At 47.7% G+C, this 242,994-nt stretch overlaps 58 protein-coding genes and 1 non-coding gene across 59 annotated transcripts; 24 read left to right on the forward strand and 35 right to left on the reverse strand.

Annotated features, from left to right (window-relative positions):
• Positions 1-32,341: 32,341 nt before the first annotated feature.
• J4E92_000446 (uncharacterized protein) lies at positions 32,342-33,643 on the reverse strand (the record flags this gene model as incomplete). Its single annotated transcript, XM_051491863.1, has 2 exons — positions 32,342-33,371; positions 33,600-33,643. 2 exons carry the CDS (start codon positions 33,641-33,643, stop codon positions 32,342-32,344), a joined length of 1,074 nt encoding a protein of 357 aa, XP_051357375.1.
• Positions 33,644-35,813: 2,170 nt separating this feature from the next.
• Positions 35,814-37,927, forward strand: J4E92_000447 (uncharacterized protein; the record flags this gene model as incomplete). Its single annotated transcript, XM_051491864.1, has 2 exons — positions 35,814-36,355; positions 37,054-37,927. The coding sequence occupies 2 exons, from the start codon at positions 35,814-35,816 to the stop codon at positions 37,925-37,927; spliced, it is 1,416 nt and encodes a 471-aa protein (XP_051357376.1).
• Positions 37,928-38,193: 266 nt separating this feature from the next.
• Positions 38,194-38,901, reverse strand: J4E92_000448 (uncharacterized protein; the record flags this gene model as incomplete). Its single annotated transcript, XM_051491865.1, has 1 exon — positions 38,194-38,901. The coding sequence occupies one exon, from the start codon at positions 38,899-38,901 to the stop codon at positions 38,194-38,196; it is 708 nt and encodes a 235-aa protein (XP_051357377.1).
• Positions 38,902-41,663: 2,762 nt separating this feature from the next.
• J4E92_000449 (uncharacterized protein) lies at positions 41,664-43,226 on the forward strand (the record flags this gene model as incomplete). The annotated part of the gene is made up of 3 exons (XM_051491866.1): positions 41,664-41,955; positions 42,003-42,743; positions 42,796-43,226. The coding sequence occupies 3 exons, from the start codon at positions 41,664-41,666 to the stop codon at positions 43,224-43,226; spliced, it is 1,464 nt and encodes a 487-aa protein (XP_051357378.1).
• Positions 43,227-44,901: 1,675 nt separating this feature from the next.
• On the forward strand, positions 44,902-46,324 carry J4E92_000450 (uncharacterized protein; the record flags this gene model as incomplete). Its single annotated transcript, XM_051491867.1, has 3 exons — positions 44,902-45,483; positions 45,538-45,904; positions 45,975-46,324. 3 exons carry the CDS (start codon positions 44,902-44,904, stop codon positions 46,322-46,324), a joined length of 1,299 nt encoding a protein of 432 aa, XP_051357379.1.
• Positions 46,325-47,046: 722 nt separating this feature from the next.
• J4E92_000451 (uncharacterized protein) lies at positions 47,047-48,731 on the forward strand (the record flags this gene model as incomplete). Its single annotated transcript, XM_051491868.1, has 2 exons — positions 47,047-47,054; positions 47,078-48,731. The coding sequence occupies 2 exons, from the start codon at positions 47,047-47,049 to the stop codon at positions 48,729-48,731; spliced, it is 1,662 nt and encodes a 553-aa protein (XP_051357380.1).
• A 445-nt stretch (positions 48,732-49,176) lies between these two features.
• On the reverse strand, positions 49,177-50,436 carry J4E92_000452 (uncharacterized protein; the record flags this gene model as incomplete). Its single annotated transcript, XM_051491869.1, has 2 exons — positions 49,177-50,172; positions 50,221-50,436. The coding sequence occupies 2 exons, from the start codon at positions 50,434-50,436 to the stop codon at positions 49,177-49,179; spliced, it is 1,212 nt and encodes a 403-aa protein (XP_051357381.1).
• Positions 50,437-51,224: 788 nt separating this feature from the next.
• On the forward strand, positions 51,225-53,009 carry J4E92_000453 (uncharacterized protein; the record flags this gene model as incomplete). Its single annotated transcript, XM_051491870.1, has 4 exons — positions 51,225-51,540; positions 51,591-51,963; positions 52,012-52,722; positions 52,772-53,009. 4 exons carry the CDS (start codon positions 51,225-51,227, stop codon positions 53,007-53,009), a joined length of 1,638 nt encoding a protein of 545 aa, XP_051357382.1.
• Positions 53,010-53,788: 779 nt separating this feature from the next.
• Positions 53,789-56,287, reverse strand: J4E92_000454 (uncharacterized protein; the record flags this gene model as incomplete). The annotated part of the gene is made up of 2 exons (XM_051491871.1): positions 53,789-56,224; positions 56,282-56,287. The coding sequence occupies 2 exons, from the start codon at positions 56,285-56,287 to the stop codon at positions 53,789-53,791; spliced, it is 2,442 nt and encodes an 813-aa protein (XP_051357383.1).
• Positions 56,288-57,909: 1,622 nt separating this feature from the next.
• J4E92_000455 (uncharacterized protein) lies at positions 57,910-59,401 on the reverse strand (the record flags this gene model as incomplete). The annotated part of the gene is made up of 3 exons (XM_051491872.1): positions 57,910-58,844; positions 58,977-59,043; positions 59,141-59,401. The coding sequence occupies 3 exons, from the start codon at positions 59,399-59,401 to the stop codon at positions 57,910-57,912; spliced, it is 1,263 nt and encodes a 420-aa protein (XP_051357384.1).
• A 1,926-nt stretch (positions 59,402-61,327) lies between these two features.
• J4E92_000456 (uncharacterized protein) lies at positions 61,328-63,113 on the reverse strand (the record flags this gene model as incomplete). Its single annotated transcript, XM_051491873.1, has 3 exons — positions 61,328-61,919; positions 61,984-62,217; positions 62,269-63,113. 3 exons carry the CDS (start codon positions 63,111-63,113, stop codon positions 61,328-61,330), a joined length of 1,671 nt encoding a protein of 556 aa, XP_051357385.1.
• A 946-nt stretch (positions 63,114-64,059) lies between these two features.
• Positions 64,060-65,739, forward strand: J4E92_000457 (uncharacterized protein; the record flags this gene model as incomplete). The annotated part of the gene is made up of 1 exon (XM_051491874.1): positions 64,060-65,739. One exon carries the CDS (start codon positions 64,060-64,062, stop codon positions 65,737-65,739), a length of 1,680 nt encoding a protein of 559 aa, XP_051357386.1.
• An 897-nt stretch (positions 65,740-66,636) lies between these two features.
• On the reverse strand, positions 66,637-70,982 carry J4E92_000458 (uncharacterized protein; the record flags this gene model as incomplete). Its single annotated transcript, XM_051491875.1, has 2 exons — positions 66,637-67,500; positions 67,560-70,982. 2 exons carry the CDS (start codon positions 70,980-70,982, stop codon positions 66,637-66,639), a joined length of 4,287 nt encoding a protein of 1,428 aa, XP_051357387.1.
• Positions 70,983-71,898: 916 nt separating this feature from the next.
• Positions 71,899-76,851, forward strand: J4E92_000459 (uncharacterized protein; the record flags this gene model as incomplete). The annotated part of the gene is made up of 1 exon (XM_051491876.1): positions 71,899-76,851. The coding sequence occupies one exon, from the start codon at positions 71,899-71,901 to the stop codon at positions 76,849-76,851; it is 4,953 nt and encodes a 1,650-aa protein (XP_051357388.1).
• A 195-nt stretch (positions 76,852-77,046) lies between these two features.
• Positions 77,047-78,000, reverse strand: J4E92_000460 (uncharacterized protein; the record flags this gene model as incomplete). The annotated part of the gene is made up of 2 exons (XM_051491877.1): positions 77,047-77,082; positions 77,389-78,000. The coding sequence occupies 2 exons, from the start codon at positions 77,998-78,000 to the stop codon at positions 77,047-77,049; spliced, it is 648 nt and encodes a 215-aa protein (XP_051357389.1).
• A 981-nt stretch (positions 78,001-78,981) lies between these two features.
• J4E92_000461 (uncharacterized protein) lies at positions 78,982-79,558 on the reverse strand (the record flags this gene model as incomplete). The annotated part of the gene is made up of 3 exons (XM_051491878.1): positions 78,982-79,034; positions 79,147-79,376; positions 79,509-79,558. 3 exons carry the CDS (start codon positions 79,556-79,558, stop codon positions 78,982-78,984), a joined length of 333 nt encoding a protein of 110 aa, XP_051357390.1.
• Positions 79,559-79,871: 313 nt separating this feature from the next.
• On the forward strand, positions 79,872-80,435 carry J4E92_000462 (uncharacterized protein; the record flags this gene model as incomplete). Its single annotated transcript, XM_051491879.1, has 1 exon — positions 79,872-80,435. The coding sequence occupies one exon, from the start codon at positions 79,872-79,874 to the stop codon at positions 80,433-80,435; it is 564 nt and encodes a 187-aa protein (XP_051357391.1).
• A 788-nt stretch (positions 80,436-81,223) lies between these two features.
• Positions 81,224-82,250, forward strand: J4E92_000463 (uncharacterized protein; the record flags this gene model as incomplete). Its single annotated transcript, XM_051491880.1, has 2 exons — positions 81,224-81,781; positions 82,065-82,250. The coding sequence occupies 2 exons, from the start codon at positions 81,224-81,226 to the stop codon at positions 82,248-82,250; spliced, it is 744 nt and encodes a 247-aa protein (XP_051357392.1).
• A 560-nt stretch (positions 82,251-82,810) lies between these two features.
• Positions 82,811-83,841, forward strand: J4E92_000464 (uncharacterized protein; the record flags this gene model as incomplete). The annotated part of the gene is made up of 2 exons (XM_051491881.1): positions 82,811-82,814; positions 82,853-83,841. The coding sequence occupies 2 exons, from the start codon at positions 82,811-82,813 to the stop codon at positions 83,839-83,841; spliced, it is 993 nt and encodes a 330-aa protein (XP_051357393.1).
• A 2,851-nt stretch (positions 83,842-86,692) lies between these two features.
• On the reverse strand, positions 86,693-88,656 carry J4E92_000465 (uncharacterized protein; the record flags this gene model as incomplete). Its single annotated transcript, XM_051491882.1, has 3 exons — positions 86,693-86,847; positions 86,900-87,577; positions 87,816-88,656. 3 exons carry the CDS (start codon positions 88,654-88,656, stop codon positions 86,693-86,695), a joined length of 1,674 nt encoding a protein of 557 aa, XP_051357394.1.
• A 9,239-nt stretch (positions 88,657-97,895) lies between these two features.
• On the reverse strand, positions 97,896-100,177 carry J4E92_000466 (uncharacterized protein; the record flags this gene model as incomplete). Its single annotated transcript, XM_051491883.1, has 4 exons — positions 97,896-99,597; positions 99,645-99,742; positions 99,793-99,991; positions 100,041-100,177. The coding sequence occupies 4 exons, from the start codon at positions 100,175-100,177 to the stop codon at positions 97,896-97,898; spliced, it is 2,136 nt and encodes a 711-aa protein (XP_051357395.1).
• Positions 100,178-100,739: 562 nt separating this feature from the next.
• Positions 100,740-101,897, forward strand: J4E92_000467 (uncharacterized protein; the record flags this gene model as incomplete). The annotated part of the gene is made up of 1 exon (XM_051491884.1): positions 100,740-101,897. The coding sequence occupies one exon, from the start codon at positions 100,740-100,742 to the stop codon at positions 101,895-101,897; it is 1,158 nt and encodes a 385-aa protein (XP_051357396.1).
• Positions 101,898-105,265: 3,368 nt separating this feature from the next.
• Positions 105,266-105,363, forward strand: J4E92_000468. Its single transcript has one exon. It is a non-coding gene; the product is annotated as a tRNA-Val (tRNA).
• Positions 105,364-106,490: 1,127 nt separating this feature from the next.
• J4E92_000469 (uncharacterized protein) lies at positions 106,491-106,913 on the forward strand (the record flags this gene model as incomplete). Its single annotated transcript, XM_051491885.1, has 1 exon — positions 106,491-106,913. The coding sequence occupies one exon, from the start codon at positions 106,491-106,493 to the stop codon at positions 106,911-106,913; it is 423 nt and encodes a 140-aa protein (XP_051357397.1).
• Positions 106,914-107,324: 411 nt separating this feature from the next.
• MDM34 (ERMES complex subunit) lies at positions 107,325-109,130 on the reverse strand (the record flags this gene model as incomplete). The annotated part of the gene is made up of 1 exon (XM_051491886.1): positions 107,325-109,130. One exon carries the CDS (start codon positions 109,128-109,130, stop codon positions 107,325-107,327), a length of 1,806 nt encoding a protein of 601 aa, XP_051357398.1.
• An 821-nt stretch (positions 109,131-109,951) lies between these two features.
• On the reverse strand, positions 109,952-110,462 carry J4E92_000471 (uncharacterized protein; the record flags this gene model as incomplete). The annotated part of the gene is made up of 2 exons (XM_051491887.1): positions 109,952-110,136; positions 110,285-110,462. The coding sequence occupies 2 exons, from the start codon at positions 110,460-110,462 to the stop codon at positions 109,952-109,954; spliced, it is 363 nt and encodes a 120-aa protein (XP_051357399.1).
• Positions 110,463-111,822: 1,360 nt separating this feature from the next.
• J4E92_000472 (uncharacterized protein) lies at positions 111,823-112,848 on the reverse strand (the record flags this gene model as incomplete). Its single annotated transcript, XM_051491888.1, has 3 exons — positions 111,823-112,142; positions 112,203-112,470; positions 112,528-112,848. 3 exons carry the CDS (start codon positions 112,846-112,848, stop codon positions 111,823-111,825), a joined length of 909 nt encoding a protein of 302 aa, XP_051357400.1.
• Positions 112,849-113,179: 331 nt separating this feature from the next.
• J4E92_000473 (uncharacterized protein) lies at positions 113,180-115,055 on the reverse strand (the record flags this gene model as incomplete). Its single annotated transcript, XM_051491889.1, has 3 exons — positions 113,180-113,947; positions 113,994-114,056; positions 114,105-115,055. 3 exons carry the CDS (start codon positions 115,053-115,055, stop codon positions 113,180-113,182), a joined length of 1,782 nt encoding a protein of 593 aa, XP_051357401.1.
• Positions 115,056-115,094: 39 nt separating this feature from the next.
• J4E92_000474 (uncharacterized protein) lies at positions 115,095-116,246 on the reverse strand (the record flags this gene model as incomplete). Its single annotated transcript, XM_051491890.1, has 2 exons — positions 115,095-115,969; positions 116,024-116,246. 2 exons carry the CDS (start codon positions 116,244-116,246, stop codon positions 115,095-115,097), a joined length of 1,098 nt encoding a protein of 365 aa, XP_051357402.1.
• A 1,508-nt stretch (positions 116,247-117,754) lies between these two features.
• On the forward strand, positions 117,755-118,617 carry J4E92_000475 (uncharacterized protein; the record flags this gene model as incomplete). Its single annotated transcript, XM_051491891.1, has 3 exons — positions 117,755-117,974; positions 118,033-118,346; positions 118,402-118,617. The coding sequence occupies 3 exons, from the start codon at positions 117,755-117,757 to the stop codon at positions 118,615-118,617; spliced, it is 750 nt and encodes a 249-aa protein (XP_051357403.1).
• Positions 118,618-119,415: 798 nt separating this feature from the next.
• Positions 119,416-120,339, forward strand: J4E92_000476 (uncharacterized protein; the record flags this gene model as incomplete). The annotated part of the gene is made up of 1 exon (XM_051491892.1): positions 119,416-120,339. The coding sequence occupies one exon, from the start codon at positions 119,416-119,418 to the stop codon at positions 120,337-120,339; it is 924 nt and encodes a 307-aa protein (XP_051357404.1).
• A 4,400-nt stretch (positions 120,340-124,739) lies between these two features.
• Positions 124,740-126,446, reverse strand: J4E92_000477 (uncharacterized protein; the record flags this gene model as incomplete). Its single annotated transcript, XM_051491893.1, has 1 exon — positions 124,740-126,446. The coding sequence occupies one exon, from the start codon at positions 126,444-126,446 to the stop codon at positions 124,740-124,742; it is 1,707 nt and encodes a 568-aa protein (XP_051357405.1).
• A 444-nt stretch (positions 126,447-126,890) lies between these two features.
• Positions 126,891-127,715, reverse strand: J4E92_000478 (uncharacterized protein; the record flags this gene model as incomplete). The annotated part of the gene is made up of 5 exons (XM_051491894.1): positions 126,891-127,202; positions 127,252-127,332; positions 127,385-127,452; positions 127,505-127,567; positions 127,670-127,715. The coding sequence occupies 5 exons, from the start codon at positions 127,713-127,715 to the stop codon at positions 126,891-126,893; spliced, it is 570 nt and encodes a 189-aa protein (XP_051357406.1).
• Positions 127,716-128,404: 689 nt separating this feature from the next.
• Positions 128,405-129,755, reverse strand: J4E92_000479 (uncharacterized protein; the record flags this gene model as incomplete). The annotated part of the gene is made up of 4 exons (XM_051491895.1): positions 128,405-128,776; positions 128,825-129,232; positions 129,281-129,504; positions 129,554-129,755. 4 exons carry the CDS (start codon positions 129,753-129,755, stop codon positions 128,405-128,407), a joined length of 1,206 nt encoding a protein of 401 aa, XP_051357407.1.
• A 1,271-nt stretch (positions 129,756-131,026) lies between these two features.
• Positions 131,027-132,813, forward strand: J4E92_000480 (uncharacterized protein; the record flags this gene model as incomplete). The annotated part of the gene is made up of 4 exons (XM_051491896.1): positions 131,027-131,115; positions 131,178-131,247; positions 131,298-131,378; positions 131,428-132,813. The coding sequence occupies 4 exons, from the start codon at positions 131,027-131,029 to the stop codon at positions 132,811-132,813; spliced, it is 1,626 nt and encodes a 541-aa protein (XP_051357408.1).
• Positions 132,814-133,768: 955 nt separating this feature from the next.
• J4E92_000481 (uncharacterized protein) lies at positions 133,769-135,184 on the reverse strand (the record flags this gene model as incomplete). Its single annotated transcript, XM_051491897.1, has 1 exon — positions 133,769-135,184. The coding sequence occupies one exon, from the start codon at positions 135,182-135,184 to the stop codon at positions 133,769-133,771; it is 1,416 nt and encodes a 471-aa protein (XP_051357409.1).
• An 862-nt stretch (positions 135,185-136,046) lies between these two features.
• J4E92_000482 (uncharacterized protein) lies at positions 136,047-137,441 on the forward strand (the record flags this gene model as incomplete). The annotated part of the gene is made up of 2 exons (XM_051491898.1): positions 136,047-137,090; positions 137,154-137,441. The coding sequence occupies 2 exons, from the start codon at positions 136,047-136,049 to the stop codon at positions 137,439-137,441; spliced, it is 1,332 nt and encodes a 443-aa protein (XP_051357410.1).
• A 3,796-nt stretch (positions 137,442-141,237) lies between these two features.
• J4E92_000483 (uncharacterized protein) lies at positions 141,238-142,755 on the reverse strand (the record flags this gene model as incomplete). The annotated part of the gene is made up of 3 exons (XM_051491899.1): positions 141,238-142,413; positions 142,461-142,624; positions 142,719-142,755. 3 exons carry the CDS (start codon positions 142,753-142,755, stop codon positions 141,238-141,240), a joined length of 1,377 nt encoding a protein of 458 aa, XP_051357411.1.
• A 1,263-nt stretch (positions 142,756-144,018) lies between these two features.
• Positions 144,019-144,406, reverse strand: J4E92_000484 (uncharacterized protein; the record flags this gene model as incomplete). Its single annotated transcript, XM_051491900.1, has 2 exons — positions 144,019-144,301; positions 144,366-144,406. 2 exons carry the CDS (start codon positions 144,404-144,406, stop codon positions 144,019-144,021), a joined length of 324 nt encoding a protein of 107 aa, XP_051357412.1.
• Positions 144,407-145,077: 671 nt separating this feature from the next.
• Positions 145,078-146,908, forward strand: J4E92_000485 (uncharacterized protein; the record flags this gene model as incomplete). Its single annotated transcript, XM_051491901.1, has 3 exons — positions 145,078-145,199; positions 145,247-146,597; positions 146,645-146,908. The coding sequence occupies 3 exons, from the start codon at positions 145,078-145,080 to the stop codon at positions 146,906-146,908; spliced, it is 1,737 nt and encodes a 578-aa protein (XP_051357413.1).
• Positions 146,909-147,284: 376 nt separating this feature from the next.
• On the forward strand, positions 147,285-148,476 carry J4E92_000486 (uncharacterized protein; the record flags this gene model as incomplete). Its single annotated transcript, XM_051491902.1, has 3 exons — positions 147,285-148,026; positions 148,141-148,376; positions 148,429-148,476. The coding sequence occupies 3 exons, from the start codon at positions 147,285-147,287 to the stop codon at positions 148,474-148,476; spliced, it is 1,026 nt and encodes a 341-aa protein (XP_051357414.1).
• Positions 148,477-151,596: 3,120 nt separating this feature from the next.
• Positions 151,597-152,643, forward strand: J4E92_000487 (uncharacterized protein; the record flags this gene model as incomplete). Its single annotated transcript, XM_051491903.1, has 2 exons — positions 151,597-152,097; positions 152,365-152,643. 2 exons carry the CDS (start codon positions 151,597-151,599, stop codon positions 152,641-152,643), a joined length of 780 nt encoding a protein of 259 aa, XP_051357415.1.
• Positions 152,644-152,837: 194 nt separating this feature from the next.
• On the reverse strand, positions 152,838-154,348 carry J4E92_000488 (uncharacterized protein; the record flags this gene model as incomplete). Its single annotated transcript, XM_051491904.1, has 2 exons — positions 152,838-154,154; positions 154,205-154,348. The coding sequence occupies 2 exons, from the start codon at positions 154,346-154,348 to the stop codon at positions 152,838-152,840; spliced, it is 1,461 nt and encodes a 486-aa protein (XP_051357416.1).
• A 794-nt stretch (positions 154,349-155,142) lies between these two features.
• J4E92_000489 (uncharacterized protein) lies at positions 155,143-160,884 on the reverse strand (the record flags this gene model as incomplete). Its single annotated transcript, XM_051491905.1, has 1 exon — positions 155,143-160,884. One exon carries the CDS (start codon positions 160,882-160,884, stop codon positions 155,143-155,145), a length of 5,742 nt encoding a protein of 1,913 aa, XP_051357417.1.
• Positions 160,885-163,767: 2,883 nt separating this feature from the next.
• On the reverse strand, positions 163,768-164,422 carry J4E92_000490 (uncharacterized protein; the record flags this gene model as incomplete). Its single annotated transcript, XM_051491906.1, has 2 exons — positions 163,768-163,938; positions 164,012-164,422. The coding sequence occupies 2 exons, from the start codon at positions 164,420-164,422 to the stop codon at positions 163,768-163,770; spliced, it is 582 nt and encodes a 193-aa protein (XP_051357418.1).
• A 521-nt stretch (positions 164,423-164,943) lies between these two features.
• Positions 164,944-166,593, reverse strand: J4E92_000491 (uncharacterized protein; the record flags this gene model as incomplete). Its single annotated transcript, XM_051491907.1, has 3 exons — positions 164,944-165,272; positions 165,328-165,842; positions 165,899-166,593. The coding sequence occupies 3 exons, from the start codon at positions 166,591-166,593 to the stop codon at positions 164,944-164,946; spliced, it is 1,539 nt and encodes a 512-aa protein (XP_051357419.1).
• A 5,614-nt stretch (positions 166,594-172,207) lies between these two features.
• J4E92_000492 (uncharacterized protein) lies at positions 172,208-174,709 on the forward strand (the record flags this gene model as incomplete). Its single annotated transcript, XM_051491908.1, has 1 exon — positions 172,208-174,709. One exon carries the CDS (start codon positions 172,208-172,210, stop codon positions 174,707-174,709), a length of 2,502 nt encoding a protein of 833 aa, XP_051357420.1.
• Positions 174,710-176,358: 1,649 nt separating this feature from the next.
• On the reverse strand, positions 176,359-177,597 carry J4E92_000493 (uncharacterized protein; the record flags this gene model as incomplete). The annotated part of the gene is made up of 1 exon (XM_051491909.1): positions 176,359-177,597. The coding sequence occupies one exon, from the start codon at positions 177,595-177,597 to the stop codon at positions 176,359-176,361; it is 1,239 nt and encodes a 412-aa protein (XP_051357421.1).
• A 1,796-nt stretch (positions 177,598-179,393) lies between these two features.
• J4E92_000494 (uncharacterized protein) lies at positions 179,394-181,152 on the forward strand (the record flags this gene model as incomplete). The annotated part of the gene is given in 4 exon segments (XM_051491910.1): positions 179,394-179,396; positions 179,476-179,546; positions 179,565-180,367; positions 180,536-181,152. The coding sequence occupies 4 exon segments, from the start codon at positions 179,394-179,396 to the stop codon at positions 181,150-181,152; spliced, it is 1,494 nt and encodes a 497-aa protein (XP_051357422.1).
• A 470-nt stretch (positions 181,153-181,622) lies between these two features.
• On the reverse strand, positions 181,623-186,601 carry J4E92_000495 (uncharacterized protein; the record flags this gene model as incomplete). Its single annotated transcript, XM_051491911.1, has 3 exons — positions 181,623-182,376; positions 182,584-183,566; positions 184,802-186,601. The coding sequence occupies 3 exons, from the start codon at positions 186,599-186,601 to the stop codon at positions 181,623-181,625; spliced, it is 3,537 nt and encodes a 1,178-aa protein (XP_051357423.1).
• Positions 186,602-187,509: 908 nt separating this feature from the next.
• J4E92_000496 (uncharacterized protein) lies at positions 187,510-189,957 on the reverse strand (the record flags this gene model as incomplete). The annotated part of the gene is made up of 1 exon (XM_051491912.1): positions 187,510-189,957. The coding sequence occupies one exon, from the start codon at positions 189,955-189,957 to the stop codon at positions 187,510-187,512; it is 2,448 nt and encodes an 815-aa protein (XP_051357424.1).
• Positions 189,958-190,510: 553 nt separating this feature from the next.
• J4E92_000497 (uncharacterized protein) lies at positions 190,511-192,775 on the reverse strand (the record flags this gene model as incomplete). The annotated part of the gene is made up of 4 exons (XM_051491913.1): positions 190,511-191,097; positions 191,148-191,808; positions 191,860-191,962; positions 192,015-192,775. The coding sequence occupies 4 exons, from the start codon at positions 192,773-192,775 to the stop codon at positions 190,511-190,513; spliced, it is 2,112 nt and encodes a 703-aa protein (XP_051357425.1).
• Positions 192,776-193,845: 1,070 nt separating this feature from the next.
• Positions 193,846-196,485, reverse strand: J4E92_000498 (uncharacterized protein; the record flags this gene model as incomplete). Its single annotated transcript, XM_051491914.1, has 1 exon — positions 193,846-196,485. One exon carries the CDS (start codon positions 196,483-196,485, stop codon positions 193,846-193,848), a length of 2,640 nt encoding a protein of 879 aa, XP_051357426.1.
• Positions 196,486-216,120: 19,635 nt separating this feature from the next.
• On the reverse strand, positions 216,121-218,241 carry J4E92_000499 (uncharacterized protein; the record flags this gene model as incomplete). The annotated part of the gene is made up of 1 exon (XM_051491915.1): positions 216,121-218,241. The coding sequence occupies one exon, from the start codon at positions 218,239-218,241 to the stop codon at positions 216,121-216,123; it is 2,121 nt and encodes a 706-aa protein (XP_051357427.1).
• Positions 218,242-218,831: 590 nt separating this feature from the next.
• Positions 218,832-219,635, forward strand: J4E92_000500 (uncharacterized protein; the record flags this gene model as incomplete). Its single annotated transcript, XM_051491916.1, has 5 exons — positions 218,832-219,018; positions 219,076-219,202; positions 219,251-219,292; positions 219,340-219,385; positions 219,438-219,635. 5 exons carry the CDS (start codon positions 218,832-218,834, stop codon positions 219,633-219,635), a joined length of 600 nt encoding a protein of 199 aa, XP_051357428.1.
• A 337-nt stretch (positions 219,636-219,972) lies between these two features.
• J4E92_000501 (uncharacterized protein) lies at positions 219,973-223,471 on the forward strand (the record flags this gene model as incomplete). The annotated part of the gene is made up of 3 exons (XM_051491917.1): positions 219,973-220,005; positions 220,056-220,124; positions 220,181-223,471. The coding sequence occupies 3 exons, from the start codon at positions 219,973-219,975 to the stop codon at positions 223,469-223,471; spliced, it is 3,393 nt and encodes a 1,130-aa protein (XP_051357429.1).
• A 3,359-nt stretch (positions 223,472-226,830) lies between these two features.
• Positions 226,831-227,881, reverse strand: J4E92_000502 (uncharacterized protein; the record flags this gene model as incomplete). The annotated part of the gene is made up of 2 exons (XM_051491918.1): positions 226,831-227,628; positions 227,711-227,881. 2 exons carry the CDS (start codon positions 227,879-227,881, stop codon positions 226,831-226,833), a joined length of 969 nt encoding a protein of 322 aa, XP_051357430.1.
• A 4,537-nt stretch (positions 227,882-232,418) lies between these two features.
• J4E92_000503 (uncharacterized protein) lies at positions 232,419-234,002 on the reverse strand (the record flags this gene model as incomplete). Its single annotated transcript, XM_051491919.1, has 1 exon — positions 232,419-234,002. The coding sequence occupies one exon, from the start codon at positions 234,000-234,002 to the stop codon at positions 232,419-232,421; it is 1,584 nt and encodes a 527-aa protein (XP_051357431.1).
• A 4,753-nt stretch (positions 234,003-238,755) lies between these two features.
• Positions 238,756-241,185, reverse strand: J4E92_000504 (uncharacterized protein; the record flags this gene model as incomplete). Its single annotated transcript, XM_051491920.1, has 2 exons — positions 238,756-239,100; positions 239,161-241,185. The coding sequence occupies 2 exons, from the start codon at positions 241,183-241,185 to the stop codon at positions 238,756-238,758; spliced, it is 2,370 nt and encodes a 789-aa protein (XP_051357432.1).
• Positions 241,186-242,994: the final 1,809 nt, after the last annotated feature.

Consider the following 242,994-nt stretch of genomic DNA (forward strand, 5'->3'; position numbering starts at 1 on the left):
AAGCTAATTACTATTTATAACACTTCTATTATAAATATAATATCTAGAATAAAATCTAGCTTTACTTTTTAGCTGCGCAGTAATTTAGAAGACCTTTAGTATACTTACGCTAGCTACTTAGGCCTTAAGACGCTTAAAGCACTTATATATAATACTTAGAGAGTAAGAATTAAAAAGCCTACGTAGGTATAGTGTAAGTTCTATACTCTATTTTATATAAAGTAAGTTATCTCTTATTAGCTAAAGAAGTAAGCTCTCTAACCTTTCTAGAGAATTATATAAAACTTTTTTAATATACCTAAAAAGCGCTTAGAAAAGAAGTAGATTCTACTTATTAAGAATAAGTATAGTAGTAAAGTCTACCTTTATCTACTCTTTTTTAAGAAGATAGAGAAGATAATAAAAGCTCTTAAGAAGTTTTAAGCGCTTATCTAAACTTATTATTATTTACTTATTATAAGAATTAGCTTTAATAATAACTTTTTAACTAATCTATAGTATAGTAACTTACGCTATAAGGTATAGGTAAGAGAGTATAGTATTACGCTAGAGCCTACTTCTTCTTATATCTATAAGCCTAATAGAGTAGCTAAAAAAGCTAGATAAGAGATTATTACTAAATAGATTAAGATAAAAAAGAAAGCTAATCTACCTAAGCACTTCTAGATAGAGGTAGCGCTTACTACTACTTAGCTCTATAATATAAGCTTTTTATATACTTATACTTTACGCTTTTCTAATAAGAAGTTAGAGTAGTAGTTTATAGAATACTTTAGATAGTATTAGCCTAAGCTTATAAGAAAAGCTTCTACTAATTTACAACCTAATTAGAGTAGTATATATACTTATAGGTATTGCGCCTATCTCTTAAATAAGAATAGAGTAGCTAGACATAAGCTAAAGAGCTTTAAAACACTACTTAGAAAATATATTAGTTATTTAGTAGGCTATTAAGCTTCTAATATATACTATATATAGGTTTTATTACTAAGAGAAGTGTTTACTACGCGTAACATAACGTTTAATAAGTAGCTTTTTTATAGTAGTAGAGAGTAGAAGCCTCTTAAGAAGAACACTTACGTTATAGTTAATATTCTCTATAAGAATAAGTAGAAGAATATAGTAAAGACTTATAATAAGCTTCTATTACTTTCTTAGTAAGGTAATATAGATAATAGTAAGCTACTACTTAACTAAATAGATAAGCTACTTAATAGCTTATTAAAAGCTTATCTAAAAGAGTTAAGTTTTATATAAGTAGATCTCTAGGCTAGAGAGATGTAGAGAGTATATATAAGGCTTACTAAACGCGCTATAGAACTACTATTACTAGAGGCTATACTAGAGCCTTCTAATATAATAAGTATTACTAAGTAGCTTAGTAATAGACGCGTTAATTCTAGTAAGTACTAGTCTATAGTAACTAGATTAGTAAGCTTATTAGGTGTATAGAAAGATAACTTCTAAGGTAATAGACTTCTATTACCTATAGTAATAAACGTCTCTTAAAATAAAGAAGTACCTAATAGCTTTTTACTTAATCTATAAAACCTACTTACTAAGTATAAGTATATAAAAAAGGTCTATAGACCTTCTATACGTAGAAGTAAGCGTTGCCTAAGTAGTTATAATAATTATAATAATCTTAGAGGTATAGGTGTTTATGCCTTACTATTTAACTTTAAGTAGCTTAATAACTTAAAGATCTACTATAGCGCTTCTAATTAGTTATTAAGCTACGCGCATATAATACTATATTATATTATTACTACTATAATTATAGATAAGCCTAATAAAGGCTAAGTCTATTAAAATAATCTTCTAGCGCTTCTAATACTTTAGAAGTACTTCTATAACTATCTCTATAGAGATAAGTTTAAGATAGTAGCGCGTTAGAAGATTAATACACTACTTATAGCTAATACCTAGAAGAAAGTAGTATATATAAGTAGTAAAGAATACTTTCTACTACTTAAGTAGGTCTTTACGTATAAAGTAAATAAGAATAGCTACTTTATAAAGTATAAGGCACGCTTTATAGTGCGTAAAGATATATAGACTAAGAATATACTCTACTTAACTTATACTACTACGCTTACTACGTAATTCTTTTACTTAGTAATAGCTATTACTACTAAATTTAATATAGAGATCTAGTAGCTTAACATTATAGTAGCTTTCTTAAACGCTAAGATTAGTAGTAATAAGCTAGTATACTATAAGCTTCTAGATAGCTTTTAGAGAAAGAGCTACTATACTAAGCTTAAGAAAGCTCTTTATAGTATACGTAAGAGCTCTCTTCTCTAGTATAATAACTTCTTAAACACTCTTTTAAAGCTTAGCCTATAAGCTAGTAAGAAAAAGCTTTATTTATACTATAACGCTACTTAATACGTTTTTATACTCTTCTACGTAGATAATATTTTACTTATATTTACTAAGTTACACTACTTAGAGATAACTAAGCTACTTAGTAAGATTAAGAAGACTTATAAGATTAATAATAAAAGAGTAGTAAACTAGTTCTTAGAAGTACGCGTTATACATAATTACTCTATAAGCACTATTTTACTACTCTATAATACTTACCTTAATAAGGTTATAAAGAAGTTTAGTTTTAAAGATAGTAGCTACTTTCTAGAGATACTTCTACTAGCTAGTAAGCTTTTAAAGCACTAAAAGAACGCTTTAAAGTAGAAGATTAAGGCCTATTAAGAGTATATTAGCTTAGTGTTATACTCTACTATTATAATACGCTCTAATATTATATATATAGTTTTCTAGCTCTCTTAGTTCTTAACTAATTCTTCTCTAGCTTACTTTAAGGTAGTAGAGTATCTTATTATATACTTATACTACTTATAATATAAGAGTATTACGTATAGTAAGAGAGTAAGGTTAAGTAAGAAGCTCTAAATCTATAGAGACGTAAGCTTTGTAAATAACACTAAGACGCGCTACTTCTCTTATAAGTTTATTATAACGCTATTTAGAGGCCTAATTATATAGTAGACTACTTACTAGTTAATAGTTATAATCTTAACTACTAAGGCAGAGCTCTTTACTCTTAAAGCTATTACTAAAGAAACTATAGCCTTAAAGCACTTGTTTGCTAAGCTTTAGCTACTTATTACTAGCGCCTAGTAGATCTTCTATAATAATTAATAAACTATTAGACTTATAGTAGAAAGTAGTAAAAGAATCTCTACTAAGCTCTACTATATTAATATCTAGAATATATAGCTTTACTAAAAGTATAGTAAAAGCTCTTTTAAAGTACTCTATAAGCCTACTATTAATATATTAGTAAATAGACTTACTAAGTACTTATTTAAGTAGAAGTTTAAGGCTTTTAAGAAGTAGCTAAATCTTAGATAGATAGCTTATAAGAATACTAATTAAGACTTATAGGTAAGTAATAAGTATAAGAAAAGTTAGTAAGTTTAATTATATATTTATAGAGTAGTACTAGGCTCTACTTTAGGCGCTCTATAACTAGATAAAGAGATCTTACCTCTTCTCTAGACGCTTACTACCTCTTTATATAGCTAGTGTAAAGAAGCTTCTATTAAGCTACTATATACTCTAACTACTTAGTCTTACTAGTTAAAACTAAAAGTATAGGTAGAAGAGATACTTACTTAGAGCTCTTAACTTTACTAGAGGCTATTAAAGCTATATTATCTACTTTAGCCTTAGCCTCTATATAACTATAAGCTACTTTATACTACTTAGCCTACGTTAGTAGAGCGCTAATTCTATAGACCTCTTCTTTATTTAGAAGAAACTTAATAGCTATATATAGCCTATTCTATTTTTACTTACTTCTAAACTAGAGAAAGTAGATAAACTTAAGAGCTATTAGCTTTATAATCTTAGGCCTATAAATAGTTAGTATAAGTAAATAGTAGTCTAGAAGCTTAAAGACTTATATAGAGTTATATAAGTGCCTATAACTATACTACTTATACTAGATATTTTTCTTACTTACTTAGTTAAAGTAAAGTTCTTTACTATAACTAGTAAGTACGCTTTAGACATACTTAATGTAAGATATTACTCTTAGTAGACGTAATAAAGAGAGAGTACTAATAGAGAGCTTAGGCTACTTCTTCTTCTTCTCTTATTCTTTACGCACTACTACGCCTAAGGCTTACTCTTTCTTATTCTAAAAAGTAGAGGCCTTCTTAGTAGTAGTAGTAGTAGTAGTATTATAGTAGGCGTAGGTAGCTTAGCTAGTAGCTACAGCTGCTAGACACTATTAAACTTATTTTTACTACTTATTAGCTAAAAAATCTATATAAATAGCTATAGTAAGTGTCTACTAATAGGTTAGGTAGCTTATAGACTAATAAGCTATTAGCTTATAGTTAGACTACTTACTAGAAGTAGTAACTAGCACTATAAGTATTTAGAGTACTTTAGAGATAATCTTATAAGCTACTAGAGCTTTATATAGTAACTAGTAGGCGCTTTAGAGTAAGATAGAAGCTTTTAGAGAGTACTTATAGTTAGTATTTTAGTAATTATTAAAGCTAAAAATATTAGTAGGCGCTAGCTTTATTATTATTATGCGCGCCTAGATACGTATAGCTCTACTTAATTACGTAACACTTACGTAAGTAGCACATAGCTAAAAATAGGTAATCTATATATAACGTAGCTTACCTAGAGAGTATATTATAATAGATGTTTAAGCACTTATTAGGTTAATTACGTACTTTCTCTCTTTTATACTAGTGTTTTACGCGCTTACCTATATATATTACACTACTCTTGTCTAATCTTATAAGAGTAGTAATTATAATTCTAATTACCTAAATCTATTATTTCTAGCTTAATTTTCTCTATAGTAATTATACTCTAACTAGATATAGCGTATACTATTTTAAAGCTCTTACACTTTCTTATAAACTTAAGTAATAAGTATAAGAAGGCTATAAAGTAAGTAATTATATATCTCTATTATACTTACTTTAATATAATCTAGTATAGTAACTATAATAGATCTAATTTAATAATTACTAGAAACGTATTCTTTACTAATAACCTAGAGACCTGCTAATTATTTTATAGATATATTACTATATTATATAAAGACGTAATCTTCTAGAAAGCTATAAAGTAGAGTATAGTTACTACTTCTACTATAGAAGTAAAGCTACTTACTCTTAAGTATACTATAAAAAAGGCTATAGTGCTTAGATACTTTTTTAAAAAGCTAGCGCTTAATTTTAGAGAACTCTAAACTATCTAGTATAATAATTAGTAGATAATTAAGCTAGTTATTAGAAAGAATAAGCGTATTAATACTTAGCTTAAGTATATTAATATCTAGAATATATAGCTATAGTAGAAATATACTAAAGAATTATATAAGATTAAGTATTTAGAGACTATAATTATGTCTATAAATAGATTAACTAAATTACTTACTTAATAATAGTTTAAGAAGTTTAAATAGCTACTTAACTTATAAGATTTATAATATTTAATTCTTAAGAAGTAGATAAAGTAAAGAGATATTTATTTAAGCTACTACTATAAAGATTAATTATACCTAAGCTAGATCTTAGTTACTCTAACTAGCGCCTAGTTATAGAGAAGTAATTACTAATAATTAACGTAAGTATAAAGTAGATAAATTACTAAACTTTTCTACTAAACTAACTTATATAGCTACTAACTTACTAACTATTATAGCGCTAATCTTTCTAATTATAACTTTTATAGTTATTCTTATTAAAGATAGGCTTACTATTCTAGCTATTCTTAAAGTTTTTAACCTAAGCTTATAGATAAGTAGTCTTAGTAGCTTAAGTCTATATATAAATTTTAAGCTATATCTAATTATACTTAGTACGTAGTAGCGCTTTTACGTGCTTAGTCTTAGCTAGCTAATACTAAGTATAGTAATAGAACTTATTACTTATAATACTAGATATAGAGCTATTAGACTAGTAACTATATAGCTAAGAATTATAATAATAAAAATAATTATTACGTAGCTAAGACTAATAATTACACTGCTAAGACTAGTAGTTACACTACTAAGACTAATAATAACTATACTAATTCTACTACTAATCTTATAGTAGCTAATTTCTAAATTAAAAAGCCTACGTCTAGAAAGTTAGTAGTAGTAGCTACTAGAATAAGCTCTAATAATAATAGTCTAAGTATTATAGTATTAGATTAAAGGCTATAGATAGATAACTCTAAGTAGAAATTATAGGTAGAGATATCTAACTACTATCTATATTAATCTCTTTTATTCTCTTACTTAGTATTATAAACTTACTATAAGTACTATATTAATTAGAGTTTTAAGAAGTTATAGATAGAGTACTCTTTAAGCTTTTCTTACTTAAGAACTTAGAAGTTCTACTTAATAATTTAGCTAGAGTTTTAGAACTACTTTTAGCTTCTTTTTTCTACTTCTTATAAGTATAGAGATCTTAGTAAAGCTACTTATAATACTTAATAGCGTTCTTAAAGCTTTAGCGCTATTATTAAGTTAGTAAAAGATTAAAATAACTAAAGAAAAAGAAATTATAAACTTACTTTAGAACTATAGTAATCTACTAAGCTTATAAAGTAATTATATAAATCTTAATTAGTAGTATAGTAGTTATAAAAGTTATAGAGTAAATAACGTATAACTTAATAGAGTTACTTAAAATAATTAGCTTTTTAAATATTATTAAAAAGCTACTAATAAATATAATACTTATACTTAGAAAGTTAAGAAGCGTTATAGTTAAGTAATACTTTAACTTACTTACGCTAATAACTAGTGTATATTAGATATAGATAATCTAGAAAAGTCTTAAACGTAGAAGTCTTACTTTTAGACTTTTTATAAAAGTAACTATAACTATAACTATTACTTAGAAACGCTTACTTCTCTTAATCTTAAGCGCCTTAGTTTTTAACGTAGTTAGATTACTAAAGGCCTAAATTCTAAGTTTAGAAAGTATTATTAGTAATAAAGATACTACTTTTAGAAATAGGCTTAATAGTCTTTTAAATATTCTAGTTATTAAGGTTATTAAACTAAGAGGCCTTATAACTTAAGTAGGTATACTTAGTGTATAACTCTAATTACTTATAATTCTTATAGAGGTTATTATTACTAAAGCTACTAGTTACCTTAAAGCTCTAATCTAGTTAATTATTAGAATTTATAAAGCTCTAAGATAGTTAAGTATTAAAAGTCTAATTACTTTAGGTAAAGCTACTAGAGAATAAGCTATTAGCTACTATTATTCTAAAAGAAAGAAGTAGAATTTAAGTAGTAGCGTTTTTAAGTTAAGCGTAGTAGAGAGGTTAAGCGCTTAACTATAGAGCGCTATTAAGTAGAGTACTATTACACTAAGCGCTATTATGCTAAGTACTAGCTTATATATTATAATTACTACTACTAGAGGTATTATAATTAAAGCGCAGAACGCTATTATAGTAGAAGCTAGAGCGCTAGCGCTTATAGCTAAAGTTAGAGTTAGAAGTTAAGTAGTTAGACTAAATTATAATAGTTAGCTATTAATTTAGGTATAAGAGTAAGAACTTACTATAGTAATAGAGAGAATAGAAAAGTAAGTAAAGTAGAGAAGTAAGTAAAGTAGTATATTAAGTAGAGTAGAGAATTAAGCGTAAAGCTTAAGAGCGCTAAGGCTTAAGAGCTAAGAATCTTAAGTAAAAGAGTTAATTAGATAAGTAGCTTATTAGCTAGTTAGCTTAAGTATCTTAATAATATAAAAGTAAATAACTATAGTAGAGAAAAAAAGAATTAGAAGACTTATTATTATAAAGTCTCTAATCTTAGCCTAAGCGCATACCTATATAAGTAGCTAACTTAGCTTATTAAGCTTTTAATTATGCTATAAACTTTATTTAGAAGAGATTAGAAGCCTAGATCTTACTATTAGAATTATTTCTTACTAGTTAGATACCTAGATTTCTATAGCTATTAGCTATATTCTAGACTATTATAAAGTAATTTCTAAACTAATAAAGTTAATTTCTAGGCTATTAGGCCTTATTTAAATAAGTAAGAGCTTACTACTATTAGTATTAAGTATAATTAAACGCTTAGTTAAGCTAAGACCTACTACTACGCTTTAGATTCTTAAGCCTAGACTCTACTAGAGTATACTAATTATAGTAGATTTAATAGAATTAATTTTAGTAAAGTAGATTAATACTTTTACTACTTTAGAGAGTATATTAAAGTTAGAGAGTAGTTATAATTACTTAATTATAGATACGTAATTACTTAGCTCTTAGGTATATAGCTAGAGATTTTATTCTAACTTTCTTTTATAGTAGAATAATTATAATATACTTAATTATCTCTAATTATTAATTATCTCTAGCTCTAATAACTTTATACTAAAAACTATACTAAGTAGTAGTTTTATAATAAAGTCTATTATTACTTTTTTCTAAGAGTAGTTAAGTATTAGAAAAGACTATAGTAAGCTATAAGGCTTATATTTTATAGAAGTAGACTTTCTATATATAAGGTAATTCTTATAGTATAGCTTTATATTCTTATATATACTTTTCTAAAAGTAGTACCTTTATAGCTTCTCTAGAGTATATTTTACTTTAAAATAGCTTACTAGAAAGTTATTATAATATTCTTAAAGAGCTTATAACTTCTTTTTAGTAGTTACTAGTATTCTTACTACGTAATAGTACGTTTTAGCTCTATCTAGACTAAACTAGTTAGCTTTAGACTTAAACTTATCTAAGGTACTTAAAAAAATATAATCTATTTTATTATACTTCTTTAGAGTCTAAAGCTCTAGTATAGTATATTTACTAGTCTAGTTAAAGCTCTCTAAACTCTTAGTAAAGTTTTATTATTTCTTAGTACGCTTAGTAAAGCGTATCTATACTATAGCTACTAAAAGAGAAGTTTTATTACTATTAGTTATAAAATTTCTTATAAGCTAGATAAAAGCTTTATTATACTTCTAGGTAAGTTTCTAGACTTTTACTATATAGTTAGAGTAGTAAGAAAGCTTATTTATAGAGTTAGTAGACTTTACCTTATAGTAAATATTAAAATTAAACCTAAATAGTATAATATAAAACTTAACTTATTAATAGTTAAGAGTTTTAGTTTTTATAAACTATTTTAGGTTCTAATAGTTAGTTTAGAAATTAAAGTATATACTCTTTAGATATTAGCGCTAATACTTTAGGCTCTTAACTATTATAAGTAGCTTCTAGTTATATATATTATAATTATACTCTACTATAATAAGCTTATATAAAAAGAAGTTAACTAGATACTATTAGTACTCTCTAGCTCTATTTAGTATATATTAGCTTAATATACTTATAATTACGCTACTTAAAGTATCTACCTTAGCTTTAGTTTTTCTATCTTACTTAAAGTAAGTTAAAATAAAAATACTTAGAAAAGAGTTTTTTAGCTTCTAAAAGGCTTTTTTAGCTTTCTTATTAAGGTTAAAAGCTTAACTTTTCTCTCTTTACTAGGCGTAGCTACTCTTAGCTACTTTTAGCCTCTTTTAGATTAATTTAGTTAATAGTAAAGTAAGCTAGAAGAATTTAGTAATAAACTACCTATAGTAGTTTATAAAGCTAATAAATATCTAAATCTTATACACTATATATAGCTTAGACTATTTCTAAATTATTTTAATTTTATTCTTATTAATTTATATTCTTTTAAAGAAAACTACGTACTTAAGGTACTTAGTGTACTAGATATACTACTTATGCTTTAGAAGCTTTAAAAATAGCTTTATATTACGTAATCTATATAAGACTTTCTTAATATAGCTTTTATACTTCTTTTCTATATTAGAGAAGATAAGAATATTATTTAAGTATATAATATAAGTTATATTAATTAATTCTATAAGAACTTAATAGATATAAGTCTAGAACTACATAAAAGTATTTATAAAGCTAAAAAGTATTATAGTATACTTAAAACTACTATATCTTATATAGAAGATAGTTTTCTACTTATTACCTTTCTTAATATATACTCTATAGTAAGCCTCTTTTATATTAAGTTTAGTATAGAATTTAGCGCTAGCTAATCTTTCTAGAAACTCTATAATAAGTAGTAAAAAGTGCTAATTCTTAATAGTAATTTTATTAAAGCCTCTATAGTTAATATATAAGCGTATACTACTATTTTTTTTCTTAGTAAAGAGTATAAGCGCCTTTACTAGAGACTTACTATACTTAATCTACTCTTATACTAAGTACTTATCTAAATACTTATATAAGAGCTTTAACTTTATTTTAAAAAGATTATATAATAGCTAATAAAGCGCTATAGTTCTAGGTAGTAAGTTAATAGCTAGGTCTTATAAACTATAGTTAGTAAAAGCTCTTAAGTTATCTTCTAACTTAAAATATATAAACTTAGCGTATTATAGAAGTAAACTACTCTTTTTAGCTTTTTCTAAGCTAGACTAAAGTATTAAGATAATAAGATAGCTATATATATTTACTATAAGATTACGTATAGTCTTCTTAAACTTCTTAGCTTTTTTTAGTATAATTTTTTTATAGATAGTTTTATTCTTAGACTTAGTACTCTAAAAGAGTAGCCTTTATATAAAGTAGCTAATTTTTAGATAATATATATTTATCTAGAGTAGATCTAAGTATACTTAATACTTATAAACTTTTATAATAATATATAGAATATTCTAAGTCTCTTATTTTCTATAAGAATCTACTACTTTTATAGCTACTATAGTAGTGCTATAAATCTTTAATTTTTTACTATTTACTCTATTTACTAATAGCTTAGGTAGAGAGTAAACTAGTAAGCTTTACTTTATAGTAAGTAACGCTAAAATAAGATTTAACTAAAAATCTTTATTTACTAAAGCTTTAATAGGCTTTAATTAGCTAAGTAATACCTTTACTATTAGTAGCTTTACTAGCTTTAAGTAAAGTATATTATAAAGAAGTTCTAAGTTCTAGAATACTAAGTCTAAAGTAATATAGGTAGCTAAGAAGAACTTTAGCTTTTTTACTTACTACTTTTTTCTAATCTCTAGCTAAATAAGCTTTTAGAGTCTCTTTTAGACTTTAGATAGTCTTTTTAAAAGTATTTAGTTTTATTATACTTCTAATAAGTTATATTAGAGTTTTTTAAACTATTTTAGTTTAATTTAGCTAGTTATAAGTTAGATTTTACTAAACTTACTTTTTTAGCTTTTTTTTAGGTCTAAAAAGGCTCTAAAAAAGAGTTCTAGATCTAATAGCTATAAAACTTTTTCTTATAAGCTAAATACTTAAAAAGCGTAGTAGTATACTTTATCTTACTCTAATAGTAGTAAGCTAAGGTATTAAGCTTAGAGACTATATTATAGTCTTTTTAGTCTTAAAGTAGAAGTTTTTTCTAAATATTAGAAAGAAAAGTACTTATAAAGTTTATATAGCGCTACTCTTTTAAGTAGTTATTTAGTTTACTCTAAAGTATATTAAGGTAAACTAAAAGAGAGTTAGAATTCTAATCTAGCCTTTATTTAGCTTACTTAAGTCTATTATAGACTATAAAGTACTATAATAACTTAGAACTAAGTATATTAAGTATAACTACTTTAAGTTTCTTTTAAGTAAGTATTTAAGACGTCTTAAGTCTTATATAGTTTTAGAAGTAAGTATTCTAAGTAGAGTAAGTAGTTTTATTAAGAAATCTTATAGTAAAGTTTACTTTTTAGATATTTATTAAGAAGATAGAAAGCGCTTCTCTAAAAATAGCCTTATAATTATATACTTAGTAGTTATACTATAAGTAATTACGTATAGTAAATATTTCTAGATTTTTAGAGTATAGAGCTTTTAAGTTTAACTAGAACTTACCTCTTAGAGCTAAAGTATAGTAGATAATATTTTTTTTAAAAGCTAAGTAGTTACTTATAAGTACTTTACGCTTTAATTTTCTAAAATAAACTATATTTTAATAAGTATACTCTAATTATTTCTACTTACGTAACTTTTTAAGTTTATAGATTAAGATAGTTTATTTATCTTTACTTTTAGTAGTAGTAGTTTATAAGAGTTTAGTTAGCTCTAAAATAGACTCTAATAGTGTATTACTATCTCTAATAATTAAGGCTAAGTTAGTAATACCTAAAGAGGCTTCTAATAAGTTTATAAGTTTCTTAGTAGATAGTATTACTACTTCTAGAAATATAAGAGCTAATTTCTTTTAGTTATTATCTATTACGCGTAATAATAGTATAGCTTACTTACTACTATATTATATTATACTAAAAAAATCTACTTTAAAGCTTATTATATCTAAATAGTATATATAAAAGTATTATAAAGTAAAGTAATTTAAATATTAAATAATAGAGTTAGTTAAATACTAGATATATAATATTAGACTATAATTAGGTATATTATTCTAGAAAGACTAGAGATAAATTACTACTAAGCTATAATAGTAATTCTAAGATATTTATGCCTATAGCTAAGTTAGTCTAGGCTCTTATAGACTAAAGTCTAATACTATCTAGTATTTTATAAAAGACTTATATTTTATACTCTTTACTTTATACTCTTTTTCTTAGAGGTAGAAAGTACTAAAAGTATTAGGCTTAAAGTAGTAGTTAGATTAGAAGTATACTTATACTTCTTTAAAGTATAAATAGTCTATAGTGTATAGGTATTAGAGAGTATAAAGATATATTACTATAAGAATATAAAGTAATTAGTATAGGTAAGAAAGTATGTAGGTAATAGTTTTAGTAGAAAAGAGTCTTATTATAGAGAGATTCTATTATCTAAAGTATTATATAAGAGTCTAATTCTAAAAAGTATAAGTAAAAGATAAGATAGTAGATAATAAAATAATTCTAAAGAGCTCTTATTAAAAGACGTTCTCTTTCTAGATAATTCTTAGGTTGTTAAAGATCTAATTTATATAAGAATACCTTATGCACTAGTATAATAGGTTTTCTATTCTAGACTTAAGTAGACTTAAAGTTACCTTTCTTCTAGTTTTTAGATTTCTTTTCTTTTAACTAGTAAGAGAACTAGTAGCTAGTATATATCTAGCGCTTACTAGAATTATAGTAGTTTATATCTACTATAATTCTACTAATATATACTAAGAAATAGTACTAGGCTTAGTCTTCTATTAAAACTTTAGAAAGGTCTTTAAAGAAGATAACCTAAGAAGAAGTCTAATAGTTTAATAGATCTATAAGTATATATAACTTTCTCTTTAGCTTTATATCTAGATTCTTTTTAAGTATATAGAAGACTTTCTTTAAGTTAGATAGAAAAGTCTTTATAATACTCTTTTACTTCTTAATATTACTAATAATTAGCTTCTATAACTTCTATTTCTTCTTAAGATTATAAAACGTAGTTATATAAATTAATAATTCTTAAATATTCTAGTAACACTAGATCTACTTAGAGGTTATTTTATTCTTAGAATTAGAAAGCTTCTCTCTAGGCTAAAAAACTTAGTAATCTTACTTCTTAAGGTATAACTTAACTTATAAGTTATACTTCTACGTAGTATTATTTCTAGTACTCTTAAAGTAAAATAGATTTATATTATAAGTAATATATACGCTAATAATTTAATTAAAGAAATCTAAGTTAGTAAATATATTCTAAAGCTTAATAAAAGTATAAGAAGTACTTATAAATACTTTATTAAGTTTTTAAAGTAATTATATAATATATATATTAAAAGTCTATTTTTTAATAAAATCTAGATTATATTTATAAACTTTATATAGAACTCTAGCTATCTTAGTAATAACGCCTAGCTACTACTAGATATTAAGAATATAGGCCTTAATAGCTTAATCTATTTTAGTATAATATTCTTATATAGAATTATTAACTAAAGTAATAATATTCTAAAGAGTATACTTAGTAAAAGCTTAAAGAGTAAATACGTAGCTTTAGACTAAAGTAAGTTTCTTTATAAGCTTTATATCTACTAGATTATTATCTTTAGTAGAGTATTCTTTCTTCTCTTTACTATATAAGGCTTCTAGAGTACTACTAATAAAATAAAGTTCTTAAGTAGTAATCTACTTCTTAAGCTTCTACTTCTTCTTATTAGAGTACTTTACCTACTTCTACTCTTTCTTACTAATAGTAGTTTAGGCGTTACTTAATTCTAGCTATATATTATTATAAGAAGTTAGCTAAAGCTTAACTATAAAAAGCGCGCTAGTATTAGAGTTAATATAAGGTTTAGGCTTAATATAAAATAAAGAAGTAGATTAGAACTTTACGTTATTAGTAAGGCCTATAGTATTACTCTTTAGACTTATTATTACTTAAGTCTAGTAAGTAACTAGTTCTTAAGTGTAATTAATACTTAAGTAGAAGTAAAAAGTTATATATAAAGTAAAACGTAGTAGCTATAGTAATAGTTATAGACTTTAAAGCTTTATAAGGTAACTTAATTAATAGCTATAGTAAAAAGAAAAGCTATAATATAAAAGAGAGAAAAGTAAGTAGATAAAAGATATTATTAAGTAGTAGGCTAGCTACGTTAGAGGTAAGAGACGCTTTAGAAAAAGTAAGAAAAGTAAGCTTTTTTTACTATTTTAGTAGTTTTTAATAGCTAAGATATAATAATTATCTAGAGATATAGTATACATAAAAAGAAAGTAATAAAAAGCTACTCTTAGAAGGCTATTATAAGTAAGATTAATATATAATAATAGGTTAAAGGCTAGTTTACTATATCTATAGTAAAAGATAAGAAGCTATAAGTCTAGTAATCTATATAAGATATATAGTAGATATATTATAGTAGTAAGTTATAAGAGTAGTTTACTAGAGTAAAGTGCCTAAGTAGATTAATAAAACTATTACTAAGAAGTAACTACTAGATAACTATAAGAATATTAAAAGAATAAATGCTAAAAAGAAAGAAATATCTATAATATACCTATACAAAAATGTAAAATGCTAAAATAAAATAAAGAAAGTGTTTAGGTTATAGTAAGTAGATTTACTAACTATAGAGTTACTTAATAGTCTTTAGAATAGCTACTTACTAGATTCTAATTATAAATATCTTTAAGAGTATCTAGAGCTGTAGATTAATTAAAATTATTACTAGAGAAAAGAAAAGCTATTTAGATATCTAAGCCTAGAGTATTTTAGAAATTACTAAAGTTATAGATTATTTTAATACTTTTTATATTAAGGTAGTCTATAAGACGTAGATAAGACTATTACTAAGAAGGTAATAGTATTATAGCTTTATTAGAATTCTACGTATTCTAGTTATTAAAGTTATTATTAATCTATACTCTACTATTATTTAGGTAAAGTAATATCTAGAGAAACTCTAGTAGAGTACTTATAATTTAACGCTTACGCGTAGTTTTATATACTTACTAACTTTATATATAGTTTTATTTATAGACTTTCTACTTAGTAAAAAAAAACTTAGTATTATAGTTTTTTTTTAATTTACTAGTATTATAAAGCTAAGTTATTATTAACTAGCTATTATATATAGCTAGGTAGTCTTTCTATTATATAAAATATTTATATTAGCTAGTAATAATATTAATATAGCGTTTAAGAATACGCTTAATAGGTTTAAGCTCTTATTCTTAAGATATACTAACTTCTTAAAGCTATAAGAAAAAGCGTTTCTATAAGTTTTAATTTTATATATAGTATAGTTTAAGCTATACTATGTTTATAATATTATAGATCTTAGAACTAAAAGAGTACTTAATATAGAAAGCGTTTTTTCTAATCTTCTTAAGTACTTAGAGTAGTCTATATTATTAAAGTTCTATTTTTCTAGAAAAGTTACTTTTTATCTAATAGCTATAATAAAGAATAAGTACTATATAGTTACTAGGTTTAAGGTCTATAGGCTAGTATAACCTATTATAGTAATTCTTTTATATAATCTTTGTAAAGTTAAGAGTTTTCTCTACTTATTTCTAGTATTATAACTAAAGTAACTTAAAGTTTTAATATATAAGAGTTACCTTAGTATTATAAATATTAATCTTTTATAAAAGATTAAAACTTATAAGGTACTTATAAAGCGTATAGCTAGTAAAGAAGTTTTTACTTATATTTATTATAAATTAAATATATATAATTACTTAGATCTAGTCTTTCTTAGAGTTCTTAGTAATAAAGAAGTAAATTACTATTATAATAGTCTAATTTATTTACTTAGACTAACTATTAGCCTTAGAATAGTAAGCTATAGTAGTAGTAAGTTTAGTCTTTATAATTTTATACTAGTAGCTTATAAATCTCTTAATAAACTTAAGATCTCTATTACTAATAATAGTGCTTTATACGCTCTAATTACTTAAATAATTAGTCTAAGTAACTATTACTAACTATTAAGTACTTATCTATGTATCTTTACTAAGTATAATATTAATTACCTTAGAAGTATAATAGGTCTTACTTAAGAAAGCGTTATATCTTTTACTTATTTCTAGTAGATAGATTATAATATCTATATAGACTACTTTAAATAGATAAGCACTTTAGTTAATAGATTTAAGTAAGCTATATAGTTAGTAATATACTATTTAAGTAACTTTATAAAAAGAATAGTATTAAAAGTATAGTTTAAGATTCTTAGTAAGCTTTCTTATAAAAAAGAAAGTTCTTAGCCTAGTATATATTTAATTAAAACCTTAATAATAGAAAGTATTATATACTTAATAGAAGATCTCTATAGTAAGAGCTTTAGAAATATATAGTTACTTTATTCTATCTACTTAATTCTAGTAGTAGATTAAGCTATTCTTATATAGAAATTATAAACTATATATAAAGTATAATAAGTTCTTATAGTCTTATTATACGCTAGTTACTACGTAAAGAATATATTTCTATAATATATCTACTAAGTAAGCTATCTTTAAATAGTTCTTAAAGTTATTACTTATTTTAATAATTAGTGTATAGAAAACGTATATAATATCTTTAAGAGTATTAGTTTAATAGTTAGTTTCTAGCACTAATCTAAGAGTAAGTCTTAATAACGCGTTAGGTATAAGATATAGTCTACTAAGGTAGTATCTAATATTAAGCTTATACTACTATAAGTATAGTAAAGCTTTAGTAAGTTAGAGGTTTAGACTCTTAAGGCTTTTTATTATAGTAAAATAGCGCTAATAGATAATTACTATTACTATAGTATAGTTTATAAATATATATACTTTTAGCGCTATTTAGATTATATAGCTAAGCTTTTAAATAGTTTAATAAAGACTAGCTATTTTAAGCTTAGTTAGATAATAATATTACTTAGAGCTAAAAAGACATTTTAAAAGAAAAAGTATAGGCTATACTAAAGCTCTTATAAAATTTACTAAACGTTTTAGCTATTTAGTTAGTAAAGACTTATTATTATTATATTCTTAAAGTACTTTAGAGTTAATTATAATAGGTTCTAGATTACTAACTATATAGTAGGCTATTAACGTAAAGCTATACTCTTTAGAAGAGTTAATATTAATATATAATATTCTTAAGTAATTCTAATAAATAAGCTTAATAATAAAGTACTATAGTAATTAGATAAGATTAAAAGTAAGCTTAATAAAACTGTCTACTAAAATAGTAGCTATAGTAGTAGTAATTACTTTCTTTCTACTTTTTTTCTTAAGAGTAAAGTAAAGTAGTTTAGTTTTAAGAGCTATAAGAGGCTTTATAATTTAAGTAAAATAAGATATCTAGTTATTAAGAAAACTAATAGTACTTATATACTTTTCTATATTCTTTATATACTAGAGAAAAGCTAGGTTATAAAGTACGTATATATATTTATCTATTAAAGTAACACTAAAAGCGTTAATATATTATCTAAGTAGTTTTATAGTTAGATAGCTAATAAAATACTTCTCTAGTGTAAGAGTAATATAGTATTTGTTTATCTAGTAAAAAAAAGTATTAGTATAGTTAAGATATTTCTAAAAAGTCTTAGAATAGATAATAAAATTATCTATATAAGGCTTTATAAAGTTAGTTATATTATAAAGTATATTATTACTAATATATTACACGTAGATAATAGAATTATAGAAATCTATTACGTATACGTTAAGTACTTTAGCACTATAGTAGGTATTTATAGTAAACTTATAATAATTCTTTTTATAAATCTTAAATTAGTAGAAATAGCTAAGACTATCTACTATAGTAATATATTAAGCGCTGTAAACCTAGCTTAGTATATTCTTCTAGGTAGTAAGTAGGTAATAGTTCTTTATAACCTAGTAGTTAATCTTATATATATTAAGAATAGGTCTCTCTTTTTTTCTAATCTACTTAATACTATTCTTAAACTCTAAAATTTATTACTTAATAATAAAAATAGAGATTAGAAAGATACCTATCTAGATAGCTTATTATATCTTAGTGTAGCTAGTAAGCTTATTAAAAGTTTTATTAATAATTTTCTAGTCTTCTAGTTCTATAGAATAGATCTTTAATAGTAGGTTAAGTTTCTACTATCTATCTCTTAAGTGTATTAGTATTATCTAGTTATTAGAAATCTAGGTAATAGTTTCTTAGTTAATCTAGATATTAGAGTAACTATTAGCTATAGTAAGTAGTGCTACTACTTTTACTAGATCTCTATAAATAGTAATACTAGAAGCTATCTTAGTCTTAGACTTTACTATATTCTTAAAGTCTAGTATAGCTATAAGTAAGTAGTTTTCTAAGCTAAGGCTAAAAACTCTATTTACTTTAAGTAGAATAGCTAAACTAAAAGAGGCGTACTACTAAACCTTTACTAGATTTCTTATATTATTATATATAATACCTTTTATATTTTAGGTATTTTAAAGTATTACGTATAGCCTAGCTAGATAGAAAAGCTCTTTATTAACTTAGAGAATATAGTTAAAATTAGGTAATAATAGCTATAAAGAGGTAACTTTTACTTTTATTACTAAGTTTAGAGAGATAACTACTATACTATATAATATAAGCTTACGTAACTTATAAGTAGCACTATTCTTAAATTTAACTATAATTAAAGCTACTACTCTCTTATAAAGTAGCTACTTTATTATTCTACTACTAATATTAATAATAACTTCTTATAGAATAAGAGTATCTATTTCTAAGAGAATATTAGAGCTAAGCTAAGATATAATATAAGTGTAGATTCTCTAGAGTAAGAAGATACGTTTACTAGAGTTAGTTATTAATAGTACGTAGAGAGTAATATACGTAATCTAATATATTATAAAGCTTTCTAGTCTAGTACCTATATATTAGACTAGCTCTTCTAGACTTTTCTACTTTACGTTTAGAAAGTTATCTTATATAAAGTTCTTATCTATAAAAGTAATTATAGCTCTAGTGTTAGAGTAAATTATAAAATTTATTCTATTTCTTACTACTTTAATAGTAAGTTTAAGCTTATACTAATTTCTTATAAATATTATTCTATTAACTAGTAGAAGCGTAGTTAACTTAATAATACGTATAAACTTTATAATAGTAGCCTTATCTAGCTAGTAGCTTAACTAGGCTTTAGCTTTTAGATTATTAATCTTATTAGAGTTAAGTATAACTATTATATAGATAGAAGTATAGATATAATATACTCTAATATACTTATAAAGCTAGTTATTAGAAGAGAAACGCTTCTTATAGTTATAGTAATAAATCTAGTATAACTCTTAATATAGCTTTCTTAATATATCTTAGGTAACTATTATCGTAATAGGTGTTTAAGCACCTATTAGGTTAATTACGTACTTTTTCTCTTTTATACTAGTGTTTTACGCGCTTATCTATATATATTACACTACTCTTATCTAATCTTATAAGAGTAGTAATTACAATTCTAATTACTTAAATCTATTATTTCTAGCTTAATTTCTTCTATAGTTATAAGCCTAGCGCTTTAAAGTATAGGTATTACTCTCTTTACGTAATAATAATACTGTAAATAATATATTTAGACGCTTCTCTAATCTTTATTTAACTCTATACCTTATAATAAGTAAGGTAACTAGCTTTCTATAGCTTTCTCTATATTAACTACCTACGCTTATAGTAGCGCTTCTTTCTAATAACTCTAAGTATATTAGTAATACGCGCGCTACTTGCTACTTCTCTTATAAGTAGCTATAAGTAACTATAGCCTCTTTATAAGCTTAACACTTATTTTAATAAGTAGCGTAATTCTTAAGAAACGCTCTACTTAGCCTAAGTAGTTTACGTAGCTTAAATTTAATACGCGCTCTCTAGAAGTATAAAAGAAGATTAACTTAGTAATACTTTTCTCTAGTAATAGCCTTTTTAAAGCTTCTAATTATTCTATCTACCTAAAGAAAGAAACTAGTAAGCGTAATAAGAAGGCGCTCTAGAATAAGAAACTAGCAGTATAGAGGCTTAAATCTACTCTTTTAGTAAGTATCTAAAGTAGGCTTAGAAAGCTTAAAAAGTAGGTTAACGCAACTATTAATCTACTTCTACTACTTCTAGTATAGATTAAGCTAGCTAAGAGCTAAAACTAGTCTCTTTATATAATTATAAAGTCTCTTAAGATATAACTATAGCTTTATAATAATATAACTAAGAAGTAGATTAGAGAGAACTACTATACTTACTTAGGTAAGGCTAAGCTAGTAAAGACTAACCTAAAGTAGTAGTACTATAAGTAGAACGTACTCTATATACGTGTAAAGGCGTATAAGCTTTCTAAAGTAGATAGTATACTTACTACTTATAACTTTTTTAATACGCTAATACTTAGAATAGTAATAGACTAGGTAATTTAAATAAAGTATAATATAATTACTACTTAGGCGCTTAGTATAAAGATTTTTATACTTTCTTAGCTTAGAATCTTCTTTTTAGCGCTTATATAGTATTAGGTAGTCTACTCTAAGTTATATAGAATCTTTGCCTCTATTAGAGAAGCTCTACTTACTAATAAGGCTAGCGCTAATTCTAAGTTACTAAACTAAGCTAAGTCTACTACTTACTCTTGCGCTGCTCTAAGGTTTTAGACCTACTACTAGCTTATTAAAAAGTACTATAACGTACTTACTACTATTAGAGCTAAGTAGAAGCGCCTCTAATAGCTCTTATAAGAAGATAAAAATATAATTATTAAACGCTTAAGTATAAAGTACTTTAAAAAGGCGCGTGCAAAGCTTATTATAGTAAAGTATTAATATAGAGTAGAGTAACAAAACGCAGTTAGTAACTCTATATAGTAATCTTATTATAGGTATATTTTCTAAACACTATGTACTTGCTGTATACAACTATAGAATTTAATAAAACTCTCTCTCTCTAACGTTTGCTGTAGATATAGTGCTTTAACAATAACAACAACGTGCTTATAGAGGGTAATAGTAATAGAGGCTTCTCTAGTGTACTTAGAGGTAAACTTAGAGGTAGCAACAGGCGAGCTACAGAGCTATAGAAATATTAAAATATCTTTAAAAGTTAACGTAGAAGCTTTCTAAGAGAAAGCTTTTAGTAGAGACCTTAGCAGAAAGAGTAGAAGTTAGAGTAGAAGTTAGAGCGCAGTATAATGTAGCCTTTCTCTTAGCTATAGAGCTAGGTAGGTAGAGGCGCTGCGTAGGTAAACTTTAGGTCTAAAGAGCAATATTAAATTATAGTACTATACTACTACAAAATGCGAAAAGATATTCGCGCAGGTAAACTATAGTACAGAGAATAGCAGCCTTAAAGATGTTAAACTCTGCTTTCCTCTATGTACCTGCTACCTAGATAGGTACTTCTAACTCTTTAATGCCTAGCCTAGGCAATAGTTACCTAGTGCTACTAATAGGCTTAGTCTCTTGTAGAGTTAGTATTGCTAATACTAATACAACTTTTAATACCTTATAGCTTAGAGCGTAGATGTACAATAGTAACTTAGATAATATAGTAGTAACCTTCTAGAATATTATAATAACTCTCTTAATAGAGTTTAACCTAGAGAATCTAGTACTATATACTTGTCTTTATATAGACGTGCTCTTAGTTATTAAGCTATTCTAGACAAATGCGCTGTTTGTATACTATGCTATAAAGAAGAAGAAAAACAAGGCCTTTACCTAGAAGAAATTTAAGTGTTAGAGAATAGTAAACAGTATATACACTTATACTATAATAGTGCTAGTGCCTGTAGTAGTTAAAAGGTACATGCAGCGCGAAGAACTCTATCTCTAGACTTTACTCTAGAAGTTAGAGACGCTTAGAATTATCTAGAGAAAGAAGAATAAGCTAGTAGTATAAGTATAGCAGCAACTAGACTAGCAAGCTAAGAAATAGTAGTTATAGGCGCTCTAGAATAATCTAAGCGTTATTATAAAGTATAGAAGGCTGCAGTAAGAGCTAGAGACTTATTAGTATAGACAGAGAATAGGCGGGTAGGCAGGTAGGTAGGCAGGCAGGTAAGAATAAATGTAGACAGTAAGTAGTAGTTGCGTAATATAGCTAATATAGCTAGGCTTATAGATAATTACGCATAGAATATAGATTGCTAGTAATTATATAGGTGTTGTATAGATATCTTAGGTTAGTTTAGAGGCTTTGTGCCGGCGCAGCTAGACTTACTTAATTTCTTTTTAGTGTTACGTAATTGCATAAGGCTAGTGCTAGTGCTGCTAGTTAATAGTCTAGATAGCTATTAGTAATGTGTAATAAATGTAAAGTAGTTAGCGCGTTGCAATTGCGTATAGTAACTATTATATTAGTAGTAGAGGTAGTGCAGTTGTAATTATTATAAGTTATAAATCTAGGCTTGCGTTAGAGATTTTTAAGTTTGCTATTAGGTCTAATATAGTAACGCGTTATCGCGTAATTACGTAATTACGTAATTACGTAATTAAATAATTATTTAATTTTAAAAAAAGTACGCTATAGGCTCTGTCTCTTAGGCCTAGAGAGAGTGCAAAGCTTATTAGTAAGAGATACTCTATTCTAAGCTTTTTAAAAAGCTTATATAATAATAATAGGTACTTTAGAGGCGTAGTTACTACGCTTCTTAACTTAGATATACTTTAGCTAACGCTAGGTATCTACTCTACTATAGACTATAACGCTTACTTTTTCTTAGCTAGTACTATTCTTAATAATAGAGTAGCTATCTACTTAGTTAACTACTTCTCTCTATTATTAGACTTTAAACTAGCTAGAACTTTTAAGATAGTTAAGGTAAGTATATAGGCTTTTTCTATTCTTAGTTATAGTACGCGCGTTCTAAAGAGCTTTATTAAGCTTATAAGTAGTAAACGTGTTAATCTTACGCTTACTAGTATTATAGTTATAGAGCGCTTCTATATTAATATAGTCTTAGAAGCTTACCTTAACTAATCTAGAATCTAGTACCTAGGTCTTAATAATACTCTTTATACTAGGTTACTAGTAAGAAGTACTATAGTAGCTACTTTACAGCGTAGACTAAACCTTACATTTATAAAATATAAGCTAATTACTATTTATAATACTCTTATTATAAATATAATATCTAGAATAAGATCTAGCTTTACCTTTTAGCTACGTAGTAATTTAGAAGACTTTTAGTATACTTACACTAGTTACTTAGGCTCTAAGGCGCTTAAGGCACTTATATATAATACTTAGAGAGTAAGAATTAAAGAGCCTACGTAGGTATAGTGTAAGTTCTACGCTTTATTTTATATAAAGTAAGTTATCTCTTATTAGCTAAAGAAGTAAGCTCTCTAATCTTTCTAGAGAATTATATAGAACCTTTTTAATATACCTAAAGAGCGCTTAAAAGAGAAGTAAATTCTACTTATTAAGAATAAGTATAGTAGTAAAGTCTACCTTTACTTACTCTTCTCTAAGAAGATAGAAGAGATAATAAGAGCTCTTAAGAAGTTTTAAGCACTTATCTAGACTTATTATTATCTACTTATTATAAGAATTAGCTTTAATAACAACTCTTTAACTAATTTATAGTATAGTAACTTACGCTATAAAGTATAGGTAAGAGAGTATAGTATTACGCTAGAGCCTACTTTTTTTTATACTTATAAGCCTAATAGAGTAGCTAAAAGAGCTAGATAAGAGATTATTACTAAATAGATTAAGATAAAAAAAAAGGCTAATCTATCTAAGCACCTCTAGATAAAGGTAGCGCTTACTACTACTTAGCTCTATAATATAAGCCTTTTATATACCTATACTCTATACTCTTCTAATAAGAAGTTAGAGTAGTAGTTTATAAAATACTTTAAATAGTATTAGTCTAAGCTTATAAGAAGAGCTTCTACTAATCTATAACCTAATTAGAGTAGCGTATACGCCTATAGGTGTTGCGCCTATCTTTTAAATAAGAATAAAGTAGCTAGACGTAAGCTAAAAAGCTTTAAAACACTACTTAGAGAATATATTAGTTATTTAGTAGACTATTAAGCTTCTAATATATACTATATATAAGTTTTATTACTAAGAGAAGTATTTACTACGCGTAATATAACGTTTAATAAGTAGCTCTTCTATAGTAGTAGAGAGTAGAAGCCTTCTAAGAAGAATACTTATATTATAGTTAATATTCTTTATAAGAATAAGTAGAAGAACGTAGTAGAAGCTTATAATAAGCTTCTATTACTCTCTTAGTAAGGTAATGTAGATAATAGTAAGCTACTACTTAACTAAATAGATAAGCTACTTAATAGCCTATTAGAAGCTTATTTAGAAGAGTTAGGTCTTATATAAGTAGATTTCTAGGCTAGAGAGACGTAGAAAGTATATATAAGGCTTACTAAACGCGCTATAAAACTACTATTACTAAAGGCTATACTAGAGCCTTCTAATATAATAAGTATTACTAAGTAGCTTAGTAATAGACGCGTTAATTCTAGTAAGTACTAGTTTATAGTAACTAGATTAGTAAGCTTATTAGGTGCGTAGAGAGATAACTTCTAAAGTAATAGACTTCTATTACCTATAGTAATAAACGTCTCTTAGAATAAAGAAGTATCTAATAGCTTTCTACTTAATCTACAAAATCTACTTACTAAGTATAAGTATATAAAAAAGGTCTATAGACCTTCTATACGTAGAAGTAAGTATTACTTAGATAGTTATAATAATTATAATAATCTTAGAAGTGTAGATATCTACGCTTTACTATTTAACTCTAAGTAGCTTAATAACTTAGAGACCTACTACAGCGCTTTTAATTAGTTATTAGGCTACGCGTATATAATACTATATTATATTATTACTACTATAATTATAAATAAGTCTAATAAAGGCTAAGTCTATTAAAATAACCTTCTAGCACTTCTAACGCTTTAGAAGCACTTCTATAACTATCTTTATAGAGATAAGTTTAAGATAGTAGCATATTAAAAGATTAATATACTACTTATAGCTAATACCTAGAAGAAAGTAGTATATATAAGTAGTAAAGAATACTCTCTACTACTTAAGTAGGTCTTTACATATAAAGTAGATAAGAATAGCTATCTTATAAAGTATAAAGCACGTCTTATAGTGCGTAAAGATATATAGACTAAGAATACACTCTACTTAACCTATACTGCTACGCTTACTATGTAATTTTTTTATCTAGTAATAGCTATTACTACTAAATTTAATATAGAGATCTAGTAGCTTAATATTATAGTAGCCTTCTTAAACGCTAAGGTTAGTAGTAATAGACTAGTATACTATAAGCTTCTAGATAGCTTTTAGAGAAAGAGCTACTACGCTAAGCTTAAGAAAGCTTTTTATAGTATACGTAAGAGCTCTCTTTTTTAGTATAATAACTTCTTAAATACTCTTTTAAAGCTTAGCCTATAAGCTAGTAAGAAGAAGCCTTATTTATACTATAACGCTACTTAACGCGTCTTTATACTTTTCTATATAGATAATATCTTACTTATATTTACTAAGTTACACTACCTAGAGGTAACTAAGCTACTTAGTAGAATTAAGAAGACTTATAAGATTAATAATAGAAAAGTAGTAAACTAGTTTTTAGAGGTACGCGTTATACGTAATTACTCTATAGACACTATTTTACTACTCTATAATACCTACCTTAATAAAGTTATAAAAAAGTTTAGTTTTAAAGATAGTAGCTACTTTTTAGAGATACCTCTACTAGCTAGTAAGCTTCTAAAGTACTAAGAGAACGCTTTAAAGTAGAAGATTAAAGCCTATTAAAAGCGTATTAGCTTAGTATTATACTCTACTATTATAATATACTCTAATATTACGTATATAGTTTTCTAGCTCTTTTAGTTTCTAACTAATTCTTTCTTAGCTTACCTTAAGGTAGTAAAGTATCTTATTATATACTTATACTACTTATAATATAAGAGTATTATATATAGTAGAAAGGTAAAATTAGGTAAGAAGCTTTAGATCTATAAAGACGTAAGCTTTATAGATAATACTAAAACGTGCTACTTTTTTTATAGATTTATTATAACGCTATTTAGAGGCCTAATTATATAGTAGACTACTTACTAGTTAATAGTTATAACTTTAACTACTAAGGCAAAGCTTCTTACTTTTAAAGCTATTACTAAAAAGACTATAGTCTTAAAGCGCTTATTTACTAAGCTTTAGCTACTTATTACTAGCGTTTAGTAGATCTTCTATAATAATTAATAGACTATTAGGCTTATAGTAGAAAGTAGTAAAAGAATCTCTACTAAGCTCTGCTATATTAATATCTAGAATATATAGCTTTACTAGAAGTATAGCAAGAGCTCTTTTAAAGTGCTCTATAAGTCTATTATTAATATATTAGTAGATAGACTTACTAAGTACTTACCTAAGCAAAAGTTTAAGGCTTTTAAGAAGTAGCTAAATCTTAGATAAGTAGCTTATAAAAATACTAATTAAGGCTTATAAGTAAGTAATAAGTATAAGAAAAGTTAGTAAGTCTAATTATATATTTATAGAGTAGTACTAGGCTCTACTTTAGGCGCTCTATAACTAGATAAAGAGATCTTACCTCTTCTTTAGACACTTACTACCTCTCTATATAGCTAGTGTAAAGAAGCTTCTATTAAGCTACTATATACTCTAACTACCTAGCCTTACTAGTTAAAACTAGAGGTATAAGTAGAGAAAATACTTACTTAGAGCTTTTAACTTTACTAGAGGCTATTAAAGCTATATTATCTACCTTAGCCTTAGCCTCTATATAACTATAAGCTACCTTACGCTACTTAGCCTATATTAGTAGAGCGCTAATTCTATAAACTTTTTCTTTATTTAGAAGAAACTTAATAGCTACGCATAGCCTATTTTATTTCTACTTACTTCTAAACTAAAGAAAGTAGATAAACTTAAGAGCTATTAGCTTTATAATCTTAGGCCTATAAATAGTTAGCGTAAGTAAATAGTAGTCTAGAAGCTTAAAGACTTATATAGAGTTATATAAGTACTTATAACTATACTACTTATACTAGATATTCTTCTTATCTACTTAGTTAAAGTAAAGTTCTTTACTATAACTAGTAAGCGCGCTTTAGATATACTTAATATAAAGTATTACTCTTAGTAAACGTAATAGAGAGAAAGTACTAATAGAGAGCTTAGGCTACTTCTTTTTTTTTTCTTATTTTTTGCGCACTACTACGTCTAAAACTTACTTTTTCTTATTCTAAGAAGTAGAGGCCTCTCTAGTAGTAGTAGTAGTAGTAGCGTTATAGTAAGCGTAAATAGCTTAGCTAGTAGCTATAGCTACTAAGTGCTATTAAACTTATTTTTGCTACTTATTAGCTAAAGAATCTATATAAATAGCTATAGTAAGCGCCTACTAATAAGTTAAGTAGCTTATAGACTAATAGGCTATTAGCTTATAGTTAGACTACTTACTAGAAGTAGTAACTAGCACTATAAGTATCTAGAGTACCTTAGAGATAATCTTATAAGCTACTAGAGCTTTATATAGTAATTAGTAGACGCTTTAAAGTAAGATAGAAGCTTCTAGAGAGTACTTATAGTTAGTATTTTAGTAATTATTAAAGCTAAAAATATTAGTAGACACTAGCCTTATTATTATTACGCGCGCCTAGGTGTATATAGCTTTACTTAATTATATAACGCTTACGTAAGTAGCGCATAGCTAAAAATAGATAACTTATACATAATATAGCTTACCTAGAAAGTATATTATAATAGGTATTTAAGTACTTATTAGGTTAATTATATACTTTCTTTCTTTTATACTAGTGTTTTACACGCTTACCTATATATATTATACTACTCTTATCTAATCTTATAAAAGTAGTAATTATAATTCTAATTACCTAAATCTATTATTTCTAGCTTAATTTTCTCTACAACTATTCTAATAAAAAGTATTCTACCTTTCTCTTTATTCTTATCTTTCTTTTTAAAGGCTTTAATTAGTTAAGAAAGTTATTTAGAAAGTTTATAGTTCTTATTCTAGCTAGCTTATATATTAAGATTAAAATTATTACTATTCTTATACTTAAGATTATTATAAGAATAAAAGAGTAATTCTTTAGTATTAAAATATAATAGAATTATAGACTATTTATAGAAATTAGAAGCGTAGTTAGTTAGTATATTATTCTTAATTATAAAGCTAGATTTATTATTAGTAAATAGATAGTTATAATAGGCTCTCTATATTCTACTATATAACTAAGTTTTATTACTAGCCTATTAGTTTCTTAATAGTAGATTATAGTTAAAACTTTTTTAGTTATTATATTAGTTACTAGAGTAAAGAGAGTTATTTTACTATAGCTATAATATAAACGCGTTTACTTAGTTATTACTATTAGAGTAGCTATTACTTCTATTAGCGTTTAACTACTACGTATTAAGGTTACTATAGCTATAATTACTACTCTAGTAGTTAGAGTTTCTTAGTAGATAACTACTATATAAGTATTTATAGTAACTATAATTTGCGTTTATAGAGTTATTACTATCTTAGTTTTCTAACCTACTATTAAAGCGCTAAGAATTATACTTACTAAAAGTAAGTTTAGTCTTAAAAATATTAATAAGTATATATTTTTATTTCTCTATTATAGTAAGAAACTTATCTAAGAATATAGTTATAGTTAGTTATAAAAAAAAAGCGTAGATATAAAAGTTAAGTAAGTTCTAAGTGTAGATAATATACTAGTTCTTATTATAGTAGCTATACTTAGTATTCTAGTATAGCTACTTTACTTTAAAGTACTATTTTACTAGTAAGTAGTCTACTACTATATTCTTTATAGTATATATCTACTTCTATAACTTACTTATTACTTTAGTAAGTTATATATAAAAGAAACTAAGTTTCTTTTTCTAGTAGTTAATACTTTCTTTACTAATTACTTTAAAGTAGTAATTTATACTAAGATTAGATTAATACTAAAGTTAAGTGTTACTTTTAAAGTACTAGTATAGGTTATTTTAGACTATATACTTAGGTATTATTCTAGAGGTAATTATAGTTTTTATAGTATTAAGAAAGTTATGTATATAGTAGTAGTATATCTTACTAGCTATATTAGTATTATTCTCTAAATAGTTATCTTATTTTATATCTAGCTAAAAGAAACTAATTATATTTATCTAAAACTTTAAGAACCTACTTATAGCTTTAATAATAGTATTATTATTAGCTATTTTAGCTTTCTATAGCGTAAGAGCTTACTAACTTATACTATATCTAAATTAAGTACGTAGTCTAAACTACTACTAACTTACTTATAAAAATAGAGTATTATTAGTATACTATCTCTTACTAGCTTATATAGTAGAGTTCTAGATCTACTAAGATAAAAGGTAATATTAGAGAAGAAGGCTAACTTTAATAGTATAGATAGTGCTTTTATACTACTAAAAGTAGAATAAAAGCGCTAGACTATTTTCTCTACTTATATATAGTCTAGAGGTAGAAATATTATTATTAATATATACTTTAGCTAGGTAATATTAGAGTTTATAAAGTTACTAGAGCTACTAGAGTTATATATATTAACTAAGTATAGCTACTATATATTATTTAAAGTTAGTAAATATACTTTAAATCTTAATCTAGCTAATAAATTCTTATTACTAGTAGAAGAAGCTAATAGTAGTAGCGCTTCTAGTAACTAAGAAGTTCTTATACCTTAAATAGAGTAGTATAGTATATATATTCTAGTAACTTATAAAGTTTAGAACTAAGGCTAGTATATATATATAAACGTCTTTAAGAGAGTTATTTATATAATAAAAGAAGTAGTATTAGAAAGTCTAGTAAGAACTTAGCTATTATCTCTAAGGTTAAAGCTATCTAAAAGATATTATATTAGAGTCTATTAGTATAAAGGCGCTAAACTACTATTAGTTAAGTAGGTTAATAATAAAGCTAGTAGATAATACTAGGTTTCTCTAAGGTTCTACGCGCTAAAAATAGAGAGTATTAGAGTAGTATTATTTATTATAGTTATCTTAAGAAACTTATACTATTTTAATATTATTCTTATATAGCTATTTATAGTCTAATAGTATAAGCTTAAAATCTTACTAGAAATTCTTCTTTTTATTACTCTACTTATAAACTTTTTTTACTAAAGGTTATATAAGTACGTTCTATTCTAAGCTAGTAGAGTAGTGTTTAATTATAGTAGAAGTATTTAATATAGCTTAGCTATACTAGTGTTAATAACTTTAAGTAGAAATATATACTAAGAGGTATAAAAAAGCATAGCTAGTTACTTATAAATAAGTATAACTTTCTACTTATAAGATTAGTTAGAAGACGCGCTATAAAGGTACGTAAGTAGATAGCTAAGGCGCGTTTTTCTAAATTACTTTCTAATCTTATATATCTTAGTTATATAGCTAGTATAGCTTAATAGTTAGTAAAGTATTACTATAAGCGTTAGAGATAATAAAAGGCGTTTTATAATAAGTATCTACTTATAGAAGCTACTAGTTAGATAGTTTATTAGAGACTATAAGTATAAGTAGTATATAGATAAAGATCTAATTAGTATATAACTAGCTCTAAAAGTAAGTATTAGTAATATTTTTAAAAGTAGAGACTTTCTTAGTAAAGTTATAGTTAGCTTTCTTTTATTCTTTAGAGTAAGCTAACTAGATAAAAAAATAGCTTAGTTTACTATTTACTTTAAAAAAGGCACGTTATAAACTAAGAATAAACTAGATATCTTTTTTAAGTAGTACTACGTTTACTTAGTATTAGTTATAAAATAAAGTAGATACTTTAAAAGTTTTAATAATACTATATATAACTTATAAAACTTTAGTAGTAATAAAAAAGTAAAAAGAATAGCTATTTAAGTAAGTAACTAAGTTATATATATAAATAATAGTATCTTTACTAAAAGCTAGTAGCTAGATAGAACTTAGCTAGTTAAGGTTAAGTATAGTTTAGTTACTACTTATAAAAGCGTTATTAGTTCTATATATTAGTATAGTAGAAGTACCTTAGAAAAAGTAAGTAAAAAAGAAAGATATTATAGATAGATAATTAGTAGACTAAGATATCTAGAAGAAACTATATATAGTATAGTATATTATATAAAATTAAAGTAGTACTATTAATTAAAAGTGTATTATAAAAAAGAATAGCTAGTAAAAAAGTAGAAAAAAAGCCTTTATACTAGTAGTATACATAATAAAAGTACCTTCTACTAGTAGTAACGTATAAGTACTAGGCTAGCGTTTAGAGAAAGATTAAAGTTACTAGTAATTACTTTTTAGAAGAAGCTACTTACTAAAATAGTAGTTTAAGTAATTAAAAGTATAGCGTTTAAAGAATTTAAGTCTAACTTAGATAGTAATAAAAGTTATTATTTATAATTTATTAGAAAAGTAAAGTTAAGTATAGAAAACCTAAACTATAATAATTCTAATATATTACGCTTAGAGCGTTAAGTATTCTTTAAAAGCTTCTTTAGAATTAATATTTTTCTAGTATAGTTATTAAAATAGTATATAAGCTAAATTAACTTTAGTATAGTAGTTAGCGTTTAAAAACACTTATTTACTAGCTAGAAGTAATAAAGTGTTTAAGTACACTACGTTGTATAGCTAATACTAAAGTATTATATAATTTTTATATTACTTAACCTAAGTCTACTATTACTATAAGAATATTATATAAGTAATAAACTTTAGTGTAAAACTTAGAAGTAGTTATTATTATATATTATAGGCGTAAGAAGTAGATATAATACTAGGTTTAAAGGTCTTATAAAAAGATAATAAAGATAGTAGAATTATTACTTTAAGTAGCTACTAGCTATTAAGTATATAAGTATATTTATATAAAGTGTATATTTACTAAAAAGCTATCTAGGTAGAAGAAGACTCTAAGTACACCTTCCTTCCATAATCACGTGACATCATCTAGCACTTCGGTCTCCTTTTCCGGTTCCTTGTACCAGACTTCACTTGGGTTTGCCAAGATACTCTTCTGCAGCGCATCGCTGAACATCTGCATCACACTAGACGCGCTCGCATCTTTGACACGAGTCTTTCCCATGGTTGTGTAGTGCCTAACGAAGTTCCCGTTGCAATCCGATATATCCTTGTTGGCGGTACCAGGACGAGATAGCATATCCTGGCGGAAACCGGGCCACCCTACGGCATCGTCGCAGGGTATGCTAACGATCGTTTCTGGCGTCTTGTTGAAGTCGTAGCGGATGTATTCTGAAAAGGCGCGTTGCTCGTGGCTCCATTCGTATCTCCATTTCGCGCAGCCTTTGTAGCGTGTTTCGGATGTACAATCGCGCCACGCATCCAGTAGTTCCAAAGTCGTGGACGAGTTCTGCGCAACCACAAGGCCGGTATTGAGGACGCGCATGCCCTTGCTGTCTAGGCTAATCGACCCTTCATCGCGGATTTCTTCGGTATCCCATGGAAGAGCTATGGATGTGTGCTGTTTGATGCCCCAGCGATTGAACATCCACTCGAAGGGGACGTCCGGATGCGCTATCGTAACGTCGGCATCCATTACAATCACGAATTGATATTCAGGTATCAGTTCGCGCAGAACGTGGGGTAATATCCACGTGTTGTAGTGGTCCTTCATGTCGCGCGCTTGATAGAACTTGTAGTCGTAGCCGTGGACCATGGCGTACAGATAATGGTTCAAGATGGAGTTGGAAACCAGGCCGGCGCCTTCGGTCTTGAGATTCTCCCAGTCTAAGCGTTCTGGGTTGAGAAGCTCATTCTCGCCAGTCGGCACACGCGTGTCGATGTCCACTATCAAGACTTTTTTGCCTAGAGGCTTCGTCCAAATCGTCTCACTTCCACCCTCATAGTATGTACCGGACGGATCGACATACCTGGTCGCGCTCGGATCGTGTTTTATGGACGCAAACAAACTGGCAACCGTGTCTCGGAGGGTTGGGTTCGATGATCTACACTGAGTGTCAGTGAAAGAGGCTTTACAGAAGGACCTGGATTGACATACGGACGCGTGATCCTCGCCACGACAAATACACCTTGGTCGCGGAATGCATAGAAAGAGAGTGTTGCCACTAATACGAAAGTGGCAATGGCCACAATATAGGTACGGTGCGCAGCGAGCATGATCAAAGGAGTGACAACCGGGGAGACAAGAATGATTGCCTGGCCGCGAAACTTACAAGACAACGAGTGTGCAGAGGAATTGGATGACGCAGGATAGCATTAGCCCCACGGGGAGCGAGTTGACTATCATCAAGTCGTACCATTACGCCGAGCTCTCCAGCAATGCGCGTCGCTGGTTCCAACCCTGTCATTTGGCGGAAAGATACACGGTCAATCCATGTGCTACTAGCTAGGCAAGCTCAAAGCATAAGAGATCTGATGGACACCGCCGGCCCGTACGGTAAACTGTTGCGTTTCAGTTCCCTTATGGCAGATTTGGCGAGCGGTTTCCCAAGACCTGCAGGTAGCATCAAACTTGTCGACTCTACGACCGCATTGACATATCATTATAGGAATTAAACGCATCGTTCACTCGCTTTGGGATTGTACGGCAGATTCCCAAGGAGGTCCGTGGTATGACCGTTTACTGATCGCGATCACGGACACACCAATCGTTGAGTTCTCGGCCCCATACGGTTACGTGTAACGGCTTCGCGATTGTGGCTGACGACAAGTCTCATGGAAGCTACTAGCGTCGTCGACAGCGTTCTCATCTGATTTCATTAAAGTGTGCAACTGACTGCAGCTAGAAGCAGGTATGATGCGCTCAACCCCCACATGAACTCGGGCAAATACACATGATGGTGCTTTGGTCAGTATGAAACAAAGGCTTTTTGTCACAACTTCATCGCGTTACCATCATTTGAACACGCCCGACACACGGATGTCAAAACAGCGTTTCGACCATAAATCATGGCGGACTGTTGAACGTAGTATGATTACTTCGGTAGGAACGTGACGGAGAAGAGGCCGCGCCGCGGATGCGCAGTAGCGCCGATTGATAGATATATCCCGACGCTCCCGGCGCCTTATTTCTTAGTCAAACTCGACTTTATTAATCATATACACGATGTGCCACGCGTGCGCAGAAGACAGTCTTTGAAAAGGCTCGGTGTACGCATCCCACATCGGTGTTGCAAGTTGTAGTACACCCAGACTAGCGAGGTGATGCTGAACTGAACGAACCGAAGCTTAACCGTACAACAATTGCTATCTTGCGCGATGTTACAGACTGCTTTGACATAAACAACTACGTAAGGGTGCACGTAAGAATGATGGCATGTCAGCACTAGTGCGCAATGTTCAATCCCATTCGCAAGAGACGGCAATTCATCATTTTGCATCTACGACGATCACAATTGCGTACACCGAGATAGTTCTGTCGCATTGCGTATACACGTGCGTGTCATGGCATTCTTGTTCTCCCATTTTTCAATGTTCAGACTTCATCGTCTTGCTGTAAACACTACTGCATGTAGTACTCATGAAGGTGAACTGTCACAAGGTCACGATGACCACAAGTCCTTTTGGAATACTCGCCCCTAAACCTCTCGTTCGTCCGAAAACTCCCGGTCCAATTTACCGAAAGTGTTGTCTGAACAGAGTCTAGCATGACATCGTACGTTCTTGTTTGAGACGCATGTTGAAGAAGGTAGGCGAGATGACAGCGGGAGAAGCGCCAAGCATCTCGTGATCGAGGCAATTACATAATCACGTTCAAGCTTCCGATCTCCGCCCGCACTCGCTTTCGTTCTCGAGAGCGCGATCCAACCGCGCCACCCCAGCCCGCATTCATCCATCCACTCACGTACGGACGGGACGTGCATCTGAGCTCGCACGAATGCCTAGGTTTGGCTCCAAGAAGACGCGTTCGGGATGCGCACAGTGCAAAGCCAGACGCGTCAAGGTAGCTTCCCCTTCCAAGTCTGTCGCGTCAGCGTATACTTACCCACATTCAGTGCGATGAGAGTAGACCATGTGGCGCTTGCACTAAGTATCACGTCGAGTGCAGCCTTCTGGGGGTTGCAAGCCAAAGTCCAAGCCGTGTAGACACAACATCTCCACGTAACGATCCTACCCCAATGAACGCGTCAACACCCACGAATGGAAATGGAACAACGCCACTGGACACGGGCCTAATCCAAGAGGGGAGCGCATCTCCATTATTAGCAGGTGTCTCAGAAGAAGGCTGGATGCAGGACTTGGAACTGACGCACCATTATACCGCACATGCATATCAAACTATGCCGGGCACCGAGCACGTGAAGCAAATCTGGGGGCTCGCTGTTCCACAACAAGCCTTCAAGTATCCTTTCCTCTTACACAGCATACTAGCCTTTTCCGCGAATCATCTCGCTTACATCAACACCTCCAGGGCCACACACTTTCGTATGGCCGCCTCGACACATCAAAGCGCAGCACTCACGGGTCTAAATCAAGCCGTTGCCAACATTGGGCCTTCGAACTGCCATGCTATCTTCGCTGCAGCATCAATGACTGTTATCAACGCATTTGCTGACGCGCATGCGTACAACTTAGACGTTCTGGTAGAGATTTTGCAGCTAGCACGCGGCATGGATTATGTACTCACCAGTGTGACCGACATGCTGAGAAAAGGTCCCTTCGCAGCCATTGTCCGGCCTGCTGAAGAAATGCCTAAGCCACCGTCCTTATTATCTGCCCTCCTCGTGGAGATCCAAGCGCTGAGCTGTCCTACTTCTGCCAACCCATCGCCGGACGACATCAATGCTGCTAGGGCGGCTGAAGTACTCCGGAATGGTCTTCAATATTCGTTGGAGACTTCTACTCATCCAGCCTTGCGAGCGACGATGATCTGGCCGATCGCTGTCGCGCCGGAGTTCATCGAAGCGCTCAAATCGAGGACACATCCTGGAACTAGGGCCATCTTCAAGCATTATTGTCAACTCATGGAGTATGCAAGTACTGACTTCTGGTTCTACACAGGATGGAGGGGGATTTCGCAACACCTGTGATGTGTTGTACATGGTAGTCTCCCATGTCGTCTCCGCAACAATGGAACAAAAGCATCGATGAGTTAGTCTAACAAACTCCTTTTGGATGTCCAAGACTCTGACATCGACAGGTTTGCAGACTCAATATGAGATGTGAAAGTACTCATATCACTATCCGCATTCCACTTGCGACTCAGCGTATGTCTACTGCTTTTCACTGCAGCGTCTCATTGCCACAATGTCAGCTGGGTCAATCTCTGGAAGCGCACAGTGGCTTCCACTCTAGTAATTTGCAGTAGTGAATCAACATCACGAACGCATCGTGTGCATATAAGCTCCCTGGTGTTGTACCTTCCAACACTCACATCCGGACACGACCACCCCCTACTTCTTCGCTCAACCAACCTGCGCTCTCCGAATACATCTACCCTACTACCAAAGTACAAGTCATTGCGCCTAAATTCGATATGTCAGGCGCATCCTTCTTCAAAGCTCTGGGCCTTGCCCCAACGGCATCGGAAACTTCGGTTCGGTCGAGGTTCAAGATTTTAGCTCTAGCTTATCATCCCGACAAGACAAATGCAGTCAACAAAGCAGTAGCTACTTCCCGTTTTGTGGAAATACGACAAGCTTATGAATATTGCATGTCTCACCTCAGCCCGGAAGAAGAAGTGGAAGAAGACTACGAAGATGAGGATGATGATTCGGACTGGCGAGGCAAGCTTCCTGCCGGGATATTCGATGCGAACAGCGCATGGTGGGAAGGAATACAGGGCGATGAGCCCATGGTTATCTTGAAATGGGCCGAGGCTTGTGAAAACGCCCATCGCTTCGCTGCCGTGAAGCTCGATGAGGTGGAGCAACGTAAGCTCAATGTCAGCTATCTCAAGGCCTACGAAAACTTCGAGTACTGGCGCCGTAAGCATATTGAACGATACGATGAAGAGGACCGCATACAACAGGATATCAATGCTCTTCCCGAGCGTCTTCAGGTCCACGTCCGCCGCTCTCTCGAAGCTAAACGGGCTGAGCAGGACTATTGCTATGAACAATACCAGGAAGATCATGACGAGGAACAATACTTTTGGGAACAAGAGGCCTTGGAAGATCCCGATTCCATACCTATGCCGACCGACACGTGGCGCTACCGTCACAATGCGGTGGAAAATAGCGCCACCCCCAAACAGCACCTCACAAATTTCAGAACACAGTGTGCGGCGGTCGAGAAGCGCAACATAGAATGGAAGGAACAGGGCATTGAGTACTATCCTCAAGCGGAGATGGATCGCCGTACCAGGAGGCGCAAAGCCACGGAAGCTAGGCTTCTCGAGGATGTTGCGCGCGCTGAGAAGCAGGCTCGCGAACTCAAATTGATCTCATCGATCAACTCCGCGAAGCGTGTTGGCCGCCTTGCCAAAGCAACCGCTACCGAGCTGATAGACGATGTCATACCTCAGTGCCTGGAAGATAGTCCCAAAGACGATGCTGTACCTCACAGTCTGGAAGACGGTGTTGAGGATGAGGCCGCATGATTCACTCTTTACTTAAACTATCAGCTATCGGATGTTGGGCATGATGGCAGTGATCTCTCTTGAATTTTGCTCTAGCCCTCATGGCTAGCCTTGCGTGCTCCAGACGGTAGGGTGGTAGACCTCATCAGAAAGCATCCATCAAGTCTTGCTGCGTTACTTCAAGTTTGTCTTTCTGCCTTCTATTGCGATAAGTTTTACACGCGCTTTCTACTGTTCTATCAAGTCCAATCAGATCTCCTTTGTAACACAATTTGCCCTAACACCGTCTATGCTGGAGTTACTCCCCACGCTGCTGGCCTCATGTCAAACTCCGAGACCTCCGAAACAATCTCCGCCGCCTTCGATCCATAACACTGCCCCACAACCCATAGCGAAGTATCGATACCCGAGCTGACTCCGCCAGCGGTCACAATGCGCACACCCGCCTCAGTAGTACCCGCATCCGACCATCGTTGCCTCACAACGTTGATCTTCGAATCACCGCCCGCAGCTTCGTCGGCGAGCGTCTTCTGCAGGTCGAGCGACAAATGATGTGTTGTGACGGTACGGCCTGCAAGTACTCCAGAAGCCGCCAGGATGAGGCCTCCAGTGCAGACTGATTGCAGGAATCTCTTGCCCGTCTCTTTCCTTGGCTCCGTGTTTGAGAATCGTCGGATGAGCTCAGCCAACTCTTTGCCCTCTTTGCTGCTGATGAGTTGTTTGATGGTTTCGTCGTGCGCGCCGGGGATGACCAAGATGTCGTATTCTTCAATGCGGCTGGACATTTCGGCGAAAGTGGCGTTCGGCAAATAGACCATGGCTTTGGAGATGGACGTGACGGGGCTCTGATGGGCGAAAGTGGTTACTGAGAAAGGAGCTGGTTTACTCATGTCCATTTCCATGTCGTGGTAGTGGCAGTATATCTCGGCTGGACCCGAGAAATCCAGGAGGTCGCCATCTGGGTAAATGTAAATTGCGACTTTGAATTGAGACATTGTTGCGTTTGGTAGTGAGTGAGTATCTGGCTTCATGAGTTTATATGGTCTTGCTTTTCCCTTTTATAACCACCGGCTCATCTCTAGTGTTGTTGTGTGACTGATGCCTCGTAGCACGCCTTGCCCGGATCGGATGTAAGTTTGTGTCCGGCTTCCGCGATCGTCAAAGAGTCCGCTCCGTATGTTGTACCACGACCACGAGCAAGTATGCACTGATTACTGTAGCCTAATATCATCGTGCGATGTATGGTTGGTTTATTTTTGCAGAGCCGGAGACCAGATCCTCGTCATTCGTGCACGTGTCAACATCGGGTGCTGCTGATGTCTGCTACACAAGCACAGTAAATGCGCATGACGACGTCGCATGGTAATCGCGCTCGAACACGATTGTGTCGAACTGAAGATGCCTATATCAATACAGCGCCCATTGAGAGACTGTGTAATCGATCGAAATGAACGCGGTTGAAATATTCGGAGATTGCTGCGGCATATGTCCCAAACCTAGCACCGAATTCTGCATGCACTGCCTCAACATGCCCTACTGTTCCTCTGCATGCCGTGTTGCAGACGCGGAGAAGCACGCACCGCTATGCAGTACTTTGCAATACTTCGGACAGAGCGCTCGCCCGTCCTGGTTACATTCTCGTTGTATTTTCTTCCCAGTTGACTACTCACAGCCACGTTTTGTTTGGCTGAAGTATTATGGATTACCTTGCCAGCGGCACATCGACCGCGAAGACCTAAGATTGTTCGTGAACGGTGTACCTTCCGGTGGGGACGCAACTTTTGACTGCTTCCGCGAAGGTAACAGGCAACTACGTGATCGGATCACTGTTCGGCATGACAGTAACGCTCTTGGTAACAAGCAACCCTACAACCAATGTGTAATGGCATTACTTGGTCAGGTGGCTGGTGAATATTGGAGAGGACCACTGTTGGCTCAGTCTTACAGGTATCGCGTTGTTGACGACCTGCATCGATGGCCTACGGGGGATCGAACCGAGGCGAGTGAAGTTTTGATCCCCGTAGATCTCGATACTACTTCCCTGGCGCCGATTCTCTCATTCATGAAATGGAGGGCGACGTCGACGGATGACTATAACTTGACTATCGCTGCGGAGGACGCGACGCTTAGAGCGACTATCGTAGGGAACCTTTCTCCAAAGAAAGCTTCACCGAAGAAGTCCTCACCAAAGAAGAAGAAGAAGTGAAATCCAGTCGACGGTATATCGGTCGAGGCGGAGGATGAGATCGAGGGCGTTATTAGCTGCAGGAATACGCCTGCCGGCGGTTGGGCGGGGACCTGAACTAGCCGTCGGTCAGGAAGAGAGTGTATTACTGTACCTGGCATGGACATGATAAGCGTTTCTATTGATGGTTTTGCGCAGTAAACGTTGCCTACAGTGTGGGGCCTGACGATGTGAAGGTCATCCTGATATTTCGCACGTAAGCTGACACTAATACTCTCAAATGTGATCGTCCTGCCTGTGATCTAAGATAGGCAATGTCTGCAATGTACGAGGCGACAAAGGTCAAAGATTTCTCGCGGAAGATGAGTGGCGAACCATTTATGTCGCTGTGACGAGGCTTGTAAATTGATAAGTGTGCCTACCTCGAAGATGTAACATCTTGGCTTAACACATATAGCGGAGCCTGCAAGCCAGTTGCATATCGAAGCAGCTTATCTAGGCGCTAGAAGTTGTTTTAGATGATCCACACCCATTGTTATGGGTCGATAAGCCGTGGGTGTCGTTGCAGTGAGCGCTCGCGTACCTAGAATTGCCTGGTCGATCCGCAAATGCATGCAGATGGGACTTTCATGGCCCACCATCCAGGCAGACGGAACCCTTATGATTATAGTTTTTCGAGAATAAGTAAGCGATCCATTGGTAAGAAGGTGCCTATGATCAGCATTGAATTCATAGAGACGAAGTGATGCCGTGTCATCTCCGATTGATCTTACCTGCCTCGTGTCTCAGTGGTGCGCATGCTGACACGATAACGAGCTTGGAAGTCTTCATCCTTCCCATATCCGAGTATTCTTGAGCCGACACTTGCCCTATGGCCTTATCATGTTCCTCATCTTAGCATACGCGGTGGCAGCAAGCGCCCAGACGCGCTGCGCCGCTGGCCAAGCTTCGATGCACACGCGACGAAAGCACCAAGGCTTCGCACTCCTCCACACAAACGTGGATGATGATTCCCCACAGTGTTCTGTTATCCGTGTCTGGTCCAATAGCATGTCATGTCTCGAGTGGAGTGGTGTAGCCATGGCTTGGCAAAACGCTGCCGGTCAACCGACCCCTGTTCGGCCAAGACAGGACGAGACGGAACTCGGAACGCAACTTTGCTTGTAACCTTCCATTTCGTTCGATAGTCACCAGCGCCGCCAACAGTTCCAAGGGTCGAGTTCCAATGCCTGGGGAGATAGTCTGCGCTACTGTCGGGCTTTCCGTCGCGACCTAGACTCAGACATGGCGAATCGATGCCCGCGGATCCAAGTGGCTTGTCCTTGTGATAGGCCGTGGAGACTGGGGTCGGGCGTTGTCTGAAAGTACGGTAGCATCCCGAAGTATTGGTAACAGAATCGTTATCTCTTGGTTGCCACACAAGTGATTTGCAGATACCAAGGGGCGGGGTTCGTGTATAAGATGTCCTGGCTGTGCGTGACCGACTAAACTGCGTGCTCGACTGCTGTTCCACCACTCTCTCGGAATCCGAAGAAGTCTTTATTCTTTCCGCCTGCCCAGAATCTGCCAATCATGGGCGAAGCCGAAGTAAAGCACGGCGAGGCTGCTGTTCGCACCACCTCGAGCCCGAACAGCACACCGTCAGAAGACATCATGCCACGGCCGACCGTTGCTGAAGAAGAGAAGAAGACGTTTGTGCAGAGAGTAATGACGCCAGGATCAGTATGGCAGATCATCATCGCCGCTCTTCTAGCCATTGCTATTGGTCTGGCAGTTACCACCACGGTAGACGAAGTGCCAGACGCAGCCATCACGATACTTGCCATCCCAGGTAACCTTTGGTTGCGCGCATTGAGGGCAGTCGGTATGTTGCGATGGAACCTCTCTAGATGCGTGAGCTGATTATCGCAGTCCTTCCAATGATCGTCACCGCCATGATCCTGGCAATCCAACGTCTGCGCAACATGACACAGGGAGGAGGTGCAGCGGGTAAACTCGCTCGCTGGACAATTGGCTACTACGTCATCACCACCATCCTCGCTGTCGCACACTCTGCCCTACTGGTCGGCCTGGTCTGGAGTAAACTCATGAACCCAGTCTCAGGAAGTGCTCTGGATCTGGACGACGAGAACAAAGAGCTTGTGGACGAAAGGAAAGAAACTGCCATCCACGATGTCGTCGAAGACATGTTCTTCTCGTTGGTTCCCAACAACATCGTCAACGCCCTGGCGACCGATGCCCTCCTTTCGGTACTTGTCACGGCCGTCGTCCTTGGATATGTCATCAAGCCAGGAGGTGCGATTCATCGAGCTGTCGAAGAAGTCGAAGTTATCGTCCTCAAGGTCATCACAGTTTTGATCCACCTTGCGCCTATTGGAGTGTTCTTCTTGATCATGCCGAATCTGTTCCGTCTCGATATTGCTGAGATTGGGACGAACCTGGGTATTTTGATTGGTGGCACCTTGGTCGGCATGTTCATCCACCTTTTCATTGTAATTCCCATCATTTTCTTCGCGATCACCAGATCCAACCCGTACACGTTCTGGATGAAGATGAGTCCAGCATGGATTACCGCTTGGGGAACCGCCTCCAGCGCTGCGACCTTGCCCGTTACCATTCGCTGTGTTTTGAAGCAGGGTATTCCCATCACAGGTCAGTCTCCATGATTATAAGTAGTCGATCGCGATCACTGACACACAGTTAGTAACCAAGTTTGCCGTACCTCTCGGTTGTTTGATCAACATGGATGGTACTGCGATCTACTTCCCGATCGTCGTCGTATTTTTGGCCGCCACTCAAGGCATCACCCTGAACGGTGCCGATTACATCATTGTCATTCTACTCTCGACTCTCGCTTCGATCGGAACCACACCTATTCCAAGTTCGAGTTTGGTCCTGGTAGTCATGATTGCTTCCAGTGTCAACATCCCAATCACCGGAATGTACGCCGTCGTCATCGCTATTGACTGGTTCCTCGACCGCTTCCGAACTGCAATGAACGTCAGTTGCGATACTTTCGCAGCCAAGGTTGTCACGCACATAACGGGGATCAAAGACGAAGATGGCCAGTCGTACGATGAGGCCGAGAATGTCGACCCGAACTCGCTCGGACGAACAGATGAGTCCAAGGTTTAGATGCTGTCTCCCCAGTTTCATATAGCGGTCTTGACATCTCCAAATTCTTCCGAGCTCAATCCTAAGTAATGCAATCCTCTTTCGCTCATAAACAGCGTTCCTTCTCTTTGTGATCGTGAATCAAGGTACTCATTTCACGCGATCTGACGGCGTTTCATAAAGCCATCGCATCGACCAGCCATGCCGGCATGCCGCATGACAAGCGGACCTCGGATTGCGCGACTTGGACGATCGGGTTAACGACACAATGAAAAGAATATGCGAAACCGAAGAGGGGGTGGTGGAAGAGATAAGTAGTGTTGCAGAGCGTTTGTCGCATATGCCCTCGCTCCTGATATTCGCGCGCACGAAGTCTGGAAATGTGGCCGGTCCGGAAAATTAGCCGGCTCAGAACGGAGAGCTGGCTCGGAAACGTAGTCAGTCCGGAGAAATAGCCTAAACACTCCCCCTGTGGATCTGACAGTTGTTCAGGACCGCGCAGTGCTGTAGAAAGACAGCATTCGTGGGTGTTCTCGTGATGACACAGTCGAACGCTTCGTCATGGCGGTCGAGAGGAAGCTTCGCTCCACTTCGCGCCGCATCGCGGGTCTTGGCGCGTCGGCTACTTTCCCACCCAGCCATCGTCGCGTCATGAACACGAGGCACGATTGAGATGTGCCTGCAACTGAAACGAACGCGTTCTAGTCGCGACTCTTACACGGAGTGGTTCTATTGAGTGTTGAAGAGATAAGTGGCATGGAGGGACGGTCCGTGTCGTCGCGTATGAAGACGTTCTGGTCCAGCACCGTTTAAGGTACGCGTTCTGACCCCGTCAGTCTTTACTTCCTCACACCAGGTGTTGCTTCATCTTTTCTTCTCGTCCTAGCGTTTTCATACAGCTCAACGCCACGCGATAGTCAACTTTTCCCCTGTAGGCTGTCACACGACGTGGAAAGTCGCGTTGTCGCCCGCGTTGTGTGGTACCGGCGACCCTCGTTGAGGCACAACCCGTTTGCTTGCAGTCCTGTCGCAACTCATACGAACCATATTCGGAGCAATGCACTTAAAAACACGCGGTGTACATATGAGGGCTTTCACCACAGCCTCGCGCCTCGCGACTGCGAGCATCTTCGCCCTTGCGGACCGTTCGCGCATCAGCCATGATGGCTAAAGAAAATGATGCGTAGCTGAGAGCGCCCGTGGCAAACAGGACGCACCAAATTTCACACTTGGACCGTAGCGCTATCCGCAACCAAGAGACCTTGAGAGCCCGATCAACGGCATGGCAAGAGTGCCTCCGCGTTCAAAGAGTACTAAAGCGAGACTGATAACTAATCCGCATGCCAGCCACAATCTACTTCGGCACGTGGCCTGGAGCTCCAAGAGATGCAAATTGCTGTGAGCAATGGCTACAGGCCCGTTCTTCCACGTACTCAGTTTGCCATACTTCTTTGTAGGTCTCCCCGGATACCAATGTTCTGGAAGATCTGGTTCATGTGCGGAAGCTCTAATTAGTCCATTTGCACCAATCAGCAGCCAGATCGGATGCTTGGCCATTGCGATCACAATATATCGCGGGGAAGACTAATGCGGAGTGCAAGATGATCTCGTGAGATGGCTCTCCGTGTCTAGAGTGGTATAGCGTCAGAATGCTCAGAAACCGAAACGGTACATATCTTTGCAATACGCGTAGAAAATGAGGAAACACACTCAAGCAGAAAGACTAACCAAGATGTTCTACGGCCTTGCTTCGCTTTTACTGCTGGCTACTAGTACTTCAGCTGCAGTAGTCAGCAGGAAAGCACCCGCTGGCTTTGTCACAACCAAAGGCAACGCCTTCAAATTAGACGGAAGAGATTTCTACTTCGCAGGTAGCAATGCCTATTACTTTCCGTTCAACGACGTCAGTATATTTCACTTCACTCTTGCCACACTTACTGAAACTCCACAGCTCCAATCCGATGTAGAGGCTGGCCTGGGTGCCGCGAAGAAGGCTGGACTCAACGTCTTCAGGACATGGGGCTTCAACGATCGCAACAGGACGACTCTCGCAAACGGACTACCACAGTACGGTGGCGAAGGTGCTGGTCCCAGTCCGAACGTCCTGCAATGGTGGAGCAACGGCACACAGGAGATCAACCTAGTATCGTTCGACAAAGTCGTGAAGGCTGCGGAGAAGACTGGCATGAAGCTCATCGTTGCTTTGACGAACAACTGGGCCGACTATGGTGGCATGGATGTCTACACGACCAATCTCGGCTACAAGTACCATGACGATGTAAGTCACACAGTCTTTGCCTACATGATCATAGACTAACATAGCCTTTGTTAGTTCTATCATGTCCCAGCCATCAAGAAAGCGTACAAGAAGTATGTCAAGGAGATTGTCAAACGCTACGCCAAGTCTTCGGCCATCATGGCGTGGGAGTTGGCGAACGAGCCACGATGCGGTGCTGATGGTGTGCGAAACTTGCCGCGCAGCGAGAACTGCACTCCTGACATGATCACCGAGTGGATCGATGAGATGAGCACATATGTCAAGTCGCTTGACAAGGACCATCTTGTTACATGGGGTGGTGAAGGAGGCTTTAACAGGCCTAGTGACGATGGCTTCTATAATGGATACGATGGTGGCGACTACGACAAGGAGTTGGCGCTCAAGAACATCGACTTCGGTACCTTCCATACATATCCCGATTGTACGTATAACTCCTTCGACAGGCATCAACACTATCATTCTTTGAGCTACACTGACTAGACTTGCAATAGGGTGGTCCAAGAGCGTCGAATGGGCAAACCAATGGATCATCGATCACGCCGAAGCCTCCCGTGCCGTTAGAAAGCCAGTCGTACACGAAGAGTATGGATGGCTGACCGACGACAAGAGGCAAGAATACCTCAGCAAGACCTCGAACGTCACCAGACTTGAAGCCATCGGACTATGGCAGGCCACTAGCCTGAAGGAGAAGATGCCGGATATGTACTGGCAATTTGGCTACTCTGGCTACTCCTATGGAAGCAATCACGACGACGGATTCACCATATTTCTGGAAGACGCGGAGGCCAAACAGCTTGTTTACGAGCATGCGAAGAAGGTCAATGCTTTGAACAAGAAGTGAGATGTTGCGCTGTCTGGTTTGTGTCGCGCCTGTCTCACAGCAAACACTTCGTGCTGTATACACTAGAGCTCTATCTTCCTCCAAAAGGCATGTGTTTGCCTGGTAATGCGTCAGAACTGAGTGGTGTCTTTATGCACATTGGTTCGGTTTGCGGAGTGTTCCCACAATGTATATAGTCAAATTCTTTCACTGTCTCCCCACGCCACCCGTTATTTCGTTCGACATCGTGCACTAAAAAGGGTGCAGCAACGTACTTCATTATCTCGAACTACACCAACGTGTTTCTTCGATCCTGCCAAGACGAATAGGTTGCACTCCTCTTCCGTCCGACTATACCACACTAGCTTCCACTACTACAGCCGCCTGAATCTACACCATCCTAGGCCTATTATATTAGGCCTATCATCTTACGCCTATTCTCAGACCATCTCACACACAACCTCAAGTCAGCCACCCGATCCTGTCGACGATGTGCGGCTTCACATGCATTACATACAGCGAGTGCGCCCACACCGCGCTCTCAACGAAGCCCGAGCACACCTCTCTTTGCTTTAACGCGAAAGAAATACATTTGGTCCAAGGCGTCGACTGTGCACCTGCGAACTGTGTCCCGACTGACGACACAGAAACCCCGATTGCCGCCGAGAATACTTTCTTTGATTACTGCGATGACTGCCGAGCCGAAGCACGCGCTGCCAAACCGATTGAGCGCGGTGAGATGGATGACATAGTGCAAGTTCATGCGCACCCAAGTGAAGAAGATCAAGGCTCGTACGACGAAGACGAGACTGAGCAACTGCAGGATTTAGCCACCTACCTAGATGCAAAGCATGCTGCTGGCCTGGAGGTTGTCCAACAACTCAAAGCTCTACCATCAAATCCGCTTGCGCTCTCGTACATCACAGACCCCGAGCTTCGCGCCTTTCTGTGCGCACCAGACGTGGAAAAACACTTCACTACTTTCAAGTACTGCTCAGAACTCTTTCCAGTCATGGGCAGTTACATCCAACAGCGCGCTCCAAACAAGGTGTTCGTAGAGACATTCGTGTACCTGCGCGACAAGGCGAAGAAAGCAACGACGTTACTAGAGTGTTTCCAAATCGTTCTCGAGTGCCTGCTAAGCTACGAGCCGTCCCGACCAGAAGAACACTTCAACGGTAGCGAAGCCGGATTGGAGTTCTTTGGCGATATGCTCAAGTGTATGATTACCGATAGGCATCTTGAAGTCCCTCCGATCGCTTTCCATTTCCACGAGAACAACTTTACTATTCCCGAAGCCACTATTCAGCAGCTTGAAGAGGATCAAGACGTGCCGCAAGCTTTTCCGGAGAAACAGGAGGAAGGCTCTAAGAGGCAGTCATCCCGGAAGGAGCTTGGTGTTCTGAACACACGTCATCTGGCGTTCGATCCGGAGTCACTGAAGGGTCTACTGGACGACGAACCGTCCCGTAACTTCGAGGCTGTACATGTCGCATTTCCAGAAGATGAGAACGCTATGGGTATAGACGTGGAAGATGAGCAGGGTAACGAGCTCGTTTGGAGAGACGGGAAGTCGCACATCATCTTCGCTGTTACCAAAGCTGAAGACAAGACTGCTGTCAAGGAGACGAATGAGCAACCAGCAAAGCCTTCAGATGAGCTTCAGCCTGCGCCAACGAAGACGACATATCAACCAACAGGTGGCTTTGGTTTCGATTACTCAGATGATGAAGACGACACACTCTTGAACGATGAAGTGGCCAGAACTAAAGTTATTGAGGACAAGAACAACGACACGTCCTCAGACCCATCGCCATACCTATGCATACCCTCCTCTCCACCCGTATCCGCCGCAGAGTGTTCATTCCAGTCTCATTCATCTAGTGCGTCTTCTCCATCCTCACCGTCCCTTCCAGCTCTTCCGGACAAATCCGAGAATGAAGATGCGGAAACAAGTCAACCCAAAAGTGGTTCCTCCTCACCATCGTCTCGTAAGCGCAAGTCGTTATCAAGCGAGGCAAGCGAACACACCAAAGGCTTCAGCAGTGACCAGGAAGATGATGAACAATACCCTGACCCTCCCATGAAGCGAAACTGTAGGAACAGTCTATCATCCGACTCTTCCTCCTCTCGGTCTGCAACGCCAATAGAGAAGTTGCGCAATTCCCCATCAGCACCAGCCTCACCTTTAGCGGACCTACCTCCTCTACCATCTTCGCCTACATCTCCAGATAGTTCGTCGTTGTCTTCTGTATCGTCTTATGTGGACTCGGCATCATCGTCTCAGTCGCCTCCTGCACCCCTTCCGCCGCAGCCAACGACGCCACAGCACCGCATGCAGACGCGTGCTATGACACGCAGTGCAAGTACCACACCGGCGCCTCCGGATGCGGCATCTACGAGAGCAACGCGTTCATCGGGGAAGTGATGGGAAGAACAGTTTCAGCGTATGAGACTGAGGGGGCTGATGAGGTGGATGAGACTGGGAGAGAAGAGGGGAACGAGAGAGAACAAGGCCAGATCTCAGGAAACTGCACGAGAGATATTCGAGCGGCTTGAGGTCTCGTGGATCAGTGTTGTTGTATAGGCTTTTGCGCGTCGCGTTCCGTCGACAGTTATCGTGTGTTTTGTTACGACTAGTTTAACGACTATTCCATTCCTTTGGTCAGCCAGAGGTTCCAAGTATGTAGTCGCGGAAGTTTTGACAAAATTAACGAATTCGTATTCAAGAAGAACAGAAAGCTTTTGTGGGTATCAAACGACCTACTACGCCCCAACTAAAGCATGCGCATGTATTAGGTATGGTGTCGTATACTCTAGAATGACAAACGTACGCAAGCGCGGAGAACCTCGATAAACGTTGCAAACGTAGTTCATTCAGAGTCGTCACCTCCGCTGTCACCGCTCTTGTCATCCTCCTCGTCTTCCGATTCGCCCTGGACATCGTCGTCGTCATCGTCATCGTCGTCGTCGTTGTCATCGCCGCCACCCCCTTCTTCGCTATCGTCTTCCAGTACGACCTTCTGCTGTGGTACAGGTTTTGCTGCTGCCCTTCGGCTTGGCCGACCCGTAGCTGTGACTTCACTGGCCTTTCCCCACGCCGCTTCACCCTCTTTGATTGCCTCGAGGTCTTTCGCAAACTCCCTCTGCTCCTTGATCTTGGCTGCCTTCTCAACCGAGTATTTGCCATCCATGCCCACATCCTTCAGCCAGCCCTTGAGCACGCGGATCTTGTCCTTCGATGTGTTGCACTGGGAGAGCTCGGGGTCGCGGGACCAGACTTTTCGGATGCCGCACTTCACGAGCCAGCCTTGGAGTCGCTTGACTTCTGCGGTGTCGGGATCATCCTCGGTCTTCGCTTTGGGCGCGGCTTTCGGTTTCGCTGGGGCCTTTTCTTTCTTGCCGTTCGCTGCAGGGGCTTTCTTCTTCTTCTTGGGCTCTTCGTCTATGACGCTGGACAGATCACTGTCAGATACGTCGCCTTTTGTGTTTGCCTTCTTCGCTGGCTCGGGTTCGACGTCGCTCTCATCGTCGACCGCGGCGCTGGGTCTGGACGTCGGCTTCGGCGAATCCTCCTCGTCCGAGTCTTCTGCCACAGTCTTCTTCCCCCGCCGGACTAATTTCTTGGGTGGCTCACTCTCTGCGTCGGATATTTCGGCGGGTGGTTCTGAGAGCTCAGCTTCAGATTCTTCGGACTCAGTCTTCGCGCGTTTCTTGGGTTTCTTGGCAGGTGCCGCAGCCTTGCGCTTGACGCCGCGGGCATTGTCGGTGGCAGCTTTGGTCTTCTTTTCGGCAGGCTTCGCTTTGGGTTTGGGGGCGGCTTTTTTGGGAGTAGGCTGTGGTGTGGGCTCATCGGAGCAGAACTTCTCCTACATATTATTAGTACGTAGTCAGAAATTGGAAGTCGGGCTTCATACCACTGCGTCTACAATGACTTTCTGCGATTTCTCTTTCCATGTCGAGTCTGTCTTGAAGAAGCCCTCGTCTAGGGCTAGTTCTTTCTCTGCGCGCGCCCGAACGCGCTTCACAGTCAGATCATCGCTTTTTCCAGACTTGTGGATCGCGATGACAATGTCGCGCAGTTTGTTCGAAATGGTCGCTTCAGAGGGCCGGTCTGCTTCGGAATCCGACATGATGCGCAGCGCGTTCGTAGATGGTGTTGATGATCGACGGCCGTACGCGATAGACGCGGCGGTTAGGGCAGGCACGCCGCCGGTAGCGTACACGTGACTCCGCGGAGAGACCCAATGGCGTCAAGTGGCATCAGGGCCTGCGGGGGATTTGTCGTGTCGAGCCACGGCGATGTATCAGTTGAATCCCATTCCTTCGTGCTGATTGCATGAATCGCATGGTATTGCCAGTGCAGATGCCCATAGCTGATGCTGGGCGCCGCCCTTTGACGTCGAGTTGGTCTGTGAGCGCCCCGCGTCCGCTGGGTTGGGCAGCTCCACGACCGACGTCACATTTATTCCCAAGTTTCACACAGACACCGCCAGCTTCATTCAGTGTTTTCCAACGCGGCCTACACCTGTCAGCGACCGAGCTGCATGCCGCCAGTCCCGACCGCCCCTAGCACCAGTCATCTTCAACTTTAGCATCTGCCCGGGTTGTAACTGCGCCCTGCCGTCTGCCAACTCTGGCCGCTTGAGCTCGGAACCTGCGAGAAGCCGCCTCCACCTTCGAGCGGGCCTTGATCTATTATCATTCTTTCGTCACGCCAGCACCACAATTAAAATAACTGATCCCTCCCCCCTCGCGCCAAAGGAAACCTACCCACACCGCCTGCTCACCGGCCCCAGCCACGTTGCGGAGGTGAATGCTGACCTCGCCCAACACCCTACGCCGCAGATAAATTTCCTGTCAGGAGTGTCGCGACTCAACCACCTTACAACCCCCACTATCCAACACATCCACCGCCAAGATGTCTAACGCGCCTACAACCCTCAAGCAGCCCGAGTCGTCGGAGGGACGTCTGCTGCTCGTGTCGAATCGACTGCCCATCACCATCAAGCGCTCCGATGAGGGCAAGTACGACATGTCCATGTCCTCGGGAGGACTGGTCAGCGGTTTGAGCGGACTCTCCAAGACCACCACCTTCCAGTGGTATGGCTGGCCCGGACTTGAAGTCCCCGAGGACGAGACAAAGACCTTGAACGACCAGCTCAAGGAGAAGTACAACGCGGTACCTGTCATGCTCGACGATGAGCTCGCAGACAGGCATTACAACGGATTCTCAAGTGAGATTACCTATGTAGAACCATATCGCTGCCAGCACTAACAATTGTAGACGAGATCATGTGGCCGCTCTTCCACTACCACCCCGGTGAGATTACCTTCGACGAGTCCGCTTGGGACGCCTACACCGAGGCCAACCGCCTGTTCGCAAAGGCCGTCGCAAAGGACGTACAAGACAACGACATGGTCTGGGTGCACGACTACCACCTGATGCTCATGCCCGCCATGTTGCGCGAAGAGCTCGGCAACACCAAGAAGAATGTCAAGATTGGCTTCTTCCTGCACACACCTTTCCCCAGTTCCGAGATCTACCGAATCCTCCCCGTCCGCAATGAGATCCTGCTCGGCGTTCTCCACTGCGACCTCATTGGCTTCCACACATATGACTATGCTCGTCATTTCCTGAGCAGTTGCTCGCGCATTCTGTAGGTGTCAACCTAAGGGCAGACTTCGCACTTACTAACTCGGACCAGGGGACTTGCCACAACACCAAACGGAGTCGAGTTCAAGGGCAAGGTCGTTACCGTCGGCGCTTTCCCCATCGGTATCGATCCCGAGAAGTTCGACGAGGGTCTCCAGAAGCCCAAGGTACAAGAGCGGATAGCAGCCCTCGAGAAGAAGTTCCAGGGTGTGAAGCTCATCGTTGGTGTTGATCGCCTCGACTACATCAAGGGTGTACCACAGAAGCTGCACGCTCTTGAGGTGTTCCTCACAGAGCATCCCGAATGGATTGGCAAGGTCGTTCTTGTACAAGTCGCCGTTCCTTCTCGGCAAGACGTCGAGGAGTACCAGAACCTCCGCGCAGTCGTCAATGAGCTTGTTGGTCGCATCAACGGCAAGTTCGGCACTATCGAGTTCATGCCCATCCACTTCATGCACAAGTCGGTCTCTTTCGACGAGCTTATTGCGCTCTATGCTGTCTCAGATGTCTGTCTCGTGTCTTCGACACGCGACGGTATGAACCTGGTGTCTTACGAGTACATCGCGACACAGGAGAAGCGACACGGTGTCATGATCTTGTCCGAGTTCACTGGTGCTGCACAGAGCTTGAACGGCAGTCTTATCGTCAACCCATGGAACACCGAGGAGTTGGCGGATGCTATCCATGACGCAGTCACCATGGGCGATGAGCAACGCAGTCTAAACTACCAGAAGCTGTCCAAATACGTCCGGAAATACACTAGGTAAGTACCCACGATCACATCTCGACCGACACGTTCTGACTTCACATAGCGCATGGTGGGGCGAGTCGTTTGTCACAGAACTTAGAAGGATCTCGGAGACACCAGACCGCAAAGTACACTTCGCTAACGCTCCGGTCGCGGGAGTTGATGACGCTACAAAGACTGCTGGTGAGACGAGCTCAGAGCTACCGATTCGTCAGGAAACCGGCAACAAGGACAAGGAGTCAGACCCTGCTGCTGCTGTCGATGCTCAAAAGCAGACCGCCGACGGCGCATCTAGCCAATAGGCCCTGCGCCCTGCGGTGAGCACCTCTGATTATTACGACGGATGATTTCATGTGACGAAAGTTCGGCGTGATGGATTCGCTTGGGTTAGACGATTGATGAAGGTTCCAATTCTCACAGTACCCCCTCAATTACTAGATCTTCTTACCTAGAAGCTGTAGTGGAAACATCACTGCAGCAACAATATACCCTTTCTATGCACGACCTTGTTCTTTGTACTCTGATCCTGAATGTTTTGTTCCGCGAGTGAGTTCGTTCCTTCGTGAAAAACGAGTATGCGAGAGCGTGGGATGTTCCTGCCTCCGAAGGCGCCTGCCAAGCCATTGGCGCGTCATCATCCGCTTTCGCAAACCTCACACCCAATTTCGCGTCTTCTGCGCCCCCAACCCCAGTCACACCGACAAGAAGACCTCCCCCGGCAAGTTCGGAAATAATTAGTAATGAGTTTAATTCTACGCGTTAATAAGAATCAGTCCCTGATGTTGCCGCACAAACACGATCATGAGAAACCACAATGGAGCGACCCACGTCTTTTATTAGGAGTCTGACTACCTGTGTATAGCACTGACATGACCAGATCCCAGCAGTCGAGGTACTCAGCACCGTCTATCTACCACTCAGTCATAGCGCCAGAAAGCTCAAACTCTGGGAGTCGAAAAACGCGTACGTGTGCAACCGTTGCGTTAACTCAGAAGAAATACCAGCCACTCCTTCATAGCACCAGTCCCTTCAAATACCGAGATTCGCTGCCTCCGCCATTGCCACTTCGCCGCATACCCTCTCACTTCTGTTTGAACATCCTTCCCTCCCAGCCGTACGCACGAGCTAGTCGACGACCATACTGTCTGGCCAACGTTAACGGTACCTCGCCGCCGGGGTGTGGCTCGTGGAACTGGATACCGCGTGGCAAGTCCAGCTTCTTTGGTGTGAACTGCCATGCTGATCCATGTAGCTTCTCAACAGCAAATCCCAGCTTGGTGAGTGCAGCCACAACCTGGTCCCAGCGTAGTTTGCCCGGAGTTTCCTTGTCGTTCGGCATGTAAAACAACGCCTTGATAACAGCGTAGGCGTCCTTCCCAACGTGGTATAACGGTTTCGACTCAAGTGTCGGTTGATTCTTTGGGTATTGGTCGACATCGCTGATCATGAGTGCCATCGCGCCATGCGTCTTCGATTTAGACTTACTAGTCAACGCGAGTCGAATGAAGTTACCAGTGATCTCTTGGGTTGAATCGTGGAATGCCTCAAATACAGGAACGTACTCATATATGACGGGTATCGAAGTTGTGCTAAGATCTTCGGGGTCGTGCCACGGAGCTGTTCTGCGCATTGGGCCGCCCTCTTCGAAAAGCCGACGTATGGTGTCATGCTGCGAGCAGCCCGTCAGCTTGCGAAACGAGTTATCTACGTACCTCCAAAACCTGTCTAGATTGCGTTCAGCTTTGCGACGTGCATCAACGGTTTGTTTGGAGTGGGCATCTTCACTAGGGTAGTTGAATTTTCCGTCCGTCGGATCTCCGAGATTAGGCGCGATAATCCCTTCGCAACAACTCAGCATCGTTGCACCCCAGTCTTCGAGACCCTTCAAGAAGTCCATCAAGAAGTCTTGCACCATCCCAGGCAACGGCGGATTCTTGTCCAGAAAGTTGAACATGCTTCCCAAGAAGTCATAGCAGAAAGAAGTTCGCAACTGATGAAGGCATTCGACACTGATGGATAGCACGTTGAGAGTGTCTTCTATCATAGGCGAAAGCTTTTGCCTTGCTGATGGTTCGCGTTGACAGTATGTCTCGAGAAAGTCCAAAACGAAATGGAGTTTGTCGGCTTGCTCGTACTCAACGGACAGAAATCTCAGTAGTAATTGTACACGGCTTCCGATTTCATCGTCGTTCTCGATGGTGCGAACGGAATAGGTAGACTGTCCAGGTTTGGGCACGCTGACTCGAAGATGGCGTAATTGAGGTGCGCCAAGGCATATGCTCCACAGATGTGCCTTTGCTTGATCCTTTCTTGTACGCAACATGTAGTACACAACCCCCACTGAGTCCCAATACCGCTTAATCAGTTCCGGTGTCGTTGACCCTTTGACAACACATTCATCAAGAGCTTCCAGCTTGCTGATCTCTTGATGTATCCGATCCCAGAAGATGAGACCGGTGTATGCCTTTACCAATATTTCACGAAGGACACAGGTGTAGAATTTTCTGCTACCCAGCATCGAGCATGGCTGCCCAATTTCATTCAGGACGTTCTCGTGGCGATGGTCCGCATAAGCCTGGACATACTCCGCGAAGTACGCAGGATCCTCCCGTAAAGCCCAAGCGTGGTCTTTGGCATTCTCTAGCACTGTCGAAACTAGATATCGAATTCGTGCGAAGTCCGGTGATCCTCTCGCAGTATACGGTGCCTTGCGGGATGCATCGGCGAAGCTGCTAATCATCTCTTCTTGGCCGGATAAGCTCGGTGGCATAGGCTTGATGGGGAAGATATCGCTGCATAGAGAATCTGGTGTAATCTCGTGCATGATATTCTCGCAGCAGCGGACAAGAAACCTCAAGATGCCCTCTTGGATGCGAAGAATCTGTAAACCTAATCCCATCTCGTATTCAACTTGCTTTTCCTCGTCATCCTCGCTCTTGAGTTGCGGGCCGCCTTCAAAGCCGACAACACGGCCATACTCCCACTCTTCTATCTCTCCATCATCTTCACACTGATCCCCAATAAGAATTGTGACGTGTGCGTACCGGTCCCCAGTTGTAGGGCGTATGCCCAGCGCGGAGAAATTAGGTTCGGATGGAGCAAAAGTTCCAGGATAATTGCGGCCGCGCGCGTTCACAAAGACGAGCAGTGACTTCGCATCTGACAGATCCTCTAGGTTGATGTAGGGCCAGAGGTCTCTTCCAGGTATCGGCTTATCGGCTTCTTTGCATGCGCAGTCAGCGCAGTAATGAGGAGGCTCTTCGCAATCTGGTCGGTGCCGGTGAGGAATATCAGGCTGCACTACACAAAGTAGCTCCCGACGCTTTGCCTGCGACTTCTTCTTCCATCGAGCTCGGATGGTTTCTTCATGTCGCCCCAAGATTTGATTGAGTTGCCCCCAATATGTGTATATGTTCTCACTCATGGAGCTGACTGCATTGACAACCAAGTCCGGCGGCAGATCAAGCTCCCCGTCAGCGCTCCGCAGAATCTTGAGGATGGTATCGACGGCGTCCATCTGGTTGAGTCTATCAGTGTGTGAGTATGTTTCTTGTGATCTGGAAAGAAGGCATACGTACATTGGCGTTGTGCTAGGTAAGAGAGGATTGATCAGCTGGAGAAGTCCAGCGGCTGTTGTTGATGCAAATTCAACAACGCTATCTCGCGTCCGCGTTTGCGGTGGAGAAGCGGGTGCGAAATTTCACGGTGAGTGAGTCTGTTTGCAAACGCAACGAGTGTGGCGCTATGACCACCAACAGGTTGCCTGGGTGAAGCGCAAGTTGCGCGCATGTACATCTACGATACTACCAGACAAGCCTCCCTGAACTTGCAGCACATCACATCCCCAGCTAGTGTTGGTACATCGTGGGGTAGCATCATAGTCGTGTGTTGTCATGTCTATCTGGTGGATTGCTTGCTGTCTTTTACTCGAAAAGTCACTATTCTGCTCCCTCTTTCTGCGATAAAGCACCCTCCATATCACGCGCATAACTGGTAGCTGGGACTTTCATGTTAGCTGTGCAATTGAGCGTTCTTTTCTTGTAGTCTACAGTTACATAGGCTAGTCTGGATGCGATCAGACGTTCAATTTTGTCATCTGCGATTACCCGCATGTCACGACATGGGTGCACACACTATCCGGGGGAATAGTTCCCCAAGGGTCTGTTATTATCGCCGATTGGCTACTTTGGTCAGTACGAAAGATTCTGTGTTAGAATCGTCCTCGAATTACCCTTAGCCATAGTCCATATGGGTTGGCTGCATCTCACAGACCCTTCATTGAGCTATGCAAGTAACGTAGGCAACATGATGAAATGCCTAAAGGCTCTCACTCCCTCACCTACCGCCACACCTGCCAAAAGAAAGTAACGCTCTTTCCCCTCCAATTCTGCCTCAACCCTCTACGTAATATTATCAACTCTCCATACTAAACTCCCAAGGTTCTACACCACCGATCTGCTATCTCTAGATCTCCACAATGAAGTGCTCCAGTATCATCACCTTCCTCACAAGCCTTACCGCAACCGCCCTCAGCTCCGCCGTACCACGCGGCGTACTCTCGGACTGCACCCATCACAACAACGGCGCCTGCGTCTCCTCGCCCGCACAGTGCACAGAAGGCGAACTACAATGCCTCACTACCCTCCATAGCGGCTACGACGGCATAAACATTTGCGAGCATGGAAACTGGGAGGCGCGCGATACATGTCGCTGCACCGATAAGCCAACACCTCAGTGCATCGACGCTACGCTTTCTTCTCGCGACAACACCCTGCACCGCCGATGCGAGGAAGGCGTGCCAAAGTGTATGTTGCGGGAGAACAACGGGATGGGAGGCGTGCTCTTCAACTGCAAGAACGGGTTCTGGAAAACTGCTATGCGTTGTCGGTCTTCTGAGCGTTGTCATGATGGGAAGCTGGCTACTTGTTCGTGGCTTCGTGCAGCCTAAGGCTAGCTAGGAGAAGGCTTGGCTGTGTCGTCGCTGAGATGGGAGAGCAGGGTAGTGCTATGAGCTATGGGAGTCATAAACATGGGCAGTGTACATGCAGATGGGACGGATGAGTTCTTTATCACTTTTTGTATTGTTGTGACTCTACTATCAACAGGAATGGAAGCATACTATCATCACCATCTCAAGGTATTGCTACATCCCACCACTCTTCAAACGCCGCCAACACCTACTCATTGCGTACAACCCACAGTTTACATGTTTGCCAACAGGTACCTCAGACCAGCCCACATCTCTTCACCACTTGGCAAGATCTGCGCAGCTGGCAAGACGAATCCGTAGTTGCCGGTATCCCTCAACTCAACCGTCATGGAGTAGTTTGCCTTAGCAACCTCGAAAGCATAGTCCACAGAGTCGCCGCTGACCTGGTAGATAGTGTTGCAAATAGGGCCTCCCGTGAACGTAGTTCCGTGCACAGCCTTGACAGCGGCAATGGCGCCCTTGGTAAGGGAAGCATACTTCGAGGAGTTGGGGACGACACCAGAGCATGTGTATCCGTATGGGTACATCCAGAGCTGGCTGTAGGCGTGGATATCCATGTACAGCGCGATTCCGCGGCCGGCGGCTAGGCTGTCGAGTTGGGCCTTGAGCAGCTTAGTCTCTACACCGTCGCCTGCAGAGGGGCCCTTGTAATCTTGTGCGCAGGGGGAGGTCGATGCGCCTTGGGGTAGGTCCCAGTGGGATGGCCAGTTGCGGTTGATGTCGCGGCCTACGCAAGACGCGGAGGGAGTGGTCTGACGGTTCTTGCGCCACAGACGGTCGGCTGACTGGGTGTAGGCGAAGCCATCTGGGTTCACGATGGGGAAGATGTAAAAATCGTACGAGTTCTTGAATCCAGCCGTGGTGGAGTCGGTGGATGTGAGGAGCTGGTACGCAGCGTACTCAACGACCATTGTTGTGATCCATTCTCGTGCGTGCACAGTTCCGTGCCAGACTACAGCTCTCTTGGATCCTTTGCCGCCGCTGCCCCAGATGTGGATACCCTTGATGTCGCGGCCTTCAACCGATTTGCCAGCAGAGACTACTTCAGCGTTCTTTGGATACGCCGCGGCAAGGTCCGTGATCCATTGCATATGATCGGCAATCGAGTGGTACGCGTTGAACCAGGAGGCACTTGGTGCTGCACCGGCTGATCATCGTTAGCACATGTTTTAGATCTCCCCTGGAGCCTACGTTGCCGCTAGATCTTGAACTCTGCGAAATCGCAAGACAATGTAGACTCCTGGCTTGTTTTTCCTTGCATGAAATATATCCAACGTACCGGCATATATGCTGACAGTCTGCTCGTCTGCGATCGAACGGCCAAGATTGTCGTGCATGACCTTGGTCTATCCAGTTGTTAGTGTCAAGAAACGATCGTAGCTACGAGGCCACATACTGTCAAAAAGTTAGTTAAATATTCTCAAAAGTACTCGTGGCGGCTACTTTACCCTCTATATCCTTCGTAGTCGCCTCGAAGTCCTTGACTGCCGAAGGTGGCACCATAACGTCGACCACATCACTAGATGTCGGCTTGCCCTTCCACAAGTCAAGTGAAAGCTTGCTCATGACATCGTCGATTTTGGCAGCGTTGGCACCGACATTGACGCGGTACACCTTCCAGTCATCGTAGTTGATCTTCTTCGTGTTGACTGTGGCAGCAGACGCTAGGCCTAAAGAGGCAAGGGCGATGCTGAGGAGCTTCATGGTATGTAAGGATGAAGGAGAAGCGTGAGGGAAGACTTCAGTTGAAAGCACCGACTATGCTACCTATATATCTAGTCGTAGACCAGATAATATCGCGAAGCCCTGCTCTATACCGGCACTAAAAGGTTAGCCCCGGCTCCTCCAATGCAGATGCGGAAGGTCGTCAAAGATCCCCAGATTCGCGCCGACCCGGTCGCTAGCACCATGAACGGAAGGAACGAAACAGGTGGCTGCAGACTACATTAGTATGAAAACGAAAGTTTGGGAGATCCGTAGGGTAATGTAGACCCCCAGATCATTGTTTGTTTGGTCTCTGATTTGGATGGGGCCGACAAATCAGCGTCATCATGTACTCAACCAACCAAAGAACAAAGTAATCGCAATCGAATCACCACATAACGAGCGCGACCACAAGAAGATCCTGGAATCGGGTGCTGCTAAATTCGAGATAGAGACGATCACAAAAACACCAATGCGCGACCATTCGTTGACGGCGAACCTTGGCGTTTACGTGCCTACTGGTTTAGGCAGTTCGCTGGCTATGGCGGTTTGGTCCCCTGCTGATCCGTCTAGGCGCATGATGCTTGGGTCGCCTTCGAGCTTATCGTGGCCTTGGGATATTAATTACCATCGCAATGGAAACAGCTTCCTGGGCGAGCCTTTGCTCCGTGGGAGATTAATGCCAGTCGGGCAGGTGGGCTGCGGAGGCGCTATTACTACTGAACGCGGTGTGTTTGTTGTAGAGTGTGAGTGGTCATCTGGTGGACTGTATGATCGACTCCAAATCGTGGTTGTGTATTGAGCCATTAAGTCATGTGTAACGAGATGGAAAGGTTGTGCAGGAACAGTGAAGCGTTCCGAGGTTCGCTGTGGCGGGGCGGGGGTGCACGTGTTGTCTTGGCGGCGATCATGGCAGCACGCCAAGCTGGGAACAAACTGAACACCCTAGAGCCTACGTTAACGTTAAGTCATCTACTTTGAAAGCTTCTATCTTGATGTAGTCTGTAGACCTGTTCATCTTTTTCTTGTATGAGGTGGCAACGCCATGGAGCGCAATGATCGCTCGTGTTTCTGTCTGGCACATCGCTTCATACATGCAGGTGGTTCAAACCCAGAAAGACAGCCAAATTTACTTTGCCAATTCACGAATCTGCGGTCACGCAATCGCACGAACAATGAGATTTTCCATGTAGAGAACCTCGTGGAGGTGCAACAGTAAGACGCGCATCCTAGGTACTCTATTCGCTCCTTCAAACTTTAGCGGGTAGACCAAACAAGAGCGTGCCATCCTGAACGAATCGCTATGGCCTTCGTTGTAATTGTTTCAAGATTCGCTAAAGAATGGATGTCGGCAACATACCTAGGTAAGGTACACGCAAATCTTGGTAGAGCCCTGGAGCCACCGCAAAAACTGAACATTACCTAGGTATCTTGGCTAATTGTCACTCTTCGTCGCATTTCTTCCACACAACCCTCTTTTCATCTTCCTCGGACTCCTTCAACACATATTCCCACATCTTCGCCATGTCATCGCTGCTTATAAACGCTGCGTGCGCGTTACCGACCTACGTACAGATGATGATATGGCCGACACCTTCACAAGAGCCCAGCGTCAAGTTATTCCACACCTTCTATATGCTGGTACCACTGTGCTTGTGGACCGTATACTGCCAAGAGCGCTTGGTCAATTTGATAGTGGGAGAAAGGCAAGGTGGGATAATGGCGAACTTAAAACACTTTGTCGCATGGTGGCTAGTGTACTACTTGGTATACTTCATGGCGTGGAGCCCGACGCTGCTATTCATATTTTTCAACCGGGTTCTCTAGGTCAGGTCTGATATGGTCTATTTGACCTTTTTTCGGACCTCAAGCGGCTACGAAAACCGCATTGGTGCTTTCCGACAGCATTCCCGTATAGTCGACCCTTTACTCTCTCTTCAGTCCGACCTTACCCGCCTTTCTCAGCCCCACGACAGCGATCATCATACAAACGACCATGTACCCGAACATAAGCCAATAGCTCGCCCTATACCCCTTCAACACAGCGATATCATCCTGGTCCTCAAACGCCCCGCCATCATCACCATCACCATGGCCACCAGTACCCGTACTCCCGCTCTTAACCTGCACTCCCAACGCAACAACCTGGCAACTACCCATACCCAAGCTCATACCGAATTGCGCAACAGTATTGAACACAGCACCAGCCAGCGCCTGCGTCTTCTCCGGGAAGTTGTCACTCACAATGATGAGGCCGACGGTGAACAAGACGTCTGCGCTAAACGGCGCGAACATCTGCGCCCAGAAAGCGAGTTTCCAGTAGCTCCACGTTGGTGGCACGACGGCCATTAGGAGGGGCGAGATGGCGCAGATCAAGGCGGAGCCGGCGACGAGCCAGCGGGCAGGGACGCAGTGGACGAACAGACCGACGGATATTTGGATTAGGACGCCGGCTAGGAGGTTGGGGAGGAGGTATAGGGATGTTGCTAGCATGGAGGCGTGCTGGACTTCTTGGAAACTGGACTTAGTGTTAGCCATGGACCTTTGCCATATTACGCAACAGGATGCTGGAGGATACATACTATAGACTGGAGAACAGCTCAATAGAGTTCATGACGCCGTAAGAGAGTGCGACCATGATGCATGTGCTGGTAAAGGGGAGACTGTTCCACAACTTGTTCGGTACGAGGGCTGTTTTTCCACGTCGCTCGCGGTAGTGCATCCAGGCTGGAAAGGCGCAGAGAAGGATGATACTGATAGTGAGAAGCGAGGCTGTCTCGGCTGAGCGAATGCTTTTCAGGTCGGCGCTGATGATACTACACGCTGTCAGCTCTATCGGATTCAGACGATAAAGGAAAAATACATACGCGAGCACGTATGCTAGGATAGCCAGCCCACCACTAGATATCATACCACCAACCCAATCAATCTCCCTCCCAACCTTCTTCCAAAGCGCAACCACACCATCCTGGTTCTGGGAAGGCAATTTAGGAAGCGTCCAGACCGCAACCACAGCGACCGCCAACGTACACCCTCCAGTCACGTAGAACCCCAACCGCCATCCCGCTCTTTCAATCATAACGCCACTCAAGACCAACCCAACAGCAAACCCAAGCGGCTGACTGAACCCCAAACACGCAAACCCAAGATTCCTCGCTCTTCCAGACGGCACAGCACCAGTAATGATGGCAACAGAAGCAGGCAAATGCAATGCAAGTGCCACACCTTGAAGAGCCCGGAAAGCTACGAGCTGCCCCCCAGTCTGCGCAAATCCGCATGCTAGCGTGAAGACACCGAGGAAGGTGATGCCAGTGAGCTCCACGGACCTAGCACCGACGATGTCTGCGACAGAACCAGCGATGAGAAGTGCGGCGCCGGATGTGAGACCATAGACGGAGGAAGGCCATAGGTAAAGAGAGCGTTCGAGGGCGATGGAACGTGCGATTGAGGGGAGGCCGACTGTGATGATGCCGTTGGTGAAGCTGGCTATGAAGCCGACGAAGGAGGGGGTGAAGATTGTGAGGAAAGTGCGGAGAGTAGACGGTTTTGTGACAGATGACGTGGTGGAAGATTCGGTGTCGGATATGCGGTGACCATAATTCGAGATTTCTTGCGATGGCCGTGGTGGATGATAGATAGGTTTTACGGTTGTGGCCTTGGGTGTTGGCTGAAGTTCAAAGACCGAAGTCGCTGTTTGTGTCTGTGTTGCCATCTTCCAACCTTTTCAACAGGATATCAATGTATGATTGTTCGAGTTTTAGAGAAGACAGAAGCACTTAAAGAGGACCATCATGCTCATACATTTCTAGCAGGTTCGTTGAAAATTGTGGTAGAGGAAATTCTTTGGTGACTAGCTTCACGCCCTACGACGGGCGACATGTCAAAAGTCAGGGTCCACCATTTGGGTCGAGAATTTTGATCATCGGGAGAAGGATGGAAGAACACGGTGTATTCATTGTCAGCTGTCAGTGATGCAGTCGCATCCATTGAGGTTGAGCGCATGGCGTTCACGGGTTGCCAAGGCTGTTCTTACGAGTATGCTTCGGATGCAGGTACAAGAGAAGGGACGAACGCGCTAGTTTTTTTGCTGAGCTTACGACGGTTACTACGGTTGCGCAAGACATGAGACTAGTCCGGGGATGTGGACTTCCCGCAAAGGCCTGATGCAGGGCGCTGCAAGCCCTTTATGGGGCTCTTCGCGAAGGCGATCGTTGGCGCGCATGGCCTCACCGCCGAGTCCATTTCTACGCGTCGCGTCAAAAAGCGGTAAAGAAAAAGAGGACAATTGTTGAGATGGTGTGCTGTACCGTCTGGCCTAGACAGACTTCCAATCAATCGCGGGACGCCGCGTGGCGGTCAAGTTGATTGAAGTTGGCGGCCGTGCTGTTGCTGCATCAACGACTTTGTTTGGGTGACGTCGGCTCGCGTCCCCAACCTCGTCCTAACCTCCTGCATTTGCCCACCAGCCACCCGCACCCAACACGCTTCAGACCAAAAGTTAACGGGAGCCACGCTTCCACGCTCCAAACCCCACACCACACATTGCTACCAACACTACAGAATACTCTCTGACTACTTTCTGCCAGTTGCATTCGCTGTTCGACTCGCTATAATCGACCTGCACCTGCGAAAACACCAACACCACCCTCTCGCCTACCATGGCGCCCCATCCCGACATTGCCGCCGACGAGCGGGCACTCTCGCCCATGGCAGTGAATGCTCTGCAGCTGGCCAAGTCAATGGTCAAGCGTGACCAACCTGAGCCATACAAGAACCTCGCCTCAGCAGGCGCACGCCCACCCAACGACCTTTCTGGACCCGGCTTCCAGGCTCTCTTTGCTCTCATTGGTGTCGGTCTCGCCCTTGGAGCCATCTGGTTCTTCTTCTGGGCCAAGAACGGTGGCTTCAAGTGGCGCGACAACGACTGGGAGGACTACAAATCAACTGTGCTGAGACGCAAGGGACCCGACGGCAAGACTCTCTCCAACGCAACCAAGAGCACCAAGCTCGGCGGCGGCAGTGTCGTACACGGCGGCAGCTACTTCGGCGAACAGAGTGAGCTCAACTACACGGACGAGTCTGGTACTAGTGTCGACCCCAACGAATACCGCGACGCCGAGAGGGGCGAGGGTGGCCTTCGAGGTGGAGACGGACGAAGGCATAAGAAGCACCGCCGCGACCACACCAACGACTACAAAGACCCTGAGCTCCGCAAATACCGCGAGGAGAAGGCTGCCCGTGTCGGTGGCCTCAACCGCGTTGGCGATGGCATGTACACCGACTACTCCGGCTCTCAACCCTCTGAAGTCGGCGGCTCCCAGGTCTCTAGTAACGCACCGCTTGTGAAGAAGGACGCCAAGGAAGTCAAAGACCCCAAGAAGGAAGCCAAAGCCAAGGAGATGCGCGCAAGGGAACGCATGCGCAAGGCCAAAGCCGCCGAAAAGGAAGCTGCCAAGAAGGAAGCCGCTGAAGCCAAAGCCCGCAAGGAAGAACAAAAGGCAGAGGCCAAGCGCGCAAAGGAAGAGCAGAAGAAGTCCAAGAAGCACGGCACACCCTCTGAGGCTCCCGAAATGGCTGAAGTTACCCGCCCCATGATCGAGTACCGCTCCCCCGAGAGTGACTACACCCGCGCCTACACTGAGTACACCGCCCCATCTGAAGCCGGCACACCAACACGCGCTCCCACAAGGAGCAAGGCCCCATCTGGACCTCGCCGTGCCCCTCCTTCCGCAGCGTACTCTTTCACCACCGGCGACGACGACACCGCAACCGTCTACACCGGCGTCTCTACCTCTGACTTCGCCAAACCGCCTCCTCCCAAGGCCGCCCCCAAGACCGAGCGCAGCGCCCCCTCCGAAGTCACCGAGTCAAGCTACTACTCCGACTACCGTCCCAACGCCGACAAGTCCCTCTACTCGGACCCCAACAAGCACGCGCCCCGCTCCCGCTCAGCCCGCCCATCTCAAGACCGCCCCTCCCACGACCGCACCTCGCGCTCCGGCCGCCCAACCTCTGAGTCTCGTCCCCGCCCCTCAGGCTCGCGTTCGCGTCCTACCTCCGAGTCGCCTCGCAAGCAACACCGCACTTCGCGTCCTGCTCCCCCTGCATCTGACATCTTCACCACTACCAACGGTGATTCTCAGGGCCACATGAGCTACCCGTGCCACATTCCCGGCCTTAGCCAGGCGGGTAGTGTGCACCCGATGGAGAGCGTGTCTCAAGTTGGTGTCCCGACTAACGCGAGGAGGGAGAGGGGCGGCAGAGATGTCATGGACGGCTACCGTCGTGGTGGTGTCCGCGCCGTTGGACGAAGGGACAGTTTGAGCGACAGCGACTAAACTCGTCCGTTCGCTCCTTTCTCTTCAGTAGTATGATTCGGCATTGCATACCCCCTTCTTGGCGTTATTTGGGCTTTTTCTTGATAGAGCGACTTGATCTTTCTTTGAACCTCTGGGTTTCAGCTTTGTACAGCGAGCGCGACGAGAGATTGATGTTATGGATGTACAGACTTTGGAAAGGGTATACCAGTGATGGATGGAACGATGATGGAGGTCTCCGAACGAATGAAGGTTAATGACCTTGTATGTAGCAACACTCAAAGCAATACATGATGACACGGAAGTCACGATAATCAAAGACATTCTCTCCCCACACTTTCCACATTACATATTCGTGATTCACATCGGCCACCAACCTCATTCACAATCCCAATACAGCACACAAATTGCAGAAACAACACATTCCAATCGAACGAAAAGGGTATATCACATTACTCTGTCCACTTCTTCCGTCGCAGAAAAACGAATTAGTAACTAGACTACAACGCTAGAGCTTGCATGCTGGCATAAGAACAAAAGCGGAATCCAGTCGGGCTAATCCTGAGAAAACGCAAGAGCAGATATAGAGAGACAAGAGATTGAGACTGGTTCATAGCTACATACATAGGCATTACCTCGTTGGTTTTCCTGGTTTCCTTTCCTTTCCTTTCCTTCCTTTCCGTGTTCCGTGGTTCGTGGGCCAGATCAACTGGCCTTGGTTGTGGGTAATGGGTGGTGTGTTTGAGATGATAATGATGGGGTTGTGTAGGGGTGGTTGGTCGTTACGATTGTGGTGGTGGGGGTGTTGTGATGACATATTGGTGTCGTGTCGTAGCGAGGGTGCTATGTTGTGACGTGTTGAGGGTATGATGATGATTTGGAGATATTGGAAGCAAGCTTCCTCAACTCATACATAGTCTACAACTCATCTCTCACAGCCTGGGTGGCTTGAGTAGCGGCGCTGGAAATACTGCTGACAGCTTCCTCAGCGCTTCCAGATGCAGCTGCGTACATGGACGCAATACGGCTGTTGGCGGCGGCTACGGCGTCGGCGATGCGGCTGTTTGCAGACTCCATGGCCCCTTGCTCAGGTCCGTAGACGGCGGAACTGGCTGCTGAAGATATGTAGGCTGCATTCTCGCTAGCAGCAGAGGCAACGTACTCGGCGTTGACGCTGGCTACAGACGAGATTGAGCTGTACACACCACCTGCACTGCTCGTGGCTGAGGCGACGTAGTCGCCTGCTGTGGGCGTGCCGAAGATGGCTTCGCTGATAGCAGCTTGGGCGGATGCGGCGGCTGACGAAAAGCTATCTTGAGCGGATTGTGTTCCGTAGAGCTTCTCGCTCACTTGAGACTGGATGGATGAGTAGGCGCTCGCAACTGACTCGCTGGCCTGCTCAGCGGCACCCTTGGGCGTTCCGTAGAGAGCGACAGAGGCACTCTCAACAGCAAGATCCAAAGATGCGCTAGCCTGGCTCAAAACATCTTCGATCATGGCTGGGGGAGTGAAGACGGCGCTGACGACTGACGAAGCAGAAGCATACGCGTCAGCAGCCGCGTCGGTGACAGCATCGTAACTGTCGCCCGCGTACGAACTAGCAGCGTTGATACCTTCACTGGCATAGGACTGGGCAGAAGCCATGGCTGCGGGCAGGCCCGTGGAGTAAGCGGAGGCGAAGCGGTTCATGACGCTCTCGGTGAAGTCGGGCTCCTTGCCAATGACAAGCTCTGAGATAAGAGCCTGGACCTCGGCATATTGTGCAGCAGCGGCAGCGGTAGCCTACGTGTACAAAGTCAGTATGTCTCAAATGCGTTTTATTCATCGGACGGAGTTCTTACCTGAGCACCGTAAGCGCCAGCTTGAGAGTATACAGACTCTGCCCATGGTGTAGGCTGGCCGTAGACCTGGCTACTGGCCTGAGCAATTAGTGCTTCCCAGTTCTGGCTGGCTTGGGAGGCAACCGACTCAGTCCAGGGAGTTTCTGAACCGATGACACCAGAGCTAACCTGGGAAGCGGCAGACTCAGCGGCTGCTTGGGCGTTGGCGACAGCCGACTGTGCTGAACCAGACACGTACGACGCGGCAGACTCGGCCGATCCAGATACAGCAGACGCAGCAGAAGCGGCTGATACGGAGGCGACCGAAGCCAAAGACTCAATGGTACCTTGCTGGGGACCGTATACAGCGCTCGATGCAGCATCAGTAAACTCGGAATAACGGGCGTGCGCAAGGCCCACAGCTTCGTAGTACTGTCGGCGAGCGCTGTCAGCGACACCGGTGGATTGAGGTGCGGCGAACTGGGCAGAAGCCTGGCTGAGGCCTTCAGCGAGGCGAGACGATGCGATGGAGGAGACCGACTCGAAGTAACCATGGGTGGGGCCTGCTGCATAGCTCCTCACTGATTCAGTGTATTGCATAGCATTCGACAACCTCTCACTAGCGACTGCGAGGGAATCGGAGTAGGCCTTCTCAAAGTAAGAAAGCATGGTTTGGTGCGCAGGCTGGGGCTCTCCAGAGATCAGAAGAGACATCTGGGCCTTCGCATTCTCGAACTGCTTGCTCGCAGCGCTGACAGCATCGTTGTATCGCGAGTTTGCCTCGACTTGTACGGTCTTGATTATGGCTGTCGGCGTTGGGGTACCGTAGATTGCGTATGATGCCGCAGTCACAGCTTGAGCATACTTGTCGGCGATGACGCTGGTCGCACTCTCAACAGCCGGTTGCTCGGTACCGTACAGGACGCTTGATGCAGCAGCAAGAGCACTTGCGTACTGCTCGCTTGCGATCGAAGAGGCAGACTCGACGGTACCTTGCGTCTTGGCAGGACCGAGGAGCGCTTCGCTGACTGCTCGGCTCATCTCAGCTGCTCGGTCGCCAGCGTCGGCAACCACGCTTTGCACTTTGCTGGAATAGGTGTCGACGACTTCGTCATCGTCTGCCAGCGGCTCATCAAGTACAGGTTCGCGGGCTTCAGCAATGATTTGCGCATTGGCTCCACCCCAGACCTTCTTAGGCGATTCGTAGGCTGCGGAGGCCTTCGATGCGGTGTCATCAATGACTTCAGACGCCTTGGATGAAGCTTGAGATAGCAGGCTCTCGGATGAAGGTTCACCATAGATAGCCTCAGACGCTTGAGACGAAACCTCAGATGCAGCTTTCTGGACAGAAGATGCCACACTCTCAGCAACTGGGGTAGAGCTACCTGATACGGCCTCAGAGACCTGCGATGATGCTTTGGATGCTGCCTCCTTGACGGAAGATGCGATACTTTCGGTAAGAGGTGTTGAGCTACCCTGAACAGCTTCGGACGCTTGTGAAGAGACGTCGGAGTACACGTCCTTGGCAGACGATGCGATACTCTCAGCAAGCGGTGTCGAGCTGCCTTGGATCGCTTCGGCAATCTGGGACGATGCACCCTCAACGTTGTCCATAACTTGTTGGGCAGCCTTGCGGACGCGAGGCGCGAAGACCTTGTCAGAGAAATCATCGCTAGCATCGCCGGCCCAGATCTTAGACTTGGAAACATCCTTCAAGCGTACTAGCTCGGCAACCATGTCCGACGCAATGGCCATGGCCTTGTCTTCAAGCTTCTTGGATTCTTCATGGGCCACGCGAAGGCCTTCGTGTCTGTTACCAACGGCTTCGACTTCGGCCTGCCATTCGTTGAGCGTGTTCCTCAGCTTGTGGTAGTTTTGCCAGTCCTTGTACGTGACGCCATCAGTCCACGCCCATCGCATGCCTACTTCTTGGAGGCCAAGGCTGTGGATCTTCTCAAGTACTTCGACAGTGCTCCTGACAGCAGCTTGTACCAGGGAATCTGTCTCTTGATCGTATGATGCTTTCCAGACACGGATGTCCTGGGCACGCTCCTTGACGGTGAGACCGAACTCGCGGGTCTTGGCGCCGCAGTCTTCGTACGCAGCCTCAAGATCGGCGTCTGAAGCATCCTCTGGGAGAGACTGAATAGTCTTCTTGATGTAGTTTTTCAGCTTAGCAATAGTCGCGTCGGCAGTCTCCTCTAGCTTAACAACCAGAGCCTGACCATGTCCGTTGACGGCATTGTCGACCTGTCGCTTTGTGATTTCTGCGACGCGTACCTCGAGATCTTCAGAACCCTTGTCTGCGGCTGTAGCGAACTTGGTCTGCCAGTCGCGGAGATCCTGGTTGAGCTTCTCTTGTAGTTCGGCGCCTGTGAGCTTCGGCTCAGAGGGCTTGACTTTGGTTGGTTTTGCTTCGAGTTCGTTGGAGGCTGTGCTGGCTGATTCGCTGCCGAAGAACTCATCAAGGACACCCCAGCCAGATCCCTCGGTAGAGCTGGGAGGGACAATGGAGGCGGAGGAGCTTGCGATGGTAGGAGTATCCTTGGTGGACTGAGATGGGAGGCTTGTCTCAGCATCGACGGCGGAGACGACAGACTCGATCTTCTGCTGGTCCCTGTAGCGGCCTAGACGCTCGGAGATACGGACCAACTGGGGCTCGACGTTGTCTCCGTATAGCACGCGCAGCTGGGGCCACACTGTGCGGAGGAGGAAGGCCCAGGTGGCATCCTTTGCGGTGTGGACATGGGGATAGACGATGTCGACGAGGACGTGGTGGCCGTATGCGTGACCCTGTTGGAGGTAGGGCTTGGAGCGCTCGTAGGCCGGGAGCAGTGTCAGGTGGTAGATCTCTTCGGAGCTAGTCCTGAGGTCGTTGTAGTACGGGGCAGCAGCGTCAGTCGCCTTCTTGACATGAGGGCCTAGGTACACGTCGTACTGGCCCTTGATTTGCTTTTGGGCATTCTGCAGCTGGGGCTGGACAGACTTCTCGTACTGGGCCTCTGCGTATTTCCTAGCATGCTCGACCCTGTGTGCGCCGTAGGTGGCGTAGTTGTCCTGGGCGAATGTGGTTATGGGCGTCGTGTAGGGCTTGACCTTTGCAATCTGCGGGGCGACGTAGGTCTCGTAGTAGGGGTCGACATAGGGCGCAGCGAAGGACCGGGTCTGCAAGTAGGGCTTGCACACGCGTGGAGAGTCGTGGTTGAGCTGGTGGAGCGATGTGGGACACCGGAAGAGGAAGGTGATGATGAGATACCACGTGGAGAGTCTCGCAACCATGCTCGTGAAGGCGCCCACGAGACTCCGCCTGGGCTTCCGCGAGCGAGCGGACCGTGAGGTGAGCTGCGTCTTCTCTGCGTGGCCGTTGGCGGTGCCATTGGCGGACCCGTTCAGGCTGCCATTTTGTTTGGACTTGGTCGCCCTTCCGTTGGCCTGGGCGGCCATGCTCGCGTGTGGTGGACGATGAAGCGGTGACGCTGTGTGGCTGACCAGCTTCTGCGGGTGCGTATTAGTGGTACTGCCGCAGCAAGTCGGGGTCTGGCTACGTACAAAAATCAGCGACAGGCGGCAGCGTCTGGGTTGTTGATGTCTCTTGAATAATGGCGATGGCTGCTCGAAGTAACTTGTCTGTTAGCGCTGGGGGGACGACAACCGAGCTGCAGCAGTGATGTAATTGCACGTGCGGACGCGGGAACACGATAGCAAGATCAAGGTTTGGACATGCGATAGGCGGCAGAGAGCGCAGAATTACGCGATAGGGCACGAGAGATGACGGAGGAAATAGAGTCTGCCTGTCGCGACTTCTCAGTCCCAGACATTTTCAGTGCCTCAGGCTGCCCCTGCGGTTCGCGTCGTCTCATGTAGGGCTGGATGCCTTCACCCGCGCTGTAGGACCCTGTGACGCTGATCAAGCACCGAAGACACGCCATGCATGTGCAAATCCGATCGCTTGTCCCAGGTACCAGACTAAATAATTAATTGTCCCTACACGTGCACTAAGTGTGGCTAGGTGCCATCGCTCTGCCAGGGGCCCGGGGTGCTCGACTGCCAAGACCGAGACTGTCTGGCGGCGGCGACATCACCACTTCCGTCGCCAGAGCTGCTGCACGCAACCACGGTTCCGGCCGCATCCACCCTTGTGCGCTTTCCCCCAGGTCTATTCACGTCCCTAATTCCCTGCATCTGCATTGTCCTCCACCGCGCAGCACTGCACGCCCGTCCTCTTCACGCCGCTCCCTCGCTGCGATTCCGATGCCTACTTGAGATCGACTTGTGCGGCATCTGCCCGAACCCGAACCATATCTTCCGATTCGATACAACACCCCTCTTACCGCGTGTATACTTTTAATCCCCCTCCACCATGACCACCGATGCCGAGCCCCTCACCGCGGGGCTCTTCGACGATGCCTCCGCGCACGACAGCGCCCCCCAGACTTCCGACGAGCGAGCCATGGACAAAGACGAAGCCGACACCTGCCGGATATGTCGCGGGGAAGGCACCGCCGAGGAGCCTCTGTTCTTTCCCTGCAAGTGCAGCGGTAGCATCAAATACGTCCACCAAGAATGCCTGATGGAATGGCTGTCCCACACCCAGAAGAAGCACTGCGAACTGTGCAAGACATCCTTCCGCTTCACCAAACTATACCACCCCGGCATGCCGAATCGCATACCCACGACCGTCTTCGTACGCCGCGCCGCTCTCCACGTACTCAACATGTTCACAACCTGGTGCCGAGGGGTCCTGGTGGGCGCCGTCTGGCTCTTCCTACTACCCTGGTGCATGCGCGTCGTATGGCGCAGCCTGTTCTGGGTCGGCGATGGTGGCTGGTCACAAGACATGTTTGCCGACACACCTGAGACGTCAGTAATGCCCGCGACTGGTAGAGGACTGGCCCCTAGCGATATCGACTTGATACGCTCCGCACTCGATACCGCCAAGAGCAGCAACTCGACTGTGCATGTGGCAAGTACCGTCGGGCCCATGAAGATAACATATACTCCAAACAATTCCACGACTAGCGAATCCATCCTCTGGACCTATGCCAAACGAGTCTTCTTCGGGGTCCCATTCCCCTTTTCCCAGCTTGCACAAGCCGACAGAATAACTACTCATGTATCTGTCGTTGACAAGAACGGCACCGTTTCCAATACTACCTCGGACCACCTCGGTATTCGTAGTCCGTCGCTACTCTCCGATGTCCCCTTCTTCAACTGGTTCCAGTCTCAAAGCGCCAATCGCTTTATTGTTGACGTGATAGAGGGGCAGATCATCACTCTACTCGTTGTTGTGGCGTTTATCCTTGTCTTCTTGATCAGGGAGTGGGTGGTCCAGCAACAACCTGTCATCAATATGGTTGCCCTCGGTGACAACGTTGCTGCGCAGAGGGCTGCCATCATAGAAGAGGAGGCTCTCGTTGACAACGTGGTCGTTGATGAGGGCGAGCTGGAAGACGCTTTAGATGCTTTGGATGCTGAAGTGGCTGGGGAGGCTGCGGATGCGGAAGAAGCTCATGAGCCTGAAAATACTGACCAAAACGAGCCAATTGCCCCTGGAGACTTCACTCGCGAGAATGATGAGCCCGAGGCTGCTGAACCTACGATACGCCGCGTTCGCCGGTCTTCTTCGCTCCGCCGAGAACGCGACGAGCTTGTTCGCAACATAGTACGCGAAGGCCTCTCCGGTGATTTGAGGTCGATGATGCAATCGGATGATCTTGTGGATGCCTATGACGATGGATTTCCATCCCAGAGCTTTAACGAGGCTATTGAGCGAGCAATGATGGAAGACGGCGAGGCTAGCAGCTCAAGCTTTCCTGCAAGAACCTCGTCACTCCACCAACCTTCAGGCGTAGCGCCAGATCTTGAAGGTTCCGAATCGTCTTCATCTTCGCACAGACCAAACATGCCAGCACGCGATAGATCCTTCATCGCGACAGAAATCCGTCGCGGCCTAGAAGAGGGTAATACATGGTCTTTCGAGAACGTACCACAATCGTCAGCTTCCAACGAGGAAAGTGCTGAAAACGTACCCGAATCGTGGGAAGACGACGACAACGCAGACCGAAGAGCCGATCAAGGACCCGAGGCTGCATCGGACCACGAACCGGGTAGCGAGCACAGCAGTGGAAGCTGGCAGCAAGTCCCTGAGGCTGTAGAAGATGACTCCGACCAAGCGCTGGAAGGAGAACATGTTCACGACAAGGGTAAAGCTAAGGCTGTCGACGCCAGTGTGGAGGATAATCTACCCGAGTCAACGTCTTCTGCACAAAGCAGTTCCACTCATCTAGACAACTCAATTACGGTCGATACTACCATTGAAGTCGACAACAGCAGTAGCCAACCTGACCAAGACTCAACCACCCGCGAAGAACAGGAGCATTCTGAAGTGGGTCAGCAACACCCGGACGACCAGCCTGCGGTTCCAGCCAACGCACAACCAGCAGCGCCTCAACCTCCACAAAATCCAGTGAACCAAGTATTGGACTGGATGTTTGGAGACATAGCCCCGATGGCTCAACCTGTCGAAGAGGGAGGCAACGATGAGCATATCGTGCGCGATCTTGCAGACGAAGCGCCTTTTGTGCCCTTCTTGGGGAACGAGCCGCGGGATCATGGCAATGCTGCGCCCCAAGATCCTGAAGTTGCTGCTGCTGCTGCACAAGCTGGCATAGATGTCAACGACCAGGAAGCGATTGAAGACGCTGAAGACCTGGAAGGTATACTTGAGCTCATTGGTATGCAAGGGCCTATTGTCGGTCTTTTCCAGAACGCCCTGTTCAGTGCCGTGCTGATCACCTGCACATTGGCGTGCGCTGTATGGGTTCCTTATCTCTGGGGTAAGTTCGTCATAATAATGGTGGGAAGCCCTATCGAACTCCTCAAAATCCCTCTACAGGCGGTCGCTGCAGTAACGGACTTCATAGTCGACGTCACGCTCTTCCTCGTAGCTGGTACGACGTACTGGAGTTCTTATGCCATCTCCAGTCTGGTCAAGCTGTGTTCCTTGGGGAAACTGTCTCAAACCATAGATGGTCCACTCCGTGCAGTATCTACGCCAGCATACTCCCTTGCAGAGAGTGCAATGGTTCGTATTGGCAAGATGTTCATGGACTCGCCATTATCGTCTCAGCCCAGCTACACCCAATTCACGCTTAACGCACACGCTTCACTACGAAGCCTGCAGAACACGACCTCATTTGCGCTCAATGAAACGAGCAGCTTTGCAAACGCCATCATCGAGGAAATTTCAGCAGACTCGCCGCCCAAGCTTGTGCTGAGGGTCCTTGGACGCCTTCCCTCGTTGATTCAAGATATCTTTACGACGACCTACGGCCAGTGCAGCTCTCTGCTCTCATGGCTTTGGACGGCCAAATCGTACAAGATCACCATTGATCTAGACTCGAACAGCAGCACCGCTGCAGCATACACTGCACTGGAGCGATGGACGGCGAGTGACCGCCTAATCGCAATACTGGCTGGCTATGGGTTCTTCGCTTTTCTTGGTGCGATATATCTCAGGCGCGGCACACCTTTCAGCTCGTCACAGCAAGGACAAAGGATCGAACGCATTCTTTCTGATATACTACAACAAGCCGGAGGTGTGCTCAAGGTGATCCTTATCATTAGTATCGAGATGTTGGCATTTCCGCTGTACTGCGGGCTGCTTCTCGACTTGGCCATGCTTCCACTATTCCAGAACGCTACGCTGTACAACAGGTGGCAGTTCGCGAGAGAGAGTCCATGGACATCTGGATTCGTGCATTGGTTCATCGGTACCTGCTACATGTTCCACTTCGCGCTCTTTGTGTCCATGTGCCGCAAGATCATGCGCAAGGGTGTGCTGTACTTCATCCGCGACCCAGATGATCCGACCTTCCATCCTGTTCGGGACGTCCTAGAGCGTAGCGTTACGACTCAACTTCGCAAGATCGCCTTCAGCGCTCTTGTGTATGGAGCACTCGTTATTGTATGCCTTGGCGGTGTCGTATGGACCTTGAGTCGTGCTACTACCAACGTCCTGCCAATTCACTGGACTACCGAAGCACCATCGCTGGAGTTTCCGCTCGACCTTCTCTTCTACAACTTCCTCACGCCGGTCATCATCAAGTTCTACAAGCCTAGCGAGGGTCTGCATGCTATCTACAAATGGTGCTTCCAGAAGTGCGCTGGATTCCTCCGCCTTTCCAACTTTCTCTTTGGCGACAAGGTCCCTGCGCAAGAAGGCGATGATGGCCGATACGTTCGTGCACCTGCTTCCGATCAAGCTCGCATTCCCAAGGGCCAACCTGTCTTCGTCGAAGTCGACCGCGACAACGTTCGCAAAGATGGAGAGAATGAGGGCGGAGTGCACAACTCTGATCTCGTGTCGATGGTATTCATCCCACCATGGTTCCGCGTGCGCATTCTCTGCTTCATCGTCACGATATGGATCTTCATGGGTCTATCGGGAGTAAGCGTAACGATCCTACCACTACTCTTCGGCCGCTATCTCTTCTCACTCTTCCTCCCGCCAACCGTCGAGATGAACGACATCCATGCCTTCTCCCTCGGCGTCTACACGCTCGCCAGCATCGGCTACTCCGCCTACCACGCCTTCAAGTTCATCTCGTCGCTCAATCGCTCCATCCCAGATCCCATGTCCACACTCCACACCATCGCAGCAACCACCTCGCGCGTCGGTGGCCGCGCCCTCCGCTTCTCATACGTTTGGGCAACCCTCATCTTCGCCATACCTTTTCTCTTCGCCGTCCTTCTAGAACTCTACTTCCTCATGCCCCTGCACGCCTACCTTGGCCCCAAGGAACCCCACGTCGTCCACGTCATCCAAGACTGGACCCTCGGCTTCTTGTACTCTCGTCTCGCCGCACGCCTCGTCTTCGCGAACCGCAATTCCCGGCCCGCACGTGCGTTCAAAGCTGTCATCAGAGATGGCTGGCTCTACCCCAACGCCAAGATCGCGACACGCTGTTTCCTCATCCCCGTGCTCGCGCTCTTCCTCGTCGCTATTGCCGTTCCATCCAGTCTGGCGTTTGTCACGAGTCGAACGCTATACCGGAATGCAAACGAAGCAACAAAGAATTTACTCTGGCGCTTCAGCTTCCCGGCTGTGGGACTTGCTTTGGTGGTTATGTGGGCATCCTCGGCGGTTGTCAGGCTCCTTGTGAGATGGAGGTTGGTCGTTAGGGATGAGGTTTATCTTATAGGAGAGAGGTTGCACAACTTTGGGGAGAGGAAAGCGCCCGTTCAGCCTGCGTCTGCTGCTACTCCTACGGTGGGCGTTGAGGGTGTTGATGTGGGTACGCAGACTGCTTAGTTTCGCGGGGTCGTCGGTCGGTGTTGTGTTGTTTTGGGTGTAAGAGTGCATATCCTTTTCATTATGCATTTGCTTTCACTGAATGGTTTAGAAGGCCTGTCAGTCGTTTTGTCAGCGGGCTAGCTAGATAGCCAGCCAAGTCTCAGTATCTTAGCATGAATCTCACGCTGCTCATCCTTGTTACATCCATCTACACTACTGCCCTGTGAACTTGATCTGCTGTCGATTGGTCTATCGATCAATGTCGTGGTCAACTACGCATGATGTTCACCCATCTCGCCATTTTACAACCGCCTTCCTAGCACAGGTCGACGTCCGATGCCCTCGACTGCCACCCTCCCTCAGCCATAAGAACCTCACCAAGAACTCTACTGGTCCGAAGAAGATGCCCGTCGCGCTCTCTACCCGCAATAAGAGAAACACCGACAGGCATACCATTCGTTCCCACAAATGCAGGCATGTGTACCACTGGCACATGCAGACCCTGGATAAAAGTCAAACTCGTTTTTATCTACCACCTGTAACACGTCAACTTACCGTCCACATCGTATTAAACACCGGACTTCCCATATCCCCAAGTCCCACCGGCGCCTCATCTACAGCACTTGGCGTGATGATGACAGAATACTTGGCTGCTAGTGCGTCGAATAGCGTACGCAGATGAGCGAATTTTTCCAGAGCTTCCCGTTTTTCTTCTTCTGCATCAGCGTGTTTAGAGTGATTTTCTACTAGATTCCGAATTGAGACGTCCAACCCGTCCTTGTGCGAACAGTGTTCTTCGTGGAAAGCGAGTGCGGTCTCATTGTCGATGATTGCATTTTGAAAGCGCGTTAGGATGTCTGCGTTGCCAAAGTCATCCGGTAGTAACACTTCTTCGACTTGGACGCCGTGATTTTGCAGGATGGCGGCTGTCTTTTGCATGGCATGTATAGTATCAGGGCCGACGTGTGACCACATTGGTGTCTTGACAAGAGCGACTGAGATATCTCCAAAGCATACTTTCTCCGGATGTTGGTCATCAGTGAGAGAAAAGACGTTTGCTAGTAACTGCAGACCCGCCATGCTACGAGCAAAGAAGCCGATGGTATCGAATGTCGAAGACACGAGCTTTTGCCCCGAGGTTGAGATGGCATTGTACGTGGGTTTCATGGCAAATGTCCCACAGTAGGCTGCTGGTCGGATGACGCTTCCGCCTGTCTGGACGCCTAGAGCAAGTGGAATCTGCATATCGGCTACTGCGGCGGCGGACCCGCATGAAGAGCCGCCTGGGGTTCGAGATGGGTCGTGTGGATTGGCGGTTGGAGGTCCTGAGTTAGGGACCGAGAATTCAGTTGTCGTTGTCTTGCCTGTGGGAGACGTCAACAATCATTCATAGGTAAGGTGAATTGACAGACCGAAGATAAGGGCGCCTGCAGATCGCAGAATGGCAACAGCCGATGAATCGAAGCCAGATCGGTGTCCCTCGTGGGTTGGAGAGCCGTATTGCGTGGGCATGTCTGGGGCTTGTTAACATCTGGCATGCAAAGGACTGTACCTTACGACCTTTCGTGTTCATCACATCTTTTATGCCTATTGCCATCCCATGCAACGGTCCTCTCTGGTTTTCTGGTATTTGATCAAGTTCTCGAGCTCGGCGTAGAACAAGCTGCTGGTCTAGCTTTTGCTCAGATCGAGACGTGTTTATAGGCAGAGCAAGACTCACCGAGATGGGCCCATGCCTTTACAATATCGTCGCGGTCGCGGATACGGTCGAGGAGAGATTGTGCATAGGTCTCGACTGTGGTAGTATCTGTTTTGAGCAGCTCCAATATTTCTACTGCGGTCAGAGTGTATAACTTAGGTGATGTTGACATAGTTGGCGAGCTTTGGAGAAAAAATAGCCTAGAAGGTGGTAGAGCACGGAAAGATGGACGAGTATCTACGATAGCGTGCATAGCCGTCACGTATGCAAGGAGGGATGCTGAACTCGCTAACGAACCAGATTGATGTTTGTACTTAAGAAACGAAATAGCCCATTGCAGGTTTGAGATTTTTTTGTATTGCTTTCTTCCCATAGCGCCGTATCTGATGCAAATTGTACAGTAATACATAGTATACACACGTGCGACCGTCGTTCCCAGCAGGGTCCGTCTAGAAACCCGGAGGGTTGAGTCGTTGACTGACTCTCGTCCATTTTGGCACCTCTGTGAAATGTCAGCGATCGCAAGCATGATGTTTCTCCCTACTACCACCGTTTCTGGATTTTTTCCTGTCGCTACAGTGCCGTGTCCAAATGCACAAAAAGTATGAACTTACTGTGTATTCCCTTTCGATACCTCTTCACCTTACGGTCGAAGACGGTGTATTTGTCCTTGGGCAGCATCTCCGCCTCGGTCGGCATCTCCATCTTCCAGCGCTCCACCTTCTTCATGCTTTGTCCCATGCGTCGTAGTGCGGTATCGAGTGTGCCGACCACAGTGTCGACGTGCCGTAGGCGCTCGCGTTGTCTGTACTTCTGGTGTCTGGATAGCCGCCATGGTATCTTCCTATAGCTTTGTCAGCACGGGCTGCCAGATATCGAGTCGCAACTGATAGAAGGTGCATCGGAGCAGGAAATGTGATGGCGACAACGAGCAATTGCGCGGGGTCGATGGTTCGGGAAATGCAGGGAGTCGCACCATAATAGACCACCCGATAGCGGGTTTGTGAGGCGGAAAGGACCAAACATGGTGAGGTGCTGGTGTTGGCGATGCTGGGCTGCGCAATTGAAGTCGCGATATTCTTCCAGAGACACTCCCGCGGACTTTCTTGGCAGACATGCCGATTAGCGTGGGGAAGCTCACCAGCACACCCCACACGTTGCACAGCTAAACACAGGCTACATTTACGACGATACGAATTACGAATCCTGGCGCCTTTATTTTCGACATCAGTAAAAGCCAGAAAGACTGTACTAGGCTAGATCACGCATCCCCACCTGGACCACGCGGCGCACGCCAACCACTCCACACGTATACCGACCGACTTCCCCATACCTCGCCATGTCGTACACATTCTCCATCCTATCGCCTCTCGATGTCCCTCTCTTCACGCACGACTTCGGCACCTCACGTAGCGGCGGCACCGGTGTCGCGAACTATACCCCCGCCGAGCGCGCCCTTGTCCCGTTCATCCTACACTCGTCCCTCGATATAGTCGAAGAAGTTCAATGGGGCCCTTCTACATCCAGTGGCTCCGCGCCCATGTACCTTAAGCACATCGACAAGTACCAGAACTGCTTCGTGTCGTGCTGGATCACCGGCGGCAATACACGCTTCCTCCTACTCACAAGACCGCGGGACGAAAGCCTGGGGCTGACAAGTGGAGGTGCTGGAGGTGCGAGAGGAAGTCTGGCTGGAGGGAGAGCTGCGTTGGGAGGAGGTGCTGGTCTATACAATCCGAGTAGCCCAGCCACGGAAGAAGCTGTCAAGAACTTCATGGTCGACGTATACGAGGCATGGGTCAAGACTATCATGAATCCATTCTTTGCCGTGGGCAATGGCGAAGTCATCAAGAGTCCGGTGTTCAGGCAGAGGGTTGCGACTGCCGCGAAGAAATATCTGTGAAGGGAGAGAGAGCATCACGGAATCACCGATCCTAGAATGGAGACGACCACAGGCGCGAGGACCCATCTTATACCCGAGAGCATGGTGAACGGCACAAGAGCAGTTCAGATTATCGCGACCTGACAGTCTCGACCAGACGACTGCTGAGAAGTCTCACTTTCCCTTCGCAGCGACGCAAATCTGAGACAAGGAAGGCAGCAATGGGAGCCTTCGAGCTAGTTGCAAGCCTTTGCACTGAGCAAGTGTATGGCTACTCATGCCTGCGAGGCTATTAGACCTAGCTGAATTCGACCTCGCGCTTGTATGGGTTATGATAATTGGGAACAGAAGGATCAATATCCTGAGAGTCGATGCGATGGAGTCTCTGTCGCGCACGCATCTTTGGATAAGCACTGCACTGGACTAATATATTGCTTTGGGCTTGCGCGCAGCCAATCCCTCTCTATATAGCATCCTAGGTCACAAACAGCTACTAGGTCAAAAGTGGATACTCGTCGTTTGCGTCTCGGCGTTCCGTTTACCTATTATTCAAGGCACTCTACCTGCAAGCCTACGACATGAACATAGAGGTCTTACCTTACTTACGCATCCTCAAATCTGTGGTCACCATGAGTTGCGCCTTTACCTTGGTCCCGTTTGTAATCGCGCAGATCTCTCACTCACCTTCACCTTGTCCGAGCTGGTATATCACCACTCCATCTACCTACCTTCTCCCACTCGCAACGAACTCTCTTACCTCACAGTATTTAATATCTTTGCCTTGACTTCAGCGCGTTGCGACTCTCAGCATGGCAACAAAACCCCCCGAGGTCAGTGCTGCAGACAAACAGTGGCTCACTTTCCGACAAAAGCACGAAGCTGAACTTAAGGGCTTCCAACGGTACGCGACGGAGTCTTTTGCCAAATTTCAAGACAACGTCAACAAGGAGCGAGCAATCATTCTCGCAAAACACCAGAAAGAAGAGGAAGAGTTCTGGAGCAAGGCCAAGGCGGCAGCAAGCAGGGAGAAGAAAAAGGTTGGTAACACGGCTGTCGGGTCTAAGACGGGTGTCCAGGGTCAGGCAAATCGTCCTTCATCTGCTGCACCACCGAGAGCTGCTCCCACCACCAAGAACACGCCGGCGCCGAGGCCCAAAGCAACATCTATATCCAAGCCAGCGAGCAACACAGCCACACCGGTAGCAGGACTCAGGAATAAGAAGGCCGCTGTTACTATCATTGATCTTTGTTCCGACGAGGATGACGATGAACCAGTGTTACTCAAGGAGAAACCTGCTTTACAGATAGTCGGGCAAGGGCCTATCGCGAAAGGCCCTCCCGGCTTGTCTGGCAAGATTGGATATGCGGTAAGTCGGCAAATCCTAAAAACATTCTTGTCTTAAGACTAACTTAAATAGAATACGCCAAAGCCAGAGCAGCTGAAGCGTGAACACAGTGTCTTTACTAAGCAACCCCCACACCCACTTATACAACCGCCTGCGCTATGTACAAGTAACAGTAACACTCCCGGTGTGCACGTCTCGAACTCCGTCGCCTCTCAGCATGCGCCGGCAGCTGTTCTCAGTACACAGCGGAACCTGGTCGGGGGCGTGGGTTTTGGCAACTGGGCGAATGTGCCTCGCATGCCAGATACTCGTCAAGAAACAGCACTCAAGCTTGGAGGTAGACCATTACCGGCTTCCTCTCCGTGGGCTACCCCCACAATCTCTGCTTCACAAGGCCTACAGTCGACGAGCGGTTTCGCTTCTTCGAGGCTCTATCAAGACCACCGGCCAGACAAGTTTCAACCGCGACAAAGTGTGGGTCACCAAGTAGGCCAGTCATCGATGTTGCGGGAATCAGCTTTCCATGGCCTTCCGCGGGCGGACCAAGCAGTTTTGCGAAAGGAAGGCCATGCTTACTATTTGAATGGCTCAATCGAGTCTTCACAAGACCTTGGACGTAGAGACAGGTTTGGTCCTGATTCTGTCCCGAATAATGCAACCAAAAGCGTGGAGAGTGACCTTCGTAAATCGGTTTCGAACGGTATGGACACAATGACGCATGAAGCTCCGCGTAGTAAGCTTGCTGTCTTCCATCTTATAGTGACTGAGCTAACATATACATAGCTCCAACAAGACCACAGCAACACACTCCAAACATGCTTCCATCACCTCAAGATACTGGTCTCGTATCCACTCAAGAGAGCCCTCGCACCCCAACCGCAGAGCCACTTACCCCTACCACTCCTAAGACTCCTAGCTTCAGAAGGCCATTCCTCCCAGCGAGTGCCACTAAAGACAGTGTTGCGGTTGCTAGGGGAGTTCGGGCTGGATCGCAGGTATCTACTTCTACGCCTACTAATCGCGCCTCGAGTATTTCGCAAAGTCAACGCGATGCGTCAGTCGTATCGCATACTTCTTTTTCCTCGCGTTCAGGCAGAGGCAAGCGGAAGGTGGTGGATCTCAGCAGCGATGAGGAGAGTGACTATGCCCCGCCGTCTGATGACGAGGAGCCTAGTTCCCCTGTCATGATGGACGATGCTCCTGAGCCTGTAAAGAAGCAGACATCTAGGCCGGCGACCAAGAAGGTCAAACTTCCTCCACCACTACCACCAGCTCTTGCCTCAAAAGGTGTGTATAACAAGGGAAAAAATGGCTTTTGCTTCACGAGCTTGCAGAAATCGAAACCCAAGGTCAACAGCCAAACTGATGCGGCATCACCGACTACCCCACCGCGTGTGCCCACCAGAAAGCCTCAGCCGACGACACCATCTACACCGACACCTGCGTCTCAGAGGTCCAAAATTGTTACGTCAAAGACTCAAGGAGCAACGGTATCGCGCTCACCCCGAAAAGCCAAGCTTGATGCATCTGCAAAGATTACGCAGCTCAGCGAAGCCGAATTAGAAACTCGGACCAGCATTGCTATCGACGAAGCGAACCAGCGCGAGAGAGCAACAGCTGAAGCTGGAGTTTTCGAGCAAGTCAGAGGTGGCATGCGGGCCATGTCAATCACACCGGCGCCTGGCAACGCTGCAGAGGACGTGGAAATGCTGGCCGACGTCTCAGACTCCGAGATCACATCCCCCAAACACGGCGCTGGATTGAGTTCATGGACAGACTCTCGCTTCAACGGTGACAGGTATCTTGCCAAGTCTCGCGCTGCTCGGCCCATAGTGGAAGACGACGAAGACGACGACTACGACGACCCGGACATCAGTAAGTACAGCGTCATCAACGGCATTATTGTGCATGAGGCGGATCGAGAGAGACTGAGACTGACGCAAGAGCAGGAAAGGCTTATGAAATCAAGAGGGACAGACGGTGGCAGTCGCGCACGTGTAGTGACCGCAGTTGAGATGCCGGAGCATGCTCAGGGTATGGCCGGGCGGAGTGGGAGGCGCGCGAGGAAGACTATGAGATGAGAAGCACGAAATTGAAGTCATGGGGATTAACTGAGAGCTACGCTTTGTACGATGTACCTCGAATGAGACTCCCATGTCGCAAGAGGGTTTAGCAGTGGAGGTGTCTCTTGCAGAGCAGGATGTATCGAAGTATCCGTTTCTTCGTCTACTCGCATGAAGTCGCGATATGCTTCGCACTAGCTACACTTCTATCATTCATCGAAACTTTACATAGTTTTTGCTTAGCTAGTGGTGACAAGAAGCTGCTACACAGTCCCAAATGGTATCACACTTTAGCCCATCGACCATGTCAAATCTCTCTTGCGTAAAAGCCGAACGAACAGCACCCAGCTGGCCAACCCATCCACAGCTTACTCACAGTAAAAGCATCCAGATCACCACAGACTGCAAACAGGGAGATGACGATGCGCTGCATCTTATCAAAGCACCGAATCGGCCAGACACACTAGTTCCGTCCCCGTTCACGCACCTCCCTCCCCACTCTCCTAAGCGCATGACAGCAAACCGCCCAAACGCCTTCCTAGAACCCGGATCTCGACGCGTCCAAAATTCTCATCTACAGTAGTACGTGGTGAACGCCCTAGCAGTTGTCAGTAGTAAAAAGGCAAAGCTTTCTGGCCCCGCAATGGCTAGAATGCTAGCTCATTAGCTGCACGCGACCAGCCAGTCAGCCTCATTCACTCAACGGCGCTGCACGCTTGTTAACAGAAAAAGGACGAGCTCAGTCAACCATCCTGCACACACGAGAGCCAAGACGGGGAAACGAGCATCAACGACGCAGGAAAAACGGTCGGCGGTGCTAATACTTTCAACGGTTTGGCAAGTCGCGCCGAAGATTAACGTTAACGTCAGGTTAGCTTGCGGAAGGTGGGCGTTACCAACTTGTGACTGGCTGGCTTTGGATGCCCGGAGTTTTTTTGAGAAAGTGGAGTAGCTAGCTAGTCTAGTTAGCTAGCTAGTGACATAGTTGGTTCGGATTAGTTAGTTCGCGCTTTCTTCTAGGTTGGCAGACTTGCAGTGGAGACAGGTCTTGGGAGTTCGGTTCTTCTTGGTATTAGCAATCGGGGCGGCCGTGAGTAGATGGGATGACGAGAGTCTTTGATGTGGGTTGCATAGGCGTGGAATTGGTGTTGCGGAGGATTGATTTGGGATACTGCGAGACTGCGAGACGGGACAGAAGGCGTCGATTAGAAAGTGAATTGTTGCAAGTAGAGTAGCGCAGACGGAGAAAAGCATCTGTTTCACACACGACTATACCAAGAGCCTTGGAACTGCCGTCAGCGCGAAAAGCGACGATATGTCAGCCCATCTCTGGTTTAGTTTTGACAAGCCAACTAGGCATATCCCGCCCAGTGTGACATGCCCTCCAAGCACCATCGCTGCAACTTCGGAGAGTTTTTCTTACGTTGCTTTGGATAACGGAGTGAGGGAGGGAGGGGGGGCCATTTCCGACTACTCCTAGCTTCGTAACGGTTTTACCGTTTTCGACGCCTTTCGGGGGGGTTGGCAGCAGTTGGGTTGGTTGGGGTCCTTTCCGCGCGTACCTCGTCTCGCGTGCCACATGCCACATGCATGCATGGGTAATTTCGGTCTCCAACGGCCAGCCGTTCCGGCAATCGTGTCTAAACCGCAATCAGCCTGTTCTGCCCACACACCCCAACAACCGTCGGGTCGCGTCGCGTCGCACAACATTGCATTGCGTTGCAGTCGTGTGCCTGGCCTTCTTTGATACCCTGCCCTGTTGCGTGCGGTGCGCCCCCCCTCGCCCCTTACTACCCACACCTTACCCACCCTGAAAAGCAAATCATCCTTGTGTGCCTGAGCTGGGTAGTCAGGCACCAGGCACGCAACGCGTAGACATGAGTGGTATTCAGCCACGCGAGACCAGGCTCTCCCGGCCTGTCACCTGTCCGCCTTCCGCTTTGCGAACGTATGGGGGAGGGATGTCCCTAGGGGAGAGTAGGTCGACCGAACGACTATCGACGTGATTTATTTGTCTCGGACAATATCACGTTGAGCATGCATGGAAAGGCTTGCGTGCCGTACCGCTGTGAGTAATCGTGAGTGGCTACTGAGCGGTTCGTGTGGGTTCTCTTCTCGTTCGGTGCTTTGAAGGATTGCGGGCGAACTGGTCAGCTGGCTGCATCTGGGATGCATCCTCCGGGTCTCTCGATGATACACAAAACGCCTCTTCCAAGGTTTCGAAGAGGGCAATTTACTCTGGACTTTTGCCGGGCTGTAAACACTCGCGAGAAATCACTTAATGTCAGACTGCATGTTTGTTTTTGAAATGTCTATTATATGTCCAGGGTAGCAACAACTAGCCCATCTACCGAATACTGACAAAACATGCGCAATATAAACATATCCGAAGACGCAATCATAGCCGACAAGACTCCTTCCTCATGCCATAGACAGCGTCCTGAGTCATGCTTTTAAATGCTTCCTTGTCTCTTTTTACCGCAGACGCCAAAGTCCATTCGCACAAGGGATGATCGCTCAACACGCTATAAACAGACAGGAAAGAACAGACCGAAAACCGACCGAGTATGTCGCAAGAGATCATAACTTGCCGACGGGTATCAAGACGGTGGTGGGTGGCCGAGAAGTGTCGAAAAGAGAGAGAAGCAGTCATCGGCAGATGAACGACCAGTCTGAAACCCAATACAGCCACGATGAAACATGGGTGTAAGCAACAGCCGGGCCTGTCGCGAAGGATTTGGTGCCGAGTCGAAAAGGGTTGTCAACCCCGGTCGTTCGTAGGGGCTCCCTGCAAGTGCCGAGAAAGTGGGTCAACGGGGCGGCTGCCTGCAACCAGGGCATCCGTTTGGAGCATGTGGCCTGAGACTTCTTAAGGAGAGCCATCGCGCCTCGCCTTCTTGCTCTTCTCGATTCTCTCGTTCCACCGCCTCTTTCCAACACGAGTCTCGAAATGTGGGGCTACTTGGGTCACATCTTGACCTTGGCCCATCATGCTACTTCTCATCTTGTTGCGGTAGGCATCAACTGTTGATAAGGTTAGTAAAACGTTCTTCTTCGTACCGAGCCATTGACTTACGAGACTTTTGCAGAAACAATGTCCTTCCTGCGAAAACACGACTCTGGCTCCAGCTCATGCGGTAACCAAGATCATTGAGCGTAATCTCCTTCGACCGCTTCGCACGAGTAAGACGCGGCTTCGGCACACGAGTCTCGCCATCCAGCGTTGGAACAGGCACAACAGTAGAGCCAGCCAGAGGGAAGCTCGGGTCGCTCTCAACATCGGGCTCGTCAGCAAAGACCTTGCTGCCACGAGGGCTGGCAGGTGGAGAGGTCATTTGCATGGCGAAATAGCTACGAGGGAATACCGAGTTGGACTTGCGGTAAGAATCAGGCATCTCCTCCATCTTGACCGTGTCGAGGGTAACTCGCACGCGAACCCTAGTTCCTCGTTGCGCATCATCTACAAGGATGAATTTGCGGCGCTTCGAGTCAGGTAAGTCGCCAAACATGGCTAGCTTTCGCTCTTCTTCGTCTTGCTCTTGCTGCTTTGAAACGGGCACACCCGCTGCGTGCGATGGAGGCGGAGGGTGGCTCAGGCTGTCGTGAATCGGCGGCATGCCGCTGGAGCCTGCGACGGAGTCGCTCGATGGGTAATTCGGGTAGAAGCTCTGAGCGGGCCGCCCGTCGGTAGGTGATGATGATTGACCGTTTGGCGCTTGGTGATGGTGAGTGTGTGATTCACCGTATTCATTGGCTGTACACAAAGAGAGTTAGCTTGCACGTCCAAACATGTCTCTACTTCCCGTCCTGCGCTGCTGAACCAAAAACATGTAACTATGGGGTGGGTATATATGCAAGCATGCATGGGGCAGTGGTATCGAAGGGGTATTACATCAAGGAGTATGTAATGTACATGGAGAAAGAACGACAGAGGTATCATTTAACAGCCAACAACAATTGCGCCTTATCACATCACATCTGGTGAAACATACCGCTAACGTCATCTGGTCCTCCGTGGGGCCCTCCAGGTCCATCATGGTGATGGTGCATCTGAGGGCCGCCCATGCCCATGTTCGGTTGTCGGGGCGGTGCTGCTAATCCGGCAGAGTTGGGAACACCGGGAGCACCTGGTCCACCTGGTCCAGCCATGTGGTTACCATGGTTAGCCGATTGGGCTTTCCTTGTGGTCATCTTGGCCATTCTGCGCACGCGTCGGCTCCTTAGTCGGGGGTCTTGGTTGCTGTTCCTCCAGCTGTCGACGGCGCGCTGGATGAGACCACGCTTTCCGCGCAGGCAAGGGTTCAACTGCGCCAGAGCCCAGCCGACGGTGTTGCATTCAGTCTCGTAGTGAAGACGGTTGCCTTTGTATTGATCCTTGGCGCAGCAAGCGCGAGGGTATACACAGTTCTCGGTCTTGAAGTCTTGCGGCAGCTCGTCAACATTGATAGACTCGACATCGCAGCGGATGGTGTACTCCATCTTGACCCTGTCGCGAGAGTACTCAAACGCGATCCATTGCACACCATTCTGGTCTTGTCGCACAACAAGGGGAGTGGTGGCAGGAATGGGACCAGGCGCGGCATTAGGGTTGACATTGGGTCCTCCGGGAGGGCCAGCGTGCATGTTGGGGGTGCCGACGGGAGGGCCTTGAGGCGGAGCTTGAGGCGGGCCGAGTCCTGACGGTGGCCGTTGAAGTGGCGTCTGCGACATGCGCGACTTGGGGCTTCCGGTCATTCCAGGAGTTTGGGGATGATGCTGCTGATGTTGTTGCTGTTGCTGATGCTGCATCTGCTGGTTTTGCTGGTGGGACATGAGCAGCGATTGCGTCGCCATTGGTTGCTGTGGCGCGCTTGAAGGATGCTGCTGGTAGGGTGACTGTTGGGGAACTGGCGCCGAAGCATAGGGTGTGTAGTACATTGATTGAGGCATCTGGCTGGGCGGTTGTCCATAGATTGGCCGGCCGTGCTGGTCGTGCTGTGGAGACTGAACAGATGCAGGTGAGTTTGACTGCGGGGTGTGGTATGAGATCGGAGGATAACCGCCCCTGTTCATTGTTGCGGCCGCCATGAGCTCTGGGGTTTCTGCGAATTGTTAGAATTCCATTTTGCGCGGGGGTATATACGACCGGGGCATCCAAGTCGAGGCGTCATTAATGCGCTGGGCGCATGGACAAACGCGTGGTGATTTGTGTACACAAAAACAAAACATACCTGAGGACGAGTAGTTACTCGGCGCACTGTTGGTGCTGTAGGGGCTCTGGTGGTGCTGGGAGTAGTAGGGAACCTCTTGCTGCTGTTGCGGCGGTGGGGGGCCTTGGATCTGCTGGATGTAGGGCGATTGGTGCTGCGGCGGGCCCTGGGGGTTTGGGTGCTGTGGTGATGGGTAGTGGCCCTGTGCAGGACTCTGAGAAGGCACCGACTGGTGGGGAGAGTCGGGATGGTGCTGGTGTTGATGTTGTTGATGGACTACACCAGGCCTAGGGTGGTGAACAGGAAGGTGACTAGGCGGTGGCAAGCCCTGAGCCGAGTGGGGATGATGCTAAGAAGACAGCCAGTCAGTAAGGCTGCTGGGGGCAAACAAAAGATAAAAAGCAAGCGTCTGCTTGAGGTGCTGTGGTGGTGATCGGGGCTGGGGGTGCAAGCAAGGTGAGAGGTGGGGGTGCGGGTCGCTGTGGTTGGCTGGGCGGCTAGGGTGTAGCGACGGATGTGCAGCAGCAGCGTGGTAGGCGAGGGGCAGGGTCTGGAAAAAGACAGGACGGTAGGGTATAGTTTATAGGATGGGAAGGGCAGACTAAAGAAAGCAGGGCGGGACTTCGCAACGTTGACAACACAGAGCGGACCAGCGGTGGGAGCGGAAGGCTGCTAGGATGGCAGGGATTCCGCTGCTGGTAGGCTGCGTGACAAGAGGCTTGGACTGGCTTCAGAGGAGACAAGGAAAGCTTTGGCAAGTGCGACAGGGGAGGCGGGTTTTGGGTAGCAGGGCTGCTTGGCGGGAAGGGCATACCATGTAGGCAGAGACGCGCCGGAGCTGGGGTAACTCGTTGTGTGTGGCCGCGACGTGCAGTGGCTGCTGCAGCATGCAAAAAGCGCGAGGGTGAAGCTACCAGCGGCGGTGACGGGTTTAGGGAAGGGTTCTGCGACGCGCACGACGAAACTCCAACGGTCGAGGGTGCGGCAGGGCCGATCAAGATGGGAGCGAGCGGAGGGTAGCGAGTGTATGGGATGATGCAGGTGGTCGAGCGTGCGTGGTAGGGGGTGCAAGGAAGCAGAGGCAACTCACCATCTTTTGCGACGCTACAGGCGCCGGGTCTTCCTTATACTTGCGGGCCCTATCTGGGATTTTTGGCTGCGACATTGTTATTATTGCGCGGTGGTAGACGTCGAAGGATCCGGGCTGCGAGGGTCCGGGCGCAGCGGTGGACGAGGGTTGGGGAGCGATGCAGTAGCGTGGCCTGCGCAATTTCACGCGCAGAGCAGGTGGCGCTAGCGACGTCTAGGGAAAGGCAGCGAGGAGAGTCTGCAAAGGCGGTGGGAGGGCCGAGGGTGGAGTCGGTCGTTAAATCAACCTGGAACAGCCACCTCCCTGCTCTGCTGCACGCTCGGACGGAGCAGCTGTTTCGAGCGCCCAAGCCGCGGATGCGAAGGGGCCGGGATCAGGGATCGCCGGCGGAATAGCCCTGGTCGATGGCGATGTCGTCGCGGAGGGTGGGTGCTGCTGCTGCTACTGCGAGGATGGGGCTGCTGTTTGATGGAAAAGGCGCGTCGTCTTAGACTCTTCTTGCTGCCCGCTGTCGCGTCCGGTGGAGCACGTGACGGTCAGGTTTCGGCGGGTGGGGGCTTGCTGCCCAGAGCAATCGAAAAGACAGCACTCGAGGACGAGCTAGCGGTTCCTTCCAACGCGACGTGAGACTGATAGCAGCTGCCGTCATCGCCATCGCGCCTGCCCGTCGCATGCTCGTCGCCCCTGCCTCGCTCGGCTAAATCCTCGACATGGCAGTCGCGACCCCGCGGTACCTCCCTCGCACCCATGGCACACCTGGCGTCTTAATCCGGCCTGCTATAGCTCGCACACGATGCCACCTGCTGCTTCTGCCATTTCATCTCGCCCAGGGCACACAGTGCTCCGCCCGCCGCTGCTCTGACGCGTCCTTCGAGTCCAATTCACCGCCGCTAGTCGACCGTTTTAGCAGTTGCACCACCCAGCCCAGCGCCCCGCCGTCTTGCACGCCATTGGCCCGTGGCGCCGGTGAGCAGACGCCCAAAACGGCTCACCAGCATGTCTCTTTGTGCCCGCAACGTCGCCCGCTGTGACTGGCCGATGCACGCCCGCAGCCTCCAATCGCCATCGAGGCCTGATCGGCACCGCCATGCCTGATGCTGCCACACGGAGATGCTTCTCGGGAAACGGGTCATGGGCTGCCTGCTCAAATCGCCGCTGATCGGCCCTGGGACGTCGGGTTCGCAACCTCTGCGGAGCCATGCCACCGAGCAAACTGCTGCTTCAGGGGCCGCATCGTGGCAGGACCGCCTTCAATGCGCCAGTCAGCCCTGCCATCCAATTGCTGCTGTGGCTATTCCTAGTAAAATTGCCCTCATGCTCAACGCGAGCAACACGCGTCGATAACCTCCGCGACAACATCCGGGCGAATAGCCGCTTAGCCCATCGCGATAGCAATACACGTCTGCAGCCGTCTCGGTGCATTTGCTCCATCGCTTCCGGCGTCAATTCAATGCTGTAATGCCGTGCCCTTCTCGGACGTCTCAAGCCTGCTTCTGCGCGCTTGTCCTCACGTATCACATGCGCACTGAAACACGAGACGCGACCAACACAAATACTCTTGTTCTGTTCGGCATGTCTCGTTGCCAGGCTTCGAGAAGATCGCGTTGGAAACAGCGCGCCGTTCCATGTTGTGAGCATTACCCTCCCTGTCAAGATCGTGCCATGGGACCTGGGCTTGTAAAAGTTCCGAGCGAGGCGTTCGCAGTGCGGAGAAACCCTGGGAGCACGCTTGCTGGCCTTGTTCACGACAAGGGAGATAGGTCAGGTACCGAGCGACCATCAACTCTATTCTGACGCCGCCCGCTACATTTCGATACAACACAGCACTTGGTGACTACCTCCGCCGCCCAACTCGCGGCGCACAAGGGCGCGCGCATTCAGTCTCTCACCGTCAGCATGCGCATCCACTGCGGATTTGGCAATTCAAAATCTTCACTGCCAACTTTGTGCAAGCCGAACTCCTCCTGAACACCCTCAGGCGGCGCCTCTTCACGCTTTGACGATTAGCCACGCTTGCACTAGTTGCACAAGATGTGGACATAGCCATGTCGATCTCGTCAGCGAAAACGATGCCGTGTTACATCGGGTTGCTCTTTTCACTCCACCCATATGTAATGATTAGCTGTGTGTCTCCGCAACGTGGTGCAAACACGGCTGGCGGCGACGTGCATGACGGCCAAGGTCAGCTGGGGTGGCTCGTCGACATTCTCGCGCGTCGCCCGCCGCCTGGTTCTACAACAGCCTCCAACTCCGTTCGTGGTGTCGCTTCCATGATAACCGTTAAACAAGAAAGCTCTGTTACGCCCAATATCGCGAGGGCGTCATGGTTGTTGCCTTCGCGTACGGTTATTTGGTTGACAGGCCATCGTTTTGGCCAACCACATTTTGCACACCGTTGTCCGCTCGCGGGAAGCAGGGATACATGCCTGGGCATCAACGGTCGACGATCACAAGGGACAAGGTGCGCGACGCTACCGTACATGGATCCGACTCGTCCCGCAAGTCTCTCGCCCACCACCAGCATTGCACACTGGATGATGCTGCAAACCACCGCTACCACTACCGCGTATCCCCGATTCGTGATTTCGCGCGTGGAAATAACGTCACATAAAGCTACCATGACATGCGAAGTGCGGTTGCAGGCCCCGATGGTTCATCTACCGAAGGTTCTCTGCTTATTGACTGACCGGGGAGCGATCGGCAGGTGAGCCCCATCATATCGACCATTTTTACATTATCAAGTTTTCTCCGCTCGCGGCAGCTGTCGTGTGAAATAGGCTAGGCAGCTTTGATGGGCCTAGGCCTGCATTTGCTTATTGCAACTCTATCGGCAGATATCAGTCACATCCAAAAAAGCGATGCAGGAATGTCTATCAGATTGTGCGATAAGATCTTGATGCTGGTGATGCGAGCTCCAGTCACCCACCCGCTTGGAAGATCTCCAGGCCCCCTCGACCTTGCTTCCCGCATCCCTTGAGGGTCGTGGTGCAGCTTGGGTGCCTATCCGACATCTGTTTCCCGGGGTATATCATGAGTGGGCTCCAGGCAAGCATTGTGCCGAACACGAGTACGCGCCCAAGATGCCGCAGTGCCACAAGTTTCGCAATTTGGGAGTGAAGGACTAGACCTTCTCGTCCTGCTTTGAAATCGCTATTTCTCCAGCCGAGCCTTCACTTGCGAACGTTACTGCATAAGCGGCATTTCTGACAGGCGACAGCTTTGTGCTCATTGGCTCAAGGAGTACTCTCCTTCTGCCGGCTTTAATCATGAGACGGAATGATCCGTGCCATCCCAGTCGATATCATCGAGCTGCAACAAGGTCCGGCCGGTCTCCCGTCCTTTCCCTGTTCTCTCACCAGGCCTTGCGGCGGCACTGATTCGAGCGGACACTTGTGGAAAGGATTCGACATGGGCTGATGGATGCAGCGTCACGTTAACCGCTGTTTTCCATGATGTCAGTCAGCGCTAGCTCCCGATGCACTGCATCAAGCTACCACCCTACTGTGCGAATGGGCCGCCTCGGCTTATCAGCCATCTAGGCCCAGCCTCTTCGATATTCTCGATGGAGAAGCCACAACAACAAACACATCGAAGGACGGTGTGATCCCGCGTTCTATGTATATCTGTTGCCTTTATCCAAGCAGCTTGTAACACATTGATTTAATGACGCGTATGTTTTATTTCAACAACGCATCTCTCCGAAGCGCGTGACTGGAATAGAAACAGCCAGTTCCATATGCGACCCACAACCGAGCCTTCTTGATATGCGCTTGGCAAAGTATCAGGACATGGCCTTCTCGGTGGAATTCTTGGTGGCTGGGTTGTCGATATCATGCGGGTGCGTACTGCTGGCTCTATCTCGGCTCAAATGCGCTCGGTCATACATTCACCTTTTTCCGGATCTTACATGCCATTGTTACTGGCGCCGATTTGGCTCACGATACTCGTACATGAATTTTCGGTCCACAAGCTGGTCGAGAGATTGCTCTTGGAAGGCATCAGTACGTGCACCCATATTTGGTCCTAGAATCAGCACTGCATGAGATGCATTGCATTAGAGATTGGGACCATGCGAAGTCGGCCCTTCTGTCAGATGCAGTCCGCCCTACGCTGCAGAAAAAAATAACTTTGAGGCTTGCCTAACTGGAGCTGTGTGCGTACTCCAGTCGCGATACGACTTGTAATTGGCCCTGGGTCACGTTTCACGATCTTAGTAACCTTCTAGCGGCCTTCTGGAAGGAAGCGGTGACCATTGTGCTCGCCCTATGCTCCATGCTTTTTCGCGAACTCGAGTCAAGAGCTCTGACGCAACAGCCTTGCAACTGCATGTACACCGGATACGCTTGCTCTGTTCATGCGCAGTTTCCCATATCGTCATTTCAAGTCTGACTGGAGGACCCTCATCAAGTCATCTCGGCGCGACCGAGTGTCGATTGATGGCAGAATTAACTGATCACGATCTGCAATCTCCTCCGTAAGCCCGTTCGGTGCACGTGAAGTGAACAAAGCGCCGAGCTCAGCCTCCTTTTGGTTGCATCTTCTTCACGTCCTTCTCCTTGCTGCGCATAGCACATCCAGAGCGCTGAACGCGACCACAAACGAGAACCGGAACTACATCCCCATGCGCCACGTGTAGCGTGTAACAGCAGATCGGACTCGAATAATCCCAAAGGACTGGTTTCACGACATTGAACCTAGTACAGCAGCCCCGAAACTTACACAGATATTTCGTCACTCGAAATAGCTTTGGGACCACCACGTACCGCTGATACTTCTGCGCCTTCGGAACATGCGAAGACCTGCGAGCCGACGCATAGCGCATAGTTGTAGTGTATGCGATGCAATTGTCGGTTCGAAGATACCGAGATCTCATGAAACGTTGACATGTTCGAGAAGATGCTCAGACTGGTGTTTCAAGATCGCGTCCCGCATTGACAGCCGGGCGCCTCCAAACTCAAACGATCGAGGCTAACATCTCTCTCGCCAACAGCCTTGTATTTCACCTAGGATCTGGTTGCCTGGGCTCCCTCGTCTTGTTTCAACCTGGTCGTACGACCTGGCAATTATCGACCGGTTGTCGCGCTGGGAGCATCTTGCCAGTCAAAGATGTCACAATACAGTCTCTACAAGCTGCAACATCCTTATGGAATGCCGTTGGTGGGAACGCATCAGGCTTAAGATCAGGGTTTTCTGATTAAAAGCACGTCGCATGCGCGTGCCGCTGAGAACGCCCTCATTGATAACAACAACCGGTGTGCCACTCTTGACATGCGCAGCGGAGGAATGCCCCGGGTTGGAAACCTCGCATTGCGCCGCATGAAGTTTGAACGTTTCGAGATACTCGGACCGCTTGCTCCATTCTGGATGATGAATCGGAAGAGTAGTCGTCAGTGATTGCCTGATTTTGACTGACAACACCATCGCCCGCTCCCAACCACCTGTGTAGCTTGATAACCTTTAACGGCTCAAACCATCTCATCATCGACCCTCACAGTCGGTACAGTCAAACCCCAACATACACTGTAGTGTAGTTCTCATCAGATCTCAACGCTCTTTACCCTATCGGCCCACCTATTGACGCGTCACACTGCGGCTTACTATACATGCGATTGCTACCCAAGATCAGCATCAACCTGCCGTTGTTCTAACTGTCCGCCTTGATCCGAGAGAGATCCAGGCCTCGTAACGACTACTCAAAAGCAAGTGAGGCGTGAAGCGAAACGCAAGTGTGCGGGGAACATAGATGAGCTGGCAGTCATCCCGTTGGCCAATTTTGCTCACAGGATGTTCCTGGTCCACGGGAGGAGCAAGGGAGGCCAACTACCGGGATTGCCAGTGGCCTAAAGCAACTTGTTCTGAAGCAAGCCCAACTTGCGCCTCCAACCAGTCACAGGTTGGACAAGGGTAGTAAACCGCAAGTCCGGCACCAGAGATGACTAGAATACCTGATTGGAAACTTTCTTCGCCACAGACTACTGCAGTGTTGAGGTGGGGGAGTTACTGCCTTGGGCGTTTCGAAGTCACGGACTGCATTGCGATGCACTGGAGGGGAAGCCTCGTCATTACAGTCGTCGGCCTCATTGCCCCGTTACAGAGTCGTCAGTATGAACAGCTGATGCGTGCAGCCATGACCGGCTCCGCGAACCTTTTGTGGTCTCGCCAGACCTGGTGAAGATCAGACTCGCTGGGTGTCAGCTTAATGTGGGCCGCGGAGGGCTTCCCCATACAATGGTGCTCAGGATCGATGACTGATCGCTGAATCCGAGGCGGAAGGGAGGCCCAGCAAGTGCCCATCCGATCCGCACTGGGAGTCGAGATGCTCTGCACAGCGATGCCTTGATCAGAGAGGTCATGAATACCAGCAGTGCCAGCTGTTGACGTACAAGGACGTGTCCTGTCTCGTCTGGAGGACATCCTGATGTTTACTGAGGTCATGGCCACGTCTCCCTAGTCACTACTCTTGTTCTCTGGAGCATTCTCTCTCGCCGGGTACCAGACCAGCTATCCCATCACGGCCCAATGCCTGCGATCAGCACGAACGGGAGATCCAATACGCTTCTAAGAACTAAGGGTAAGACCAGATCATAGTGATCCTACGGCCTCAGTCCTTGCATATCTACGTCCACCATACCTCACTCAAATGATTACTACATAGGATATCCTACCATGGGGCCGCTCACAACACCTCATGGCCGCCGTATCTGCGTCCCACACCTTCCTCGTCCGTCTTCCACACTTCCCTCGCGCCTACCATCGACTTTGGTGCAATTGCTCCGCTGAGCTCAACACCTTGGTTAGACGAATATGAGGTTGATACCTGGGCAAGGAAGCAGAGAACAACGATCGGCAGGCTCGTGCTACGCACACTACTACGGTCTTTCTTGTGAAATGAGAAGCGAATTGAGGGTGCCGCGCAGTGCGTACACAAACGGTGCAGCTACCTCAGGTATGCGAGGCTGCTACAATACTATGATACGTAGAAAATCCAGACGGTGAGATCGTACGCTGTAGAGCTCGCGCTCCACTTGTCGCTGTATGGGCGTTGGGATTTTATAGAGACAGACGTCTCATTTGCATAACGCACGACACATGCGAGACGTCTGTCTCTATACCATCTCAATGCCCATACATCGATAAGTCTGAGCTTGGTCGTCTTTACGGCATATCTCCCCATCGTCTAGAGTGCACTGGTTGAAGATCGATGTCTTGAGCACGTGTACGAACAATAAACTAGCTTGTGAACAACCTTGAAAACTTCTACTGCCATGATGAAATACTTGTTGCGCAGCTGCTTATTTTTCTCCTTTTCCTCATGGACTACTCCGTATGGAGACATTTAACTCCACAATTTAGTAAATGTGCTTGACACTGGTATCTGGCAACAGTATTTGTTTCCATCTCATCTCTGGTGATATCGCGCTGCACGAGCCTTCCGAAACTCGACGGTATACAGCGAGCGAAATTGTGTGGGTATCGGCGCAGATAGTTGACGCATACTAGATGCAATTAAATGGCACTGCGCAACAACGTGTCGCAGGAAGAAGGCGTGTACGTCAGGGTGAGATGACCAATGTCAGAATGATCACTAAAAGTGCTTGTGATGTCGTGTAAGGCCTTGTGGCTGCGGCTTTTTGTTATTGTACTTGCTCTAAGATTTTACACATTGCAACCACAATTACACTTGAAAAAATATTCAACATCAACACCACACCCCGAACCCAGCATCGTAACTCATAAGATCTCATATTTTCGCGCTCATATTTACATCTCGACTTTTTTCTGTAAACAAAACATCACTCCTTCGCCTCCCCCTCCGGCTCCTCAAACTCCACCAACGCAGTCCCCGCCTTGCACAAATCACCTTTACCATGAACAATGCGCTTCACTATCCCATGACTCGGACTTCTGATCACAGTCTCCATCTTCATACTCTCGATAACAACAAGCGCCTGGTCCTTCTTGACCTCCTGACCCTCTTCGACTTCCACTCTGAGGACCTTGCACGGCATGGGTGCAAGGACGCTGTTGGCCACGTCCTTGACGCCGAGCGCCTTCTTTGTCCACTCTGGCATGGCGAGTTTGAGGCGGTACTGGCGGCCGAGGTGGAAGAGGGTGAGGCGGTCTTCGTCGCGGATGAAGGTTGTTGCTAGGCGGGTGTGGGGGTAGAAGGACGTGAGTGTGTTGTTGGAAGGGGAGAAGGTGGATGTGACGTTGCTGTATGTCTTGTCGCCGACGCTGATGTCGAATTGCTGGGGGCTGGCTTGTCGGATGCTGACTTTTGTTGCTGTGGCTTCGCCCTTGCCGTCGGCGGGGGTCTCGACGAGGTTGAACTCGCGCTGTTGGTACGAGCTGCTGAAGCCGAATCCTACGGCTGTCACGGGCGGTCCGGTCCATACGTCTCCTCTCGATGATGAGATCTCTTGTAGCGCAAGGCCAAGGGCGGCTTGTGCGTAGACTTCTGGTGCTGGGGCTTTGGGTGTGAAGAGCTCGGCGTGGTGTTTTTGGATGTATCCTGTTTCTACGTCGCCAGCGACGAAGTCGGGAGATACGCACATGCGCTTGATGAACTCGATGTTTGTTATAGGGCCTGCGACTTCGTACTCTTCTAGGGCGGCCCGAAGCTTCTGGATTGCAGCCTCGCGTGTCGGACCTTGAACGATGAGTTTGGAGATCATGGGGTCGTAGTGAGAGGAGACTTCGTCACCAGCAATGAAACCAGAGTCGATACGAACGGTGGACGTGGGGGTCGGTGTCTTCAGGTGGAGCAAAAGACCAGAGTCAGGAATGAAGTTCATGTCTGGGTTCTCGGCGTAGATGCGCGCTTCGATAGCATGACCCCTCTCCTTGATCCTCTGTTCAATCTCCTGTTGGGTAAGAGGTAGCTTCCCGCCCTCGGCAACGATAAGTTGCCATCTTACAAGATCCTCACCAGTCACCATTTCTGTGACAGGGTGTTCGACTTGCAATCTTGTGTTCATCTCCATGAAGAAGAATTCGCCCGTCTCGTTGTCAAAGATGAACTCGACTGTGCCCGCTCCTTCGTATCCAACTGCAAGTGCAGCTTGTCTCGCCTTCTCCCAGATGTCCTGCCTGATGGCCTCATCCAGATGCGGTGCTGGTGACTCTTCCAGGATCTTCTGATGCCGGCGTTGTATGCTGCAGTCTCTCTCTCCAAGCGCAACGCAGTTGCCATGCTTGTCGGCGAAGACCTGGACTTCGATGTGACGAGGCGTGGTGATGTACTTTTCCACCAGCATGACTTCGTCGCCGAAAGAGTTCCGCGCCTCTGATTTTGCCGACGCGAGTTGGTCGAAGAACTCGGCTTCGGTGTTGACGATGCGCATGCCCTTGCCGCCGCCGCCCTTGACGGCTTTCAGGAGTACAGGGTAGCCGATGCTCGCGGCCTGCTCTTTGAGGTAGGCTGGGTCTTGTTCTGAACCGTGGTAGCCTGGGATACAGGGAACGCCAGCTTTGGTCATGATGTCCTTTGACTCACTTCTATGTGTTAGTCACGACGTCTACGGTATATGCTGATCACCTACCTCTTGCTACCCATAGACTCGATTGCTTGCCATGGCGGTCCAATGAATGTGAGGCCAGCGTCTGTGCATTTTCTTGCGAATGTAGGGTTCTCGCTCAGCTATCTTCCTGTTAGCCTTATTCCACCTCATCGTGCATATGAGCTCTTACAAAGCCGTAGCCCGGATGTATGCCCTGGCATCCTTGCTCTTTCGCGATTTGTATTATACGGTCTCCATCAAGATATGCGGAGGGGTCCCCGAGGTTTACGGCGTAGGGTGAGCTCAGCGCATGTTGCGATCGAGCATCTGGGTCGGTAAAGAGGGTCGTGGTCTTGATGCCGTATTCTGAAGCTGTTCTTCCAACTCGTCTGAAATCGTGTTAGTTATGAAAGCGTGAAATTCCGTCGGGGATCTCACAGTGCAATCTCTCCGCGATTCGCTATGAGGACAGAAGTAAGCGGTTTGGCAGCGGGCGCAATGGTAGAGTTGTAGCGGGCGCCATTGGTAGCAAGAAGCTGGCGCGAGAGGTGAGTGGACTTTCTAAAGGCACGCATGGTCACAAATGGGTATATGGAGCAAAAAGATTGATTGAACAGCTACAGAAGCACTTTGTTCGTGGCATGGCGGAAGGAAGTTTGGGGAGCCTCGGTGTTGTTAAGCCGCGTGGAGCCGTTCGCGGGGAAGGCGCGCTTCGTGTTTACTGTAGCAAACAGTTGCGGAAGTCGCATCTCGGGTCCCTCGATAGGGAAGGAGCATACGGCGACATCTGGAGTTGCACCGGCAGTCACACATGCCGAGTTGCCTTCTCTCGGCTGGTCTTGACTCTCTCGAATTGGTGGCTTGGGGTTGCGCTGATGACCACCGTGCACTCAGGGAGGAGAGGAGCGCTCTGCACGCCCGCGTCATACCCTTACTCACCCCGACTGCGCGACCTCGACTCGACCCTACGCCCCAACCACGCAGGAGCGCAATCACGTCGTCACCTCTGCCATCACCTCTTTCATCACCCCACCTTTCGCGCCACGAAACTGTATGGTCGCGCATCGCATCGCAAACGACGTCCTCGACCGCACTCAGCGCATGTGATCGCATACACGACCACCGGTCCTACCCAACATGAGCGATTACGACGATGACTACGATGATTACGAAGGTGACTTCTTCTATGTCGAAGACGAATACATGGCCGCCGACGACCTTGCAGAGCACGCCGTCGCCTCACCACCACCAGCAACATGCGGCGACGAGGACATGGAAGACGACTGGGATCGCTTCGACTACTTCAACGACCTCGAGTACGCGTCGGATGGCTACGATGATACCAAGTTCCAGGCGCTTGATGTCAAGGGCGCAAAAGCAGGCTTGAAGAGGAAGCGGGCAGTGAAGAGCGCACCAGCCAGGAAGAGATTGGCCAAGGATAGCGTGAACACACAGTCAGAGGCAACACCGCTGGGACATTCGCCTATAGTTTGGCGCTCACAAGCGAGCCGTGGGATCAAGCCCAAGACCCTCGACGACAACGCGCAACCATATGCTTTGTTCAAGAACTGGAGGGAGAAGCTCGCAGACATACCAGAATGGGCGAAAGGCTCACCACCGAGCTCACCAGGAGCGCTGTCTTCACGGCCGGGCAAAGGAAAGGCAAAGATGGCCTTTGTCACGGAGCCCGCCTCGCCTCCATACGACGATGACGATGACGTCGACGACGAAGGTGACAATGGCATGGACCAAGGAGAAGACGGCATACCACAGGACGCGCTATTGGCAGCATTGCAACGGCAACTCGCTGCTACTGGCGGACCGCTCACCGGCATGGACCCCCAACAGCTGCTCGAGTTTGCGATGCGCATGGCAACAGACAATGACGCGGGTGATGATATCGCAGGCGAGATGGCAGAGGCAATGCTAGGTGGGGAAGAGGACGAAGACGATGCGGAAGCAGAAGAGAAGCTTCTTTCGTGGGTAGCCCAACAGCGCAACGGGAAGAACGGAGAGACCACTGCGGAAGAAGAGGACGACACGATGGAAGGGACAACGCAACAGCCCCCATCACCGCCTTCATCCGACCTCAAACGCAGCGTTCATGTCGCCGAGACCAACACAAGCAAGTCCTCTCTTAAGCGGAAGGCAGAAGACGAGCCTACCGTCGAAGGCTCTACAAAGGTGCTCAAGAAGAAGGCGACAAGGTCGTTTGATGCGCCCACAGCAGCAAGTCAAGCCAAAGCCGCTCCATCGCGACCAACGACACGATCGAAAGCTGGGAAGCGCAAGTGAATACGGCCTGCATGATTGATCGCGGACAACAGGAGCATCGGCTTGCGTCATTGGCGCATGTTTGACTACGGGTTTTCTCTTCTTTCTTTCTTTCTTGCATACGACACTTGTATACTACTTCCACGAAGAACGAGATGATATGAGATATGGGGGAATTGGCTGGCTATCGCCGCAGCCTCTGCGATATGTAAGGCATGTCGCTTCTACGTATGGATAGCACAGCCTAACTTTCTCACAAAATGGCATGAGACCCCGCCGATGAGTGTCCTATTGACTTTCCGTATGAGTGAGAATTTTGACCTTTGGAGTATCAAACTTCGCGGGAGGCGTTCACAGAGGTTTTGAACAATCTAACAAGATAGGATTTGCTGTTTCTTGCATGCACCTATGCCTCATGATACACAACCATTCGCCTTCCACCGATTAAAACACCTCATCTAGAACAACATGCCCAGCTCATTAGAATCAAACCCCATACCCTCAAACCCCAGCCCCTGAGCATTCCACCCCATATCCAGCGGCAAAAACCCATTCCACAACGCCGCATCATCCGCCGGCGCATTCCCCCCACCCCCACCCACCGCAAACTCATTAACAGCGCCCAAATCCGTCCACCCAAAATCGCCCATCTGCTCCGTCAGCGCCGGGCTCTCCCCCGTCCCATTACTACTCGCCTGCGGACTCGCTCCCACAATAGGATGCTGAGGGAAACCATTCTGGTCAACCGGATTACTGGCAATATGCGTGCCTGGGTGGCGGAACGATGAGCGACTGGCTTTATCTTTCTTTGGTACTTTTGCCCAGAGGAGTTTGAGGAGTTGTGAGTAGCGGGAGCCGGGGTGCTGGATGCCAGCGCCGGCTCCTACGGCGCTGCGCTCGAGGCGGGCGACGGTTTCGTTGATCATGGCGCGGATGGCGCGGTCTTCGTCTGCGCTTATGACGCCGGTGCAGCGGGCGCGGTAGAGGAAGACGCCCGCGTAGACGAGGTAGAGGTAGTATCTCAATGGCATGAACCGTAGGGAACGTTCTGGATCGACAAAGTTGTTCACGGTAGTCAGGATAGCTTTTGCGGCGTCGAGCCCTTCGTAGATGAAGCGCGCGTCACCTACTGCGCCGACGTTGTTTACGAAGACGCGCTGGGGCACTTGCATGCGGCCGTTTGCCATGGTGGCTGGTGTGCCGACTACGGGGTCGGTGGATGTGGATGAGGAGGGCAGTGCGCGCAGGACGGTGGCTTGGAAGGCGAAGGCGTTGGTGTAGAGACGCAGGTAGTCGTATGACATGAGTAGACATGCTTTGAGCGGTGGGGAACATGTCAACGTGCCCCAGACGCTCTTCCACCCATAGATCGCTGACCGGAAATCGTCGATGAATTTGATGTAGCTGCCGCTCATCTGCGATCGGAAACTCGAACTGGGGTTTGAATACAAGGTATCGTGGACGTTGCTGAAGAGCTGCGTGAGTTCGAGGTTTGCCTGGAAGATGGAAGCATGGTCCTCTTCGTTCGGGCTCTTGGGGATCAACGATGGGTAATCCTCTCTTCGCAGCGTTGTCAGCGGTCCAGGTCCACGCGACCAGAACGCTTTCCCGATTCTGATGCTAATATGACGGTCAGACACATATGCCGCCGTCCAAATGAGGCGCTTGCGATGATGGTCCGGATCCTTGCCCTGATCCACGAAGCGGAACGAGTACCGATCGAGAGCAAGGAAGTACGCGATCCTCAGAGCAAGACCAACATGCATCCAGCTCTCCTTGTCCTCCTCTCCCTTTCCAACCTTGCCAGAACCACGCTGTGTATACGGCGCCCACTCAGCGAGCAGAAGGAGAGCCTCTACTGCCTCGATTCCGGCATCGCCTCCCGCTGCCAACGTCGAGACAAGGCTCTTCATGTGCTCGGAACAGGCTTCGTAGATGTGCGGTTCGTCGACGAGGTCTTTAGAAGCGATGAGGAGGATGGCTGTGAGGAGGTGTTTCTCGTTGTTCACCATGTCGGATAGGCGCGATGTTTCGAAGGCGTGCGCTGGCGCGAGTGGGTAGTATGGATGGTACTGCTGTTGGAAGCGTACGAGCAGCTGGCATAGAGAATGCACGGTGAGTATTCCTCGATCTAGTAACGGATATGAGAAGGACAGCGGCGCAGGCATGCTGAGAGATGACCCTCGCGCGTGTCCTATGCTGTTGTTTCTACCCGTCCCGTTGATCTCGTCATTCGAGCTCGATTCTCCAGCAACCCTTGCGAGTATGCCCAGCGCATCCGACGGGTTCTGCAAGTTTGAAAAGGGCAGTTCATCGGTATTCGAGGAGCCAGAGCGTGATGCTTGGAGCTCTTCGCCGAAAGGCTGTACGCCCGGGTCTTGCGACCATGTTGTTCCGAGATTTCCCAGCGTGTGAAAGCTTCCTTCGGGAGCGTTATTCGCCAGCGATGGGAGCGGCTGTTGTGGTAGCGATTCAGATTGCGACTGCGATTCATCGACGCGTTTCTTCTTGCGCTCGCGTCTTCCGCCGCGGTTGCTGCCGCCTAGTACGCACTCGAGGTTGTCGCGCTTGCACCTTAGGCATGGTATCGAGTTGTCGGAGTCGCTGCAACGCCACGTTAGATTAACATACAATATGCAAGCAAATTCGGCGTCGCGACGTAAACTGCAGAAAATCTCCACGCGCAAACCTCAATCGAAGCAAGCTCCAAATCGCCGACGCGCAAACAAACAAGAAACCTCAGCCACTTACAGCAAACACCGACTCTTCCTCTTCCTGCAGTTCAAACACGCAATCTGCGTCCTCTTGATCTTCGAAGCTTCGTCCTCATCCGGGTTGGTGGCCGCCTGCGCGCCAGCAGGCTGTTGTGGGGCATTTGCTTCCATGCCTCATCTCGAAGCAATGCGTCGTGTCGGTGTTTGAAGCGGTCGGGAATTGTGGGCACCTTAACAAAACGCGGGGACGGCAACGCTGGCATCGGTTATTGCTGGTATCGGGCCGAAGTCGTGAGCGGACATGGGCTTTTCTGTTCTCAAGGTCATCCCATGGTTTGCGGATCGTGGCAAGGGTTGGACATGGTTTGCTGATCTTCAAGATCCAGCTGCACTGGAAACGTAGTGATTATAATGGTAATGATGGCGTTTGGTGTTCTTGTCCGCCCAGGTAAAGGTAGGTTCGTGATCGCGCACCGCCGGCCCCTGACCCAACCACGTCTGCTCAGTGACATGTATTTCCCCACTCTGACCGTAGAACGCTTAGCTTTTCGGCCCAAAGATCAAAGTCCACTTCTTCATCGTCGTCGTCGCGTCTTGTAAAAATCGTACCACGCAAAAGCGTATTTTTTGACTTGGTACATATTTTAGTCTTTTTGGCCAAAGTTCATCAAGCAAGGCTCGTTGGTGTAGTTGGTTATCACGTCAGTCTAACAAAGGCCCTCAAAAGCCCGTTAGTACACTGAAGGTCCGGAGTTCAAACCTCCGATGAGTCATCGCCCCCGGGCTTTTGAGAAACACGTTTTGGGAACAAAGCACTTGAGGTCTTCGGGTCATTCTTTTTTGCCAATCTAAGCTCCTGTAGTTGGGACGTTGTGAGTTAGCAGACTTTTTGCCCATCTGTAGCTAATAGCGGGAACATCGTTATTCTGAGTTTACTGTAGGATGCAAGATGGTACTGCCTCAAACTATATCCTGTAGTCTCGATCTTTGCGCTAGTCTTTCCGGACACTGGAGACCTGTCAAACATGAAAGAACGGTTGCCCTTTCGCAGTGAATCTGACGTCTGGTTTCTAGGTGAATCAGTGTCTCCTTCCTTGCGTTTCGCACATCAGTATTCCCTTCTTTTCATTTCGTACAACATCCGGTGGTACACCATCCGAAGACACATCATCCGAAAGGCACAACATCCGAACGTCGCATGCAAGGCACCGATCTTGTTCAGATTGGCAGGCTCCAGTTATATAGCCGCTACTGTTCTGGTCATCGCATTTTCACATGCGCGTAGGTAGCTGTCTATTCTTTGATAATTCTCGCTATCGCGTCTACGCCCCAAGTCGCGTGTTACGTGCAATACCGCAACAACCGTCTACTGCAGCAACACGATTCAGTCCTCGTCATATATCACCAAGACACGTATCAGTATATGCGACTTTTGCCTCGATCTTTACCACGCTAGACCGTCGTCGGCCCTATAGCGGCGTAGGTGACGCTCTAAGGATAATCTTGGAACCTTCCACGATTAGGACCCATAGCTTTCGAAATCAACCGGTAGTAACCGACGGTAACTCACTAGGTGATGAATAGGCGATACAGACGTATGATTTGGTAAGGCGGTCTAGTGGCGATTATTCAGCTTTCTGTCGGATGGTTACTACAGTAGAACAGTTGTGATATAAAGACGTAGCTGCTCGCGATCGTTACTCATATCTCCTCATTACAACATCAATTTCGAGGTTGTCAATTCTATCTCTAGATCGTAGTTGCAATCTACATCGTCTTTTGTCCGCAAAAAGAAACATTTCCATCCAGCAAGGAACCTGCACTAATTCCAAACAACGTAACGAACCCCATCCCACAGTCTCTCAGCACCTACCAATTCTAATCACTCACCTCACAGACAATGTCCTCCGCCCTCCTCCCCCACCTGACCCGCTTTACGGAGTTCATAAACAGCGGCGACGTCGCCATCGGAAAAGAAGTCATCTCACCTAACGCGACCTTCCACGTCCCCTTCGGCGGCCCTCCTCTCCAAGGTCTTGACGGCTACCTCCAAATCCTGGGCATGATGCGCAGCGCCTTCCCCGACATCCAATGGACGATCAAAGAAACCATTGCCGAGGGCGACAAAATCGTATGTCGCTTCGAAACACGCGGTACACATAACGGACCTTTTATGGGCGTTGCCCCTACTGGAAAGAGCATTTGCATGACAGCGCTCAACATCTATCGGTTTGAGAACGGCCAGATTGTGGAGGAGTTGGGACAGCCTGATATTTTTGGACTGATGGTGCAGATTGGTGCTATTCCTGTGCCAGGACCTTGACGGTTGTGAAATAGAGTAATGAGAAAAGATGTCAAGTACACCAAATATGGTCTTGTGAAGATGAGAGTGATTTGATATATACTCTTCTTAGCGACGCATACGTCGCCTTCGGTAATGAGATTAGTAGTCTGATATGTAAAAGCGACGACACTGTATCGCGCTTGCCCCTTCGTTCTCCATGGCTCTTCTATGCACCGCTCATTATGTTTAGAGCCCCACTAACCCCCCTAGTTATATACTCAAGTTGATCCAACGGCAACGAGCTTTTCCCAATCCTGATACGCCAATGCTAACAAGCAGTTTGATAGACAAAAGAAACAACAAGTGATGGACAAAAATAACATGCAAGAACTAATATGTACGAAGACGGTACGTCGTGAAAATCTTCATGGCTCATAACTTCATCATTGCTTACGCAACGTAAGCGGGCGGTGCTTCGATCTCATCGTCGCTCTGCCAAAAGCCTCCTGTGGGTGCTGTCTTCGTCCGGGTGTGAGACGGTCGCCGAGATGATCGGTCCTTTTCTTCTTGGACCTTGCGAGCAATCTCCTGCGCCATCTTCGTCATCCATGCTTGTTCGAGTATGCCGCCGGAGCTGGCCATGACGTCAGCGTTCGGTGGGGAAGATGTGCGCGGCGGCGAGCAGAGGGCTGAGAGCGATGAGACTTTGTCAAAGGACAGGGAGCGGAGGAGCGGCGAGGTCGATTGCTGTGCTTGGCGTAGCTTGTTGCGCGACAGCGGCGGACGTCTGGAAGAGGTGTGTGATATGAATGGGTCTTCGAGGTGAGCGGCTGGTGGGGTCTTTTGCTTCGATTTGCCAGGCTTCGATGACTCTGAGAGGACTGGCGCAGGGGCGAGAAGAGGGCCAAAAGCAGGAGGTTCTTCGGGTATCCGTTTCGGCGTACCGATGTCCAGACTGCCACGTCTACTCTCAAAGCGCATGCCAGGTTGTGCGGGGCTTGTTGGTGGGGTAGCGAGTTCCTCCTCTGCCTCTCTTTCCTCGGGTATGACGCTCGATGTCTCGGAGGCGTATGCGCTGGGCAACGGTGTGTTGGCCCCTGTGGAGACGCCGGAGTCGACGCCGTCCTTCTTGCGTAGATCAACAACGCGCTTCTTCCGTTTCCGCATGCCACCTGTGCGTGAGCGACTTGAGCCAAGACTGAGCCCCGCCGATGTCGAGTACGCTGATGCCATGGTGGGTCGCGAGCTCAGCGTCTCGTTGCCTGTGCTGCCAGACGCGACTGACGAAGCGCCAGACTTGAGACTGCCAAACGTCGACTGTATCCTTGACAAACTGCCTTGTGTGAGTGCGGGTGTCGCAGCACCAGACTCGGGCCTATCTGGGTGACCTGCCCACGCTCGGAAGACGGCATCGCGAATGCCAGGTGTGAAGAGGGAAAGGGTTCGTTGCGATTCGGAGAGGGCGGCTAGGCGAAGGATGTTCTTCTGGGAGAAGGAGGCGTGGATCTCGCCAGAGTCGAGCGACAAGGCCGAGATCTGGGCTTCGTCGAGTGGGTTGCCGAACGCATCGACGGCGTCTTGTGGTGGCGATGCGAGGGGATCGATGGCTGCGGTGGTATCGTTGGCGCTCTCTAGCCGCTCTTCTGTTTCGATTTCCTGGTACTCGGGCGACAGCATGCGGAGTGACAACCTGTGAATGATAGCTGGCAAATCTTCCATGAACAAGACACGCAATTGGCCCTCGATCTCCTTTTGCAGGTAGTCGCGCACAAAGGGGATTGAGTCAAACGTCGACGAGACCTTGAGCGAATCCAGAGGGTCGTTCCTGAAGACCAGCGTCAAGCCCTTCTGTTTGGAGAAGACCAAGATGACGAAACCAGACAGTCGGATATTAGACAGTGTAATTTGCAACGGTATAGTCAAGCCCGATGACGCTGCCAGCGGCTGCGGTGACGCAAAGTCTGGCTTGTTGGAGAGATACGTCTTCAGCGGATTTGCCTGGACTTTTGTTTTGAGCGTCAGAAACGCGTCGCCCGCATACGACATCTTGAAGATGCCCCTGAACCGGTCCTCAGCCAAGTCTCCAATCTCCAGTATCTCGAGCTCGGGCGGGGTGGTGCCGAGATTGAGCTCGGTGACGATGATGTCGTCGACGATGATGGGCGGCTTGGGCGACTTGTTGAGGGCCGTCGTCAGCATGTCGCGCGCCCTCGACGTGTCGGCTATCAGCGGCGACCAGTTGAAGTTGAAGGCCATGGTGGGTGGTTGATGCGTGGAGCGTCGACGTGGTTACCGCGCGGGTGTTGGGGATTGGCAGATGATGCTGCTGTCGCGTGCATTCGCCATGCGATCACACGAGGCCAATTCTGGGGGGTGGGCGTGTTTCGGACGGGACGGGCGGGGTGACGGGCGGGCAGTGAATATTGCGGGCGGTGTGGGCAGGTATAGATGGGCGTGTCGTGGTGGAGAGAGCGTGGGAGCACATGCGGCACTCGAGGGGATTTTCCGGGTGAAAGGTACCGACGTCAAGGATGATGCCGCCAACTTTTTACACAACCGCTCGTCGGCCGTGCGCAGACAGCACCCGCCCCTCGCATCCGGTTTAGTCTACCTGAACATCGCGACTGGCGGTGAAGAGCCTGGAGCCGTTGTATGCACGTCTACGTTACAGACTAGCATCCCGCTGCGAGTGATTCGCTGCCACCACTGCCACCTTGATCGACAAGTTTCAAAAAGCCCTACGTCTAGCCACATGTCAACACAATATGCTTCCATGGCACCCGTTTGGCCTGTCAGGTACTAATTTCCCCATCTTCGCTATAGCCCAGCTACCCCAGCAGCTCCACGCCGTCGAGTAGGAAATTGCCCAATTATAGCAGCGGCCGATTGTTTGAATCACCATCCGAGCTTTGGCAGGCAGATCTGCCGTGCGCGGGTACATCATCTGTAGTCGTGAAATTTGTTTTCATGCATCCGTCGTTATCGCAGGTGGTTGGTACACGTGGATGACCTGGCGACCTTGGAACTGAGACAACACACACATTCCTTCAGTCACGCGCATCCTGATACTCGGCCCATTACAACGCTGCGCCTTGATCTTCCTTGAGCAGCTTCTCCACAGCGTCGACCTTGTCCTTGAATCCTTGCTTTTTGTCGGTCCTGCTCCCCACACGAATATCGCTCTGAATCCTCACAATCCCATTCTGATGCAACATCGCATGGCATTGCCCTATGACCCGCATAACGTCGTCCCACGAGCCCTCTAACCATAATTAGCATGCACATTCAAGAATGTTCCATATACCCCTCCACCTTCCAAGCCATCAGGCCCGCATACCGGCCGAGAAGAGGGTTGGCTCGCACGCGAGAGCGTACAGAATTCAGAAGGTGGGGTGTGTGCAGGCACATACCAACTGTTGTCCCCGCGGAATGCATCGAATAATCCAAGCCGCTTTTCTTGAGGAGCCGCTGCACTTCCGCGACTTCCTTGGATACTGATGCTGTGGGGGTGCCCAGGGGGATCAGACAAAAGTCTGCAATGCACGCTGGCGGGGTCGCAAGATTGGTGAGGTCGTCCGAGGCTGACATGATGTAGTTCCGTTATTGCAGCTGTGGGGTATATGCAAAAGGAAAGTCTTGAAACAAACGGTCGTTGAGTGAGTCCGGATATGGGTGACGTCCGAGTTCCGTGTTCGTCGGACCTTCATGACTCCAGCACCGAGCTCGCTGCCCTGCCCGAACACCAACAGGCCGATGCAAACAGAAAACCTACTCCAACCAATTGTTTGATGTATCCATTGTAAGCGATGTGAGATTTCGGCTTCTCAGATTGAGCGTAGGGGTAGACTTTACACATGCCAGCTGCCAACCACTATCTCTAGACATTGCGACATGTTCGGCTCCCATCAGGACATACATACAATACCATAGGAACTTCTAAAATTTAATCCATCTTCAAATCTGTGAAGAAGGCTCACTCTTACCATCAGCCTGGCAAACAACCCACCACCACGCGACCCCAACAACTCCACGCCAGCACACCCACCCGTCACACCCGTGGACCACCACGCAAACGACATGTCGCATCCCGTTTCCCAAGCAAGCACCTAACAATCTAGGTACTCTGTCGCTGCTACTCTCCCGCAATCCTCCACCATGTCACCCCGTTTCACCCCCCTCATACCCCTTACATAGCCACGAGAATACCTAGGCTCATCACAACACTGACAAGATATCTCGGCAACAATGTCGGCATCCACAAAAACCGGTGGCGACCCTCCGATAATCATATCGATGGGCCCCGCCACTACTATCGTGACTACCATAAACGCGACACCCACAACCCCAACTGATCTGGAGACTTTTCCCATAGTCACGAGACCGGATCCTATCACTATAGTACCCTCGACGACTGACGCCGGAACGACTACTTCAACTACCGAGGCTGGAGATGACAAGTCATCTTCAGTGATTCCCACTACGTCTACTGTTACAACGCCTCCTCCAGACCCATCGTCCACTCCACAAACAACTCTTTTTTCGTCTTCGTCTGATGCAACTCTCTCTTCACCCACCGCACTACCCTCCATTACAGCAGAGCCTGATCGCGGTCTAAGCGTACCAGCATCGATCGGCCTGGGTGTTTCTACGGGCGTTATTGCGATTTGTGTGATAGCCAGTGTGTTGTGGGCGATATACGGCCGGTATCTGAGAGATTTGTGGAGGGATACTGGACGTGGGGCTGGTGGGACGGATGGGAGGAGGTGGTGGAAGAGAGGGAGACGGGATAGTTTTTAATTTTGATTGGGTGTGTTTGGATAGGTGTTCATGCCTCCAACGAAGACGTGAAGAACCCGATTTCCTTCCAAGCTCAGCCTTGACTTGACCCTACTTGTGAAGCCAACTCGTTCATTCCCTAGCTACCACTAGATCCATCAGGCATGCCAACTTAGACCTCAATATCCGGCAGCTGTCCCGGCAAACCCACAGGGCTATCCTCCAAAATCCTCTCATGGCAAAATAACAGGTTACTAACAAGTAAGACCCACATGAAGCTCTCCCACAAGCTGGTGACCAACACCGAAATCTTCTTATACTCGGGGATGAAAGCACCCAAAGGTACGTCCTGCATCTCCGCAATGGCAAGCACCATAGTCTGAGCGAATGCCTCTTCGAGAGAAATCTGAGACGTAGGGTTCATCACTGCTGTGGCGTTGTGCCCAACGAGGTCAGCCCACGTCTGATCGGACCAAGCGAGAGTACCAGAACCTATAGCGAGTGGTCAGTAGAAGCAAAAAGAGTGATGGTGGAGAGCGCGAGGTGACTTACTCCATATTGGAAAGCCTCCGCCTACATACTGGCCCAATGACTTTGCGGATTCGGCGATGATACTGTGCAGACTGGCTTGCCCTTTCCAGACTATGGTGTCGTAGTCATTGTAAGCATCCCGGCCACCTTTGTCGTCGGCCGGCAGCGCGATGAAGTGGCGGTTGAATCGACGCATGTTGACGGGAATCAGGCCGATGTAGAATTCCATGAGGTCAGGTTGATACCAGGCGTCTTTGTGGCGGCACATGACCCATGGTGTCTCGTCGCACTGCAGACTCGTTAGCACATCGTCATTTAACAACAACAGACATCATTTCAAACTCACATCTTCATACGTAACCTCGAACATCTCAATAGCCTCGACTTCGTAGCCTTCTTTAGTAAATATCTTCTTGCACGCGTAGTTAATCTTGCTGTCGTTCCACATTTTGACCTCGTTTACTGTCGGGTGCGCCAGCTGTTTGACCAGGTACTCGCTCACGTCCAAGACTGGAGGATTGAGAGTGGGCTTGTCGACGGGTTTGGGCTTGTCCTTGTGGCTGAGAAAGTCTGGCATCGGGTCGTTGGACTCTCTTGCGGGGGCTGTGCCGACGGCCATGCTGGTGATCGCGGTAAGGCATAGCAGAATGGCTCTGGAGAGCATCATGATGGGGATATGTGAAGTATTTAATTGATTGTAATCGTTGTGTGATAAGGCTGAGACGGAAAGTGTGGTGTAGGAAGGTTTGTTACTGAGAAAGACGGGCATGATATAGATCTCACCTGTGCTCCAGACGGCGCTAGTAGTATCTGCAATGCGATGCTGGCCACTGAGGTGGGAGACTGAGATGGCGGTCAAGGTGAGAGAGATTATTACATCTTTTAGTAACAATCGAACAGCAATTACAGGACCATGCGCATCCTGATAGGCTCAAGAACTGAACAATCCTTTTCGAAGAAACCCTACACTCCGCAGAGAGCACAAAGAGCCTACATCACTAAGCACTCGCAGCAACTATTCCACCGCGTGTGATGTGAGGTCTTGCAGCGATTTTGTCCTCCAAGTCCAGCAATGAGAACCTGGGCCTGCGATATGTGTAGCCCACGAAAGCACCTTTCTTCCTGATCTCCAGAACAGTTTGGCTGACGTCTGGATCTCGGAGAAGCTTGTCACGAGGTCGTTTCTTTTCCCGTTTGCGTCTCTTCATGTCCCGCAATGACTTCGCGAACCCTTCTTGAGCGGGCGTAGCTGCACCATCATGCTGGGCAGTCGGCTGGACTGGAGACGTAGCATCATACTCACCATCTCGAAGTTCTATCGCAGGGTCTGCCAGCCCTCTGAGAGCTTCGTAGCTTGAAGAGTCGAGATGATCAGACGCGCTCATGATCTCGGCCTCATCGTCGAAGTATTTGGTGATTGGCTGACCGCCGTGAACGCGTGGTACGAATGGTGGACGAGTCAGATGCAGTTGTGACCACTGAATGTTGCGGAAGAACGGGTGCGACTTAATGTCTTCGGCATCGTTGGGGTAAACAATATGACCGGTGGTGTTGACGTTACGATTGCGGCGCGCACCGGCAGCTTTGTCGCGGAGGACCCAGTCGTTCTCACGGTATCGCTTAGCTGAGAGACGATCTTGTCTGTCCTCGAGCAGTCGCATCATGAGGTCGATTGCGTTGCGTGAAACTGGCATGAGTGGGACGCGGTCGATGTTGGGACGGGCATAACGTTGGTCAGATGGGAATCGCAGCCACCTCCTATGATCCTGAGCGAGTCAGCACCAGAACGCAGCGTATCATAGCCAAACCTACGAGTATGCGCATCTTCGTAGCTTGGCGGTTGTCGCAGAAGAAGGGCGTGCAGCCGTAAAGGCACTACGAAATCGTCAGTGTAAACAAGCATGACATCTCATGCCCACATACCTCGTATAATATAATACCAATGCTCCACCAGTCACAGCGACCGTCGTAGCTTTCGCCTCGTATGACCTCTGGTGCCATATATTGGCTCGTACCAACGACACTCTTGGCGAATTCACGCCTCTGCTCTCGATTTAACCAGTCGATGATAGGTCCATGCGTTGAGGCTTGTCTGGTGTGGTAACGACCGCGGGCCGCTGCGCTTCCATTGACGAGATTCATGGTCTTGTGAGCGTCTGATCGATCCTTGTCTTCTTCAACGTCTTGTGCGTCGCCTTTGACATGTAGATCCAAGTCGCGGAGTAGACCGTATCGTTGCTCGTTGTAGTAAGTCTGGTTGTGAGCCCAATGTCCATCAAAGGCGAGGCCAAAGTCGGAGATCTTGAGATGGCCAGACGACGTGATCAAGAAGTTGTCGGGCTTGACATCGCGATGGATCCAGTTCATCTTGTGTGCCTCCTCGATGCACAGTATCATCTCTGCGAGATACCACTTCGCGACGTTCTCATCGAGGATGTCTTCGCGAAGAAGGAGGCCCAGGAAGTCGCCGCCCATCATGTATTCCATGACGAGATAAAGGTTGTTGTTGTCCTGGAAAGCAGAAACGAGGGGAACTACCCATCGCGAATTCTCTGACGCGACGAGAAAGTCTCGCTCTGCTCGCAAATGTCCCTCTTGGCTATTGCGAAGCATATCCGACTTTCTGATGACCTTCATGGCGAAGACTTGCTTTTGTCTGCGGATGGTCGGGGAAGGCCTATCAGTTTTTGGCGTCAATGAGCCATCGAGATATCCCATACTGCAGCTGCTTCCGCGTAGACTGCCGCAATTGTCGCTCTTCTCGCGGACGAGACGCACAACACCGAAGCTACCTTTCCCGAGGACTCTTACGATGTCGTAATTGGAAATGTGCACGCCTTTCATCGTCTGACGCGCTAGGGTATTCGACTTCATGACACGGGTTTGACGCAGATGATGCGTCTCTGCAAGATACTATTCTCGCCTTTTGGAGTGACGTTGCTCGTTCGGTATGGCCATGGTGAATACCTTCCGTTCCATTTGGCGGCGACGCATAGATCGTGGTGTGACCTTGGTACCGAGAAGCTGATTGAAGTGTGACTCAAAGAAGATCTTCGCCGCTGCTGCATTCTCAATAGTCGCAACGGAAGGCTCACACAGTCGCGGAGCGTCTTGACGTGGAAAGACAAGGAATCTTGGAGGCAAACGTTCTGGGGTCGCCTCACAATAGAGCGCAGGTTGATTGTCGGTTATATGACGACCGTTCTGACTTCGATAGGTGGTTTCAGCAGACAGCGGCGCGCCTGATGAGACCAACGATGTCGGTGCAGTGGACTGGCTAAGCGGTGCGACGCTGCTGGAGGGGCTCAGGACACTTGATGGAAGCGAAGGAACCTCTGACATGGCGCTTTTGGGCGAGGTGGCAGTTCGCTGATCATCGCTTGGATGCTTGAAATGGTCTGTTCGAACCATTGGCCGAGAGCTCATTTTGGGTCGACGTACCACCGTATCGTTGTTCATTAGGGCGTTGGAAATCTTGGCGGTGAGTTGCTGAGAGAGACTTGGTGTTGACCAGCTTGTTGTCATGGGTGTAGGAGGCGGGGTGCGGGCTCTTGGTATAGGTTCTGATTCACCATCGAAGACGGCAGCGTTTGTGAGTTGGAGTAACGATGAAGAGTCCGGATCTAGGGAGAGAGCTGGTAGAGTCATAGGTACATCGGGAACGACAGGGCACTGTAGAGGAGAGTTGGAGTAGGAATTGATGTTATCGACACGTTGTACGTCTGCTGGTTTGTTGACCGTTGACCCAGTGCTACCAAAGGTAGCCTCGCCGGAGCTTGGAGCGGAACCTGTTGGTACTATCAGTAGAAGCCAGGAGGTACCAGGCAGAAATGGGTAACAACTCTTGCCATTGCGGAAGATTGAGAAGATTCTGATGCTTCCACGACGAAGTGTAGTAAAGGTACGGCTAGCAGGGGTGCTGTTGCGCCCCTGTAGGTTCTTCGTGGAGCCGCTGGAGTACCCTTCTGCTGATCGCTCGATGACGCGAACCTTGCCTTTATCACGAGATAGTTGTATCGCGTTATGGGCTTCCTTTCTCTTCCGCGCTGGGACGAGCGACAACATGTCACTAGCTCTGGTGTCGGGTGGTGATCGAAGTTAAGATCGAACTGAGTAATAATGTTCGATGGAGGCCGCGGTCATCGAAGAATATCGATGCAGGACGGTTGGTGACAAGCAGAGCCAGAAAGGACCTGTAAGGTGGATACTATTTACACCTGCGATGTTGGAAGGCATGACTTGAGTGACGAGGCAAGAAGCCCCATCGCAGGAAGGTGGCCGTGGTCTCTCAGTGCTCGAGGAAGGCGCTCATGGCACCACACTTGGCAGCATCAACAGCGGTCGTACCTCACGCAACCGCTATCCCGGACGCCAGAATCAACGAACCCGTGCACCCTGCGTCCAACACGATCGACAATCTCATGGCGCTTGGCTAAAGCGATGCTTGTTCGCTGCTAACCCCAGTGCGCAAAGATGTTCTTTTGCCTCAAGCAAGGGGAGTACGAATGCGGTACCTCGCGCCGTACAGACAGGCACTAGCAGCGAACCGCACGAAAGATGGCACTGCGCGGATGGTGTGCTGGTGCGCTCGGCACGACGCGGGCCCAGAAGAGATGCCTTTTCAAGCAATTGGTTATTGCGAATGGAGGCTTCGTTCGTCCCGGCGCAGTGGACACTTCCAAGCGACCAGGGGCGGCGAAACAAGCTCCCAATCAGCATCGTCGACACTCGGCCTTCCCCAGCTGTCGCACTGCAGCCCTCATGCAGCGATATGAGGATAGAAACATGCGCATGTTGACGGCTGGGGATTATATTGCGGCGAGGGCGTTGATCGCCGTTCGTTGGGGGCCAGTGGCGGCTAGCTGACTGTGCGCGCGATTGTCTGCGTCTTTCAGCATTCTTCTCCCATGAACACAGACGTCGCCTACGCGGTGTAGCTGCGGCGTTTCAAGATTCTGCATCACGCCTTGGTCACACTATCACGGCCGAGTCGCGCGGATGAGGGCATTTTTCAGATCCGGAAACCTTCCTCGCTGTCTGCTGGTGGGCATGTGGACTCTGGAGTAGTTGGGCGCTTAGAGGTGCCTGGCCGGACTGCCGAGACTCTGCAAAGTCATCACACGCCTCTGCAAATCAGAGGCGCCATGCGCATGGCCACCTCGGACGCTATTCGCTCCGCCGACAGAGGCTTTCCCTCCCGCCCGACAAGACCTGCATACGTGAAGCTCAGTGGTCGCTGGCCCCTGTAGATTCAATATGCTAGCGACGTGCCTATTCGCTGCCTACTCAATGCTTCGAGGGCTGACATGCAAAGGCTGGCCATGCTGGCGGGCCCGTTTTGCTCTGTTCATTCGCCTGAAGCGTCTCTTTGGCGAGCAATGCCATGGTTGCACGAGGCCCTCGAGGCCAAGTCCCGTAATCCATAAGTGCTGATGCCCCCCGCCACCGCACGCTGCCCGTTCTGCGTCGACTACCATCAAATCGTGTACCCCAAAGCTGACGGGTCACTGAATCGTTAAAGACAAGGACTTCCGCTACGCAACAGTCTTTGCTTTCCACATCGCACCGCCAAAATGTTTCGTTTTACCGAGCTCGTTTTTATCGCCGCTACCTGGTCACTCGCTACTGCACATACCGTTATCGTCTACCCAGGATGGAGAGGAAACAACATCCACACCAACGGAACCAAGTCTGACACAGACCCATCGATCCCTGATGGCTCGATTGGTATCAACTACCACGAAGACACCGGCACATATGGATTTCCATACGGCATGCAATGGATGTACCCATGTACGTTTTCCCGATTGGGTATTCCGCGCAGGAGAAGATAACTAACATGTACTTCTAGGTGGTGGCATGCCAATGTCGCAAAATCGCACAAAGTGGCCGGTTAACGGTGGCGCCGTCGCAATCCAACCCGGATGGTTCCCAGGCCACTCGCTCGCCATGTTCTACGTCAACATGGGTTACGGCAACGAACCGCTAAACTACTCGCACACGATGGTCCCAGTCTTCCAGATTACAGGGCCTACAAACCAAGAATACCCCGGTTCCTTCTGTCTACCGCAAGTCCCATTACCTGCCAACTACACACCCCAGGTTGGAGACAACGCGACTATCCAAATTATTGAGCTTGCGCAACACGGCGCTGCTCTTTACAACGTGAGTGCAAGCGCGTGAACATGACAGCCGTATAGTTGCTAATAGATTCCAACAGTGTGCCGATATCACTTTCGCCGAACCAGAGGATGTTCCTGAAGTCAACAGCTCAAACTGCGTTAACACAACAAACGTCGACGACCACATTGGCTTCCAAATCGTATACTCGACAACATCATCGCCAGCGCCACACAACATGGTCGTCAACACCTATGCATCAATCATAGTGCCGGCAATGCTTGCAGCAGCGTCGTGGATTACATGGGTTGTCTAGTGTACGAACCTGACTTTTATCTGCGAATATAGTCTTTTTACGGGCAAGGAGTTTTGGCGCGAAAGATATCCGGTCTCTTTTGAAGCGACGATCTCGAATTGGAGCGTACGCGGTGGTCTGATCTGGGTGGTTGGTGGACCAGCTGTTCAGCAGCTATGACGGTCTTTCTTAGGGGCACATAACACGTTACTGTGCGGTATGATGTACAGAAGATACACATGCAATACCATTCATAATCCCAATACTTGCATTTCCACTAGTCGCTCACTTGTAAGCTATATGCTGTCATGCTTATACCGACTGCAACAAAAAATAGCTTGTGTATCTAAGCCGTCAGCAGGAGGCCTGATCCGCATGCGCAACCCTAAAGTGAGCGGATGGCTTGAACTACAGCTACAGGCCAGATAGCGGACCCCTAATCAAGAGAGGCACAGTTCCCACACAATCTTTACTGTGGTTTGGCGGGCCACAGCCAAGGTCGCCGCCATTCCGCCATCGGAAATCCCGTTCCGAGCCTCCCTTTCCCCACTAAAACCCAAGCAGACCCTGGCCTCTCACGATGATTTTCTACGCGCCCAGGTGGTCCCTTCCCGTCATCGCCTCGCCCTCGATACTTTGGCCACGCCTTACTTAGGCGCCCATGCAAGCCGCACCTTAAGTCGACGACGCGACGATCGGTGTACCTTTTTTGTGCAGTGTGCGTCATTGTGGGTTTGACGTGCGCTTGTGGTGAAGGGAGTATGCGCTTGGGTTTCTTTTCGCCAAGACCGAGTAAAGAAAGGTGCGTAGTGGGGAAATATGAGTAAGAAAGGAAGAGGCCGCGTTAAGAGGAAGGAGGTGCAGAGTGAGGATGGGTGGACTGTCATTACCCATGGCTTGGCGAGTATTTCGCTTGATGGGAAAGGGAAGAAGGAGGCAGATGCTGGGTCCTTGCCTACGAAAACAGTAGAGGGGTTGACGGCAGAAAAATTATCGGACGATTTCCGCCTGCTTCAAGAGCGGTGGGAAGATACGCTGCTTGCGAAGCAAGTCAAAGAGATTGTGGAGAAGAAAAGCGCTGATGGCAAAGGGGATGTTGAAGAAGCGGTATGCATTGGCATCGGAAGTTTCAGTCGAGACTGGGCGCATCGGTGGAGGAGTCTCTGGCAGCTTGTACTGTTTGTCGATGCAGTCAACCGGCGTATGTTGTTGATATTCAACCCTTTGCATCCGCCCAAGATCACTAATCTCCACGCAGTCAAAGACGAAATCAAGGACACCAAGATACAATGTTTCGCCCAAGACCCAGCATTCACAACCCTCGACATCGAATTTCTATCGTACCTCTCCATCACGGTCCTCGACTCCGATCTCCAGGCCCACATCACGTCCAAATCCTTCGTCTACTCGCCATTTGTGGATTGGTATCTTCTCCTACCGACTTTCCTCAAATCGAAAGACCCGGTGTTGTATGTAGGCAACGAGATCCTGGACGACTACAGTGTGTATGCGCAAACGAAGGAGAAGAAAGAGCGATTGGAGGAGTGCAATGAGGTGGGCAAGAAGTGGATAAAAGGCAGGGAAAAGGTGGCGCTAAGAGAGTTTGAGAAGCATGGGAATGCGCTGAATGGGATGGTGGTTTATATGAGGGAGAGTGATGAGGACGCGGAGGGAGAGGAAGATACTGAGGCGAGGCCTAAGAAAGCTCATGATAAAGAGAAGACTCCCACGGAAGACACCTAGAGTATCAGACCGATATACCCACCCTGGAGCGTCTTGATTATAAGCCTTGGTTTCAGTTGGGTTCCGGCAAAAATTCGGAAATCTCAACCAAAGTACACCTCTGGAGCTAGCATATGATTTAAGCTTGCCGATTTCTCCATCCCACTCAACTTACCAAAACTCTCAAAAGCTCGACGACAAACGCCTGCTAGAGCTCTACCTCCACAATATCGCGAGATCGCAACTTCCACACTACGCGGCAACGACGCGTCAAGGCCACCTAACCGCTCGCGAACACAAAGCCACGAAATGACGATGCAAGTAACCAACGAACACCAAATGCACACGCGGTCAGAGGGTCAATCGTCTTCTTTGCATCAAGGAGATGAAGAGACTATCCCGGCGCCTGTGCCGGAAGACAAGCTAGCCATGTAAGATGTCAACTCACTGCAGTCTGGCATTGCTAACTAAGTAGCTCACAACGCAACGCATCTGTTTCACCTCTCCTACGCTTACCAGCCGAACTCCGACTCCAGATCTGGGAATACTCCATGAGTTGCGCCTATGTAAAACTCAGATATCGCATTCGCTGGAGGAGCGGAGCACATTCCAAGCACCATGGGATCCCGATGAACGATGATGGCACCCCCGCAAAAGATGTTGCTCTCCGCTTACCAGCGACCTCGAGGCAGATTCACGCGGAGACCCGGTTGCTGATCTTCGCCCTCACAACTTTCAAGATTCCTCAATTTTACCAGGCTCGATGGATCTCCGATCACGCGTTGCTACGAAACATTCAATCCCTTCGTGTATCCAACGCAGGCTTGTGGCACTTCAGATTAAGATATCGAACCTCCATCGATGGTCGAATCTTCAATCAAGTACCCCATCCTAAAAGTGGTAATCTCACTGAATCGTTCCCACGTCTGGTACACTTGGAACTCGCTCCCCGCACCGCGGACGGCCTCCATGATTTCGACCACCTTGATCCAGAGGACGAGGAAACCCGCACAATGAAAGGAGCCGAGTTTTACCGTAGGCTACTGGAGCAGCGGATACGGGAGCGAGAGGGCAGACCTTGGCTGACTTTCAGTTGGAAATGATCTATAGAGCAGCTGGCGCTTTCGATAGCTGCAAATGATCACTATGCTTGTCAGCCTCGATACTCGAGCTCGCTATGTCCATTTTTAACGTCATATGAGGCTCCGAAGGCAACAATGTCATAGGGTCTGGAAGGAGAGGCTCTGTCATGGGCACATGGTAGCTACAATGTAATGAATACAGGGTCGAGAAAGAGTCGCTACTGGAGCATTTTAATGAAAGAGGAACTGTCATATCAAGCACCGATAGCGCACAGACAACACAGGCAGGCGAAATAAGCGCCCTACTACCAGATCAAGTTTTGTGTACCGCTGCTCAGCTTATCCACTCTATCACATAGCTCTATCGACATAACTGCAATCAACCTCTATCGCCCTCCAACGCTTCAACATGAAACATACTCCAGAACCCGACAATTCTGCGTCAATGTCGCAGCAGCAGAACAACAGCAACGAGGCAGTGATCTTACCAAATGGGCTCATGGACGTATCTCACATGTCTGAACACATCGCCGCAATGTCGGTATCTCTCCCGTCTAAGCTTTGCCACATTACTAACGCAAGCAGTGCTAATCGTAACACGACATCATCTCGCCTTCTACAACTCCCCGGCGAACTCCGGAACCAGATCTGGGAGGTAAGACCTGGATACACGACATTTGTTTGTGATATACGCTGACGTTGCCTCTCGATGCCTACAGTACACATTAAGCTATCCATATATAAGCCTCTTGTCTTCCTCCTCCGGTGTGTTACGCGGGTGGGCATACACATACGCAGATATCGAACAGCGAACAAGCTACAGGCCACTCAAATCAGCGCTACACTTGCCCGAGACCTGTCGCCAGATCTACAACGAGACAGCTACTTTAGCGTATCGCCTCAACGTCTTTGTACTGAATGGCCCAATGGCCGGGGGCGATTCCACGGGCAACCTATTTCGCTTGTCTACCCATATGCTCGGTATTCGGACGATCCAGGTGCGTGACTACGAGGTGAACTCTTTGCTACTTCATTTACAGGTCGGCGATGCGCATATCTTTGCTGGACTCTCTGGCTTACGGCGACTCGAGATTGTGCGGAATAAGCCGAAGATTAGGCGGCAGCGGATAGGGATACTAGGTCAGCAGCTTCCGGTTGAGCAGCCTTCGGTTGAGCAACGCCTTCGGGCGTATGAGGGATTTCAGGACCTAGAGATAGTGTGGCTGGCGCAAGGAGGATAACTTTGGAAAAATGTGGATAGCCGCTTGGAAATGGGCGAAGAGCGACACTGACTCAGAGGTCGGCTCAGAAAAGTGCTGGGCGCGAGCGGAGATCAAGGCGTTTAGTAGACACACCCACGTCAACCAAGAAAAAAGCCGAACAGGCCTGCAGCCTACATTAACATAAAAACCTAGGAGATAGGTGACCTAGCGTTGATGTATGCTCTTAACCTGTTCGGTTTTTTTCTTGTATGAGGTGCACCAATCATCATGTCCTAGTACATTCCGATCAAAACATAGCATACTGATTCTTACGCCACCCTTGTCAATCTATACTGGCGTTGATTTCTCCAAATTGTCGCTTACAAAACTCATGTTCTCAAAGCCTGTACGCCGCACATCATCGGCCTCTCAAAAGGAACATGTCATTGAACATTCGACGCCTAAGATGAACGAGTGCTAGAAGGGATGTATTCATCATCTATTGGCGCCTCTACACCGCTCCCACGAGGAGTATACAAACTTTCATTTCCTCGCCTTGACTTGCTTCTTACACAGGCTCCTTCTACCTCAGTCTCTCAAAGAGACCAAGTTATATGTTCATGTGAGCACTCTGCCTCTTTTGTCCACCTATTTCAAAAGATCAAAGTATCGCTACATGTGCGGTGTCACGAAAATCGTACTGCGCATCGGTTTATGAGAGCCTTTCCTGCGGAGCCTCTCCAAAAGCAAGGAAACATACGAGACCATGGCGCGTTCCGCCTGAAACTCGATGCTACATACTACTCAAAGAACGACTTTTGACTGGCGTGGAAGTAACGTATCCATGAGAGCAGAACATGCGACGTCAAAAGAGCAGCGCATCGTCCTTATGTCTGCGTTCGCCTCGGGAGATGCGTATAAAACTGTCTCCGCACTGCTGTCTCTCTCTTCCTTCTGTCATGTTAAACTTGCATGCAATTTCTAAAGCCAAGAAAAACAGGTCCATGTCCGCGCCTTCTCTTTTTCTCAAAAACGAACCGACAGCCCCCGTATGGTCCAGGCTCCCCCCCCCCCTCTCTAGCCACGGAATGAGAAACATCATGTACCGATTTTAAACATATACGACCGCATACAAAAAGTGCTGAAGCAGCAGAACATGGAAAGATTGTGCTTCCTCGTTCAAAACATGTCGGTTCCCCGCGATGGATGCGCCCTCCGTACGGCTCTGGACGCATATAAAGCTGCCTCTTCACCCCATTTCTTCTCTCCTCTTACACATCACTCTTCCCTCTTTCTTCTCAAAAACCAGGGACTAAGATACGCATGGGTTTTCTGGTCTTTTTGCCCTTTCGCACCTTGGATATTCACAGGATATTCATGTGTTCTATCCTACTTCCAAAAACTCCCAGCGGACAGATCATGTCTGACCAGGCAAGATACTGAAGCTTTGTACTCTGAAAGTGGTTCCTATACATGGCATGTCGTTCCCCACTCGCAACTGCTCTTTCGATAGTTACTCTCAAAATAGAAAAGCCAGAACCGTCATGTGGAGATGAAGAGAAGCTGTCCAAAAGAATGGATCCGCAAATCGATGTGCCGTCACTCTCCTCGCCTCAGCTATAAAATCTGCGCTTTTTGCTCTTCATTCTTCTCTTATCCACACATTCCAAAGTTTTTCTACAAAAATGGCACGCTGTCTTGGGCATGACTGTGGGCTCCCGGTGTGTTCTAAAAGACATGCAGATGTTTCTCATGTGTTCAAATGGCACAGCGCATGCCGTCATGTCTTCCTGTGAGGAGAGCATGTTGGAACTGGTCATGTTATTACGACAGAGCCAGCGGGGAGCGCATGGTACCAAAACGAGTCAGGGATGCTCTCATGTTTTGGTCGAGAGGCGGTCGCTGTTGAGCTTGGAATGAAGTGTGGTGATGATGATGATCGTCATCGTAATGAGCTTCGATATGAAACGACTTCCGTAACATCGCATATTCATTGCATTCAAGACATTGGTAGAGGGAAATGACATTTCCTCGACCAGAAAGAGGTATTCTACTCCATGCATATCCCACCACTCAGTGTCCACAAACACAGCACAGGCTCCCTCAGCCCCTCAGTCCACCACCTTCCCATCACCATCTATTTCCCCATACCCTTAAGATAAGCTTCCCACCCATCCTCCAAAAGCGCCTTATCCTTACGCATAACCTCCTTCTCATTCCCCTCCATCCAAACCCTCAACCTCTCCCGAATCGTCTTATCCTCTGCACCAAGGATGCGCACAGCAAGCAGCGCAGCATTGGTCGAGTTATTGATACCAACAGTAGCAACAGGCTCGCCACGCGGCATCTGAGTCATGCTAACAAGACTGTCCCAGCCATCCATCACACTCGCCTTGACAGGGAGACCGATAACGGGAAGTGTGGTCCACGACGCACACATACCGGGGAGATGCGCTGCACCACCCGCAGCTCCAATGATGACTTTCAACGAAGTCTGGGAAGCCGTCTTGGAGAACTCGCGGAGCCAGTCGGGGGTACGGTGGGCGCTGGTGATGCGCGTGGTGAAGGGTATTTGCAGCTTAGTCAGGATCTCTAGGCCGGCGCGGAGGACGGGGAGATCGGAGTCTGAGCCCATGATCACGGCGACGAGAGGCTCTTCTTTGGAGCTTCCTGAGCTGCGTGATTCGACGGTGTTGCCCTTTTGGGCGTCCACAAAGTCGACGAGGGGCTGGATCTCACGTTCGGCGGCTGCGAGTGTGGGGGCTGTGATGGTGATATGGCCCATCTTGCGGCCGGGACGCGCATCGCCTTTTCCGTAGAGGTGAATTGATGCGTTTGGTGACTCAAGAGCCTTCTTCGCGACTTGGACGTGGGAGTCTGGCGTCTTGCCGCCAAGGATGTTCAGCATGATGGAGGGCTCGCGGAGGCGGAGGCTAGACTGGGAGATTGGTAGATCAAGGATGGCTCTGAGGTGCGCGTCGTATTGCGAGATGGGGCAGGCTTCGATGGTGTAATGTCCCGAGTTGTGTGGACGAGGCGCAATCTCGTTGATGAGTAGACTGTCGTCCTTAAGCAAGAACATCTCAACACCGAAGACACCCTTGCCTTCGAAAGCACCGATAGCTTTCTTGGCGAGCTCCTGCGCACGTTGTGCGGTCTCCTCTGCTACGTGCCTGGGTGGCGCGTATGTAAGCTTGCAGATGCTGTCCTCGTGGACAGTCTCAACAGTGGGGAATGTGAGCACGCCGTCCTTTGTCTTTACGACCATGACTGCGAGCTCCATCCTGAAGTCCGCCCAGCGCTCTGCATACAACGGCCTCTTTCCTAGCGCCTCAAATGCTGCATCAACGTCTGCCTCCGTCTTCACCACAAAGTTGCCCTTGCCGTCATACGCCTCTGTTTTGCTCTTGAGCATGAACGGATAGCCATATGACGAACCTACTTCCTTCAACCCCGCAACACCCTTTCCTTCGAGGTCGATGCTATCTGCCACATCCACTCCATGCTCTTTCAGGTATTGCTTTTGGGCGTATTTGTCTTTGATGGTCCGTAGTGTTTTCCAGCTGGGTTCAACAACGACCTGCCCCGCTACCTCTTCCAGCATATGGGTATCGACATGTTCGATCTCGACAGTGACGACATCGGATGATTCTGCGAGTTTCTTTACAGCCGCTGAATCCTTGAAAGATCCCTCGATATGGCCGTCGTGCGCTGATATCTGCTTTGCTGGTGATGCTCCGACGTCCAGGACATTGACTTGAACGTTCAATCGGTTGGCAGCCTCGATTAGCATACGGCCCAGTTGGCCGCCGCCTAGCACTCCTACTTTTCGACTGTCGACCATTTTGCCAGAGTTGTTGTCAATGTCAAGTCATTCAAGTGATGCAGTGACTAGTCGGGGCATTACGTCGGGTGGTTTAGATTGGCTAGCGCTGGTTGGCTGAATGTGGGGGAGCCGCAGAAAATTTAGCACGCGAAAAACTTCGTCGTTCAACATTGCTATACAGTGTTACCTGATGCGGCCAAATTATCCTGCATGTGAAATTTGTGAATATTTACAATGGTAAAACTTAGTGACGACATGCACGTTAAGGGAAGAGATAGTTGTTCATGATTTAACCATGAGCTCGGGAGAGCCCATGTGTATGCTTTCATTTCATGTTGAGCATTGAGTATCTTTTTGCAGGCTTTCGAAGAGCCTTTGCCAGTCATGAAGCGCGCCTCGTAAGAATTCCCATGACCATGACCACGCCAACCCAGAGAAACCAAGAGTGCTGTAAGCACACGCTTAAACCTTGAAACCACGCGACCTTCTGCGTCCACGGGCACGCTCGAACTTGCGGCCCTTGCTCTCGACGTAAGGCTTCTTGTGGGAGTGGGGACCGAAGCCGAAATGCTTGAAGGCCTCACGGGCGTTCTTGGGTCCACGGAGGAGGAGGGTGTTGGATCCAGTGGGGAAGCGGGTAGCAACCTCGTCGATGGTGAGGCACTCACCACCGGCCTTCTCGATGCGGGCGCGGGCAGAGGCGGTGAAGCGGAGAGCCGCAACGGAGAGCTTGGGGACCTCGAGCATGCGGTTGTCGTCAGTGACGGTGCCGACCTGACGGTATGTTAGCCATTTATTTTCGCTGTAGTATCGCTTTACGTACAACAACGACGGTCTTGCCGGCGTGCTCCTTGGCGGAGTGCTTGTTGGCGGCGTTCGCGACGATCTTGGAAACGGAGACCGGCTGTGCTGTGTTAGCTACGTTGTTCTCCTGTGCTTGCGATCGGTCGTCTTACGGGGCGGTTGGTCTTCGACATCATGAGGCGTCGCAGAACGGTCTTGTTGAAGTTGGCATCGGTACGGCCTGTCCGCTGTTAGCACAAACAATGTGCGCATTCGTCAAATGGAGTACTTACGAGCCAGGAACTTGTAAAGGCGCACCAACAGCCTGACGTAGGGGTTGGTGGACTTAGGGACCTCTGTATACTCGTCAATCTCTCTCCTTCGAAGGCTTCATGTTGCGTCTAAAAGACAGCTGTCGCCAGCGCATTGCTGCGCCGACTCGACGGGGGATCACATACTGCGGTGCCCGTCTCGAACATGGTGGCGGTCGAGGTCGATTCCCATCTTGACTGATTTTGAGCGTGTTGTGCTGTGGGTTAGTAACGACTGAGGGAGGAAGCTGAAGTTCGCGATTCGAATTTGGCAGGAAAGGGCAGCTTGGCGTGGTGTGGCCCGTGCGAAGCGAGAACTCCAGAACTCCACTCGGCAGGAGCGAAGGCCGCGCATGCATCGCAGCACGACAGCATAGAACATCATAATCGCTAATTGTTATCCACGTCCGTGAGCGTATTCGACATGTTATCTTGACTTAGTAGCCACATCTGCTTTATTGTAGTTTGCCCGGTGTTCGTTGTGAAATGCATCACAAGCACAGTAGAAGAAATGCATCGGATGCTCCACGGCATTACCAATTATATAGCTACAAGTATATACTTTCGCTCGCAGTTCTGTGAATGCCTGCAAGATCTATGTGCCAAAAACGTGTTCTTAATCATTTCCTGTCATTGCTCCCTGACATGCGATTGACACCAGTCGCGTACCGAACCACAAAAAGCATCAAAGAAGGCTCCGTCGGCATGAAAGCTCCTGCTCGTCTATGCGTATAAACACCGGTCACCGTACACTCCAAGCCCGCTCCAAGCTACAGATAAAACGACAAGGGGGAAGGGAAATCGAGGTAGACCAGCGTACTGCAAGTAGGCCTACTCCCAGCTAGAAAATGGCGAAGACCGATCTTAGAAGGAACCAGTTTTTCATACAGCCTTGTCGCCGATGAGCTTGCCAATACCGTTGTAGACCTGGTTGGTCGAGTCGGGGGCGTAGCGGGGTCCGAGAGAGCCAAGGACGAGGAACATGCCAATGATGACGGCGGCGAAGACCATCAATTTGCGGAGAACTGGGCGGGTGTGGCCAAACTCCTGCCACTTCATGCTGCCCTGGCCGAGGTACTCCTTCAGCTTCTCTCCGCCGAGCTTGTAGTAGACGAGACCGCCAAGCGCGATGGCGTAACCGAAAGCCTGGAGAGGAGAGACGGGGTCCTTGAAAAGGAACATGGACGCAAAGACGAGGAGGATGTCCTTGAGTACACCGGAGAGAGTAAGGACGAGCGAGGAGGTCTTGCCAATCTGAAGATGTGTTAGTGATAGTTTGTGGAGTGTGTAGAAGGAACGTACCAGGAAAACGACGGAGACGTTGAGCAAGAAAGCGACGGATGCGTTGGCCAGCAGAGTGGTCAGACCAACACGGTCGATGTCAGCCATAGACATCTTGGGGAGCTCAGTGAACATGAGAATGACACCGTTGATGAAGGCGCAAGCAGGGGCGTAGTAGTAGAGGGAGACGAGCGGGTCCATCTTGAAGTCGGCACCGCTGAGAAGGCGCTGAACCATGACCAGACGGACAGCCTCGAAGACGATACCAGCGGCCTGGAAGAGGAAACCGACCATGACGAACTTGATCTCTCCCAACGAGGCAATGACTACACCGATGACGATGAAGGAGACGTTTCCGAGAGTCTTGAGGTTGACAGGCGCAACTCCGAGACTCCAGGTGGTGATGAGGACAGCGACGGGCATAGTAGCCTGCTAAGGTCAGTAGCTGCTACAGGTCCAAATTCGTGGAGAACATACCTTCAGCATCTGAATGAAAGCCACACTCAGGTACAGATATGCCTGGTTACCGCAGATCAAGCTCATACTGAAGAAGATACCGATGGGGACGATGGCTCGCAGGTATACGCGTCCGGTCATGGGCACCTTTTTCCGGGAGTCGAGGACGGTGGTGAAGCGGGCGAGGATCTGGGTCATGACGGTCGCGAAAACCAAATGCCATGTTGTGAGGAAGATGGGGTAGTCTGCCGGTGTGTTAGAATGCGGAGGTGCGGCGGAGCAGAGTGAACGTACGGAACTTGGCTGTGTCTAAGATGTACTTGTTGAAGACAATTGTGCTGGAACTGAGCGAGATCCATGTTGCAATGTATACTGCAGGATGGAAAGATGGCGCCTCGGGGGCTGGCTTCTGCGCATCTGGGTTGACGGTCGGCAGCACAGGCAGGGCTGTGTCGCGCGAGGCCTCGACCGAGGATCTCATCTTCTCGTCGGACATATTTGCGGGTGGTGGCTAACGAGGGACGGTAAAGGTGTTGAGTGAAGGTCAAAGGAGGTGGTTGCGGCGCTGGGAATGCAAGTTGCAAGGTTGCAGTAGCAGTGGGCTAGCGCTGCTGACTGATGGCGGGTGTTGCGCGTCAAGGGACAAGCGTGGCACAAGCAACACGAAGCAGCTGTAACAGCGCTGGAGCAATGAGGAGATAAAGAGCGACGAGAAGTGTTGAGAGCACTTGTGAATGTGACGGTACTAATACCTCGACTGCGCTAGGGAAGGGGAGGGGCGGAGCGGGAATCAGCCAGACGACTTCTAGAGCCGGTGCACAGGGGGGGTTCTGGTTTAGGCGTGCTATGACTGGGCAACGGCCGACTATGTACTAGAGCTGATATGAGGCCAGATGAAGATTTGCCAGGAGCCGCGCGGGATTTTGCAAGTGCTCGATGAGGTGAAACTGATCGCCCGTGGAGCCCTGAGTGGACGCGCAATCGACCACAGCGGCGAGGACTCCCATCAATGGCGCCGAAATTTTGAGCCGCCTCTTGCACTTGCTTGTGTAGGTGTGTACGCGTACTGGCACCCTGCAGAGAGGCGCCGAAGACACCGGTCCCACATATATGTAGAAAAGTGACAGCTTCATGCACATCGCGCCCTCTCGCTGCTGCCACGCGCAGCGGTTTACATTGCAGGAGCTGTGCCGCGTCGCTGGAGCGCAGGGTGAGGCGCACCGTTAGGGGTATGCAGAGTACTTCGCACACAGGCGTCGTTGCACCGTGGCACTAGCACGACACCAAGTCGATGCGTCGTTGATCTGAGGCTGTAGTCCCCCAGAGATAGAGTCGGTCAAGCTTCACCATGTGCTGCAGCCCGCCAGATTGAGGCTCCACCCGCGGGAACGTGCAGAGGCCATGGTGACACACGCAACTCGAGGCCACGGGCAATGAACATGTTGCACGCACGAGTGGTGAAGCAGACGGCCGGCACCAATCAAGGCGCCCACGAGCAGCTGTGTGAGCCTGTGTCAAGCCCGATCGCCGGTCCCCATGGCGGCCTGCCCCTTTTCTCGCCGTTGCAGCGCGGCCGTCTGAAGCCCCCAAGCTCTCCCCAGCCGACTCCTTCGGCGGCTGGCCCTCTGTTACCCTGGACCCACTTAACGCAGCATCGCCTTGGCGTCCTTAGTTTATCGCCAGCTATATTCCTCACCACGCCCCAAACGTCTGGCCTCTGCTCCACACCCTCTCTATAACTACAAGTGCTGCTCGCCCGCAGAGTACATGCTCAACTACGCCCGCCAGACTTTGAAGCGCGTTCCGAGTTTCCAGGAAATACTACAGGGCAAGATGGGATCCGCCAAGGAAGAAATGTATGTTCACCGCCTGCCCACCCACACGGCATCCTGCTGAGCACGAGCTGACAATGCCATAGTTCGGTCGACGTGCTCGTTATCGGCGCTGGCCCGACCGGTCTGGGAGCAGCAAAGCGCCTCCACCAGATTGTATGCTCAACACAGCGTCCAAGTGGCGGGGCACATGCTAACAACAACAGGATGGCCCCTCATGGATGATTGTCGACTCCAATGAGACGCCTGGTGGTCTTGCTTCGACCGACGTCACTCCAGAGGGCTTCGTGAGTATCCCCACCGCCAATTGACTGCCCGCCTCTAACACCTCCCCAGCTCTACGACGTTGGTGGCCATGTCATCTTCTCCCACTACAAGTACTTCGACGACTGCATCGACGAGGCCCTCCCCAACGATGACGACTGGTTCACCCACGAGCGTGTGTCCTACGTCCGCTGCAAGCGCAACTGGGTCCCCTACCCATTCCAGAACAACCTGTCCATCTTGGACAAGGACGACCAGGCTAAGTGTGTCGACGGCTTGATTGACGCCGCACTCGAGGCCCGCGTGGCCAACACCAAGCCCAAGGACTTTGACGAGTGGATCATGCGCCAGATGGGTGTCGGTATCGCTGACCTCTTCATGCGACCATACAACTTCAAGGTCTGGGCTGTGCCCACCACCAAGATGCAGTGCCAATGGCTCGGAGAGCGTGTCGCCGCCCCCAACGTCAAGGGTGTCATCAACAACATCATCCACAACAAGACCGCAGGAAACTGGGGCCCCAACGCCACCTTCCGCTTCCCCGCGCGAGACGGTACCGGTGGTATCTGGAAGGCCGTTGCGAAGACACTGCCAGACTCCAAGACAAGATACGGTGACCACGGCAAGGTCAACAAGGTTGACGCCGACGGCCACAAGGTACACCTGAACGACGGCACAGTTGTCAACTACAAGAAGCTCGTCAACACCATGGCTGTCGATCAGCTCGTCGAGTTCATGGGCGACAAGGAGCTCATCGACCTCAGCAAGGGTCTCTTCTACTCCACCACCCACGTCATTGGTGTTGGTCTCCGCGGCGAGCGACCAGAGCGCATTGGCGACAAGTGCTGGCTGTACTTCCCCGAGGATGACTGCCCATTCTACCGCGCCACCATCTTCTCCAACTACTCGCCATACAACCAGCCCCAGAAGGACGTCAAGCTCGCCACTCAGCAGATGGCAGATGGCTCCAAGCCCAGCTCCACTGAGCCCAAGGAGGGCCCATACTGGTCCATCATGTTGGAGGTCTCCGAGTCCAGCATGAAGCCCGTCGATGAGAAGAACATGCTCAAGGACTGCATTCAGGGTCTCATCAACACCGAGATGATCAAGTCGGATGACGAGATCGTCTCCACCTACCACCGCCGCTTCGACCATGGATACCCCACCCCATCCCTTGAGCGTGAGGGCGTCCTCACCAAGCTTCTCCCTGCCCTACAGGCCAAGGACATCCTGTCTCGTGGCCGCTTCGGCTCATGGCGCTACGAGGTCGGTAACCAGGACCACTCGTTCATGTTGGGTGTAGAGGCCGTCGACCACGTTGTCAACGGTGCTGTTGAGCTTACCCTCAACCACCCCGACTTCGTCAACGGCCGCAAGAACGAGGAGCGTCGTCTCAAGGACGGTGCCCAGATCTTCAGCCAGAGCCCCTTGGCTCTGAGGAACAAGGGTGTTGAGTAAACGCAGACACATGAAATGTTCGATATGTGTAGTTTCGGGAATGTTTATGGGATACCACGTTTGTTATGAGAAGGGATGGGAAGACATGGAGTCGGCGCATTTGTGCGGAGACTCTAGGTAGATAGTTGCATATAGTTTGCATCTTGAGAAGGTGTTGAGCAAAAATTATACATTTAGACTTGCACTCTACCAAATGTTGTCTTTCCACTTCGTGCATCAACTTTTGTCATCGCTTCTCTGAACGCTTTCCTGGCGCATCACCTACATATCCACGAGACAATACCCTTCGATACCACCAAACAATCGCATTCGCATTCCGATCGATCGATCCCAACAACATTTGAACAACCCACCTCACTCTACATGACTAGCCCTAATCAAACCACGGACATTTACACCGTCACATCGTCATCTCATTTTCCCGCGCACCAAGGTTGCGCGAGTCGGCAGCAATTACATTCGTACACACCAACAAGCGTGAAAGTGGGTAACGACCCCCACCCCAAGTGTACAACGGGCCGATTAGGTACGGCATGCCAACCGAAAGTAATCTGCCCTCGTTACACCACAGCCGCTGCGGTGGAGTACAGTACATGCAATGCTTGGAAGAAGACGCGTACAACATTCGATAACTACGGTTGTACTACGGAGACGATCCGGGATCAAGAGATAAATGGAGGGATGGATAGGAATGCGTGACGAGGTGTGAAGATTTTTTTTGGACCGCGGGCAGGTAGGTAGAGAGTACAGTAGTGGGTATGGGGTAGGTGGAGCGAGGAGGTAGGTGCATGGGGAAGGTGTTTGTAACGTGGCATTCTTGGTGATGTGTGTCTGCGGGTTGCAAGTCGGTGTATTTGGTGGGGTTGCAACGTGCACATACGTTGCGTATATTGGGTGTTGTATTGATCACGTGGTTTTCTTCTGTCGACACACCTGCATGCTCAGTCCGACTCGATCAAGCCTTGCTTGCCCTGAACTTCCTCAATGCCTCTCTCTCTTCGTCATTCCGCGCTACACTCTCTTCATCACCAACTGGCAGGCGCTGATGTTTCCACTGCTTGCCTCCAGCGCCGTAATCTGCACTGACCTGCGCATCACCTACAATGACCCATTTGTAAATCGTCAAGCCTTCTAGTCCGACAGGTCCTCTAGAATGGATTTTGTTCGTTGAGATGCCGACTTCGGTACCGAAACCATATCGCTGGCCATCCGCCATGCGCGTGCTGGTGTTCCAGTAAACGGAGGATGAGTCCACAGCTGCGAGGAATGTCTTCGCTGTGGTATCCGAGGTGGTGAGTATGGCATCGGTGTGGTGGGAACCGTGAGCGTTGATGTGGTTGATGGCTTCGTCGACGTTGGTGACTGTCTTGATGGCGAGTATGTAGTCTAGGAACTCGGTGTCGTAGTCTTCTGGTCCGGCTTCTTGGAGAAGCGTAGCGGAGTGCGGGTCTAGTTTGCCTCTGAGGGCGAGGAGCGAGGTATGGTCACAGCGGAGTGATACGCCCTTTTGTAAGAGTGCTTCTGCAACGGTGGGAAGAGTGTTGCTCAAGGCTGCTTCTTCAACAATGAGTTGCTCGAGCGCGTTGCAGCCAGCTGGATAGCTTGTCTTTGCGTCCAAGACTATCTTAGTGGCCTTTTCGGCGGGGTAGTCCGCGCAGAGGTAGGTTGAACATATTCCATCTGCGTGGCCGAGGACGGGGATGGTGGTCGTGTCCTTCACATAGCGGACCAGCCTGTTCCCGCCGCGAGGAATGCAGAGATCGATATATGTATCCTGCTTCAGCAAGTCGGCGATGACATCGTGTGTCTGGACTAGTTGCAGGCAGTCTGATGGGACCGCTGTTGACGTAAGAGCCTTGGAAATGATGGATGCAATGGCCGCGAAGCTGTTGCTGGACTCTCGGCCACCTTTGAGGATAGCTGCGTTTCCAGACTTGATAGCGAGCGCCGAAATGTTTGCGATGACTTCAGGTCGGGCCTCGAAGATGATGAGAAGTACGCCAATGGGACATGTTATCCTCGACAGTACCAGGTCATCATCTAGTAGCGTCTTCGCAGTGGTCTTGTTGATGGGATCCTCCAACTCCTTCACGTCCAGTATCCCCTGCAGCATATCCTCATACTTCCCCGGCTTCCCCAGATCCAGTCTTTTGACCAAACTTGCACTTAGCGTGCCTCCCGCTGCGGCCTTGTTCGCAGCTTCCAGATCTCGCGCATTGGCCGCTAGAACCTCCTCTTTTCCAGTTGCTAGTGCAGCATGGATAGCAGTCAGTGCGGCATTCCGCTCCTCGGTAGACAAGACAGCAAGTTTCCGGGATCCGAGTCTGGCCGCCTGGGCGACCTCGAGCGGCGTGGCGTTGGTGAGAGACATTGTCACTTGGGTTACTTCGTGAGGTGGTGAGACCTCGTAACGTCGATAAATTCTTGATGGACGTGTGACTCAGATCCGTCTAGAAAGGGACAAAGTCTTCCACGGTGTTCTCGGAAGGATCGTATGCAGGGTCGTGTGCCGCTGCAGGTGCTATTGGAGACTAGAAGCGGATCGTATGCGGAGTGCGCGTTGTGTCTAAAGATAGGTGCAGGATCTGGTGTTGCGGGGTCTGGATGCTGGATGCGTTGCGCCACTTTTCGACGCCACACCCGAGTTGAGGTCTGGGATACCGCCATGTCACCTACACCGTGTTTTGCACTTTGCGCAACACCTGTTCACTGTGTAAACTACCACGGACTTTGTTGAGGAGAAGAAATTCGATTGCGTCATATTCGAGATGCATCCCTGCCTGGGCGCAGTGTTGGCAGCTGCGCTCGGCTGAGGCAGGGGTCTTGGTGTGGCTGGGAAACATCGTCTACCAGCCTCCCGGCGTCGCTCAGCCAACCTCGCCCAATTCCACCGAATCCTGTATCGCGACAAGCCCTGGCCCGCTCTGCTAGCCCGCGCGACACCTCATCATGTAGGTCATTGCTCAGAGATGGCTGGTACACTACATATGCTGGCCGGCAGCTGTGTCTGTCACCATTACACACCTCTACCACTGCCTCTCAAGTGCTGAGCGGGTACCCAACCAAACTTGTCTCTTCACCACGATACTCACACGTGTTACTCGCTAGTACTCGTTTGATATCACAGCACATCTTGGACATCACATCGCATCCCGTCGCTGTACCACAACTACCGGCGCATCCCGTCGGCAACGCTCGTTACCTGCCATCTCCGCCGTCACATCGCACTCAAGATGCGCACCACCATGCGAGCACTCACTGCTCTGGCCTCGGTCGCCCTCATTGCCCCTGCCGGCGCTCAGACGTGGTCCAACTGCAACCCCACACTACGAAGCGACTGTCCTCCAGATTCGGCTCTCGGAAGGACCGTCAACATCGACTTCTCGTCTGAATCTGAGAGTTTCACACCCCAAGGCAACCCCACATACGGCGACGATGGCGTGTCATTCACCATAAGACAGTCCGGCGATGCACCTCAGCTTACTTCGCTGTGGTACATCATGTTCGGAAAGGTGGACATTGAGGTTCAAGCCGCACCCGGCGCGGGTATCGTCAGCAGTTTCGTACTGCAATCCGACACTTTGGACGAAATCGACTGGGAGTGGCTCGGAGCAGACCCCGACGAGGTTCAGAGCAACTACTTCGGCAAGGGACAAACCACAGACTACAACCGTGGTGCTTTCCACGACGACCCGGGCAGCCAGTCAGGCTTCAAGAAGTACACCATCGAATGGACCCCAGAACAGATCGTATGGCAGATTAATGACGTGACTGTCCGCACTCTCGAGCCTGCCAACGCCAACAACCAGTACCCCCAGACCCCCATGCAGATCAAGTTCGGTGCATGGAGCGGTGGTGACTCCGCCAACCCTGCAGGCACCATCTCTTGGGCCCGTGGACCTACCGACTACTCTCAAGGCCCCTTCAGCATGAAGGTCAAGTCTCTCATGGTTCAGGACTACTCCACCGGTACCCAATACGTCTATGGCGATCAATCTGGCACCTCGGGATCTATCAAGTCTGTTGGAGGTACCGTCTTCTCTGGCGGTAACGCTCCCATCGCAGATGCACCCGCCATCACTGCGACTGCCACCGGACAGCCTCTGCCCTTCACTCCTCACCAGACCTCCGACTACACACGTCCCAGCGTCTACCCCTGGATCCCCGACCCGTCGGCGACTCCCACTGCGCAGCCTACGTTTGCGAACTACCCCGGGCTCCCGAGCGGGTGGACCGTTTCGGATTCCGGAAAGGTTGTTCCACCCAGCTCAGCCACTGTCAGTAAGCCTTTTTCGAGCCCCTGTCTACTTTTATGACGAAATGCTAACAATCACCTGTAGATGTTCCCTCAAGGTTCCTATACCTCATCGCCGCAAGCTTTGCCTACGGGTTCATCCGACAATGGGCCTAAGACAGTCACCGGATACGACGATCGCGGCTTCACCACTATCCGTACGATATACCCTGCCACAACACCAGCGCCGACTGCCAACGGGCTGGAGAACAACGCTGCTAAGGACGCAGTCCCTGCTGCGCCTGCACAAGGTGCGTCATGGAAGCTAATGGTCTCTTCCATACTTCCATGGGCCATCGTCCTCATCCACATCCCCGGATGTATCGGCCTCTAGGCGGGCTGGACAAATTTATGGGATACGATGGTCTTCGGTCCAACGTTCTACGCCGTAGTCGCTGGTATCGTCGCGATGATTGCATGTGTCAGGAAATGTTTTACGAAAGGATATGTCGGTTTCAAAGTCTCGATCAAGTTATGGGCTGCGCCTTGGCCAGCTGCAACTTGGAAGTTGAGCTACCAGAATAAAGGCTCCAAAGGGAGCAGAAGGGAGTATATAGGTTTCTGGAAATGGCTTCGGCTATTGTTTGGATATTGAATTGCATAGCGTTGGTTTGGGTTAGTTGTTGTATAACATCAGCATGGCATCGCATGGGTGGAGTTTAGATATGAGCTCAGGCTCTTTTGAATGTTAGACTAATGACGACTATGTCGTAATGTAATGAATTACTACATCACCAAATGTTTCAACGCTATCACCATGTCTCTGACGTCGAAGACGCAAAAGCTTGCTTGTTACCGAGTCAGATCTCAGATCAAACCTGTGGTCTCCATAACAGCATGCAGTTCAAGCCTAAGAGAACGCGGGCGTCTTCGTACCAAACGCTCTCGCTAGCGGCCCTTGTGATCAAGTAGCTGCATATAAATACTCCTCGCTGCACCTCCTGCTCTTCTGTATCAACCTTCCGTTTTGCATAGCCAAAATCTAAAATATGGCTACGGCTACCCATGGTCTGCTGTCGCTCCTGATCAGATCACCCAAAGACATCAGGAACGGCCACATGTCTCTCGCTGTTCGAAGTTCCGGTCATTTTTCCAGGACGGTCCTTGCGGGCACGACGTGTTGCCAGGCCTTTCTCATCGAGTCGGTTTATGAAAACGCAAGGTAATCTGCGATGAGCTTCGTGGATCCAAAAACATGCCAAATGTAAATTATGAACTTGCGTTGATTGAACGTAGGTGCTTAGTATAACTGAGGACTCCGTCTTCTCAACGGTTAAAAAAGGACCTGAATTTCCAATTTCTATACTACTCTTTACGATACCCGGATGGACGTTCTGAATCAAAACGAGCGTGGACTGTTCGTATGACTGGCGCTGTCTCTCTCTTCGAAAAGACACACGCATCTGACCCATGCCTCTTGTTGGTACCTTCCCATCTTCCATGTTATCCAAAAATCGTTCGCGCAGGAGTCATGTGCTGTTCTCAGTCCACAAACACAAAAGACTGCATAAACCGTCTTAATGTTTATCAAAACACCGGAAAGCGATCTATTGAGCTGCGGAATACAAAAAGACATCGACTTCTTTCGGATGTGCGTCGCCTGTATGTATACATGAACTACCTGCATAGCATCTTCCGCGATTTGGCTATCGCGCATAAAAGCCTCCGGTTCATCAGCTCCATTACTTCCAAAGACACACATGTCAATCTTCGAAAAAACAAAATCCACTGGAAATTGCGTGCATGTGTGGCGCTGTGGTCCTTTCAAAAATTGTAGAGCAACATTCATGTCCTCCTCGAGCCGCTTTCTTCCTCACTCCTCATTCTCAAACGAGAAAATTCGTGTTCATGTATCGTTTACAAGCTGAGAATTCTAGAGGTACTAAGACGGGCAAAATCTATGCGAACTTCATCGCGATGCTAGGTGCGTGGTTTGCGTTTCTTCGCCAACACATGTACCATACCGTTCTTCTTTCGAGAAGCATGCAATGGTAACCAAAGACGATGAATCAAAAACCATCTATGAGCTATGCAAACGCTCGTAGGCTACACATATATAAACAATGTCGTCTGCCGGATCATACTCTCGTTCTTTAGCTATATTCCGGGACTCCAGTATTCAAAACTTCGCAATGAACGTACATGTCTGCGGGCGCTCTGGTTCCAAAATTAGACCGGTTTCCTCACATGTGTTCGTTCCTTTCGCCGAAGTGTATACCGCGAACCCTATCAAAGTCCTTCTTTGCGGACTTCACATCGATATCTCGGTTCGTATGAACCTTGAGATGACTTCTAAAAACAATGAAGACATGGCTTATGTCTGTGCCTGTTTGGTTTTCCTGGAACGACCAGAAGATGTTTTGATCATATACTATGTTGCTTGTTGTCCTGGTCCGGAAATTGAAGGCTACCGCATTCTAGCCAGGTATAAATACCTCTCTTCTACTCCTCAGTCTTCTCCTCTCTACTCGTGCCTTCATATTGGCAACTCCAAAAGAAAAGGCAAAAAGTGAGATGAGCTTGTCTGCGGTTGCAGTCCTTCAAAAAGCCATCAAGTACGCTACATGTTGAGTGTTTTGCGCCTCTTTGCCAATTCCCAAAACTGTCTACCGCCTGTGTAGAACACTGAAACAATCCACGAAAGATTGCATGTTCCTCCAGAAGATAACCGCAGCATGTTCATGTCTCGCTTCGTGCTTTGCATCTCTATTGATGATAGATAAATCGCTGCATACCTGTTTGCCATAAAATGAAGAGAACGAGAACGCATGTCCTCGTGTCTGCTCTGCGGATCGGGGTATACATGTTTCATCATGGATGTACCTACTGCCAATAGACCTCTCAGCGAGCGCATAGATGTATAAAGCATCTGTTACTGCCGTGTTTCTTCACTTACAAACCTTACCTTGAGAATATCTGTACCAAAAAAAGTGGGTGGACACGTATGTGTGTTGCGGAAAGAAAGAACAAGGATCTGGATGCTGCGTTCCTATCTAAGCTACCTTATAAGCGCGATTTACTGCTCCTCGAAAAAGTACTTCGATGTATATCTATCCCCCTCGTATTACCAAAAATCTCGCACCCGCGTTTCCATGGCCTCGTCTTTCCAAGATACCAGATCACTCTCTCATCCTAAGAGGTCATGCTCACAAAGAGTGAGTGAGTGGATTTGTCCATCACGTTTTGGGATACCGAGAACAGTCAACGGCTCGAGATGGGTTCAAAACGAAACTATCAACGAAACATGTCGTCTGCGGTTGCATTCATTCAAAGAAAACGCCACAAGAGCGATGTTGGGTGTTGTGCGCCTCTTCCCCAACCATGAACAAGCTATCGTTATGAGAGACCAGCCAAATCCCAACTACAAGACGACGTGTCCTTCTGGTGTTGTTAATTTCATGACGAGAACCTGTCGGGAATGAATAGAACAGCGTAGATGCATCCGAAGAAACTAGACATGCGCGAGATCATGTTTGTTTCCGTTTACGACGGATCATATTGTCAATGTATGAGCCTGAAGGTACTCATGTCAACCGTCATCTTCATTAACTACCTCGATATATAGATAAACCTGCAGTCAGCTAGCTACCTTCTTGTCCTCAATCTGAGAATTGACTTTACCAAAAGCTGGGCAGATGACGTGTATGAGCCCGGCCGGATAAGTCAGTCCATGCTATTCCTCTCTTTTCTCCAAAAGTTTTCCAACGATGACCCATCATTGTTTCCCTCGAAACCCACCGATTCTGTGCGTATGTGCGGATCAGACTGCGGTTGCGAAAAAGAAGGTACACCCAGGGATGAGAACCCAATCGTAGTCATTAATCGAGAAGATGTGAAGACCAAGAACGCCGAAATGGACTTTTTTGTTTTTGAAAATGCTAGTATACAGAGAGAAGAAGACCACCTCCAACCTGTTCATGCAGCAAGCCAATACCATGTCATCACCCTCCCATCCCATCCCAGAGAGGAAGAAAAGGAAGTACAGAAACAAGATCCTGGCCATGCATATCACGAACTGAAATTATTCCACCATGTACAAACCCGACTCCACCCAGAAGAGTAAACACATCTCCGTTTTGACTTCAACGCATCTCTCGGGCATCATCTCTTGAATTTTCTTGAACCAACGTCTAACCACCACGGCCGCCGTAGGGCTGGTGCCTGAAACCACCGCCACCGCGGTGACCTCCACCACGGTAGTTCGCACCCCTGACACCAGCGTTCTTGGGTCCAGTGGGAGCGTTGATAGGAGCCTGACCACCACCAGCAGGGGGCTGGCTAGAGCCCTGGCGAGAGCGGTTGTTCCTAAAGCCGCCGCGGCCACCACCGGGACCGGAAGGAATGTTCGGCTGAGGCGCGTCCTCGTACATGCCGTCCCAGCTCTGAGGGCCGCCCTGGGGGTTACCGAAGCCGGCCGGGCCGGAGAGTTGCTGCTGGCGGCGAGCCTGTTGTTGTTCGTATTTCTGCTGTTCGAAAGCGAGTTGATCTTGAGCGGTGTAAGCTGGGCGTGCACCGGCACTCTGGCCACCTTGAGGATTCATCATACCCGGACCACCTTGACCTCCTGGGCCTCCTCCACCTTGCATCTGTGCCATTTGCATCTGCTGCATCTGCTGCATCTGCATCGGGTTCATACCACCTGGGCCACCCATCATTTGAGGGTTCGGGGAGCCGTTGCCGCGGTTCATACCTTGGTTCATCATCTGCTGTTGCATCTGCTGCATTTGCATCGGGTTCATGCCGCCCATGGCAGCCATGGGGTTGCCGGGCATACCACCACCGGCTTGCTGCTGAGCGAGAGTTTGCTGCATGGACTGGAAGTACTGTTGCATTCGCTGCCAGTACTGAGCCATCATGGCAGGAGACATGGCGCTGTTGCCACCTTGACCTTGCATGTTTCCGCCGCCGTTGTCGTAGTTGTTGCCGCCACCTTGGTTGCCGTTACCCCCGTCGTTGAACTTGTTGAACTTGTTATTACGACCGAACTTCTTGTTGCCATCGCCGCCATCATCGTCGCGCATGTTGCCACGGGGCTGAGCGCGCTTGACCTCAATCTGCTTGCCGAGGATCTGGAGAGGTCCGCGTAGGGTGGCATCTACGGCTGCGTCGCCGTCGAAGGTAACGAAACCGAAACCACGGGGTCGACCGGTCTCCTTGTCCATCATGAGTGTGGCATCGACAACGCGACCGAATTGCTTGAAGAAATTGGTGAAGTCTTCCTCGGTTGCTTCTTGGCTCACACCACCGACGAAGATCTTGCTGGTGCGTTCTTGCTCCTCACGTGGGATAGCGCGCTTGGGATCAATCTGCATGGTGTTAGCTGGCAGCTCGCCGTCGATGGGAGTAGACATACGATTTTACCATCGAGGTAATGCTCCTTGACCATGACGATGTTCACGCACTTGGGATCCTTGAAAGTAAGGAAGCCGAATCCTCTCGAGCGTCCGGTAGCAGCATCGCGCATTACGGTGCATTCGCTAACTTCGCCGAATTGTGAGAAGTAACCCTTGAGTGAATCTGTTGTTGGGATTTAGTAAGTCCCTACGTTTGAGCGTACAGTTGCGTAGTAAGACTGGGGTATGCCTTGCTCTACTAACGTGTCATCACGTACCTTCTGTTGTCTCCCAGTTCAGACCGCCAATGAACATTTTACTATGGTTGAAGTTAGCAAGATGTTGCTCCATATCATCAACTCAGGAAGAGCAGGCGAGATTGATGAGGCGCATCATAGAGCATCCGTAGGTATATAGTTGGGTGGCCTTTGACGTGAAGGCTGGCGTTGGCCGTCATCATGATGCCGTGGAAACCATATTGGTAAGACTAAGGATGCAGAAAGTCGCAAGTAGAGCATCCTCGCATACAGTCCACCGTATCTCCAGTCGTCATCCTTGGCGAGATATAGCAGGACACAATCTCAGTAGATGAGTGATTGGTGTAGGCTGGCGTCGAAGTCTTTGTCGAGTTGATCGCACTGCACCGCTGATTGTTGTTCGCCAGCGGGGCTATCGAAAGTGATTTCGCAAGTTGCAGTGTCGAAAAGTTCGTGTTCCATAGCTTGTCGTGGTTGATTGATGACCGACTGGAACATGTATGTTGGTATCGTGAGGTCCCCTTGCCGCTCGCGAGGAAGACCGCAGCCGCTGACGAATGGCTAAGCGACACCAACTCCTGCGCCGCATCCGACCCTGGACGTGTCGACTTCGTGGCGTACACCAATCATATCGACCAAGAACGCACTCCACGTACTCATGTCCAAGTTTCGAGGTGCAAAAGTAGCCCTTGCAAAGGCACAGTTTGATTCGGATGAAACGTCTGTGTTCTGCTATGAATTCGAGTGTGGAAGTCTCAGACTATCTCACAACTCGGTAGCTATCCTCTGCTTGCGTTGCTGGTACGCGCTATCAAGTACCTAGGTATATATCGACATGAGGCGCTGCCAATGTTCGGGCAAGCCGCGATAGTCCCTGCGTGAGGCGCGTTGATGGTTGCTCTGAGTATCGCTGAGCGGTTGACTTGTGTCTTCCAGCTTCTTCTAACAACCAACACTGGTGGCCCATTCCGCCATGCATCGAACGCCTCGCCAATGGGCGATATGGACCACAATCTTTCGCAAGGTGTCTAGCTCCGCGACCTTCATCCCAGATTCTGCGCCAATCATGACCCCAGGTGCTTTTGAATGTAAGACACACCGTGTCCAAAGCTTGTTCCTTGATTGTACATGCAAAGTGTCATACGAGAGCCGGTATCGCTCATGGTGTTTGATGCTCAAGCAGAATGTCTTATGCGGTCGTTGATGACTTTGGTCCTGGTAACAATCTGTCCTCGGCGGATGCCCTTATACGGAAATTATGTGCTCTTTTACCTTGTGATGCGCCTCTGATAGATGGGGATCATGTTAGACGTTGCGCGACTTACCCGTCTTCTTTCACGTTGATTGGCCCATAATTGTCATCATCCATGGGCGCATTGTCGTACGACTGCTCGCCGCCAGCGTTGTAACCGGATTGGTCCATGTGCGAGTCGCCGTCTGCCGCGCCTTGGGCTGGCCAAGAGGGCGCGCTATCTTGACCGTTGTTTTGTGCGGTATCCTGAGGAGGCGCGCTTACGGGCTCGGCTGGAGTAGGCTCAGGTTCGGTCTTGGGGGCTGGTGCGGGTGCGGCAGCCGCGGGCTTCTGTGCGGGCTCATCATCGTAGCTGGTGGACCGTTAGCAAGTGTCGCATTACGCGCGCGAAGCTAAGTCGCGCTGGAGATACTGACAGATCGTCGAAGATGTCGTCCTCGTAGTTCTCGTCGGCCATGGTGTAGTCTTGGAGGAGAGCTTCCTAAAAGGTATATCGGAAACGAGGGAGGAGCAAGCGCGCGAAAGTAAAGTCGCGATTAGTAGGGCGGGACTGTCGGGTTATTTAGAAGGAAGGGAGATGATAGAAGGAAGAGTCTGTCGCCGGAGTGAGGAGATGAGAGCAGAGCAATGGGCAGGCGCGCTAGCATCGGGCTTGGCGTGGCAGGCGCGACGGATACATGCACGAGCCCTACGACACACCCAGTACAGCCATGTTGTATAGAATAGCTGTACTATTGATCGTGCGGTGATTCAAGAACAGGCTGTTATCTTGGGGATATCCAGAGTTCTTCATTACGGCACAAAACCTACAGGCTCCTTCGTACTTTCCGGGTCGAGCGATTTGGAGCTCAGGTTCGCAGCGGGGCCGCCTCGAGGCACGGAACGAGCATTCACATATTCCAACATGGCGTCCAAGAAACAGCAGCAGGTTTGTCCACTCAGTTGTACGCGCAATCTGTGTGTTTGCTAACAAGTTGCCAGGAAATGGTCCAGGTCGGTGTGTGCCCATCCAAGTCACAGAGAGCGTCATAGTATCCGGGGTAGCTAACATATCGCTTCCCTGCATACAGACCGATCCTCGTACGTTGCACACTGCAGTCGCATACCCGTGTTGATTGCTGATACCCCATGCGTAGCTCTGGCTCTCCTTTCTGGCGAACGACGTCCAATTCCGCTTCCTCGCCGCCGCCGAACAAGAAGGTCATCGGCGCATCCTATTCCCATGCCGACATACTCAACTTCAGCTCTTTGTACGTTGCTTTGTATGCTACTAATGGCCTGTAGCTGATAGTCACAGGAGCGTTTCCGGATCCAACTCACGACCTCGAACCCCGCCATCGGCAACCCACAGTCGCGAGTCAAGCGCTGCACCGAGCCGGTCTAGCAAGACCATATCGCCCCGTCCTGCGCGAGCCACATACAGCTACTTCCTTAATGACACACATCAAGACTGGAACGAGGGGGACGAAGACGATGCCGACAACATGTTTGAGGATGACGAAGACGAGTTTGGGCTCCCGAGCATCGCAAACATGCGGAGGAAGGGCAGGCGGAAACAGCCATCCAAGACGAAGGAAGCCGCCGGGCACGTCAGCAGGGAAAGTCTGGGCTCAACGGCGTGGCGTGGTATAGACAGTGGTGATATTGCAGAGGAGCGAGGCATACCCAACTACCCGACCGCAAAGAAGATTGAAGGGAAGATCTTACGGCCGCAGTACCAGGAAATTCTTCGAGATCCCGCAAACTCTCTGCATCTCATTTCGCATCCTAGTCTACCCCCGAACGCCTCAGCGAAGCAGGTCGAAGAGCACTCCGCGCGCACAACAAGGATCAACAAGTTCAAGAGGATACTGCAGGCGAGCACCATATCGTTATCAGACCTTCGCGACTCAGCCTGGTCAGGAGTCCCGTCTGAAGTACGCGCAATGACATGGCAAATCTTGTTGGGCTACCTGCCAACTAGCAGCGAGCGGAGGGTCGCGACACTCGAGCGCAAACGGAAAGAGTATTTGGAGGGAGTGCGACAGGCCTTTGAACGAGGTACATCTGGTAGTGCTAGCGCCGTAGCATCTGGAATGGCAGGTGGCGCTGGCTATCCTTCAACAAATCGTGGACGAGGACGTGGCTTGGACGAAGCTATATGGCATCAGATCAGCATTGACGTGCCTCGGACGAACCCCCATCTCGAACTCTACAGCTACGAAGCGACGCAACGGTCTCTCGAGCGAATACTATACGTGTGGGCGATACGGCACCCTGCGTCAGGATATGTCCAGGGCATCAATGATTTGGTGACCCCATTTTGGCAGGTCTTCTTGGGCGCCTACATTTCAGATCCGGATATTGAATTTGGCATGGATCCTGGACAGTTACCAAAGCAAGTTTTGGACGCCGTCGAAGCGGACTCCTTTTGGTGCCTTACCAAACTCCTTGATGGGATTCAAGACAACTACATTGCGCATCAACCAGGGATCCAAAGACAAGTGGCTAGTCTTAGAGATCTCACAACGCGCATCGATGATCAACTGGCGAAGCATCTCCAAAATGAGGGTGTAGAGTTTATACAGTTCAGCTTCCGATGGATGAACTGTCTTCTGATGCGCGAGATATCTGTAAAGAATACGATACGGATGTGGGATACATACCTGGTAAGCTACGTAGCCACATTCTTAAGTGCATCACTAACATTGTCTAGGCCGAAGAGGACGGGTTTTCGTCATTCCACCTCTACGTATGCGCTGCGTTCCTCGTAAAGTGGTCCGATCAGCTACGAAAGATGGACTTTCAAGAGGTCATGATGTTTCTGCAATCATTGCCAACGCGTCAGTGGACCGAAAAGGACATTGAACTATTGTTAAGTGAAGCCTTCATTTGGCAAAGCCTATTCAAAGGCAGTGGTGCGCATTTGAAGAACACAGGCTCAAGAGGAAGTGGCGTAGGGATGGGACCCGACTTCTGAATCAATTGCTGCAGCACAGTAGGTATTGCAATACCAAAGCACGTACGCAGCGCCTGCACGAGTTGTCGTCTAACGAGGTGAATCAAGGAGAGTGAACTCCTGACTAAAGACAGCAATCAAGCTCGCGCTCCACGTATTGGCAAGAATGCTCTTTCCGTTGTCCGAGTCGCGGTCGTCACGTCCACCTCGTCAGTTACCGAGCGGAAGTTACCCCGCCCTTTACCCCACCATACGTCACATAGCTTCAGCAGTGTAGCCAGATGGTGTTCAAAAGACCGATAAGTATTTCTACATCGTGGTTTCTCTAGAGTGAACTCATCAGCAAGCCCTCGAAGTTGTCACTTTCTGGACCGTTCCATATATACTTGACACTGCTATGGCACCATCGCGTCCTCCATTCCAGGATCTCCCACTCGACAAAAATGGTCCACCTGGAAACGCATGGGGTCTGTACGGCCCAAACGACGAGCTCGGTGCTCTAAACATGATTACACCATCAGCCGTCAAAGCAGCGGCCCAGGAGATACAAACCGGTGACCGGGTCTCACTTGACTGGTATCTCAACCTGCCATCCCATCCATCCTTTAACCGCCCATCTTTCTCCTGGAAGATGAAGAACAAAGAACATCCAGATGGCGCCAAGAGAACTGTCAACGATGACCATCTGGATTTCAACACGCAGGGAAGTAGTCAGTGGGACGGCTTCCGCCACTACGGTTACCAGAGTGCAAAGAGGTACTACGGTGGGCGCTCACAGCAAGATCTCGAGTCCTCGGAAGTCATCGGCATTGACCGTGTTGCCAACTCTGGCGGCATCACCGCTCGGGGTATCATTTTAGATTATCCGCGCTATCTTGAGAAGAATGGCAAGAAAGAAGTGTACGCGCTCGAAGCCAACAGCATCACGGCTGAGGAACTAAAAGACATGCTGCACGAAACAGGTCTCAAAACGCGAGAAGGCGATCTGCTACTCTTACGAACAGGATTCACACGTGATTACGCCAAGCTAGGCGAGGAAGAAAGACGGGCGATAAAGGATAAGCCACCGACGTTCCTGGGCGTACAGTCGAATAAGAACACGCTACAATGGATTTGGGAAAACGGGTTCGTTGCTGTTGGTAAGCATCCGCTCGTCTTACCTCATCTCATATTCTCATGATCCAACGTCTCCTTGGCTTCTTCTCAAACACCTCCAACCACAACTCAAAGTATGCTCTCTAACGGTTCCGCAGCATCCGACGCGCCGTCATTCGAAATGTCTCCGCTCGTAGGTCCACACAGCGCCCCAGGTGGTATCAACGCGGGTGAAACCTGGGAAAACGAGATGCAGGGCGGTGGCTTAGTACATCAATGGCTTTTAGGTGGATGGGGTGTTATGATAGGTGAGATGTGGGATTTGGAGCGGTTATGTGAGAAGAGCAAGGAGTTGGGACGGAGCACTTGCTTTGTTAGTAGTGTGCCGTTGAAGGTAAAGTCTTGCCAAGTTGCTGATACTAAGACATGCGCTGACTGTTTCGCAGGTACCAGGTGGTGTTGCGAGTCCGCCAAATGCCGTTGCCATCTTTTAGCTGCGAGGCGCTTCTCGTGGCACTTGGCATCTGAGAGAGGTGCCATGAAGACGAGAAGACGGAAATGCGCTGATATGATATTGTAGTATCAGTCTCGGGTGATAGATTGATACGAAATACGAAATGCCAAGTCGGTGCTTACGCTCATCTCCTCTCCGCGCCCGGAGTTCTCTCCAGTGGCCAGCACACGAAACTGTCACAAAAGCGTCATCGCGAAGCCTGACGGGCCGATCTCTGCCGTACAAACAATCAACGCAGACGACATCGCAATACTCCCCCATATCCTTCACACCCGTATCTATGACACCTCCATAACAACCACTCATTCCCTCATACCTCCACTGCAAACACATCTATTGTTACCCCAGCAAGCCCTACGCCTGCAAACCATAAAATGCGGGGAACCCATGTCCCCGAAACCGGGTAAGCGGTATATTGCGCCAAGGCTGTTTGTACTTCATTTCCTCCTGCCACCCAACATCATCTCGATGGCTTGGAAAAGCCTATCGCTTTGACCACCACCGCCATCGCAGCCGTTTCACCCGCTTCTCCCTCAACGTCATCATGCTCATTTGCTGTTTTTGGTAGATCAGCCCCGTCAATTTGCTTAGCACGGTGGAGGGAGAAGCATTGTGGCGTTTGTACTCGCGCCAAATGTATAGATTTGGTATGTGTGGGATTGAGTTCGCATGTAAGCCGTAGTAGTGAAGCTGTCTGTCGGCGTATATGGGAAAGCGACGGCTGAGGATCTTCGTGGACCGTGTTCCCCGGTGAAGCTTTTGGTGGGTGTTTGAGTGGGTTACGGGTGTATATATTACCTCGTGTACGCCCGTGTTCAGCTGCATTCTTTACAGCAATTACACATCCCTTCCATCTCTCGTACAGACCAACAAGCCTCCATCATCATTATCAAAAATGAAGTCTTTCATTCTCATCGCCGTTCTTGCTGCTTTCGCAGCGGCATCTCCCGTCGTACCTGCTCAGATTTGCACGAAGATCTGTCTCTTTGAAGAGCCAGACTGCCCAGGTGGGGTATGTTATCAAATTTCCATATTCAACATGAGTATTGTGCTAACGTGGAACAGGTGGCAGTCAAGTCTGGTGTAAGTACCTGCTACATATGCGCTCTTCGATTGGCGAGGCTAGTATGTGAGCTAACGTGATGTAGGAATGCTGGTCCTGCTGCACCAGGGAATAGAGTGCGCTTTTGACTCATATTGAGGCCTGGCTTAGCTTGGGCTGATCATTGAGATGGTTTTGCTGCACTGCTTAGAGAACATTTGGATGGAGATTAGTGGGATTTGGACTATCATTTGATGAGATTTTGGAACGCATGGAAGGCGGAATAGATGTGATGTCAAACGACAAACATTATCTTCCAATCAATACTATGCCTGATCCTTCGCATGCATGACCTTTGATTTCCAGCTGCTTCCTTTCTACACCTTGAGCCGTCATATTCTCGGCCTTCATGCGCTGATTGTGAATGATCGAGTTGTCGCTATTCCCACCTACCCACTCTCTACACCACCATGACATGCTGTGCCGACCTTTTACCGTCCTCTGAGCTCCTACTGACCCAGTAGTAGCTACGCGTTGTGTTACTGGCCAAGCTCCCGCTGAGTATACCTCTTCGTTTGTTGGTCGCAATTTCCGTTTTCGAGTTAGATTCGCAGCGATGTTTGCAGTGGACGTCAGCCATAAGCTGAGAAGTCGCACAAACAGGTGTCTTCTCGTGAGTCTAGAACGCGTTCCCTTACCTCATTCTCTTTCGAGTAATCCCGTTTGTGGTGGCGTTGGGCGCCTTTTTGGTAGCGAGTATGTATATATCCTTACATATCCCCTTGATTTCAGTCCTCATCTTCCATACTCACTCATACCACATACCTGACTATCATCGTCAATATGAAGACCTTTGTCGCCGTCACTCTGCTCGCCGCCCTTGCAGCAGCAAAGCCGCAACACTACACCCGTCCTACGCAACCGCCGCCATCAGCGCGTGCTGCGCTTGCTACCCCACCACCCAGGGTTTGCGATCGTAGATGTGCTGCTGAGCCGCCTACCAACTGTGGTGAGGGATGGGTATGTGGATCTGATTCTGATCTAGGAGTGACTGTATGCTAACTTCCGGCAGGAACCTGTACAGCTTGGTGTAAGTATTTATCGACTCCCTGGTCTAAAGAGATGTTGGAGAGCATTGAGCTGACATGCGTAGGATTGCTGGGCTTGCTGCCGTATTTAGACCTGACTCCGGGTCACGGGCGTCGCTGGCGATCCAAAACCGACTTCGGACGTCGATGAGGCGCTGATCAGGCGAACGGGGATGCTGAAGGTATTTGAGGAAGGCGTACGACTTGATGAAGACGGCGGCGATCTTTGGGCACATGTCAAGGCGTTATCTAGGTAGCGTAGTCCAAAGTAATAAGGCTTCTCTTTCCTGCCTAGCCGTTACCAGTTCTGCTTTTTTTCCCTACCTAGGTATCCGTTGACGCCTACGACTTCATGTGAGAATCTCAACTACCCAACTACTTCGCATGAAAACAAGTGACATCTTGTACGAACCGGTGCGAGACATGTACAAACCTCGTACGTTACCCAGCCGTGTATGTAGCAAGAAGATCCGTACCACAACATAAGTCCTGATTGATACAACTCATGTCGTCAACGACAACACCACTCCGCACTCCCACTCCAACATACCGACCCTGGAAGTATACGGCCCGATTACCACGTCATTTAACTCCGCCGCGCACATCGTCCTAACTCCGAAACACAACCACGGGACGCACCAAACACGGTGCTTGGAGGGGACTACGACGTATCCAATGTATATCGTGATAGCGCAACTTTAATTCAGGGTTCGTGGCTTCTCATAGGCTTACAGACTGGATGGCTGGTATAGTAGTAATGCCGTGGTGAAGCCGAGTCTTGAACAACGGGCCGTTCGAAGTACCAGTTGAACGGGATGGAGGGAAACTTGCTCTCAAGATGGAACTGAGTATATATACGTCTTTTGCCCTCTTGCGATTACTGAACATCCATAGACCATTACGCGCTGCCCCATCAAAGAATCACGATTAATTAACTTGACATTTACCACGACCACCACGCCCTTCCATAATGGGCCAGCGATTCAGCCAGTTCTTCCCGCCCGCCCCTTCCTTCACCGAGACCGACCTCCCCAACCTCAGCGGAAAAGTCTACATCGTAACTGGCGCTTCCGCAGGAATAGGCAAAGAGCTCTCGCGCCTCCTTTACACCCACCACGCCACCGTCTACATCGCCGCGCGATCAGCCGAAAAAGCGCACGCAGCGATATCCTACATCAAAGAAGCATGTCCCGATTCCAAAGGCACACTGCACTACCTGCATCTCGACCTCGACGACCTCTCCGGCATCAAAGCCTCCGCCGAGTCATTCCTAGCAAAGGAATCACGCTTGGATGTTCTGTTCAACAACGCAGGCGTCATGGTCCCCCCGGTTGGCAGCACAACAAAACAAGGTTACGAGCTGCAACTCGGCACGAATTGCGTCGCGCCCTTCCTCTTCACCAAGCTGCTCACGCCAATCTTGCTGGAAACCGCGAAGAAAGAAGCAAAAGGTAGCGTTCGGGTGATTTGGGTGAGTTCAATTGCGTCGCAGATGAGCGCGCCAACTGGCGGCGTGGATATGAGTAATCTGGAGTATACCAAAAATGTGAACAATTGGACAAAGTATGGGATGAGTAAAGGTGGGAATGTGTTTCACGCCTTGGAGTTTCAGAGGAAGTATGGGGGCGAGGGGGTTGTTAGTGTGGTATGTTCCATTTTCTTGTTCCCACCCCCTTTCTTTACGTTCCTCCTCTTTGAGGATCTCTCTGCGTCGATCGACTAACGAAAACTACTGCAGGCGCTCAACCCGGGGAACCTTAAAACGGAGCTCGGACGCAACATGAATGCTGTGCATCATTTCTTCGCCAATTTCATGTTGTACCCGACGGTTAATGGCGCGTATACGGAATTGTTTGCTGGCCTCGCACCTGAGGCTGCGAAGCTCAAGACGGGTGAGTGGATTATGCCGTTTGGAAGGGTTGGGACGCTGAGGAAGGACTATTGGTCCGAGACGGGGAAGAAAACGGCGAGTGCGTTTTGGGAGTGGAGTGAGAAGCAGGTGGAGCAGTATGCTTGAGGGTATGTGATGTGTTTAAATGACGTTGCTGTGTGTACTTATCAGTTCTCTGGCCTTCTGTGCATCATCTGCCTCAAGATACGCTCATAACGTTTACCAATTTCACTCTGCAAAGACCAAATCTTTGGTAGATGTGACACATTTCGTATATACATTCTATCATTCATTCATTTGTCAGAATAAGACATCCATTATCAGGCCTTCTTCGCATCCTTAGGAGCCATAGCCAGAAGCGTGTCCGGATCCCGGATACCAGCCAACTGACCCTGCTGCGCACGCTTAACGGTAAGCGCAGCAATCAGAGCAGCACCTACACCAGAGCCGTCCTCAGCGGGAAGCACCTCGACAGGGTCGTTCTTGCCCTTGCCGTACTTGGCGGGCCAGTCCATGATCTCCTTGAGCGCCTGGGCTTGGCGGATCTTGAAGTGGGGGTACTTTGTGAAGACGGAGCCATCGGCACCGACGTGCACTTCATCCCACTTCTTGTGCTTGCAAATGGCACCTACACCACACGCGGTGAGACGAGCAGCACGTGTGCCAATGAGTTCGGCAAGACGGCGGATGAGCTCGAGTTCGGGCTTCGTGCAGGTGATGCCGAGTTTCTCTTGGAAGAGATCTCCTGTGTCTTGCAAGTTCTCGAAGCGGTCCTCCTCGATCTGAGACAGGAATCCGGCGTCGAGAGAGTAAGGCTTGTCGAGCTTGCTGGCGTTCTGACCCTCAAACATGTGGCATTCGCTACCCTTGTGCAGATCCTGGAGGACGAGACGGAAGATCTCGCCGAGGTAGAGACCGGCGACCATCTTCTCGAAAGATTGCTGACCGGGTCGTGGTGATTCCTTGTCAACGATGACATCGTACTTTGTTCTTGGGAGGATCTGGTGTTCGTTGTCGAATGCGCCCCATTCGCAGTTGATGGCCATTGGCAGGCTGGGGTCGAGCTTCATATGCTTCAACTTGGGGATGGAGCCGCAATCCTCCATGTAGGCGGCGTTGCAGCCGGTACCGAAGATGCAACCGATCTTGATCTTGGTGTTGGTATACGCGGAGGCAATCATGGTACCGGTCGTGTCGTTGACCAGAGCCGCAAGCTTGATGGGTACACCGCGCTCCTCAAGAGCCGCCTTGAAGCCTGGAACAACATCCACGCCCTCCATGCCGGCGACATCGAAGCCCTTTGTCCATCGCTGAAGAACTCCGTGGTCGATGGCGTCTTGCGAGACGGGGTATGAGAAGGTGAAGCCGAGAGGCAGGTGGTTGAGCTGCTCGCCCTCGTGGTGGTATTCGATGAACTGCTGGAGACAGTCGGCAACGTAGCCCCAAAGCTCTTCGGCGGTTCCCGTCTTGAGCTCCTCGGGCATGCGGTACTTGGATTGTATGATCTCGAACTCGCCCTTCTCCTCTGTCAGGGTGACCTCGCAGACACGCAGGTTGGTGCCACCCATGTCGAGCGCGAGGTAGCTGCCGGTCTCGTTACCGTCGGGGAAGGCCATGCACCAGGTGGGAATCATGGGCTATCACAGTCAGCTCTATCCTGAAGAGCGCAAAGCAAATTGCGACTCACAATGCTTCCGCCCTCCTCCGACAAGCCCTTCTCAAGCTCCTTGACGAAGTGGTTCGAGATGGCCTTGAGCTTGTCTGTGTTCACCACGAACATCTCCTCGAGCCTGTCGATCTGCTCCTTCAGATCCTTGGGCATGTCCGCCATGGAGCCTAGCACGGTGTTATCCCATCTGTCCTTGTGTACGATAGCGAGGTCGGAGCATACCCCTGCGGGAGGGCGGTTTCCTTGCGCCGAGTAGAACCATGATTGCGGTTGTGAGGGTGGTTTAGGTAGAATTGGTGTTATCGCGAGAGCGGCGGTGGTGTCGCTGAAATCGAGGGTTCAGGACGACAGGTGGGGACCTTGACGTAGGGTGTTAGTCTCTGTATGACGAAGAGGCTAGAACACTAGAAAGCAGCTCAATGGCCATGCCCAGCGGCCAATCCCACTTTTGTACACGATATTTGCTTCTCCACCCGCCCAGGTTGCTTTTGGACGTACGTCGGGGGTGCGGCGGCTTACCAAGATAGTGTAGTAACGGACCCCCGCTGTTGAGTCTGCCAATGGCTCGCGGGCTTGTTCAGTAAGCGGTGTAGTCGTCAGGAAAGGCGTCGGATGATATGGGGAGACGATGCGCAATCGGGGGGCACGAGCGTAAAATCGGTAGCTGTTGAGCTGCCCCCCGCCATCCCGCGCGCCGGAGCAGGAGACGGCTCCGATGACTTTTGGTGCCATGACGCGCCTCTAACGTGGGCTGCACGAGGCTTGGTGGGCTGAAGCTCCTGGGACCCCTCGCTTGCGCTAGCCTCATTCGTCTCCAACACAAGAACTGCCCACGCAGCTCCGATTACTCAGCACGACACATCTCAGATGGAAACACATTCAAACTGAAGCGTCTCTTCATTAGGCATTACACACTACATATGTACAAGAATTGAAACGCACGTCTCTGACATCATCTACGATGCCGTGCAAGCCGCCGCACCCTTCGACGTCTTCGTCACCAGACTGACAACCGTCACAGTACTCTTCGCAACTACCGTCTTGGTTTTGGGGGCCCCAGTAACCGTCTCCGTCTTTACTCCGCCACCTAGAGTCACCGTCTCAAACTTGGTGCTCGTAGAGACAGGCAGCGTAATCGTTGTCTTGGAAGTCACGTCGCTCGACTGGGTTACGACGATGGTTTCCTGTGCTGCGAGGATAGTCGAAGTCTTTGAAGCGGTCTTGAGAGAGCTGACTGTGACCGCTGGCTCAGTGACTGTTGAAAGGACAGTCTTGGTGACGAGGTCGGTGGAATAGACTGTGTTGGTGGAGGCCTTCAGCGTGGTGGTCTTGCCAATCTTCTCCGTTGAAACGATTGTCGTGTAGTAGGTAGAGCCTGCCTGAGCCATCGTCGATGTCTTCACCACGGATGTGACTGTTACTGTGCTGGTGCTGGCCTTCAGGGAAGTAGTCTTGGTAGCGATGGACAACTCTGTGACAAAGGCGGTCGAGCCAGCTTGAGTTGCGGTAGCTGTGGCTACGTAGCTGCTCACGGTAGTGCTGACGGTGACCGTGGTAGTGCTAGCCACAGCGCGAGGAAGGACGGCACCTCGGCGGACCAGCTTCTCCGCGCTGCGAGTGGGAATGCAAGAGAGCGTGGTAGTGGACTTCTTGGTAGTTGTCTTGATGGACGTGCTACTGATCGTGACTGAGTCTTTGGGTTGCACGGTAGTCGTCTTGGTGGTGGTCGGCTCGATCGAGATGGTAGTCTTGACTATTGTGGAAGCTGCCTTCTGAGTCTTCGAGCTCGTGATGAAGACTGTGGATCCCTCGCTGACGGTGATTGATGTTGGCTTGGGCGAAGAGGTGGACAGAACGGTAACAGTCGTGGTGCCCTTGACCGTCGAAGTCGTAGCGCCCTTGGTTGTCACTCCAGCTTCGGTCACGGTACCCTTGACGACGCTGGTCTTGGTAACAGGTTCCGGGGTAACAGTAAGGCCAACATCCTCAGTTACTACCGAAGTGGCAGTGGAGGTTACGTCAGGAGAAACGATCGAGGTGGTGGCAGTGACCTTTAATGTGCTGGTCTTGATGACGTCGATGGCACTGATCGAGAGCGTCTCTGTGCTTTTCACCACAGTAGTCGAAGTGACTTCAGGGGCGGTGACAAAGGTGCTCGCAGTAAGTGGGGCGATCACGGTAGTTGTGGTGTATGCTGTGACCAACGGTAGACTACTCGAAGAGGTGAGACTCATAGTAGACATCGAAACACTGGCAGACATTGTTGACGATGATATGAGGGACGAGGATGCAGTGCTGCAAACCTGGGGCGAGCCCATTCCAATCGCGAAAGGCTGGGTATCGACGAATCGGAAATCAATGAACGCAGTCGTGGCGAAGAAAGAAGCAAGCTGGAACTGAGCAACATCGTTGTCCGAAAGCTGCTGGGAGAACGCAGCGCGCTTGCAGATATCAGAACCTGGGCCAGTGTTATGGTACTCTCCGTATGTGACACCATCAGTTTGCGGGTTGGTCTTTGACCACTGCGACCATCCAGCCGGGCTGATCATGGCATCGAGGTAGCAGCTAACATAAGCGACACGCGAGAAGCTATTCCATGGACGACCAAGGCTGACGCTGCTAAACTTCCCAGATCCGGGTGCAGGCACGATCCTTGACTGATCGAACACGAAGCCCGCAGCAGTTGTGTTGGTCGTACGCTTGTGAGCTGTGATGCTGATGCCGTCTTCGTTGGAGGCGATCGTCGAATCCAGGAAGTAGGCAGATCCACTACCATATATAAAGTCCACATTACCCTCAATATAGGTCTTGAAGGTGAATAGATTGCCAGACACACTGAGAGTATCCTGGTTACCATAGATCTGGCATCCGTACAACGCTGCGAACTTGCTACTTTGGACAGCGAAGCCGAGCGAAGCAATGTTCTGCTGCGTGCCGTTGTTGTTTCGGAAGTTGATGTTGAAACCATGGAAGTAGTTGCCCTTTGCGTAGACAGTCGCTCCGTCAGTGTTGCTACCAGAGGTACCTTGAGTATCCACACCGCGGCTGAATTGAATGGTAACTTGGTTCTTGGAGTAATCCTCGGTTGAATCGGAGTATCCACGGAAGATGGTGTGTCCGGACTTGGCGATGATGAGCTGCTCCTCGTAGGTACCAGGGTAGATGAAGATTGTGGCATTCGTCTTGCTCGTAGTTGGCGCAGCGTTGAGAGCCGCTTGAATAGTATCGTACGTCACGACGCCAGCAATCGGTGTCTTTGAGACGATAAGAGCATCGGTCGGTGGGGTCGTGCCGTTGAAAGTCGAGTTGCCGCCGACAACGATGGGTCCAGGAGGAATGACAACGGGCGCGGAAGGTAGTGGAGTGACGATCGAGTTGAAGTAAGTCATGTCAATCCACTCTGTTGAGTCCATGACAGAAGCTAAAGAGTACGTGTCCGAAGTGAGTAGCGTAGCATACCCGAATGACTGACGGGCAGCAGCGTTCTGTTCCCAGTTCGAAGGACCCGAGTTGTTGAACTCAGCGAAGGTGATGTGATCGGTCCGTGGGTCCGTCACAGACCAGATCTTCCATGCGGCAGGAATAATCGTAGCGTCGATATACGAGTGCTTCACGACAACAAGCGCGTACTGGGAGTAGGGCCGGCCGAGGTAAACTTTTCCGGTAAGATCATCGACTGCATTGGGAGCCGCAGTGAACAGGCACTGATCGAAGATGTAGCCACCAATTTCGGTGCTCGACTTCCTGCTATGCGCCGTGATGGCCGATGACTTGCGCTTGGCACCGATCGTACATCCCTTGAAGTATGCTTTGGAGTAGCCCCAAATGAAGTCGATGGCACCTCCAATGTAGCACGACTCATAGTATTGGTAACCAGCGGTAGCCCCGTTCAGAAGGGTATCTTGCCAACCATCAAACGAACAAGCGTAGAAGGCGATGTCATTGCCGTATATTGAGCCCGCGAGCGTCACGTAGTTAGGCTCGGCACCGTCGAGGTTGTCAGTGTTGATCATGTTGACGTTGTACATGCTAATCCTGCTTGATGCGGTAGAAAAGACGGAAGTTTCCGCGTTCGAGTGTCCTACGGGTAATGGGGAGACCGATAGACCACGAGCGAAGGAGACAGTGACTTGGTTATCCTTGTACGCTTGACCTGGATTGCCGGTGGTATACCCGATGATCCTTACGGCACCAGGACGGTTGACTGACGGGATTTGCTCGTTGTAGGTACCCGGGTAGATGAAGATGGTTTGGTTGGTCTTGTCTTGCGGGAGCGAAGCGAGTGCGGCAGTGATGTTGGTGTACGCAGCACCGTTGCTGCCATCTTTGGAAACGATTACAGCGCCTAGGGGCGGCACAGTACCGCTGTCAGGATGGGCATTGACAGTTGCAGTGGTAGTGGGTCCAGTCACGGTACCGTTGGTTGAAGGGGATGGAGATGGTGATGGCGAGGTGGTCGTAGGGCCTGTGAGGCTGTACGAAGGGATCGCATTGTACGCATCCATGTCCAACCATACCGTGCTGCCGATCCATGCAGCAAGCGTGTACTTCTCAGCCTGAGACGCTGTCAACTTTGTGGCAAAGTCCGCCCGCTTGGCTGTGTCCGTCCAGCTGCCAGGGCCCATGTTGTTGTATTCACCGAATGTGACTCCTGATGTCTGAGGGTTGTTCGTCTGCCATACGGTCCAGCCAGCGTTAGAGATATGCTTGTCGATATACGAGTTCATGTAGATAGCGATAGAGAATTGGCTGTAAGGCCTGCCGAGGTAGGTCGTACCGAAGGTGTTGCCGTAAGTAGCACTGTATGTGATGACTGAAGAATCGAATACATATCCACCGGGGGCGTCTGCAGTGGCCCTGTATTGTGCCGAGATGAAAGCACCAGGCGTGTTGCTAACGATCATGCACTGGTGGAAGTATGCGGTGGAGAACCCCCAAATGAAGTCGACACTACCCTCAACATAGCAGTTGCTGAATACTTGCGTACCCTTATTAGCAAGCAGGGTATCCTGGAAACCAACAAAGGAACAACCATAGGCAGCGATGTTCGCTCCATAGAAGTCAGCAGCCAGTGCTGCGGTGTTGGAAGTCTGAGGGTAGGTGTTAACAAAGTCGATGTTGTACAGAGCCATTCCCGAATCGCCGCTAGGCTTGGAGTATACGACGGGTGTTTGCTCGTTCTTGCCAGCACTGGTAAGCTCGCCCCTGGAGAACTCAAGGCGGACCTTGTTCTGCGTGTAATCATTCGTGAAGTCGGTGAAGCCCCTCAAGGTGACCTTCCCCTTGCGAGTGACGGAAAGCTGCTCAACATATGTACCCGCACCAATCTTGATCGTATATGGGTTGCCGTCGTTGGGGAGGGCGCTGATAGCTGACGTGACGTTCGAGAACTCGCATGGTCCGGGTGTCTTGGAGACTATCAGAGTCGGGGCTGCGGCTGCGATCGTGCAAGAGGCTACTGGGGTAGCACTGGTCATTGTGGAAGCAGTAATAGTAGCGTTCGAGATGGAGCTGGCGGTACTGGCCAGCGAAGCCATCGATGAAGCTGATGAAGACACTGTAGAAGAAACAGTCGACGCAGCAGATGAAGCGGAAGCAATCTGAGCATCATTCGATGCTTTCAATGACGCAACAACGTTCTGATCAACCCATGCAAGCGAAGAGCTAGCGTAAGGGTAGAACGCATTTCCAAAGACCTTGTCGATGGTGAATTGAGACACCTGATCGGCCGAGAGAAGGACATCGTAGCTAGGGCGAGCTGCGGCGTTCTTGCTGTAAGAACCGGCACCGGTGGTGGCGAACTCGCCGTAGAAAGACGGAGTGGTAGCCGCCGAAGGGTGAAATCCAGCTGGGGCAATCAAATTTCCCATTGCTGTGTTCCGGTAGATTGCCACTGAACCGTTGGCAGCTGGCGCCGCCAAGAATACATTGTTGTTTGTATATCCTGTCTTCTGCTGTATCGAGCTCGAATCGAATACGACCGTGGAGTTCGCAAAGGTACCTCCGTTAGGGGTTCCACCCTTGCTGTACACGATAAGAGCACTCGAACTGAGAGGAACGATGGTGGACTTGTACAGATAGATAGTCGGGTAGTTGTAGAAGAGATAGTTCGAGCCCTCGATGTACGAATTGGCGAAGAAGGCCGTTCCGTAGGTAGCGGAGACTACAGTGCCACCAGGCGAGATGATGGAGCACCCATAGAAAGCAACATTGCTTCCTCTAAGCGAAATGGTTGCCGCATTGGCTCCTGGGCCAACGGCAGCTGAATTGACGATGTTGATGTTGCGGACGGTCACACCCTTGATCTTGTCCGTACCAATGCTGAATGGAACAGTAGTAGCAGCGATTGTAACTTTGTTCTCGGACCAATCATCCGCAGCTGTAGGAGAGGGTCCGGCGATCGTAACAGTAGCCTGTCCGATGACAGTGACAGCCTCGGAGTAGGTTCCAGGAAGAACGGAGACAGTGGCGATACCGCTATCTTGTGCAGCCTTTACGGCTACATTGATGGCGGTGTAATCCCCAGATCCATCGGTGGCGACAGTGATGACCGATCTGGGGCCTGTCAAGGTAGCCGAAGTAGTTGTGAGAGGCGTCGACGATGTCGAAGAACGACTCGCAATACTCAGAGTGGCATTAGAGGCACTACTCTGAGCAGCCGCAAGCCCGAGCAGGGCGGCAACAGCGAACGAGCGCATAACGAATGACGATCAATCGACGAGGATGAGAAGCGAGCGATGGAGATCGGAAGTACATGATATTAGATGGTACTTAAGCTCGAAGATCCTCACCAAGGGTTCACGGGGCTGACACCGAATTGGGTATACTACGACAACGTGGTCTGGATCCCGATTACAATCTGACATCTCGTTAAATCCGCTTTCACGCTTGTCGCCCGACTCGTAGGTACATCTGACAGGGTAGATAGCCGGTGGGTCTCTTCAGAGAGGCCAGGGGACAAAAGCCACAATCGATAGCTGCTGCCGTGTGAGATCCTCACCGTGGCAATCCGTTTTGATCGAACCCCCATCGCTGATGAGATGCCGCTGTTGGGAAGATAGTCTTGTCCATCAATATTGATGGTGCCGGCTTTAGAGCCAAGCGGTACCTACTAATGGGCGTAGGATGCAGGAACGAAAGTAAGATCCCAAAGAACTATGGGAAGCTAAGAGCGTTCCTGCATGGCGTTCGTCTGGGTAGGAACAATCTTAGAAGCGTCGCCCGTTGCTTGACGAATTTCCACGCGTGTTAGCGCGACGTGGCTTGGGTTCAGTGTCGGTCCGGCCAATTTCACCGCGCGAAAGAGCCCCTAACCCGAACATTTTGAAGGCGGGACTTCAACATCGAGCCGCGGCGGTACTCATGAGTAAACAGAGTTGGTACTGAGAGGGCAGGTCTCATCCCGGCGTTGATCGACTAAGTGGTGTGTTGTACATACGATCCACCCATGCATCGGCAGTCTGGAGCTCTAAGGACCAGGGTGATGTGGATATGAAAATCTTTCTGGAGAAGGACCCATGCACCTGTGTTAGACCACGAGGGCATCGCGAAAACCCAGCGTTTCCCAGATAAGCGTCCAGAGTCGACATTTTGGGGTTGGAAGGCCTATCCAGTGTTCTGGGCATCGGATCTGGTACCAGGTGGGACAAGCTCTACGACTAGCGGGCAAAAGTGGCGCGCCGGAAAGCTTGGTAACTCAGTTCCTGGCGCTCGGTAGCTGCGATAACGCGTTTAGGAGGCGTTGTGATTCAGCTCGCTATTCGTAGTCCATCGGGCGAGAGAAGAGAGTTGTTCCTCCAATGACTTTGGTGGTTTCCGCGGCGCGAGGACTGTCGGGAAGCTGCGACGGATAGATTGTTGTCGCGATAACATCCACAAACGCTCACCTGCTAGGCTGCGGCTGAGATGGAGGATAAAGGCCCGAATGACTTCGGATACGCTTTACGGACGAACAAGTGCAGGCGCCTTCTGGTGTTGAGCTCGGGCGGGTTCTGATGGCCTCTGTTGGCTCATAGGGCTGGTAAGCATGACGTTGCGAGTGCCGGCAGGCACGGTTCCGCGCGACGCAACACGCCGCTCACCCGTCCATTGTCCAGAACTCGAGGCTGCGACGAAAACTTTCTAAGGGTCCGTTAGTCCAGGGGCGTCATGCGAGATATATTGCTCCGCGGGGTCAGACATGGTGTTGTCTCACACTGAGGAAAAGAAAGTTGAAGGTTGGAATGGAAGCCGCGTATTAACCGAAACAGCCCGGTCGCCCCTATGATCGCATCCATGCAGAGCTCGTCCAATTCCCGGAGCTGCTTTCTCTATCAACCCATAACTACTCCAAGCTCTGCTACTTCTTGGAAGTTGTATTTTCTCCCACGAACGCCTTCATAAGCTCCTGCTCGACCTGCTCATCAACAGTGGGTGGTGATGACACGGCCGCCATGCACAAGATCAAGCCGCCACCACCAAATAAAGAGAATGCCACAAAAGCCATCACCCGCAGAGGTAGCGCACGTGATGACGACCAGAATGCAGGAATCAGGTAGTAGGCTGTTACCAGGAAGAAAACACCTATGCCAACTAAAACATTGGTCAGCGCATGGTCGTAGTCATGCCGACATGTGTGGGACATACTTGAGAGAGCGCGACTTTCACGAGGTAATGCACGTTGGTTTTTCATGCTCAGGAGTCTGCTCTTGACTTCTCTATACACACACCATCCCTCTTCTGGACCGAAGATCTCGAGGTACATCTTCGGGGGGTAATCGCGCAATTCGCGTCCGGTGCCAAGCCTCCACTTGTCCGCTATGGTGCTTGCATGTTCGCGAGAGAGTCCGCGCGAGACAGACAGAATTTCGGTCAAGAACTCGCGAATATCGTTCGGAAGAGCGTCAGGTTCTGGGATGATGGGCTGCGAAAGCGCGTAGATGGGTGCCTTTTCCTCGCGGTCACCGTGGTCTTCGAATGAATTCGTCGACATGTTTTCGTAAGAGGAGGACATGAGTACTCACTCACTTCAAGGAAAGAGAACATAAGGGCAGTGCCTTTAATCAACCACCTGAGCAAAGCCGGATGATCGGCGTTGGTTCTTACGTCAAGGCAGGAACACAGCCCTGGACAAGGCTGACTTCTTGGCAATTTGAAACACGCGCGCAGTATAGCAGATGGACCTGCCAACCAGAGATATGTATTGAATCATCCTGTCCGTATACCCACTACTTCATCCCATTAACAGAACCATATTGAATAGTCTGCCTCGCACTACAAGCTTACACCGGAGACAAGCTACCTACCTAGGTAGGCATACTCTCAGGCCACCTGGGCAGTCACGTGCATCTCAATAAGCGAGCGGAGCCGGCACGTTGCCCAGCAAAGTCCGCTCGGCACGGCTGATGACTCCCGCTGATGAGCGAAGCTCGATCTGGGCGATCGCATGTTGGGTTGTTCCAGGACAGCATTGCGCAGGAAGGCCACCGATAGCAATGAGGCATGAAGCGATGGCGGTGCAGACGAGGTGAAGGTTGTCGAGCGGCATAAGCGCAAGTTCGACCTCGTACGCTGAATTCGAACTTCGCTTGATGCGACAGCGCTCATTCTTTCTCGGCAGAGTTCTTATTGGGATCATCTGCGACTCTGACGGTGTGCATGTCGTCGAACTCGGGCAGAGGTTGCGTGTTGGCAGTGCGCATGGTGGAAGACCACTCCTCTGCACGTACACCTCTAAACGCATTCTCTGCTATCTGTTGCATGCGCCATTGGACCTTTGCACATACAGTATTAGCGATCGCATCCCGAAATAGAGAACAGCATCATCGCTCTCATCTTGCCACTTACACCATCATCATCTTCAAAGAAAGCCCCATGCTGGAGCTTGGAAGGATTATCATTCACTTGGGACTGAGCCGGGATGATGGGAATAGCGTTGTAGGAACCGAACTGCTGGTAGGCCCCGCCGACGCTCAGGCACGCACCGTCGTTTCCTTTCGCGACAGCGTTCTCGAGAGGGCAGTTGTCACCCTTATAGAAGGCGATTATAAGGTCTTCATCGGTATCTCCTTGGGCGATGTAGACTGATTGAGCGTTGGTGCTGTATAAGCTGCCGTCCTTACAACCATCCTCTGGCGTTAAGCCGACTACTCCACCAAGACGTTCGCCTCGGCATTGGATGCCGGTATAGAATTGGACGTCGTGGCCTAGAGAAGGCACAATGAGGGTAAAGAGGCTGGCGGCGATGGTGATGTGCATCTTGGTCGCAGTTGCTACTGAAGAGGTGGTAGATGTTCGGGCGATGTGATCTTGTGCTTGATGTAGAGGGAAGGTCGGTCTTTTATGTCATCTATGACCACAGAGCGCTCACACATCATTTTTCACTCACGGTCTGACTGTGCACCTGCGTCATCCCCGCGCCGCCTCGTTTATCACTCCCCTACCTCACCCCGGCTCATAACGTATAGTATACCAAGAGGACGTGTTCCGTCTTCCGAGAAGGAACATCTAGGTATGTTTCCAAGCCATGCAGCTCGTCACGAGACAGGTAGGGAGGAAGGAGGGCCAAGACGGGCGAGCGGCATGGATGGTTGATCCCGCTTTGGCGTCGCCGTGCCTAAGGAATGACGTCGAGGCTGCCTTAGGATTCTGCGAAAGGAAGGGAGGCTGTTTGAGGTTTGCGGATGTCACGATTTGCAAGATAGTTCGAAACATCGTTTGAACACATAATAATTCATTACTCATATCATCATCCCCTCCCACATAAACACCATGGGTATCTACAGAGTGTACCTGAAGCCCTCAAGGCCCTCAATGATCTTGCCTCCGTTGTTGGCACGCTTGTTCGCCATCCAGAACTTCAAGTTGAGCAACAGCGAGATGATAATGATCATACCCGACGCAATCATGCAAGCAACGATACCAGGGACGTAGGAAGGTGCGTCCTGGGTACGGAAGACAGTTCCACCGATGATACCACCGATACCGCCGGCGCCGACGAGTGTAGCGCTGCAGAGAGCGCGCTTCCATTGACCGCGGATGTTGTTGGCTTGCCATGTGAGGATGCAGGGGACGTTTGCGTTTGCAGCGGCGGTAGCGAGGAAGACGCCTGAGAGGGATTGTTAGTGTATGCACAGAGAGTATCATAGGGATGAATGACTTACCAAAGTATCGGACACCAACGTTGGTGCTGAAGCCGATCATGGGCAGACCGATGAGAGCGAGGACACCGTTGGCAATGACCCATGGGCTGCGAATGTGGTACTTGTCTCCTGCCCAGGCGAATCCAACCATGACGAAAGCGGCGAAGACGTAAGGAGGTGCGATGAGGCAGTTTGCTGCGGCGGGGCTGAAGCCCATACCGTCCTTTAGGATGATGGGCAGGAAGTAGGCGATGGCGTAGGTGATGGTGGTTGTGAACATGAAGATGAGAGCGAAGCCCCAAACTTTGAGGTCCATGGCGCCGGCGAGGTAGCTCTTGAGGTTGAACTCCTCAGCGATGACGTCGTGGCGATCTTCTTCAATGCGGGCGACGATGAAGTCGACTTCGTCTTGCTCGAGGAACTTCTTTTGGGTCGCGCTGGGCTTGGCTGCTAGCTCGGGGAAGTCGACGATGAAGTACCATCCTACAATGCCGATCAAGACGGTGATGACTCCTTGCATGATGAAAATCCACCTCCTGAAAGTACGAAGTCAGTATATGTCTCACATGCACTTCGTATAGTTAGGACTTACCATCCTGAGAGACCAGGTCCGAAGCTGACGGGTGTGGTGGGCGCCTTCTTGGTGGGTCCGTAGTGGGGACCAAGCCAGTATGCCGCTTGTACGCCCTTGCCGTTGAGAAGAGAGAAGAGGTAGCCGAGGATACCTGAGAAGGCAGACGACAGCATACCGATGAGGAAGAAAACTGTGTTGCGCTTCTGGAGCTCGAATCGCTTGTACCAGCATGAGAGGAGGTATGCGGAGCCAGGGAAGAAACCAGCCTCAAAGATACCGAGGAGCAGACGGAGTGGGATGAGTGTGTGCCATTCCTTGACGAAACCGAAGCCAATCATGACTGCTCCCCAGATGATGACGATAGATGGCAGGAAGAGTCTTGGGCCAAGCTTCCTCAGCACAACGGTAGCCGGTGGTTGGAGTGCAACGTATGTGATGAAGAAGAGCAGCACGATGATGCTGTACCTCTCGCCAGTGAGCTTGAGATCGACACCCATGCCGGCGACCATGGCGACACCTAAGTTGGTTCTGTCCATGAGAGAGACGCAGTACATGCAGCCAAGTGTGGGGATGAGACGAAGATCGACTTTGCGGACAATCTTCTTCTGCTGCTCGGGTGTGAACCGACTGATGGCGGCATTGCTGGCGGTTGTGTCGGACTCGATTCGTTCTAGGGTGGCGACGTTGCCCTTCTCTTCAGCGTAGGATGCCATGATAGGTGTTGGAGACTCTCGGAGTCCTCTGAGGCCCGTCAAGGGAGTAAGATGTAAACCTTGATGAACGACGAGAAGATCAACAAGGAGTAAGGGAGAAGAGAAGAGGAGATCTGACTTGTGATGGAGAAGGATGAGAGAGATCCAAACCCACAACTGCAGGATACTCGACCTCATATACACATTGGCTTCCCCAGACTACTGATCTCGCCTTCCCCAGATTCACTGCGGCGTCGGCTCCACCGTACCCCAGACTCTTCAAAACTTAGCAATTTGCATTGGATACTGACAAGCTCTCTAAGCTATCTCGCCTACAACCTATCGAATTGACACTGGTACGGAGCCTCAAGCCCATAGCTCCGGAGACGATTCACCACAGCGGTTAGCAGTACTCATACCAAGGAGCTCCAAGCAGCATAGCATCCGCGATAGTGCTGCCTGGACCCGGCAGTCTGGCGGTCTTGACTCCGGTACAGCGCGCAGGCGCATGTCAAGGCGTTTCCGACAGTCACGCCCAGCCTATACCCCGCGTGAACAGCCATTGTGATGATGGAAATCCGGAGGTGGCTGCGATAAATGGGGTAGGTTTTTGGTGGTTTGGGGGCTGGGCAAGCACTTAGCGGGGTGTCCGCTGTGCGCTACCAGCACGTGGCGTGGGCCCAGACTCTCAATCCGAGGCCTTTTGCTAGATAACTTGCCGACAGCCATTGCCATCCAACATTGGCAGGGCATCTTCCGCTGGCTCATCTACTGATTATCGAGGTGTTGATGTACTACGAGCGGAAGCGTTCCACGATGCCTAGGTACATGTGAACACGATACCTTCTGGTCGAGCAGCGAAAGTAAGTGTGTGAGACTGTACTCCGTCTAGCTACACATACGCTGTCGCAGCACGTTAATGCAACCGTTCGTATAACTGGAACAGTAGACCTTCAGCTTTGCCATTGTGTTATCGTCGTCTGAACTCATATGGGTTTTGCGCAAGATGCGGAATTGTTCATGGTCGTGATCTGATGATGTGTCTCACCGGTCCCTCTTCCGGTTCGTAGCTGTCTTGTCTCACGATTTGAGACTTCCAATGGCGGATATTGTAGGATGTGGTTTCAAAGTTTGTTGTACTAGCACAATATTTGACGGGATTTCCCGTTCGCATGGCCTCTTAGAATCCCCAAACGCCAAGGGTTGCAGCAGCCATATTGTTGTTTGAATTTTCGTGTTGATGGACATGAGTCTTGTAAACAGCATCTACTGTCGTTATCCCGGCGTGGAGTGTCGTCTGGTGATGGAATCTTTGTTTGTTGAACACTACGTCTTGCACAGCGGGTCGAAATCCGAAAAGGGCACCGATGCAAATGTTTCCCATCCAAGGTGTGGCGGTCATCGTATGGCTCTAGCCTGTCGCTACTGGAAGACGAACCAGTGCGCTTTTTCTAGCTGAGCTGGCCGGGTGCTGCCCGAAGCCGTACCGAGGCATGACGAGTTTGCTTCTGAAAATGGGCATCAGGATGAACAGGTGAGAAAAGTGAAATGCAGAAAGAAGATGTTGTCTGTGCAGGTCTATGTAGTTAGTTTACCGAAAGCTGGGGTCAGATCCGAGGGTGTGTTGCGGTTGCCGGCGTCGCTGATCAGTGATCACCATGTTCGTGCCGAGCCGCACCTGAGTCGTTTCGAGCTCACGTGACTTGGCAGCCCGAGTCAGTCAACTGGGTGACAGAAATCGCGACACCAAGCACCCCGCTTCCCGTCTTGGTCTATGCTGAGGTGACGACACTCTTGAGAAGCATGTGAAAAGCTTCTTTGTGAGTCTGTTTGATGCCATGTCTTCCATTTCAGACAGGTCTGAACCTTTGCACGACGTTTGATGGGCCTTAGACAATGTGTGAGTCAGATACATGAGGTGTTCTTTTGAACGCCGCGTAAAGCCACAATTCCTATCATTGAACAAAACCTCTAAGTTGTGTCTTCTCAGACGCCACGATAGGTGACGTGGGTTGGACGAGGTAGTTAATGAGACCAGTAATCAGCAGTGGGGATCCCATCCATGGATGGCTGCTGAGGCTGCCCGCATCACGGGATGACTGGGCCTACTCCCGTAAATCTGTACGAGGGTCTGCGTTCAGGCCTCAACGGACACTAAACACCTGGAGTATCTGGGGAGCAAGTGACGTCAGCTGGACAAGACCGGGACTGACGCCTGACCAGACAGGTGATCCCCCACGTGTACAGCAAAATTTGGACCAAATGCTGTTGAGCTGAGACATATTCCGACGAGACGTCCTCATCCGAAGTTCTCATTCGTAGGTCTTCATGGTAAAGCTCGGGATTGTTACTATTGCTTTTCGCTCCCCCGTCGCGTGGTACCTGTAGTTGATAGCGGAGGGTATGAATTTTCGCCCACAATAGCCGCTGGGTGGGTCTTTTGGGCATCCTAGATCCAAAAGTCCATGGCGTCAGCGCCAGAAGTGGGCCCGTAGGGCAGCGAGAGCCGCAAGACCAAGTGTTCGGGACCCAATTGGAGACACTTTGGGCAGCGAAGGATTCATTGCTGAGACGAAGTGACATGCCGCATGTGAGTCACACGTCCTGATGGAAACGTAGTCTCTAGAGAGGAATTGCTCGCGCGAACGAACTGAAGCTGGATAGCGCGGTGAAATGAAAGCGTTTGGAATGCCATTGTCGAATTTCGCTCGGGTTCCAACGAGATGGTGGATTTGTAGTGGGCTGAGCTTAGCGAGTTCCCACGCGTTCCTCCACCCAACCAGCGCTAGCCAAACGGCGGAGACGACAATGGTTAGGAAGGCGCGACCACGATTTTGACATAACGAAAAAGTGCAGTTTGAATGTCTGACAATGAGAAATAAGGTGTTTGCAGGAGTTCATGTAAGATGGGTCGTGGCGTAGATTATTTTGAGATTGTGGGTACATTACCTGCATGATGCTTAGGGCAAGTGATACTGACATCCATCGCATGTCCACTGCGCATGGCGGCATCGAACGCCCATCGCCTCTTTACGTCGACGATCAATTGCAGATTCTCGAGCATCGACTCGCACCATCCTTTCTTGAGAAGTATGATGGCGTTTTACAGTTCCCATGCACATGACTGTGTCACTGTCGCACAAGAGCTGCCGATATCGCATCAATCTGACACAGGCTTCAAGCCAAAGATCTTGATGTCTGCAGGGCGTGTGCAATGTGCCGAAATGATTCAGCCCCGATGCTCTGCCGGTCACACCAAGAGTCTAAACGGACGTCAGTGGAAGACAATCGTATGCGGAGACCCTTTCGAGCGTGTTGTCATGCCGTATCTGTCCGCTACCCCGCTGCAGAACTTGCTGGAGGTCACGTAGAAGGTTGGCTAATCACTCAATGTGTGCAACGAGCGCTTTGCAAGACCTGGCGGTCGGCACGAATTGGTGTCGCGCAGAGTGCTGCATCTGAGCCGAAGCGAATGGTTCTGAGTGGCATTTATCAAGCATCACAGCACATATCTGGCGCAGGCGTGGATGAAGGGTAGCCACAGTTACACGAAACTCAACGTCATGCCTGGTGGTGTAGGAGCATTGGATGAGCGGCCACCCTTCCGTTACGGACCACTGCACTATTTCGTCTTACAGGACCGGGACGAGCGAATGGCAAAGCTGTCAAGGATGCACCACATGGTAGCTGGTGGTGGGGTGTTTATGGTGAATGTCTGAAGCTTGATATAGCAACGACGAAAAGTCAAGACGCTGCACTTTGTCTGCAGACTGTGTACCATGACGCTGGTCGAACACAGCATGAAGGACATGAGGAGGAGAGCCGTGGCGAATACCTCTGAATACGATAACGGTCGTCGTGCGTGTGACGTTTGGAGTCGCGGTGCCGTGGAAGCCGCAGGTTGCCGGATTGGGCGTATTCAAGAGCGCATCATTTGTTCTGGTTCTGGCCAGAATTGTTGAGGGCATTGCGCTGCTCGATGCGGTGCGTCTGTTCACCGGAAGCTTTGGTGGGGTAGTGTCGATGACTAGGCGAGTAAGCAACGCTTGACGGGCCGCGTGATGAGAGCTGCGTCCGAGGCGATTCGATGGGGTTGTTACACCGATACGCTGTCTTGCTGGCAAGTGCGTTAGTGCCGGGCAGGGTAAGAGCTGGGAGGCTGTGATTTGCGTGGTTCTGAGGACGCAACGCCAGCCATGCTTGACACCGGACAATGAGGACTCGCAGTGGCGAAAGGACACATGTTATGCGTCGCGTCCTGGAGATTAATGAAGGTAACGATGGTGAGAGTGCTCTGTTGTTCCTGCATGGTAAGCGTGATTGACGTGGCCGAGCCAGGAGCAAACGAGTTAGCTGGTAATAAACGACGCAGTGCTGAGGCTCCATGACGTGAACCGTGAGGAAGCGAGGAAGCGCAAGGAAAAAGTTCGATGGAGCTAGGAAATTCTGCCCTGCAACCGTTCACCGTGTGATGCTGCAGAGCATCGCGGGCGCCGTGGTAATACACGATAGATACTGCCAAGGCGGGGTGTGATCAGCAGCAGCGGCCGCCAATTCCGTCTAGCAGGCGGGCGACCAGCTTTCGTGAGGGCTGGATCGAGCGTGGAGCGCGTTGAGATGTGGTTTTGACGAAATGTCGTGACGCGCGAGAGGGCGGTGAGGTGGTGCGTTGAGGTGGATTCGCCCATTCAGCCCTCTCAGGCGAACGGCTCGCAGCTACGAGGGCCGGGCAATCCCGGTTTCATGTCGTTCGAACGGAGACGATCCACGACCACTCAAACCGATGGATGTTGCGCATCTGAGGCAGCCAATGGCCAGGCGACTGGCTATTATTACGACCCGGACGACGTGATCAGCATCAGGGTGGCATGGCGGCAGGGTGAAGCAGTGTGGACGCATGGCGAAACTGTCGCAGACTCGGCCTCGGAGAGCAGGCCTTCCCAGCAGACTACTTGGACGTGGCCGCGGTCGCGGTGCAGACAGCAGCATGGCAATGGCAGTGTTGCGGCTGGCAACGAGGGCGTCTGCATGCAGCCACCCAAAGTATGGTGTGGAGGCTGCGTCACCACGACAGCGACCACTTGACGACAGCCAGGAGCTTGAGGGCGGCAGAGCAGCCCCTCGGCCAACCACTAGGTGTTGGAGGTTGACTGGGCAGCGACGGATGCGGTGCGCGCCCAACGATTAGACGCATTGCATGAAAGAGCTAGCCCGCTATAAGGCAGTTTATAGTACCACGCCGTTTTGAATTTTACGGGCGGGGGAAAACTTTCGTGTGTCGAAGCCCGAACAACGCCTGCATGCCTGTCTGCTGCACACCAAGTCGCCCGTCATACTCTGCAGCGCCTCGCATATCCCTCATCCCTCTGCCTTCCTCGTCCCTCCGCTCTGATCTTCTTTCCCCTTCACCCACACCACGCCCCCGCCGCCTTGATGAGACGGTAGCAGCCAGCCCTATGCCCGTGCGAATAATGCGCTTTCGCCGTCTCGCCTGATTGATTGCTTGTCCAGGATCGCCCCGCGACGCTTTATTATCGATAGAGCGCGCTGCTGGAGCCGCTAGACATTTTGCCGACTCCTGTCTTCTCTCCCCCAAAACAAACGCTGCTACTGCTACTGCTACTGCGCTGCCAACATGGCGGAACTGCAGCCTACTGTCGAGGACTGCTACTCGGATGACAGCGAAGGCGGCTCTATCCCCTTCCAGGGCCGCCGGTCGCCCAATGCCGCTAACGTCTCCACCAAGCGCTCGCACCCTTCCGACTTGGATAAACAAATGCCGCCCGCGCAGGAGAGGGCGCCGACCAACATCGACCTTCGCTCCGACTCAGGGTACAGCAGCTACACCACCGCCACCGTCAGCAGCACTAATTCCGCTCAAAGTGCTCCTCTCCAGCGCAGCCCGCCCCAGGTGCCTGCCGCCGCTGCCCCAGCGCCTCCCCAGCCTGAGGCTTCAAAGGCCCGACGACGCCCGACGACGGACACGACCGAGAAGACTTCCAAGTCGTCCTCTTCGCGACCCAAGCCCTCTCGCACCGCTTCGTCTGCCTCCAAGCCTCCTGCTGTTGTCCAACATCAGCCACCGGAACGTAAACGCAGGCCGACCGTTACCCAGGAGTCCCGCCCGGAGCGCAGAGATCGTCGTGATAGCAGAGTTGAACCGGATGGTGCCGAGCCTAGACGCACCAAGTACGACCCCAACGCCCCTGCCTCAGCTGTCCGTCGTCGCCCTGACATACTGCCATCTCAATCCGCTCGCGACGTGCGTCCCATTCCACAAGACACACGCTCAATGCATTCTGATCCCGCTTCCTACCAGCAAGCTCCGCCCTCCCCTACGCACTATCGCCAGTCCTACCACGGAGGTGCCGCCGTCATACAGCCAGCCACGACACGTCCTCGTCGCCCATCGGCCGCTACTCGACCCATGAGCTACAGCGGTGAGCCTGGGGCCCAGTACCACCACTGGGCCCATGGTGCGCCTGGATACCCCCCTCCACACCACGAGCATGGTCCGCCTCTTTCTCAATCTGCTCAATTCCGGCAACCTTATCCCCAAATGGGTCATCCATCCATGCCCTATGGGACGTCTGGCTACCCCCCTCATTACTTGCAGCAGATGCCTCAATCCTACGACCCAATGCAGAGGCCGGGAATGGTACCACGGCAATCATTCAACACCGCGCGCACAGCACCTCAACCCGCTGTCATCCAAGCTCCTCGCGAGCAGCAGCAATACTCAACGAGGCGCAATCAACCTCAAGGTACATACCCTAATCAACTCCAGATCCAGGATGAAGCCTATACGAGCGATAGTGAATCCGAGACGGGATCGTCTGATGGAGAAGGCGACTATGAGCGGGAGCCTGAGATCGATCCCGAGGACCCACGTGTCCGCCGTGCGCTCATGCCCCCGCCCCCTCAGAAGCTTTCGCGAACCAAGTCCAAGTCAACGACTAAGCCCAAGACCAGGAAGGCGGAACGGCCTATCTTGTCTCATGCTCACACTACCACAACCGTAGAGCAAGTTCGCAGCCACCGCCATTCGCTGTCGACTCCTCCTGTTGGCGTCGACGACCGCTCCAGCCGTCATCGACCTACCAAAAGCACCAACGAGGCGTCTCGCCGACAGTCCGTCAGCCGACCTCCACCCCCACCGCGCGAAACACAAACCGAATACCCCGCACGACGTGGTTCGGTTTATGTGGGCGAAAGCACCAAGGCTGAACGGCGTCGATCCGCTCACTACGGACACTCTGCCCAAGAAAAAGCATATGCGGAGTACGCTCTTGTGAGGCAGCAGGAGACGCGCCTCGCAGCCGAAGAGCAAGCCAGGCAAGAAGAAAAAGCCGCCAGACGTCAAAGGAAAGCTGAAAAGCTTCTCGAGGATCGCTTCCAGGCTGAACAGGCTGCAAAGGCCGAGCAAGAGCGCAAACGCGAGAAGCGCAACTCGAAGGTTTACTACCAGACTCCTGCAGCGTTGTTCGATGACAGCGAGGAGGAGTATCACTCCGATGAACCCGTCGCTCCCTTCGTTCCCGAAGCGCCAGCTCCTCCCCGCCGGCGCCGTCCTACTGATGCGGGCGGCCGCAAAGCCAAAGAAGTTCAGGCGATAGACTACATCAACAACCAACGTGGCACGGATGTTCCGTTGAACGATCACATCCATCGTGCTGCAAAGAGGGCTTCGAGGGTACCTTCAATGCCCTCTCATTCCGGCTCCTCTGGAAGCGATAGGCAAAGCCAGTCTAATCGCACCGCTCTTACGAGCAACGGCAATAATGAGATCCGCCTCCGAGTTGATGCGAACGCCCCACTCAGCCTGCAGTTCAACGGCGACATGGAGGGTCGCACCATGCAACTCATCCCGACCGAGGACGGCATGGCAGAACTTGTCATCAGTGGAAGTCGTGATAATGAGAGCAACTATCACAGCAGTGAAAGAGGCAGCAACGCAGGTGACGGACAGGCACTTGTAACGCGGAGCCAGCTGGAGGAGATGACCAAAGCAAGCATGCGCAGCGACCGTAGAAGGCGCGAAAGCCGAACAGTACGGGATTCTTACGATGATCGGATTGTTGAGGTGCCACGACCTTTGCGTCGCCGCGCCAACACCAGTTCGCATTATTACAACTAAGGATCTCCGAACCTCAGACACTCGCGCGCGAAAGGAAGATGCGTAGCTCGACTTTGACTCTCTTGCCTGCTGGCCACACGTAACTTCCCATCCTCCGCCCTGCGCGGCAGATCTCTTTGTATCTTCCTTTTTTCTTGGGTGGATGATTTCCATATCAAAAGCTTTCTACGAGCGCGGACATGCCTCTTTGGCAGACCTGCTCAACAAAAAAGTTCGGATCGGTTTATTCATCGCAAGTTCGATTTTGGCACTATTGCCCACTCGCATTTCATGTTTGTATGCTTGCTGCGTTCCCTGCGACAATGCAGGTCACATTGTTATGGTTTGCTAGACTGGGACGCTCACGCACACCAACACCCAGTGCGTAAGGGCGGTCACCGCCATTGAACTGCTTGCTTGGACCGATCAGATTGTACGGTTATCTTCTTCCTGCCTTTCGTCGCGCCCTTTTTTGAGCGTTCCCCACATTATTCCCCCCCTTCTTCTTACTTCTTCTTTACCCTGCACTATACCTGCTCCTCGCGGAGGCTTTTCGGCACTTTTTTCTCGATTTTGGCGGATGTAATACCCTTATCTCCTTTTCTACTTGTTATGGCTGGATCATGTACGTGGCAGAAATGTTTGGTGGGGTTTCCTTTTTTTCGTTCCGCTATTTCGCAAAAAAAGTAAGCAAGAAGTCGATGTGTTGGCAACGGCTACGACGCTTATGATGATGGACGTATGGATCATGAACTACGCAGCGATGGATCTTTCTCTCTCTTTTTCTTATCTACATAGCTGAGTTGGGATGGATGGATGGCCCGATGGGATTTATTCAGATCGGATACTGCAGCTAGCCTGCTGGTATCGTGTAGGATATGATCACAATCACATCTCTTCTACCCTCCTCACCGTTACCCTGTACTGGTTCACCGCAAATGTGATGCAGAACGCCAACACTGACCTGAGCCCGCGTATGTGCTTTTGTCTGACTGCATAGGGCGACATCCTGATTCGGGCTACAGCACCTAGTGGTTTCACCCCCACACTACAACTGCGGGCATGACGCTACCCACCGTTCCTTTTTCCCAAGATTCCAGACCGTGGCCTCGGTACGGTAAGGAAAATGGAAAGTGCCGGTACTGTACCCATTGGCGTTGGTGTGGGCCTGGTTGCCGAGTGTTTCCGGCGTGGCTGGCCTGTCCGCCTCGCTTGCCTCACTTGTGCTGGGCGAGTGAATGCATGTATGGTAAATTGATGAACACGTGTCGGGGTAGGAGATGAGATACACGTCGATGAACTCGTGACATAAAGTACACGTAGTCAGTACTGGAAATGAGATGAACGGTGAAGCCAGGGATGAAGATATCACTGCTCGATGATGATCTATTGAAGGAGGCACGTGGTGCGTACTCATTGCTACGGTCGAGATTCTGATCACTGAAGGTAGACCGAACAATGCCGAGTAAGTCTGCTCTTGGTTCGTTCTAATGTGGGTGATGTTTCAGCAAGATATTGTCGTCCGCGTGCAGCGATGTGTTTGCACCCTCGAGTCGACACTGTTGTATACGCATAGGTCTGTGTACATACTCTAATAACGCGTCCATAGCACATCCTTCACGCTTTGCTAGCTTATCTACCCTCCGTCGTTCCTCTTCTTCTGCCTCTTTTTATCTTACGCAAAGCTTGCAGCATTGGCCCTTCAGTAGTACTCGAGGCTTTGAATCAGCCTCTGGCTTCTGGAGGGTAGACTGAGCAATGTCTTCTTGTATGCGCGGCGCTTCTTCCCATTGGTTCGGCATAGGTGCTTTCCCTTCCGGTACATGTGTTTGCGAAACGGTATATGGAAGTGTTTGAGATTGCGGTCGGCTTTTGGATTGCGTAGATTTACTCGCAGACAATGAACGAGGCCGCAGTCCTGCTGGTGGCGGAAGCAGACTAGAGTGCAAGGATGATGATGGTGGGGCATTACTGTATGGTTGCCGCTGCATTTCTGCTTTGACAAGATTGGCCCTTTGGGTGCTCTCGTAGTCTTCTTCAACGTTTGACTTGTGCACCGGTGTGTACCGCTTAGGATAAGCTTCGTCCAGGAGCGGTCTCTTTTCATCGTTAGATCCCCTGGGCAGGAGGCTACTTGGGACAGGGGTAGACAGTTTGAAATTCTGACTGAACTTCTTGAGGTCGTCCAGGTCTGGAGATTTGTTCTCGCGCCTGAATGCCCTCGCCCGGTTGCTGAGATCTGCGGCTTGGAGCATCCTGGCAGTTTCCTTGAGATGGCGTTTCCTATCGGCGGTTTCGCGCTGCTCAGCTCCTCTCTCGACATCAGGGTCCTGGCCCAGATATTTGTTGGGATACCATGGAAGAATCGTACCTGGAACTCGGGAGTCATCAGAAGTTTCTTTTCTCTTCGCAATTACGGTTTCTGGGGTGCGTTGTAGGACGCTTAGACGATGATGAAGAGCTGAGTGCCCTTTTCGCGCCGCTGGATCTGCGACAGTCTCAGTCCACATCCCGGAAGCTTGATTATCTTCTGAACGTATAGGGATTGTCTCAGTCCATTTCGCAGAAGCTTCTGTAGTCTGAGTGGATGTTGGGAACTCCCGCTTCTCTGAGACGACAGCCTCATCATTGACGTCGTGTATCGTAGGAGCTTGGATCTGGTGCAGTGAAGTCGCCGGCATGAATTCATCTGTCATTCTGATGGTAGAAGCGATGTGTGTGTGCGTCTGCGAGACATTGCTGACTGCAAACCAAGAGTGATCGAGGGCTTTCTTGGCGGTCAGTCTCTGCGAAGGTTCGATCCGCATCAGTGAGCGTATAAAGTCTATGGCACAACCGCTGACATGGGAATCCTTTAGCGTGCTATCAGGGAAGTCTATGTCGCCTTTCTGGTACTGTAGGAGCTGCATGTTGTCAAAAAACACACTGCATCCTGTCAAAGCACTTGATATTGTTGCTCCTAAGCTCCACATATCCGCACGTAAGGCGTCTGCATCTTTCGGGTTACCCCCAAAAGGTTCTCCGATGGTTTCTGGAGCCATGAAACCTTGGGAACCGTGGATGGAAGTCGTTCCTGAGGAGTCGCCGCTGCGTCGGCTGAGACCGAGATCGCCAAGTACAACCCACCATGCACTATCTGGTGGGGTTTTGGTTTTGATCAGGATATTCTAAGAGTTCTTCAGAATTTGTGCTCAGATCGTTACTGTTGTGTTACTTACGGTGGGCTTTAGATCTCGGTGAGCGAATTTATTGTCATGCATCCGGCACAGCCCTCCAAGGATTTGCCCGCTAATGATCTTGGCGAGTTCCTCCGACAAAGTACCATGATTCCTGAGATAATTTCCAAGATCCAAGTGCTCGCAGTACTCCATACAGATGTAGAGCATGTTTCGATCATGGTACCATCCATACGATCTCACAAAGTAATGTGTATACTAGGCCAAGCATTAGTAATGTGTACGGAGTTGGTTAGGTGACTCACTCTGTCTTGCGCAAATTTAGCTAATGCTTCCAGCTCACGGCGATACCTCTTGCTTTTGTGATCGCTAGAAGCAATTTCGGACTCCAGGAATATCTGTTTGACAGCTATTGTGTTCACGTCGCCAGGCCCTTCGATCTTCTTCTGCAAAATGACTAGGCCTTCACCCCCAGAACCGAGATTCTCTGCCCATTCCCACTTTTGAGGCAGAACGCTGTTTCGACACCCTAGCGGTGTATTGTGGACAGTGGTGCTACCTTGGACAATCACGTCTAGTTTCGAATCCCGGACAAGTTCGGGCAATTCGCCATCTGACCTTACCGACGTTGATTTCATGTGATGGAATTGAAGTCACTGGGTGTGACCGTAAAGAAGCAGAACGAGACTAGGGATCTCGAAGAATGAGGGAAAGAGCGTGTGATGTAAGACCGGTCAGCGATGACGCAAACAAGCGGGGGTTCAGCCAGTCGCACCAGCTGACAACCCCGTCCGCCCGTAGCAAAGGCGGCTGAGCAGCCATCAGCGCTTCCGTTCTACAACTAGCGAATCAAGACCTAAGACAACCTTTAGCTAAGTCTTAGCTAGAAGCTACTAGTTATAATCTATAGTTATAGTATTTAGCTTATAGTATTTTAGTAATCTACTTCTACTACTATTATTAAAAAGTCTTACTAAGTAATTTCTATAGTAGTTTTTTTAGTAGAACTAGCCTATATAGCTTACTAAAATCTATTTTTAGTAAAATTTAGCGCTAAATTTTAAGTAGCTTATACTAAGTATACTTATACTAGTATATATAGTAGCTATAGTATTACTTAAGAGTATACTAAGAAAGTACTTATATAAAAGTAGTAAGGTTTTAAGTAGTATACTTATAGGCGTAGTATATATTATTTTATTTTTATATTAACTTAGTATAATATAAAAAAAAAAAATAGCTTACTTAAATATAGTAAAAAGCTATTAAGTTTAGTATTATTAATATAAAATAAGTAAGTTTTAGTATATAGAAAGATATAAAATACTAAATTTTACTAAAAATTTATACTTCTAAGCTATTATAAGTAGTAGCTAGGTTAAGTAACCTATCTAATAGGCGTTAAGATTATTTAGTTAAGTACTATAGGAAGTAGAGCTAGCTTCTAGCAAAAGCTACAAGTTTAGGAGGGATAGTCACCGGAAGATGACATGTTTAACACAGCCTTGTCGCACACAACGCGACAGGCTATGGTAAGAGGTATATGATCTGATCCGAATCTCTGTGCTTCCCAAGCCGACGCATTGCCACTCCGCACGATCTTGACTCTAGGTGTTGAAGTCGTTCGAAATGTCCGCAGAGCTTGCGTTAGCAGTGCTTCCCACCGTGGACCTCTGCCGAAAGTAAGCCACCCTGGAAAGTAAAGCCTTCGCACAAAAGAAGCTTACGAGAGCTAGATACATCAAAGAAGGAAGGAGTTTGTGCTCAGCGCTGATACACGCCGATGCTGAAGCTTCGGAGCGCTTGGTGCAGCTCAACAACAACTGGGTACGGTTTGGGTCCCAGCTCAATTTTTTCCAGCGCATCCAGGACGCGATGGAGGAAGAGCACCGCGAGGTGTACAGTCAGACCCTGCAGATCCTCCAAAACAAGTTGGACATCGTGGTGTCTATACTGAGGGGTCTCGTAAAAGTGCAGCCTGCGAACGAGAATGAGCTAGCGCCATCCAATCACAAGGTCCTGCGGTGGAGGTTCGCAGCCAAGAAGAGTAGCTTGGATGAAGCTATCAATGATCTCGAGAAGTGGCAAGGACTAGCCGACCAATCCTGGTATCTGCTTCTCAGAATCGCAGATACCCTAGTTGATCGGGCCTTGGCTGCAAGCGGCAGCGCTGATGAGCCTAGTACAGGCAAAGCCATACCAGAAACGATCGCTATACGTGCTGGTTTGCAGCAGGTTGATGATCTCTCACCAGAAACATCAGCAGTCAAAAACATTACCCTGCGCTCCAGCGATATAAAGACGATGACCGTCCAGGCCATTTCTTTCTGCGATGGTATCGAACTTGCCACGAATGCGCATTCGGACGGATCAGCGAGCAGGTACATCCTAAACCACATGCAATGTGAACCTGGTGCGAAGCCGCAGATACTCAAGCGCAACATCCGCGACCTTGTACGAAAGCTTCAGGCCGACAAGCCGCACACTTTCGGCTTACTGAAATGTAAGGGCTTCGTAGCAGAATCAGTCCAGGTAGGACTTGGGGAAAATCTCTCGTTGACTCTGGTTTTCAGAGAACCTCCGGCTTCACACAACCCTAGAAGCCTGCGGGAAATGTTACTCGCATCGTCGACATGCGTGTCTACTACTCGACGGCTCTATATTGCGCAAGATTTGGCTAGGTCCATCGGTTATGTGCATACCTTCGGCTTTGTGCACAAGAACGTACGTCCGGAGTCAGTCCTCGTTTTTGACGATGCCGACGGACAGGGTATCTCCGCATTTTTAGTCGGATTCGAAAACTTCCGACGAGACGAAGGCTGGACGCAGCGCCGAGGCGATGACGCGCCAGATAAGAACCTATACAGGCACGCATCTCGGCAAGGCTTCAGCCCTCGCGACGATTACGAGATGCGCCACGACATATACAGTCTAGGTGTATGTTTGTTGGAAATAGGTCTTTGGAGTAGCTTCGTCGAATACGATCCGGCAACCTCAGCGCGCAGTCTTTCGCAACAGCTCACAACGCAGTCTGGGAAAGACAGAGAGATCGTGTCGGCATCTCTGCGAGACCCGACAAAGGATGTCTTCATCGCTCTCGCGCGATACCGCCTCCCGGGAAGCATGGGCGACATGTACGCGGAGGTTGTGGAGACGTGTTTGACGTGTTTGGACCGCGGCAACCTTGATTTCGGAGACGGGGAAGCGTTCGAGGACGAGGATGGGATTCGCGTTGGCGCTCGGTATATCGAAAAGGTTCTTATTCGCCTCGGAAGGCTAAATATGTAGTTTCGCTGTGCTCTGTCTGTCCTGTTTCTGCAGTCAGATCTTGGAAGGAATGCGATCGGTTTCTCTGCGCGTAGATTCTGCTTCCTGATCAGCACAACCAATCCTGCTGCATAATTCACATTATAGCGATCCGGCTCCCATAGTATACATATTGTGCGATGAAGGAGGCAAGAGCTAGGTGTGGTGTCCCCGGGCAGGATTGGGGCATCGGGTGGGATCCAAATGCCGCCGGACGCAGCTCGGCAAAACCTCGGCACTCAATCAATCGAGGACCACGTTATTTGCTCGGTGACCTTCGCGATGTAGCCGTGATCTTGCATGAAGTCGCGACGTCAGTTCAGGCAAAATCCTTAACATATTAGATGTCTTGCGAGGGAGTATCACGTCTCGGGCCAGAGATCTTGTAACTTCATAGGAGAGAGTGCTCAGCACCGCCGTCTCGGAGCGCTGAATGCATCATAATTGACTGTCTACTGCTCTTGAACGGAACGTCGTGGCGAGAGCGACCTTTCTTCGCTTTCCAGAAGCGCACTGCTCGCATCAACCACTTCTCCGCTTGGAATCGATGACTCTTCATCCGCGTGCGCCACTGATGTACCTTCCTCCGGTCCATCAACCCATTCCACACCCTCTGCATCCACGAGTTCAACACCCCACCTAACATCTCCCCGCGCGTCTCTGAACCAACTCAATTTAGTCAGTCTACCACTCTTAGCAAAACCTTCAACACCCTGCTGTTCAATCAACCCGATCAGCCCCTCGCTTCCAGCAACCATAGCCAGTACGTCTGCCAAGCACTCGACGCGATGTTGCATGCATGAGCTCGGATATACGATCTGCAAGCTCACAACCAAAGTAACCAGGATAACGATAAGTAGGATGAGTATGGTAAGCGAGAGCCACGTTGCCGTCTCATTCATAGCAAGAACTTCAATCCGTTTCGTAAACGTCCCATTCACAGGCTCTGACGAGGCCCGCTGGTAGGCTGCTCTCTCAGGCCCTGAAGATGACCAGCGCCCGCTGAGACTCGACGACCCGCTATTGACAAAGTGTTTGAAGAAGATTTGTAAAGTCTTCTCGGAATGTCGCAATAGCGTTGTTGTATTTAGCAGGGATTCGGTGTCCTTGTTGGCAAGGTTCCAGTTTGCGTAGGACATGAAGTCGACGTTTAGGCCACGATCCCGGTCGCGAATGTTGAAGCGTTCGCTTGCTGTTTCTTCGATGCTGCGGTTGTAGGATAGCCAGGAATGTGCTATGTGAGGTGTGATGATGTGTGGGGCGGTGAGGAGTTGCGTCATGAATAGATGGCCGTAACTAGTAGCTAGTGGTTAGCACTTGATTCGTGATGAACACGCTCGAGGTAGCCACTCAATTGGATGGATGCCTTACCTGACATTTCCTCTTCCTGTGTAGGATGTTGGACTAGGGTACAAGATATCCCAGGCGTAATCCCATGCATCCAGAGCAGGCTGTGGGTCCGCCACCAAGCTGTAGTCCAAAACGTTCCCAGAACTCCTAGCTACAGTAACACTGGCGGATGTATTTTCGATGACCATGATACAGTCCATTATAGCCATCTTGGGCTCTTCCGTGAAGTAGAGAAGCTCTTCATCTGCAGAGCCGTACGGTGCGCTAATTTGTTGTACCTTCGGGTTCGCAGCTGGATTAGCTCCAGATATCTTCGCAGTCACACCTGGCCCCACGATCCACTTGATGGTAAAGTTACGATACCAAGAGCCTTGAACGATAACATCTTCTGGCCCATCCTCGCTGAGGGAATCGGACGGCGCATTGGCACTCGTGCAGTTGCCATTGGTAAGTTGTTCATAAGTGCATTCTTGTATGAAGAAATTGGGATCCACACGTTCAATCATCGAGCTGTTGCTGCTCCAATACGCAACGACAGCTTGCTGACCAGGATCTGTGCCATTCGTACAGCATGATAACCGTCTCCGGGCCGAGAAGACAGAGGTATTGTACGATTCGCCGTCGAATAGAGTAGTTGGTAATGCAAATCCTTGTAGCGCTTCATTGGTACGATTGGGGAAAACGTCTGCGGCTTGGTCAAGCCAGCCGGAGTCTGGTACGGCGATCGGAGAGCACTCTAATCGACTTCGGATAGCGGAAGTGATGAAAGACGCGTTTGCGGGTGACGCTATAGAATTGGGGCTTGTATGTCTACCAGAACCGGAACACGATTTCGAGGACACTGTGACGTTTGGCAGCTCTTGCATATCAAGTGGGGTAAACGTCCATTCGTCCTTAGTCCACGCCAGTTGCGGTGCTTCTAGAAGAATCTCGTCCAACGCGTGGTTGAGCCACTGAATATTGGATGAGTCCAACATATGCTCGTCTAAGTCGAAATTGCGCGTCCGTTCGCCTGGGTTGGAAAAGTCGATAGGCTCTTGTAGAAGCTCAAAAGGTGCTGTCACCCAAAGTGTATCAATATGTGATGGGTCCCAAGTTTCCCGACTAATCAATGCGGTCTGTCTTTCGAAGACGGCTGCCATGGAGATGATGACTACACGGTTAGCTACACGACTCAACGGAGCGAGAAAATGCTTACGGATTTGTGATAAGGTTGTACCAGTAGTTATTAGACAAAGCATCCAATGTTTCCGCGACGCTGATTTTGCCGCGGCCCATATCCAGTATGAAGACTGGTAAGTCAACGATGCTCCTCGTATTGGGACTACGGGTTTCCGCGACAACGAGAGATATGGCTGCAGAATTCGCATAGGTTTATCGATACCATCCCAACTCAATCCAATAAAAACGGCGATTAGCGTTGCAACGACAGAGTGAGGAGAGAACGACGTGTCGAATAAACCCAAATCGACCTGGTAGGTAAAAGCAGTCTGGGAAAGCTTATCTTCTCGTGCATATCTGCGAAGAACAAACATGGTTGTTGCGACAGCGATCAGAGTAGCCAGTAGTGTAAGAAGCCATCGTTTGAGGAGCATTGAAGGCCTCCAGTCATCTTGAGAGCCATCTTTGGATCTGGGATGGCTTACTGAAAGCTCGCTTGTCTTGCCGAGTACATTCGGCTTTCTACCTTCAATCGACTCCCCCGTCGTTTCGTTCTCCGAAATGATGCCGCCTTTTAGATGATAAACCCGTGATTGGATAAGACCTTGCGTGCGCGATCTTTCATATCCAAGGAATGTACTGAACGTGGTAGAAGAAAGCGAAGTATTGCCAAGGATGGATGATGTTCCAGCAACGGTGGCAGGATCTGAATGGAGGTTGAGTGGTCTTTTCCTGGGCGATGTGTAGAATACAGCTACTGCAATGTAGCCTGCCAAGAGCATGAACAATACTGCGAGTGTTATTGCAACCTCAGTGACGACCAGAATCCGTCTCCTAACGCGTGTAGCAAGCCCTTTTGTATCTTCCAATTGTGGGTTGTCGGCTTCTATGAGAGAAGAGAGCAAAAGCTCTTTTGTGAAGTGCATCCGAAGTTTGCTAGCTTCTTCCTCTAACGTGACGTTCTCCAAAATATTGGACACGTTGTGAGCGAAAGTTGAAGCAAGAAGCAACGATATACCCTCAAAAGAACCATGAACATTACGAGGTACGGCCATGTACTGGAGGTAGAGGTACGATGTCAGTATATGTCTCGCATGCACTTCGTACAGTCAGAACTTACCTTGTCCCAACTGTCACTGCGAAAAGTGAGATCATCCAATAAGTCGAAATCGATGGCTTGTTTCGACACAGGCTGCCTGCGTCGCTCAAACTCTGATACGTCGAAGGACATGGAAGTTTCAGCGCCGTCGATGGATGCAGAGACTGGGAGGCTAGCTGTATGATATTCCGGAGTGCATACTTGTGCCCGTATCGTGAGGTTGTCCCATGAGTCTTTCTCCCATACACCCACGGGCACATCGACAGGTGACGGCCGGACAATCCATTGAGGCGATACAAGTAGCAGGTCACGCCCAATGCATTGATCGGAGAAACCATAAATGAACGTGCGAGACCATTGCTCGAGGACCTTCTCTCCAATGGAACGAATTGCTGGAAGCTGACCGTAATCTCGAATAAGTGTCTCCCACGACACGTAATTGGAAGACATGTTGGTCCAGAGCAAGCCACCATCATCTGTAAAGGTATCGCTAATGAAGCCATCGGAGTTCAACTCGGCTCCCAAAGCATCCCATTGAGCGATTGGACCTTGGATTTGGACCTCACAACCATCCTCTGATCGAACTTTGAAACCCTTTGAGGAGACAGTACATGTGTCGTTTGGACATGACGTTATCGGGATGTCTGTATACTTGTAGGCAATATCGATTATGTCCTTCTCGACCAGAGCCATCGATGTGCAACTGTAGTTTAGATGGAACACCTCAGTATCTGCTTGCCATATACCGTTCGGAAGCGTTGCATGGCGCTTGTCGCCATTTGATGCTCCAAAAGGTACAATGACTTGCGAATTCGACGACCAGATAGATGTAGATACGTTGAAGAGATATCCACTTATAGTTCGGAGATACGTATCCCTTCGAGGTGAAAGCTGAATGGGTGACAAGTCTTCGCCAATTGTCTGGCCAGCGGCATACCGTTGAAGCTGCACATCCTCCTGATACAAGATTTCTTTCGCAACGAATACGGACGACGAGAAGGTTGAAATGCTGAGCACACTGATACCAGCTGCGAGCGAAGACAAGGCCAGATTCCATCTCCGGTGGCCGCCGCTCCGCTTTCGAGAGAAACCTACAAAGATGCTTTTCCACCAGACCTTGGGCAGATAGAATAGGGTGAACTTGGCTTCGATAGATTCGGGGCCGGCCATGCGTGCGTATGCTTCAGTCCTCTTTACATCCTCTGCAACCTGGACAACAGCCTGCGTGAAGAAAATGGCGACGATAGTGGGCGTATATCTCCATCCAATGAGTAGTCCAGTAGACCCATCCTCATCTCCGAGTCCATGGTTTTTGTAAGAGTGCCAGCTAAGGGCTGCTAATACGGTCGAGAGTATGAGTGATGCTAGGCTAAGAGTGATCAGGTATGGGCGCCGCAGCGTGTATGGCACCCAATCTGTGGATGTCCGCAGGCTTTGATCTTGGAACTTTGCTTTAAGCTCGTCAGAAAATGTCGGACATAGTAACTTGGGGTACTTGGTATTGCACTCACGCTCATGGGTATCATCGAAGTTCCTTATTTGCGGCTCATCCAGCGGGTGGTCGTCGATTGCTCCACTGAGTGCGGTAGACGCTCGGCTGGAGAGAAGCGTCTCGTTCTCCGAAGCAGCATGAGGAGACGAATCGATGTGTTCGCGTTGCTCTTGAGCTCGGGATTCAGGCCTGCAAGTGCGGTCAACGCTGTCGCCCTGTTCGGCGTGCTCATGCTGCATGATCCCGCTTGAGGTCTCGCTCTCAGGAAGCGATATCCATGAATAATGTTCGCGCGGTTCTGACGATGGACTACTGTTTGAATGCGACATGCTGTTTGCGCATTAAACTTCCAATTGCGGCTCCCATGCAGGTCATGAAGCAGTCTGACTGGAATTTGTAGATCGCGCAGAGTATTTGGGAAAGACAGATCTAGAGGCTGAGTGCATTCAGGCAACCATAGTAACCCCAGGAAGACTTGGCTCCATGTTACGCGCTGCAGATGCAGCGGTCACAATCAGCAGCATAGCCTCGTTACGCCCGGCGACCCACTCATGGCGGCCAATCTCCGCTGGTTACCTGGCAGAGCCTCTTAGTCTTGGAAGCCGTTAGAAATATAAGATGCGGGCTGTGAGCGCCCAGTAACAATGCGAGAGAGATCTGTTTGTATGTGACAAGACGCAAGTCGCGCGGTGCAGAGGAGATGCCAAGGTTCCACGGGGGGTCAGCGTCAGCGCTAGGGCCCAAAGGGGAAAGCGTTTGAGGGTGGAATTGTCAATCGACGATTTCGTGAGCCATCATACAACATACGATTTCAAAAGCTTCCATCGGCTATGTTCAACCATACAGGCGCCTTGGAGGGCTTGGGTAAGCTAAACACTATAACAAAAGCTGTCACATCGCCAGCCAGATGCATGCTGGACATTTATATTGCGCTGATCTCATTGGCTCTGACGCGTTCCAGCGCGACCAGATGCTAGACATCGTCACACGTAGTGTGCGAATGTAACCTACTACTACCCGCAATCCTGTCTTTCAGAATTGTCTTGCGAGATGGACGCTGAGTTTTTCCACTCGCATGAGTACGAACATGATGCCATCCCGATTGCAAGCCCGCGTCAGCCTCCAGCCAAGGATCCTCGCCCTCTTTAGTGGCAACTCGTTATTCGCGCGAGATCGATGATAGCGTACATCTCGCTGGCGTAAGACAATAAACCGCGTGTTGTTCATATCGACAACCTTATTGTTGGTTGAACATCGAGCCATCCCAACCATACGCGCGAGTCAGCCTTGCACCCAACGTCCGCATCATGGCAAGCGACATCTCGTTGCCCGGATGAGGCTCATGGAAACAGATGCCCCTGTCAAGTCCTCTGTCCTGTCTGAGCTGCTCCGATGGAGTGAACTGCCACGCAGAACCTTGCATTTGTTCAGCGGAGAAGCCGAGATGGGTCATCGTCGTGCGAAGAGCCGTCCACTTGGTCACTCCTGGTACTTCGTCCTCATCTGGGATGAAGAATAGCGCTTTGAGGACCTTGTATGAGTTGTCTCCGAGACGGGCCCAAGGTCGGCGAGGATCGACAAACGTATCAGGAGTAAGCTCATCTTCAAACTCAAGCTCGTCGGCGGGCACCGCGGCAGCTGCCCCACGGGTCTTGTCTTTTGCTTTCTTGGTGATGGCAAATCTGTCCAGGTTTCCGGTAATTTCTTTCGATGGATCGTGGAAGATCTGAGACACCGGCTGAAGTTCGAGGATATCATCCGCCGAGAGAGGACCGATCTTTTTCTCGGAACGACCGTCTACCCACGCTTTTGTTCGACGCATAGCACCGCGCTCTTCGAGAAGACGCTGTAAGGTTTCCTGGTCCTCGCCACCAGATAGGTTCCGGAAATCTGTATCGAAGCCTTTCCAGAACCTGTCCAAATTGGCCTCCGCCTTACGCAGCGCATCAATGACCTTCTTCCGCCTACTTCCTTCGTAAGGATACGTGAACTTTCCATCGGAAGGATCACCAAGTTCTGGGGAAGTGATAAACCCAGTATCCATGGCCGCTACGAGGACACGGTCCCACACCTGCAAGGGCTCAGCCACACGTGAGTTGACCCTGGCTTTGACGCTTTCGGTCACTGCTAGCATCTTCCAGACTTTGAAGTTCCACGGTTGGAGTTCAAGGAGATGTGAGCACTCCGTCAGAACTGAGAGCCGTGTAATGGCCTCTTTGATTGGCGTGCTAAGCAGGTCTCGTACTTTGGGCTTCTTTTGGAGAAAGGTTTCTAGGATATCAAGACGTACTCGAATATCGAGGAAAGACATGGTGTAATCGCTCTTCTTGTTGAGTTCACCACACAATTCTTGAAGTAGAAGGCAAATCTCCTTCTTATTCTGATCTTTCATGAAGTCCTTGTGTGCTGACATGTGTGATCCGGTTGACAGCGGAAGCCTCACAAACTGCGATCGAAGTTCTTCGCTAGCCGAGTATTGACTCATTTCTTCGAGAACGTCTCGCTTCATGAGCTCGAGTAGCACATGGAATGACTGGATAGCTTCCACGAGTTTTTCGGGTTCGAGTGACCAAGTGTGCACACCTTCCGGGTGGAGAGTGAAGAGCTCGTCGATACGCCGAGCATAAGCGTCAAGTTGATCCCAACATATCAGCCTTCGATGATAACGAGCCACTAGAACGTTCAGGGTGCTAGTGATGAAGTCTTTGCTCCTGATATTAGGATGCGCTTTGCCCAAGCGATCAGCCACCTGAGCAACGTCGTGGCCGACAGCACTGGTGTAGGCTTTTTCGAACTGCGCTGGATCTTCGCGAAGTTGCCAAATCTCGTCCTTGGCCGTATTAGCTGCGTCGGACGTCCAGCGACGTAGTCTGTGTAGATGAAGACCATGGCGACCACGGTAAGGTGTCATAGCGGTAGCCTCGGAGAACGCAATGTCCTTATCCTCTTCATCAACGATGTTCAGCGCGTCAGGCTCTGGGTCATTGATCTCAGTGTCGAGTAGTTCCAAATGATCCGACAAGATGATTCGAACGCACTGGAGCAGGAAAGAGTAGAGGAACTGTTGAGCGTGTAGAACTTGAAGACCATTGCCAAGGGCTAAGCCAAATCCATCGTCTACAAAGTCTATAGCCTCAGTGACACTGTCAAATTCCTCTGATTCGCCGTATTCGTTACTATCAGACAGGCGGACCACATGTGAGGGCGCGCGATAATCGTCCGTAAAGCCCAAAGGCATGAATAAGCGCTCGGTTGTGGCAAAAGTATGAGGTGGCTGACGACTACGAGCCTCGACTAGAGCTGAGAGTGTTGTCTTGTCGCCCAAGTCCTCAAGGTTGATGAACGGTAGAGTTCGTTCCAAAGAAGGTACGCCAGAAAAGGCCACCAGGGAGTGGTAGCCGTCCTCGCCGAAGCACTCGGGACGATGACATCTGGGAATATCAGGGTATACTCGCTGGAGTATTCCAACTCGTTGGTGCGCTCTTTTCGTAGCCCAGCGTGTTGCGAAAACCCCTGACTGTGGTGACAGGATGTTGCGTAGCTGGATCTGTTTGTTAACGATTTCGGCTCCAAGGCTCTTAGCGTAGTATGTGGTATCGCCGATGGGGTAGCCAGTTGTCAAGTCGGGGTTGTGAATGATAGCGAGGATCTCGTTCAGACTCCTGGTTGGGGCGGAAGTGGGCATGTTGAGTGACTATTTGCCTTTCGTGAAGGTCAGTGGCAGTGGGAGATATCTTCTGGGAATGACCAGATAGATTTTCTGATGATCGTTTTGTACATAATACCAGAACTGTTGAAGCGAGTAGATATACACATTGTGGGTAATAGTGAATTCGGCAGGCACCAAAGAGGTGGCGGCCTTGCATTGCGACAATAGCGCCGTCTGCCCCTCCTGAGGGCGACCCGCTGCTCGGAGGGGGTGGATAATTTAACTGATCTTGCACTAGTTCTACGGTTATTGGCGCTTGTGTATAGTCGAGAAGAACACACCAAAGAGAAGTGTTCAGTCATTGTTCCAGAGGTAGTAAACAAGGACGAAGGCAGATACCCTGGCAACAGCAATCGCAGTGCAAGCGCCGCTAGGCATGACTTGAACAGGTAGATTGTCTCTCCTAAGATGAAAGCAATCGCCGCAGATACCCAAGATAACGACCGAAAGAAACCCGTTGAAGCGAGACTGAAAGAAAAGGGCTTGCCAACTTTCCAAAATGGAGCAGCTGGGTCGAGCAATCGTATGCTCAAGCAGCAGCACACACCACGTTGACTCCATGACCTGCAACAGCATCGATGACACCCTCAGCATCCAAAGCTTCAAACAAGCCGACGAATGTAGCCGTCCACTCACGTCCTCCATCTCCGGCACCTCGATTGAAGACGAAGTCTTGGACTCCGCCGCCAGCACCACCAAGGTCTTGCTTTAGTCTCGCGCCATCGTCGTCTGCCCACCCTGCCCCCCATACAGTATACTCCCCACCACCGAACGACGGTTTGACGCTGCAGCCAGCCGATACGGACTCTGGCTCGGGAGCCGGAACAACTGGCGGGGTTGCAGGCATGTATTCAAGACAGTCACTGGATCCGGTACCATCATCCTCGCTACTGACCTCCGGGTAACAATCGAATCTGACGCGATGTGCGTCTTCGTCTGCTCCGTTCCAGATCATGCGAACCTCGGTCCCTGGTTTATGCACCCAGCTTGACTTGTCGGACTTGAGGTATTCACGAATCGCTTTGACTCGCTCAATTCCGGTTGAGTCACGGAACTCGGAAGGGATATCCTCCATTCCTAAGTATGTCGCAATAAGTCCTCCAACAGCAGGAGCAGCTATATGTATAGTTAGCGATCTTATCATGGGTACGGGCAAAGTAGCTTACCGACGGAGGTGCCCTGGAAGGTTTCACTTCTGCTGTCCCTCGAAAGAGAAAAGACCAGGTTGCCAGGCGCGTAAATAGATAGCTGAGGTCCCCCCTGCGAGTCTTCGACTCGATCTCCCGAGATTTTCGCGGCACCGACATTGATGATGGGCGTCATGTCCGGATGTTCCAAAACCTGCGGCAGCAAATCGATGTCCTCGCGTGTGCCCTCATCTGCATCACGCTCATTGCCAGCTGCAAGGACGACTGGTGTGCCAAGTGCAATGATGTCGTTGATTGCGTTCAAGAAATCCCTTCCTCTCTCGGTTTTCAAAGCCTGGTCGCGCGTAGTGGACCCAGGAACGGCTTGAGAAACCACGACAACACTCTTGAGAGCTCGACCTTTGTCGCGTATGTCGGCGAAAGCGATTTTCAACCCTAAGAGGAGATCATCGGCGGTATGGAGTATCTTGACAGGGACAATCTTGGCTTGCTTAGCTATGCCATATCGTTTCCCCGCAGCTTTACAAGCCATCATTGTACCGTGTGAGCCTTCCGCAGGAGTGCCTTCAGGTGGTGCGTCGTCATCTGTGCCTCTCGACTGCCCCTTCAACTTGGAGGCTTCGGTCTGTAGGATGTCCTCTACATCAACGACGAGTTCGTGTATATCCTTGAGGTTGCCCTGGCGCGTCTGAGTCAGCGTAGTCTAGAGGCACACAGTAGAGCCACGAACATTAGTTACGCCAACTGCCACACCCTGGTCAATGACGTATATCCAAGTGCCCTTTCCGGCGTTGGCATCGTAGATGAAGCTTTTCAGATTACCACCCAAGCCACTAGGAAGCTTAGTCAGATGTCGCAGTGATCTCAAGGTTTTACCACACTTACTCGTACCTGCTGTCCTCCATCAAATCCTTCGTGGCTCTTTGTTGTCTCTTCCAAGTGATCGATCTCTTCGCGATCATCTTTGCTGGGTCGTACAAGGATGATGATAACTCGTCGTTGCCAGTGAGAATGGAATAGTGCGATGTATCTCTAGAAACAGCTCGGCATTTGATGAGCGGCAGCGATACATGTAATTCTGGGAGGATGCCGGGATGCTGCGTCACTTCCAAAACGCCCTCTGGACTCAAATCCAGCGGGCCCCATCTCAGTCCTCCGTAACATGTGAGCTCATAGATATCCTCCCCAGGCTTGGTCTTGGTCTTGAGGTACGCGAAAATCTTTGCATTCTCCTCGGTGGCATCCGGATCCTTGGCTACTGCCCAATATGTTGGCGGTTTTGGAGGTACCTTCCTCTTCGTGAATCTCAGTTTCCGCTCCTCGTAGCTCACACCGGGGATATCGATGTCCCTCCAACCCCGGAGATCGTCAACCGTCTCGCCTTCGATCAGGGACAACTTCCAACACGGTTTTCCATTGGAATCTTGGGTTTTTACGACACGATCTCCGTAGAAAGCCTCTAAGTTACACTCCGTCTCTTCATCGTGGCGATCACGACTGAATTCATCTGTGGATGGATATACGAAGACAGTGGCTGTAATTGGTTCCACGTTCGAAGAGACGTCGACCTCCCTGTTGTTCCCGTCAGGAGACGGACTTGCAATGACCGCTGGTATCAACGCAAGGAACAAGAGACGAAAGCGCATGATGTGAGATTGACGGAACAAAGTTCTTGGGACAAAATGTATGGAGAAGTTTGGTAGTGAAAAGATCGTGGGATCTTTGAGATGTGAGATGGCTCAATGGTAGATAGCAACACTTCAATGCGTGCCCGCTGTTATAGACATATTGCGACGCTCGAGATTACGATCCTGCTATACTTGGAGTTTTACTTCGCCGTCTTGATGTCCAAAGAAAGACCATGTTCAAACGTAGAAGTCGGCGCCTAGGAGCTATGACAGCATACCTGTCTTGAGCACTATCCATGATGAGGTCGCTTTGGACCTGATTCGAATGAAGCACAATGAATCTGCGACCGGAATCGACGACAACCGATGCAAACTTGTGGCGGCGGCACCTACTGTCGACGAAGAAGTGGGGGGAAAGTGATGTGGTTCTGTGCCGTAATGTGAGCTCATTTTACCCGTGAGAGCGCTAGGCGATTATGTCAGACAGCAAGACCGACGTGATTGGCCCACTGTGGCCCCACTCTGACACGCCCCAAAATAGAGTAGGCTCACTCGTTTGCACTTGCATCTGAATCCTTCTCTCCGCCTTGCGTAGAGATATTTCAGGTGCATGGCACAGCAACCTCGCGTGCGTTGAACTCGATGGCAGTGTCAATATGAAACGGACTACTGCCGTCAGCAATGTGCCGCTGGCGCTGGCACTCATCAAGGTAGTACGAAGTCAATCCGATGGCAGTCACCATGAATGGTACTTCAGGTAAATCGAGATCACATTTCCGGGGCGTTTAGGGTAATCGCAATGCAGGTAGTCACCGAGAACTGGCCAAATAATGGAAAGAACGACATTGAGCTACTTACGTCCGATATCTCCACAGATGATTATATGCCTACGTAACTTCTTCTAGCATGATGTTTGACCTTGTACCCATTCAGCGCCGACCCATCGACCCATCGACCCGTCTATCATCTGTCTAGATCTTGAGTAAGAGTCTTAGACCCAGAGTCCCTGAACGCCGTAACCGTGAATGACACCCCAACACAAGTGCGACGAATAGGGTTTCCTCTACATCGTCCTCCAGAAGAGACATTCAAGCGAGCTGAAACATATCACCTCTCCAGCCGTACGTCCTCGCAAGACGCCGACCGAAGCGTCGAGCCCATGTGAAAGGCAGCTTGTGTGTCGGGTGAGGCTCATGGAACTGGATGGGCTGCTCTAAATCTAGGTCTCGCGGGGTGAACTGCCAGGCGGAGCCTTGCAGCTTCTGCGCGGCGAATCCAGTAGCTATCATGGCGTATAGGAAGTCATGCCAGGGAATATCACCAGGATGGTCGCGCGAAAGTGGTGAATGGAACAGGACCCTGAAGACTTTGTGTGCGCGCTTATCGAGATGGAAGGTCGGTTGCTCGTCCATGTTGGTAGGAGCAGCTGGCATGTCGGGGTTGTTCTCGTAACCATGTTCGGTGTTGAGGGCTGCCAGACCGTGTGACTTTGCTTTCTTGGTATTGCTCAGGTTGATCTTGTCAAATGCGCCGGTGATCTGCTTTGTAGGGTCGTGAAGGTCATTGGAGACTGGAACGTATATGTATTCAATTGCCGAAGAGGGGTCGGAAGCCTCCTCGGGCTCGATCCAAAGCGGCGTGCGCTGTAGAGTACGCTCCTTGATAAGACCGGAGACTATTTCGCGAGGCGTAGTACCGGTACATTCTCTGAATCGACCATCTGCAGCGTGCCAGAACGCGTCCAGGGCCGCCTCCGCACTCCTGAGATTTTCGACGTTCACCCTGCTTCGGCGCTTGTTGATTAGATAGCGGAATTTTGCGCCCGGCTTTCCGAGATCAGCGAGGTTGGTTCCCTCGAAGGTTGTATTCAACGTTGAGTGCCACCTAGCGAGGTTGATAGCATAGGCTGTTATGAGCTCCGTCTGTCGCTGTTTGGCTAAGTACTGAACTCGCTTTACCCATGGTAGGAAGAAACTGAGTTGACGAAGACATTCCGAGACTATGGACAGCTTGGAAAGGAGTGAGGCTGCGGACGGGGAGGTCAAGTTTCTCGCTCGCTCATTGTTTTGCAATAGATTGTCCAGTGTCTCCACCAGAGTGTGCACCTTTAACGACTGTCGGACAGGCGGCTCCCAAAGATACTTGAAAAGAGTGAAAACACGCTCCAGTTCTTTGTCTCGTTTGCGACTACCTTTGCCGGTGAATTTGATGCCCACCACCATATCTTCAACACTGTGATCGCATTCTTGGGAGAAATAAGCGCGAATTTCCAAAGAGGATGACCAGGCTACCCTCAGCTCTTGTATGATTTCCAATTGGAAGAATTCCAGAAAAGACCAAGCTTCAACAAGTGACTCTGAGAAGTCTTCTGGGAGCTCTTCATTGCTACCAAGATTCTCAAATCCAAGCTCGTGTTTGTATAGCAACCTGAAGCGGTTGAGCTCGGACATATGTTGTCGCAGTTCGTTCCACATGAACAGGTCAATGTAGCAGTCGGTGGCCACACCATGTAATACACGAGGCCAAAGAACTTCGTCGCGCGCACTCTTATGTGTTTGTTTGCAACGAATACCTGGCAGTAGCTCCGGCCGATGTTCTTTGTATTCAAGTGTAAACTCTCGAAAGTATCCCGGATCCTCTCGGAGCAGCCAAATGTGATCTTCAGCCGCGTTTTGGCATGCAGATACCAGTGCTTCAAGTCGGCCGAGATCCGCTAATGTAGGCACCCGATAACATGCTTCTCGTACGATGGCGTTGAGCGAGGTGAAGTCCTGATCGCTGCAAGTCAAAGCTGGAGGCTCGGACGGATTTGCAGCATCTTTGTACAGCCCATATAACTCTTCGCACGATCGCTTCATGATAGCTGATTGTACCATAGTGTTATCCGCCAAGATTTCGCCAACACACAGCAGAAGGAACTCAAGTATGGCCGTCTGCATCCACACAATGTGTGAGCCAGGTAGAGGATGTATGGTATCTCCTCTACCCATCGATTCAGCGGCCTCTGCTTCCGTATTCCACTCGTAGATCTGGCCGTATCCGAGGTTGTTGAGCCCCATAGTAAACTTTGTCTTCTCAAGAAGCGCTGGCCGTAGGTGTATCAGAGGGGCCAACTCGTAATCTAGAAAGGCAAATTTCCACATTGCATGTCGGCCACGTGCGTTGAGAAGGATGAGCAGTGGGTTCGGCTTGGTGAGGTCCTCGAGGTTGAGATAGGGGAAGGCGTACTGCGCCAGCCCATGCGAATGCCTCTGGTGCGGGCACGCATTGAGAACGGACCTGTCAATATCGGGGCGATGATTCTTTGGTAGCTGTGTTGGCCAAGCCTTCTCGAGGATCGCTTTCCGCTGCGCCTTAGACTTCTTGAGCCAACGCACACGAATCTCACCTTCGAATTTGATGATGATGGAACACAGAGTTGTCCAAATGATAAGGTTAACCACCACAGCATCGCACTCTGCATTGACGATGTGCTCCACCGGGGCCATAATAGCTTTCTCCCAGCATAACGGTTCCTTCTGTCTGTCGTTGTCGCATGGATCGTCTTCTGGGCAGCCGAAGAAATGGTGTACGTGGTCGAAGTAGTGGAAGATACCTGCTCTTGTGAATGTAAGACCGCCAGATCTTGTACCCTTGAGTAGCGCCTGGCGCAGTGTCTCCGAGGCTTCGGGTTCGGGCAAAGATTTGAGAGATTGCAGCCACTGTCGGTACTGATCGGCCGACTCCATGCTCGATGTGCGATGGTGCTGCAAGATTTAGAGCTTCCAAAAGAGAGGCGAGAAGATTAAAAGAGCTTGCATCGTTGTGCGCAGACATAGAAGAGAACGACTCTAGGCTGCAGCACCGCTTCTCACGTAAAGGCGCAAGTGAGAGGGTTTTTTTTCTCAACTCGCGACAGCAAACGGGCGCCAGGCGAGCGCTCTCATACCGCTACATCACTGCGCTCACCAACGCGACGACATGGTCTTGCATCAATGGCAAAGACCATGTTGCTGAGCTAACTGCGCAAAGCTACATGTCTCTACCTGCTATCGTCTACCGGAGCAAACATATCAGAATCGATCACTATTGACGTTTGGTGGTTGAAGTGAGTCCAGCGGGTAGGTCGGTTGTGGTCCCTCTAGGTGTCGCTTCCCTCGACTACCAGAACCCACCCAAGGAAGGTGTGCCTGTTGACGCGAAGCCTCATTCCCCTCTCTTCACACCCCGACTACGACCTATACCACTTTCTCTCACTTTTTTTCGTCGCGTCGTCGATCAAGTTGCGGTGAAAGCCCTTCAACAGTCGGTCAGATAACGCGCGGAATATCGTCGGGACGCTGCAGACGATCGGGAAACCACAGCGACATCTCCAAACTACCATCTCGCTAATGGCACAACCCGCTTTCGGATGCGACACGAATTTGCGTATGCGCGACGCGGCGCGGCATCGTACGACTTGCCCTCCGCGGTCCCGGTGAGCAACGTTGCGCAGTATGGCGGGGGGAAAATTTGTTCCGCCCAGGGCTAAGGCAAGGACGAGGATCAATTTCCCCAGATCAGGCTATACGCCAGTCCGGGGAAAGCGGGCGGCGAGGATAAGGCTTGGACGAAACATGTCGGATGTTGCCAAAGAGCAATGGCTACGTCGTATTACCAACGATGAAACGACGTTGAGGTCGCGTTAGCTCGCGTCTAACCCGCGGCTTCCATGGCTTCCTATTCGGCGTCTCGACAATATGATGCCATGACAGGCGAGCTTGGCTCGGGCTATTGCTAGACACGAAGAAGCAAGAAAGTTCGCGCCAGGAATAGTCGCCCGGTAATAATGTCGATATATTCAACAACAACATGGACTCATGGTTCGGATGATGCGGAGAGAAAACTGTTTGCAGAGAACGCGTCGCGCATTAAGATTAACCTCTTTCGCATCTCTTCTATATTTAATAGGTAGATTTAGTTATTATATATCTTATATATATTATAAAAGTTATAAGTAGCTTATTATTAATAAGTTATTATAGTACTATAAAATAAAATAGAATAAAACTAAAGTTTAAGATTTTTATATATATATAAGTTAAAGAAGAGTATAAAAGCTTTATCTTTATAACTCTACTTTCTTTCTTATATATAATATAGTACGCCTTACTTTTTAGTTTATTACTTTTTTTATTTAAAACCTAAATAACTTAACTATAGCTATAATTACTTTTACTATTTTCTTTAATATTATTACTACTACTTTTTTAGCTAAAAATACTACTTTTAAGTAATTAGCTATTTTATAAGTACTTTAGTATCTTCTCTACTAGAAAATATATATAAAGCTTTTATATTATAGTAGAGAGAATAGAAGTATCTCTATTAGAATAGGTACTTAATATAGTTAATTGTATTATATCTATATATGTAGTTATTACTCTTGTCTAAACACTATTTAGACCTAGCTTTCTTTAGTGCACTAACTCTTAAGCCTAATAGCTATTTAGCTTATTATTATATTACTAGTTTTACTACTATATCTCTTCTATACTTAAGAAGAAAGCCTTTTTTTCTTCTTAAGTATAAAAGAGAGAATAGCTCTTAGATATTCTCTTCTACCTATTATATTACTAAATTCTATCTACTTAATCTAAATATACTATACTCTAAACTCTTACCTAGAAATCTAAATACAAAATCTCTTTAGGCTATTTCTATCTTAGTATATCTTCTTCTAGTACTCTTCTTATTTTAATTTAATCTCTTCTACCTATCTACAGCCTCTTTCTTTATTTCTCTAGTATATTCTAAACCTTATCTTAATTACTTTTAATATTAGTAGCTAATAATCTCTTAGGCTTAAATTTATATCTTTCTTAGGTTTAACCTTTACTTTTCTATAGCGCCTACCTATCTAGCTCTTAACTCTCTATAATGTTAGCCTTTCTTCTAATAAATATTCTACTATCTTTATTATATTACTAGTACATCTATAGAAATATTCTAGAAGGTTTATACGTACTATACTAGCGTTAGAACCTATACACTAGTTACTCTACTTTTTTACCTAAAAGCTTTTTAGCGCTTAGTAACTAGGCTATTAAAATAATAATATTATAACTTTTCTTCTTGCGTATAGTAATTACTACTCTTAACTCTACTTTTACGCGCGTAGCCTTCTACTATTCTCTCTCTATTTCTTTCTCTTCTTCTACTCTACTCTACTTTAACCTTTTTTTTTTACTATAGCTTTATCTGCGCGCTCTAAAGGCAAGTTAGCTACTATAGATACTCTACTAGTTACTATATTTGCTTTCTATACTTACAAGCTTACTACTAAGCTAGCTATTATATCTAAAGCTAATAATAGCTCTACTACCTCTACTACTATACCTACCTTTAAGCTTACTATAGCTAAGTAAGCTGCTGCTATTACTATACACGCGCTTACGCTTTCTAAGCTAACTTCTACTAATAAGATAACTATTAAGCCTAAGACTATAGATAATTCTACTACTATTACTACTTAGCTTATAACTAAGAGTGCTAGTAATAATACTACGCTATTATTCTAACCTTTACGTGCGCCTAAATAGCTATTAGCTAAACCTACTCTACTTACTCTACCTAAGACTGCGCTCTTAATTAAAGCTAAGACTAGCGCTAGTTCTAGCTAAACTAATACTATTATAACTAACGTACCTAATACTGCTCTACTACTCTCCTCTATCTATAGCGTTAACTCTACTAGCTATTCTTAGCTTAAGTTAGCTCTTAAGTCTCTAATAAAAGCCTCTTAGACGCCTACGTCTTATCTTTCTAAAAAGTAGAAGAACTAGAGTAAGTCTCTACGTCTTTCTATTTTTACTCTAACTAAGGCTATTAAAGAGAGTAGGCGTAGTATATATATAGTAAAGTTATATAAGTATAAAACTTCTAACTCTAGTTATAACTAGTATATTATCTAGTATAAGTTTTTTCTCTTCTCTAGAGCCTTTTAACTAAATATTATTCTAATATCTTCTATCTTATTAGTAACTAACTAGAGAGCCTATATTATTACTTTTAGCTTTACTATAGATATATAGAATTACTTATATACCTTATAAAGCGTAGAACGTATACTTAGGTCTTCTCTATCTATTCTAGCTACTAATTAGAAAAGCTATTAGTCTAATATATAGGTTAACGCTTATAGCAACTTCTACTTAGCTAATCTAGAGATAACTATTAGTAAATTCTTTTAGTTAGATAACAAGTCTACGCGCTAGCTATTTAACTCTAACATAGAAGTGCTTATACTATCTTATTACTTTAGCGCTAAGTTAGTTAGTGTAATTAATCTTTTAGTTAAGAATTCTTCTATTAAGATTATTATCTATAGTTAGTGTGCGTTATTAAATTATAGAAAGATGTTTAGCTAGTATATCTAGGTTTATATTAATAGCTAGCTAATAAAGAGTAGAGTTTACACTAATTACTTAAAGTATAGTAATTATTAAGTCTACTCTTTTTATAGTAAGTTGCTAACTATTCTTTAGACACTTACTTTCTTATTTCTAGTATCTTTGCTAATATATTCTTCTAGAAACCTAAGTAGTAAGACGTAGCCTTAAGTCTACTATAGCTACTAAGTCTATAGTTACCTCTAATATAATTGCTAGTCTCTCTAAGAGCGTTCTTACTTATCTTAAGGCTAGTAAGAAGCTAACTACTATATCTAAAGAGAGTAATAAGGCCTTATTTGCCTAGGCTAGCGATAGTATAGCTACTTAGTACAAATACTATTTAAGTAATATTAACGCTAGTTATAACTTAGCTTTCTAACTAAGCCTAAAGAATCTTAGCTGTAATTTACCTAAGAAGGCTTCTAATACTAAAGCTACTTCTACTTCTACTAGTGCGCCTTATATTTAGTTATTATTACTACGCTTAAAGATTCTTAGTAAGAGTAATAATAAGTCTAAGTTAACTATTTCTAAGAGTTAGAGCTAACCTAAGAAGTCTAATCTATCTACTAGCTATACTACTCTAGACGCTACGCTTTTTGTTAGACCTAATAGTAGTTTAGCTACTAGTGTTCTTAAGCCTATTATGCTAACTAGAAAACCTTATTATTACGCTCTCTATACTACTTCTTCTTCTATCTAGATTCTAGGTAGAGGTTGTAGTTAACCTTGTAAGCAGCCTAAGCCTAAGAAGGCTATTACTAATAAGGCTAATACTATTAGTAATAATATTATTAAGTCTAAGGCTTCTGCTATTACTACTTCTATTACTACTTCTACTAGAACTACTAAGCCTATTTCTTCTTTAACTTCTACTAATTCTATAACTTCTAGCTCTGCTAGCTCTTCTATGCGCAAGTAGTTCTTTAGTTTCTTTTCTCTCTAATTAACTCTTAGGTCTATCTATTCTACTCTATAGTTATAGTAAATAAAATTATAATATACTTCTAAGTCTTCTCTTATTACTTTATATTCTTACGCCTATAATATTATAATAGCTAAACCTATATTACTTTTCTCTTACACTTAAAAGAAAAAAAGTCTTTTCTTCTTTAGCCTTAGGTTCTAAATATTATTTAGATATAATCTTTCTATTATAATATTCTTAGGTTTCTAGTAGCTATTATAATAATACTAGATTCTAAGCTATAATTAAGAAGTACTAATAGCAATTACCTTAGTAGCCTTTATAATTATGTAGAAGATCTTCTAATATCTTTCTAAATTAAAATAATTCTTCTATAAAGTTAAGATCTATTTCTAAGATTCTTAAAGCTATTCTCTAGCCTGTCTAAGAGCCTTTTCTTATTAGTAGATACTAATCTAAGCGCCTACTTAAGATATCTAGTTAGAGTTTTACTATAGCTCTAGCTAAGTAGCCTTTAGTTAAATTTCTAACTACTCTAAATACATTATATTCTATATTATAGTATTATAATATTCTTCTTACATTACTAATATATTCTAAGAGTATTATTATATACTAGCTAGCTTTAAAATTCTAGTATTATAATCTAGTATTACGTAGTAGCTCTTATAAGAAAAGTAGGTCTATTACTATAAGCTTAATAGCTTTTTAGATAGTAAATATATTAAGTAAATTCTTCTCTAACATCTCTATTACTACTTTCTACTCTTTCTGCACTTTAACTACCTTATACTCTTCTACGCGCTTTTTTACCTCTTCTTACTTTTTACTTTACTACTACTACTATTATTCTACGCGTATTCTTACTATAGCTTTTAGCTCTATTAATACTACGCTTAAAGATAAGACTATTAAGTAGCTTTTTATTAAGAGCGTATTTATTATCTTCTCTAGCTTTAATAACGCCTACTCTACTACTCTATAAGCTCTTCTGCGCGCTACGCCTAAGTAAGCGTTTACTATTACTACGCTAGAGGCTACTACTTCTAAGCTAACTTCTACTAATAAGATAACTACTAAGCCTAATACTAAGAACTATTTAGCTACTATTACTGCTTAGTCTATACCTATAAGTGCTAATAAGTTTAATAAGCTAAATACGCAGCCTTTTAATAACTTTAACTTCTCTACTTTAGATAATAAGAGATCTTTTCTTAGCCTTTAAGAGTAGATTAATATTAAGACATTCTTAGGTATTATATAAATAGATTTTAACCTTAATTACGCGCTAAGCGTCTCTTAGGCGCTTTAGAGTATTATAGATAAGAATACTTTACGCTCTACTATGCTGTCTAACTACTATAAAACTTTATTTAATATTAAGAAATTTAGCCTCTCTATTAAGAGCTTTAGCTTATCTAAGTCTAAAGTTCTTTCTAAGTTACCTATAAAAAAGCGTCTAGTGCCTAGAGCTCTTAGTAATTAGGTAGTAGAGTTATATAAGCTACTAAAGTGTATTTCTACTTCTAATACTATTATTAGCTAGAGTAAGTCTACTATCTTTTTTTCTTACTTTCTAAAAGACATTCTACTAATACTATATTTCTTTATAGTAATATATATATTACGCGTAGACTTTACTATTAACTAGGTTAAAGACCTTTATAGATATATTATTAACCTTAACACTTTAGAGACTTCTACTAGACTAGTTCTTATAGTAGCCTACTTTCTAACTTAGAGTAAAGAACTTTAGATTAAGTGCAAAATTAATTTAGTACCTCTAGACGTGTCTAAGAACTATTTATTCTTCTATAAGTTCTTCTCTCTTAGTATAAACTATAAGTAAATTATCTTTAAGCTTCTTATTACTATACTTATATACTATTATCTTGTTAGCGCAATTAAGTATAAGTTAGCTTTAGGTAAGAATAAAAAGCTTAGTAGATATAATAAAATATATAGCTATTGTAAATATAGTTTAAAGCTTCTATTTAAGTTATATTACTTAGTTATATTAAATAGCTTTCTAATACTATAGAGAACTTGCACTAATTACTACATAAAGAGCATAGAACCTTAGTACTCTTTTACTTATAAGTTTCTAACTACCTCTTAGATATCTACTTTCTTAGTATTAGTATAATAGCTAACTTATTCTTAGGTTAGCCTAACTTCTCTAGCAAGAAAGTTATATTTACTAAGCTAGTAGATCTTAATAAGTCTTCTATAGCATTCTACCTTTCTTATTAATTATTCTAGCTTTTCTTCTCTCTTAATAGCTCTAATAGTCTAAGCGTACTTTAGTTATATAAGAAGAGTTCTATAGTTTAGGCTTTGCGCGCTTCTAAGAAGCTAGTTAGTAATAGTAACTATAATTCTACTAAGAAGTTCTAGAACTTAGATATTAGCAACTATAGTAAAAGTATCTCTAAGAAGAATTATAAGCTAAGGCTTACTTAGCTAAAGAAGACTATAGCTACTCTAAAGAGTTTTCTAGCTCTACTATCTTCTAAGCGTAAGCGCGTTTCTTCTAAGAGTACTATAAAGTCTACCTCTACTAAGAAGATAAAGAAACTAGTACTACTATCTACCTTTATACGTACTCTTTATACTTATAAGCCTACTACGCTTTCTACTAAGACTATAGATATTAATAATAATAAGAGTAATAAATTTCTTACTCTATCTAAGTCTAAAGGCTTATTAGTCTAGAAGACCTCTAGTAAGAAGAAAAAGAAAAGTAAGAAGTAGGTACGTTGCTTAGTTATAGGCTAAAATAGTAGTAGCTATTTTCTGCATATATTTATAGATATAGTTTAGAGCTTAGTTATAGTATTTAATATATATATATCTAAAACTACTTAAAACTATACCTATAATATATATACCTAATACTTATTCTAGTTAAAATCTAGCTTTTTTATTAGAATAACTACTAATAATTACTAAAGTCTAGATAATACTTATTCTATATCTTGTTTCTCTTCTATATTAACTAATAGATTGTCTAGTTAAGCTCTTAGCTATAGGCTTCTTTAAACTTTAGTTAACTCTAGAGTATCTAGAATATCTTAGCTATACGTAGACTATTTAGGCGTATTATTATTATTATTACTACTTACTTCTTAATCTATATTATTAGTTTTATTAGTAGAGAATATAGTTATAGCGTAGTCTAGCCTATTAATCTTAGTAAGATCTACTACTATACACTAGTAAAAGGCCTTTAGATAGTTTTCTAGCGTATAACTTTAGAAAGAGGTACTATTAAGTTCTTCTAACTAATACTAACCTTTCTTATTAACACTACAAATACAAAATAGCCTCTTCTACTTAGGTAGAAACTTAGTAAGCGTAGATTAGTTATTTTTATAGAAAGAGTCTCTTAATAGAATAAGATTACCTAGAGAAAGCTTACTTAGCTAAAGAACTCTTAACTAGTTAAAATAGTTTTTATTCTTATGCCTAAAACGTATAGTGTAGTTAATAGACTTCTTAAATTATTTATCTCTATAGTTAAACTAGCAAGCTTATATTATAAAAAGAGTAGGTATATTCTAAACGTTATTCTATAGAAGCGTTTACTAAGTTAGAATAGATAGCTTAATAGATAAGATGTACTACTAGCCTAAGACTAAGTAAGCTAGTGTCTTATTTATAGATTACTTAATAGTTATATAGTTAGTCTATAGAATATTAGATAGGTTGTCTACCTAGTTACTAGAAAGCTTCTTTAGAGTAGCTATAATAAGCGCGTACTCTTACTTAATAAGTTCTTACTTCTAAGAGTAGTAGGCGCTTAAAATAACTCTATTAATTCTCTATTACTTCTAAAGTTCTTTAATAAGGCTTTTATTCTTAGAGCCTCTATTAGCTAATATCTTAAGTAGAATACTCTATTAACAAAATATATTATGTAGTAGAAACTTCTAAATATTCTTTAAGTTATTTTTAGCTAAGGCCTTAGCTTCTACCTATTACAAAAGGTAGTCTTAGGTAATAATAAAAAACTTCTTACTATTGCGACTAGGCAGCATATAAACAACATTAATAGTAATCTATATAAATAGTACTATTAGTAGCTCTATAGGCTAAAGCTCTTCTTAAACTATTACTAATATATATAATTAGTACTTAGAGCAAGACTATATATAGCGTTTAACTTAATTATACTATTCTTTCTAATAGTAGCGTACCTACATCTTACGCTAAGTACTCTTCTTACCTTAGTAGCTAGACTTATTATAGAGAGATCTAATAATCTTATACTACTTATCTATTAAGTTAACTACTCTTTATAGAGGCTAGCCTTCTAAGAGAATAGTAAAGAGGTATCTTTTTCTAATAGTTATTTAGATTATCTTCTTCTTAAACTTATAAAACTTAGTAGTAGATATATACTTAGATCTTCTATAGAATAGAAGCTATTCTATAATTACTTATAACTCTTTACTATAGCTATCTACTAGTAGTTAGTTATTAAAAGAAAGATCTACCTAACATATTCTATACGCGTGCGCTAGAGCCTTACTAAAAACTAGCTAAACTATATTTAGGTGCGCATTAATAAAGTCTTCTATATCTTTCTTAGGTTTATTAGATAGTTTCTAGCTATCTAGCTTAGGTATTCTTAAAAGAGTATTAGCTATAACGTTCTTCTTACTAGCTATATAGACAATATTAAACTTCTATATATTAAGAAGTATAAGCTACTAAGTAATTAGAGCTCTAGAGAGATTTATTGCGCTTTATTAGAGTTATATAATAAGTGTCTTTACGTCTATTTTAACTTAGAAATTTACTCTATAGATATAGAACTAAAACTTCTTTAGAGTAAGTAGAAGAGCCTTACATTTATGCTTACTTAAATTCTAATTCTTCTTAGTAGTAGACTAAACTCTACTCTTAAAGCGTACTAAGTAATAATAGCTATTTAGATTAAGCTGCATAATAACTATACTCTAACCTTTCTTACTACTATTAACTACAAGAATAATCTTTTAGATAGGCTTAGTATAATTAATAGAAACTAGCGCTAGAGTAGTTATTAGAGCTACCTTAAGATATTCTATTACCTACTTCTACTCTAGGCTCTATTTAAATAGTACATTTTTATAGAGAAGCTTAAATAAAAAAGCTACAATAATAGTAAAACCTAGTACCTATACTCTATAGTAAACGCAGATTCTAAGAAATATTTAGACTTTCTTAGCGTTGCGACAATCTAGCTAACGCGTAATCTTATTAACTTTCTTCTTATTAGAGTAGTAGCTATACTTATTAATTTAATAGCTAATAATAATTATAGAGAAGTAGTAGAAGTTAGACTTATAGTCTAATATTATCGCGCCTACGCGCTTAATATCTATAAGCACTTTATTAATATTTAAAAGGTGTTTAGCGATAAACTACTTTACACCTAGTTCTATTTTATAGTTACTATAGCGCTTCTTTAGCCTCTTAATATATATATTATTAAGGTATAGTATATACTTATTAGAGATATAGTTTCTATAAATCTTTATTATAATACGTATAAACTCTACTAGAAAGTTTATTATACTTATTAGAAGTGTATACTATTATATAAGTTCTAATAGCGTTAAAAAGGCTATTATATTTCTTAAGTTCTTATATAGTTCTACTTAGTTATACTCTAAGAAGAAGTCTAATAGACTTATAATAACATATTCTGCAAATTTCTTTAAAAACTTATTAGAATTAGGTAGTAGATTAGCGTTATAAATTATAACTTTATTAAGTTTTTAAGCATTATTAATTAGGTAATACCTCTTGTCTTTCTTAGTAACTAAGAACTATAAGTTATAATACTAGCTCTTACATAACTCTAAGATACCTCTATTAATATAGTTCTAAATTATATTAATTATAATCTACTAAAGCTTTCTTAGAATAGAGAACTAGTTAGCTCTCTAGGCTTAATATAGTACTATATTAATAATAACTAAAGAGATAACGTTTTTACTAACTCTTCTAGATTCTCTAAAGTTCTAGGCTAGTGCTACTTCTCTTTAGTAGAGAACTTCTAAGAGCATATCTTTCTCTACTAGTAATAACTCTAATAAGATTTTTATCTCTAAAATATATTTAGGTATTATTTAAGTACCTTAGAGAAATGCAGCGTATTATAGCTTAAAATACTTAGTAAATAGAGCTAATTAGCTATTAGTATTAGGTACTTGCTTTACTACTACCTTTTCTTTCTAGTCTAACTACCTTTTAATAGGTTGCGTTAGTTAGCTAGAGTTATTAATAAGTTTAATCTTAACGCCTTTACGCTTATAAGCTTTATTAATCTAAGCGTTATTTAGCTAACTTACTATATACTTAGCAGGCAGGCGCGTAGGTTTACGTAACACTATAACTATATTAACCTTTAGTGTAAGGCCTTTATCTACCTTAGCTAGATTCTTTACTTAGAAGAACGCCTTACTCTATTTTATAGTATCTTTATTACTAATACTCTCTATAATGTTACTTAGAAGTTAGGCTAATAGCTCTTTAACGTCTTCTATCTTAAAAATATATAAGCCTTTATTATCTCTTATTAGTAGGCTTCTATTAGGCCTAAAGCCTATTAACTTACTATTTAATCTTAATAAGTACGCTATTAGATCTTTTCTAGAGGCTCTGCGCTTCTTCTATAGAACCTATTTACTAATAGATTATATAGGTATCTAACTACTATTTAGTCTACTATCTCTAACTTTCTCTATTATTATACCTACTATCTCTATATACGCGCATACTACGCTACCTACTAGCTCTTTAGTTGCGTACTAGAGTGTAGCGCTAGCTACTACACTTCTATACTTTTTTCTAATGTAGATCTAGTATAAAGACTAGAAGCTATAAGCTTATTACTTCTAGTATATATAAATCTTATATTAGCTTAGCTATCTACGCTAAAGATATAATAGTATATTAATCTATTAGTTATATACTTAATACACGCCTAAGCGTCTATTAGAAAAAAGTTATCTAGAATAATTAGATTAGTGTAGAATTCTATAATAAAGAAGTTTATTTAGACTTTAATCTACTCTATAATAATAGAGATACTCTAGATAATATCTATAAAGCTTACTATACTTCTATTTATAGTAACTATCTAAGTAGCCTTTATACTACCTAGTAGTAATATAATTAGTAATATAGCTCTCTTAGCTACTTCTCTCTTAATAGTGTTTAGCTTAGCGCCTAAGTCTAAGAGGTAGAGAAAAGAGTTCTCTCTAATATTAATAGAGACCTTTAGGTAGTCTTAACGCAAGTACTTAATACCTATTAGTTAGTTATATACTTAATTATCTCTTAGGTAGTTATAATCTACGTCTTTAGAGTTATACTCTTAGCCTTAATCTATAATAATGTGCTGTTATACATAGCTAATCTCTTAGTTAGTCTAGTATTCTGCCTTTAGGCTATAGTAGTTAACTACTCTACTAGCTTCTACTTCTACTAGTACGTAGTTAGAGAGAGTGCTAAGAGTAATTATATTAACTGCAGCGCCTAAGAGCTTATTAAACTTCTATTCTTCTTTCTCTTCTTATAGCTTTTCTTATCTAGCCTATTACCTTAACGTCTTAATAATATTAACTTTAAACTTATCTAGCTTTTTATTTATATAGTTAGAGTTAAATAGCGTCTTATAGACTTTAGGTATATTACTAAGAAGAGTACTAATCTAAAGAGAGATTAAAGTACCTAGAATACTATAGATTATAGCCTGTGTATTAGGCTTAAGCTTATTAATAATCTTACGCTTTCTTAGTTACTTATTAGTTATCTTAGGCTTTAGTTCTAATTATTCTTATAGTATTCTAAATACTTTATTATCTAGTTATATAAGATTATCTTCTTTACTAAATTAGATAACCCTCTTTTTATTTAGCGCCTAATAGCTTAAAAAGTATTCTATTCTATTCTTATAATCTTAGAGATAAGAGATATAATTATTACTAGGTCTTTATAGTATTATTTTCTTCTAAACCTTAGAAGAATTATAAGATTCTACCTTCTTAGATTCTAAGAATACTCTAGAAATAGTTACAGCTGTAATAGTATTATTATATTAATTTAGATTTGCTAGACGTAGGTAGTAGTCTAATTTATCTTTAGTAAAGATACTTAAAAGTTTCTAGAATTATTCTATATTATCTACTTAGAGGCTTCTAGTAGAGTCTAGTATAAGCTAAACTAAAATAGCGTTATTTTCTATACTAATTAGAGCCTTTAGGTTACTAAACTAGGCGTTAACTATAAGAGAGTTAATATTCTCTTTTAGAAATTATTACTTAATCTTAGCTAAAATGCTCTTAGCCTATAGTCTCTAGCCTAGGTTATTAATATAACTCTAGAAGTTCTCTAGCGTACTCTACTAAAGTATATTCTATTTATCTATGTAAAGCTAGCTCTTGTCTATATACGCTTAAAGAGTTAGGTAGTTCTACTTATAATAGTTACTCTTATTATATACCTAATAATTTATAGTTACTCTAAGAGCCTGTCTATTTATAGTACCTTAATTATATCTAGTTTCTAGATTCTAAAAGCTTTAGAAGTTATTACAGAAAGTCTAACTAGTATTCTATTAGTAACTACTATATTGCTGCTGCTACTAAGGTTAATACTAGTTATTTAGCTAGAATTACTTCTAGCCTTAGAGTAGATACACTCTTAGGTAGTTTACGCGTTTATTAGCTTAATAGTCTACTTTACTACGTATATTAGTATTGTTTATAAGTTTAGTTTTATAGTAGATCTACTAGATCTTCTATAGTTCTATCTTTAGGCTTATATAATTAATCTTTAGGTTAAGTATCTTATTAACTAAGTTATCTACTTCTATGTTAGTAGATACTTTTTCTAGAGAAGACTAGAAGGCATAGAGTCTAAGTAGCTTATCTTAGAGTAGAATGTTAAGCTTAGGTAGCTAGAAAGCCTGCGTATAGTTATTTTAGAAGGTTAGTGCTAGTTACTAAGATTACTAATAAGCTATTAGCTACGCTAGGTTAAATTTAACTTCTAGAATAATCTCTTTAACTACTTTAGAGAGGTTAAGTATATAAGCTTCTTTTTCTACCTCTAGATAGATAGTAAGGTAGTTACTAATCTTAGTGTAGTTAAATGCCTTTAGGTTGTTAGTCTTTAAACTAAACTTGTTAAGTATCTTTATAGCATACCTAAAGAGTAGTCTCTTAACTAGGTAGAAATTTTAGTAATCTTTATTAATAGTTAATACTTTAATATAGCGCTTACTGCAAATCTAAAACTTTTATAGATACTTCTTAATATTTAGATTAGACCTTGCTTAGTACTAGAGAAGCTAGTACTTAAAGTACTTAGCTTAAGCTTTCTATTAGTCTTTGTTATTAGTATAAAAGAGCTTTCTAAGAGCCTCTCTAAACTTCTTCTAGAATTTAGTAACTAGAGTGTTAGAATATTTATTTAAGGCTTAGATAATTACTCTCTACTTAGGTTTATAGTGCGCTAAAAGGTAATTAATTTTTATCTTATCTATAAACTTATAGTACTTTAATATATTCTTAAAACGCTTAAGAAACGTAGTAATATTAGTTCTATTAAATACTAGAACTGTCTCTAATAGGTATAGAGAAAGCTAGGTAGAATAGACTAGAGAGTAATTACCTAGCTACTAGAGAGACTAAGCTATTATCTAAAGAAGCTTTGCTATATTATTATTCTAGAGTTGTACTAGAGGTTATACTTAAAGCTACTAGCTAGTAGTGCCTAAGAACTCTAAAATGTCTAGTATCTTAATATTCTTCTAAGATAATGTAGGTGTTGCTTTAGATTTTATAGGCTTAGTTTAGAGAGGTAAAGATAGTTATTTAGCAAACTAGGCTTTTAAAAAGACTTTAGCAACTAACTTAGATTATTTATTAACTTTAGCCTTATTAAATTAACTCTTACTTATTTATATAAGATAGTATATAAGTATTATAAATAGTATAATAGCTAGTGTAAATATTAAACGTATAAGTACTGTTAATTAGGTTTAACTATTTGCTTACTAATAAAGTTAGGTATTCTTTACTAGAAAAGCTATCGCCGCCTTTTTTATATACTATAATAGCTTTCTACTACTATCTTGTTATTTAGCCTCTTTCTTTCTAGCTGTGCTAGAGTTAAGATCTACTACGTTAACTCTTCTAACCTTTCTTAAGTCTTATTATTTATTCTTAGTAGAATAATATAGCTATATACTTTCTATTATATTATTTTCTATCTATGCAGCTGTCTAAGAAGTAATTAGCCTAGTCTAAACCTCTTATCTAGCTTTTTGTATTACTTAGCGCAGCGCTACTATAGCTATATTATTTATTAGTCTAAGTAGTAGTTATTATTATCTAATTATTTGTGTTATTAAAGGTCTTTTAGTACGCCTACTTCTTAGGTATCTATACTATTAGGTTTCTATAGCTTATAGTTTACTTCTACGTGTCTTTTAGGTATACTATTCTATATATTATTTTATTCTTTATTTTATATACTTATCTATTACTTATTCTATTATATTACGTAATAATTATGTTTCTTCTAAAGCCTAGTTAAACTATTATTCTAATAAGCCTTTAGTAGGTAAAATACGCACTTTAAAGGTAGTACGTAGCCTTTCTAAGGTAGAAGGCTAAATAGATTAAGTTTTAGTTAGTTACTATATATAGTAGAGAGAATAGAAGTATCTCTATTAGAATAGGTACTTAATATAGTTAATTATATTATGTCTGTATATATAGTTATTGCTCTTATCTAAACACTATTTAGACCTAGCTTTTCTTAGCGCACTAACTCTTAAGCCTAATAGCTATTTAGCCTATTATTATATTACTAGTTTTACTACTATAATATAACTTAAAAATATATACTTACTATATAAATACTTAATAAAGTAAGTACTTACTATATCTTATATAAGTTCTACTAATATTTTAAAACTTATACTAGTAGCTTAAGCTTTTATCTAAAATAAGTAAGTAATAGTATATAAACTACTAATAAGAATAATACTTTTTATATACTAGTTTACTTTAAAAAAGTAGTAGTTTATATATTAAGTATTTTTTACTAGTAATATTAAATACTAAAAAAAAATAAACTATATACTTACTTTATATAATATATAAGTACTAATTTAGATAAATATATAAAGCTTAAAAAATAGTACTAAGAATATAATATTAAATAGATAATAAATAATAGAATGTATAAATATTTATATTATAGATAAAGCGTTTAGAGCGTGTGTAACGTGTATCGCATCAAGATCGCAACGCGACTAGCGCTAACACGAGTTTTTGCGGCGCCAAACCTGTTCAATCAGTCTTCGATCAGCGATTCCTTGGACCTTTGGCGAGAACAACTTGGATTAGCCTTGCGCAGGGCGGCCAACGCAGGACGGAGAGAGGTCTGAGATCTGAGATGTCACTCTTCTGCCGCAATTTCGACCGGTAGAAAAGGGGCGGCACGATGGCACAAATGTCAGTGACGCCTTGGTCGTGACACCTGTCGGCTCGAGCGTCCTTCCAACAGCGTTCTCGAAGGCTCATTCCAGCCGGGCAACCGTTGCATTGCAGAGATTATTTTCCGCGTCGCAACCAAAAACGGCTTGCCTATCTGGGTGCGTCCGACTCACAGGGAGCATGAGTCGATGATAAGCGGTAGAAAAAGCCGTTGCGAATGCGAAAGGCTGTGCCTGGATGGGCATCAAGAAATCAAGCAGTAATGCGCATGCCGCTGATCAAAGGTGGAGAGACAAAGTTCCAGACGCCTCGTCTTCCTTTTCGAGTGGGCGAATCCCAGCCTGCTGGTATCCGGGGAATGCAGCCCGGAAGCTCCACTTACCCCATCTTGCTCTGCCGCAAGCCCTCGCGTGGGATGTGCATACACTTGCATATCGGACAAGCGGTCAGAGAATTGACTTGTTCGGTCCGGCTTTGATGATGCCTTGCTTGCGACAGCCGCCCAAAGGACACTGTGGTGTCTTGCTGGCCCACGTCATACGCTTGTCGGCTCCTACCCGCGGACCGCCGCCGTGTATCGCAAGGTATTGGTTTGCTGGTTCGGGCCGTCTACGATACAGCGATAGGCATCCTTTCTTTACCCAGCAAGCTCCTGATGCCGTCGAGGAATGCGTAGGAGGCTGCAGAAGGGCCTGAGGGCTTGTGCGCCTTGTTTGTCGCATCCTCGCTTCGAGAACATCGTCTCAGACACGTCGATGATGACAGGACGCCCCAGAACAGCCTTGATTCTGCGACCCTGGAACAGGATCAGGGCGTGGGGTGGACTTTGCGCGCCAGGTGCAACGATGGTTGCGAAGCAAGGAGTTGCAACCGTCCGCTTCCCCGTGTGGCCGCCGCATTTGATTGCTGATTATACTTTTGCTTTTAGCTCAAAACGTATGGCCCTTCCGAGATTCCGTTACAACCCTGGCTAATGATGCGAGTCAGGGTTTGTCTTTTCGGCGGTGAATAGCGATCGTATCAGTACTTTGGTCTGTCTTGTATAAGAGAGCAACCCCCTTCGGCGCGGTATCGCCATTTCCAACACATCGCAACGTACAACTCAGCCCTAAGCCCAACACCTATCTGCTACACACGTCACCGTCTACTTGACACTTAAAAATCACATCTACGTCAAACCTCTTTGCTTTCTTCAAACACACCACCAAAGCATTCCTCACACACAAGCCTTCTACAACACCAAACTCGTGTAACACGCCTCGCTCAGTGACACGCACCTACCAAAAAGTAAGCCCAGCCCCCTACGCAACACTCTTCCCCATGCCCGAGCACCTCAAGTCCGGGGCTCCGCCAAATCTGGCGGCCCTGCATGGCCAACGCACAAACCACACATCAGCCCTGTCGCAAACAGCCCCTCGCCCTCAGCGCATTCTACCCTGATATATTAAATCTGACTCACCCTTCCTTAGGCTCACACCCCCGTCTTCGTAACCGAGTCAGCCCCCCGAAGTTTTAGTTGTTGTCACAGCCCGAGACAGCACATCACATATCTTTTGCGCCTTCCCCCGAGCGAAACTTGCACTTCCTACCCTGCATTGCACCAGCGCATCAATACTTCCGGCCCGTACCAGCTTTTCGGCTTCCGTTGCGAACTATTTAATCGACTGTTCCGGACACCCTCCATTTCACCCGCCAGTCTTCCTTGTTACTCCCTACAAGACTCATCGTCGTCTACATACCGAGTACATCGATCTACAAAACCGAATCACCCTTCAACTTCACAAAACCACACAAACAACCACCAAAATGCCCGCCTCAGCAGCCTCCGCATTCAACCCCCGCCAGCGCCTCTCCATCTTCACAAACTCGACTCTCGGTCACGATGTCAGCGCAGCTTTCAAGGCATCTTCCAGCCTGAGCTCGCGCTCCATGGAGGTCAACGAGACCCCTGCACCACCGCCATCGCCCGTCGACTTCAGCTTCCCCAGCACACCAGCCGACAGCCGGAGGGGTAGCTCAGGCTCGAACTAGAGCGCCTCGCTCTCCTCTTCCCTCTTCTTACTTCTTTGCACTTAGCGGGCTTGGTTTGGGTACCTGATGTGGCGTTGGATGCTTCGGGTTGTACATCGACATGTCTTTTTTGCGCGTTGACCGCCGCGTGTCTTTATTCTTGGTTTCACAGTATTCTTCACCACTCTTTGTTTTGCTTCTTATTTCCCGTTGACTTTGGCAACTTGCAATACTATACTATATTTTGGCACATTTTTCTTGGAGGAAGGTTTAGATGTGGGTTTCCTGGGCAGACGGCTACATGGCCGCGAGGCTGGATGACTTTTACTATTCGGTAACGAGATATGCATCAATCAACTATATACCCAACATCACACTCATTTGCAACGCGTTCTCATCCCTCAAATGATAGATTGCATACATACAATTTCACGCAAAACGCAACGTGTCTTTCAAACAGCGTCATCATAAACTACCCGATATACACGTAAAACAATACATCCATCAAACGACGTCACCACAAACTGTCAAGCTCACTCACAACACAACCTATCCCCCAGACAACGTCATCAACACCTTCCCACTCCCATACCACGATGCCCCAGTCTCTCCAACAAACTTCATTAGTCCCCACTCCCGAAACAGTCGAGCACGTCTCTTCAGAACAAGCTTTCAACCCTGAATTCCATACTCAAACTCAGCTTGTATCCGCCCACGCTACGCTACAACATCATTCTGGTCATATCACCTTACAATGGACATCATAACACCCTACTACCCCACATCATAACCTCGCACTACCCCCACACTACGCGGACTACCTCCACACCCTATAAACCAAGTACCCCAACTACCGCCACACTATATTCCCTGGATCTTACACCAGATCTAACCTAAATCCATTTCTAAATCCTCCATCCCACTCCAACGTCATCACCCATCCAACACCGTCTCGTCAGCACCCGTGACTCACAAGGTAGAGCCCAGTCAGCCGTAGCGGTACTTGTACTTGAGGCAAACTGCTTACTACCAATCGCACGGTCAGTTGGTGTTTTGCTCGGGCCATGTCCCGTGCCTGGCCCGAGGCGAACGTTTCGCGGGAAACGTGAGTGAGGTGAGATGAGCTTACCTGAGATTCTGGGCGTGGGCGTTGGGTGTTGGATGAAGGATGTAGGAGAGGTAAGATGACAGGGTTTTGTGAACGTTGGTGATATTGTGTGTATAGAAACCTATAGGTGGGTGGATCATTCGTGGGGTGGGGGATGGATGGACGGCATGGTGAAACGAAGGGCAATGTGGGTGTGAAGTCATTCGGCGCTTTACTCGGCGTGTTGGAATGCTAAATCGTGGATGAGTATAAGAGCGAAGGGACTAATCGTCTCATCTTAGAAGTTCAAAAGGTTGCAACAGTCTTGCTCGGTATCTGTACATCGGATTTTATACATAGATGAACGCGAAGTCCATACTCTGAGCCCCAGGTAACTACTCGGCTCTCAGAGCCCGACATCAATTGTCTCGCGGCGAAGTCTGTGCCATCTCAGCCGTAAGTGCATCCTCTACTGCCTCAATACTATTGTCGTCCTTGCGTTTCGCCCTCCGTAGGAAGTTGGAAGGAGCATCATGATTCGACTGAAGCCCAGCATACTTCCTAATCCTCGGCGCCCCCTTCTCACCCGCTACAATGGGCTCCTCATTCTTGGCAAAGTGCTTAGAGATAGTAACACCTTCGGGAGTCTCTGATGCAACTCGTCTAAAGATACTCACATCTTCCGGGCGGCTCGCTCTCAGCTCTTTGATTTTCAGACTCAGCCCAGCTTGGGAGCGCTTTGGACCGGGGTCTTTGCGTAGACGGAGGAGTTCCGGGGTACCTTGCAGTGGGGTTCCAGCTTTAATGGCGGAGTCGACGGCGTATTTAAGGTCGGATTCGTAGTCTGAGGCAGAGTCCATCATCTCGTGGATGCTGACCCAGTTCTGGAATCGGAGTTCATCTAGAGGTATGCCGGTGGTGCTCGTTGGGAGCTGCTCTGGTGAATCGGCTGCGGGTGGCGGTAGAGGTGGCTGGTGCGGGTCAAGGGTGAACTCGTCGTATACTGCCCGCAGATCCTCCGTATTGCTTAGAGAAGGATGTTCGGGATCCAAATGCATGTACAATGGGGAGTTGCGGAGATCGAGTGGTTGACCGGACATGACGACAGCTTCGATATTCTTCATCTGAACCCTCAGTGCGTCCAGCTCTGCAGTTAGATCTTTCATGCTCATGTATTGGTATACTTCGTGGAGTGCTGATGGAGTCTCGGGCATCTCGATCTGCTGGATGAGATAGCGCTCGGTGCTGTCGCTGATGGCATACGGCAACTTCAAGATCTGGCTTCGGAAGAAGTCGCCGAGGCCAGCTCTTCTGCAAGCTTTGGTGAAGGTAATCCAGTCCTCAAACGAGATCTGTGCACTGTCCGCTTCGGCTGTCAACACAATGTTCGACCAGTACTCCTTGACCATATTCTTGTCTTGGAGCAAGCCAGCCGTCGTCAAGACTGTTCTTTTTCCAATCAGTCCAAATCTGAGACCAGCCGCTGCCATGTCTTGAAGAGTAGTTTCAAGTAAACTTGGGACACGCAGTTTGCCCGAGATGGAAATTAGAGCCTCGAATGGCTGAAGGCTGGGTGGCATGCCAGCTTGTATCAGCTCAGACAGCATCTGATGCGCTGTGGCAACAAGGGTGTCACGCATCTTCGCAGCTTCTCCAGTGTAGTCTTCGCCCGGGATGGGTTCTGGCAGGATCTGTTCGAAGGCGCGGAAAAGAGAACCCACGTGGATACTTTCAATATTTCCTCCGGCTTCTAGGTGCCCATATATTGCATTTGCGATGGCGCGAAGTAGCATGAGTCGATCGGCCATGGATTGCGAGGCTTTCATCGCAGCTCGCAGCTTTGTGATGAGGGCGGTAACATGTGTCGGCCTCATGGCGATGCCAGCTCGGCAAGCTATCATGAAGGCTGTGTAGCCCTCGGATATGGGCCTCTCTGTCATGAACAGTTCGAAGTAGCGTGGCGGGGTTTGTGTAGGGTATATGCGCAGTGCAGTGTCCAAGGCCAGATAGGCATTCTTCCAATCACGCGCCAGCATACGTGCCGTGAGTATACCTTGGAGGAGAATGGTAGGAATGCCAGAGATTGTAGTAAGTCGGGTTCGGTCGGGGACGATGGCGTCGGGAGAGAGATGGTACTCGGCGAAGGTGCCAGGGAAGCGTTTCAGTCCTTCGGAGTAGAGATTCTCCATGTCTGGCAGGCTCATAAGTCGTCCATATGCCATGAGCTCAATCGCTGCACCATAAGCAGCCTGCGACACGTGCTGCTCGTTCTGTTCGACGAGCCACTGCCAGAGGGCATACCCCTCACCGAAGCGCTTGCAGTCCTTGTAGATGCCGAACAGGTGGACGTAGGCGTAGGGATGGGGCTCGAGCTTTCCTCTGCGTAGATCGCTCACTACCTGCTGGACGAATGGGAAGATTTCGTCTCGCTTGGCCGGAGTGTTTTCGTTTCGCAGGCGAACGTGCAGGACTTGGGTGATGCGCCGAGTATCGTAGGCAGTGAAGAGGCCTGCTGCGAGCAGTGTGGGGTAGCAGTCCATGACATGCTGGACATCTCGGAGGTCGCAGGCCTGTCGGAATTTCCTGACTAGGCGGAGTTGCTGGTGTTGTGAGCGCAGCCTCCGGAGGTTGTGACGAGTCTTACCTCTTGTTCTTCCTCAGATAGAGCGGGGGGTCTGGTCCCCAGCTTCCCTTGTTTGTGATCAATTTTCCTGATTAGGCTTTTCTTCTTCTTTGCCGTCTTCGTTGTCTTCGCGGTCGCATACGTCGCCCTCTGCAAGTGTGGGCATGGCGGGCACTGTACTGATGCCGCTGCAGCGGGTACAGCAGTGCGGAGAAGACGAGGCGCAAGGAATGGCGCTGATGGACACACGAGAGACGCGAGCGAAGTGCGCGATAGTCTGTGCATAGTTGCGGTATGGTGGCTTCAATGGTTGGGATGCGCCCGCTGCGGTCGTCGGTCGCATCCTCTCAAAAGTTCAGACGACGCGCTAGGCCCAGGCCCACGACCTCCGTGATTGGCCGCTTCTCCGCAAGCAGACACCTGTGCTGTCTCCCAAAACCCCCCACCGCGTCCCCAACAGCGCCGACCCATTGACGCCTACTCGATCCAATCCGCACCTCCTCCGCCATGTCGCGCCCGCTTTCTCTTTTCAGCGTCCAGGCGATCCTGGTCCTCGCCATCGACGACGGCTCCCGCATCCTCACCAAGTACTACTCGAACCCGCACCCGCCAGCCGGCCACCAGAATGACTACCCCGGCCAGATCGCGTACAAGACAGTGAAGGACCAGAAGGCGTTTGAGAAGGGACTGCTGGGTGGGTACATCACGTGGTTGTAAAGCTCCCGGCCTGTTCGTCTGACACGTTGCACAGAGAAGACGGCCAAGCAGACGACGGACATTATATTATATGACGGCAAGGTCATTGTCTTCAAGATGGAGTCGGACGTCATGCTTTACGTTGTTGGGAGCGCGGACGAGAACGAAGTCTTGCTATACAGGTAAGGTCGTGGCACGGCGGAGTGCTGGGCTGGAGCTAACATGTCCAGCGTCGTTCTCGCGTTAAGAGACTCTCTCAACATCCTCCTGAAGTAGGTCTAACTTGAACTGTCTGATGGACTCACCTAACACGTTGCAGGAACTCGGTCGACAAGCGCACCGTGATCGAGAACTATGACCTCGTGGTACGTAACAGCAGCCACGACTCCCATGTTTTGCTTCAACTAACCTTCATAGTCCCTCGCCGTAGACGAGCTAGTGGACGACGGCATCATCCTCGAAACCGACCCCGTCATTGTTGCCTCGCGTGTCAGCAAGCCCCCGGCGCAAGACATGACCTCGATGAAGAACATCGACCTCTCGGAACAAGGTTTCTTGAACGCTTGGGAGTTTGGTAAGCGACAGCTGGCTGAGAGGATACGGCAAGGCCTTTAGGCACATTCTGTTTGCTGGGCATGGCGTTGTCGGAGTTTGGGATAAAATGCGTGTGGCATTGTGACTGGTATGGCCCGGACCGTGGCGCACGTAGAGTAGGTAGCGCAGCGCACAGATAAAGATCCGATGAATGTATTCAGCTTCTACTGACGCCTCGGACAGAGTGTGAGTTCTACTAAGCAAACGTGAAGAGGGTTGTTAGTAAGCGTCCGGGCCAGGAACCATTTCCATTTTCCCATGACCCTTGCAAACGCGCTACTCGCACACCTTCGTCATCGCCGCAGCCCACCATCAATCGCCGACCCCACTAACCACAGACTCTTCACACAACACAACCATGAAGCAGAGGTTTTCCAGCTTAGACGTCAAGGTGAGCACTTCACAGTTTTCCAATGCAATCATCCCGCTAACAGTGAATAGGTCATAGCCCACGAGCTCTCCGCAAAACTCACCTCACTGCGAGTCACGAATGTCTATGACTTGAGCTCGGTATGCTTGGACTGCCTGATACAACACCCCCTGGAGTCATGTGCTGATATACACAGCGAATCTTTCTCATCAAGTTCCACAAGCCCGACCACCGTGAACAGCTCCTCATCGATTCCGGCTTCCGCTGCCACCTTACCGAATATGCGCGAACCACAGCCGCTGCGCCTTCTGCCTTTGTCGCAAAGCTGCGCAAATACCTGAAGACTAGGCGAATCACATCCATCACCCAGATCGGCACCGACCGCATCCTCGAGTTTCAATTCTCCGATGGATTATACAGACTGTACTTGGAGTTCTACGCTGGCGGCAACATTGTTTTGACCGACGCGGATCTGAATGTCTTGTCTCTACTACGCAATGTAGACGAGGGCGAGGAACACGAGAGGCTTAGGGTTGGTCTGAAGTACAACCTTACCCTGCGACAGAACTATGGTGGCGCCCCGGAGCTTACCAAGGATCGAGTGCGTCAAGGGCTGCAGAAGGCGGTCGATAAACAACAAGACCAGCCTGCGGCGACAGGCAAGAAGGCGAAGAAGGCAGGAAAGGATTCGTTAAGGAAGGCACTGGCTGTCTCCATCACAGAATGCCCGCCTCTGCTGGTAGACCATGCGCTGCACATCGCGAACTTCGATTCGACTCTCAAGCCTGAGGAAGTACTCGCTGACGACACTCTTTTGGAAAAGCTTGTCGTGGTGCTCCAGAACGCAAGAAAGATCACGGACGAGATCACGACACCAGACCAGATCAAGGGCTTCATCCTCGCCAAGCCAAACCCCTCCGCACCTCCGGCCGATGACGAAGCCTCCGAGAAATCGAGAGTCCTCTATGACGACTTCCATCCTTTCCGCCCAGCGCAATTCGAGAACTCGGACTATACCTTCCTAGAATTTGACGGATTCAACAAAGCGGTGGATGAGTTCTTTTCCTCGATAGAAGGACAGAAGCTGGAGTCAAAGTTGACCGAGCGCGAACAGCAGGCCAAGAAGAAGCTAGAAAAGGCGCGCAAGGAACATGAAGACCGAATAGGTGGATTGCAGCAAGTGCAAAACCTCAACTTCCGCAAAGCAGAAGCGATTTTGGCAAATGTACATCGCGTCACAGAAGCTACCGAAGCCGTCAATGGGTTGATCAGACAAGGTATGGACTGGGTTGATATCGCGCGTTTGATCGAGCGTGAACAGAACTCTGGAAATGCAGTCGCACAGCTCATCAAGCTACCACTAAAGCTGCATGAGAACACGGTCACGCTACTGCTAGATGAGACCAACTGGGAAGAGGGAGGAGACGAAGAAGATGAGGGCAATGAGACAAGTTCTGTCAGCGAAGACACCGACGATGAAGACGAGGCCCCTAAGAAGAAAGCCCCCACCCCAGCCGTATCCGCGCGGCCACAATTGGCTATCGACATCGACCTCGCTTTGACCGCTTGGGCGAACTCAACCGAGTACTTTGATCAGAAGAAGACAGCCGCTGACAAAGAAGACCGCACACTGCAAGCATCCACCAAGGCGTTGAAGAGCCACGAAAAGAAGGTAAACGAGGACCTGAAGAAGGGCTTGAAGCAAGAGAAGGAGGTGTTGCGACCAGTGCGCAAGCAGCAATGGTTTGAGAAGTTCATATACTTCATTTCCTCTGATGGCTATCTGGTCCTCGGAGGTAAAGATGCTCAGCAGAACGAGATTATCTACCGACGCTTTCTACGGAAGGGAGACGTATATGTTCATGCCGACATGAAGGGAGCGATGCCGATGATCATCAAAAACAAGCCCGATACGCCTGATGCTCCTATTCCTCCATCGACACTCTCGCAAGCAGGCAACCTCTGTATCTGTTCATCTGAGGCATGGGATTCAAAGGCAGTAATGTCAGCTTGGTGGGTTCGCAGCGATCAAGTCAGCAAAACGGGCCAGACCGGGGAGTTTCTTCCGGCTGGCATGTTCAATGTCAAGGGCAAGAAGGAATTCCTACCACCTGCTCAGCTGGTCGTTGGTCTTGCTGTTATGTTTGAGATTAGCGATTCAAGTAAGGCCAATCACCACAAGCATCGTTTGCAAGACACTGCGGTGTCTGCCGCGGAGATGGACAATGAACCCGCAGACGAATCGAAGACAGCAGAGGCGTCAAAGACCGACAACAGTGATGACGATGAGGACTTCCCAGACGCCAAGATTGATTCAGATTCCGAAGAAGACTTCCCCGATGCCAAGATGGAGCAGACTGAAGAGAGCGACGCCGAATCTGAGGCTGCGGCACCAAGGAGCAATCCTCTCCAGTCCAGAACAGCAGACGCTAAGGACGACTCCGATGATGAAGATGAGCCGATAGCTGCTAAGGATGATGACGAGTATGCCATGTCTGGTGGTAGAAGTGGTTCCGCTCTGAACGAAGAGCCTCAAGAAGACGCAGGCTCTGTAGCAGATACTGAGCGGGCGCCAAAGTCCACTGGGAAGCGACAGTTGTCTGCAAGGGAACGTCGCCTTGCAAGGAAGGGCCAACTACAAGACTTGCCTCAGGTCCCATCTGACGCAAAGCCTGCAGCTGATGATGCTGATGAAGACGACAACTCATCGGCAGAAGACGGTAGCGCAAAGAGTCCGCCTAAAGCACCCGGCACAGTGACGACGCAAAACAACAAGCCAAAGAACGCCCCACTACCTCGAGGCAAGCGCGCGAAAGCGAAGAAGCAGGCCGCAAAGTACGCCGCCCAAGATGAAGAAGACCGTGAATTAGCAATGCGCCTACTGGGTTCCAAATCCGGGCAACAGGCTGCCGAAGCGGCTGCTCAAGAGAAGCGCCAGAAGGAAGAGCAAGCACAAGCTGACAAGCAACGGCGTCGAGACCAGCATCTCCGTGCCCAAGCTGCAGGCAAAGCAGCCGAAGAGGCCCGCCTGCGCGCTCTCGAGAACGCGGAAGACGACGACGAAGGCGATGAAGTCCTAAAGACAAACCTGCAGAATCTCGACGCGTTCACAGGCCGCCCCCTACCCAACGACGAACTCCTCACCGCCATCCCCGTATGCGCACCCTGGTCGGCCCTCTCCACCTACAAGTACAAAGCCAAGATCCAACCGGGCTCTACCAAACGCGGTAAAGCAGTGAAAGAGGTTCTTGCCATCTGGGATCACGCCGGGAAAGATGCCAAGGCGCTGGACAAGACCAGCCAGGATGTCGAGCGTATCTGGCCCAAGGAGATCGAGATGATAAGAGGCTGGAAAGAGACCGAAGTCGTAGGTGTTGTGCCGGTTAGTAAGGTGCGGGTCATGATTGCTGGTGGCCGCCGCGGTGCCGATATCGCGAAGGGGAAGAAGAAGAGCGCGAGGGGCGGGAGGGGCTCGAAGAAGAAGTGAGTGATATAGGCGATTGCATGGTGAAGCGGGGAGATATTCAATGGATTCTGTGAGTAATATCATGTGAGTGATAGGTGACTGTGATGCCGACAACGCGTCTACGTCTTGAAGACTGACTTCTGTGTTTGCATTGTAGTCATCACAGTACCTCGACTCATTCAAGAACGTCGACTGTGACCGACGTTGTAGTCATGTCAATACTTCGACTCATTGAAGATTGACTCCTGTGAAGACGATGTAGGCTTATAAGAATCTTTTCTCCGCGCTCAACGGTGGTCTCTATACTCCACTACGCGTACCACAAGTTCGATATACCATCTCTATTTACCTACCGTACCATCCAAAACCAAGCATACCATCGCTATCTACCGTGCCATTTAATCAGCTATCCAAGCCTGGCCATCGCTATTATATCAAAGAGCGTGGGAAATCTAGTACAAATCGGGAATCTCCTTCACCCTCACCACATCTAAGCGCACCTCTCCACGCTGCTAGCAGTGTAACTACTCTTACTTCGCAGACGACCGAATGGCTTCTAATAGCCAAAATCCTCCCGCAGAAGACGTGCATTCAAACCAAGCCAAGGAAACACAAAGCAGGAGCGAAGCCAACACCACATATAAATGCTGTCAATGCGAAGCAGGACATATCAGAGGGAATATGCCATGTCGTGTATGCAAGCACGGACGTTGCGAAAATTGCAGGCCGTCAAGAAGATAGCTCGAACTCTCTTCTGTTTGCATGTACATATTATGTGGTCATATGGGGAATGAAATGGTTGAAATCGAGCTTGCTGAAAGCACCACGGCGCTGCTTTGATACGAAACATGTGACGCGCGTACTGCAGATGTATATGTATTTTACGTTACGCGAAAGAAGCACGACCACTCACATAATGGTCAGCGTGGTTTTCTTCTCGCGAAGAGGGTCCCAGTCAATAAACAGAGGCCACTCGCCGTTAGGGAGACGATGCTGAAACCATCCGTGATCAAACATCCCAATTCGTTTGAAGATCTTCTTACCAGCGACGCGTTCAACAATGAGACCCGACAGCCTTATAATCTCATGGGTCCCATAGAGAGGCTCGACTCTATATGTGAGCAGTAATAAGACTGTTCGGTTTGCGGAATATCCGTTCCTGTATGCGCATTCGTCCAGGTAATGGAGATGTAATGGCTCTTCGGTATCTTTGGAGAGGTCCAAAGGTTGCTTTAGTCGTCGTATGGGCGCTGAGACCCGGAGTTTAGCATTTGACAATCTTCCCATCGGATCTGTGCCGCTCGGCTGTGCGACTATTTCCACGATCTTCGCTGCCCAGATATCTTCCTCCTCCCAAATCGGGATGCCGCCCACATGAGCGAGTGGGAAATCCACTGCGGAATTGACCGATGCCCAGGACCAAGAAGGGGCTCGATAAAGATTAGTATGGGCGTCCTATATTGAATACTTAGATAGACTTACCACGATAGTCCTTTGGCTGAGGTTCCTCATGAGTAGGATTCTTCTGGTACCACAGAAGACCGTACATAAGGTCGTGTCTCCATATTCCAGCCACATATTCATCCTTGGTAATGACTTGCCAGTACTTCGCAAGTCCGATGAGTGCAGGAAAGCGATCTTGTTCGTACGTGAGCTGGCATTTCGAGAAGTACTCCACGACGCAAAGCCATTTCCTATATACTTCTCGTATTCGAAAAACATCGCGTGAGCACTTCTGAGGAGGGTAGATACCAAGTTTTTCGTATCTCATGTCGTCGTACAGAAGATTTGCGGCACGGAACGGGAAGCCATCTTTGCCCCATGAGTTGTAACCAAACGGGATCGGTCCGCCGTATGGGAATGTTTCGCATGCGTTAAGTTCGGAGCACTCCCAGTGAAGCTTGTCACCGTAATAGATCGACCGGGGGCTTAGGAGACGCTCCTGAACTACCCAACCACGGCTCAACAGGACGCGAGCCGACATGTTAGAATTTTGCTCCAGGTACGATCCGTATGTCCGATTGAACTCTATGCGCTGGGCCCGAAGCCGGCATAGGGATACATGCCGAGTGTCTCGGTCAAGATACAAACCCGCTGCTTTCTCAGCAGCCGCGGAAGCTCCTAGATTACAGAATGCGTTGCTGTAAACCTGGCCCATCAAAGCTGCTTCTTTGTCCCAATCCTCCGCGTCATTTTGAATGATACACAATGCATCAATCCAAATGTATGGTACTTCCAACGAGCGCGATATCTCTATTGCGTCTCTGAAGACCCGAGGGAGCGTGTTCACATCGATGCTCGTCATTAGCTGCGCGATATTAGAACGTGTCAGCTTGGGCATCTCGTATGCTGCCCATCGATGACTGAGTGTAACGTATCGAATCGGCTCAGCAGATTGCCAGTCCTTAGTATCGACGAGGAATTGGGCGTCGGCATTTCGAATGTCGATTAGACGAGTCGGGTTGAAACATGCCGTGGATTCACATCCCGGGAGGACGAGACGACGACGACACAACGTGTGGTTCTCCAAACATTCGCGCAGCCAAAGTCTTACTTGCATCCAACATGATGGATCGCGCGTGGTTGTTGCTACTTGCTTTGCGCTGGTGGGTATACGTACCCTGCCGAAAAGATCGTTTGCGTACTTTATCACAGCCTCGTAACCGTTTGAACCTTTGACGAGGGCTCGTAGGACTAAAACGAACGACGCCATAGATTTGTTTGACTGGTTTGGACATAGCTCAGCGTCGATTCTTAGCGTAGCGGAGTGCGCGGGTTTCGTCTGATCAAATTCGCGTTCTTCCTCCTCGTATTCCCCAATATGTAGGGTTGCGAGCACGTGGCCTGTTTCAGCAACTTCCGCATTGGACCCGTTGCTAAAAGTTTCGAGCCATTTCAAGAGCCAGAAGCAGAGAGGACATCCCTTGGATGTGGCGACCAGTGTGTAGTAAGTGTGATGAGCCGGAGTCTTGTTAAGAATGGATTCGTGGGGTCTTATCAGGAGGCCCTGACAGGTTGCGCACGGGGCATACGACGTCATCCCCGCTACCGAAGTACTTTCCAAGGCTGGCCAAATCGACGCAATACCAGAGTTGAGATGAATCTCAAGATAACCAGGAGTGTGCAAAAAGAATTGTTCTCGCGGTATTCTTGTCTGATGTACCCTGTGAACGATGCGATCCGCGTGATGACTTTGTTTGCTGTGCCGCATCGTGTTACTAGCGGCACCTGCAGGCTGTACTTTGTACCTGGGTAGCGCACACATCATCCGGTTCACCCTCATCTGAATTAGTGCTGTAGAACATGCTGCATCAATGACTTCCCTTGCTATATCGATTCCTTAGTGACTACAAAGGTGAGGTTCATGTGCCGAGGATTGATCATGAGCGCAACCACTTCCCATCCACCCACGCCAACCCCTCTTTGAGCCACGCTTCCTCATCTTCCTTGGTCGCAATATCAAAGCCATGATCCTTGCCAGGCCTAACCTCCAGCCTCACCTCAACACCCTCACCCAATTTCTCACACTTCTCCACAAACTTCTTGCTATCCTCCACACTAACCGCCCCATCGGCGTCACCATGCACAATCCACGTCGGCGGCAACCACACCTTCTCCTCCACCAGCCCAACCGGCCACATCTTCTCGTCAGACCCGAAGTACGTGAGGTAATGTCCGTAGGCGGCTAAAGCATAGCTCAATCCCATTCTCTCCGGTTGAACACCCGAAGTAACGATAGTACCTGGCTTGACGGCCGCGAGATGCTTGGCGATAAGAGATTCAGGTGGAGAAGGCTGACCAAAGAACTCATCGACCTTTTCGCAACGCAGATAGTTCGTCATGGGATACTGCGCGAAGACCGCTTTGATGCTGTCTTTGGGCTGTGTGAGAGCAGACATCAAGGCCATGTAGCCGCCTGCTGAGTCGCCAGTTACCAGGGTCTTGCCGTAATCTAGACTAATGCCACTGTCCTTGATCGTCGGCTGAGATTTGAGGAATTCATCGACGGCGCCTGCGTTGAACCACTTCCAGAAGTCGCTAAGATCTTCGAGAATGTCGGCGCCGTTGTGTTCGGGGATGAGGCGGTAGTTGGGCAGCACGACGATGGCGTTGGTGCGGTGGATCCAGGGGACGAAGAAGGCGCCTATCCAGTCGGCGTAGAGGCAGTCTCCTGCAACCTGCGATGGAATGTTAGGTCTTTGTCGTCATTGTTCCTCACACCTAATGAGTATCTGTATCGAAGAAGCGTAACCAACATACCAGACCACCGCCGTGGAATTTGACCATGACTGGACATTTGCCTGGCTTCACGTCTTTTGGCACCAGGATGCCGACCGCGATGTTGTGGTAGTCAACCTGCTTGTATGACGTCTTGAAAACATTGAAGCTGTCGAAACGGTTGTCTGGGGTGGTGTCGTCGAGAGGCGCCATCTTGCTCCGTCTTATTCTTGGCTCCTCTATTTCAAAGAACAGTAGGTCAGCTTCTTAATCTACGATTGCACGCACAGTAGAGCTTGTGGTAAGGTATGAATAGCTTCAAGAACCAGAACTATGGATGACGGAGGTAAACGAGCTTTAAAGTGTCTTCTGAGTAGGTACCTGGATCTAGGTCACAAGGCGGTCTTCATACGGGAGATAGAAGCGCTCTTTTGTGACGAACGCGCGTTTGTACTCAGCTGTTACAGGCGGTGTTCCTGCGGGGTAATCTACATGCAGTTACGCCGGTTACGCCTTACAGATAACAAGAGCGTTTGTCCGCAATCCACACGACGGCTTCTACGGATTCTAGAGTCACGGTACACTCCATGAGATCGGCCCTTCAGATTGACGTTGTGTGAGGGTAGGTGCATCGCGTAATTTTGAGTAGATAGCAGATCTGTCTTGGAGTAGCATCAGAACTTTGAGGGTCTCTCCGTCGAAAGCATGGTATCAACCATTCATGTACATTCCGGGGCGCAAGGCGTAATAGCGGACTAGTCGAGATGGGTGCGCACTCTGCAATTCTGCTGAAGAGATAAAAGATTGCTCGAAGAAGGCATGATGTATCGCGTTATTGTGCAAGGAAATGATTCCGCATTACTACTAGATGCAAGTCTTCCGATATCCTAGCCCAAGTCATATGCCCAGTATCTTCGCCGCGTGTCAAGCAACCTCCCTACAAACTCCAGCACCTAGGCACCAAGTATCCGTTCTCCTCAGTCATCCCGCTGATATTCAGATACCCCCATGGTGCTACGCGCGCTTCCGTGAGCTGATGGCCGAAAACGTGCGACAGGAAAGTTAGCGCACGCCTGCCCCAGGGTATGTCATAGGGTACGTGTCGGTAGGTGCGAGCGAAGGTAGGGTGGGTTCGGGAAATGAGGAAGCTAGATTCCACCACGAAGAGCAAGTACCAAATGCAGTGTGGCACCGCCCTCGAGTTGGTAGTCCTGTGCGGTCTTCTCGTCGTTCCTGGAAAGGTTCATGTTAGCTTGATATAAGGTGCGTCATGTACGCGAACAAGAACCTGGGGAATATGTGGATATGGTAGTAAGTGTGTGAGGGAGAAAAAAGACATACATCTGCTTTCCTCCGTAGATAAGACGTTGTTGCGCTGGCGGGATGCCCTCCTTCTCCTCGACGCGCTCCTTTATCCTCGAGACCTACGTGCCGTCAGCTTCTCGCCCTATAAATTCACTATACATCGCTCTTGATTCTTGAGGCCGTTTGGAGCCGATCTAGTTTGGGTATGCGGCGACAGATTTGGGTAGGCGTACCTTGTAGTCTGCCTCGATATCGAGCTCGATCTCCTTGCCGGTGAGGGTTCGTACTCTGTCCAAGTGTTAGCAATTTGCCATCCTACTGCTTCTTCCAGCCATATTCCATAGTTGACATGACGTACTTGATCTGCATCTTGTCTATTCTCCTCTTATTCGCGATTCAGTGGCCGTCTCGGTGTAGCGGATGCAGCTGTGGCAAGTCTCGTGGAGCTGCGTCGGCGGTATGTAGAACTTGGAGATGAGCTCGTGAGCTTAGTATGCAAATGTAGGTGTAGGTGGGAGGACGCGACGGCGCAAAGAGTTATAGGCAGCAAAGTGGTTGTGAGTTTGCTTGGGCGGAACCGTCAGGCTGCAGTGACGGCGAACCACGGACCATCAAGGTGGGGTCCTCGCATGCGCCACGAGGCGGGGCAGAGGCTGTGGCTGATTTGTGCTAACCCGTCGCAGAAGCATTTCCTTCTCGTGGCTGCAAAACGGCACCTTTACTCCACGAATATATCGCTTGGAAAGGTGATATCTCGAGTCTTTCGTCGTTGGCAGATCAGAGCTATCCGTCTCACTGCGAGCAATCATCTCCTAGTTGAAATCGGTTGGCTCAGCTCCACCAACAACCGCAGTACTACGATAACGCATCCGACTCTCTGTCGAATTACATAAGAGATGTTGTGTCTCTCACATACACTCAACTACAGTTTGATCAACTTATTCAATGGTGTAGTACGTCGTACCTAGGTACGATGAGTTGAAGGCGCAATTTTCTTTTACTAAGGTATTGAGGTTGCTAAGTAAAGAGCATACCATGATTGAAGCATGGAGCAGTTGAGTGTCTCGGCAAAGCTATAGTAGGGCCTCAATTCTTGCGTTGAAGTGCCGGTCAATGATAAAAAAGCATCTTATGTTCAATACTTACACATTCAACCAAAGGCACCCGATTGGCAGCAGAACCTCAGTCCTCACACCGCCACTGCCGATATCCCAATTCGCCAACAAAGTTTGCAAAGGACGCTTCTCTTTCCGCAAACACATCCACTCGCCCTGTGCGAGCAGAAGGAAACAGACAGTTACACAACTTCATCGGCACATCCGCGTATGCATAACCTTATGTGGCCAGAGTGCCTCCACATTCCGACCGATCATCGCAAAGACCAACACATTCGAAATATCCCAATCAGGCCACTACTGCAAGGCCAAAGGTGAAACACCCTGCGCTGCAAGGCCCGCCTCTCACCGCCCTTGTACTCCTGCATACATAGTCGCGTCTAATAATGAGAAAAGAAAAGAACAAGGTGCAAGAGTGATGTATAGTGTGCATGCAAACAGGGTGATATTGGTCGGAGTAGGCCTCGCTACTGGATAGGGAAAGACGTAGGCGATCACCCGCCAAGTGCACTAAACACGGGGCAGTGGACATCCGACACCATGTCTAACGGGCGATCTTTTGTATACAAACAACACGCCGATGCAACGGCCTTGCCGCAAGCGCAAGGCTACCTGCTCGCTTGCCATCTAACCCATGCCGTCTAGCTTCCCCCGTTCCCCTCCTCCGCCACCGAAGATACTCCATAATGCAAAATCGCCGTCTCCTAAAAAGTATGTACAGGTCTGAGAATAGAAAGAACGATAGTTTGCCGATGGAGCCAACTAACAAGCGATGCCGAATGTAAAGCCGAGTAAGATGCCGAAAGGAATGGCCCATCTAAAAATGGGTAAACAGGGGTATACGTGAACATTCTGATAGCCAACAGAGAAACCCAAAGGTAACATTTCGTGATGATGGTACTGGACAAAGGAAAAAAAAAGTGTGATGTAGTCTGCGAACAGATAGGCCACCGTATACGGCGTGTTTGTAGCGTATCGCAATCCTGCGATCTGGTTGTTGACGCAATATCGAAAGATACCCGGTGGTATGCCTGATACCATAAACGGTCCCAACTCGATAGTGTACCTGCCAAGAGAGACCCGACCAAAATGCCGGTCAATTCTAACACGAGCCCCCAGTGCCCAACTGGGAAGAGAACAAGTCTAAAGAGGATTGCAACAGGAAGCTTACTCCGAAGCGAATATTGAAGAGAACACCGGGTATAATACGCGAGAGTGCGATACAATATTCGGACCAAGCCGTTCGTATGAAGTTATGCAATCCGCTGTGGCAAGAATAGGCGTGGAGTCGGCGCTTAACGATGCGTGTTAAGAGCCGTGGCCAAGAAAAGAACTCGATGCGAACCAAGTATAGCAATCCAAATCAAGCTTGCAAAGGTAAGCCGCGCAGGACAGTGACCGACCAGCGAGAATGGGAATAATGCCCGTACTGCAGCCGTTACGAGATGCATCCAGAGTACCAAACGTCGCATGTTTCGCAACGTGCGGGGTTCGCAAGCGCATACTGAGTAACCAAGACGCGGTGGTGGCGGCGGCGGCTGCTGCTGACCAGAGGCACCAAGATCAAGATAGACGATGCAGCCGGGAGGCGGGGAAGCGGCGTGTGCAGAACAGGCCGCCGTCTGATAGCAGCAACCCTAGCTGCAGTATCCTCTTCGGCCATGCCAACGAAAGGAAAATGTTGAAGTCATGCTAAGACTCGACTGGGTGCCGATGCGCCGCGATAAAACGCCAGATATAACCAGCATGTCTTCGATTGCAAAAAAGGAAAAGGCCTAGATATGCAGCCTGTACAGTAGATCGGAGCCTTCCTCGAAGGGGGTCAACGGCAGGATCCGGAAATAACGTCCGTTCTTCGCGATTGCAACAACATGTTCTGCTGTCATCTCGGGCGAGGCCTGCGTCCTGTGCGAGCAAAGGAAAAAGACTGGGTCGAATGCGTGACGTGTGTATGCAGCCCGCGAACGACATTGCGATGCAATTTCAAGAGATGAGGGAAGAGGGTTCCTTAGGTGGGGTTGCGGGGCCGTGCACTAAGATTTTGAGATGAAGTGGAAAGGCCGGAATGTGAGGTCTGGATGTCTTGATGTTCTGTGTCTCATTTCGCTTGCAACTGCTGCAGATAATCGCAATCGCACCTTCTCTTGCCTTCGTCAGCAAGCGGCGAGATTTCTTGCTTGATGCCCGATTGCCGTGCCGACTTCTTCATACTCGCTTTCGCGTTCGCTCGGGTGAATTGCAGAAGATGTGAGCTTATCGAAGGACCGATAGCGATCGCAATAGCCGCCAATCCGGATTCGTGCATTACGATGCTGCAATCGCGTCCCAATCTAATGGTCACCCGCTTCTCTCTTGGGTGATGACGTATAACCTCGATTCCATTGCTGACTTGTCGCGTGATTTGGCGTTTCAGGTTGAGCAGATGTTGAGGCCGGCGCGTAGTTCTGCTGGCTCTGACCGCGAGCTTCATTCCGCTGAGGCGGTGTTGCATATGCATGGTCCGATTTGGACTGTACCTTGTCGTCTGCGTCCCTTGCTTCTTCTGCTATGTCGCCTTGCCGCACAATTGTCTCGTGCGCAAGCCCCGAGATGGTGCCTCGTCGGCTCAAGGAGCCACTGGAGCCTTCCGCCGCTCTCGTGGATGCATCTGATCGGTTTCGAGCGTGTCCCCTTCTTCCAGGTGTCGATGTCGATGACGACGATATGTGCGAGAAGGATGGTGATGTGTATGATCCTGGCGCCGATGTAGGCGGCGGTGGAGGGGGGTGAGGGCCTTGAGCCTTGCGCTTTTTGGGGGAGCTGGTGTATTCTAGGTCAGACGCATGCGACGCAGCACGTTGCCGTGACTGGTGAACAGGCGAAGTTTTGTATTTACCTGATGGCGTAGCTGGCGGGTTCCCACTAGCACTCTTTTCTTGTGAAGCTGAGGACGGAGGTACCCAGTGATGAAAGTATATCGAGGGGGAGGATTGCTCTTGTTGTTGTGTCTGCGTCTGCTGTAATTGCTGCACGCCTGCAGGGGCGGCAGGGGGCTGTTGTACCGTCATCTCGTTCGTAGTCAATCGGGGAAGCTGTGACTGAGGTAATGAGCGTGGAGCTGCTGCAGAAGGGCCACCAAGACCAGCTTGTGCAGCTCGTGAGTGCGGTGATGTTTGTCCACCACTGTACGCACTTGCGGAAAGCGGAGGAGGTTGAATTTGCTGCGGCAATGGTTGCCCGGGTAGGACTGACGTCGAAGGTAGTATGGGTTGGGTGGCTTGCTGCTGGCCAGGGTACACTGCTGGTTGCTGCTGTCCGATCAATCTCGGGTCTCTTCGAAGATCCGGGGAAAGTTGTGCCTGCGCCTGTGCCTGTGCCTGAACTTGCGCTTGTTGATGGGCAGCTTGAACCTGAGTTGTATACTGCTGTATCCATTCGGCACTGATGTTTGCGAGGTTCCCTCCGCCGATGCCAGCGAAAATGATAGGTACGAGGTGAGGTGGTACTCCTCCCTGCATAGACTCTCGGAGCATGGACTGCTCGACCTTGCGTTGCTCAAGTCGTAAAGTTTCTTGTCTCGTCTTTTCCTCCTCTTGCTTACGTCTTTCTTCTTCAGCTTTGGCCGCCAACCAGTTCTTCATCCCATCTTCTGCACCTTGCCATTGCGAAGGCGCTGGGGGTAACTGGCCCAATGACGATGACATTGGTGGAGGTCCTCGTGCGGGATCTGGCAGCGTCATCGCCGAGGGAGGAGGGAGTCCTCGATGAGGTGTGCCCATGGTGTGGGAGGAGTTGACTGTCTCTGGAGGTGGAGATAGCCCACGGTGGTGCCTGTTTGAGTAACGAGAAGCCGAAGAGGATGAGAAGGCTGGAGAGTAGGCATGAGGTTTGTATTCGAAATCGGACTTGACCGGGTTAGAGAGTGTGAGCAACATGGAGGTAGGTGGAGCCGATATGGTAGATGTCGTGGGAGCAATTCAACATTGAAATGAGTCGGTGGGTGGCGCCAAAATTCGTAGGTCCGGAAGGAGAAGGAACAGTGTACATACTTATTCACCAGACTACGTTTACCGGGACCACCATCCACAAATGGCCCGGGATAGGATCGTAGCCGTTGCCCTAGGGTCTAGGCTTAATATGTCCCTGGCACAGTAGCCCCGATGTGATTCGCCGTTAAAGCAGGGCGACAAAGACCAAATGGAAGAGTAACAGGCGACGCTGCATGCAACGAAGATCAAGCCCCGTAAAAGCTCGCGTGGGCCGGCGTGGTCGATCAAGTCCAGATTAGAGAGAGGCAAGTGAAAATGGGCAACGGTGGGGAATAGTGCACAAGAAGGGAAGAGGGCCGACTGGAATTGGACCAACCAACGGGGATGACGGCCGCAATGGCTTGAGAGTAGCACGAGCAAACGGCAGGCCGTACGTCAAGGACGGGCGATATGTGGCGTTGAGTACGCGAAGGTGGGAGGGGACCTTTGCAGGGATATGCATGAAACGGGATGGTTGTCAGCAAGTGCAATGTTGTTGGAAGTGGTAGTGCGCGTTCTTGTAGTCCCACCATGTGACGCGCCTGGAGAAGGCCTCCGGCTCATGCAAAATCTGGTAGCGGTTCCCACTTGTGGCGCTGGTATATGCCGCAAAACTACTTACGTCCCGTTCGCGAGCCAAGCAAGTTCAGCTCGAACTCAGCGACGGTAGTTTGATGATATATTGGCCTGAGGCTAGACGTTTAGAGTTGGCGTCGCGGATACTGCCACACTGGCCTCTAGCATCCCATGACGCCTGTATGCTTGGAAGTGAACAGATTGATGTTCATATACTCCAAGTGCGACCACTTTGTTCTGCTGCACAGGATGACAAACGAGCTCGAATACTTCGGCACCATTCTGGTCGTACTGAACCGCTCAGCTGTCGCAATCGTGAGGCCGCAGCGGATGACCGCAAATTGGATCACAATGCCTCCACTGGGCGGAATAGCATCCAGCACGCATTCGGTAATTTGTCGTGCAGCTCTGCTCTGGACCACCATCGCTGCCAGGTTCGTGGCATCTGTGCCTGTGGCTGAGAGCGAGGCTCAAGGCATGTGGACTGGATGGCGTGGCCTGGGAAATCTGAGCCGTGCGCTAACACCAGCCAGCAGGGTCAAACGTCCGGGAGGAAGCGAGCGCAAGATTACCGCTGCCCGGATTGTGAACTGGCTCAACCTAGCTTGACCAGCTTGCATGATAGGAAATGAAGGGTCGTCACCATCGTCAGACCTCAGCCATGTAATGTCCCGAAGAGGAAGCGTGAAATGAGGTTTTCGTGTTCTAAGAGCCGCCGTGCTTCAACGCGAAACCTTGGAATTGGTGGAAATGTATCCTGTGGCCCTGTTGCAGAACCTGTTCCCAGTTTAGTGTGATGCCCGAACAAGTATACACATGCCGTCATAGCGTCAACGGCTGAGGGTGCCTGGATGAAAAGCACAGTGGTGGCACGGAGCAAGGGACCGACTTCAACCTGTCAGCCTTGAGGGACCCCTCCGGATCTACATAGCGTGACAGACGGCATGCTCAATCGATAAGATGACCGATCATCGAGCCGACGCAAGACCCGAAAGAGTGTCACTTGGAGTAGTTGGAGGTGCTGGAGGTGCGCGATGAGGCAACCAATCTGCTGATCCTCGCGTGCGCGCTGCTCTCCGTCAGTAGCTCTGTGTAATTAGCGACACGCCAGCACTGACTGTGCGTTCCCACCACAGCCCGTAATGTACACGCAGATGACAGCTCGCAAGCCATCCTTGGGAAGGGAAGGGTTAACAGACGCGGCGTTGCGCAATCCCCGAGCGCCTGGTGCTGGCTCGAACGATCGACTAGAAACGTAAATTTCCGCGTCGGCGCTTAAGCTATACCTATCTTGTTCATGCAGCGGATCTACGTGAAACTCGCGGCGCACCGGATCTGTACGAAGGATCTTTGAGTATGATTTCCGGCCCCGGCTGACTAGTCCTGGAACCAATCAAAGCGCCCCAGCGCTGCTTAGCATCATAACAGCAGTCGAAATGGGGACACCATGGCGAAATTGCTGTTGACAAGACAACATCGTTCTGGGGCGATTGTGCGGCGAAGGCTCTGCTTTTCTCACAGATTCGACAATCCCTTGACCTGAAACCGCCGGATTGGTTACGTAGGAGTCGAGGTGGGTTTAGTAATCGTCTTATTGAGGATTTTGCTTCTTCTGGACGGCACGTCGTCGAGACGGGTGTGCAAGACCAACGAGAATGAGTGTCTTAAGCAAGACACGGACAAAATGCGGCAGGCTTTTGACAGCCAATCTGTGTAGCTTCCTCTGCAATGGCCAGGCTTGCACCCAGAACCACAGCAGTGGATTCTTGATGCTAGAGGGGTTGTGTTCACCGTCGCCAACAGCGTTTACATCTCAGCAGGGGACAAGCGTTCTGTCTGTTCATGGCGGCATACTCCAAAAACGCACCGTCAAAGCATATCGTTCCTGCCGTGCGAGAAGAGCCAAGCATCTTCAATTGTGGAAATGATGAGGCTTGCAGTAGGGATGAATAAAAACAGAAGTAGAGCCTCTAATTCAACTCAAGCTTGTGCCTTAGCTCTGTTGGATGATGGCCTCATGTCATGATCGGAGATTCGAAGACAAATAGCTAACCGCGAAGCAGCTGCTAATGCACTCCTGCAGCAGTAGTCAGTGGACAAGAGGAGCCGGCGTACTCTCTCTGATCGCGATGCCTTGCGACAGACGCGACAATGCCAGGCGGGTAGTCGCTGACAGCTGCATTGGACGCACGTAAGCTGCAACATTGGGGTCGATCTGTCGTCTCCATTGTGTAGGCTATTGGAACCGTGGCTAGTCAGCCGATTAGCGTACCGAGATGTGAATGACTATTCACCGGCTAGTCCTCCAGGGTGTAAACCTCCGACAAAACTTGCATCTCGCCATCGGTTGCCTTTCCTCAGTTATTTGTAGCAAGTGGCGTAGTCGCGGGAAGGTTGTTGCAACCTGCACATGGTTGATGTCCCGATCGAGGGATAGTTTTGCTGATCGTCGCTTCACATTGAGAAAATCAGACCATAGATCAGCGTCGAGTTGCTCTGGTCTTGTTGATCAAACCGGGTCTGGCACCCGTACACGGAAGACGACATGCTGTCCTCACGTTCGGGGTAGCCGACTGCGACTTGAGACGGAAGAAGATAGTCGAAGCAGTCGCCCACTTACGAGGACGCGGTAGTTGAGGGGGGCAAACTTGTACGCGTAGTGGGAGGCAAATATCTTAGTCGGGGCAGGAAGTCGCGGCAGTTTGCCACCCGAATCGGCATCTACGACTGCCCCATCGGGCACCAACGCAACTCTACCCGGGCCACTTGGTTATTTTTACCGACACAACATACACAACTGTACACCGGACGAGTACTGCACTCGGGCAATACTTGCTCGCCCAGCACGAGTGTTGATCGTGTATTCTTCCACCATTAGGCTGTACGTCGGCTGAAGTATCTGCCCGAATGCAGCACCTGTGCCTCACTCTTGTGCTTGTACGTCTTAGACACTCCTCTGGCTCCCGCTTTTCATAACCGGCCTGGTAAGAGGCATGGAGGCTAGGTTTAATCAGCGTTCCTTCTAGATCTAAGATCACGTGCGCCGCTACACCTGCGAGTTTTGGATACCTTGCCTGAGCAGATGTTGTACTCGGCGTAGGAGTTACCGCAACTTTGGAAGATCGGCCGTCAACCTTCCCGATCTCTCTACCCTCCCGTGCGTGGAGCCACAACCCGATCAACCCAGCAGCACTCCCTGTTACCCGCCGCCGCAGTCCGTCCGCCGGGCTGTCAGTCAACCGCCAACGAAGCGATGATCACTTCCATTTGGTCTTGGATTTATCTTTAGACGGCGATCTTGCACCAACGCGTATCTATTATGTGCAAATCTTTTGCCCTTCTAGAAGCTTTCAATATTCGAGAACATGTTCTATGTATGGACTGATCCTTAACGGTAACACATCCATGTTGGTAGGCGATTAACTATTATATTACTACATCTGGTCTCAATTGTGCTGAATATATGTAACCGTAATGCTCCCTATGTCTTGACCGGTGAAAATGCAGACAGAAAAGAAAAGCAAGAGGTATCTTGATAAAGGGTCATTCCATGCATGCGCCGCCGTCTGAGGTTGTCCTCAGATGAACAAAAGAAAAGAAGTCATCGCGACACAGGACCCAACCATCGGGCGAAGGGACGCTGTCCCGAAACATCCTCGGAGAAAGGTGGCTCAGACGTGAGCGAGTCAAGCATTCCTCATACCACGTTGATGGCGGTGTCGTCCACGTTGCACCGCTAATGGGCGCCCAAGTGGTAATGGGGAAGTGATATGTCGCGGGTAAAAACATGGACGTGTAGTTGGAATAGCCGGAAAAAAACAAACATCAATGATGTCGCAAATCTTGGAAAACGTGCCAGCCACGTTGTAGCCATGTGTCCGGTGGAAAATCATCGCAAGCCACCACTTTGCAAGATCGACTGCCGGCTTCTAGAAATGGTGTGGAAGGAAAAGTATTCGTGTGGATGTGGTTCCGTGTTTGGTAGTGTCCGCGCTCCAACTTGCAATGCAGCCGCTTGCGAGGGCACGCGCGTTTCCATCGGGTCGGTGTCAAGTTCCAGGAATCCGAAGCGCCGGCCTACCGCTTAGGCATTGGCTCGCTTCTTGCGCATCTTGTATTCAGCCTTCGCTACGCGCATCAACAGCTCTTCGTCTTTGATGGGAATCCACGATGTCAACACCTTCATCGCATTCTCAAAGTCAGAGTCGAGCAATATCTCTCTTGTCGCATCAATGAGCGCAGCCGAGGTCGCGTGTAGCACATCCATGTCTCCACTAAACTTGGAGTTGGGCGAGTTGGAATGAGACTTGTCGCCCAGTAGCATAAACACGTCCCAGACGCGTAGCTGAGCTGGGAAAGGTAACGAATAGTTGAACAGGGTCAGATACCAGCGGGTACCGTACGCGGTGGAGGTAATGCCAAGGTCAATCTATTGAACAGTTTGGTTAGCATGTATGCCAGGACGTCAGCCTCTTCAGTAGTAACTTACTAGCTTCTTCGCGACATCGTCGCCCTGCAGCCAGTTCTGCTCGAAGTCATCTAGAGCGTCCATGAGCCCCTCAAAACCGGCTTCATAAAGCCTCTCCATGCCTCGGAGCTGCCACAGCCGCACTAGCATGACGAAGGCTCTATCCTCCTCGTAATAGCAAAGAAGCGTTGCGGTAAGTGCCGCCATGCCTTGGACGTAGCCCGTCTCGGGGAGGTAAAGTGACATTGCGTGGAGCACGCGGAACAGTAGTCTCTGTCCTCCACGGTATCGCCGCCTGAACATGATATGTCTGTTGATTGTGCGCGGCACGTCTACATCGATCTGCACATCCTCTGCAGAACTTTCCAGTTGCAGCTCATAGAAACTTTCGATCAGCTCTTCCTCCGTCGGACTGTTCGCGTCGGCTTTGGCGCTGGCAGCGAGAAACGAATACCATGCAGTCGCCCTCCAGCGGTCCGGGATGCCCTTCCAGGTGCGAGATATAACTTTGGGGTCTTTGGTATCGAACTCGAATAGCATTCCCCCTTTATCTGCCCCCGCTTTGACAACCTTGGCCATCCTACGCCATTTCTCGTTACGCTCGATTTCCTTCGCTTTCATTGCCTGGGCAGCTCTTCCTCCTTCTTCCTGTTCCGCAACCTCAGCCAAACCCGGAGGCAGCTTGAGCATATCGCTCGCCTCGTCTCTTAGTCTGCGGTCGCGATTGTGAGGTAGCCTGTTCGTCGCATGTCGCAGGGGTTTGTGGTTGCTGTGCGTGTCTGACGTCCGACCCGAGAAGATTGATCTGGCGGGTCTAGAAGACTTGCCCGAAAGTCGCCGCTTGGGTGAGCCTGTACGCGGGTCTACAGAGCGTGCTCTTGATGCGCTCCGACCTAGGCGCCGCCGCCTGGGCTCCTCGGATAGCAGTTGTAGTGTTGTTGTGACTCTGTGCATGCGGGGTTCGTCGGGGCCGTCGGGGCCATCGCCGTTGGTTTTCGATTTGGTCTTTTTGGGTATGATGAAGCCATAGCGATCGACTTCTCCGCCCTCAAGATCCGCCCAGTCCTCGAGTCCACCGGCTGCCTCCGTAGGCTCTTTGACAATGACGCTTCCGTGCCGTGAGCTGATCAGCGAGCTTGTGTCCTCGTTGCCCTCTCCAAGCACCGACGAGCCGTTAGCCGGAGTGTTGGTAACGCCGCTGTTGCCCAAGTAGCTGTTCTGCACACTGCTCGTCTCTGCTTCAGGTGTATCCCAATTGGCAGCACTCTCATTGCCATGCATGTACATGCAGCGGACCTTGCGCGACATTGTCATCTCGTCGGTCGACAGTACCCGATGGCTGGCGGATCGAGTTCGCGTCGAGTAGCGTGAGGTGGATCGCGGTGAGAGGTGTGTCGCAGCGGGAGCGGGTGGTGAGGGGTCTGGTTTGGGTGACTCGTCGGGTTGCGCCTGCTCCTTTTGTCGCGGTGGTGTGCTCGGTGCAGGCGCGCCTTCCACAAGGAGGTCCATCTGTTTACTCCGCCTGTTTGCCTTTTTGCCGCCCAACATCATGCTGCCCCGCTTCGAAAAGGATATCTGCGCGTCCGAGGAGAGGTCGTCGAAGCTGCCAGTCGGGATGTACGTGTCAATACCCGAGAAGTTGGCGTCGTCTTCGCCCGTTGCGCCGGCGTCGAGTGACTGGCGCTGTGACGCCTGGCTCTTGGTGCCTGAGGCGCGTTCATCCTGCACAACAATAGCAGGCAGACTGGGGGTCTTGCGCAGGCTACTCGGTGAAGGTGGCTCGTTGCAAGTAGTGCCGTTTGGCGGTGCTAGGGCCGAGTCTCTGCGGTCGTCGTCTACACTCAGTAGCGTGCGCTTCAGGGAGAACGCGCGAGGGCCTGGCGAAGTGCGTGGCCGGCGAACACCACTGAGCCATGATCGAGACGCGGGGCCCTTGGTCGACGTGATGCTGTGCACATTGGACGGCACCAGCGACAGCGGATTCGAGGCCTCGGACGTCTCCACCGCGGCGTGGCCAGCGGGATTCACAGCCTCATCACTCATCATGTGAGGCGCAGGCTGGTCCTGGTCATAGAGTTGGTCCCCGGGGAGAATAGCGGCTTGCAAAGCGAAATGAAGGGGAAATGAAAGGGCTGGGGCGAGACAGCACCTTGCGACTGCGGTCCAGAGTGCAGCGACGAAGGTATTCCCGGGCTATGTTTGAGCAACGTAACAGCGTCAATGCTATGGCAGATGGTGCAATTGAAAAGCAAAGACGTATGCGACGACACTGAGATCAAAAAAGGACCCTGGCATGGCTCGACTTTTCTGGGGAAAAGGGGCGTCGCTATCGACTGGTCGTGGGTCGCATGCCTTCTCCAGACCTCTTGCCGACCGGAGATTGCCCAGCGCGCCCGGTGGGAGGGTGACGCCTGCTCACCTGGCCGGCCCGCAGCTGCCTCAACCACCACAATCTATGTTTCTTTGTTCCACTCACCGCATCGCGCCAGCGTATTGGACTGCTCTCCTCGTCGCTCCTGTGGACGCTTGACGCGTAGATAACCCTTTGGCACCGTTTCAGCGCAAGATGCCCCGCGCTGAATCATGGAACCGTCTGAAAACCCCACAAAATCCAAAACCCGGCGACGATCGCTGTTCCACGCGTCAATAAACCTTCCGGTCATGGTTCCCAAGTGGATTGCGACTAACCAACCCGACGTCATTCTCCAGCTGGACTGACATCGTCTCAGTTGTCGTACGACTGAAGTTCAACTCGGGCAAGAGCCTCATCGATACAGAAAGAGCTGGCAGGAGAGCACGCTCCTTCCCCGAGTTGCACAGGCAATTACGCCATTCTCGTGCTTACCACGCCGACGAACGCGCAACGTGTAATCTCGTCCGACACGCCAAGGGTCGTCTCACCGCAGTGGCTTCAACAGGAAGGTGGCTTTGAGATTTGATATCTTCTATACTACAGTCCGAACCACCACAGGCTCAGTCAACGTACAAGTCTCACGGCATATCGCGCGTATTTGTACTTCAGCTTGGGCCCCGAGAGACGTACTCACGGCACTACACGGAAATTCGTGTTGCTACGCCAGCGCGACCTCCAGCTGAACCATCAGTTTGCGTCGTGAGGACGGAGTAGAGTCGCTTGACGAGACCGAGGGAGCGTCGTGGCCGTGGAGTGTGAATGAAGGTTCCTGCGCATGCACTTGTCAGCCTCCGAATATCTCTCGTATTACCCGGCGGTCTAGTGTCACAACTCTCAAACTGCTTTCCATGTGTACGCTCGGGACGTCATACGATTCGATGAGGACTCGGCAAGAAGATCAATCCCAAACCATGCCCGACGGTAAGATATAACACTTACCTCTTGAACCAGATGAGATGTCCGCAGGGTGCGTCCAATCTTTGTTACATGTTCAGCTTATATTGGCATCTCGTCAAACTATGCGTGTCTTCCCCAGGATCATTACTATTCACACCCTCCACCCGCGTCAACAATCGTAGACACAGTAACTCGTTCTTTCGACTCCCGTACAAAATCCCCTTGATCCCTCCTATCTTCTTATTTCACTCGCCACTGTCCAGCATACATTCGTGGCTGCGAGCTTGACTTCATGGTTTAATGGGCCATGGTCAGTCTGTATGCCCTCAGTCGGACCACTGACGGCCTCTACGTAGTCGCGCGTACGTCCCGCGGAATTGAAGGCTGACTGAAACTCAAGACATTGCGTTCTTATGATGTAAACAATATGTGATCCCGGGTAATCGCAGTCATAGACGGATCTGCGTCGGCCGCAGCAACGGGGTCTCAATGCGAGCACATCCTGCTCAACCCCAACCAACCAACTCCGTTAATTTGCCCAGATA

The sequence above is a fragment of the Alternaria infectoria genome, assembly GCF_024043175.1.
Source record: "Alternaria infectoria strain BMP 0036 chromosome Unknown scaffold_1, whole genome shotgun sequence".
Lineage (NCBI taxonomy): Eukaryota > Fungi > Ascomycota > Dothideomycetes > Pleosporales > Pleosporaceae > Alternaria > Alternaria infectoria.